This window comes from Capricornis sumatraensis, chromosome 7 (assembly GCF_032405125.1).
Source record: "Capricornis sumatraensis isolate serow.1 chromosome 7, serow.2, whole genome shotgun sequence".
NCBI classification, from domain to species: Eukaryota; Metazoa; Chordata; class Mammalia; order Artiodactyla; family Bovidae; genus Capricornis; species Capricornis sumatraensis.
The window spans coordinates 107,737,050-108,025,407 of NC_091075.1; the positions used below are offsets into that span (position 1 = coordinate 107,737,050).

Consider the following 288,358-nt stretch of genomic DNA (forward strand, 5'->3'; position numbering starts at 1 on the left):
CCTTTGGAAGTCCTGGCTGTTCTAGTGAAGCCTGAGCTAGGAAGGGCTGTTTTCCATCTGACCTCCTAGGACTCAGTCAGAGGGACAGGTGAGGTGGGTTCAAAACCCTCTGCTACTGCACTACCTGCAGTGTCTAACCTGAGGGCAGGCTTGGACAGGTGACTCTGCTGGTTGACCAAGCTGAAGGCTTCCATAACTTTCACTTTGAGTCCACCCATCCAGGTCTTATTTTGGAGCGTGGTTCTCATCCTACCAGCCCTACTGGACACAGCCCAGGTCATCCTTTAATACTCCTCTGCCTGATACTCTTGTTTCATATGCGTCAGAGCAATCTGTTCCATCCATGCGTATTAGTGAAGTTCCAGGTGAATCTGTTGATGTTTTGCATGTCCTAAAAGGAAGTGCAGCTTTAGTTTATTCCTGGACACATCCATGGGATGTTGAAGACATGGCAGTATTTATGGTGAGCTGGGTCACTGAGACCTTTCCCCAGAACCTGTACCCCTGACTTCTCATCGATGGCTCTTCTCCACAGGCCCTTGATCCCATGGCAATGCACTGTCTCTTCATTGGTATGGGTTCTATATCTTAAGGTGGTGATACCTACATGTGACTACCTTCCTTGATCTGTGGGTTCCATTTCCCATTGCTTTTGATTATTATGTCTGAAAATATGTTTAGGGGGAAGAGATCAACTTGAATGTGTCCTGTTAATCTGAGATCAGTTTAGTGTTGGTCCTGTTGAAGGACAGTCCACCTGGGTTGAATGAGCTTCTGATTTCCACCACAACTATTTTCAGAGCATTACTTTTCTAAGAAACTTGAAAGGGTCTCCCCCTTTGTGGTGGAGGTTTGTTTTCCTTCCTGTGATTCTCCAGTTTTATGCGCAAGGTCTCCTTTCCACTCAAATACTATCTCACTTCTGTGCTGTGTTTCAAACAAGAATCCCATAGGATACATATCAGAGCATCCGAGCCTCTGTAGACATGTCCCAATTCCAGAAGCACACTGATGCCCCTGTGTTTTCCTTTGAGTAGGAGAGATACAGATCAACCCTACTGCAGCAGGGCTGTTTCAGTTCTGTAACTTGTCTGGCATCCATCTTCTTGTGATGGTGTCTTTTTCCCTCTTCTGAGAAGAGATTCCTTATAGATTCTCCATCCTATGACAGCTTGGTTCCATCTTATCTGAGCTCCTAAGAACTGTCTACTTCGCTCTTGAATGTGGTCAGTTAATGGTCTTTCATGAGGGAAGCACTTCTCTCCTCAGATATTTGTCTTTTTGTCTATGATGGTCGATGCTAATGAAGCTCTGCCTTGTGTTTTGAAATGCCAGAACTGAATCGGAAGCAAAAGTGGGATGGATTTGAAATATTTGTCCGGCTGCTTTCACTGTAGGGTCAAACCCCAGGTCTCAGCGGTTTAGATGCTGTGCTGATGAACCAAGGTGAAGGCTGCCACAGTTATTTGGCTTTGATTTTTCTTTTCCTATAGGTGTCTATGAAAATTTTATGTGATCCTCATCCTGATGGTCCCCCATGATCATAGCCTAGGACATTCTGTAACTGGCTGCCTGACTTTCTTGTACCTTGTGTGTCAGTGATGAGTTTTTTCCCTTCCCTTTCAGGTGTTTGAGATGGGTTAGGCGAGGTGCTTCACATTCAGCTTTTTGAGCAAGGGATTTTTGTCTTCATAGAATCAACATCCCACAGATGTGTGTGGGGATAAAGTGGACAATGATCATTGAGAATCTGGGCTACTCTTGCCTTGCCCCCAAGGGGCTGGCGTATATGGACTCTCAAGCTGTCTGGTCTGTGTTGTACCACCATGGAATCATTCTTCCAATATTGTCTTGGTACTGAGTTCAGTATCCTAAAGGGGTAGAAACCCTTAGGGGATGGTCTCTCTGAGCTGTGGGTTCCTATTTTCTGTGGCTCATAGTCACTTGCCTGAGAATGTAGGTCTGCAGGTGCTTGAACCACATGTCAAGTACCCTGAAGGAAACTCTGAACCCCAAAACCTGCAAGTTTGTCCTTCACCCTATGCTGTGGGGGGAGGGGGGTCTTAGAAGGGAGAGTTTTTCATCTCAGTCACTCAATTATCCCTTTTCCTTATCACTACTTATTTTTTTTTTTTTTGGACAATTATTCTGATAGTAGAAACTTCAAAATTTCTTAAAGGTGTTCTTAACCAACCAGCTGATGGCATTCTTCCTCTGTTCAGAGCCATGGGTCAGACTCAAGGTTCATGTCACGTTAACTGAGTCAAGAAACTCGTGGAGCCCTGCCTACTGGACATCCCCTCCAAAGCCCAGATGTTCCAGAGGATGTGTGCACCCATATCTGAGTGGATCTCTCACCTCCACAATCATTCAGTGTGTAAAGTGATGGTCCCGGGGATGGGCACACGTACTTGTGATTCTGGTCGCTATAGGTGATGGATCTGCAGAAAGTGAGCCCTCTGTCTACCTGGGTGAATGCCCCTGCAGCATGGTCTTGTTCAGTGACTGTCCACAGGGATATTTGTTCATGTTGAGAGAACTATCAAACTGATCCAAGGACTTTTCAATAGAACCAGATGAACCATTTTACATGATAAGGGACTCCAGAAATCTCAGGGTAAAACTCACAAGAGCCAGGTAAATGACAGCTTGCAGGCATGTGGCTGATGGAGCATCCAGGGAGGTCCTGACAAAGTCAATGCCCAGTGTCCACAGAGCAGCTCTGTCCTGAGAGAGGCTTCCTCCTTATAACAGGGTCATTCCTTCACGTTGCCCCAACATGTGGGATAATTCCACTTCTGGAAGCCAAGAAGCTTCTAGTCTCCCAGGAGCAGAGTCTGAGTCCTTTGTAAACTGAATCCCATTCCTTACAGGCCCAGTCAGTCCTGTCCTCACCCCCCCACAACCTTCATTTCCCACAGGACTTGGAAGTGACCATACATGGAGAGAACCGAAACCCCACCCTTCTCTTAGGAGCAAGGTTCTTTCTCGGAACATCTGTCTTGTCAGAGTTAGCAGGCCTGGTATATGACTCCAGTCCTTACACTGGCCCCTCTTACCAGGGCTTCCAAGGTTTTAAGAGCACTGAGAAATGTGTGTTCCTATTTCTACCTCAAGGACTCCAGAAGGAAGAAGGATGTTCCTCCCTGACGCCTGGGAGCTGATAATGTCATCAGTGCCAGTGATGCAGTCCACAAACCCAGGGAGCACTGTCACTGATGCTGTCTCTTTCCCCCTGGCCTGTTGAGCGGAACACAGGCCCCCTGCATAACCAGCTCATCTCGTGAGCAGCAGGTGTTCCTTGAGGTGGAAGATTGAAATCTGCTCTCTCAGAATTGTCCCTGGAAGGTGCTGCATCTGGGAAATTCACCCAGGGGAGGCAGGGGCTCAATGCAGAGTGGAAGCCCTGGCCTTTCTCTTTTCAGCATCTTTGGTACCAACTGAAATGTGTTCTGGAAGGTCTCGGGACGGTGTTGATCACAGCCTGGACCAGTACCTTCTCCTCTGGCAGAAAGGGCTCACTGTTCTGAATTCAATGGGCAGGGTTCTTAAGTCAGTCCTATCTGCTTGTTTTTGGAATCCTGGGCCTGACGGGACACTGGGGTCCAGGGTGAGTCAGTGTCACCTTCTGGGATGTGCAGTGGCAGCTGGTTCTTCCTTATCAGATCTTAGCCCTTTCAGGTGTGTATCTGATGTTTTTGGTGAAGTGGCCCAGGAGGCCTTTAAGAATGGCTGTTCTAGGGAGAGGCAGTGAAGGTGAAAAGCTGGTTCTCAGAACTTGCTGGAGAAATTGACAACACGTTTAGCATCTTGGTCAACTCACTTGGCCATCAAGCAAGAGTTCACTTGGGAGAAATCAGACTTTCTCTGTTAATAGAAATAATTTGCATGTAATTCATATATTTCTGTGTGAACTATTGGAGAATCCAGGAAGAAAATTATCTAGGCCCAGAGAATATTTTGTGGGAAGGTTTTAAATGCATATCTTCTATCATAACCTTGGATATTCAAGGACTATTTTTTCTTGGGCACATTGTGATAATGTACATCTTTATGTTTATACATTTGAAGTTTAAATAAGCACTGCCTTATTTAATACTTCAATACTCTCAATACTGCAGATTGGGATACTAATGAAATGTGGGTATCCTTATAACCTTTTTGTTGGTGCTTCCAGGAAAAGAACCATTAATCTTACAATCTGAAATGTAAAGTAAACCCCAGTGAACTAGTATGCATTACCTTCAATACAGAGAATGTGAAGTAAGAATTTTGGACAGATGCTATATTAATTTTCAACTGTTGCTATAACAAATATTACCAAGTTTCCACTGAAAACCAACTTTATCTTTCAGTTTTGGAGAAGATAAGTTGGTAGTGGGCATCATTGAGTAAAATCAGGCATTTGCAGGTTATGTTCCTTATTTTCTAGAAAAAGCTGTTTCTTTGCATAAGCCTCCCTTCTAGAGGCCTTTGTATTTCTTGTTTTGGGGCTCTCTGTTAGATCTTCAGAGTCAGGATTTTACTTCTTTTTAAAAAGTTTTATCAGAATATAGTTGACTTACGATGAGTTTCTACTGACTGTACAACAAAGTGAATCAGCTATATATATACACATAACCCCCTCTTGTTTGAATTTCCTTCTCATTTAGGTTATTACAAAGCATTGAGTAGAGTTCCTTGTGCTATACGGTAGGTTCTCATTATTTAGCCATTTTATACATAGCAGTGTGTTTCTCAATCCCAATCTCCCAGTTCATCCCACCCCTCCTTTCCCCTTTGTTTTTCTTACAGCTGTCGTACAGAATGAAACAAGTCAGAGAGACAAAGATCGTATATTAATGGATATATGTGGAATCTAGAAAAATGGTACAGATGGACATATTTGCAAAGTAGAAATAGAGACACAGGCATAGAGATCAGAGTCAGGATTTTCTTTGCCTTCTTTTCCTCTTGCTATATAACAAAATAAGGTCACTGTTTCTGAGGATTAGAATATAAAAGCCTTTGGGAATCCTTGAAACTGTTTAATCTGGAACTTTATTTGAAAGTGATCCCAGGAAACCCAGGGCAGGGAGTAGTGTATCGAAAATGGGGTGGTGGGGACAGTCACTGATGGATATCATATTTACCTGTTGTGGTGACTGGCACCAAATGCCACAGATCCCTCTGAGGATCCATGCAGCATGAATCTGAGAATTGCCCCCCTCTCCACCCCCTGTGCCTCAATGCTACCTGCCAAGTTCTTTGTGGGTCTGACTCTTTGCGACCCCATGGACTGTCGTCCTCCAGGCTCCTCTGTTCATGGAATTCTCCAGGCAAGAATACTGGAGTGGGTAACCATTCCCTTCTCCAGGGGACCTTCCCAACCCATGGATTGAACCTGGGTCTCCTGCATTGCAGGCAGATTCTTCACCATCTTAGCCACCAGGGAAGCCCTGTGGTCACCTTAGCAGCCTGAGAGGTCAATTTCCTGTGAAGCTGAGATGTGACTTTGTATGAAAACAAGTGAACAGATGTAGAGGGTGTGGTGCCTAGTAACCTAGTTTTTCCAGATTGCCCAGCCTCTGGACTTCCTCTCAGGAGAGCAGACTCAGTACCCACTGAAACAAGGAGCGCTCTATCCATCTTTCTATGCTGAAGGCTTTCCCCTCTTCTGGGAGGAGATTCTTCACATACCCTCTGGATGCCGTTAGGTCTTAAGTCCACCTGTGGCCCCTGTAGGGCATGCCTGAATTCCACACCCGAGAGTGCCAAATTAAATAATTAACTTTATTGTGATCAAAGGATTCTTTAAAAATTTTATTGGAATATAGCTGACTTACAATGTTGCATTTAGTTTGTGTACAGAAAAGTTGGTTATATACATATGCATTCTCATTCAGATTATTTTCTCACATAGGCTATCACAGAATATTGAGTACAGTTCCCGGTGCTTTACAGTAGATCCTTGTTGGTTATTTATCTTCTATACAGTAGTCTATGTTAATCCCAAGCTCCTGATTTAGCCCTCCACCACACATTTCCCTTTAACCATAAGTTTATTTTCAATATCTAGAGATTATCATACTAAGTGAATCGAGTCAGAGAAAGATAAATATATGATAGCACTCACAAGTGAAATCTATTTACAAAACAGAAATAGACTTACAGGTTATTAAAGGATGGTGTCTTTTAAAAACTTATTCTCTATCGACCACAAAAACAGATAAAAATGCACTGTTTCAGAATGAAAACTTAGATCCTCCTAGATGTCAAATCTCCCTTTTTGTTGTTGTGGCTGTTCCCTTGCTAAGTCATATCCAACTCTGTGACCCCATGGACTGCAGCAAGCCAAGCTTCCCTGTCCTTCACTGTCTTCTGGAGTTTGCTCAAACTCATGTCCATCGAGTTGGTGACGCCATCCAACCATCTCATCTTCTGTTGCCCTCTTCTCCTCTTGCCTTCAATTTTCCCCAGCATCAGGGTCTTTTCCAGTGAGTCAGCTCTTTGCATCAGATGGTCAAAGTATTGGAGCTTCAGCTTCAGTCCTTTCAATGAATACTCAGGGTTGATTTCCTTAAGGATCTGAATTGGTCTCAAACATTACAGAGGAAAGCACTTGTCCGTCTGCCCTGATCCTCTCATGTTGACCTCTGAGCCTGGTTGTCCAGCTGTCTTGACATGGGTGTGTCCCCTTAAAGGAACCAGCCCTTGGCATCAGAAATGCCAGTGTTTAAATGTGGTTTGGTTCCACAATCAGTCCTGACTTCTCAGTAGACTCTGGATCTGAATCTGCCTTCTCATTTATAAAGATGACATTTTATGCTGATAGAATGATTTCTTTACTATATTATATATTTTGGATGGAATGTAACCTCCTTCTGCTCCTAATGAGGTCTGCTGTAGTAGTCAGATGAGCTGGCTGAGCCCACCAGGGGCCAGAGTGAAGTAACCACAACCCATGGCCATGGTTTGGACTGATTGTTTTGTCATCATTGTTTGACCGTCTGAACTCAGATGCACGAATGTCTTGTATTGAGCCCTCCCTTGTACTGTAGACCCCTGAGGAAGAAACTGAGATGAAAATGTTCTCTTTATCTTCTACGCTTTAGCCTTTGTCTTTTCCTGATGCTTGTTGAGAGTTCTTCATCTGATCTTCAGCCACATTCCATTACTGACCTCACATAGTTTTACACAGTGCTGTTTTTATGCTGAATATTTCTTTTTATATTCTATGTCTGAATTGGACTGCAAGGAGATCAAACCAGTCAGTTTCAAAGGAAATCAACTCTGATTATTCCTTAGAAGTGAAGTGATAGTTGCTCAACTGTGTCTGACTCTTTGTGACCCCATGGACTATGCAGTCTTTCCATGGAATTCTCCAGGCTAGAATACTGGAGTGGGTAGCCTTTCCCTTCTCCAGGGGATCTTCCTGACCCAGGAGGAATTGAACCGGGGTCTCCTGCATTGCAGGCAGATTCTTTACCAGTTGAGCTCCCAGGGAAGTCCTTCATTAGAAGGACTGATGCTAAAGCTGAAGCTCTAACACTTTGGCCACCTGATGTGAAGAGCCAACACACTAGAAAAGACTTTGATGCTGTGAAACACTGAAGACAAAAGGAGAAGGGGGTGGCTGAGGATGTTGGTTAGATAGCATTACTGATTTAATGGACATGAGTTTGAACAGACTCCGGGTGATAGTGGAGGACAAAGGAACCTGGCATGCTACGGTCCATGGGGTCACAAACAGTGGGGCACAACTTTAGAGAACTGAACAAAAACAAATTCCCTGGGCTAATATGCATCCCTCTGTCTTTGAGAATACTGACTTTCTAATCTTCTTGATCTGGTAATCTCTTTACAGAGTGTGGGTTTTCCTTAGAATAGAATGCCCTTGAGGTGGTTTCTTAGAACTTACATTCTGATGGTGGTGACTCCACTTTCTCTAGGGAAACCTCAAAGAGCAGAACCTGCATCCTCTCAGCTTTGAAAGATGTCCAGGTTCTGTATCAAAGGTCTTCAAATATGGACAACATCTCCATCAGTTAGAAAATGAATGTAGTTTACATCTAGCATGTTGGTGAATATATATGTTTGGAAGACAAGACTTAGATGCTAGAAGGTAGGAGCTGGGTACTCTTTTATTCTCTTCTGAAAGCCTTTGGGACTAAGAGTAACAAGAATGTCCCAGGTGAGTGGACACATGTTCAGTGTGGACAACACTGACCTTCTTCCTTGTGCCACTGAAGCTCATCTGGGAGACATGGATAGGATGCTGAGACCATCAGAGCCCCAAAGTCTCATGAAACTGAGGATACTTACATTGGTCCCCAAACCATCAGATACTTTCTGGTGGGAGACACTGGGCATTAGCCCCTTTGCTTTATTTTGATGATGACTTTCTAGGGAGAATGGCCCAGAGATCCAGAGGGAATGGCTGTTGTAAGAGAAAAAGGAACAATGAGAGGGCTGTTGTTTATAAAGAACACACTGTCTGTCGGGGGTAGGGTGATGGGTTTGGCTCTCCTGGAGTTTGTGCTTCAGGTCAGTGAGGTTCCCGCTTCATGCAGGCTTGTTTGGTCAGCCAGTGAAAGTCGCTCAGTCGTGTCTGACTCTTTGCGACCCCATGGACTATACAGTCCATGGAATTCTCCAGGCCAGGATACTGGAGTTGAGTAACCTTTCATTTCTCCAGGGGATCTTCCCAAACCAGGGATCGAACCCACGTCTCCCACATTGCAGGCGGATTCCAGCTGAGCCACAAGGGAAGCCCTTGGTCAGCAAAAAATCATGCACAGGCCACGGGTCTGGCAGGCTAGCTGGTCGGTCCCTACAACAGTGTTCGGATGGAACAGAACCAGGGCACCCCTTGTTCCAGCCTACTACGCCTCCCTTCAACCTCTTTTCCAGCCACAAACTTGAAAACCATCTTCTCTGCTCATCTCTGCCTTTGGGACCAGTTAACACCTTTTTTTTTTTTTTTGGCTTTGCTGGATCTTTGTTGCTGCTGGCGGGCTTTCTCTACTTGCGAGCAAGGACAGCTCTTCATTGCAGTGGCTTCTCTTGGTGCAGAGCACAAGCTCTGGGGTGTGTGGGCTCCGGTAGTTGCAGCTCTGGGGCTCTAGGCACAGGCTCATTAGCTGTGGCACATGGACTTAGCTGCTCCAAGGCATGTGGAATCTTCCCAGACCAGGGATCGAACCCACGTCTCCTGCATTAGCAGGCAGATTCTTTACCACTGAGCCACTGGGGAAGCCCCCAACACCGATTTTTGAGCTTAGCTCCTATTGCCAACTATGAGCTCCTAGATTCATGGGAATTGTTTCTTAGAGGTGGAGGCTGGAGTCCACTGCCTGATCCTACATCTGCAAGCCCCTGTTTGGGCTTCTACTTCAACTGTGACAATAAGACCTAGAGGAATTGGGGCCCCTTCTCCCAGGAGTTGGCCAAGAAGTGCAAGGGTGCCAAGTGTCTCTTGGAAAAGCAAGACTAGCTCTTAAAGGGGCAAAACCCAGATTTAGAAAAAACAGATTGTGACACGTAGAAATGACAAATGTCAGACACACAGGAGCCTGTGTTGACAGTCTCGCCAAAATACATGGTCCTCATCGCCCCCCGGTAGAAGCGATTAGTGTGGGAGCTGTACTCTGTTAAGTCCTGAGAGAACTGGACTGGTCCTTCCTGGGTTTCGCCAGCCCTTGAGCATCTGGAGATTTATATCTCTGTAGCTTCGGGTCTGTCTGGAGCAGTAAGATGATAGCTGTGTTCCCGCTTCATCCCACAGGACCCCAGGTGGGACCTAGGATGTGAACTCTCCATTTCCTGACACAAGTCATTGCCTGTGGTCCCCAGAGAGGTAGGTGAGTTATCTACAGTATGATTATGTCCCACTCGGCTCTTTTCAAAGCAGTAACTACTAAGGTGACTTAAATGGTTTTGCTCTATTTCCTGCTGTCATCTGAAATGAAGGAGGCTCTCTTTGGGATCTCAAGCACTTCTGCAAAGTATTCTTAGAGTTCTTTCTTGGTTGGGGATGGTTTATGGGCACAGCTGCCTCCCCTCAACATGCACACAAAGAGGATGAGCAGGGCGAATTGTTTGCCAAATGCAGTTTTGGTGAGGCGACTCAGTTCCCCTTTTTTTTTTAAAGCACAGCATTCCCAGATTGAAGTGGGAATGAGGGTATGTCCCTCTGACCTAATCTGATGACCGGTGTGAGGTGACCTTTCCCAGCTGGACATGGGCTTCGGCTGCCCTTGAACAATTAATCTGCCCTGTACTTCCTGGTCCAGGAGGGGATCTCAGGGAGGAACATACGTCCCTATAACTTGTCTTGCCCAGTGACATCAGTTCCTCATGGTTGAAGGAGAATAAAGCTGATTCCCCTGCTCTTGTTGGCTGAGGTTAGGTAGTTAATTCTTGCCACAGAGTATGAGCTACATATGACCTTCAGGACACAGCCTTACAATGGTAGTGGTCCCCCCTCCCTCTTTCAATGTCCTCCTTCATTGAGGCCACCTAGGAAGAGGAGAAGAAGACTTTGCTTCCTCGTGTGGATGCATTTTCTAAGGGGTGACTGGTGGGCTGGGACATTCCAGCAAAGGGCTATTTTGACTCTCGTGCTCCAGCTTTGTGTGAGGGGGAAAGATGGTTCTAGAAGTCAAAGAAGATGTTTAAGCTTTCCTAAGTTCAGGTGCTTGTTGGTGAAATTCATTTCCTTGAGGGCTGTGGTACTGAGAGCCTCAGTGTCTTGCTGATGGTTGGCTAGAAGTTCCCTAGTTGCTTGTCCCATAGAATAGCTCACACCATAGCTTCTTGGCCTTTTCTTCAACCTTCCACCCAGGTGGTTTTGGCATCTCCAGTTCATTTGGCTTCAGGCAACTACGATGGTCACAGAGATGTGCTGGCCAGACCCAGGATCAAGGAAAGATTTGTCCAGAATGCTGGGAGTGCTGCCATCAGATATACTTTATCTGTTGGCCCTTCAGGGCTCCCCTTAACTTCAGAAAAGGGCTTCCTGATGGCTCAGACGGTAAAGTGTCTGCCTGCAGTGTGGGAGACCCAGGTTCGATCCCGGGGTTGATGCCCTGGAGAAGGAAATTGCAACCCACTCCAGTACTCTTGCCTGGAAAACTCAATGTACAGAGGAGCCCGGTAGGCTACGGTCCATGGGATTGCAAAGAATCAGACACAACTGAGCGACTTCACTTCACTAACTTCAGATAATGTTGGCACAGTTTCCACCGTCCACCCACTCTTGCTCTGGAAAGCAGTATTATGTTTGATATTGCTAAGCTCTGAAAGATAGTGGGGGTGGTTCTTGTCATATTTCTATATAACATATTCTGGCTTCTGAAAAAAAAAAATGAATCTGGAGAATGACAGTAAGTCACCATAACACAATCAAAGAGAGATCGCAATAGCAACACCATGCCGGGTGTGGCCTCTATCACTAGAGTGGATGAACATGGCTGTGGATTTGGCAAATTCATATTTCTTCCAGAAAAATGGATTCCTTTCCCCACAAAATGGACACCATCACAGGCTGGCAAACTTTCTGTCAAGGTCCAGATAGTGAATGTTAAGGAGTTGTGGCGGACTCTACAGCTAGAAAACCCCAACTAGCCTGCAGTGCAAAAGGAGCCGCAGGTAACACATTTTAAAGGAATGACGGTGGCTGTGCCTCAAGACTTAGTAAGAACCCATGCCAAGCCAGGTGTGGGCTGTGGTTCATCAGCACTTGGGCAGCAGTGGGTGTTCCGTTTCCCCCTCAAGGGCATGTAAAGCTTCTGTCATAACGCAGACAGATCTGGAGTCTGGGACATCACATCGACTCACTGCGAGCTAGAAGTTGTCAGCGTGGCCTTGATGACACATATGCACTCAGAGGATAGAAGATCGTCTCTGCAGGGGTTCTCCCCACCAGTCACAGACTCCTAAAACACAGGGTCTAGTAGGGGCATGCCAGAATACTTCTGCTGTGCCAGCTCGTGTCCTCTGAGAGGCAGACAGCAAAATGGCTTTATGTGCACAGGACACTTACTGGGAGACGTGCCCGTGAAAGATGGAGGAGGAAGCAGCAGGAGGAGACAAGGAGCACTTTCCGTCCTCCATGCAGGTGTGATGCCTATGAAAGGAGAGAGGGGAGGAGGCTCAGACTGCAGGCCAGGCCCACGGGGGACCCCCAAGCAAGTGGTTCCACACTGAGGACTCTTTTCTTGGGCAGGAAAGGATGGTGCTAGTATGTCACTGAGCCCCATCACTGGCTGGGAGCAGCTGGAGTACTCAGTCGTGTCTGACTCTTTGTGACCCTAAGGACAGTAGCCCACCAGACTCCCCTGTCCATGGGATTCTCCAGGCAAGAATGCTGGAGTGGGTTGCCATTTCCTTCAGGGAGCAGCTGGAGGGAAGGAGGAAAACACACCCTCCTTCTGAACGTGATACAGCAAGGCACCGGCATACGAATCTTCAAGGTGCGAACTTTCACAGACAGACATGCATTCACGTGTCCAATCACGTGAGTTAGCTCACCTGTCTGGTGTAGGTTGTCACGCATGTTGCCTCCTTTACAAGTGGTTGTGCTTTTGTGCACTTCACTGGATAGCACTGTATAGAGTCCTGTAGTATAGTATCTTTAGAGATAGGTTCTGGTTCCTTGCTGGATTCAATTCTATGCCACCAAGGTCAGGTGTGAGTGAAATCACAACTTTCCCTCCCTCTCCTGTTGCTGATGACCCTTCAGCGCTACCGTCTGCTGCCTCTGGTCAGTAACCCTTGTCTGTTTACTTGATGCCAGCCCCTGCATGCAGCTGTTGTACTATATTACTGTACTTTCCAAGGCAGTGTACTGTAAGATTGTTTATTTTTGTTCACTTGTTTGTATTAATTTGTGTGAAGAATATTATAAACCTATATTAGTATTATAGAGCCAATTTACAATCATTGGTTGTAAAAATTCTTGGACGTTATCACTTCAGTTAGTGTTAGTCTAACTTTGTTGGACTTAAGCACAATTGGACTTGCAACTGTGCTCTCGGAAGGGAACTCATTTGTATGGAGGAAACTGAATGGACCTGGGGACCCAAACAGGGACGAACCGGGGCTCTCATTTCCTGCACTGTGTTCTTTTCCATGGCTACCACGCCATCTAAAATAGGAAATTGTTGCATCTTCTACATCCCTTCACAAAGAAGGAACTAAGGTGCTTGATCAAACTCTTTGAGCTCTGGAAAGAGACCTAATTTCCCTGGGAATCCTGTCCCAACACAGATATTGGGTGGCATGAGAGGTTGCCGGTGTTGAGTTGAGGCAAGAGAAGGAATGAGCTCTGCAGCAGATCCAGGCCAGGGTTTGAGCAGCTCTGCCTCTTGGGCTGTGTACCTTGGTTCACTTGGTCATTCCTTTTGTGACGAAATGGTCTGACATTAGAATATATATGGACCTCCTGAGGTGTGGCATGTGGCCCGGGCCTAAAAACAGAAGGATTGGAAAATCGAGGACAAAAAAGTCAGGGATTGGGACCCGTCTGTGGACATGCATGCTTGCTAAGCCACTTCAGTCGTGTCTGACTCTTTGTGACTCTATGAACTATAGCCCTTCAGGCTCCTCTGTCCATGGGATTCTCTAGGCAAGAATACTGGAGTGGGTTGCCATGCCCTCCTCCAGGAGACCTTTCCGACCCAGGGATGGAACCCGCATATCTTATGTCTCCTGCATCAGCGCCACCTGGGAATGTGTGGACATAAGGGAGTTTTTAACTCCATGTTAAATCTCCAGAAGGTGTCCAGCACTTAACAGGGAAGTAAAAAAATGATTTGGGTCCCCTGTGGCGTTGGCCACTCCGGTGCCAACAGGATGAGCACATGAACACAGTGGCCACAGTGATAGATGTGGGATCTAAGACTGGTTTCAACAACATGCGTTCCCACGTCCCAAGAGCATTCTAGCAATTGCCTCCACTGACTGTCCAATCTGCCAGCAATGGAGACTGAGGCTGATCCTTCAGTATGGTGGCATTTCTCAAGGCAACTAGGTGGTGGTAAGCTCATTACCTGTGTGTGCTCAGTTGCTTTCTGTTGTGTCAGACTCCTTGTGACCCCACGGACTGTCGCCCACCAGGCTCCTCTGTCCATGGGATTCTCCAGATGACAATATTGAAATGGGTTGCCATGCCCTCCTCCAGGGGATCTTCCCAACCCAGGGATGGGACCTGCATCTTTTAAGTCTCCTGCATTTGCAGCCAGATTCTTTACCACTAGAGCCACCTGGGAAGCCCCAGTAAGTGTGTGTATGTGCTTATGTATATGTGTATAGATTTGTCCCTTATATGCTATTTTAGTAAGTGTGTATTTTAAGTTGACAGTTATTTCCCCTTTTTACTTTAGAGATGTATGTCCACTGTTTCCTAGCTTTCAATATTACTGTTTTAAAAAAGCAGTTTGTAAGTAGTGATGGTTTACTGTTTGGTCTCTGATAAGATCATTTCTTATCTTTGTTTCATTCAGACATGTCGATGTGATAAATTTCTCTTAGCTGTTGGGGACTGGTTGAGCTTCACAAATCTATAGATTGGTGTTTTTCATTGGTTGCAAAAATTCTTGGTCATTATCACTTCAGTATAAAGCTTTTGCTATTGTTCAGTTGCTAAGTTGTGACCCCATAGATAGCAGCACACAGGTTTCCCTGTCCTTCACTATCTCCCAGAGTTTGTTCAAACTCATGTCCATTGAGTCAGTGATGTCATCCAACCATCTCATCCTCTGTCACCCCATTCTCTTGCCCTCAGTTTTCCTAGCATCAGGGTCTTTTCCAATCAGCTCTTCACATCAAGTGGTCAAAGTATTGGAGCTTCAGCATCAGACCTTCCAGTGAATATTTAGGGTTGATTTCCTTTAGGATCGACTGGTTTGATCTCCTTGCAGTCCAAGGGATTCTCAAAAGTTTTCTCCAGCACCACAATTCAAAAGAATCAGTTTTTTTGCACTCAGCCTTCTTTACAGGCCAACTCTCACATCTGTAAGTAATGCTGGAAAAACCATAGCTTTGATTATATGAACCTTTGTGGGCAAAGTGTTATCTCTGCTTTTTAACATACTGTCTAGGTTTGTCATAGCTTTTCTTCCAAGGAACAGACATGACTGAGCACCAAACGTCAGTATCAAGTAATATTTCCTTTTGTTTTCAAATGACAAATCTATGTTTTCCTGCCCCTTTTCTTGTTGTTTTGTAGGCTTGCTTTTCTATTTTCTAGAATCTACTCCCTAGCAGGATCTCACTTCCCTGACCAGAGAGGGATTGAACCCAGGACAAGGCAGTGAAAGCCCAGAATCCTAACCACTAGGCCACCAGGGAACTCCCCCACCTGTAGTTTGATTTCTGTCTTTCCATAACTCCAAAGAGACGTTTTAAAACTTTATTCCTTAATCATTCATCTCCCCTGATGGCTCTGTCTTATTTCCACTTCTGTGTCTTGACACTGAAGTCTCTTCAGCTTCATCTTTCAGCTCACTGTTTTCTCTCATCCTTATCTCATCTGGTATTTAACACAACCCTGATATCCAACTTCTAGAATTCTGTGAAATGGAAATTTTTTTAGACACTTCAGATCCCCTCTACCTTCAGCTGTGTTTTGTTCCAGCTGTTGCTGTGGGGTTGTTGCCTTTGAATTCACATAGATGCAAACTCACAGGTCATGGCCTTGGGGCTTGTCTGTTACGACAAAGTGTGAGACTCTGGACACGCCCTGATAGCAACAGAGCACAGGCCACGGCCCCAGGGGACACGACGTGACCATATAACCTGCCACGTCTGTCAGAGAGCCTTGATGAGCTCTACTAAATGTTCAGACATGGCGCAGGGACCACAGCTTGCCAGGGCGGCAGCATCAGATGTTTGTTCCCCCTTCCAGTGCAATTCCTTCTAATAACCCCACTGACAGGGCCACATAGCCACCTGGGACCTCTCAGGTTCAAGTTGTTGTGATCCACTGAGCAAGAACTAGAACTGCTCTGGCTTAAAAGCCTCATTCTACATAGGAGTCCAGGTCTTTTGTAATAAAACCACTGGTATAGTTTCCAGGTTCTCATGTGCTAATTACAAGAATTCCTGTGTGCAGGGAAGCCCAAAATATGGTATCCCCATCAAGAATTTATAGTTCCTTAAAGTCCAGATTTGGTTTACCACTCAGGGTCATTTTTACCACATGCAAGTTTGCCTAGTAATACCATTGATATACCATCATTGGGTTATTGGAGCTAGAAGTTTAACCAAATCTTCATGAAGAAAAGGCAGGAGTCTTATTCCAATCACATGATCAGAATTGCCCATGATGGGCACTGTGAAAACCACAAGTTTCACAGTGTAAGTTGTAAGTTCAGGAAGGCCTGGTACCGCTCCAAGAACAAACAAAATGATACATGGGAATCGGATGGAGCTGGTCCAGAGGGTGCCAGAAACTCTCAGCTCACATTTTGACCTGATTTAGGGGATTCTCCCAGACTTGCTAATGCAGGAAGAGAAGCTCAGGCTTGATAAAAGCAGCAATGGAATGTGGGCACAAGTGGAAAATAAACTGCTGGGTGCTGTGGCCTCGCTCTGAGGTGGCCTTTGAAAGCAGGCAGAGGTTAGGCTGTGCAGCTGGTCAATGACATGATGTAGAGAGAGAAGTGGCCTGAAGTAAGGCTATATAGGGACTCTTGAGCTGGGTTGATCGAGCACACTGTTGGAAGTGACTCAGATCTGTGCGAGCTCTATGAAGGCTATAAACCTTAGAAGAAGCACCTCATTCACTGATTCTAGTACGCTCATGAATGATGGCTGGACAGAAGCAGCAAATTGATGACCTTAGCAGCCCGTAGTCATGGAAAGAGCATTTTTTAGATGGGGCACGGAAGTACTAGGAGGGAAAATAGGCTGATGGAGGCAGTAGATGCTCCTAGTAAGAGGGGCTTAAACAAAAGGAGAATTCCTGGGACTTCCCTGGTAGTCCAGTGGTTAGACCCTGAGCTTCCAATGCAGGGGGCAGAGGTTCGATCCCTGGTCTGGGAACTAAGATTCCACATGCCATGCAGTGTGACTAAAAAGTAAATAGATGAATGGGTGAATTGTATATATGGATAACATCTCAAAGCTTCTTTTCTTTTAAGAGAATTCCTGGAATCACACATTCTAGCATCAAGTCCACCAAAAATCCAGACAGGCCCAATGTGATGGTTAACTTCTGTGTCACTTGATTGAGTTAAGCAATGTCCATGTATATGGTGAAAGTTAGTCACTCAGTCACGTCCAGCTCTTTGCAACCCCATGGACTGCGGCCCACCAGGTTCCTTTGTCCATGGAATTCTCCAGGCAAAAATATTGGAGTGGGTTGTGATTCCCTTCTCCAGGGAATCTTCTCGACTCAGGGATGAAATCCAGGTCTCCTGCACTGCAGGCAGATTCTTTGCTGTCTAAGCCCTTAGGGGAGCCCTATAGGGTGAAATGTTGTATATCTCTGAGGGTGGTTTCTGGATGAGATTAACATTTGAACCAGTCGAATGAGTTAAAAAAAAATAATCACCCTCAGCAAAGCAGGTGGATATCATCCAAGCCACTGAGGGCTTGAATTGAACAAAAAGATGAAGGAGGGATAAACCTGCTTCTTGCTTGAACTGATATCCATCTGCTCCTGCCCTTGGCCATCAGGATGCCTGGTTCTCAGGCCTCTGGACTCGAACTTACACCATCACACCTGGTTCTCAGACCTGCAGACTCAGACTGAATTACACCACTGACTTTCTTTGTTTTGCACTTTGCAGGTGGCAGATAGTGGGACTTCTTGGCCACCATAATCACGAGCCATTTCCTACAATAAATATTCTATCTATCCATATATATTCTATTGGTTCTTTCTCTGGGGAATCCTGACCAAACAACCAGTCATTCCTCTGTGGTCATCAGACCCGAGAGGGGCCCCAATCCCTCCTAATGTTGAGAGAGAATCTGGAGAATGAGAGTATGAAGAACGTGTATATCCCACCTCCATCACCAGGACTTTATGGAAGTTATAGTCTACCCTTTGTAGACTGAAAAAACCATACAACCTAAAAGTAGGGAATTACATTTTATATGGTGGACTTAAGCCCAGAAGGTAGCCCCTCAGATGGCTCTGTGGGACTATGCTAACAAAATAAGGGAGGAGCCAGGTTAATATATAGAAACTTTTGCTATAAAAGGCTGGTAGTTGGACATCAAAAGATTACTATTAAATGGATATCAAGTTAGTTTGGCACTTTTCTTTGTGTAGGAAAATGCAAGAGTCTGGGCTCATTGAAATCATTCCTTTGATATGCACCTTAACTCTCTGGGGCCAGTATCCTGTTTTCTTCTGAATCCTTAATTCCCTCAGACCTGGCTGCAGTGGCTGATGGCTTGATGACCTCAACATCCTTTCGTTACTGATATGGCAGGTGACATTCTTTGTCCATACTTGCTAGTTCTCTTTTGGAGAGTTTCAGGAGGAGGACAAACTTTAGAAGAGATTCCATCTGGGTTATCAAAGCAGAAACCGATTTAGGTAGAGAGACCATTTGCATTAAAAGAAGATACATTTCTCCCTTCACAACCCAGCAGAGAGGGAAGCAGCTTGAGACTATGGGTAGTTGGGAAAGTACTGGAAAATACAGTATGTGGTATGGTAAATGGGCAGTACTGGACACTGCTACAGTCATGATTGTTGGCTCCTTCAGCACGAATCTGTAGTTGATCTATGAGTTTGTGAATAATTTTTGGCCTGTATTGATTTTGTTGGGTTGGCTTAGTTTGGTTTTCTTCTGAGATTAATCACTGAGGTCTGTGGACATGGCTATCGTCAGCAGACTGATGAGCTAGGGCCATTTGGGGTCACGAAGGTCGAGGTTTTTTACTTTGAATCAAAATCCATTTGTAAAGTCTTCAGAGAAAACTCAGAATCTAAGTTATTCACTCTAGATGCTCATACTAAGAAAGAGCAATAGAAGCTAAACAATACTGAAGATCCTTATGATAGCTTATGGAGAAGGCAATAGCACCCCACTCCAGTACTCTTGCCTTGAAAATCCCATGGACGGAGGAGCCTGGTAGGCTGTAGTCCACGGGGTCGCTAAGAGTAGGACACCACTGGAGTGACTTCACTTTGACTTTTCACTTCCATGCATTGGAGGAGGAAATTGCAACCCACTCCAGTATTCTTGCCTAGAGAATCCCAGGGATGGGGAAGCCCGGTGGGCTGCTGTCTATGGGGTCACACAAAGTCGGACACGACTGAAGCGACTTAGCAGCAGCAGCATGATAGCTTATAGTGAACGGTGTCAGGTTCGTGATTGCTGAAGAAGAAAGATTTAGCTTTGGGACCAGGGACCGGGCTTGATCACTCAAGAGCTTTTGCTTAGCAGTTTTATTACTGTAAGAAAAAGGGACCAAGAAAGCTTCTTACATACACATCAGAAGGGGGATGGAGAGTGCCCCACTTATCAAGTCTTATCCAGGATTTTTACACTTTTACCAGACCCATTCCCACAATATACACCTTAAATTAACGAGATTAGAACTAACAATAGAAAGGTCTTACCAGACCCACTGCCACAACATATGTCTTAAATTAACAAAGTTAGTCAGAAAACCTTCTTGTTAAGGAGGAACATGCCCTCGAGAAAGATACATTGTTATATTGACTGAAACAAAGCAATGTAGAAAAAAAACACTTGTCCTTTTCTCCTCCTTGAGAATCCCGGACCCCTCTCTCCTTGGGAGCCCCAGATCCCTTTCTCCTCCTTGGGGACCCTGGACTTCTTATCAACCTGTCTAGGAATTGACTCTTATTTAGGAAGTGGTGGGAGAGCATATAAAAAATCAGAGACATTACTTTGTCAACAAAGGCCCATGTAGTCAAGGCTATGGTTTTTCCAGTAGTCATGTATGGATGTGAGAGTTGGACTATAAAGAAAGCTGGGCGCCAAAGAATTGATGCATTTGAACTGTGGTGCTGGAGAAGACTCTTGAGAGTCCCTTGGACTACAAGGAGATCCAACCAGTCCATCCTAGGGGAAATCAGTCCTGGGTGTTCATTGGAAGGACTGATGTTGAAGCTGAAACTCCAATATTTTGGCCACCTGATGTGAAGAGCTGACTCATTTGAAAAGACCCTGATGCTGGGAAAGATTGAGGGCAGGAGGAGAAGGGGATGACAGAGGATGAGATGGTTATACGGCATCACTGACTCAATGGACATGTGTTTGGGTAAACTCCGGGAATTGGTGATGGACAGGGAGACCTGGTGTGCTGAGGTTCATGGGGTCGCAAAGGGTCGGACATGACTGAGTGACTGAACTGGGACAGTATCAAGAGTAACTACATACAGGAAGTAATCCTGGAAGCAAAGAAGACAGAATTGGATAAATACTTGAAGAAATGATGGCCACACTTCTTCAAATTTCAGTTAAGACATTAACATACTGATCTAAGCAGCTCAGCAAATCCTAAATAGAATGCATACATGAAAACCTGGGTTTGACACATCTTAGACTATTGATCCCCAAAGATAAAAGGAATTTTGTAAGCAGACAGAAAAAAATGTATAATATAGGGAATGATTCAATGATTCAACTTATCACTGACTTGTCAGAAACTATAGAAACCAAAAGACAACAGAACACCATCCGAAAGTACTGACAGAAACACCTGTCAATGTAGAATTCCATACTGAGCAAAAGTGCCCCTCTAGGATGCAAGTGAAATAAAAGATATTTGAAAGGAAAATTAAGAGAATTTTTTGCCAGTGTTTTTCCACACTCCCATACCACAGGAAATGCTAAAGTGAATTCTTCAGGTTGAAGAGAAAAAAAAAACACAAAACACTAAGAACTTGACTCTTCAGGAAAGAATAAAGGCTGGAGTTGGAAACTTGTTGTTCAATCGCTCAGTCGTGTCCAACTCTTTGCCACCCCATGGACGGCAGCACACCAGGTTTCTCTGTCCTTCACCACCTCCCGGAGTTTGCTCAAACTCAGGTCCATTGAGTCCATGATGCCATCCAGCCATCTTATCCTCTGTCGCCCCTTTCTCCTGCCTTCAATCTTTCCCGGCATCAGGGTCTTTTCCAGTGAGTCTTCTCTTTGAATCAGGTGGCCAAAGTATTAGAGCTTTAGCATCAGTCCTTCCAAGGAATATTCGGGGTTGATTTCCTTTAGGATTGCCTGGTTTGATCTCCTTGTTGTCCAACTAACAATATCAAAGATAAGCAGTTAAAAAGACTTCTGGTTCTGCTTTGCTGGTTAAAATTAGCTTGAAGCACTTTCTTGAGTTTTTTTCCAGAATTTAATTGCTTTCCTCCACCCCCAGCCTCTACCAGCATTCAACCACCAGGCCAAATGGAACCCCAGGGATGATGACGACCTTTTCCAACCCTCCTGGCTTCAATCAACTAAATCTTGGATTCTGTCCTCCTTTGCCCAATTCTATGCTGAATTCTCCTCTGCTCAAGCCCCTTCAGGAACATGCTTGTGCCCTTAGCTGAAAACTCCCCGATTTTGCTGCTCAGTGAGACATTGCTCTGGGAAAGTTCCCCCATGTCCTCCTTACTTGCTGCAAGTTATAAATCCTTCCTTCTCGCAGTCTTTGGCTTGATCCTCAGCAAGAGGCGAATCCAGTTTTCAGGTAACATGTTGACATAAGTGAAAATGAGACTGAGCTAGAAGACCTGGGTTCTGGCCCAAGGCCAGCCATTTACAGATCATGACTGTCCCACTAAACTTGCTCTGGGTGAGTATCCTTGTCACTCCTGTGAGGCTAATCCACATTTCCATTAGGTCTCAGGATTGCTGTTAGAAGAGTGGCACCACTTATAATTGTTGACAGTTTACAAGGTACCTCCAAGAAGCTCTGAGAGCAATTTAGAATTAGTTAAATGCCTTTATTCTACAACTGTTCCCTGGTGGCTTAGTGGTGAAGAATCTGTCTGCCAGTGCAGGAGATTTGGGTTCGATTCTCGAGTTGGGAAGATCCTTTGGAGAAGAAAATGGCAACCCACTCCAGTATTCTTCCCTAGGAAATCTCATGGACAGTGGAGCCTGGCAGGCTGCAGTCCACAGGGTTGCTAAGAGTCAGGACACAACAGAGCACCCATGAAGACACTTTATTCTGTACTGCTGTATCCTGATTTCTTTTGGCCAGTTGAACACTGCCATCTGGTGTGTAACTGTGGGAAATAGCAGGGATTGGTTTCCCAAAAGGAAGGTCCTTTAGAATAACAAAAACGTTGTCATTCATTTTTGTCTCCTTAACCTCTTTTTCCAAAGGAAAAGACTCCAGTGATCAAAGAGGAGGTTAGAATAGCCTTCCATAGGCCACTCCAGTAATCTTGCCTGGAAAATTCCATGGACAGAGGAGCCTGGTGGGCTGCATTCCATGGGGTTGCAAAGACTGGGACCTGACTGAGCACGCACACACTCATACTCACACTTGTTCACACACTCGTTCACACACTCGTTCACTCACACACTCACTCACACACTCACTCACACACTCACTCACACACTCACACATACACCACTAAGAACTAAGACTAACTTGAAAGGGTAAAACTAAACTTTAGAGTACTCTTGCCTAGAAAATCTCATGGGCGGAGGAGCCTGGTAGGCTGCAGTCCATGGGGTCGCTAAGAGTCGGACACAACTGAGCGACTTCCCTTTCACTTTTCACTTTCATGCATTGGAGAAGGAAATGGCAACCCACTCCAGTGTTCTTGCCTGGAGAATCCCACGGACGGGGGAGCCTGGTGGGCTGCCATCTATGGGGTCGCACAGAGTCAGACACGACTGAAGTGACTTAGCAGTAGTCATTTGAATAGGCCTCTTGATGAAAGGGAGGGATGACATGGGGTGTGGGGAGGGGACCAATGGGTCCTGGGAAGGCAGGGTAGTAGTTAACAGAGCTCTGCCTCAGTGAGTGGGCTGGGGCATTCCTGAGCTTGGGTGTTGAGGTTGACTTCCCTCCTGTAAAAAAATTGGGATAATGATGATACTAGCCTCTAATCTTGGAGGAGGACATGGCAACCCCCTCCAGTATTCTTGCTTGGAGAATCCCATGGACTGAGAAGCCTGGTGGTCTACAGTCCATAGACTTGCAATGAGTTAGACATGACTGAGCAACTTAGCAGCAGAGATTAGGTAAATCCATACTAAATTTCCTGAGTTTGATTATTATACCATGGTTATGCAATAAAATGTTCCTGTTCTTAGGAAATATACATGGGCATACTTAGGGATGAAGGGTTTTGATGTCTTCAACCTACTCTGTAATAGTTCAGGAAAGTGTATGTGTGTATCCACATATATGTTCACATATTGTTCAGATTCACCAAGTCTTGTCTGACTCTTGGCGACCCCATGGACGGCAACACACCAGGCCTCCCCGCCCCTCACCATCTCCTGGAGTTTGCTCAAGTTCAAGTCCATTGAATCAGTGATGCCATCCAATCATCTCATCCTCTGTTGCCACCTTCTCCTCCTGCCCTCAGTCTTTCCCAGCATCAGGGTCTTTTCCAACAAGTCACCTCTTCGCATCAGGTGGCCAAAGTATTGGAGCTTCAGCATCAGTCCTTCCAATGAGTATTCAGGGTGTGTGTACATAAATACACATACAGAGAAAACAAATGGGGGAAATGTAAATAACAAGTTAATCTGAATGAAAACTCTACGGAATCCTTTATTACTACTTTTGAAACTTTCTGCAATTTTGAAATAGCATTAAAATAAGCTTTAAAATTGAAAAAAGAAGACCAAGGATGCACGGTCATGACATGAGGTCTGGTAGGTTACACTCAGGAGCCAAGACTTGGCCCAGTGGGAGCCAGTATAGGGTGATGAGAAGAGGCACCTGAGAGAGATGACTTTGCCGTAATGCCGAGTAGGAAGACTGGAGCCAGGGGACCAGTTTAAAAAGAAGAACAGCATCAACAGCAGACTTCAGAGGCATCCCAGAGCCAAAGGCATGAAATCTAACCAAATCAAGCATCAGTACTCCTCAGCTTGATTCCTAATGTTGTCCTCTGATTTATGAAGTGAGCATCACTGCGCCTTCACTAATCCACACTTATCTGTTTATCCACATCTAGAGAGTCATGAGGTGACTTATTTAGAGCCAGATGGTGCGCAAACTTTCCTCTAAGGCATAGATTTTTTTGAGTAGGAGATGGCACCCCACTCCAGTATTCTTGCCTGGGAAATCCCATGCACAGAGAAGCATGGTGTAGGCTACAGTCCATGGGATGGCAGAAGGAGTCAGAAACAACTGAGTGACTGAACAACAACGTGGCATAGATTTACAGTAATGACTTTAAATAAATACAAATCAGACAAATGCATTAAAGTCCCTTAACAGATCATTATTCTGAAACCTGTTAAATATTATTTAAACCGATCCAAAAGTACACCATGTGAAATGCCAGGCTGGATGAAGCACAAGTTGGAATCAAGATTGCCGGGAGAAATGTCAATCACCTCAGATATGCAGATAACACCACCCTATGGCCAAAAGCAAAGAAGAACTAAAGAGTCTCTTGATGAAAGTGAAAGAGGAGAGTGAAAAATTTGGCTTAAAACTCAACATTAAGAAAACTAGGATCATGGCATCTGGTCCCATCACTTCATGGCAAATAGGTGATGAGACAATGGAAACAGTGACAGACTTTATTTTGGGGGGCTCCAAAATCATTGCAGATGGTGACTGCAGCCATGAAATTAAAAGACACTTGCTGCTTGAGAGAAAAGTTATGACCAACCTAGACAGCATACTAAAAAGCAGAGACATTACTTTGCCAACAAAGGTCCATCTAGTCAAAGCTATAGTTTTTCCAGTGGTCATGTATGGATGTGAGAGTTGGACTACAAAGAAAGCTGAGCTTTTGAATTGTGGTGTTGGAGAAGACTCTTGAGAATCTCTTGGACTGCAAGGAGATCCAACCAGTCCATCCTAAAGGAAATCAGTCCTGGGTGTTCATTGGAAGGACTGATGCTGAAGCTGAAGCTCCAATACTTTGGCCACTCTGATGTGACGAACTGAATCATTGGAAAAGACCCTGATGCTGGTGTTTGATTCAGCAAACTTTTTGAGGACTTAAGCCAAGGGAGGCAGCCTCTGAGATAGCTCTGAGGGACTGCTCAAAGAGAGAAGGGCAGAACCAGGATATATAGAAAATTTTTGCTGTAATAAAAAGAAACAGATAGTCATAAAATCAAAAGATTACTGTCAAAGCCAGACATCTCAATGAAGTTAACCCTTTTTTTATGAATGGGTAGATGCAAGAGTCTGGGCTCGCTGAATTCATTCCCTTGATGTGCACCTTAGCTATCTAGGGCCAGTATCATGTGCTTTTCCATCTTGAGTCCTCTCAGGGTCCACCACCAGGGCTGGATGCAGTAGCTGGGGGCTTGGCGGCAGGCAGCCCACTTATCTCCCTCCTGAGATTCCCCCCGGCTCACCACTGGGGCCCGTGGAAGTGGCTGATAGGCTTAATGACTGCAGCATTTTTGTTTGCTGATACAGCAGGCAACATTTTGTTTTACCCACTGAGTCAATAGGTAATGTCACACTAGCTCTGCTCCTGGGATATGGTAAATGCCCAGGAAATGTTTGCTATTACATCATCAGATCAGCAGTAGAATTACTAGTAGTAGTATTTTTCACGATACTCCAGGGTTCCATGACTCAGACCAGCCACCATCCAGAAGACAGTGCTTGAGTCTTCCTCTCCCCATCCAGCTTCCCCAGCTCCTTTCCCAGTTTCTCTTGGGGACACATTTTAAATGAATGACACACAAATTCTCACTGCAGGGTCTGATTCTGGGGAGCATGGAATGTCTCAGCCACGCTTCTATAATAAAACACCACAGACTGGATGAGTTATAAACAACAAATATTTATTCTTCACAGTTCTGGAGCCTGAAGTCTGAGATGAGGGTGTCAACATGGTCACATGACATCCCTCTTCTTGGTTGCAGACTTCTTTTTGTGTCCTCAGAAGAAGGGGGCCAGGGGAGTTCTGTGTGGTCTCTTTCATTAGGAAACAATTCCAATAATGCAATAATGAGGGTTCTGCCATCATGACCTAAGAACCACCCAAAGGGCCTACTTAATACTATCAACTTCAGTTCAGTTGAGTTGCTCAGTCATGTCTGACTCTTTGCGACCCTGTGGACTGCAGCACGCCAGGCCTCCCTGTCCATCACCAGCTCCCAGAGTCTACTCAAACCCATGTCCATTGAGTCAGTGATGCCATCCAACCATCTCATCCTCTGTCATCCCCTTCTCCCAACTTCAATCTTTCCCAGCTTCAAAGTCTCTTTCAAATGAAGCAGTTCTTCGCATCAGGTGGCCAAAGAATTGGAGTTTCAGCTTCAGCATCAGTCCTTCCAATGTATATTCAGGACTTACTGCCTTTAGGATGGACTGGTTGGATCTCCTTGCTGTCCAAGGGACTCTCAAGAGTTTTCTCCAACACCACTGTTCAATATCACCTTGGGGATTAATATTTCAACATGAATTTGGGGGGGGGGGAGGGGATCACAGCATGAACCAAGACCTTCCTCCACTCTTTCTGTAGACGGTCCCTCAGCTGACCTGGTTTCCCATGGCCAAGCAGACACCCACTTCATGACAAGGGATAGGAGGTAGAAAGGCAATAGAGCCCTGACTTTCTGTGCAGTTCCAGCCCCCACAGTGGTCCAATCCACACCTCACATTCCCTGTGCTTCTGGATGACAGTTAATAGAAACAAATCTTAGTTTGCAAGGAATGATTCTTTACAAGAGGGTTCCTTGCTGACCACAAAATCAATGGGTGATTTCAGGGCCATAAACCCTTCTTTCAGATAGAGGATTCTTATAAGCAGAAGTTCCTTGTAGGTGTCATTCTTCAGGAATCAAGAGACCTAGGGTCTAAACCTGATTTATCGAGGACTCATGGTGTGACTTTTGGAAAAGGCGGTGGCACCCCACTCCAGTACTCTTGCCTGGAAAATCCCATGGATGGAGGAGCCTGGTAGGCTGCAGTCCATGGGGTCTCTAAGGGTCGGACACGACTGAGCGACTTCATGTTCATTTTTCACTTTCATGCATCGGAGAGGGAAATGGCAACCCACTCCAGTGTTCTTGCCTGGAGAATCCCAGGGACGGAGGAGCCTGGTGGGCTGCTGTCTATGGGGTCGCACAGAGTTGGACACAATTGAATTGACTTAGCAGCAGCAGCAGCATTGTGTGACTTTAAGGACCTTGGGTGTGTAACTGACTTGACCAGTTTCCATATCTGCAAAGTTAGGGTATTCGGGCTCATACACTCCTTTAAGAATCCGAAGAAAGTTATAAAACCTTTTCCCAAAAGAGAAGCCCATTTACACACCGACATAATTTCATGTTAAATTTCAAGAGTTTCTAGATCCCACTGAAGTCCACCATTGGATCCCTTACAAGGTGATTTCTAATGATTTTATTAGCTCTCATGTTCTATATCTCTAGGTTTTCTCAAGTTTATAACAGAACCACTAAAGGACAGATAACAAATATTTGAGTCAGTGTAAATTCTTATGCAAGAGTGATTGAAACGATTTTTAAATTTTTTTTGGCATGGAGCAAATATATTATTTACTGCCAAGAAGAAAGTGTGCATTTAAGAGTGAAATTGTCCCAGTCTGCAAGGAGGGACCATCTCGGAGCAGCATACAGACCTTGGACCTCTGGACCTCAACCTCAGTAGGGACTGTCTCTTCTCTTTTGGGGAGAATGGATTTTGGAAGCTCACCACCAAGAGTTCCAATTCCCACTCCATAACTTGTCAGATTTGTGTTTGACCACAGAGAAGACAAATTGCTCAGATGTAAATCCTTCCTGTTTAAAATGGAAAATAAATCCTCCTACCTTTCTTATACTGTGGTGTGTTTGTGTGTGTGTGTGTGCACAGGCCTAGTCACTCAGTCATGCCTGACTCTGCGACACCCGCCAGACTCCTCTGTCCCTGGGGATACTTCCGGCAAGAACACTGGAGTGGGTTGCCACGCCCTCCTCCAGGGGTAGTGAAAACTAAGTGAGACAATGTTCATACGTTCCTTGGCACGTGGTTCTCCTCCTCTTCTGTTTTCTCTCTAGTTTCTGTCTTCTTCCAGGTGGAAGAGATACACTGGGTAAGTGTATGAGGAGAGGGCATGGAGCTTCTGCCCTCTCTAGGTTGCCACTCTCAGTTCCTCCACAGGTTCACCAGCCCAGAAGCTCTCTGAGCCTCATCCTTTTGGGGTTTTATGGAGGCTTCATTACCTAGGCACAATCAATTAAACCATTGGCCAGTGGCAATTGATGACTGAACTCAATATTTGGCTTCTCCTCCTCCCCAGAGGTCAGGGGTGTGGGTGTGTGCGTGTGCGCATGCGTTGGGAGGACGCCTCCATTGCTTTCATCACTTAGGAAACCGACACTAGTTTTAGGAGCTCTGTGCCAGAAATGTTGATGAAGATCACATAGATTTTTCTTATTACAAATCACAGTATCACACAGCACAGGGATTTCATGGTAAAGCACGTTGCAGAGCACTCGCTGGAAGGCAAGAAATTGTGGCCAGTGTTCGAGATTGTATTCTCTGCCGAGAATTCTCTTATAGTTGAGTTTGTCCTACTTCTTCCTTGGCTTGGCTCACACCTGCTCAACCTTTGACTCAGCTCAGACATCATTTCTTTTAGAAGACCCTCCAAGACCTTTGAGCTGGGAGATGGGGCCGCTTCTGAGTTACAGACCATGTCTATATCAGGGCTTCCCTGGTGGCTCAGCTGGTAAAGAATCTGCCTGCAAGGAAGGAGACCTGGATTTGATCCCTGGGTTGGGAAGATCCCCTGGAGAAGGGAACGGCTACCCACTCCAGTATTCTGGCCTGGAGAATTCCATGGACTGTATAGTTCATGGGGTTGCAAAGAGTCGGACATGACTGAGGGACTATCACTTTCATATCATCAGGGCCTTCCCAGGTGGTGCTAGTGGTAAGAACCTGCCTGCCAATGCAGGAGGCAGAAGAGACTCTGGTTCCATCCCTGGGTCGGGAAGATCCACTGGAGGAGGAAATGGCAACCTGCTCCAGTATTCTTGCCTGGAGAATCCCATGGACAGAGGAGCCTGGTGGGCTACAGTCCATGGGGTCGCAAAGAGACACGACTGAAGCAACTTAGCACGCTTGCATATCATCAGACTCACCCTGTCATCTGAGCTCTCTGAGGACTGAGAAGGTATATTTTATTTTTTTCCTTTTTTGCCATGCCTCATGAGTGATTGAACCTGGGCCCCCTGCAGTAGAAACTTGAAGTCTTATCTATTGGACCACTGAGGAATTAATTCCCTGGTGCCTTTATCTTTGCATCTTCAGTTCCTAACAATTTTTGAATTGAGTTGAATAGAAACAATAGTTCTTTTCCCCTAAGGCTCTGACAGGGAGCATGAGATTTGAGCAATAACCGTGTTAATTTCCTTGGAACTTTTTGCTTGCTGTTTTTTCCATTGTTTTCCCAATACATGTAATTTAGAGCTATTATGTGTGTCTGCTTCTATCCGGTTAGGTTCGGCAGGTGACATATAGGGAGAGACAGGCCTTGTGAATACTAAGGAATGGAATTAACTTGATGGACATTCCCTTTCCTTCAACAAAAGCAGCCCTTTTCTCGTTGTTCACTGACCTTGGAATGATGGACTGTGAACAGAGAATCAACATCTCCTTTTATTACAGCACATTTACTAAGTCTGGCCAAAGAGTTGAAAGCTTTCTGCAAAAATGTGAGTCTAGCAGAATGTTCACAACTGGCTCCTGCCAGGCTCAGTGAAGGGAGGGACGACACAGCATTCTTAGATAAGAACAAGGTATAGAATTACTGAATTGAAACTAGAATGCCCAGGGAAAAGGCTTGTGAGCTTTGTTTTGTGAATTAAACCTCTGAAAGCTGCTTGGCTTTTATAATGAGGAAAGCAAGGAGTTTAGAAATGAGTTTGAATGTCTGTCCGTCTCTTTTTAGATGATCGAACCAGGACTCAGGCATGTTAAATAAACTTCTCAGGGTCACCTGCCTGCTGCTGCTGCTAAGTCACTTCAGTCGTGTCCGACTCTGTGCGACCTCATAGATGGCAGCCCACCAGGCTCCACCGTCCCTGGGATTCTCCAGGCAAGAACATTGGAGTGGGTTGCCATTTCCTGCTCCAATCATGAAAGTAAAAAGTGAAAGGGAAGTCACTCAGTCGTGTCCGACTCTTAGAAACCCCATGGACTGCAGCCTACCAGGCTCCTCCGTCCATGGGACCTCCCAGGCAAGAGTTCTGGAGTGGGGTGCCATTGCCTTCTCCCTACAAGGAGATCAAACCAGTCAACCCTAAAGGAAATCAACCTTGCATATTCACTGGAAGGACTGATACTGAACCTCCAATACTTTGGCCGCCTGATATGAAGAGCTGACTCTGGAAAAGATTCTGATTCTGGGAAGATTGAGGGCAGGAGGAAAAGGGGATGACAGAGGACAATATGGTCAGATGGCATCACAGACTCAATGGACATGAGTTTGAGCAAACTCTGAGAGATGGTGAAGGACAGGGTAGCCTGGTGTGCTGCAGTCTGTGGGGTCACAAAGAGTTGGACACGACTGAGTGACTGAACCACAACAAAAGGGCTGTTGGGAGGAGAAAAGCACATAAGATGTGTGTGTGTGCTCAACTGCTAAGCTGGGTCCGACTCTTTGTGACCCCATGGACTGTAGCCCGGCAGGCTCCTCTCTCCACGGGATTCTCCAGGCAAGAATATTGGAGTGGGTTGCCATTTCCTTCTTCACAGGATCTCCCAACCCAGGGATTGAACCTGTGTCTCCTGCCGGGCAGATGGATTCTTATGCACTGCGCCACCTGGCAAACCCTTATGCAAGTTATCTCAAAGTCTAACAGACTGCTGGCTCCCAAAGGCTAACTGAACACTTTTTTGAACACCTTGGAACTGGAAAGACAGGTCCTAAACTGTCCCTGCTCCCTTTTCAGATTTTACAAGTTTCCCTTAGATGGACATCCCATCGTCTTGACCCTTGCACACAGAAGCGATGTTTTGCTCTGTTCCCCAGAAGCTTATGAGGAACACCTCCAGCTCTTCATCTTGACCTTGACCCTGACCTAGAGGAGGAAGAGAGGCCGTCCTGTCACTTTTAGGATCAGAATTGAGCATACTTGGTCACCACCTTGATGCTTATTCATTTCTGATTCACTTTGCATACAGGATCCATGCCTTCTTCCTCTTGCCGAGTTCTTACAGGAGCAGACTGGCCCTGGACGAGAAGACCATATTCACTCAGGAGGGTCAGGACCTGGGGCTCAGGTCCCTATATCAGATCAAACGTCAGAAGGCCCATCGTGATCACACATAGCAACTGCGGACTCATGTAGTGGTGTCAGTGGTAAAGCTGACGTGTTTTGTGTTATCTGTTTGACTTCTAAGCGTTGGTTTCAAATTTGGCAGTGGATAAAAGGCTTTTGAGCTTCCCAGGTAGCACTCGTGGGAAAGAATCCACCTGCCAGTGCAGGAGACATAAGAAATATGGGTTTGACCCCTGGATGGGGAAGATCCCCTGGAGGAGAGCCTGCCAACACACTCCAGTATTCTTGCCTGGAGAATCCCATGGACAGACAGGAGCCTAACATGCTGCTGTCCAACTGCTCACAGAGTCAGACGCGACTTAGTGACTAAACAACAACGGATTCTGGTGGCTGGGAATAAGGTGAGTAAGGAGTGAGGTCAAGGCTTTGGGCTGAGCCAGGGAGTAAGGCCTCATATTTTAATACAATAGCAGCTGGTAGGACAGAGAGCTTGTTTCTCTATGGCTCACAAGTGAGCAGCTGTTTTTATTTGATCAACTCAGTGCCCGGGGTTTTGATTTGGAACTGGTTTTCGAGTCAACAGTGAGCTTCCCTGTGTGTTGTCAACTCCTCGCTGGAGGCATGATGTGTATCCTGTGTCGCTCCACCATGAGCAGTAGACTCTTGGGAGCTGCTGCCCTGCGTTCTCTGGAATTTGCCCCACGCGCCTGTTCCTGTCATTGATTTTGTGTTTCTTTACTGCAGTCCATATTGACCATGTTATAACTATATGTTGAACTGCACATAGAGGGACAGATAGAGGGATGAATGTGTAGATGAATGGGTGGATAGATAGCTCCTAGATGGATTGTTGTTGCTGTTTTTCAGTTGCTAAGTTGTGTGCAACTCTTCGCGACCCCATGGACGGCAGCACTCCAGGCCTCCCTGTCCTTTACCATCTCCTGGAGCTTGCTCAAACTCATGTCCATTGAGTCGGCGGTGCCATCCAACCATCTCATCCTCTGCCAACCCCTTCTCCTCCTGTCTTTAATCTTTCCCAGCATTAGGATCTTTCCCAATGAGTCAGCTCAGGTGGCCAAAGTATTGGAGCTTCAGCTTCAGCATCAGTCCTTCCAATTAATATTCAGGGTTTATTTCCTTTAGGATTGACTGGTTTGACCTCTTTGCTGTCCAAGGGACTCTGAAGAATCTTCTTCAGCACCACAGTTTAAAAACATCAATTCTTCGTGGTTCTGGAGGGGTGTGAATTCAGATGAAACAACCTGTCACTCGTTACTGGTGACTGCTTGCATAAGAACTGATTTTTTACCTAACATTTTTGTGGTACGGAGGAAAGAGGTTTATAAACTAACATGACAGACTTCACACAAACAGCCCTGAAGTCTTTCTGTTCTTTTCCCCCCAAATTCTCCCCCGATTAACACCATCTGATCTCTTCCTTCAAATCAAGCCTTCCCCCACTCCCTCCTTCAATCCTCTCATCCACCCCTGGTCTCACCACAGCCCTTTCTGTGTAAAGCAGATCGTTATTGCCTTAGCTCCAGTTTGCATCCTCCCAGCCATCATCCTGCCCAGCACACACAGGAATTTCCCTGGGATTCAGTCTTTAGAAGATAAGGCCTAGGATAAATAAAGAAGAAGGTCCCCAGTAGTAAAGAATCTGCCTGCCAATGCAGGAGATGATACCTGGGATGGGGAGATCTGGAGGAGGGCATGGCAGCCCATTCTGGTATTCTTGTCTGGAGAATCCCATGGACAGAGGAGCCTGTGGGCTACAGTCCATAGCATCGTAAAGAGTCAGACACGACTGAAGTGACTTAGCATGCATGCAAGTAAAGAAGCTCTCGGCCTCCCAGGACAGCAGATTCTTGTTGAGGTGAATTCTCAACCCCTTCATCCTTCATCTGATGCAGATTACAAAGCACAAAGCTAGAGTAGGAGATACAGGAAAGCCGGTTTCCAGTTTGGGAATGGTCTCTCCCCCAGGGGAGGATGAAGTTAAAATAATGGCATTCATGGGACTTCCCTGGTGGTCTGCGCTTCAAATGCAGGGGACCTGGGCTCAATCCCTGGTCAGGGAAGTAGATCTCACATGTTGCAACTAAGACCCAGCACAGCCAAACAAATGAAATATTTTACAATAAGATATTGGCGTTTGTGTGTCCAGGCCACTTTTTCAAACTCCCTCTTTGGTTCTCGTGTGTGCTCTGGAATCCGTGGCTCACAGGGCATCTGAGAAGTGATGGCTGGATCAACCTAAGATCACCTAACTCAACTCCATTGCCCAACACCTTTCTCCAGGAGCTTAACTATGTGGTTTCCTTTTTGAGTTAATTCTCCCCCAGTCTGCATTTTTAGTCTTCACGGAGAACAGGTGGGGAAGAGTATCTCATGGGCTACCAGTGAGGGATGGAGGTTTATCTGTGGAATGTGAAGCCGACATCTTGAGCTAGAGGACTCCAGAGCAGATTCTCATTCCTTCCTGGCAGCTGAGAGAGCGAGCTGATAGCATGAAATATACTTCAATATCACTGTCTTTATCGCATCAGACATTTTTCTCTCAAAAGATTTGACTTTACAATCTGGGAATGAACACATATGCTTTCAAACAATGTTGATCCACAGAAAACCTTTGTTGAAAGAATAAATCCAACTTTTGACAGCCAAGTTGAATACTGTTTTCTGAACATGTAATCACTTTTCCACCACTGGGCATTTTTCATGCTCTTCTTGCTATCTAGAACATTCTCCACAAACTCGATCTTTTGTTAAAATTAATCTCGGCCCTTCCTTGTCATTCTTGAGAAAACTTTCCACATCTGTCCAGTCATCCAGAGATAAGAGGAAGGTGGCTTCTCTCTCTTTTTCTGGCCATACCATGTGGCTGGTGGGATCTTAGTCCCCAAACCAGGAGTTGAACCTGGGCCCATGACAATGAAAATGCAAAATCCTAATCACTGGACTGCCAGGGAATTCCCAAGGGTGGTTTCTCTTTTTCTGTGTCCTTAGGTCAGTCCTCTTTCTTGAGCTTAACATACTTAAATGTTATTGGTGGTGTTCAGTTGCAAAGTCATGTCCGACTTTCTTCGACCCCATGGACTGCAGCACACCAAGCCTCCCTTGTCTCTCACTATCTCTTATAGTTTGCCCAAGTTCATGTCCATTGCATCAGTGATGCCATCCAGTCGTCTCATCCTCTCCTCCTGCCCCCAATCCCTCCCAGCATCAGGGTCTTTTCCAATGAGTCAACTCTTCACATCAGGTGGCCAAAGTATTGGAGTTTCAGCTTCAGCATCAGTCCTTCCAATGAACACCCAGGACTGATCTCCTTTAGGATGGACTGGTTGGATCCCCTTGGAGTCCAAGGGACTCTCACGAGTCTTCTCCAACACCACAGTTTGAAAGCATTAATTCTTCGGTGCTCAGCTTACTTCACAGTCCAACTCTCACATCTATACATGACTACTGGAAAAATCATAACCTTGACTAGACGGACCTTCATTGGCAAAGTAATATCTCTGCTTTTGAATATGCTATCTAGGCTGGTCATAACTTTCCTTCCAAGGAGTAAGCGTCTTTTAATTTCATGGCGGCAATCACCATCTGCAGTGATTTTGGAGCCCAGAAAAATAAAGTCTGACACTTTTTCCACTGTTTCTCTATTTTCCATGAAATGTTGGGACCAGATGTCATGATCCTAGTTTTCTGAATGTTGAGCTTTAAGCCAACTTTTTCACTTTCCTCTTTCACTTTCAAGAGGCTTTTTAGTTCCTTTTCACTTTCTGCCATAAGGGTGGTGTCATCTGCATATCTGAGATGATTGATATTTCTCCTGGAAATCTTGCTTCCAGCTTGTGTTTCTTCCAGTCCAGTGTTTCTCATGATGTACTCTGCATAGAAGTTAAATAAGTAGGGTGACGATATACAGCCTTGACATACTCCTTTTCCTATTTGGAACCAGTCTGTTGTTCCATGTCCAGTTCTAACTGTTGCTTCCTGACCTGCATACAGGTTTCTTAAGAGGCAGGCCAGGTGGTCTGGTATTCCCTTAACAGCCCTCAAAAATTGGTAGAAAATGAAATGATGGCAAAGGAGTCCTCTTCTGGGAAATGCTGAATGAATACTGTTTGTTGAATGACTAAGTGAATCACCAACTCTCTGCCATCACAATTCTGCAGCTGCCACTGCCCCTCCTGTAGAGGCTCTGCCCACTAACCCACATGCCAGTCCAGGTGCCTAAGAGACCAGGTCCTGCTCAGTATTTAGTCCTTATGTGTCCAGGGACTCAGTATAAGTCTAGGCCTGGACAGGGAAGAAAAGTGAAAGAGTAACAAACTTTAACTGACTGTGTTGTAAATGTCTAATGAAATGTTGGAGGGATTAATGAAAAGAGCAGTTTTATTCAGCATGCCTCTTCATGCTCTGAGAAGAATAATTACAAAATCCTCTAGTGCCTCCAAACTTCCCCTGTAAATTTAAACAAAAGCAAAACCACAATACCAGGAGAATTGACAAATGGGCCCCAAATCACACAGTTGGAACCACATTTGGAAAATATGAGCTAATACAATTATGAAGTGTAAAAAGAGGCTGAAAGAGGAATTGGAGAGTGTCAAGGATCTTGGGAACAAATGAATCCAGCCCCTCATGTTACAGATGAAATTCTGAAGCATTAGAATGAGGGAAGTGACTTGTAAAATTACACAGCTGTTGGTATGAGCACTGGGCAGGAACCCATCACAGTAGTGGATAGAGCAGGAAGATGTAATTGCCTCATTTAGTTCCCTGTAGGCACAGAAGTAGTCTCACTAATAAGCCCAAGTAATGACAGTGACTCATCCAGTTAACATGGCACAGAGGTTTGAAGTGAAAACCTCCAGGTGGACCCTTAGCTGTGTGGTCCTGTAGCCACAGTTAGCTCACCTAAACACGTTCATCAGAACTCTGCAGAGTGTGGTGTGACGGAGCCGATGTCTGAAGCAAGGTTTACCTTCATGGTGAGATTTTTCCTTCTTGTCAAGAGGGAAAGCCCGGCAGGTACAAGTTCCTTAGCCCCTTGTCTGGAACCAGAGGCGGTGGAGGAGGAAGCAGACCCGGGTCTCTCAGAGAGAGGTGATGGTACCAGGGAGGGAGACGGGGGTCTCGGCTAAGTCTCTGAGGCCACGACACTCACAAGCCACTAATCTTCTGAACACATGAGACTGCTATTTTACAGCTAACAAAGAGTGGCTCCTGGAGTTTTGCCAAGTGCCCATGAAACGATGGAGGGAGTGGCTGTCCTGTGGGGATAGCTACTGATCAGGTCAGGACTATGCCTGGGTTTCTGACTCCTGGTGCAGTGCTCTTTCTCCAAGAAGGAATGAAATATGGCAGTGAAAAAGGCAGTTTATGAACAACGCAGCAAATGCTGAGCCTAGGGAGAAGGATAAAGTGGGCTGGAGATGACCCTCCCTGTACATGTATTCACTGTGTGGCCACAGGATGTAAAGGAAGCAACCTTGGGAGTCTCGCCCTTGCTCTTCCTGTGTTGGGGATGGTGGTCTTGCTCCAGGGATCTGTGTGGAGCTTTTGCTTGCTTTTTTCTCAGGTTTCTGCTCAAATGTCACCTCCTCAGAGAGGCTTTCCCTGAACACCATATATAAAATAATTCACCCTCTTTTCCCTGTGTGTATGTGCTCAGTCACATCTGACTCATTGCAACCCCATGAACTGTAGCCTGCCAGGCCCCTCTGTCCATGGGATTTCCTGGGCAAGAGTATTAGAGTGGGTTGCCGTTTCCTTCTCCAGGGGATCTTCCTAACCCAGGGATCAAACCTGCATCTCCTGCCTGGCAGGTGTGTTCTTTGCCACTGAGCTACCTGGGAAGTCCTTCTCATCCCTGATCCCTCTGTGACACTCCCCTGGAGAGCTTCTAGGAAGAAAGGCAGAGCAGATAACCAAATCAATCCCTGTATTGCCCATATCCACCAACAGGATGTAAGCACCACGAGGATGTGGATTTCACCTGTCCCCTTCACCACTGGATCCTCAGCTTAGTAATACTTGGGGCTTAGAGGGCACTCAGTCAGCTGTTGTTGCCGTTTAGTTGCTAAGTTGTGTCCAGCTCTTTTGTGACCCCATGGAGTGTAGCCCACCAGGCTCCCCTGTTCATGGGATTCTCCAGGCAAGAATACTGGAGTGGGTTGCCATTTCCTTCTCCGGGAGATCTTCCCAACCCATGGATTGAACCCAGGTCTCTTGCATTGGCAGGCAGGTTCTTTACCACTGAGCCGCTGGGAATGAGTAGTCGTCAATAAATAAGTGAATGAATGAATGAAAATGGAAGCAGTTCATGGATTTAGAGCTCAACCATGGTCTCTTGGAGGTATTTCTCACAGCTTCCCATACTCTTATTCTTGTCTGTCTGTTCATAATACGATTTCTCTCCTGGTTTTGGTTGCTGTTTCTTAGCCTCCTTCATTGCATCTGTTTGCTTACCTGTCTCTAATATGGGCTTCCCCGGTGGCTCAGTCAGTGAAGAATCTGCCTGCAGTGCTGGAGACCTGGCTTTGATCCCTGGGTTGGGAAGATCCCCTGAAGAAGGAAATGGCAACCCACTCCAGTATTCTTGCCTGAAGAATCCCATGGACAGAGGAGCCTGGTGGGCTACAGTCCATGGGGTTGCAAAGAGTCAGATGCGACTGAGCAGACTTTCACTTTCACTTTCCCCTCTAATACATGTGTTAAGTGCTCTACATAATTACCCCTATTTAATATTAAACAAGTCCACAGAGTTGTGTAATGGATTAGGCTGACTTTACCTGCAAGGATCTTGGCCAAGTTGTTTGAACTGTCTAAGCCTCAAAGTCATGAAACTCCTCAGTGGCAGGCTAGGCTCAATCGTGACAGTGCAGAGCATTCTTGGGTTGTTATTGATACATATCACATTCTCAGCAGTGACCGGGTCTTTGGAGACTTGATAAATGTTGACTCATTCTGACTGTTGGGCAGGGCTGGGTGTGTGCATTCAGATGGATCCTTGCAAGAAATAGATGGCATCGTTATGAGTATGACCGAGGGGACTTGAATAAAGGAGCAGGGAGAAGGTCACTACCAGAACTCAGAGGGAGCTCCAGTTGTAGGCAGGGCCTCCAACAGACTTGAACTTTTAGACCTGAGCCCCTTCCTAAGGCCTTGGAGAGGGAGGTTAGCAATGTATTCCGTGTGGTCATATGGTTTTGTGAAAGTGAGATATATAAACCACAGTTGGCTAAGATCTCCGTACCTTTCCACTTGGACTGTGGCTTCATCACATTTTCCTTCCTGTTGGGTGGAGTATTTTAAATCTAGCTAAGGCGATGTTGTGGAGCTATGGTGGCTCAGATGGTAAAGGATCTCCCTGTAATGCAGGAGACCTGGGTTCAGTCCCTGGGTCAAGAAGATCCCCTGGAGAAGGAAATGGCATGCCAGTATTCTTGCCTGGAGAATCCCAGGGCCGGAGGAATCTGGCTGGCAGGCTACAGTCCACAGGATCTCAAGGAGATGTTGAGTCTAATGTATGTTTTAATCTGTGAAATGCATACATATGTGCCAGCTTCCACTTAAAAAAATAAAGTTTGGCATGTTAATAATGCAGTATTCAAACAGCTAAAGAAAGATCAAATTCCTTTCTTTTTAAAATGGAAAATATAAATAATTCCAGTTGTTATAAGCATTGCCATATAGAAATGGCCTCCAGGAGGACTCCTAGCAACTTCGGTGATAACTCACCCAGGTATTGTGATACAAAATTGCAAGACCTTGGGCTGAATTGCCACAAAAATGTGTCTTGTGGATGGATACTCACCGCCAGAAGCATGGGAGTAGTGGAGAGAGGGGGAAATTTGAAATGTACAAAGTCGGACCTAGTCTGGCAAAATTCTTCCAGCCCACAGATATGTAATGGTATAAGCGAGAGTTCAGTTTGCATTGACCTCCTGGTCTAAACAGAAATATTCTCCTATCAGGAAGAAATCCTAGTTTACTCTGTGTGTGTGTGTGTTCAGTTGTGTCCAACTCTTTGCAACCCCAAGGACTGTATAGCCTGCCAGGCTGCTCTATCCATGAAACTATCCAGGCAAGAATACTGGAGTGGGATGCCATTTGCTACTCCAGGCAATCTTCCTGATCCAGGGACTGAACCTGAGTCTCCTGCATTGGCAGGTTGATTCTTTACCACTGTGCCACTTGGAAAGCCTGGAAAGTTTACTCTAGTCCCATTAAAAAAAAGTTTGGCATGTTAATAATGCAGTATTCAAATAGCTAGAGAAAGATCAAATTATTTTCCTTTCTTAAATTGAGAAATTACCAAGTTAATGAAACTTCATGATTATAAAGAGCAGGCAGATAAAAACTTACAAAAAAGGTATTATGGAGGTATGTATGTGTCGACTGAAAAAAAAAATGCACAGTGTAGAAGTCGAGAATTATGATTTACTTGGTGGACAAAACTGAGGACATCAGACAGGAAGACGGCCTCTCAGATAGCTCTGAGGGACTGCTCTGAAGAGGTAAGGGAGGAGCCAGGATACACAGGAGTTTTTGCAACAAAGACCAGGTAGTTGGAACATCAAAAGACTCTGGCTAATTAAAGAACAACCAGACACCTCAAGTTAATGAATCTGTCATTTTCTGTGTATGAAAGGGCAGGAGTCTGGGCTCACTGAAATCATTCCTGAGATGTGCACCTTAACTGTCTAGGGCCAGCACCCTGCTTTTCTCCACCCTGAACCCCCTCAGGGTGCACAGTTGGGGGTGGCTACACTGACTGCTTCCTTGGTGGCTCAGCCAGTAAAGAATCTGCCTGCCGATGCAGGAGATGCAAGAAATGTAGATTCGATTCATGGGTCAGGAAGATCCCCTGGAGAAGGAAATGGCAACCCACTTCAGAATTCCTATAGAAGGAATTCTATGGGAAATTCCATAGATACAGGAGCTTGATGGCCAGGGGTGGCAGCCGAGAGGAGCTACCCTACGTCCAAGCAGTTGTGGCTGTGCGGGCGCAGGAGGGCCGAGATGAGCTACTCCACGTTTCAAGGTCAGGAAGGGTGGCGGTGAGGAGATACCCCTCGTCCAAGGTAAGGAGCAGCGGCTGTGCTTTGCTGGAGCAGCCATGAAGAGATACCCCATGTCCAAGGTAAGAGACCTAAGAAAGACAGTAGGTGTTGCAAGGCATCAGAGGGCAGACACACTGGAACCATAATCACAGAAAACTAGTCAATCTAATCATACTAGGACCACAGCCTTGTCTAACTCAATGAAACTAAGCCATGCCCTGTGGGGCTACCCAAGATGGGCGGGTCATGGTGGAGAGGTCTGACAGAATGTGGTCCACTGGAGAAGGGAATGGAAACCACTTCAGTATTCTTGCCTTGAGAACCCCATGAACAGTATGAAAAGGCAAAATGATAGGATACTGAACGAGGAACTCCCCAGGTCAGTAGGTGCCCAATATGCTACTGGAGATCAGTGGAGAAATAACTCTAGACAGAATGAAGGGATGGAACCAAAGCAAAAACAATAACCAGCTGTGGATGTGACTGGTGATAGAAGCAAGGTCCAATGCTGTAAAGAGCAATATTGCATAGGAACCTGGAATGTTAGGTCCATGAATCAAGGCAAATTGGAAGTGGTCAAACAGGAGATGGCAAGGGTGAACATCAACACTCTAGGAATCAGCGAACTAAAATGGACTGGAATGGGTGAATTTAACTCAGATGACCATTATATCTACTACTGTGGGCAGGAATCCCTTAGAAGAAATGGAGTAGCCATCATGGTCAACAAAAGAGTGTGAAATGCAGTACTTGGATGCAATCTCAAAAACGACAGAATGATCTCTGCCCATTTCCAAGGCAAACCATTCAATATCACAGTAATCCAAGTCTATGCCCCAACCAGTAACACTGAAGAAGCTGAAGTTGAACGGTTCTATGAAGACCTACAAGGCCTTTTAGAACTAAAACCCCAAAAAAGATGTCTTTTTGATTATAGGGGACTGGAATGCAAAAGTAGGAAGTCAAGAATTACCTGGAGTAACAGGCAAATTTGGCCTTGGAATACGGAATTAAGCAGGGCAAAGGCTAATAGAGTTTTGCCAAGAGAACGTACTGGTCATAGCAAACACCCTCTTCCAACAACACAAGAGAAGACTCTATACACGGACATCACCAGATGGGCAACACCAAAATCAGATTGATTATATTCTTTGCAGCCAAAGATGGAGAAGCTCTATAAAGTCAGCAAAAACAAGACTGGGGACTGACTATGGCTCAGATCATGAACTCCTCATTGCCAAATTCAGACTTAAATTGAAGAAAGTAGGGAAAACCACTAGACCACTCAGGTATGACCTAAATCAAATCCCTTATGATTATAAGTGGAAGCGAGAAATAGATTTAAGGGACTAGATCTGATAGAGTGCCTGATGAACTATGGATGGAGGTTCCTAACATTGTACAGGAGACAGGGATCAAGACCATCCCCATGGAAAAGAAATGCAAAAAAGCAAAATGGCTGTCTGGGGAGGCCTTACAAATAGCTGTGAAAAGAGAAGTGAAAAGCAAAGGAGAAAAGGAAAGATATAAGCATCTGAATGCAGAGTTCCAAAGAATAGCAAGAAGAGATAAGAAAGCCTTCCTCAGTGATCAATGCAAAGAAATAGAGGAAAACAACAGAATGGGAAAGACTAGAGATCTCTTCAAGAAAATCAGAGATACCAAGGGAACATTTCATGCAAAGATGGGCTCAATAAAGGACAGAAATGGTATGGACCTAAGAGAAGCAGAAGATATTAAGAGGTGGCAAGAATACACAGAAGAACTGTACAAAAAAGATCTTCACGACCCAGATAATCACAATGGTATGATCACTCACCTGGAGCCAGACATCCTAGAATGTGAAGTCAAGTGGGCCTTAGAAAGCATCACTATGAACAAAGCTAGTGGAGGTGATGGAATTCCAGTGGAGCTATTTCATATCCCAAAAGATGATGCTGTGAAAGTGCTGCACTCAATATGCCAGCAAATTTGGAAAATTCAGCAGTGGCCACAGGACTGGAAAAGGTCAGTTTTCATCCCAAACCCAAAGAAAGGCAACGCCAAAGAATGCTCAAACTACTGCACAATTGCACTCATCTCACAGGCTAGTAAAGTAATGCTCAAAATTCTCCAAGCCAGGCTTCAGCAATACATGAACTATGAACTTCCAGATGTTCAAGCTGATTTTAGAAAAGGCAGAGGAACAAGAGATCAAATTTCCAACATCCGCTGGATCATCGAAAGGGCAAGAGAGTTCCAGAAAAACATCGACTTCTGCTTTATTGACTATGCCAAAACCTTTGACTGTGTGGAAAGTTTCCACAAGAACCTGTGGAAAATTCTGAAAGAGATGGGAATACCAGACGACCTGACCTGCCTCTTGAGAAACCTGTATGCAGGTCAGGAAGCAACAATTAGAACCAGACATGGAACAACAGACTGGTTCCAAATAGGAAAAGGAGTACATCAAGGCTATATATTGTCACCCTGCTTATTTAACTTCTATGCAGAGTACATCATGAGACACGCTGGGCTGGAAGAAGCACAAGCTGGAATCAAGATTGCCGGGAGAAATATCAATCACCTCAGATACGCAGATGACACCACCCTTATGGCAGAAAGTGAAGAGGAACTAAAAAGCCTCTTGATGAAAGTGAAAGTGAAGAATGAAAAAGTTGGCTTAAAGCTCAACATTCAGAAAACGAAGATCATGGCATCTGGTCCCATCACTGCATGGCAAATAGATGGGGAAACAGTGGAAACAGTGTTAGACTTTATTTTGGGGGGCTCCAAGATCAATGCAGATGATGACTGCAGCCATGAAATTAAAAAACGCTTACTCCTTGGAAGGAAAGTTATGACCAACCTAGATAGCATACTCAAAAGCAGAGACATTACTTTGCCAACAAAGATCTGTCTAGTCAAAGCTATGGTTTTTCCAGTAGTCATGCATGGATGTGAGATTTGGACTGTGAAGAAAGCTGAGCACTGAAGAATTGATGCTTTTGAACTGTGGTGTTGGAGAAGACTCTTGAGAGTCCCTTGGACTGCAAGGAGATCCAACCAGTCCATTCTAAAAGAGATCAGTCCTGGGTATTCTTTGGAAGGAATGATGCTAAAGCTGAAACTCCAGTACTTTGGCCACCTCATATGAAGAGTTGACTCATTGGAAAAGACTCTGATGCTGGGAGGGATTGGGGGCAGGAGGAGAAGGGGATGACAGAGGATGAGATGGCTGGATGGCATCACTGACTCGATGGAAGTGAGTCTGAGTGAACTCCAGGAGTTGGTGAGGGACAGGGAGGCCTGGCATACTCTGATTCATGGGGTTGCAAAGAGTCGGACACAACTGAGTAACTGAACTGAACTGAGGACCTTGACGGGCTGCTGTCCATGGGATTGGAAAGAGTCAGAAATGACTCAGCACATGCGCACACGCACGTGCACACACATGCACACTGACTGCAGGCTTGTTGGTTGCAGTGTCCTTTGGGCTTCCCTCATAGCTATGGGCTTCCCTCATAGCTATGGGCTTCCCTCATGGCTCAGTTGGTAAAGAATCTGCCTGTAATGCAGAAGACCCTGGTTCGATTACTTGGTCGGGAAGATCCCCTGGAGAAGGGATAGGCTACCCACTCCACTATTTTTGGCTTTTCTTGTGGCTCAGCTGGTAAAGAATCCACCTGCATTGTGGGAGACCTGGGTTTGATCCCTGGGTTGGGAAGATCCCCTGGAGAAGGGAGAGGCTACGCACTCCAGCATTCAGGCCTCGAGAATTCCATGGACTGTATAGTCCTGTTAGGCAGGTAGAACAGGGAAGAGGAGTCCAAAATGGCGGTGGCTACAGACAAAGAAGGGGAAAGCCCGCGAAAATGAAACAAAAGAAGGTCCGAGGACCGGAGTGAGGACCTCAGGTAAAACAAACAACACTCCTGGCTGGCCCAATTTACATAGGACAGGCCCAGGGAGAGATAAACATATAAATAGAGGAGCCAGAGCCAGCTCTCTCTCTCTCTCCCACATGCTGGGGCGCTCTTCTCCTCATGTCTTTAGATTGACGTGCCCTCATGCCTCGAAGATGGATTTTCCTGCTATCTTCTAAATAAAATAGAGCTGTAACACTGAGCTGTAACACTGATTTGTCTAAGAGCTATGACACAGTCCATCTGAGACCTGAGAGCTATAACACGGTCTATCCAAGACCTGAGAGCTGTGACTCGCCGAGGGGGCTTTAATGTCCGTCACTCCAAATCTTTGTTGTGACGAGACAAAGAATCAAGGAACATATACTGGTCGCAAAGAGCTGGACTCGGCTGAGCGACTTTCACTTCGTTTACTGATAAGGCGGGCAATATTTTTCATCCACATTTAGAGTTTTTGAAAGTCCTATCATCCTTAAGTTTGAGACTGGAAAGTTGTTGCAATTTCTCTTATTCTAAAAAGATAATCGTTTTATACCTAATTTCATATTCTTTTCTCAAGGAGGGTTCAAAATGTGTGTCAACTTCCACCCTACAGAACTACTTCTGCCCCTGACTGTGGCTTTGGGTAAAGACCCATAGGCACACCTCTGGGTTTTTTTTTTTTTAATTATTTATTTATTTGTGGCTGTGCCGGGTCTCCGTCACCTGGCCTTTTCTCCAGCTGCAGCGAGTGGGGGCTGATCTCCAGGTTCGGAGTGTGAGCTGCTCCTTGCAGGGGCTTCTCTTGTTGCAGAGCACAGGCTCTAGAGCGCGTGGGCTTCAGTAGCTGCAGGTCACGGGCCCTCGAGCGAGCACAGGCTCAGTAGTGGTGGTGCAGGTGGTGTAGGAAGGGGGACCCCTTCCAGGGCCCGAAACTGGGCTCTTGTCTAACACTCGGAAATGAATTGTCCAAGGAGACACATCTGCTGACAAAGCAAGAGATTTTATTGGGAAAGGTCACCCGGGTGGAGAGCAGTAGGGTAAGGGAACCCAGGAGAACTGCTTTGCCGTGTGGCTCGCAGTCTCGGGTTTTATGGTGATGCAATTAGTTTCTGGGTGGTCTTTGGCCAATTATTCTAATTCAGAGTCTTTCCTGGTGGTACACACATCGCTCAGCCAAGATGGATGTTAGCGAGAGGGATTCTGGGAAGTGGACAGACACGCGGTGTCTCCTTTCAACCTTTCCCGAACTCTTCCGCTTGGTGGTGGCTTATTAGTCCCCTATTCCTTATTAGGATCTCCTGTCATAAAGCAGTTCATGCAAATAGTTACTATGGTGCCTGGCCAGGGTGGGCGGTTTCAATCAATGTGCTTCCCTAACACAGGGGCTTAGTTGTTTCGAGGTGTGCGGGATCTTTCCGGACCAAGGATTGAACCAGGGTCCCCTGCATTGCAAGGTGGATTCTTAACCACTGGACCACCGGGGAAGCCCACCATAGGCCCATCTAAAGGGGAACGTGGCAGTGAGGGAATGGAGGGATACATATGCGGAGCTCTATATTCTGCAACCCAAATACACGACAGAGGGGAAGGAAGCCTAGCTATTTCCACCCAGAGAGCTCAGGCCCTCTGGGCAGGAAGCAGAGAAGTGGAGGTGCAAATGGGACATTTCCAGTACAATGGGAAACCTGGCATAGTCTCTGAGCACTCCTTTGTGTAAGAACTGCCCCCTCCCCATGCACTCCTCCCCTTTGGAAAAGGAATGACTGACTTGTGTAGTGAGTGAGTTTCGGATAAGGACTAGCCCGGAGGGGGATCAGCAACCCTGGGTTCTCTTTCACCGGTGCCTGCCTCCCTACGGAGGAGCACCTCCTATGTGCTCAGCAGTTACCCAGCTGTGCCATTGCATGGCAGGCATCTGCCTAGCCCAGGGGGGCACAGCAGAAAGCTCATCTGAAAAACTGGTTTAGACACGATGATAATAGTCACAATAAATAGCACTGTCGTGATGATCTAGGGCTTCCCAGTGGTACTAGTGGTAAAGAACCTGCCTGCCAACACAGGAGACGTAAGAGATGCGAATTCGATCCCTGGGTCAGGAAGAAGCCCTGGAGAAGGCAATGGCAACGCACTCCAGTATTCTTGCCTGAAAAATCCCATGGACAGAGGAGCCTGGTAGGCTAGGGTCCATAGGGTCGTGAAGAGTTGGACACGACTGGAGTGACCTAGCATGCGCTTGATGGTCTAGTCTGCCCTCCACATTTTACAGGCAAAAAGTGTATTTTACTCTTCAAATAAATGTCCCATTAGAATATCTACTATGCTTAAGCTTTTTATGATTTTTAGCTTTCCTTCAAATCTCAGTTTTAATTGTATTTGAACATACAGATAACTTCAGTTTTAGGGAACACTGGTGTGAATTACCAGCAAATATAACTGCCAGCAATGGTCTTTCATTTTATTTCAGAAACCTCTGAGTCCTAAATCATCATTTCCAGGGAATTCTCTGATGGTCCAGTGGTTAGGATTCGGCGCTTTCACTTTTGAGGGCCCAGGTTCAATCCTGGGTCAGAGAACTAACATTCCATAAGCCCTGTTACGAGGCCAAAAGGTAGTCACGATTTCTTAGTGAAATGTCTTCTAATATGAATAAAGACTGGAAAGAATCATTGCATTTTCTTTTAAATATAATATGCATCCCTTCCAAAGACAGAGATTTGTATATTGAGACTGGAAGAAATGAAGGGACTTGCCAGGTTTATGATTTCTAAAACAAAGGGTAAAGGCTAAATTAGTTTTTTCAAAGGGCCAAAATGCATTTGTTCCTCAAAAAAGTTTGAAGACAAATTGAGAACAGCAACAACAACACAAGGAGGACAGGTTCTGGCTGGAGTGTGTGTTTCTGGTGAGGGGAGGCTGGTGACACTACTGCCTTTTGCTTGGCCCTGAAGCTCCCGCCAGACTCCTTAGAGACTTTTACAACCATGAGATGAACTTGGGGATCTCCAGGGGCAGCCCACCTGTACCGTGCTGGTCCTAGGAGTTCATTATAAAGTGAAAGCCGCTCAGTCGTGTTGGACTCTTTGCTGCCCCAGGGACTATGCAGTCCATGGAATTCTCCAGGCCAGAATACTGGAGTGGGTAGCCTTTCCCTTCTCCAGGGGATCTTCCCAACCCAGGTTTCCTGCACTGCAGGCAGATTCTTTACCAGCTGAGCCAAAAGGGAAGCCCAAGAATACTGGAGTGGGTAGCCCTATCCCCTTTCCAGCAGATCTTCCCGACCCAGGAATTGAGCTAGGGTCTCCTGCATTGCAGATGGATTCTTTACCAACTAAGCTATCAGAGAAGCCCTGTTCATTATAAAGTACTCCTCAAAACCTCTAGGTGAGACACATCCATGCTCCAGATTACCTTATAAAGAGCCTCCAGGACCAAAATCCTCAGGAATGACAGTGGAAGCAGGGCAGCACTTGGAGTGAGGTTCAATCAGTCTTGTCTGAGCTGCTGAGAGGCCAGGGAGAGTTGGTTATTCTGCAATCAGATTAACTAGTTGTCCTTTAGTGTTGGAGACAAAATTGAGGAATATGTGGTTGGATCTATTATGTCCGAAGTGATAAATTGGGCAAACGACTGCTTTTTGTATCAGTTCACAGAATAAATAAGGATATTTGACTTGAAATGCTTGTCAACAGCTTGACCCCACAGCCGTTGCTTGCTCTGTTCTCATAAAAGAAAAAACTTGAGGCTTTCAAAGCATGGTCCCTGGAAGAGCAGCATTGGCTCCAGTAGACAGACTGCGTGAGATTCACAGGAGATTTCAGTGAGAGTCTTTGTGACTTGTATGCACAGCAAACTAAACTACAGAGTTCAAATCACAAGCTGACTATGCACCAGGCTGGGAGAAGCTGTGCCCTCAGTCCCAGCTACCCTGGAAAGTGAAAGTGAAGTCGCTCAGTCGTGTCCGACTCTCTGCGATCCCATGGACTGTACAGGCTTCTTCATCCATGGGATTTTCCAGGCAAGGATACTGGAGTGAGTTGCCCTTTCCTTCTCCAGCTACCCTGTAAACAAGCCATAAAATGATGGCATGGTGACCAGGTGGTCTGTTATCAACACACGAGTCTTGAGGAAGCTCTTAACCAATTCACCCACAACAGCATCACGGATCAGTTCTTTGCACCTGCATTTCACTGTGACTCAGGGCTCAGCTTGTGCAGCTGAAGGACGCTCTCCTTTAATGTCCTACTGTCTTCCTTCCTGCTGGCCCCTCCTACTCCACCACTCTCAGTTCGTATTACCATTAATTATAACCCTGCATATGCTGCCTTCTCTGATAACACAGAGAGTGTCTCTGCCCCACTGAACCCTGGGCACTTTCCTCTCTCCCATTTTCTAAGAGCAGTAGCGATGCCATGGCAACGCCTAATCCCTAACATCGCGATGGGGGTGTGGTCGATGAGAGACTTGGAGCAGGTGTTCTTGAAAAAAGAAACAAAGAATAAGCCCGGTGAAGGGAGAAATGAAGGGGTAATGTTCTAGATCAGTACTTCTCCGACTGTTGTATGCAAAAATCACCCAGGGACTTGCAGGCTTAGATTCAGGTGGTCAGGGATGGTATCAGAGAATCTGGAGCCCTTACAAAATGTCAAGGGATGCAGATGGCTACTGGTCCAAGGACCAGAGTTTGAATTGTAAGTTTGACATGCAACATGAGGGCAAGGATCTTGCTATGAGAGTCTCTGTGATATCAAGATCACGTGTCTTCCCCAGAAAAGATGTTTGATACATTAGTACATACTTACTGAATTAAACACTTTTATCTGAGATACCATGCTGTGTGCTTGAATTATCATAATAATCCTGCATGATACAAAAATACGTCAGTTTTGGTTATAAAAGTGAAGCTGATGTGATATGCCTTTGCTGACAAAGGTTTGTCTAGTCAAAGCTATGGTTTTTCCAGTAGTCATGTATGGATGTGAGAGTTGGACTATAAAGAATGCTGAGTGCTGAAGAATTGACGCTTTTGAACTGTGGTGTTGGAGAAGACTCTTGAGAGTCCCTTGGACTGCAAGGAGATCCAACCAGTCCATCCTAAAGGAGATCAGTCCTGGGTGTTCATTGGAAGGACTGATGTTGAAGCTGAAACTCCAATACTTTGGCTACCTGATGCAAAGAACTGATTCACTGGAAAAGACCCTGATGTTGGGAAAGATTGAAGGCAGGAGGAGAAGGGGATGACAGATGATGAGATGGCTGGATGGCATCACCAACTCGATGGACTTGAGTTTGAGTAGGCTCCAGGAGTTGGTGATGGACAGGGAGGCCTGGCTTGCTGCAGTCCATGGGGTCTCAAAGAGTCTGACACGACTAAGCAACTGGACTGAACTGAATACTATATGCACTGAGGCACAGAGAGGTTGAGTTACTTGCTCAACGTCATACAGTTACTTTGGCAAGTTGTTGCTTACCAAATATCCCATGCCCTCCCCTGTATTTCCCAACCTCCCTTGCAGTCAGTTGGAAAAGGAAACAACAACTCACTCCAGTATTCTTGCCTGGAGAATCCCATGGACAGAAGAGCCTGGCAGGCTATAGTCCATAGGGTTGCAAAGAGTCAGACATAACTTAGGAGCTAAACAACAACAACTTGCAGTTGATTGAAGTTGTTGAACTAATTCTGGCCAAAGGACTGCTGGGGACATGGCATGTCCCCTCCTAGCTGAAGCAACTAAGAGCCAGCCCTCTCTCCTCCTCTGCCCCTCCCTTCTCTGTTTTGTACTCTGACATCTAAAACATGGCCCTCAAGGCAAGATGAGCAGGAGTGCTGCTCAACCTGCAGTAGACTTCAACAGAGATCTTTGCCGAATTGAAGCCACTACAAATTTAGCTTTGTTATCAGATTATTCCAAAAAGTATAGGCTTGGTGTTGCTGTCAGCCCACTCTATTGTATAATCGGCTTTGGGGGACTTCCCAGGTGGTGCTAGTGGTAAGGAACCTGCCTGCCAATGCAGGAGACAGAAGAGCCCTGGGTCAGGAAGATCCCCTGGAGGAGGGCATGGCAACCCACTGCAGCATTCTTGCCTGGAGGATCTCATGGACAGAGGAGCCTGGTGGGCTACAGTCCATGGAGTTGCAAAGAGTCGATGGGACTGAATTGACTTAGCATGCACACAGACATTAGGTCCCTGGAAGGTGAGCATAACCCAAATGCATTCTAGATGAGGCAAACCACAGTACTGCCTGTCAGGCTAGCCTGGATAATAGCAGACACTGGGACTGTGACAAATGAATGGCCAGTGACTTGAGAGATGTCTGCAGACATGAACCGTAGAAGCCCAGTGACTGTCCCCTATGACTGGGTGAAGTTTCATTCCCTGACAAGAACCATAAAAAGGCATGTTTTCAAGCATGGTTGCTAAGTCACTTCAGTCATGCCTGACTCTGTGCAACCCTATGGACTGTAGCCCTCCAGGCTTCTCAGTCCATGGAATTCTCCGGGAAAGAATTAGAATGAAGAAAACCTTGTTTTTAGAGATTTTATGGGCTCCATTCATGAACTGAAAGAAATCTTTTTAGAACAATTTTAATGCACACCTCAAGTAATTGACTTTACAACCTCTGTTAAATCATTCAATAAATGGGGAATGTGGTTTGTGTACACAATGGCACATGGATCTCTGTGTTCCTAATAAGATGCATCATTCTACTTGGATATAAACATCAAAAGAACATGACTACTGTTTACATTTTTCTAGGGATATGGAGTGGAACAGAAAGGATAAGCATAACTGACCTAATAAGGCATGGAAAACCTGAAAGAGTACACAGAAATCAAGTCAGTAGTGAGCCTTTCCACTCTTTCCCTCCCCAACCCAGTTTCCATCTCTGCTACGGATGCCTGTCCAAGATGTCTTTACTGGCAAGATGGCTTAGCGCTGCAAGGACCAACTGTTCTCTCGTCTCAGAAACAATTTGCATTAAATGGAGAAATAAAATGACCTATCCATTCTACGGTGTAAACTCTTACATCTGTAAACACAGCACTATATACATATAAACAGATCATCAGGAAGTGAGATTTATCCCAGGGATACCAGGAAGATTTAACACAAGAAAATTTCATTTAATACACTACATTAGGACTTTAGAATTTACATTAGAAAAAAGTTAACTCGAATATGTAATTTAGTTTCGGAAAATAATCTAAGTGACTTATGAATAGAAGAGAGGTGCCCCAAACTGATAAAATGTAACTTCCCAAAACCTAAAGCAAAAATTGTGCTTTAAATGGAATGCGGAAACTCTAAAGAACTTTTATCTCTTCCCATGTTTCTTTCTTTTAAGCTCTAGCCTATGGCTTACATAGAAAATATAAAGATCCCAATTTTCATTTTTCATTTCATTTTACACTAGTTGGAGAAGGCAATGGCAACCCACTCCAGTACTCTTGCCTGGAAAATCCCATGGACAGAGGAGCCTGGTAGGCTGCAGTCCATGGGGACGCTAAGGGTTGGACATGACTGAGCGACTTCACTTTCACTTTTCACTTTCATGCATTGGAGAAGGAAATGGCAACCCACTCCAGTATTCTTGCCTGGTGAATCCCAGGGACAGAGGAGCCTGGTGGGCTGCCGTCTATGAAATCACGCAGAGTTGGACATGACTGAAGCGACTTGGCAGCAGCAGCAGCAGTTACACTGGTTAGGATTTCTTTTAGACAGTAGGATAGAATGGTGAGAGGAACATTACTACTAGAGCCACCTCCATGGTTGATGTACAGAATCCGACTGATTTTTAAAACACTGAATTTGTATTTGGCAATTCTCCTGACCTCTTTAAAGTTTTTTTCCTTCATGGCTTTAATTGATTATGCAAACTATACAGTTCTTATTATTACTGTGAATGAGAACTGTTCTCCAAAAGGAATAAATGGCAAAACATTATTGTCTAGCACATTTTCTATTTTATTTTCAAACTAATTATCAGATTATTGGGATCTTACCAGACTGAGTGATAGCCACGTTATCACTGATTACAATTTTCCTCAAATGCATCTATGAGTTTCATGATTTTCTAATCAAAATCTCAACAGGGATTGGTGAGCTGATTTTAATATGCATATGGAACAGCCAAGAGCCAAGGGTAGTCTTAGAATATCTGCCAGGCCTAATTTTCTGTACATTTTTGTCAATGGTAAACCATCTCAGAATTACTGAAGAAGAATCACAATAAGCTGTGTAGTGCAGCAGCAGAGACCCAACCACAGAGATAGAACCACACACATACAGAACCTGCATATATGGAAGGTGTGTTACACACGGGTAGACAGTCTCCCTGATAATGCGGGTTAGACAACTGAGTGATTCACCTGGAACTGACTTTCCTGAGGCTATGAATCTCATATGAGTTCAGGTGTTGTATTTTTAAAAAATTGGAACCAGATCCTGTTGAAAACCAGAGAAGGGAATGGCAACCCACTCCAGTATTCTTGCCTGGAGAATCCCATGGACAGAGGAGCCTGGTGGGCTACAGTCCATGGGGTGGCAAAGTTGGACATGACCTAGCCAACAAAGCACCACCAGCACCATCTCACTAGGGATCAGGGAAAGGCAGACAAAGCAATATATTGCCCCTTCAAGTTTAGATATTACCAAACAGCATGCTGAGGTTTCTCTTTCTCCATACCTTCACCAGCTCCTAGCAGACTGTTGCCATTACACAATCATCGGATTGGCAGGTTGCTTCCCCACCGGTAGCTACTACAGCATGCCTCCAGCACTCAGCCTGCGGTCCAGCCTGTCAGACATCATCAGTGGCTGTGAGGCTGTTCTCTTGAAGCCCCTTTGGAAGGTTGTGCAGCCACTTCTGGGCAGTGGGTTGTGAGCGGAAGTGCTGCGTATTTTCGACCCGAGCAAGACCTTCCACTCCCGTCTGTCCCTGTCCCGGTAACAGAGGAGCCCAAGTGGTTCAGATGGTGCAGAGGCGAGCGGCCCCTCCAGCAGGCTGGGTCCCTGACAGACTGTGAATACAGTGTGGATGAGTGCTAAACATCTGGTTGACCATCTATGCTTGCAAAATAAAGAACCTCCAAAAATCACATGTGCAATCATTTAAGGGAGATCTAGAAGTTAAACTGTTTGCAGAGTAGTAATACAGAACCTGGAGCAGAAGCAACATTCCCTAAATGGGAGTAAAAGCCTCGCCTGGCCTAGATTTAGAGACACACACAGATAAATGAAATTCGACCCTTTCCGTCAAGAAATCCAGACAAGTGAGCTAATACTTACAATAGAGTCATTTCCCTTTGTCCTATCCTATTCAATACAATAAAACACTAGACACACATGGGTAACGAACACTTGAAATGTGGCGAGGGTGACTGGAGAACTGAATTTTTCAAACTGAAGCAGTACAATCTTTCCACTAAACACACAAGTATTTTGATAGGACTATATCGCATTACAACTAAAAATTTAGCATCAGAACTGAAACATGTTGTAAGCTTAAAATATACCAGACTTCTGAAACTTCATTTTAAGTATACGTATGTATTATGTATACACACACCCTTTGTGTTTACACACAGAAAATATCTCAATCGGTTTTATGTTGAAATATGGGTAAATCACATTTTGAATGTATTGAGGCAAAACATTTTATCATCTGCTTTCTACTGTCTTAAGTGTGGCTACTAGGTAGTCAAGAATATGTATACGTATTATATTTGGACAGCACTGGTCATATTAGACTACTTTAAGAGTATGTCTGCTATGTGCTGGAACCTCAGGAGGGCAATTTATGCAGACACCTGTGGCAATTTAGTGCTCTCTATATGTTAAGGCGGAGAGGTTCACAGACACAAGGAAGGGTACCATGGGCCTTCCTGCCACAAGGTCCCGTCCACTACTTCACTCACTGGCATGTGAGCCTGCTGAACAGGTTTTATTAACTTTTCTGAGCTTTTTTTTTCTTAAACTAAAATATGTAGATTAGTGAGGGCCATTTCCCAACTATTGGTCTTTGCCTGTCTTGGCCACCATCTAGTGACATCATAGCCTGAAGTCCAGGGCTATACAAATTCCCTTCGGGGTTCAGCTGCCTTATCTGATCTCTACTCCCCTAGATACCAGTCAAATGTGCTCAGTCATGTCTGACTCTTCGTGACCCTGTGGACTATAGCTCAGCAGGGTCCTCTGCACATGGACTTCTCCAGATAAGAATACTGGAGTGGGTAGCCATTTCCTACACCAGGAGATCTTCCTGACCAAGGGATGGAATCTGAGTTTCTTGCATCTCCTGCATTGGCAGGCAGATTCTTTACCACTGAGCCACCTAGGAAGCCCAAATAACTGAAGGTGGTAACTAATTAGACCTACACAGTTGTATCTATTACCTCAATGCAAGGTAATAAGCCAAACTGATGAGCTTCAGCAATTCCTACCTGTATTCTCCTCAGAGTTTGCCAATATTCAACTCAACTCTAAATCTCTTCGACTCCTTGGGTACTGGGAATGAAGCCCCCTTACCAAATACCCTCATACTTTCCAGGAATGTGAAGAAACTAGATATAAACAATCACATACATTTGGCTAGAGGGTGTCGCCCACACACCTGGCCCCCGAAGGCTCCCTGACTACTTGGGGACCCTCCCAACCGAGCCCCACTCCTAGCTGAGGCCTCACATGGAGGGCAGGTCCCAGACAGCTTCTCTGATGAGGACCACGCTACAAAAATTGTTACTGCTGCTCAACCCAGCATCTCTTGTGAGGGTAAGTCAAAGCAAACAAAAATGTCACCTGGCCTCATTTCAGGTCATGCTTGGTTAACCAGCAGCACATCCAATTTAAAAGACACTATCATGGAATCCAAAGCACCTGTGCTGTGTAGACTGATGCTTTTATGTGGTTCAGAAATGTATCACAGGTCAGCTATGTAACAGCCATCCCACAGAACATGTGAAATGAAAGGACGGAGAGAATTTTACAGTTGTTTTATTTAACAAAACTTACGCCAATGTCTCTATCTATATACATAACGTGTTTCAAAGTCAGAGCAGCAGACACACAGACTATTAATGCAGGACATATAATAATGCTTACAACATGTTATGTGATGTTTTGTTTTCTGCTCAATCGGACACTGACAGATTCAAAAAATATCCCAAAGGCTGAGCAGCATCACATCTTCATTTTCTGGAGTGGCTTACATCATTATGTCCTAAAAAAAAAAAAAGAGGGATGGAACTTTGGAGGGTTAATACATTGCATTCAGTTTAGTTCAACCAACAGCTCTTGGCCCGTAAGAGGGACTCACAAAGTGTTTTGGACTGGGGATAAAAATTTGAGTAAAACAGCCTCTGCTGCTACTGCTGCTAAGTCACTTCAGTCGTGTCTGACTCTGTGCGACCCCACAGACAGCAGCCCACCAGGCTCCCCCGTCCCTGGGATTCTCCAGGCAAGAACACTGGAGTGGGTTGCCATTTCCTTCTCCAATGCATGAAAGTGAAAAGTGAAAGGGAAGTCGCTCAGTCGTCTGACCCTTAGCATGGACTGCAGCCTACCAGGCTCCTCCATCCATGGGATTTTCCAGGCAAGAGTATTGGAGTGGGGTGCCACTGCCTTCTCCGAAAATAGTCTCTGGGTATATTAAAAATTTTTTTTCACTGTCATATCATAAATATAAGAAGGTCGTCTCATTCCTGATCCTCCAAAGTAAGAAAATCTACTTTAAAAAATAAGTTAATGATTTTTGTAGTAAGAACTATGAATAACATTTAGTGAGTAGAGATCCTTCAAAATTAAGGTAAGAAAGTCGACTAATACTCAACACAACTCTGCCTCTACCCTCTCCAGTTTCGTTCGTTTCATGACATTAAGCTACACGTTAACACAGTATTTTCTAAGGTTCTTTATATAAGGAAGACATGTTTTGCTTTCTCATTTTTTCATGACTTTCAGGAAGCCCTCTTAATTCCTTAAAAGGTACTGTCATTCTGAAAATCTCAAGAAGCCTAGCTACATATTCTACTCACAAAATTTTGCTCTGTACAGGTACATAAGCTGACTTTTAGGTAATACTTGAAAAACAGTTGACGCTGCCAAGTGTGAATTCTTCATGTTGACACTTAACACTCTGACCTGATTCAAGGTCATCTTTCCTGGAAGGTCAAGGTCTAGCCTTTCAGGAAAGATGCTACCAAGCAGTGAGGTATAGAAGGAGGAAAAAAAATAAAATCACAGCCTTTTCTTCTCCCCTCAACGCTTAAGAGCCTTCTTTCATGCTAGGGGGTTGGGGGATAACAAGTCTTCTGTGGATAAAACTTAAGAATGCTCTCCTTTATGTAGTGAAGTGGTACACATGACCCATTTCCCAAAAAGCACCAACTAGAAATGCACAAGGACTAAATACTGTACTGAAACAATATACCCATTTGTTCATGGAAATCGGACCCATCACTTACTGTGCTTTCATTTTCTAAAAACAAGATCAGACCATTATAAAAATGTGCTTCCAAAATAAATTATTTCTAGAATATAAAATGCTTTATATTTTTCCAGGCCACATAATTCCATTATAAAATAGGAAATCAGAAAATTAGCTACCACAGTCTTCACATGGTAAAAAGTATGTGTACACACGTATATACACATATAAAAAAACCGAAGTTTCAAATTTCAATAAAAAACTAATAAACCAAAGTAATGATTATGTATTAAACTACACACAAGCCACGTCAATTTATCTGTAATGAGAATTAACTACAAAGTATTACAATCAAATGTATCAGAGGATAACCTAAGACCTCCCCACATGGAAAAGGATCAGGAAGCCTTCAACTGCCAAGACAACAAGAAACCTGCTCATGCCCTTTTCAGATACAATCGCCCAGGTTCTGCAAGCAAGGAATACAAAAGGAAGGAAAACACGTGCCCTGGGGCTGCCTTGCATTTGTGCTCTGCGTTATGGCCGGCTTGGGGCTGGCTGGCGTGTGAGGACTACAATCCGGGTGGAGCCGTGTTTGCCAAGCCATGCACCAGCCCTGCCTTCTGCTGGTGGAGGGGAGCTGGAGTGTTCTCGGAGCTGCTTCCCAAGTGGGGTGAGCAACAGGGAAGGCCTGATTGCAGCTGAGATCAGTTAGAAATTACCATTGATGAAAACTGGGCACAGTGTTCCTGGAACTTGAATAAAGACAGTGGGGAGGCTTCCATTTTGTGGATTCCTGCCTGTTCACAGTGTTTTCATGAGGGAAAAATCTTAAGGAGTGGACAGGTGAGTGGGGAAGCGGTCTTATTCCATAAGAGGGCCTGTTCAGAAAACCCACCAAGGGAGGGCAGAATACGACCTGGCAGGATGGGGGGCGGAGGGGCAGCGTCTGACCCACAGATGGTGGAGGAACACAGAGTGTGCAACACCCAGCCCTGGTTTGTGGGGAACCAAACCGAAACTCACAGTTTCACTAAAGCCCCAACTTGCTTCCCAATCCTACCTCGACTTGTCTCCCCGAACTTCATCCAAGTTCAAAGGAGCCTGTTCACTCACAGTGGACGTGGATTACTCAGCCGACTTTCAGGAGAGTGGCAAGGGCAAACAGGAGACAACTTTAGATATTTTCTCTTTTTCTTCTTCCAAAAAGGCACATTCCCTCCCCCACTGTCATAAATCAAGGTACTTGGAAAGAAAGCAAAAGCTTGAAAATCTTTTATTCTTCCCCTAACATCTGCTGTTGTTGCAAACTCAGGCCAACCTTTGGAATCATTCTTTAAAGGGGTCAACAAAAGCACAATTTCTCTGTGCTACCATGAACACTCAGCAACACCGCAGAGTGGGTGAGGGATTTAAAAGAATGCCACTTTCTTATAACCAAATTTAAGAAAATGAAGTAGCAAATGTAATCTCCATTATGTACCAAATATTTAGGAGATGAGTTAACGCAAAAAGTTAAAAAAAAAACCAAAAAACAAAAAACAAGGGATGTGCACACCAAGACCTGGGTTTAATTCTTCGGTAGCATTTTGTTACATAAGGAGCATGTGTCAAACGTTCTAAACGTGCCCCTCTGAATGGATAAGAAAAGATTTGTTATCTACTCGGAAAAAGGCTGCTGACTGAAGAGAAATCTCAGATCCCACTGAAAATCTGTTCCGAGTTTCCCTTCTCCCCAAACAAATGCATGTAGGTGAATCTGTGCACACTCCTTCAGGGACACAGACCCTTCTGAGATCCAGGCACCCGGCTTGGGCTCAGACTCGTGGCTCTCTCCACATTCCCAGGAGGATCTCAAGACTGACCTGCCCTCCCATCCCTGCATACTCTATTTCCCCCACTGAGTCAGGGAGGGACTCAAAACCAAACCACCCACACCAGGACCAACTGAAAGGGAGCAAAAACACAGTGCTTCTGAGATTGGTTTTTCACTTATTTGCCCTTGGAAGAAAGAACATCCCAGTCTCTGGTTGCCTCTATCAAATGCCGCTGGCCGTGACTCATCCACTCTTCCTGGTCCTCGTAGAGCCGCCCACAAAACCAGCACTTAAATATACACTGTGATGAGTCATCAGGCGAGGAATCCACCACCTGGTAGTTGTTTTTATGAACCTTCTTCAGTTTCATTTTCAGCATCATTTGCCTTTTGATCTGACTGGCTTCCTCCGCGTTCTGGTAGGTCAGTCGGATGTGGTGCCGCCTCATGCCTAACTGACACCTAGTCCTCTCCGACAACACCACCTTGAGGACGTTGCCTTTGTACTTGTTTATTACCTTCATCACGTTGGACACCTCCGGTGAGTCAACGTCAGGATGGTTTAACACGATAACAGGCTGGTTCCGACGGGGGCATTTGATCAACTGGTCTGGTTTAGCTGCGATCAGTCGAAGCTGTCTTGCAACCTGAAAAATGGAAGGATCCCTGAAACAGCGGCTGGGGTCAGTCTGGATTTTGCTTTTCTTCTTGGATGAGCTGATTTGTCTGGGTTTATTTTTACTGATGGGAAGACTTCTGGGAAACAGTTTAGCTTGCTTGCTCATTTCACTGCTTCCTTGTGGGCTGTGCATGGATCCGGGTTTTCTGGGCACGGTGCTACAATGGGCACTCTCTTTTCGTGATTTAGGCCGAAAAGACAGATCATGATTTGGGGACATATCTATGGGCCCACTTTCACTCATCAGAAACTGTACGTCCGGGTCTGTCCGTTTCATTGGGCAGAGCGGAATGGGCTTTATTAACTCTGTCTCAGTGCACGGGATGTTGACAGGTGCTTCGCAGGTTGCCTCTATGATGTGGGAATCCTCAGAGGAATTAAGAACCCTCAACACGGCCCCCTTGGGTATCAACACTGGAGCAGCCACATGGGGCTTCTTGGTCAGTGTGCTTTCGGTTTTCCCACTGCTGCCTTCGACAAGCTGTGGATATGCCTGCTGGTGTGCGAGCTGTCCACTAACATCACCGGCATCCTGAGGTCTGGGGAGTGTGCCCGTGGAATAGCCAGCGCTGGTGAAGGACACGTTAATTTCCTGGATGCCGTCAGGCGTGGCTTTTGAAGTGACCTTAGACGCCTTCCCTACAGAATGTCGATGGGCGCTGTTTGCAGCCAGAGATGAAGGCTTGCCACAGGATTCGATTAACTGGGCTATCTTTCTGCGCAAGAGTTCAATTGACTTTATTTTGGACGTTGAACTATTCCACTTGACCCCCTCAGGGACGTTTTCAGATCCGGAGCTCAGAGAAAAGACAGAGGAGATCACCGGGCCATCGAAGGAGTCATTAGTCTGGTCGGGATTCTTTAATTCCAGAGGTTTATCCCCGGACTGTTGGGCTCTGACTCTGTCTTCTCCCATTACGCTGATGCGTAAATACTCACTTCTGTGTTGAGAGGAAACCTGGCCTGCGTTTGAAACTGCCTTGTATTCCTGTGTCTGGTTGTCTTGCAGCTTCCTGGGAGGGGCGACCATTTTTGCAGGAAGGCTGATCTCATTCCTAGAGCCCAAGTCATTCTGATATAGGGGCAGTGAGTCCTTTTCTCCAGAGAAGGAAATGGTTGCAGGCGGTGCAGAGACAGGAAATAACTGCTGTGGGTCACTGGGTAAGTTTCTTCTGTCTTCAGTAAAAGAAAGGGCAGCTTTATATGGAAAAGAGTTCGATGAAGTTCCAAGACTACGTAAGACACCGTTTTTCACTAGAGATAATGGAGAGTGGCCTCTGAAGGCAATGGAAGGCAGAGCAGCTCTATGGGGATATGTGTAACCTTTTTTCTGCAAACTCTCAACTCTCCCTGGGTTGAGCAGGGATTCTCCACTGCTGTGCCTGCCAGAATTTGGCATGAAAAAATCGTAAGACCTCACCCATTTCACATTTTTAAGCTGCTTCTGAACTGACGGCTGTAGACTACCGATGCCTGCAAGTTTTCCAACAGGCCCTTCAATTGCGAGGGACTGTGTGGGCTCTGTGGAAGCCATTTTTTCCTGCTCGCTTGCACCTCTCTCTTTAGACCCACGTTCGGAACTACCTCCATCACGTCCACTGGTGTCGAGGCTGTTGGTTTCTTCCAGGGGAAACAGTTTGAGTACAAGCTGCTGCGTTCCGTTGACAACCTTCACGTCCATCAGCTGGGCTAGACAGTTGGCCGGGACGACGAGTTCGGCTGGCGCCACTACCGTTAAGGGCATCCCCGGCTGCACGGGCTCTTTCGAGGGGGACAAGACCTCCACCTCCACACTTTTGTTCTCCAGCAGGCTGACCTCAAGGGGCTCTGACAGGGCCCCTTTGTGTGGGATGCACACCACGTCCTTCTGGTAGTCTTTGGTTTCGGGTAACAACGTGATGCTGTGCGTCTTGTCTTTACTTGCATGGAGGGAGAACCTTGAGAGGTGTTCTGACACCTTATTTTGAAAGGCAGTGCTGGGACTGGAAGCTTTTGAAAGCTCTGGGTTTTGCTTGGAGGCACTGATCCTTTTTGGCTCCAGCCTGGCGATGGCTTTGGGCGGCCGTTTTGCCCCCGCCTTCTCGTGGACTCTCCTCCTATGCTTGACGATGTAGTCATTTCTGATAGCACCATAGTCACAGTACTCACATCGATAAGGGAAAACGCCTGTGTGCTTCACCAGGTGTCTCTGAAACTCCCCTTTCGTGTAGGAAATGCAGCCGCAATGAGAACAGACAAACTTAATCTCTTCGTGCTGAAGTGTGTGCTTTTTGTACTGCAGAGGGTCCTTTGTGGAAAAGCGACATTTGTCACAATAGTATTTGCCTGGCTTGAAGTTCCTTACCTTAAACTTGTGATTGACAGAACTTGAGATGGCTTCAGGTTTATTTCCTACTTGAGTAGCACTTCGACTGTTGTTCACAAAGTGGAAATGGGGAGAGGCCACGCCAAGGTTGCATTTGAAGCAAACGTATTTGTCCTCCTTCTGGCTTTGTCCAGTACCCTTTTTCAGATCCTGAAGTGGGACCTCATGCACACTCTTGCACTTTACACACGTAGCAACGGTCATGGCAGCAGACTCTGCCTCGGAGCCTTGATACAGAAGAGTCTGAGTGTCCGGTCTGTCTGGTCGAGTCCCTCGATGAGCATTAGGCTGTTTGGGTGACATGGTCAAAGCATTGCATCCGTCACCCACTTCTGTGCTATAGAGTTGCTGTCCAATGTCCTTCATCTCTTCATTTGCATTTCTAAAAAGCCTGCTGAAATCCAGAAAGATTTCATACGATAAAATCCTTAGGAAGCATCGTTGGTACACTTTGTGGCAGGGTACCTAGGAGCATACTTAATTATCTTTCTTCATAAAGCAGGTTAAGATCCTCAAACGTGACTGCTTCCAATTCTCTTATATTCCAGGCAACACTAAGGGGAAAATAAAGAAATCATAAAGCATGATTAATGCATGAACTTAAGGTTTACCTTAGCTAACATGTTTTCAGACTTACCCTCTATTTCAATGACCTTGGGAATTTTATGCTAAATCTTTACCTATTATTTTGATGCACATGTTGATAGTAACACAGTACAAAGAAGTGAAGTCAAAGTTGCTCAGTCGTGTCCAACTCTTTGCAACCCTATACAGTACATGGGATTCTTCAGGCCAGAATACTGGAGTGGGTAGCCGTTCCCTTCTCCAGGGCATCTTCCCAACCCGGGGACGGAACCCAGGTCTCCCTCGTTGTAGGTGGATCCTTTACCAGCTGAGCCACCAGGGAAGCCCCGGGTATACGTAGTACACAGTACAACAGAACTGGCAAATAACAAGCCTCAACCGAAAGTCATCTACCCTCTAAAAGTCATCACTTTAGCACGGTAAAAATCATGACAGTCACTTGGGATGGCCTTTGCTGAGTGAGTTACTTAAGTGTCATTGAGAGCATTTAGCAATTTCACAAGTGTAATTTTGTATAAACCTCCCTAATACCTTCTGTCACTTAAGTTTCTAAACATGCATAAGTGGTAGAGCCAGGACACCGGCTCTGGGGTCCATTGGTTTCTGTGTACACTGAATCACGAGCATGAATCCCAGCTCTCTCGTGCACCCCATTTGCTTGCACAAGTGCTAAGAAGCCAACATCATCCTGACAACAGAAGGCAGACAAACACCCACTTCACATCTTACTGAACATCTATCAGGTACCAGGCACTGCTCCAGCTCCTACAGGGCAGTGATGAGAAATCAATTTGTCCCTCCCCTCATGAGAGTGCAGAGAGGGGAGACAACAAGCCTATCTTTATCTGGCAGGAGGTGGCCAGTGACTGGGGAAAACAAACCATACAACTAGGCAAAGGGGACAGAGCATAAGTATTGAATGAGGTTGAAGGCTGGGGTGTGGAGGTGTGGACAGTCAGGAGAGGCCTGAGGATAAGCCGACATTGGAGCAGAGACCTTGGGCAGCCTTGGCGGAGGGCGCTTCAGGCAGAGGGAGGGTGAAGGTCTATAGGAGGTGGGCCTGGAGCACCTGAGTGACAGTAAGGAGGCTGGGGGTCAGTGAACAAAACGGGGGTGCTGGGCAGGGGGGCGGCAGATCTGATCAGGGGAAGGGGAGACGGGTCCAGGGAAGACCGACAGTGCAGTATCGTGAGGATGTGGCTTCTCCTGCACGTGAGGGAGATGTGCGGAGAGGCTGGAGCCGAGATACGACATGGCCTGACCTTTATCCCAGCCGCTGCCTCCAGTTGCTGCAGGGACCCGGTCCGGGAGGGCGAAATGAAGGCAGCAGGGAGACAGGGAGAGGGAGGCAGCCGGGACTGCACTCTTGTCGTCTGGGGCCCGGACCACAACCCGGGCAATGCAGTGATTCTCACATAATAATAGTTATCTTTCAACACACATTCTTTTTTCAGCATACACAGAACTAGCAGCAAAGCAAAAACCATTTTAGTTCGGGATCTGTGGAAAGCCTTCCTCTCATTACCTTAAAAAAAAACAAAAACACTTTCAATCTTTCTCGCTTCACTTTTTTTTTTTTTTTTTCATCTGGCAATCAGAATTACAGACTTACTCAGCTTCCTCCACAGAGCTGCTTGAGGACTAAAGCGCTAAAGAATACAAGACAATGTGTATGTACTTTTCAAGTGCGTCCCCAAGTGTCAAGAGTCACACAAGGCCTCAGTGTCTGCTCAGATGGGCAGAAACATGAGTGGGAATTAGCCCTTTCCTTCTGGGACTCTGCTCACAAGCCAAGGGCCAGACAAAATAAGTCTGAAAGGCTGAAGTCATACACGTTGATCATCTAAGAACGCTACAATCACCCACATGTTCAGCTGGCATTTCCATCCTGCTAAAACAGAGGACGCAACGGCTGCAGGCAGAGCCTAAGAAAACCACTGGTCGGAGGAATGCAGAGGCTGAAAACGGGATCTTATCTAGTGGTTCCTGAACCTGGAGGAGCCACAGAATCACAGCGAACACAGATACTCCTGGGCTTCACCCCAAAGCTCACGCATCTAAACTTCAGTGGGAGAGAGATAAGGAAGAGATGCCCATAGTCACTCCTGTAATTCTGATGAAAAGGCACTATTAGAAATCACTGGCTGAGACTTCCAGCAACACTTCAATCTTTTAAACCATCTTCACCAGCTGGTCACGCAGTTGATGCTCTAATAACTGCCCAAACTCCTTCCCTCTTCGGGCAGTTTCATTGTCCAGAATTTACCCTTCAATAAAACTGAAACCAGCATCCCTGTAACTTTCTTAGATCCTGACCTTGGAGCTACAAACCACTGAATCCCTGACAGACCATTCATTTGTCTGCCCCTTCCCTCTCTCGTCCCGTCTCAATTCTGTTTACAAGATGTGCATACCAGCCTCATAATCTTGAGTGAACAAGAAATAGAGAGGGGAAGGAGAGCAGGAAGAGGAGAGATAAGAAAGGAAAAGAGAGGGAGGGAGGGAAAAGGAGGTATGGGGGGGAAAGTAACTTGCTTGCCTGGTACAACCTGCTTACCAACTCTTTAAAAAACAAACAAAAAAAGGCAGTTTTGCCATTTCCTCTCCAAATCCTTTTGAAAGGTGGAGGTGTCATTCCTCCTGGACTGGAGACTTGGACTGGGTGATAACGACCTTAGCAAAAAGTGGGGAATATCCCACTGGCAGAAAGTCTAGAGAACTAACCACACCTGCTCAGTGCCTTGGCAGTGTGGGGGCCTCCTGGAGGTGCTTCTGCAAGGCCATGCCAGCAGCTATTCTGAATAAGGAATCCACAGAAATGAGCGCCAATATGAAGCACGAGCTGTGATTAGAAAACACAGTTTAATGGGGGAGTCAAGGTGCTAGGCCATGACCCAGTGATGTCACCTGCTTCAAAGTACCTTCTTGGCTTCTAAGCCAGTCTCAAAACTATGCAGTTTCTACTTTGGTACCTCCCTCCATTCAGGTGACAAAAGATGTCCAGCTTCTTCAAAACAAAATTATCTTTGACCATCATTAACATGTGCAGCTAGTCACAGTGAAAAAGATCTCAGATGTAGCATCCCAAGACAGAGGTAAATGGATGCAGTGGAAGAACGAGATGGCTCTGGCGTTGGCATTTACACTGAAGCCGCGCCAAGCACACCTGAGTAACAGGTTCCCAGGACCTTGCTCCCTCCCTGCCCTTTTCTCTACCTGGCTCACACTCAGGTACAGCCACCTGTGAACCTGGGCCCTTTGGCAAATTACTGCCCAGTGAACTGATGACCAAGGATTACATGAAACACTGTAGCTGTAAGGGTCATGTGTGGGCCAGATGCTGAGAGGCCACTAACCAATTATGAGTAACTTCAGTCTCACCTACCTTCAGATCACCTACCTTCCAAACTCACGGTACCCTTTACAACATCTCTCTGCAATGGATCTCCTAGGACTAGAGACATACTTTTTTAAAGTTTATTTAGGAAGGCTCTCAAAAACACAGAAGATACTTAGTACTATTAACTTTGGACATGAAAAATAAAAGTTAATGTTCAGTTGCCCGTTTTAAAATGGCGAAAAGTGTGCTTTTTAATGCATGATTACCTCCAGCATCAGAGAAAAGATGACTCCCATGAACAAAGAGGCGGCACACGTGTGACAAACATGCTTCCACTAGACTTGAGTCTTGCCTTTTCCTGGGAAAAAGCCTAGCGGCAGCACTCATCACTGCCAGGTTTTCCTTCTGACTTTGAGCTCACTTGACCTGGTGACTTCAAAATTTATATGGGGGGACAGATGGAGAAAAACGTTAAGTTTGTTAGAAACCAGTTCAGTGACACTGAGGGCTATAAAAATCATGAAGGGTGTGTAAATTTTTATTAAAAAGGAAGCATCTGACTCCTAAATACTGTACATGTAAAGTGTCAATAGAAAAACAAAAAGCAGGAAAACAAGGTTTAAGGCAGCAGATTCTGGAATCAGATCATAGGGTTTCTAAGCCTATCCCATAGCTTTCCAGACCTGACCTGAAGGCAAACTGTCCAACTGTGCAACTGTAAAATGGACAGCAGCAGTACCTACTAAAATATTCATTGGAAGGACTGATGCTGAAGCTGAAACTCCAATACTTTGGCCACCAGATGTTAAGAGCCAACTCATTAGAAAAGGCCCTGATGCTGGAAAAGATTGAAGGTGGGAGGAGAAGGGGACGACAGAGGATGAGATGGTTGGATGGCATCACCTACTCAATGGACAGGAGTTTGAGCAAACTCTGGGAGACAGTGAAGGACAGGGAAGCCTGCCACGCAGCAGAGTCCACGGGGCCGCAGAGTCGGACATGACTGAGCGACTGAACTACTACTGTATCTCACAGGGCTGTCGCAAGGACTGGAGGAGACAGTGCGACTATAAGCACTTAGGTTCTACGTCATTCACACACAACTGCTAAAAATATTATTCTCCCTTTATGAAGAAAATAGATGAAGAAATGATGCCTATCACTTTATTAATAGTCCAAGAGCTAAAACACATGCTTCTTTGTTACCTGGCTTTTTCTGGAGTACACAGTGAATCTCATTTTATAACTTTAATTACAGTTGCCAGGTTGTACAGTCTAAAAGAGAATTCACCTCTGAGGTCAAGCCATCCACCTTGCCTTAGTGGCAAACAGGCCAACAGGTGCTTACAGCTGGCAAGGAAAAGATGCTTTATCTACAAGAGTGCTCACTACAACTTAGGTTTCCATATAATCCAGTGTACTGACTGACTTCTTCCTCTCCAAGCTCAGCTGAATTGTGCATTATCCCTGTAGCAAATGAATGTGTTCCCACACTAGATGTTAATGTGCAAAATGTAAAAAAAAAAACAACAAACAGTTGCTAGGCAGTTAAATCATAACCTATGCTACATGGATTATCACGTACATCTTGCATTCATGAGATACCCACCAAACTTAGTAAATTTCAGCTGGCTGACTGCATCCTTTCTTGGACAGAGAAGCAAATGAGAAAGCTCTTTGAAGACAGGGATCCTTTCATTTTGTCTATTAAGCCATAGAGAGCATAGGCTACTCTAACGTGTCTCAATAACCAAAAATTTAAAACATTCTACCCTTAAGTGACCATTAGCATGTGAATGAGTGATATCTGATCAGGGTAACAGTCCAACATTAGTTGTGTAAACTGCCAACACCTCCCCAGTAAGTCAGTATTCAAGGAGAAACAATCGCCTCACTCACCAGACAAAGAATCAGAACTGAACTGAATGGTAAATAGATCTACATAATGGAAAACATTAATGAAGTATTTTCTTTTTGCTCACCTACTTTCACTTGAAATGACTGAACTGATAGCCATCTTGATGGCAAAAAAGACTTCTAAATGTTGCTGACAAATGTACACCTCTGGGATCTTAGATTTCCTTCTCAATCCAAGTGTATCACTTGGGGCACACAGAATGAGGCAAGAAGGTTGGGCAAGAGAGCCTGTGTTCCAATTCTTCAGCTTTCCAGGTGAAAAGAGAGTGCACCACAGTGGAAAGAGCAATCTCTGTGGGTTACCAGGAGCAAGGTTCAAAACCTAGGTTTTGACCTGGAGCTGTGTCATTCTGGACTCATTAACCTCTCTCGGCCTGAGTTTCCTCACTTGTAAAATGGGAGTAATACCCTAACTGACTTGACTGATGTGAAGAAATGGTGTATACAGCTAGCAGGTAGCCTTATGTTTGGCAAACTACAGGTTTTGTCAAGAAATAAGCCAACGTATTTCTGGTTAAGGAAGATTCCTTTAAGTGTAGAAAGAAGATTCCAGCCATCACAGAGGAGCAGGTTATTAGTTTAACAAGTAAGCCTAATGAGATAAAGGTCTCTGGCTGGAGGCAAGGCTCTTCCCTCCCACTCACCAGTCCACAAAGGGAGTTCCCTAGGGGCGGACTGGACACTGCAGAGCATGTGAGCTGAGCATCAGAGAACAAAAGAAGTTGTTATTTGTGAACAGCACTGTAAGAGAGAACATTTCTAAACAAAGAATACGACTAGTGTCAAAACTTAGGGTTCTACACATGGAAAAAAAAAAAAAACAAACTTAAGAGGCAACTATGCTCTTGTTAGCATTTTAAGAAAGGTAGCTTCCCTTGTGGCTCAGCTGGTAAAGAATCTGTCTGCAATGCAGACCTGAGTTCGATCCCTGGGTTGGGAAGATCCCCTGGAGAAAGGAGAGGCTACCCACTCCAGTATTCTGGCCTAGAGAATTCCATGGACTATGTTGTCCATGGGGTCGCAAAGAGTCGGACATGACTGAGCTACTTTCATTTTCAAACACTAGTTAGTCCTACTTATTAAAAGTTCCTAGGGGCTTCAGGTCTCTAAAGGTGATAAAAAAGGACAAAAAAATCTTTGTACTTCCCTCCATTTTTCTGCCTTAAAGTCAAAGTTTTGTAGAAGAAATGGAGTAAGAGTTAAATAAAAAAGTATAATTAAACAAAGAAAAATTACCTCCCACTGATTCTTAACCTTGGCTGCATCAGGGCAGTCAACTTGTCAGAATATGCCTGGGATGCTAAACTTCTTTAATGAGGTCTCTATGATGTTTAGTCACTCTCCTACATAGCAAATTTACCTGAGCTTTAAAAACAGTGATGCCTGGGCCCCCCTCTGTGTGTGGTGGGGAAGGCTCAGGGTGTTTTAAAAGCTTGCCAGGTGGTTCTAACGTGCAGTCAAGGTTGAGAACCCTCACTGGACATTACAGGTGCAGCGAAACAAGTGTCATATCAACACTCCTGTGCAACCTTTCACATACCAATTCATCCCTGGGCGCCTGGAGGTGAGGCAAGGCCACTGCCTTAACTGTAATGACACCAGCAGACAGGTAGACTCTGGTAGACCCTTCCTTATTAGACTTTTGACTTTGGAAGCATCATCACTGATGCTCTCCGTGGAATGACAGTGACCCCTTTGCAGACTCCTGGAAACTGAAACGTGCCTGGCACGGCATGAGCACAATGCGCCTGAATCAGGGCTGCTTACCGGACCCCTGCCTAGCCTGCTGTCTTTAAGAAAGTGTGGATGAGGGATGTAGCGAAGTAAACAGGTGCTTTCAGGGAGGTGGTAAATGCCACACTAGTGATCTGATGCAGATGCTCTCAATGGCTGGCTGTGTTACCAAAGCTGGGCACTGCGGCCCAAGTCAGGTGGAAGCGGGGGGTGGGGTACGGAGGCAGATTCATACATTACCTCCATTACTCCTCAAAGTGCTCCCTCCAACTTACAGAAGCTTACCTGCTTCTTGTAAGTTCCGGAGAAACTGGCTTTTCCCAGGTCACGGAGTTGGTCAGTTGGCGTCTAACCTAAATTCCTTCTGTTACCCTGCTGAGGGAGGCTGGGAACAGCAGTCACAGTTGGGCACCATTTTTACTTCCTGCCCGGAGCCATCGAGCAGCTGAGTGAGTCAAAACCATGGCGAGTCCCATGGGCTCTTCCCTCTTTTCTCAGGCACCGAGTCCCCTCTGTTCTCAACCTCAGGCTCTGACACAGGCCTCTAACGCTCAGAACCCCGGGAGGCAGCGAGGCACCACACAAAGGTTCTGCAACAGAAGCCAGACACTGGGGTTTAAGGCCTGGGTCCGTGTAACCTTGGTTTCTCCATGTCCTTCTTGCTTGTAGAGAAAAAGGGGGCTGAGCCCCCAAAGTGCTTCTCCAGCAAGGGAACTCAAAATAAAAGGGAAAAAGACTTCCCAGGACTCAGGTGGAAGAATGACTCAGACTGCACTTCTCTGGGGGTGGGCTCGGGCACAAGGCTCCCAGTTCTTCCCAGGTCATTCTGATGTCTCCGCACTCCCCACCCCCCACTCTAGGATGAGAATGTCTGGATCAGATGGTCTCCAGCCACTTTCATCCCCAGGATGCATTCTAGAGACTGCAGTTGCCTGAGTCTGAATACGTGAACAAAGAAAATGCCATCTGTGCCCGGCTGCTTGGGAACAATCAAGACTGAGAAAGCTTCACTGGTGGGGACCCTGTTTACCACAGGCTTGGTCACACAAGGCAGTCAATGTGTATTGGCTGAATGAAGGAGTCGATGAATGAAAAAAATGTCAGCCTTCCTGATGACAATAACAATGTTCTTTGTTCTTCTTTCTCCTCATAAACTGGCCCAGATCCCCTTACTTTCAAGTGAATAGATCAGTAGACCTATGTGTATTTTTAAATCGCTATTACTGGACTTTTAAAAATCTACATTAGTTTGGCATAACACATGAAAGAGGAGGCCCAATAAATAATGACCTCCTTTGTCTGTTTCCAAGAAGCACCTTGCAATAAATGTTTAGCAGCACAACAAAACTAAATATGTACAAAAGTATTATTTTTCAAGGCTATATTAGATCCAAGATTAAAAACTAAAAAGCTTTTAAAAATGCATCCTAGGTTAGGGATAACACTGATACAATTTAAAAAGTCAAACATTTGTATTCTACCTAAACAGACTATTGGGATACTGGTTTTAACCACCATTTGCTGGGCCAGTATCTCCAGCTGAGAATGCGGCAGGGATTGGAATGAACTTTGCATACCTGACTCAGAGATAAACAGATTCCTATCCTCTCTCCTCTTCCATAGGAAAGGGCTGCCTATTCCTGGAGACCAAGGTTTTGTCTCACTCTTGGTGGCTTCAATTCTAAGCTTAAGGGGTAATGTTTCAGGGATCTAACACAACAGTTTAGCCGTGTAGACGTTTGTTTTTAACCAGAACACAGTGCTTAGTATTTCACTTTTCATTTTCTTACTTTAGATTAATACAACTGTTCATTATCCCAGTTTTTAAAAATCAAGGGTATTTTCATGGGATACACTGAATAACCAACGTATACATAGGAACTTAAGTGTTTTCTTTCATTCTCTTCTTTGACTTTTTTTCCCTTTCCGATTCGGTCATTTCGTTCTTTTGCACCCTCATGGTCTCTTTGGCTTTAAACTGCCTAAAGACCCCCCAAAAGCAATAAGATACAAAAGCAGCTGGGATTGGGGTGAGGTCCCCCAAAGAGTGACGTCATTTATAGAAGGAGACCAACCGTCATCTACCGTCCCCTTACGCCCCTCTCCAGCACAGAGGCCCTCCATGGACAAGCCCATCCCTGGGCACGTGCGCCCAAACTCCCAAGGAAAAACAATGCCAAGTCGGGTTTTCCAGTTTATTGTTGGCACGCGCACACCGACGGTCGCGTTATCCAGGGTGAGTCCACATCGCGCAGCGCTGCTGCGGGGAAGGGCAGGCGCGGGGGCCGCAGACGGGTAACTCCGCGCCCCCTGCGGGGAGTGGGGCGGGAGAGGCGCGCGCGGGGCATCCTTCTGGCCACGGAGACCGAACCACGTCAAGCGGACCTCCGAGGCCCGCAGGAGGCTTTAAAAATGGCCCTCCTGACGACACTTCCTGCTCCGAGCCGACCGGTAGGAGCTCTCCCAGGAGAGATGCATCATTTAAAACGCTGGGGGGCGGGCGGAGGAGGCCGGGCCCGGAGTCCCGCAAGCCCGGAGGCTGCTGCCGCCGCCGCCGCAGCAGTCGAGGGTCGCGACCCAGCGCTTTCGGGGGCGAGCGTGCGGGGTCGCAGCGGCACAAAGGCGGGCGAGCGCGGGGGCGCCGGGCGCACAGATCCACCGCCACCCCCGGGGGTTCGCGATCCCTGGCTCCGCGCCCCCTTCCCCCCAGTCCAAGCCCCGCGCCCCTCCTCCCACACCCGGTCCGGCCCTGCGGGGGACCCCCCCTCCTTTTCCCGTCCAGGCCGCCGCTCCCTCCTCCTCCTCCGCGCCCAGCCCGAGCCCGCGGCCGCCTCGCGTCTGCCTCGGGCCTCCGGCCACAGAACCCCGGCCGGGCGGCCCCGGGCACACGGGGGCCAAGCCCCCGCACCTCCTGGCCCCGGCAGCCCGCGCCCGGCACGGCCTCGTCCGGCCCCTGCAATCCGCGCGGCCCCCCAGTCCCTCTCCGCACCCTTGGGCCCGCCCCTCGCACTCGGGACCCGGCACCCTCGCCCTTCCACCGGCTCAATCACTCACCGGGCCGGCTGGTCTGGGTCCCGCGGAGAAGGGGAGGGTGTCTACACCGCCAGCGCCAGGCCGCCGCCTCCGCCGCCGCCGCGCCCGCTGTAGGTCCCTACTCGGGGGGCGGAGCCCGGCGACGCCGCGCGTGCGCAGTGCGGCGCGGAGGCCCGGCCGGATCGCGGCCGGCGCCCGAGGTCCCTAAGGCTGCGCCGTTCCCCGCTGGCTCTCAGATCCCCGCGGAGCACCCCCAGGGCTTCTGAGCTCAGCGTTTACCATGAGAGCATCTACATCCGCGGTGCGATATTACGCTGGGCCCCGGGAGCCGCCCGCCCCCGCCAAAGGACAACCGGTTGCGCTTCTGTATCGTTGGCCCAAGCCTAGCGGTCGTGGGCCCAGAGGAAGAAGGCCTTTGCTCCCTGCCCTCGTGGAGCTTCAAGTCCAGGAGAAGCAAAGGAGCTCCGGTCTTCAGCCTTCCAAATTCTCTCTCTCTGTGTCTCTCTTTCTTGAAAGCCGCCATGAAGGAACTATCCTTGGAAGACCCAGGTTCGAATCCCGACTCTCGAAACTTCTTTGCATCCTCGCTGCGGGACCTTGGCCGAAGAAGTCCCTGGACCTCTCGGAGACTCAGTATTTTCTTTTCCAAAGATGGGGAACGACAGACCTGAAACCCAGTTTCAGTTTCAGTTCAGTCGCTCAGTCGTGTCCAACTCTTTGCGACCCCACGGACTGCAGCAAGCCAGGCCTCCCTGTCCATCACCAACTCCTGGAGTTTACCCAGACTCATGTCCATCGAGTTGGTGATGCCGTCCAACCATCTCATCCTCTGTTGTCTCCTTGTCCTCCTGCCCTCAATCTTTCCCAGCATCAGTCTTTTCAAATGAGTCAGCTCTTCGCATCAGGTGGCCAAAGTATTGGAGTTTCAGCTTAAACATCAGTCCTTTCAATGAACACCCATGACTGAAGTCCTTTAGGATGGACTGGTTGGATCTCCTTGCAGTCCAAGGGACTCGAGTCTTTTCCAACAACACAGTTCAAAAGCATCAATTCTTTGGCGCTCAGCTTTCTTTAAAGTCCAACTCTCACATCCATACGTGACTACTGGATAAACCATAGCCTTGACGAGAGGGACCTTTGTTGGCAAAGTAATGCCTCTGCTTTTTAATGTGCTGTCTAGGTTAGTCACAACCTTCCTTCCAAGGAGTAAGTGTCTTTTAATTTCATGGCTGCAGTCACCATCTGCAGTGATTTTGGAGCCCCCCTCCACCCCCAAAATAAAGTCAGCCACTGATTCCAATGTTTCCCCATCTATTTGCCATGAAATGATCGGACCAGATGCCATGATCTTACTTTTCTGAATGTTAAGCTTTAAGCCAACTTTTTTTCTCTCTCCTCTTTCAAGAGGCTCTTTAGTTTTTCTTCACTTTCTACCATAATGGTGGTGTCATCTGCATATCTGAGGTTACTGATATTTCTCCTGGCAATCTTGATTCCAGCTTGTGCTTCTTTCAGCCCAGCGTTTCTCATGATGTACTCTGCATAGAAGTTAAATAAGCAGGGTGACAATATACAGCCTTGACATACTCCTTTTCCTGTTTGGAACCAGTGTTGTTCCATGTCCACTTTTAACTGTTGCTTCCTGACCTGCATATAGGTTTCTCAAGAGGCAGGTCAGGTGGCCTGTTAGTCCCATCTCTTTCAGAATTTTCCACAGTTTATTGTGATCGACACGGTCAAAGGCTTTGGCATAGTCAATAAAGCAGAAATAGATGTTTTTCTGGAACTCTCTTGCTTTTTCCATGATCCAGCGGATGTTGGTATTTTGATCTCTGGTTCCTGTGCCTTTTCTAAAAGCAGCTTGAACATCTGGAAGCTTATGGTTCATGTATTGCTGAAGAATGGCTTGGAGAATTTTGAGCATTACTTTACTAGCGTGAGAGATGAATGCAATTGTGTGGCAGTTTGAGCATTCTTTGGCATTACCTTTCTTTGGGATTGGAATGAAAACTGACCTTTTCCAGTCCTGTGGCCACTGCTGAATTTTCCAAATTTGCTGGCATATTGAGTGCAGCACTTTCACAGCATCATCTTTCAGGATTTGAAACAGCTCCACTGGGATTCCATCCCCTCCACTAGCTTTGTTCGTAGCGAAGCTTCCTGAGGCCTGAAGCCTAGAGCCTCATTTTCATTATGTAGGTTGTTTCGAGAGTCAGATGGGACGGTGATTGTGGAAGAACCTGGAGATGGAGTTTGCCATGCCAGCATTTTCTCCTGTTGCTTTGAACTCCGGGGCTCTTTGGGGGTTGGGCGAAGGTGGGGGGGAGAACTACTCCCTCCTGCACTTCCGACCTTCCAGAAGGAAGCTATGCTACGAATAGAACCACGCCTCCCCAAGGAAAGAAGAGGGACCGTTTTGCTAAAGTCTCCGTAATCACTGACTCCGATGTTGCTCTCTACAAAAGACAATTTCTCCTAATTAGGAACAGATTGGGAAAGGGGAGTAGCGTCACCCGGAAGCGAAGTTTCTTCAGGAAAAACAGCCAATAGTTTATTTCAAGTCTCTGGATGGAGCAAGACTGGTTTCCAGCAACTTCTTGTCGGACGCCAGGTTCATGGACGTCGGTTGGCAGGGCTGCGACGGTTCTGCCACACGGAGAAGTGCCGTTCAGGATGACAGGACCAGTAGCGGGCAAAAATGCCCACCACTGAAATAGCAAGAGTTGGCAGAATGGCAAACCAGAGGTGGATCACCAACAGCAGCTGCAACTCCTGTTCTGCACTGCCAGAGTCATTGCTGATAAGGATGCTTCCCAGCCCTCTATCTCTTAGGGCTGAGAAGCTAGTAAACCTCTTCTCGGAAAAACACATTTATGGCCAGTTCGTATCAGAGAGAATGGAGTAGATAGCTCAAAGTCACCCTGAAGAGTGGGCTGGGTTTCAGAAGAGCACTGAAGAATCTAAACTGGCAATAACCTGCAAATCTCTGATGGCAAAAGGAGCCAAATCAGGAAAAACTGTTAATTATAAGTGTTAGAGAATTTTTACCTTTAATTTAGCTCAAATCATTGCTTCTCTGTGTAACACACACTCATGCGTTACAGTTCTGCCCCCTTGAGTCACATGGAACTGCCAAAGAGTACCTCTCGGTTTCCTAGAACTTTCTCTGGAGTTAGAGCTGGTTATAGACACAGCCTTGAACCTGCTCCCTAACCTGGCTGAACCTCAGTTTCTCCTGTAAAACTCAGTGAATAGGTCCTGCTGCTGCTACTGCTGCTAAGTCACTTAAGTCGTGTCCGACTCTGTGTGACCCCATAGATGGCAGCCTACCAGGCTCCCCCACCCCTGGGATTCTCCAGGCAAGAACACTGGAGTGGGTTTCCATTTCCTTCTCCAATGCCTGAAAGTAAAAAGTGAAAGTGAAGTCGCTCAGTAGTGTCCGACTCTTAGCAACCCCATGGACTGCAGCCTACCAGGCCCCTCCATCCATGGGATTTTTCAGGCAAGAGTACTGAAGTGAGGGTGCCATTGCCTTCTCCGGAATAGGTCCTAGTCACAAGCAATTGTCAACTTTAAAAAGAGAAGGCAAGTCAAGGCTTAGCATAGTCCCTGATAGGTTTATATTTCTCAGGAGCCTAATTATTATACAGTGAGATAAAATGCTTTGTGGAGGGTCTGGAAATTGGGTATTTATCACCTGGAAAGGGGCCAAGCTGGGGTAGAAACCACTCTTGTGGAAACCCTTAAAGTTGAAGTGTTGTCCCCTAGAGGTCTTTTGACGCAGGCGAGTTCACCCAGAAATGTTGGAATAGTCAGCCAGTGCACATTTCCTATACTTCATGGCTGCCCTTCCTGTCTTCTTCCCCACCCTCCAGCTTAGTTGGCCAGTTTCTTTTCACCGTTCCATGGATCACCTCTGTTATAGGTGGAGTTATGCCCCATCAAAAGGTATTAAAGCCCAGTAAATGAGAATGGGAATTCACTCCTGTGAATGCGAACTTCTTTGGAAATAGGGTCTTTACAGAGGTAGTTAAGGTGAAATCCTTCATTAGGAGGGCTGCAATCCAATATGACTGGTGTCGTTAAAAGAAGAGAAGAGATTCAGAGATCATGTGAAGACACAGACATCTAGGGAGCAAAGGGCCAGGTCAAGACAAGCCTGGATTGGGGATATGCTGCCAGAAGCCAAGGAATGCCTAGGGCTATCAGAAGCTGAAAAAAAAAAAAAAAGGCGGGTGGTGGGGGGCTGGGTCTTTCCTATAGATTTCAGAGGGACCGAGGCTCTGCTGACTGCTCACTTCCAGAACCCTGACAGGATAAATTTATATTTGTTACAGTTAATACAAGCTCCCATATATGGTTGCCTAACATATGAGAGAGAGGAGGGAAGACATGTGAACAAGATAAGACATTGAGTGTAAGGGCTGGGGGCTTATATATCTATTCAACAAGCATTCCTTGAGTGCCTGTTTAGTGCAGGTGCAGGCTAGGTCTGAGGTCAGAGGTACAAGATAAGGCTCTGCTTTCAGGGAGCATTCATTTTGTTGGGAGATGTAGATCTTACGATGGAATATATGATTAATATTAGGCAATGCTAGAAGTGGGTGGGGGGGCATCCCAGGGGGCACTAGTGGTAAAGAACACGCCTGCCAGTGCGGGAGACAGAAGAGACTTGGGTTCAATCCCAGGGTGGGGAAGATCCCCTGGAGGAGGGCATGGCAACCCACTCCAGTATTCTTTCCTGGAGAATTCCATGGACAGAGGAGCCTGACGGGCTGCAGTCCATAAGGTCGCAAAGAGTCAGACAGGACTGAAGAGCCTGAGCACCCACGCAGAAGCTGGGGGAAGATAAAACTGGGTAATGTGGAAGGGAGTGCAGAGCGAGCGAAAGGACGATCTGAAAGGCTCTGGGACGGGACTCCGAAGCTGAGCTCTAAGTCGTGAGTAGCATCTAGCACAGGAAGAGGAAAGGGAGCTTGCTTTATTCATAGAGAAAAGCGTGGGTAGAGATCCTGAGATGGGCAGACGTGTTAGAGGAAGAACGAAGCGCAGTGTCAACGTAGGTCATCCTAGGCGCTTACAAACCGTGTTCTCTTAGGGAGCCGTTGACGGAAATTCTGCCAGTGAGGATCCTAGGTCTCAGAGGAAAGTACTGACACTGCTGTGCCTTGGAAAAGGGCCAGGTCTCTAACAGCCAGGTCAGGAACTTCCTGCGAGTGTTTGGGGAGGAGGGGTGAGGACAGAGACTCGTAAATCCCAGGCACTTAAAGGCCCGTGCATAAACGGGAGAACCCCCCGCGAAGCTACTTGTTTTTGAATATTTGGAAATATTTCAAAAATGTCTAGTACCTTGGAGCCATACGTAGTTTGGGTTTGCTCCTCTGTAAAGTGGGACAAAGGCCTCCTCGCCCAAGGTGCCCGAGCGTGCGTGCGCGGTCACTAAGTCGTATCTGAATCTTTGCGACACCACGGCACTCACATGGAAATCCAGTTTATCCTCCCAGTCCCGGGGCACAGGGAGTGGAGGCTGCAGAGTGGAATCCTGGACCCCATTACTCGTTTGTGCCTCGGCTGTGTGGCCTTGGGCAAGTTACTGCTGGTCTCTCAGGCTTTTCTCAACAAGGCAGTAACTTGGGCAACCTTCGGTGGAGGTTGCGGGACGGAGGTGGGCACCAAGGGTCACGCTCCGGTTCCAGCCATCACATGCGCCTCACGGGGACGGTGCCTCCCCCGCGCGGCTATGCGGCCCGCGGGAGCCACCGGACGGCGCGGTAGGTCCTTGCCGAGAGCCGGGAACAGCGCACGGGGCATGCGCGGCCTGTAGAGCCACGGGAGGCCGCCCGGACGTCGCCCAGCCCCGCCCCGCCCCGCCCGCGAGCGCCGAGCGCTGCAGTACCCCCCCGCGGCCTGTGGCGTCGCTGCGCGGCAATCCGGGCGGCTCGGCGCGTGTAGAGCTCTACCCCGCGCCGGTGCACCCACGGGCCCGCGCTCTCCCGGCCGTCGGGTCTGGAAGCCCGCGCGGTAGCCCCCAGCCCGCGCCCGGACCCTCCTTCTGACGCGCTCCTGAGAGAAATCTTTCTGTGCTGCTTTGCTTTCGTTTCTCTCGTATGGCGGCAACAGGAGGGTCGGGGGCTGGTGGACTCGCGGCGCTGGCCAGATCACCGAGGACGCGGAGTAACGCTAGGCGCCGCTGGGCCTTACCGAGGCCTTCGTTGCGCTCCTATGTTGGCCATATTTGCAACTTTTGCATTTGAACAAATGCAGATGTTGCCCCGCAAGATCCAGAAGGCGTGAGGTTAAAGGGATTCCGGATGAGCCCTCCACTCCCCCAGTACCCCCCCCCCCCCCCCCATTTTGTGAGACTCACAAGTGTGCGTGGCCGCTTCTGGGCTGTAAGTTCCACCAGGACACGCGTCCCTGGTGTTTTGCTGGTCTTTGTCATAAAGCACAAAACAGACCCGGCTTCCAAGACCGAGCTGGGCAGAGTCACCAGCGTCCTCGGCCTAGATCAGCCTTAGGCAAAGCAAGGCGCAGAGGCGGGCGGGTCCCCAAAAAGGGAGGGGATGGGTACCGAAAGCGAGAGGAGCATTTGAAACTTTTAGAGCCCTCATGCAGGGCTGCAGCTCCCGAGTGCGTGGTCCGCAGAACGGGATAAACGAGTTTTAGTGTGATCTGCTCAGACGCGGCGGATGGTCGCTCGTGGCTCGGGCTGCGTTCTAGCCACGCGCGGTAGACGCTTGGAGTTTCAAAATGGATAATAGCATGACGGTGAAGGATGAGCCGGTCCTTCCCCGCGACAGCCCTAGTCGTCTGCGGGCGCCTCTTGTCCCCCCTACAGCTTGCACTCACCATCTACAGGGTCAAAGAGTGCTGCTGGAACAAAGCAGATGAAGCTGAGTCACTCCCCAGCTGCAGAGTCCTCGAAGGAGCCTCCAAGTTCTATACAGGCTCCAACAGCATCTCTCACCAGGTTTCCTCCCTCTGCATTGCCTATGCGTCAGCTTCTTTCACAAGACCCTTACCTTGTTCGCTCTGTCCAGGACATCTCATCTCTCTAATCTGGACTCAAAAACTACCTTGTTTCTTACCATTTCATCTCACAAGACTGTCACCTTCCCTCTATCATTTCTGTGTTTAACGGTCTTCATAGATGAACTGAATTAGTTTTTTATTCTTTTACTTGAGTCCTTTCATTCTACTACACTACCAAATAAGTTGTTTCATTCACCCTTGTATTCCCAGTGCCCAAGGCAGAGTCTGGCACTTAACAGGCACCCATAATAGTTGGGTTGTTATTTATTAATTCGAGAGAAAAAAGCTGTGGTCCGGGTGACCAGAGCAGAGCAGAGGTGGAATTCCCAAATCCGAGTATTGACGTTTACCTACTGTTCCAGTCTTTCATCTCTGAATTCTCTCATCTGGGAAAATTACAGGATTAATAATAGTATCCGCTTCATATGAGAATGAGATCAGTTAGTTAACTTTTGTAAAAGACTTAAAGTGATGCTCATATTGAGAAGCATAGATGATTTGACAATTGCATCAATTAGAATAAGCTAGTTTACAATCTGGTAATAACTCCCAAATCTCAATGGCTTAAAAAGACGGAGGTTTACTTTTCACTTATATGTTGTTCTGTCTCTCAGTTGTGTCTCTTTGTGACCCCACGGACTGTAGCCTGCCAGGCTCATCTGTCTATAGGATGCTGGAGTGGGTTGCTATTTCCTTCTTCAGGGGATCTTCCCAGGTCAGGAATGGAACCCATGTCTCCTGCATTGGCAGGCGGATTCTTTACCACTGAGCCAGCAGACTTCAGTTAGCCGAGGACTGGGCTCTTGGACGTTTTTAGTCTGGAAACCAAGATGACTGACAAAGCAGCCGCCAGTTGATGTGTTATCAGTTGTCAAGGCAGGAGAGAGAACAAGCATCATTTTTATTCTGCTCACTTTTGTGTACTGAGAATACAAGTATGGGGATTATAGCCCCCAGATTTTATTTTTCTACTTTGTTCAGAAACCTCATAGCGAAAAATTTGGACCATTTATCTATTTAGCAAATAAGTTAAAGCTGGAAACATTCCTGCAATGACTGGGACTAGATATCCTCTTGGGGAAAAACTGTCTTTGTTAGGGAAAATAAAATTCCAAACCTTGACTTTGGGACCTCACTTTCCTTACATAAAGCGGATAGTTGATTTCTTTTGCACAATGATGTTCCTCCTAGGAATTCAAGATTCTGGAGACTTGAGAGAAGAGATCAGAGAAGTGAGAAAGGCTGAAGGCTGGAGAATTCACCCTAAGGTGCACTATGCCCTGTAATCAATTCCTAGGAGTTGGATGGTCACAGGCTTAAAGACTGACTCTAGAAAAGCTTTAGGAAGAACATCTGCTTCATTGACTACACTAAAGCCTTTGACTGTGTGGATCACAACAAAGTGTGGAAAATTCTTCAACAGATGGGAATATCATAACACCTTACCTGCCTCTTGAGGAACCTGTATGCAGGTCAAGAAGCAACTGTTAGAACTGGACTTTAAACAACAGAACTAAAATTGGGAAAGGAGTACATCAAAGCTGTATATTGTCACCCTACTTAATTAACTTCTATGAAGAGTACATCATGCAAAATGCCAGGCTGGGTAAAGCACAGTATGGAATCAAGATTGCCAGGAGAAATATCGATAACCTCAGATATGTAGATGACACCACCCTTATGGCAAAAAGTGAAGAGGAACTAAAGAGCCTCTTGATGGAAGGGAAAGAGGAGAGTGAAAAAAATTGGCTTAAAGCTCAACATTCAAAAAACAAAGATTATGGCATCTGATCGCATTGCTTCATGGCAAATAGATGGGGGGGAAATGAAAACAGTGGCAGATTTTATTTTCTTGGGTTCCAAAATCACTGCAGATGGTGACTGCAGCCATGAAATTAAAAGACGCTTGCTCCTTGGAAGAAAAGCTATGACCAACCTAGATAACATGTTAAAAAAGCAGACATCACTTTACTGACAAAGATCCCTATAGACAAAGCTATGGTCTTTCCAGTAATCATGTATGGGTGTGACAGTTGAATCATAAAGAAAGCTGAGTGCCAAAGAATTGATGCTTTTGAACTGTGGTGTTGGAGAAGACTCTTGAGAGTCCCTTGGACTGCAAGGAGATCCAATTAGTCAGTCTAAAGGAAATCAGTCCTGAACATTCGTTGGAAGGACTGATGCTGAAGCTTCATGAAGCTCCAATACTTTGGGCCACACGATGCAAAGAACTGACTCATTTGGAAAGACCCTGATGCTGGGAAAGATTGAAAGCAGGAGGAGAAGGGGACGACAGAGGATGAGATGGTCAGATGGCATCACTGTCTTGATGGACATGAGTTTGAGCAAGCTCTGGGAGTTGGTGATGGACAGGGAAGCCTGGTGTGCTGCAGTCCATGGGGTTGCAAAGAGTTGGACACGACCGAGTGACTGAACTGGAGGGCATGGTTCTGTCCATCTCTACTTGCTGCCGTCTTTGGTGTGGCAGTGTTATCCTCAGGCTACTGGAAGAGGTCTAAGCACCTATTCCAGGCAGCACAGAGATGGCAGGATAGAGAGCAGGACTCTGCCCTCGTATATAGCTCTTTGTAGTGAGAAAAAGCTTCCACGAAGACATCTTTTCATGTCTTGGAATTGAATGGCATCCCTGGTTGTAGTTTGCTCAGGACCAGAGGTTCCTTCAGATGCCAGTGACCTGTGCAGTCACACAGGAGCCTGTGTTCACAAGGGTGTCACACTTGGTTCAATGCTGTGCTGTCACCATTTTGAAATCTTTCTTAACTTTTGAATAATGAGATCCCATTTTTATTTTGTGTTGGACTCTGGGCTGGTCCTGGCCAAGACCTGCTGTTTGAACATGAGGAGGGAACCACTCTTTGAAAGATATAACTGTAACTGAAATCCAGCCTCTGTACCCTGGTACTGAATTGAATCCTGGAGACAGAGTTTTGGGTGAAGTAGAAAAGAATAGCTTTATTGCTTTGCCAGGAGCCACAGGGCTAAGTGCACTCAAAACCATATGTCCAGGAGCTACAGGGCTAAGTGCACTCAAAACCATATGTCCCGACATGGAGGGGTTAGTGAGGAGATTTATAGTAATAGTTCAAAGAGGAGGATGTGATCAGCTCATAGACATTCTTCTGATTGGTTGGTGGTGAGGTAATTGGGAGTCAGCATCATCAACCTTCTGATTCTTACCAGCCTGGGGTCTTTGTGCTCGTGGGCAACATTCAGTGAATTTCTCCCACCTGGTGGGGGTTCTCTGCAAAACGGCTCAGAGATATTATTGTGTGATTGCTTGAGGGGGACCAGGACCCTGCCCCAGTTCAGTCGCTCAGTCATGTCCAACTCTTTACAACCCCGTGGAGTGCAGCAGGCCAGGCTTCCTTGTCAATCACCAACTCCTGGAGTTGCTCAAACTCATGTCCATCAAGACGGTGATGCCATCCAACCATCTCATCCTCTGTTGTCCCCTTCTCCTCCTGCCATCAATCTTTCCCAGCATCAGGGTCTTTTCCAATGAGTCAGCTCTTTGGATCAGGTGGCCAAAGTATTGGAGCTTCAGCTTCAGCATCAGTCCTTCCAATGAATATTCAGGATTGATTTCTTTTAGGATGGACTGGTTGGATCTCCTTGCAGTCCAAGGGACTCTCAAGAGTCTTTTCCAACACCACAGTCCAAAAGCATCAATTCTTTGGTGCTCAGCTTTCTTTAGTCCAACTCTCACATCCATACATGACTACTGGAAAGACCATAGCTTTAACTAGAGGGACTAATGACTAATGTCTCTGCTTTTTAATATGCTGTCTAGGCTGGTCATAGCTTTTCTTCCGAGGAGCAAGTGTCTTTTAATTTCATGGCTGCAGTCACCATCTGCAGTGATTTTGGAGCCCAAGAAAATAAAATCTGCCACTGTTTCCACTGTTTCCCCATCTATTTGCCATGAAGTGATTGGGACCAGATGCTATGATCTTCGTTTTCTGAATGTTGAGCTTTAAGCCAGCTTTTTCACTCTCCTCTTTCAACTTCATCAAGAGGCTCTTCAGCTCCTTTCTGCTATCTACCATAAGGGTGGTGTCATCTGCATACCCTGCCCCAAGGCTGCACTATTGTTTCTTGTTTTTGGCTTTTCCGCCCCTGTCTCTTCTTCCCCTCCCTTCCCTGATTAGCAGTCATTTGTACCTGGCTCTTTGGAACTCAGGAAAGGCCATGGATGCTGAATGAAACCTCAGTTCAGTTTAGTCTCTAGGTCATGTTTGACTCTGCGACCACATGGACTGCGGCACGCCAGGCCTCCCTGTCCATCACCAATTCCCGGAGTTTACTCAAACTCATGTCCATTGAGTCAGTGATGCCATCCGACCATCTCATCCTCTGTCATCCCCTTCTCCTCCTGCCTTCAGTCTTCCCCAGCATCAGGGTCTTTTCCAAGGAGTCAGTTCGTTGCATCATGTGGCCAAAGTATTGGAGCTTCATGAAGCTTCAGCATCAGTTCTTCCAATGAATATTCAGGATTGATTTCCTTTAGGATGGACTGGTTGGATCTCCTTGCTGTCCAAGGGACTCTCAAGAGCCTTCTCCAACACCACAGTTCAAAAGCATCAATTCTTCGGCGCTCAGCTTTCTTTCTAGTCCAACTCTCACATCCATACATGGCTATTTCCTGCTAACAGGAAAACGAGGGACACAGAAAGTCTTTTGTGTCCAGGAGTCCCAAAGGGTCCTGCTCGGTTTCATGACCACATGTAAAAGGGTGAATTCCTAATCAGTATGACAACCATTTTTCAATAAGTGTGAAAACGGAACATGGTTGGTTTCCATACATGAGAGTTGGCTGAAAACTGAGTTTTCAGTGTGAGTCACGGCTGCACAGTGTTGGATAATGAAAGGGCTCACGAGGCCCCACAGGGTGTACTCACGTAGAGCTTTAATAAAGGTTCAGAATGTGGTGGGACAGAGAAGGCAAATGCAGAGAGGCTACGGTCTTCCAGAAGCGGCTGCAAGCACTCTTCTGTCACATAGGAAGGGCTTCATCTTCAGATTGTGAACCACCAGATATATGCAATATACTCTGGTCTCAAGGTATTTTCATCAAACATTTTTCCCATGAGTCTAGTTGGGCTTTCCTGATAGCTCAGTTGGTAAAGAATCCACGTGCAATGCAGGAGACCCTGGTTTGATTCCTGGGTCAGGAAGATTTGCTGGAGAAGGGATAGGCTACCTACTCCAGTATTCTTGGGCTTCCCTTGTGGCTCAGCTGGTAAAGAATCTGCCTGCAGTACGAGGGACCTGGGTTCGATCCTGGGTTGGGAAGATTCCTTGGAGAAGGGAAAGGCTACCCACTCCAGTATTCTGGCCTGGAGAATTCTATGGACTGTATAGTCCATGGGGTTGCAAAGAGTCGGACACGACTGAGCAATTTTCACTACAGGGGTCTTCCTAGAGGATGTGACTGTTTATAAAGACAGAGTCTTGCTAGTAGTTCACACTTGGTCATAATCATGAAGGAGCTGTAATCACAAGCTCTGAGTCAGGAATAATAATATCTACCTCACAGGTAACATTATAGGTATCTGTGGAAAGTTAATAAAATGACATCATGTTTTATTTACTGATTAAAAAGATGATAAAACCATTGGTACATAAAAGATGCTCACTGTGTTTATTGTTAAAGAAGAATGCTATTTATTTTTCTACATACAAACTTCAATTTTGGCTATTGTTTTAAATGTGATTGTTATAAGGAATATGGGTAATGTATATTTGAACTTCAGTTTCAAAATGAAGTTGAGTTTCTCCAAATTCATAATAACAACTCTGTAAAAATGCTAAGTGTGTTTGGCAGAAGAGATTGAATGGTAGGGTGGGGAGGGAGAGCAAGCATTTTAGGTTTTAGAGGTTTTTTTTTGTTTTTTTTTTTTAAGAGACAATAGGGGATTTACATCATGTGCAGATTTGAAAAGAGATTCAGAAAGTGAAAAATGGTGATTACTTGCAAATATCATGAGACATTGCAGAGAGGTGTTGCTGACAGTAAATTGAGGAAATAGATAACACCATATTTTTTGTTTTTTGACCACACCGCATGGCATGTAGGATCTTAGTTTCCCAAACAGGTATTGAACCCAGGTCCCCTATAGTGGAAGAGCAGAATCTTAACCACTAGACTACCAGGGAAGTCCTTTTTTCCCTTTTTGTTATCAATCAAGATAGTGTTCCCATTTCTCCTGGTTACCTTCTAGCCTTGTCCACGTATATATTTAGTTTTACACATTTGCTGTTATAGAATTTTCCAGTTTACTCTTTGTCTTGCACAATACCAGAGTTTTGTTTTGTTTCGTTTTTGATGCCAGAGTATTTTTTATGTTATAGTCTCTTTCTTACTCATCTGTCTCAAAACCATCTCTCCTTTCTCAAACATGTTCCTATCTCACCTCTAACAGATCTTAATAACTTCTAGTGCATTCTTATATAATCATACTATGAAAAGATAGTCAGATACATGCTGTGGGATATAGTTGTTTTATAGACATAGAATAATTCTATTCATTTCTCTGCAAGAGTTTTGATCACTTACAATCTATAATAAATATTCTAGTAGAAAAATTGATGCAGTGCTAAAGCAATCTTTTAAATAGTTGCATAATACTCCACAGCCTAGATACACTTCAGTTAATCTACCATTCTTTGATTAATGAATTTTATTTTATTTTTGTTTTGTTACTTGGCAGCAGTGTTTCAATAAATGCCCTTTATACTTTCTACTTGGGTAAATACACTTTTCATTCTCTAAAATCTAATTGTATAGGATAAATTACCAGAACTTGAACTGATGAATAAAAGGATACATATATTTTTAATTTAACAATTTACCAAATTAATTTTCAAAAATATTGGCAGTAATTCCAGTGGCTATTGTTATTAACAATTTATAGAATCTCCAGCTTGTCCCATTCACCCCCAGCTCATCCCTCCAACTAGCACTGTAACATTCTTCTACACTTTTTGCCACCTGTTGGCAAAATGTTAGGTCACTGTTAGCTTTAATTAGAATGTCCCTGCTAACTGTGAAGTTGAACTTCTTTTTAATGTACCTATGTGCGTCAGAATTTCTCCTTTTATAAAATATTTTAAATCCCTTGACTATTTTTAGGTGGGCTATTTGTCCTTGTATTGCTAATTTATGGGAACTATAATATTAACATATTTATATAGAATATATACACAGGAATTATTTATCTGATTGATGTGCTTCAAAAAAAAATTTTTGCAGTCTATTCCTTGTTGTCTGACTTTGCTTATTGTCTTTTTGTTATATTTAAAATATTTGCATAGTGAAATGTTTCTTCATTTCCTTTTTTTTTTGAGTTTTACACAGAGGCTCCCCAGCACAACCCTGTCATAAATGTCAAGGATGTGCAAATATTTTCACAGGTTTTCTTCTAAATAGTTATTGTTATATATTTTTATATTTAAGTATTTTAATCCTCATGAAAATTCTTTACTTTTTATGTAGGTAAAAGGAAGAATCTACCTTTCCTCCCTGTTTGACTGGCATTGTTCTAGCAATCTTTATTTAAACAAACCACCCTTTTCCCACCGACTTGTAATACCATCCTTATCACATCTCAATTTTCCTATGTGTGAGCTTCTAACTTGTTTTAGTTACAATGGCTTTATGTTTTTAGAAAACCTGGTAAAGCAAGATTGCCTCCTCACTCCCTCCCTACTACTTTTTTTTTCCTGCTAAAGTTTTCTTGGATATTCTCTGAGATTTATCATCTATATGAAATGTATCCTTCCTCCCCCTGCCTTTTTTTTTTTTTTTTTGCTGGTCCTAAGTGATATAGAATTGGACTGATTTGATCAATCATCCTCTTTTTGTTTATTTTTAATTGAAGGATAATTACAATATTGTGTTGGTTTTTCCATACATCAACATGAGTCAGCCATAGGTATAAATGTGTCCCCTACCGCTTGAGCCTCCCTCCCACTTCTTCTCACCCATCTAGGCCAGCATCCTCTTTAAGGACTGGTGCATCAGCATCCTGATGGCTTGCTCTTCCCAGCACTGCCAGGAAGTAACCATCAGGACATGCTTGATGCAGGGCTGAGACAAAGGAACTGCTGGGGCAGCAGGGAGGGCATGGTGTGAAATTAGCTGTCTTCTGACATCCGTTGGATCATCAAAAAGCAAGAGAGTTCCAGAAAAGCATCTGTTGCTGCTGCTAAGTCGCTTCGATAGTGTCCAACTCTGTGAGACTCCATAGACTGCAGCCCACCAGGCTCCCCCGTCCCTGGGATTCTCCAGGCGAGAACACTGGAGTGGGTTGCCATTTCCTTCTCCAATGCATGAAAGGAAAAGGGAGAGTGAAGTCGCTCAGTCGTGTCTGACTCTTCGCGACCCCATGGACTGTAGCCTACCAGGCTCCTCCATCCATGGGATTTTCCAGGCAAGAGTACTGGAGTGGGTCACCATTTCCTTCTCCAACAACAAACTCTGGAAAATTCTTAAGGAGAAGGGAATACCACCTGACCTGCCTCTTGAGAAACCTATATGCAGGTCAGGAAGCAACAGTTAGAACTGGACATGGAACAACAGACTGGTTCCAAATAGGGAAAGGAATATGTCAAGGCTGTATATTGTCACCCTGCTTATTTAACTTCTATGCAGAGTACATCATAAGAAACACTGGGCTGGAAGAAGCACAAGCTGAAATCAAGATTGCCGGGAGAAATATCTGTAACCTGAGAAATGCAGATGACACCACCTTTATGGCAGAAAGTGAAGAAGAACTAAAGAGCCTCTTGATGAAAGTGAAAGAAGAGAGTGAAAAAGTTGGCTTAAAACTCACATTCAGAAAATTAAGATCATGGCATCCAGTCCCATCACTTCATGGCAAATAGATGGGGAAACAGTGGAAACAGTGACAGTCTTTATTTTGGGGGGCTCCAAAATCACTGCAGATGGTAACTGCAGCCATGAATTAAAAGACGCTTGCTCCTTAGAAGAAAAGTTATGACCAACCTAGACAGCATATTAAAAAGCAGAGACATTACTTTGCCAACAGAAGTCCGTCTAGTCAAAGCTATGGTTTTTCACTTTCATCCAGAGGCTCTTTAGTAAGTTTTTTAAAATGTAGGTTATTATTGTTTGCTTTTCAATGTCACATATTTAACATGTACATGCAACATCCTTGATTCATACTTATATTTTTTATATGTACCCATGAACAATATATGGCATTATTTTATGAACTTTCAAAACTTACTGAAATATTATATGGTTGTCTTTGAGACCCACTGACATCAAAAGATAACACATAGCTCTTTCCTCTTCAGAGCTGCATAGTGTTCTGCCAAGGGGACATAATATTTTGCTAATATAGATAATACTAAAGAGAACATCTTCATGCATATCTTTTTGTGTACATCTCATCCCAAGTGTGCAAGCATTTTGCAAGGAGGTGCCTGAGATGTGGAGCTGCTGGTTTGCTGGTTGTCCTCTCACCCAGCCTCCCTCCTTGTGTGGCTGCTCTGTCCTGAGATGCTGATCCCCGTGGACTGCACTGCCTAGTGCCTTCTCACTGGGTATGGCCAACGGGGGGTGCCGGCAGGAGGCTACCGGGCGGCACAGAGGGGTCTGGGTATTTTCCTCTTGCTTCAGTGTTGCATGTCCTGGCAGTTGCCCCACTTTTCAGTGACTGCAGCTCCCCCTCCTCTGTCCCAGCAATGACAACTCCCCCCTCTGTTTCCTCATCCAAACGGCCCTATGCAAAGTAACAGATTCCCAGTATCGCTGGTTTCTGAGTATCTCAACATCCATTATCTTCTTCAAGCTGTCTATTCCTATTCTTTCCATGAAGAGCTCTTGGTTTGAACATTTGGCTCAAGTTCTATTTCCTATAATGACCAAGCCAATGACCTATTGGCTTCATAGGACATGCTTATCTTAAAAAAATTAATGTTTGCTTTGGATGCTTCCCTGGTTGGCTCAGACAGTAAAGAGTCTGCCTGCAATGCAGGAGGCCCCGGGTTCAATCCCTGGGTCAGGAAGATTTCCTGGAAAAGAAATGGCAACCCACTCCAGTATTCTTGCCTGGAAAAATCCCATGGACAGAGGAGCATGGTGGGCTACAGCCCATGGGGTCACTAAGAGTCAGACAGGTCTCAGCTTTAAAAAGTTTTGCTTTAACAATGTTTGCTTTAAAAAGTTCCCCAGTCTTAGAAAATGAAATAGTACTAAAAATTTATGATGGAAAACAACAATCACCTTCCTTTTTCTTTATCTTCGTCTAATTTGGCTCTCCAGAGGCAACTTTCCTCAACTGTTCTTATTTCTCTGTTGACTCAGTGTGGAGCATCTTTTCTTGCATTTATATATCTTTTATATATCTTTCTTATTTTGTAAATTGTTTATACAAGTCTTTTTAAAATTGATTTTTATAAGTTCTTTATATTTCTTGGATATTAAATATGTGTCAAATATATGTTCAGTATTTCCTCCCAACCTGAGATTTGCCTCTTCTTTTATTTTGTTCTGGTAAAATTAATAATTCAAGGAAAAAATACTTTTGCTTTCACTATGTGACAATTTCAAGCCTAAGTATCTGTTTTTAATTTTTAAAAACGTTTATTTATTGAAATGCAGTTCATTTACAGTGTTGTGTTAGTTTTAGTTGTAGAGCAAAGCGATTCAGTTATATATTTATACATATGTACCTATTCTTTTACATTCTCTTCCATTGTAGGTTATTACAAGTTATTGAGTAGAATTCTCTGTGCTGTATAATAGGTACAGTTTGATTATCTATTTTATATATAATAATGTGTATGTTTTAGTCTCAAGCTCCTAATTTATCCCTCCCCACCTCCCCTTTGACAATGGTAAGTTTGTCTTCTGTGTCTGTGAGTCTATTTCTGTTTCATGAATAAGTTCATTTGTATAATTTTTTCTTTTAGACTTCACATATAAGAGATATCATATGATGCTTGTCTTTCTCCGCCTGACTTACTTCACTTAGTGTGATTATCTCCAGGTCCATCCACGTTGTTACAAGTGGCATTCTTCCTTTCTTTCTTTCTTTTTATACCCTACCTCTTCTTTGTCTATTCATCTGTCAGTGAGCACTTAAGTTGCTTCCATGTCTTGGCTATTGTAAATCGTGCTGCAATGAACTTGGGTGCATATATCCTTTCAAATTATGTTTTCTCCAGATATATACTCAGGAGTTACAGGATCGTATGATAGTTCTATTTTTATTATTTTAAGGAAACTCCCACCTTTTATTTTCTTAACAGTCTCTTTTAAAGAGCAGAAAGTTTTGATTATCATAAAATCTAACTAATATTTTATTGGAATCCAGTTTATTAAGACTTTTCCTTTATGGCTGTTTGCTTTTCGTATCACAGCTAAGAATCATTGCCTACCCAAGGTAAAAAGGATATTATTGCTTTCTTTTAGCAGTTTTATAGTTTTACCTTTGCATTATATCTGTGATTCATTTCTATTGTTTTTGTTTTGTTTTATATGGTTTGAGATTTTTTCTTTTTTTCTTTTGTATGGATATGGGTATCTAGTATTTCCAGCAACATTTATGGAAAGAACTGGTCTTTTCTCAGTGAATGACTTTAGTGCTTTGCCAGAAATCAATTGACCACACAAGTGAGACTGTTTATGGGTTTTGGGTTTGATTTAACTGATTGATTGATTTATCTTCATGGTAATACTACACTGCTGTAGTTACTGTAGCTTTAATGTAATGTCTTGAAATCAAGTAGTGTAAGTCCTTCAGTTTGTTTCTTCTCTTTTGAGACTATTTTAGCTAGGTTTAATTCTTTGCAGTTTTATATGAATTTAAACTTTTTAATGATATCTGTTTATTTTGGCTGTGCTGGGTCTTTGTTGCCGCACGGGCTTTTTCTCTAGTTGTGGCGAGTGGGAGCTGCTCCTTAGTTACAGCGTGTGGGCTTTTCACTGGGGTGGCCCCTCTTACTGCAGATCACAGGTTCAGGAGGATGAGCACTTCAGTAGCTGCAGCTCATGGGCTTAGCAGCCGCAGCGCCTGGGCTCTAGAGCACCGGCTCAGTAGCTGTAGTGCACAGGCTTCATTGCTTCATGGCACGTCGGGTCGTCCCAGATGAGGGGTTGAACCTGTGTTTCCTGCACTGGCAGGTGGATACATTACCGCTGAGCCACCAGGGAAGCTCCTCGTATGAATTTTAGAATTACATTTTCAACTTCTACGGAGCTCTGCTAGGCTTTTTATATAGATATGGGGGAGAGTGATGTGCTAACAGTATAGTCTTCTAGTCCACGAATATGACACCTCTCTCCATTTATCTAGGTCTTCTGTAATTTCTCTCAGCAATTATTTTAGTTTTTAGTGGATATATACTGTATATTTTTATTTAACTTCATTGTTAAATATATTAATACTATTCAAAATGGACTTAAAATTTGTTTTCCAACCAGTAGTTTCTATGGTATAGAAATACAATTACTTTTTGTAGAGACCTTCTATCCTTTGGTATTGCTAAAGTTGTTATTCTAGTAGTTTGTTTTATAGATCTTAGGGTTTTTTGAAATATAGGAACATGTTATCTTTGAATAAAGACAATTTTACTGTCTCCTTTCTTATCTTTATGCCTTGTATTTATTATTTTTTCTTGTCTTATTACACATTTAGGTTCTAGCTAGAACCTCCAGTACAATGATGAAAAGAAGTTGTGAAAGTACATATCTTTACCTATTTCTGATTTTAGTGTGAACATATTTGAGATAACACACAGATCAGGTTATCAAAGCAGACATACCAAATCAGAAATGTTAAAAAGTATTAAGCTTTATCAATAAATTAAAGGCTGTGCAAAGTCACTTCAGTCATGTCCACCTCTTTGCAATTGCATAGACTGTCGCCTGCCAGGCTCCTCTATCCATGGGATTTCCCAGACAAGAATACTGGAGTGGGTTGCCATTTCTAGAAGTAGTCAAATTACAAGAATGAAGCAAGAACAGAATTCTCTAGGTCTTTTCTTGCCATACCAGATTTTCTCCTATGTTTTTTAAAGTAATAAGTGCCCTTCACGTTACTTACACATAAGTGAGCCATTTAAGTTGCAAAACATTTGCAAATACTTTTTCCCATTCTGTGGATTATCTTTTTATTTTGTTTTTGGTTTCTTTTGCTGTGCAAATTGTTTTTTGCCCCCTTTGTTTCTTCTTCTTCTTCTTTTTTTTTGGCCTTATAGTTTATGGGATCCTAATTAAGTAAAATCGCTCAGTAGTGTCTGACTCTTTGCGACTCCATGGACTGTAGCCTACCAGCCTCTTCCCTCCATGGGACTCTCCAGGCAAGAGTACTAGAGTGGGTTGCCATTTACCTTCTCCAGGGGATCTTCCCAACCCAGGGATCGAACCCGGGTCTCCCGCATTCCAGGCAGACGCTTTAACCTCTGAGCCACCAGGGAAGCCCTATGGGATCCTAGTTCCCTGATAAAGGGATTAAACCTGGGCCCTTGACAATGAAAGCATGGAGTCCTAACCACTGGACCACCAGGACATTCTCTGCTGTGCAAAAGCTTTTAAATTTAATTGTGGGAGACTCAGATTCAATTATGGAGTTGCAAAGAGTCAGGCATGACTGAGTGACTAATACTCTTCTTTATCTGAAGGATCTTGGCTCAAGTGGTAAAGAACCTGCCTACAGATACAGGAGATGCAGGTTCAGTCCCTGGGTCGGGAAGATCCCCTGGAGGAGGTAATGGCAATGACTCCAGTATTCTTGTCTGGAAAATTCCATGGACAGAGGAGCCTGGTGGACTGTGGTCCACTGGGTCACAAAAGAGTCGGACATGACTGAGCATGCATGCACACAGTAGTTTTATTATGAATTGTGGTGAATTGTTTCCAAATACTTTTTGTGCAGTTGTTGATATGATCAAGTAATTTTCTCACTTAATTTGTTAATGTGGCAAATTATATTGGTTTTCAAATATCGCAGCAGCATTGCATTCCTAGGGTAAATCCTACTGAGTCATGAGATACTTACCATTATATCTATCTATTTATTTAGCTATATGTCAATTTTGTCAATTGTTTTTTTGTCACACATTTTGTCAGTTGTTTTTTCGTTTATTTAAATTTGTGATAAATGCACATAACATAAAATTCACTATCATAACTACTTTTAAATATACAGTACAGTGATGTAACTATTAACACATTTTTTGTGCAACAGATATCTAGAACTTTTTCATCTTGCAAAACTGGAAGTCTGTACTCATTAAAAATCAGCTCCCCATTTCCTTCTTCCTCTCAGCTCCTGGTAACCGCATTCTACTTTTTGTTTCTATGTATTTGACTACTTTAGATATATTTCTTACCAGTGGGATCATGAATTATTTTATTTGTATTTTTTGACTGGCTTATTTCACTTAGCGTTAAGTTCTCAAGATTCATCCATGTCATACAGTGTGACAGAATTTCATGACTTTAATAAAGCTGAATAATATTCCATTGTATGGATATACCACATTTTCTTTATCTCTTCATTTACTGATGGGCATTTAGATTACTTCCACCTCTTGACTATTGTAAACAGTGCTGCAATGAATATGGATGTGCAAATATCTCTTCAAGGTCCTGTTTTCAGTTATTTTGTGTCTATACCAAGAAATGAGTTTGCTGGATCATATGTGTGCTCAGTTGCTCAGTTTGCTACGCTATGGATTGTCACCCTCTAGACCCCTCTGTCCATGGAATTTTTCAGGCAAGAATACTGGAATGGGTTGCCATTTCCTTCGCCAGGGGATGTTCCCAACCCAGGGATTGAACTTGTGTCTCCAAGGTCTCATGTATTGGCAGGCAGATTCTTTACCACTGAGCCACCTGGGAAGCTCCGGATCATATGGTAACTCTACTTTTAATTATTGGAGCAAACCCCATACTGTTTACCATACCAGCCAAACTTTTTTTCAGTTCAGTTCAGCCGCTCAGTTGTGTCTGACTCTTTGTGACCTCATGGACTACAGCACTCCAGGCTTCCCTATCAATCACTAACTCCCAGAGCTTGTTCAAACTGATGTCCATTGAGTCGGTGATGCCATGCAACCATCTCATCCCCTGTTGTCCCCTTCTCCTCCTGCCTTCACTCTTTGCCAGCATTAGAGTCTTTTCCAATGAGTCAGTTTTTCACATCATGCGGCCAAAGTATTGGAGCTTCAGTTTCAGCATCAGTCCTTCCAATGAATATTCAGGACTGATTTCCTTGAGGGTTGACTGGTTGGATCTCCTTGCAGTCCAAGGGACTCTCAAGAGTCTTTTCCAACACCACAATTCAAGAGCGTCAATATTTCAGTGCTCAGCTTTCTTTATGGTCCAAACCTTTTTACATTCCCACAAACAGTGCACAGTGTTCCAGTTCCTTTACATTCTCACCAGGATTTGTCATTTCTATGTTTTAGATAGTGAGTGTAGTAATGGGTGTGAGATTTTGACTTGGATCTCCGTGATGATTAGTGATATTGATGATTAGTGATGTTCCCATATGCTTGTTGACCTTTTATATATATTCTTTGTAGAAATGTCTATTCAAGTCCCATGCCCATTTTAAAATCAGGTTATTTGTTTGCTGTTGTTATTATTGTTGCATTGTAGGAGTTTTATATATAATCTGGATGTTTGCTTCTGACCAGGTACACATGGTTTGCAAATATTTTCTCCCATTCTGTAGGTTTCCCTTTCACTCTGTTTATTCCTTCCTTTGTTGCATAGGACTTTTTAGGTTTGATGTAATCACATTTGTTTTTGCTTTTGTTACTGTTTATGGTGTCATATCCAATAAACCATTGTCAAATCCAATGTCATGAAGCTTTTCTATTATGTTTTCTTCCAGGAATTTTATAGTTTTAGATCTTATGTTTAGTTCTATAATCTGTTTTGAGTTAATTTTTTTATTTGGTCTAAGATGAGGGTCCAACTTCATTCTTTTCTGTCTGAATACCCAGTTTTCCAAACACCAGTTGTGTTTCTATACAGTAACAATGAAAAATTGAAAAGGAAACTAGGAAAGCAATCTCATTTACAATAGTACCAAAAAGAGTAAAATACTTAAGATAAATCTTAGCCAAAGATGTAAAAGACCTGTATAATGAAAATGACAAAATATTGCTAACAAAAATCAAAGAAGATATAAATAGAAAGACATCTTGTATCTTATGAATTGGATGACACAATACTGTTAAAATGTCCATACTACTCATAATGATCTACAGGTTCAATGAATACAATCTGTGTCAAAATCCCAATGGCATTTTTTGCAGAAGTAGGAAAAAAAAGCTAAAATTCATAAGAAATCTCAAGGGATCCCAAATAGTTGAAAGAATCTTGAAAAAGAACAAAAGTTGGAGGCCCCACTCTTCCTGATTTCAAAACATACTACAAAGTAACAGTGATTAAAACAGTGTGGTACTGGCATAAAGACGGATATACAGACCAGTGTAGCAGAATTGAGAGCCCACCAATAAAGCTTTGCAGAGATAATCAAATGACCTTCAAAAAGAAAACCAAGACTATACACTGGAGAAGGGACAGTTCCATGAGAGGTCATTTTCATGAAATATCTTTTTCTAATATTTCACTTTAAGCTGGTGTGTTTACTTGGATCTAAAGTAAGTCTGTTATAGAAAGTGTAGAAATAGATCTTGTTTTTTAATCCATTCAGCCAATCTATGTATTAATTGCCTTTTTTGAATTAATTTTTTTTGCTTTAAAATAGTTTCTGGCTTATAGAAAATACACAAAGATAGTAAAGAGAATTCTCCTATATTCCACTCTTGGTTACTTCTGTTGCTAAGAACTTACATTAATACAATTTATATATTTCAAATATATTTGTACAAAGAATGAACCAATATTAGTATACATTATTAGTAAATAATGTTCATATCCATTTAAATTTCTTCAGGTTTTACCTTTTGTAAGTTTTCAGTCCCAGGATCCCATCCAGGATTCCTAATCCCTCATGTGTTCTTAAACTCTTACAGGCTGTGACAGTTTCTCAGACTTTCTTGTTGTTGTTTTGTTTTTAAAATTTTTATTGGAGTATAGTTGCTTTACAATGTTGTATTCGTTTTTACTGTATAGTTTTGTGTACTGGTCAGGTATTTTTCAGAATGTTACTTTGAATTTGTCTGATATTTTTCTCCTGATTAGACTGTGGTTGCTGGCTTTTGGAAAGAATACCATAAAGTGCCATTCTTAGTACGTGATATCAAGGGTGAGTGCTATCAATCAATAGGACTTGTCATGGATGATGATAAACTTGATCACCTGGCTAAGGTAGTATTTGTCAGATTTCTCCATTGTAAATTACTCATTCCGCCACCCACCCTTTCCATAAAGTACTCTTAGAATGGAAGTTAACCATGTACAGTCCAAGCTTAAGTAGTGGTGAGTTGTGACGAACCTTTTTTGAGGGTGGAGTATCTATATAAATTATTGGGAATTCTTCTGTATGTGAAATTTATTCTCTTTCATATATTTATATCAATGTGTACTTGTGAATATTTATCTTATACTTTTGATTGTATTTTCTTGTTAAAATTGTTATATTCAGTTGGCTTTTATGTCCCTTTAACATACCTCCGCTGTTGTTGTTGTTCAGTTGCTAAGTTGTATCTCACTCTTTGTGACCCCATGGACTGCAGAACGCCAGGCTTACCTGTCAATCACCAACTCCCAGAGCTTACTCAAACTCATATCCATCAAGTTGGTGATGCCACCCAACCATCTCATCCTCTGTCACCCCCCTCTCCTCTTGCCTTCAATCTTTCCCAGCATCAGGGTCTTTCCAGTGAATTAGTTCTTCACATCAGGTGGCCAAAGTATTGGAGCTTTAGCTTCAACGTCAGTCCTTCCAGTGAATATTCAGGACTGATTTCCTTTAGGATTGACTGGTTTGATCTCCTTGCAGCCTAAGGGACTCTCAAGAGTCTTCTCTAATACCACAATTCAAAAGCATCAATTTTCAAGTGCTCAGCTTTCTTTATGGTCCAGCTCTCACATCCATACATGACTACTGGAAAAAACCCATAGCTTTGACTAGACGGACCTTTGTCAGCAAAGTGATGTCTCTGCCTTTTAATATGCTGTCTAGGTTGGTCATAGCTTTTCTTCCAAGGAGCAAGCATCTTTTAATTTCATGGCTGCAGTCACCATATGCAGTGATTCTGAAGCCCGAGAAGATAAAGTCTGTCACTGTTTCCATTGTTTCCCCATCTTATTTGCTGTGAAGTGATGGGACTGGATGCCATGATCTTAGTTTTCTGAGTGTTGAGTTTTAAGCCAACTTTTTCACTCTCCTCTTTCACTTTCATCAAGAGGCTTTTTAGTTTCTCTTCACTTTCTGCTATAAGGGTGGTGTCATCTGCATATCTGAGGTTATTGATATTTCTCCTGGCAATCTTGATTCCAGCTTGTGCTTCATCCAGCCTGGCATTTTGCATGATGTACTCTGCATATAAGTTAAATAAGCAAGGTGACAGTATACAGCCTTGATGTATTCCTTTCCCAATTTGGAATCAGTTTGTTGTTCTATGTCTGGTTCTAACTCTTGCTTCTTGACCTGCATACAGATTTCTCAAGAGGCAGGTAAGGTGTTTTGGTATTCCCATCTCTTTCAGAATTTTCCACAGTTTGTTGCGATCCACACAGTCAAAGGCTTTGGCATAGCCAATAAAGCAGAAGGAGAGGTTTTACTGGAACTCTCTTGCTTTTTCGATGCGGATGTTGGCAATTTGATCTCTGGTTCCTCTGCCTTTACTAAAACCAGCTTGAATATCTGGAAGTTCACGGTTCACATACTGTTGAAGCCTGGCTTGGAGAATTTTGAGCATAACTTTGCTAGGATGTGAGATGCGTGCAATTGTGCGGTAGTTTGAGCATTCTTTGGCATTACCTTTCTTTGAGATTGGAATGAAAACTGACCTTTTCCAGTCCTGTGGCCACTGCTGAATTTTACAAATTTGCTGGCATATTGAGTGCAGCACTTTCATAGCATCACCTCTTAGGACTTGAAATAGCTCAGCTGGAATTCCATCACTTCTACTAGCTTTGTTCATAGTGATGCTTCCTAAGGCCCACTTGACTTCAGACTCCAGGATGTCTTAACTTTTAGGTTGTGCATTTTTTTCACTTGACAGAAACAAGCTTGCTTGTTGTTGAATTTCCTCTTAGCATGCTTACATTTCCATTTGCTGTTGTTGTTGTTAACTCAGTTACTATTTGTCTATTTAATTTCTCTCATCTGAAATTTTGTTGACATCCTCTTCTCTCATATTTTTTTTCTGTTCTTTTTATCCTATGTTTTTGTCTTTTCAATTCCCTCATTGTTATTATAGTAGGGTTTCCAGAGGAATCAAACATAAGTTCCTGTTTAGCCATGTTTTAATTGGAAGTCTTATTTCAGTGGTACATATGTTTTATATTTTTACTAAGTATTGTGAAATTGCTTTACAAAATGCTGCACTGATGTTCCTGTTGGGCTGATCTCAGCCTATCCATAGTGATGATACTTTCTAGAAATGGCAGAGGGCATTCCTCTGGGCTACTTGTGGTAAGCCTCACAGACATTTCCCCAACTGAAGCCAATGCTGAGACTGTACCAGGGCTTGTGATTCTTATGATTGCAAGACATACCTTAGCAACCACTGTAAGAGAACTTTGAAAAAGCAAGGTTTATTACTCATATGTCCTGGAGGTACAAGCCATACCCTGGACCAGTTAGCAAGGTCCTGGGGGTAGGGAGAGAGAGAATGAATGTGTCGGTCTGGGACTCTTTCTGCTTTTATTGGGATTGATGAGGTGGTGCATGGGGCTTTGAGGGTTCACTCCTTATTGGTGAAATTAAAACAGAAGAGCAGGAGTTAAAGCACAAGAAGGGAAAAGCAAGCAGTGGGTCAAAGAGTCAGTTATCTAGGTCCACCAGAACTTTCCAGAAAGGGGTACATGTTGGTGGGGCAGCCTGGCTCTTTATCTAGTGGTGTAGATGGCAATGTGCTTTTTTCTGACATGGATGTCTTTGAAATGGGTGCCTAAGCAATCAAAAACTTAATGTTAGGCATTAACATTACAGTAAAAAAGCTAACTGTTGGGTACCTGAACTACAGGGTTCCAACTAATAGTTGAAACTTCCCCAAATCCACTTAATAAGTCATCTGTCCTTTCCCAGGGAAACTGCCTCTATTTCTACTGTGTTCACTTACCCATTCAACAGGTTAGTTACTGTTTCACTACTACACGAATAACCTAGAATAGCATCCTAAAGAAAAGGGTCTCCTGAGACACCTGTATGTGGGTTAAGAAGCAACAGTCAGATCCAAACACAGAACAGCAGACTGGTTCAGAATTGGGAGAGGAGTATGTGAAGGCTATATACTGTCACCCTGCTTATTTAATTATATGCAGAGTGCATCGTGTGAAATGCCATACTGGATGAATCACAAGCTAGAATCAAGATTGCTGGGAGAATTAACAACCTCGGATATGCAGATGATACCACCCTAATGGCAGAAAGCAAAGAAGAACTAAAGAGCCTCTTGATGAGAGTGAAAGAGGAGAGTGAAGAAGTCGACTGGGAACTCAACATTCAAAAAACTCATATCATGGCATCTGGTCCCATCACTTCATGGCAAATAGAATGGGAAAAAGTGTAAACAGTGGCAGATTTTCTTTTCTTGGACTCAAAAATCACTGTGGACAAGGATTGCAGCTATGAAATTAAGGAACGCTTGATCCTTGAAAGGAAAGCTATGATGAAACTAGACAGCATATTAAAAAGCAGAGACATCAGTTTGCCAACAGAAGTCCATATAGTCAAAGCTGTGGTTTTTCCAGTAGTCACATACTGATGTGAGAGTTGGACCATAGATAAGGCTGAGTGCTGAAGAATGGATGCTTTTGAATTGTGGTGTTGGACTCTTGAGAGTCCCTTTGCAAGGAAATCAAACCAGTCAATCCTAAAGGAAGTTGACCCTGAATAGTCATTGGAAAGACTGATGCTGAAGCTGAACCTGCAATACTTTGGCCACCTGATGAGAAGAGCTGACTCATTGGAAAAGACCCTGATGCTAGGAAAGATTGAATACAGGAGGAAAAGTGGGTGGTGGAGGATGAGATAGTTGGATGGTATCATTGACTTGATGGACATGAATTTGAGCAAACTCCTGGAGATAGTGAAGGACAAGGAAGCTTTGCATGCTACAGTCCATGTGGTCTCAAAGAGTCCAACATGACTGAGTGACTGAACAACAACAAAGATAAGAATACTCAAAAATCAACTGATGAGGTTTTTGTAATTCTAAAACTTGCAGTTTAGGCCATCATTTTTTAACTCTCTGCTTGGACATCTCTCCTGGGCAGTTTTCCTTGATTACACCCAGGCCTACCAGTACAGTGGTTCAAGGAAGACAATGACCAAATCTACTCTGCACTGCATGATTTTAACTATGCTGTGTATCTTGCCTGCCAGGCTTTTAACCCTCCAGCACAGAGATTAGGTCTTTTTGGCCTTTATCTCTCAAATCTAACATGTCAAAAATTGTTCTAGAAAATTTCTCATAAATCGACTCTAACTATGATTTCAAAAGGGCTTTGAGAGATAATAGAGCATGAATCAAACAAAATTAAACTATATTTTGAACTTAATACCCAGTTACAGATATGACATTTAATTACATATTTGCTTTCATTTACGTTAGGAGGCCTTACAAATAGCTGTGAAAAGAAGAGAAGTGAAAAGCGAAGGAGGAAAGGAAAGATATAAGCATCTGAATGCAGAGTTCCAAAGAATAGCAAGAAGAGATAAGAAAGCCTTCCTCAGCGATCAGTGCAAAGAAATAGAGGAAAGCAACAGAATGGGAAAGACTAGAGATCTCTTCAAGAAAATTAGAGACGCCAAGGGAAAAATTCATGCAACGATGGGCTCGATAAAGGACAGAAATGGTATGGACCTAAGAGAAGCAGAATATATTAAGAAGAGGTGGCAAGAATACACAGAAGAACTATACAAAAAAGATCTTCAAGACCAAGATAATCATGATGGTGTGATCACTCACCTAGAGCCAGACATCCTGCAATGTGAAGTCAAGTGGGCCTTAGAAAGCATCACTACAAACAAAGCTAGTGGAGGTGATGGAATTCCAGTGGAGCTATTTCAAATCCTGAAAGATGATGCTGTGAAAGTGCTGCACTCAATATGCCAGCAAATTTGGAGAACTCAGCAGTGGCCACAGGACTGGAAAAGGTCAGTTTTCATTCCAATCCCAAAGAAAGGCAATGCCAAAGAATGCTGAAACTACCGCACAATTGCACTCATCTCACACGCTAGCAAAGTTATGCTCAAAATTCTCCAAGCCAGGCTTCAGCAATATGTGAACCGTGAACTCCCAGATGTTCAAGCTGGTTTTAGTAAAGGCAGAGGAACCAGAGATCAATTTGCCAACATCTGATGGATCAAGGAAAAAGCAAGAGAGTTCCAGAAAAACATCTCCTTCTGCATTATTGACTATGCCAAAGCCTTGACTGTGTGGATCACAATAAACTGTGGAAAATTCTGAAAGAGATGGGAATACCAGACCACCTGACCTGCCTCTTGAGAAACCTATATGCAGGTCAGGAAGCAACAGTTAGAACCAGACATGGAACAACAGACTGGTTCCAAATAGGAAAAGGTGTGCGTCAAGGCTGTATATTGTCACTCTGCTTATTTAGCTTCTTGGTAGAGTACATCATGAGAAATGCTGGGCTGGAAGAAGCACAAGCTGGAATCAAGATTACCGGGAGAAATATCAATCACCTCAGATATGCAGATGACACCACCCTTATGGCAGAAAGTGAAGAGGAACTAAAAAGCCTCTTGATGCAAGTGAAAGTGAAGAATGAAAAAGTTGGCTTAAAGCTCAACATTCAGAAAACTAGGATCATGGCATCTGGTCCCATCACTTCATGGGAAATAGCTGAGGAAACAGTGGAAACAGTGTGAGACTTTATTTTTTGGGGGCTCCAAAATCACTGTATATGGTGACTGCAGCCATGAAATTAAAAAACGCTTACTCCTTGGAAGAAAAGTTATGAGCAACCTAGATAGCATATTGAAAAGCAGAGACATTACTTTGCCAACAAAGGTCCGTCTAGTCAAGGCTATGGTTTTTCCTGTGGTCATGTATGGATGTGAGAGTTGGATTGTGAAGAAGGCTGAGTGCTGAAGAATTGATACTTTTGAACTATGGTGTTGGAGAAGGCTCTTGAGAGTCCCTTGGACTGCAAGGAGATCCAACCAGTCCATTCTGAAGGAGATCAGCCCTGGGATTTCTTTGGAAGGACTGATGCTAAAGCTGAAACTCCAGTACTTTGGCCACCTCATGTGAAGAGTTGACTCATTGGAAAAGACTCTGATGCTGGGAGGGATTAGGGGCAGGAGGAGAAGGGGTCGACAGAGGATGAGATAGCTGGATGGCATCACTGACTCGATGGACGTGAGTCTGAGTGAACTCTGGGAGTTGGTGATGGACAAGGAGGCCTGGCGTGCTGCGACTCATGGGGTCTCAAAGAGTCGGACACGACTGAACGAGTGAACTGAATGTTAGTACTGTTGTAATGTGAAAACAAAAACCACCAAAAATATGCTTAGCTAGAACAAATATTACTCAAGATAGAAAAGTCTATGCAGAAATACTGTGCCCATCATTTATTTTATAGACTATCATAAAAAATGTATGTACACACACACACACACACACACACACACCCAGCAATGAACTAAATTTGACAGTGGGTTAAAATTTCATTCCTCTATAGTAATTTGAGCAGAAGAGTTAATCTATAACATGGTTACAAGGTTATACACACATATCAAGAGGGGCAGTTTTCTTTGGGAAATGTTAAGAATTTCTGGTTCAATACTTTTTAAATCTAATTCAATGAGTTTCATCAAAATATCTAATATTGGCCTCACTCACAAGCACTTAGTGAAAAATGTCAAGAAAACACATCAAAGAAATGGAAACTAACTTAAGGTTGTCTTATTCATTGTATACTTATTTATTGTCTGTTTCTCCCACTTAATTCACTACTATTATTCCAACATCTGCAAGAATGCCTAGTAACAAATATACATGCAATACACAAACAAGTGCTTTTAACAAGATATTATTAAATATGAGGAAGATATAAATTGATCCAGAATGGAAATTATTTACTCAAAAAGAAATATCTTGAATGAATAGTTGCTATGATCAGATAAAGCTAAAATTCCACTACTGTGTTGAAGCTAATTTTCAAGTGATACTTGACAACTGAAAAAATGGTTGGAAAGGGATTAAAACTCTTTGAAATCTGGGCATGCCAAGCCCAAATCATTGAACTTTCAATTACAGATCCAACAAATATCTAGACACTGAATAGGAAAATTGTGTATGAAGACTTTGGTTCTAGCCACAAGTAGGTCATTCTAAGATTTTGGCCAAGGAGACATAGTTTCCTTAATTATAAAATGGATAAGAATACCTGCCCTTGCCTTCTTTACAAACTTCTGTAAAAATAAAGTACCTTTGACGTTTGTATATTCTTATTCTTTAGTCATCTACTACAAGCAAAATGTCCTTATTACAATCAACACTGAAAATCAGAATGTCGCTGTGGCAGGCATGGAGGCCAGCCCCTTGAATTGCTCTTGAAAGAAGTTGCTGAGTAAAAAGTTATTTGTTGGCCTCTCGTGATATCACCTTCTGGGTCTCCCTGAGCATGTGAAGGTCGTGTTTTCCTGGGTAGCCTCCGGCCATGACTTTGCATGGTATTTACTGAGACATGGCCATTTCTGCACAACACAGGCTCTGTCCTCTGTGGGCAGTCTTTGCTCTGATCTTGCCAACAGGCTGACCAAGCCCCTCCCAGAGCTGTATTTCAATCTGATGCCTTTTCTGCCCCTTCCTCTCTTCTTCCCTCATCCTCTCACAGGTGTCAGACCTCCATCGTAGCCTGGAGTCTTTCCCACCTCCTCCTGTCCCTCCTCCTTTCAATCTCTCTGTCATTATTTCCAATAAATGTTTGCACATCTAACTCCTCTCTTGGCATCTGAGTTCTGGAAGACTCAACTAGCATGGTCCCCTAATCCCACTCCTTTGAAGCAACCTCTGTCACTACTAAGAAAGTTATTTCTTTCCAGAAAATTTTCATAGGTATGAGTATTGCGAGCATTTTAAGATGGTTCTTTTTTATTTTAGCTTCATAACATACATTTATGAATAAGAAAAAATAAAGGATTTTTAAAAACATAAGCCTATACAATAGCAACCACCACCTGATGTTCTTGGACTTTAACAACAATGCTTGAGGAGACTCTGAAACATTTTTTGAGAACACAGCATGGAATGGCACGGCCCCAGTAAGAAGTGAATCAGTTATTGGAATCTTTCAATAGCTTTTCAAGGTGAGGGTAAGATTCTTTCTGCCCCCAAGCCCGTGTCCTCTCTGCAGAGTCTGTTTCCATGCTGCCCAGGAAATGTCACTTGTATTGTTTCCTTTGATATCTCTTCCCTTCTCATTCTTTCTGGCTTTACTTCTGCCTTAAAACTAAACTACAGTTACATAAATATTCCATGTATTTCACATGTAGGTTTTGAAAACTTGAAGTTCATGGTGTTCTATTAATTTCAATCAGCACTTTCTTCTTTTTTTTTTTTTTTATAAACTTCACACTGCTACAAGAGTTTATTTATATATTTTAACATGAGTAAATCTGCATTTTCAAATTGTTCCTGTCTCTCTTAAAATTTTCAACCTGATTATAAAATTGCCTAGGGCAGAGAATGTACCTGGGGAGATATGCTTGGATGAAACTAGGCACAATGATAATAAAAATCTGGGATCTCTTATATGGAGTTACATCAATGACGTCTTTGAGCCTATTTCTTCATCTGTGTTATGAAACAGGAATGAAATGTAATCCTTTTAGTATTGAGAGGGGAACTATATCATGATATATACAAAGTTCCTGTAAGACACTGGCACTAATTTGAAAACAGTTCTTTCCCTTTGAATGGAAGTCCACAATCCAAATTATAAAAATTCTACTTTCCCTCAGCCTTTCCCTTACTCCCTTACTATGAATTTGTTAATTCCATTGGGCTTAAAGCTACTCTAAACAGAGTAGGCTGGTAATGGTACTGTGGTCATTTCATACCCGTATGCGCCAGTCACTCAGCTGTGTCCGACTCTTTGCGATCCCACAGACTATAGCCTGCTCTGTTCATGGAATTCTCCAGGCGAGAATACTGGAGTGGGTTGCCAATTTCCTCCTCCAGGGGATCTTCCTGACCCAGGGATCGAACCCATGTCTCCTGCACTGCAGGAGGATTCTTTACCTGTTGAGCTATGCTGAAAGCCATTTCACACCATATTAATAACATTTCTGATTTCTGTCCTTCAAGTGGTATTCACAAGTGATCTCTTTTTCCATACCACATCCTGACCTATAATTAAATTTCTAGAATTACAAATAAAGGAGAGCTAACATTCACCTACATCTTTAACATAAGGAGTCATAAAGACATTCTGAATTCACAAGTCCAAACAGTTTTGAAATCAAGAGGACAGCACCAGGTACTAGAAGGATCATGGATTTGGGGACTCTCATCCAGACTTGTCAAGTGCCAGCCAGTTGCAAACCCTGAAGCGACAGCTTCTTCTAGTCTTGGCTGCTCATGTGTAACATGAGCATAATGACCATGTTTGTAGTTCTTTTCTTTGGAAGATATTTTTTTAAAACCAGTTTTTTATTTTAACATCCATCTTATACATGTTTCTTCTGTGATGTGAGGTTTCAAAACCATGATGATTTTCCAGTTTCCATGATAGAATGCTTTTTTTTTTCTTCTACAAAATCAAAGAAGTAATCCCTTGAAGCCACAGAAAATAATCTTTTTTGAAACAAAGGAAAAAATGGTAGAAGCACTGGATCCACTGATCTGAAGATGAAACAATGACCAGGCTACCTAGGTGAGAAGTGTCTGTTGACAGGGAGGGCCTGAGTTAGGTAACATTGCTCTCTGTGGGTCCCAGTTTTATCTTTCCCGTCAATAAGTATAATAGGAAAATACTTGTAGTGTTCAATGATGGCTTCCACCGAATCAAACTTCTGAAACACAGAAGAGAAAGTTAGTGAAAATTTAGGACCTTTGTGTGTGTAGGTTAAAGTACAGCCTAAGATGCTTCATTTTACTTAGGAAAGACGGTAACTCATTTGACTTTTTTTTTTAGATTGTAAAGGTATATCAGGAAGCGATTAAAAAAAATTCTTGGAGTATAGTTAATTTAGAATATAGTTGATTGGAGTATAGGAGAGAAAGATCTTAATGCTGGGAAAGATTGAAAGCAAAAGCAGATTGGGGCAACAGAGGATAAAATGGTTAGATAGCATCTCTGACTCAATGGACATGAATCTGAGCAAACTCCAGGAGATAGAGGAGGACAGTGGAGACTGGCGTGCTATAGTCCATGGGGTTGCAGAGTCGGACATGACTGAGCGACTGAATAATAACAATGATAGCAACAAATAGTTGATTTGCAATGCTGTGTAAGCCTCAGGTATATATCAAAGTGAATCGGTTATACATATACGTATAGCCATTCTTCTAGATTCTTTTCCCTGATAGGTCATTACAGAGGACTGAGTAGAGTTCCCTGTGCTCTACAGTGCATCCTTATTAGTTATGTATTTCATATATAGTAGTAAGGTCCGTCTTTTCAAGGCTATGGTTTTTCCTGTGGTTGTGTATGGATGTGAGAGTTGGACTGTGAAGAAGGCTGAGCGCCAAAGAATTGATGCTTTTGAACTGTGGTGTTGGAGAAGACTCTTGAGGGTCCCTTGGACTGCAAGGAGATCCAACCAGTCCATTCTGAAGGAGATCAACCCTGGGTGTTCACTGGAAGGACTGATGCTAAAGCTGAAACTCCAGTACTTTGGCCACCTCATATGAAGAGTTGACTCATTGGAAAAGACTCTGATGCTGGGAGGGATTGGGGGCAGGAGGAGAAGGGGTTGACAGAGGATGAGATGGCTGGATGGCATCACTGACTCGATGGACGTGAGTCTGAGTGAACTCTGGGAGTTGGTGTTGGACAGGGAGGCCTGGCATGCTGCGGTTCATGGGGTCGCAGAGTCGGACACGACTGAGCGACTGAACTGAACTGAACTGAAGTGTGTACGTGTCAACTCCAGTCTTCCAGTTTGTCCCTCCTCTCTCACATTTTCCCCCTGGAGAAAGCTGATCTTTTTTTTTTTTTAAAGGATGTAGCAAAGAAGCTCTTGAATGATAAATGGTAAGATTAAGACAAGGAAGGTGACCAGAAGTGAGCCCTCCACAGTTCTCAAAGCTTCCCACCCACGAACTGTTCACCAGAATCAGGTCACACTCTGTGGTTATGTGTTCCTATGATAAGCAGTGCAAATGGGTTAATTACACTGCAGTCAGCCACGGAGACTCCCTGGGCCTCCCTTACCTGTCCCCCAACTGTGACAAATTAAAATGTGGACGATCACATCTTGACTTCACTTTGTAAATTGATGGGAACATCTGTGGTAAAGCCTCTCTCCTGTACACCGCTCTTGTTCTGACGCATTCTAGACTAATCAGGAAGAATACTGATGACCACAGGGCTTGGCCTGGTAGTTCTTGGCCAATTTATTGTTCTTACCTGGATTTCTTATGCAATAGACAGGTAATAGCAGAATGTTACACTTTTATGTTTCCAGAGATGTACAGATAAAGTGATGGGGTGACTTAATGGAAGGGAAGGTGGTTTCAAATATAGCGGAATCAGGAAGTGCTTTGTGGAAGATACAGACTTGAGATGGGCTATTTAGTGTGGGTGAGTTGAGTGGACAAGGTGGATTTAAAGATACTAAGAGCAGAGGAAGATGCGTGTGCAAAGACAGGTGTTGAGCACATGTGAACACACACAGGAAGTCCTGCTTTTTGTAACTTTTTGTGAAGTGAGCAGGGCAGGAATGGACCTTCCCTGAAGAGCCAACTAGCTCAGAGTGGGGAGCGACTTCCTCAGAGGTCACACAGTGGGGGCAGGACCAGGAATGCAAACTGGTTTTTCTGGATGTGTATCAGTTTCTTCCCTGATGCAACTTTACCTATGGCCTGTGAACCAGTGTTCCAACAGAGCTGGGTCCAGATGGTGCAGCGTGAAGGAGGGACCTATGTTGGGGACAACTTTGATTCTCTTGGGCTTCCCTGGTGGCTCAGACGGTAAAGGATCTGCCTGCAATGTGGGAGACCCAGCTTCGATCCCTGTGTTGGGAAGATCCTCCGAAAAAAGGAATGGTGAAGTGACTAACACTTTTGATTCTCTGTAGTTTTGTACATCCTTCCTCTGTCCAGCACAGGAATGTTTGCAGGCCTGAGGGACATTCAAGAGGGAATGAGATTGTCAAGGTCTCTGTCCTCATGGAGACTCATGCATTGCATTCAGGTTGGGGCAGATGGAAAAGAATTCCCTCTCCAAATAGATCTTTTCATGTAGGGATAAAGTGCTATGGAAATAATCTCCAGACTTGAATTTTTGTCAACGTTACAAGGCCATTACTTGCATTCAAATTCTGCTGGGGATTGGTATAGACATCTAGTATTTTGGTTCCGTATTATAAGAATATCTTGGCGTGAATACATTCTTATATCTTATATGTATTCACAGAGATAACCTATTCCCCTATTTTGGCTCTTTTTTCTCTGGAATTAATCTTTAGAGGGAAAAATGCCTGCTTTGTAATCTCACTCCTATTTTCTCTAGGATAGTCCCCAAATAATGAATTCAATACTAATTATTTATAATCTACTCCATGGATGATATTTGATATGAAATTGCAGTTTTAACAGTAGTAGGAAGCAAGCTGGGCATAGTAAGTTATTCTGTCATCTCATTACTGACTTCTAGAGATAGGCCAACAACTGACATATTACTCTAAAGATAATTTTTAGAAAGATTATAATTAAGCTCTTAAACCTTTTATACTAAATTCCCTTTTTCAGGAGGACAGTAAATACCATCCTAATATTAAATATTAAAATTTGTTTAAACCTTTTGCAATTGCCCTAAATACCAACCATAGGCAATGTTTCTCTTCCAGAAAGGTTAACCATTCTGTTTGGATCCACATATGGGCATAATAGAAGAAAAGAGAAAAAGAGGAAGAGAGAGGTGCAGAGAGAGAATGAAGAGAAACAGACCTGAGAAGTGAAAAATCAACTCATTGATTAATTATCTCTGTTTCTTAGTCTTTAAACTTTATCAAGTAAACATCTATCATAATTTTCAGCAATTTAGCACAAGCATTTGCAGATCACTTCTTTTTACTAGACTCCACAGCAATGTTGACAGATGTGGGTTCTAAACCTTGGCAGCAAGTAGAGCTCTGCAGGTTATTAACAAGTAGGCATCTCACTGGTGGGTCCAGGGCCAGTGCTAAATATCAGGTGCTAAATATTTCAAATCATAGCCCTGCTTAGGTGCAGGCGTTGATGGGCACAGATTAACAGAGTTTTCCCCTGGATGGCAGAGACCTGTCTTCCTCTGCTCTCTGTCCCCAGAATGAAGCATCAGATCTAGCATAACGTAGACATAAAATGAAGGCGTGGCCCAATACTGAACAAATGAGAGATGTGGGCTGAAAAGTGGCCTCCATGAGATATCCTGTGTCCTAGTTTCTGAAATCTGTGAATATTTCTAAGCAAAAGAGTATTACTTTGCATGACAAAAGTTGGGACTATGTTAAGGATCTTGAGAGGAAGGTCTTTTAAAAAATAATTAATTATTTTTGGCTTTCCTAGGTCTGCATTGCTGCACACAGCCTTTCTTGAGTTGTGGTGAGTGGGGCTGCTCTCTAGTTGCATGTGCTGGCTTCTTTTTGCAGTGGCTTCTTTTGTTGTGAAGCATGAGATCTGGGATGTGGGCTTTAATAGTTGCAACTCTTGAGCTTAGTTTCCCCTCTGCATGTAGAATCTTCCCGGACCAGGGATTGAACCCATGTCCCCTGCATGGGCAGGAAGATGTTTAACCACTGGACCACCAGGGAAGTCCTGAGAGGAAGACCTCGCGAGAGGAGTTCAACCTAGGCTCTCCCTAAAGGCAATCACACGTATTCCCATGAGATAGAAACAGAGGAAGAGTCACTTGGAGAAGACGAGGAGGCAGCGTGATGTCAGAGGCAGCGATCAGAGTGATGTGGCCACCATCCAAGGAAGCGAAGGTTTGCTGACAACCGCCAAAAGCTGGAACAGGCAGAAAGGATCTTCCCCCAGAGCCTCCGGAAGAAGCGTAACCTGCCAATACCTTGGTTGCAAAATTCTAGACTTTGGAGCTTCAAAAGAATACATATTTGTTGTTTTATGCTACCAATTTTGTGGTCGTTTGTTACAGCAGCCACAGGAAGCTCCAGGTGCTCCCTAAATCTAAATTCAGACATGAATTGCTAGTCACATGGCTAACAGAATGACCCAACTTTATAATATGCTGCAACTTGGACCCTCCTAGGCTCATTCTTTGCAGGCCTATGTGGATTTGCTTACCTCTGTGCTTGTGACAGGTGTCGACAAGCCGTGCCTTCCCGGGGGACCAGACCAGGCTTCTGCAACTGTTATGGCCCTTTGTGAGCTTTTCATTCAAACTCAGGGTGCCCAGATCCAGTGAAAGGACTTTAGGGAATCATTGAAGGCAGAAGTGGTACTTAACTAACCACCTGCCTCCCTCTATGTGTCTAGAACCCTGTTTACATCATCTCATCTTACTCTCAAAATAGCTCCCGTGTTAGAGGTGACCCTGCACTGTATGCAGAGTTAAAGTCTACAGTTTGCAAAACAGCTGACAAGCCACAGGAAATCAAAACGATCCTTGAAAACCCTGTGCCTCATTACGGTTCTCCTGCAGAGTCAGCTAAAATGCTACTTTATTCAAGCACCGGATAAAACAGCTAGTAGCTGATTTTCATTGAGCAAAGCCTTGCTGCAGGAAATTCTTTCATCTTTTCTTAGCAATGGGAGATTCTTCCTCCTAAAGGCAAAGGGCTCAATAGAACGATGATAAATGTGGTGGAACTGAGAGCAGTCTAGGTCATCCTCCTCTACACCAGGGCATAGCTCCTTCAGAAGAGAGGCAGGAAGAACCGCCTGTAAATTGTGATTCTTCACCCAGCGTCTGGCTCACACTAAGCTCCAGGTAGGTGTTAACTAATTTTCAACTGAATTTCTAGGTCTTTTTCAAACGGGTTGGGGATCATTTGCATTTGTTATGATGCTGCCTGAGGCTATGTGAGACAGGCAATATTTTTGCCGACTATATTGAACCCCAGCTGTGTCTGTGGGCCCTGGTTCCCAGGTGGCTCAGTGGTAAAGAATCTGCCTGCCAAATGCAGGATGTGTGGATTTGATCCCTGGGTGGGGAAGATCCCCTGGGGAAGGAAATGGCAAAACACTCCAATATTCTTGCCTAGAAAATCCCATGGACAGAGGAGCCTGAAAGGCTACAGTCCATGGGGTTGAAAATAGTGGGACAGTGACTGTGCGATTTAGTATGGATGCACGCACACGTCTGTGGGCCAGTGACTTCATGCTTCTGCGCCTCAGTTTCCCTGTCGGTTACCTGGTGCTATTGATAGCACCTACCTTAAGGGTTGCTATGAGGATCCAATTGATCAAGTTAATTAATAATTGTTAACTGCACAGTATAGTGTCTGTGCATAATAAATTATGTAAGTGTGAAATAAACATGAAAAGGAGACTTGCGTGGGAGATGCACAAGAGGAGAAAATTCCATTAAAACGCAAAAAGAGTCCTCTTAAGCATTTGCATTTTTTAGGTTCTACAAATGAAAATTTTCATAAATTGAGAAAAAAAGTTTCAAAATATTAAAAGATTTTAGGCCTAAGAGTACTATAAATATTGTAAAAATCTAGGAAAATGATATATTATTCTGATTTTATAGTATAGTTGATTTACAGTGTTTCAGGTGTAAGAAAAGTGAGTCAGTTATACTGGCTTGGCCAAAAATTTCATTTGGGTTTTTCCATAGATGGGAATGGAAAAACCTGAACGAACTTTTTGGCCAACCCAATGCATTTGAATTCTTAAGGGGTCCTTGGTAGCGATAATTAGAGCCGTTCATCTGGAAGCTGATGGTCTAATGCAAGGGTGGTCAGGATGACAACTGTTTACCTGCTGAGGCCGGCAGTGAACTGGCTGGCAACCTGATTCAACACTATTAGGAAGTTATCATAGGGTCATTGTTTCCTCTTTCACAGGCAGACCAAAGTTAGCTTGGAAAAAGCTGTAACCTCTTTAGAGCTTGGTTTCCTTACTGGTAAAAGGGGTTCAATAACACATCCTTTCCAGAGTGTTTCCAAAGGTGAGAGCAAATGAAAACAGCAGCTCAGAGAGAGCCCAGCACATTTCAGGGAACGTGATTTCCATTTCTTGTGTTTTCTAAGGAAAAGGAATACCAAGCACTTAAAGTCAGAGTCAGATAAGTCTTTTTTTTTTCGTAAATGAGAAATTCTATGAGCTGTCTATGAGCTGCAGAAGACACAGAAGAATAAAGGGAAATTGAGCTGGGAAATTCCATTAATCATAGGTACCTGGACCCAGGGGCTTCCCAGGTGGTGCAGTGGTTTAGAATCTTGTGTCTGCCTGCCAGTACAGGAGACACAAGAGACGTGGGTTCAATCCCTGGCTCAAGAAGATCCTCTGGAGTAGGAAATGAAAACTCACTCCAGTATTCCTGCCTGGAAAATTCCATGGACAGAGGAGCCTAGTGGGCTATACAGTCCATAAGGTCACAAACAGTCAGACATGGCTGAGCAGGCACACACTCTCTGGACCTAAGGGGAACTATGTCCTAGTTATCACCATGACCCAGTCAGAATAATAAAAAAAGAATAATGACTAACATTTATTGATATGTCCCAGGTAGTGTTCTTAGTGTTCGACATTCATTTACTCACTAATCCTCATCACAAAAGGAAGTAGCTGCAACTCCTCTTTTTCGTTTTGCTGAAACCCTTTGTTTTTGTTGTTCAGTCTCTAAGGGTGGCTTCCAAGTCGTGTCCAACCCTGTGACCCCATGGCCTGCAGCATGCCAGTTTCCTCTGTCTTCCACTATCTCCAGGAGTTTGCTCAAATTCAAATTCATTGAGTCAATGATGCTATCTAACCATCTCATCCTCTACCACCCCCTTCTCCTTTAGCCTTCAGTCTTTCCCAGCATCAGGGTTTTTTTTTTTTTTTTTTTTTTTTACAGTGAATCAGCTAGTCAAAGTATTGGAGCTTTAGCCTCAGTCCTTCCAATGAATATTCAGGGTTGATTTCCTTTAGGATTGACTGGTTTGATCTCCTTGTAGTCTGAGAAACTCTCAAGAGTCTTCTCCAGCAGCACAGTTTAAAAGCATCAATTCTCCAGCACTCAGCCTTCTTTATGATCCAGCTCTCACATCTATACATGACTACTGGAAAAACCATAGCTTTGAGTGTACAGACTTTTGTCAGCAAAGTGATGTCCCTCTGTTAATTATGCTGTCTAGATTTGTCATAACTTTCCTTCCAAGGAACAAGCATCTTTTAATGTCATGGCTGCAGTGACCGTCTGCAGTGATTTTGGAGCCTGAGAAAATAAAATCCGTTACTGTGCCACTTTTCCCCCTTCTATTTGCCATGAAGTGATGGAGCCAAATACCACGATCTTAGTCTTTTCAATGTTGAGTTTCAAGCCAGCTTTTTCACTCTCCTCTTTTACCCTCATCAAGAGGCTCTTTAGTTCCTTTTCACTTTCTGCCATTAAAGTAGTTTCATCTGCATATCTGAGGTTGTTGATATTTCTCCTGGCAATCTTGATTCCAGCTTGTGATTCATCCAGCCTGGCATTTCACGTGATGTACTTGCATTGTGACAATATAAAGCCTTGTCATACTCCTTCCCCAATTTTGAACCAGTCAGTTGTTTCATATCTGGTTCTAAGTGTTGCTTCTTGACCTTCATACAGATTTCTCAAGAGAGAGGTAAGCTGGTCTGGTATGCCCATGAATTTTCCTCAGTTCATTGTGATCCACACAGTCAAAAGCTTTCACGTAGTCAATGAAGCAGAAGTAGATGTTTTTCTGGAACTCCTTTGCTTTTTCCATGATCTATTGAATGTTGGCAATTTAACCTTTTGATCCCTTTCTTACTTGGCAATATTTGGAAGATTTATTTATGTATTTATTTATTCACTCATGTTCTCCTTTATGCCAAAACTTTCCCAGGCTGGAGCAGAGTCTGGTGAACTGACCCCACGGTGGCCTGGCCAGTGCTGACCACCCTCTCCAGCCACGTGCGATTCTCAGAGAAGGACTCTGGGTCAGGCCCTGGGTTTAAGCTGGGATGTCCACACTCATGCCTTCCTGAAGCATTTTGGCAGCCGTGGTATCAGTCGTTCTGATACCTACTGGAGAACAATAGGTGTCTGTGTGACAGTTCTGGTTTCTTATTGTGGCAGTTTTCTTGGGCTTCCACAACAAAGTACCACCCACTAGGGTGGGAGGGAACTTAAATAATGGAAATTAATTTCCTCACAGACCTGGAGGTCAGAATTCCAAGATCAAGATGTTGACAGGGTTGGTTCCTTCTAAGGCCTCTTTCCTTGGCTTGAAAATGTCCCCTTTCTCTCTGTGACTGTGTATCTGTGTGTGTCTATGTCCTAATCTCCTCTTCTCATAAGGACACCACGCCTATGGGGTCAGAGGCCACTCTAGTGACCTTGCTTTATCTTAGTCACCTCTTTAAAGACCTCATCTCTAGGGGACTTCCTTGGTGGACCAGTGGTTAAGAAACCTCCTTGCAATGCAGGGGACATGGGTTTGATCCCTGGTCAGGATACTATGAAGTGACTTAGCACGCATGCATACAGGCTATTAAGATCCCACATGCCATGGGGCAACTAAGCCCGATGACCACAACTACTGAGTCTGCACGTGCTGGAGCTCATGTGCCCCAGCTAGAGAGTCCATGAGCCGCAACAAAAGATCCCACTGGCCTCAACTAAGACCTGATGCAGCCAAAATAAATAAAGAAAGCAAAAACAAACAAAAAGACCCTGTCTGCAAATTTGGTCACATTCTGAGGTGCTGGGGGCTAGAATTTTCACATAGGAATTTGGGAGGGGGCCACAATGTAGCCTATACCATACACTGACAGATAAACAGAGGAGGTACATGAGAATCACTGAATTACAGAAGTCCAGACTTGCAAAGAACATTTACATTTGAAGAACCTAAAGCCCAGAGGAACAGTGGAAACAGTGGCTGACTATTTTTGGGGGGCTCCAAAATCACTGCAGATGGTGATTGCAGCCATTAAATTAAAAGATGCTTACTCATTGGAAGGAAAGTTATGACCAACCTAGACAGCATTGGAAAAGGAAATGGCAACCCACTCCAGTGTTCTTGCCTGGAGAATCCCAGGAACAGGGGAGCCTTTTGGGCTGCTGACTATGGGGTTGCACAGAGTTGGACACGACTGAAGTGACTTAGCAGCAGCAGATAGCATATTAAAAAGCAGAGACATTACTTTGTCAACAAAGGTCCATCTAGTCAAAGCTATGGTTTTTCCAGTAGTCATGTATGGATGTAAGAGTTGGACTATAAAGAAAGCTGAGCACAGAAGAATTGATGCTTTTGAACTGTGGTGTTGGAGAAGACCCTTGAGAGTCCCTTGGACTGCAAGGAGATCCAACCAGTCCATCCTAAAGGAGATCAGTTCTGAGTGTTCATTGCAAGGACTAATGTTGAAGCTGAATTGAAGCTGATATTGAAGCTGGCCAATACTTTGGCCACCTTGATGCTAAGAGCTGACTCATTTGAAAAGACCCTGATGCTGGGAAAGATTGAGGGCAGGAGGAGAAGGGGATGCCAGAGGATGAGATGGTTGGATGGCATCACCGACTCGATGGACATGAGTGTGAGTGGACTCCAGGAGTTGGTGATGGGCAGAGAAGCCTGGTGTGCTGTGGTTCATGAGGTCACAAAGAGTCGGACACGACTGAGCAACTGAACTGAACTGAAAGCCTAGAGAAGTGAAGTGACTGGCCTGAGTTCACACACTTAGTAAATGGTGATAGAACTTGAACCCTATCTTGCCTTCTCTTTCCTCCCTCCCTCCTTCCTACCTTCCTTCTAGAAGAGTTGAAAGAACAGCCTCTCTCTGCCCTCTCACCACCTGTGCATCTCTAGCCCTCGACTTAATTTTTTAAGCTTCAGTTTCCCTACATCTAAGATAGGAACCACTGTTCTATCAAAGAGCTGCTGAGGGTTAAAATAAGATAATGCAGACAGACCAGGCCTAGCATAAACATAGCAGAAATCAATCTCCTTTCCCTTTTCTCTCTGATCTATTTATTCAGTTATTAATGAATGCTTTAATTGAGTCATTCTTGCACCTTGCTGCCTCTCAGCAGACATGTACCGAGGTTGGTCCCGCTCAGCGTAGCACTGGATGCAGTGACTGAGCCCACGGTCAATGTGGGGACACACACCTACTGATTCCTAATGCCAGTACTGCTGATGTCGCCAGAGATGGCTGCAGTGTGAGTTCAGCGCTGGGTGGGGAAGGAGTGTGGCATTAACATGGGTCTCAGGCAAGGCTTCCTGGCAGGCAGGATGGAGATGTGTGTTACAGAATGAGTTTTCTTTAATGGGCCCAGCAGGAGAGAGAGTGTATGGAAAGGTCAGGATTGGCTGTAGGTCCTGTGAGCTAAGACATGGGCGAGGATGGTTGTGGAAGGGGTTGGAAGGATTAGATTACATTCTGTACCTCCAGGGTGGCTCTTCTCTGATCTGCAGTCATGGGGATTTGGGAGTGACTCAGCCAGCATCTCCCAAAGTGAAGTTGCTCAGTTGTTTCCAAATCTTTGCGACCCTATGGACTGCAGCTCACCAGGCTCCTCCATCCATGGGATTTTCCAGGCAAGAATACTGGAGGGGGTTGCCATTTCCTTCTCCAGGGATCGAATCTGGGTCTCCCACATTGCAGGCAGACTCTTTACAGTCTGAGCCACTAGAGAATCCCTATGAACGCCTTCAAAGCTCCCCTTATTGCTGTCCTTTGCTTGCAAAAGGGAAGCCATTGGGTTATACTCACCTCATCTCCTCTGAGTCCTGTCCCCAGGGCAAACTGCTGATTCCTCTCCAAGAAGCGGATTTTCACATTGTAGACCTTGTTCCCATAAAACACCGCCAACACATAGGGCTCCGCCCTGGATTTTGCAGAGCAATCTCGGACCAAGAAGGTACCATCCTGAAGGAAAAGGAAGAACAATGATCCTTCCAGCCCCTTTCACAATGATCTTCATAACCAGAATCCACCCTCCCAACAGGCACAGCAGTGAAGTCTGTGTGCCTGAGATCCCCAAGAAGCCTTAGTTTCTGGCAACCCAGTTCTTTATTCAATTTAATTCAGTAGGTGTTTACTGAGGGATACAATCCTAAAGGAAATCAACCCTGGATATTCATTGGAAGGACTGATGCTGAAGCTGAAGCTGCAATATTTTGGCCACCTGGTGCAAACAGCTAACTCACTGGAAAAGATCCTGATGCTGGTAAAGATTGAGGGCAGGAGGAGAAGGGCACAACAGAGGATGAGAGGGTTGGATGGCATCATTGACTTGATGGACATGAGTTTGAGCAAACTCCAGGAGATAGTGAAGGACAGGAAAGCCTGGAGTGCTGCAGTCCATGGTGTTGCAAAGAGACACGACTAAGTGACTGAACAGCAACGTGTCTAGGGGTTGTTGTCATTTTGTGAGAAGTGGACCATTCAGATCACAACACCCTCCTCTTCCAAATCTTCCAATATCTCCCGCTGTCCTCAGTGCCATGGCTACAACTATAACATGATCTTCATGGACCAAGGTACCAAACTCTCCTGCAGTTTTATCTCGGTCACTCCTGCAGCCTCCAGCCCTGGGATGATGTTGCTGGTCAAGCTACCATTTCCCAGGGGCACCATCTTGCTTTCAGGTTCTTAGCATTTGCACAAGCCACCCCCTCTGACTTCCCTTTCCTCCCCTCTCTAGGGGTGCTTTCCTCCATCTGCCAGGGTTCACGCATTTCCTGTTCTGTTAATGTTCCGGGTATTATTCTAGAGACAGTAGGAACCACCACAGGCTTTGAGTAGGAGAGGATTTGAGCATTGACGCTGATCCTCCGCATGGGGTGATGGCTTCAGTCACTGATGTCAAAGTAAGTGGAAAGACTTTATGAAGGAAAAATAGAAAATAGAGCATGGGATGAGGTGACAGGAAGTGCAGGGCAAAGCAGAGGAGACAAAAAACGTTCCAAGTTGATGTCTCAGAGATGGACTGAAACTCAGAAGCTTCAGTGTCACAGAAGCCAAGGGGGGACAGCGGAGGTTTCCAAAAGAAAGTCCATAGTGTGAAATGGTCTGAAGGCTGTAACTAGACAAGCTATACATATAATATCAAATAATCAGGCACACCCTGGGGAGTAGCTCAGGATGAAGATCTGGTCATAAAAGGCTAAGAAATGGAGCAATCTTCCTGAACAGGTACACATATAAGGCTTAGTTCTGTGGCTACATCATGTCAGCTATATGAGGAAAAATACTGAAAAATCTTTAACTGTAATTGCATTGATTGTTGGATATGTAGTTATAAATATGTAGAGTAGATCTAGTTAATATATACAGTACAATGTATTCTTTATGTGATAGGTGTTATATATGTAATTTATATTTGTAATTATCTCCTCTGTTGACTATATTTCATTTCTATATGTTTATAGATATTATATACATGCATATATAATAATGATTATAATACTCTATAATAACACTATAAGTATATTAAATTTATAAATAATACTATAAAACTATAGTGATGTCATGATGATGCTGGCAGCTAAGGTTTACTGAAAACTGCTCTCAAGATGCCAAGCACTTTATACAGATTTTATTTGATCCTTATATAAGGTTTGAGGAGGTATTTTATCCCCATTTTACAGGTAAGGGAATTAGGTTCTAGTTATCTAAGTGGATCCCCTGACGCATTACAGCTAATCAACGGAACACCAAAAAGCCAAGGCCATATTCTTGCTATAAATATACCAATCTCCAAGTGCATAATGTGAGTTTAAGGAATTTTCTGGAACCTGTTCTGCCAAAAACATTCAGCCATAATTAAAGCCTTAAGACTCAAGCACAGAACATTGCCAAAGATTAGAAAGTGAGAGGAGGCCAAGACATGTGGCTGGTTTGGGGGTTTATCATTTAACACTCTGCAATGAGTTTGTCACAGTGAATTTGGGCAACCCTGCAATTTGAATTAAATTATCTTACATAAATGGGAAACATGTTTTGACAAAACTGAGACAAACCAAATAGGAAAATATGAAGTCATTCAACTGAGATTCTGTTTTCTCAAAGCTTTTTGGGAAACAGGCACACAGAAGGGGAGGAAAGGGAGCCTTGAAAATGCCCAAGTGTAGTGGGAAGGACATTATATGGCATGTACATTGCCCTTCTAGCACCATCCACACAAGGGGCTCCTGGAAGTAGGTCTTCTAAGAGCTATTTTTCCCTTGGGAAAGAGACTCAGGGAGTGTCATGGTTGATTAGCCAAGAAGAGACAGGGTTGGAGCGGGCACGACCATGCCACCATTAGATGCAGCAGAGGTCAGCCGTGTGTGGGATTCCTCAGGGAGAGGGAAGGGAGAGTCCTCGAGGCAAGCACCACCCAGCCACCTATGAGTCCTTTGTAGTCCCTTCTAGAAAATAAAGAACTACTGTGGCTCCTAGAGGCTGCTGTGATCTTTTGAAGACAGCACTGATCTTTAATACAGGTTCTGGCACTTTCTCCACCTTGTAATTGAAACCTTAGCCTTGGTTGCCTTATCTAGAGAATGAGATAGTTTTGCTAATTCCTAATACGTTCAATACGTTCAAGATACTTTGTTATCAGATGTATTAATTTCCTACTATTACTATAACAAATTTGAATGAACTCAATGGACTAACACACATATATTCTCTTACAGTTCTGGGGATTGAAGTCTGGTATGGTACTCACTGGATTTAAATCAAGGTGCCAGCAGGGCTGTGTTCCTTCTAGAGATTCTAGGGGAGAATGTGTTTTCTTGCCTTTGCCAGCTTCTAGAAGCTGCCACCAGTGCTTGCCTTATGGCTCTGTAAGGCTGACTCTGAGCCTCCTGTCTCCCTCTTATGAGGACCCTTGTGATTATAGTCAACCTTCCCTGATAATCCAGAATAATTTCCCTATCTCAAGATTCCAAACTTAATTCCATCTGCAATTTTTTTTTCCACATAAGGTGACAGAGACACAGATACTGGGGATTAGAAAGTGGCTATATTGCGGTGGGAGGAGCATTATTCTGTTTACCCTAGCAACTTACATATAATTAACTTAGTAATTTGATAGCAATATATTATAATATAATTATATATAATGTGTATTAATAATTTAATGATATCAATTTTGAGAGCTAAGCTTTATTAAAATTTATTGGGGACCTGTCATTTATTCACCCATCCCCTAATTAAATAACTCATCCATTTTTGTATTTCCTCACTCAACAATCATTAGCTGAGGATAAGTTTTGATATTCCATTGGTCCTGAGAGCCTTCCTGTCACTTCTAAACAATCTATTCTAGTTCTTGGCACATAGTAGAGTTAGTTGCTTAACAACTATTTTCTATTTGTGATGATTGTTGTAGTAGTGATTTGATCTGATCACAGTTATCCCAGGTCCTCTCTTGTTTTGATCCCATGTAGCTTTGGAACTTTTTTTTTTCCCACACATTTCCACTTCTTTTGAAGTTGAGTCTGGTCATGTGGTTCAGTCTGGCCAATGAAATGTGAGCAGAGATGCAGCATACTATATTTGAGAGAATGTGTTGAAAGCCAGTGTGTGATTGGTGTGAGCATACACTCAGATGGAGCCTCTAGCAGTCTGGGTCTACCCACCCAAACCTGTCTTGAGCATGAAGCTCAAGAAACAGATACAGTTCTGTTACGCTAAGCAACTGAAATCTTGGGGCTGTTTGTTACTACAGCATGACCTATCACATCCTGACTATTTCAGCATTTATCATCCCTGTTATTTCTTAAAGAAGTGAGATGTAAAAAGCCAACCATACCTTGGGCAGACCTATAGAAAGGACATGAATCTTGAACAAAGCAGAAGGAAAGCACCTTCCATTGCAGCCTCTGTTCCTACCCTAGCCTCCACATTTGGTCTCCAAAATAGATCCTTAAGGTTGATTTTACTATTTTCATTTAACAAATAAAGAAACCTGCATTTACAGATGTTAAGGCAATGGCACCCCACTCCAGTACTCTTGCCTGGAAAATCCCATGGACAGAGGAGCCTGGTAGGCTGCAGTCCATGGGGTTGCTAGGAGTCAGACACGACTGAGCGACTTCACTTTCACTTTTCACTTTTACGCATTGGAGAAGGAAATGGCAACCCACTCCAGTGTTCTTGCCTGGAGAATCCCAGGGACAGCGGAGCCTGGTGGACTACTGTCTATGGGGTCGCACAGAGTCGGACACGACTGAAGCGACTTAGCAGCAGCAGCAGCAGGAAATTGAGACAGTCACACAGCTGATAAGTGGCACAACCAAGTCTCAAATCTAAAATTATTTGAAAACCCGTTTTCAGTGACAACCTCCCCAGCAGCGAGAAATTACAGCCTGTGACCTATGGGCAGAAAACTCTAGGATGACTACAGAAACAATGCCAACATGCCCTGGAGAAGCCATTACCTTGTGCTCCCTCAGTAACGCCTCTTCCACTGCCTGGCGACTGTATTCTCCGATGTACCATTCGTTGCGCTGGACATCCTGCAGTACACGTGAAATGGTGAGTGTTTTAGGGTCAAAGGGAAGGATTGTTAATTAAAGCTTGCTTTTGTTCCACTAGTGCCAAATCATGGGGCTTCCCAGGTGGCACAGTGGTAAAGAAGCTGCCTGCCAATGCAGGAGATGTACGCAATGTGGTTTCTATCCCTGGGTTGGGAAGAGCCCCTAGAGTAGGAAATGGTAACCCACTTCAGTTTTGTCTGGAAAATTCCACGGACAGAGGAGCTTGGCGAGTAACAGTCTACACAGCTGCAAAGAGTCGGATATGATTGAGTGACTGAACACACACTCAATGACCGATCACAGTTGAATTTATAGAAAATATGCAGTAAAAACTGCCTATCCTTGATCTTGAGATGGACACAGACAAAGTAACAGCAGTTTAGGAATTGTAAAATTGACATGACAGATCTTTCATTGAAAGTAACCAGAAACGTTACTCCATCTACTGAGAAAGGTGTTTTGGCACCAAATTCAAAATGGATAACGAACCCTTTATCACCAATGCTTTCTGAACCTGTACTTGAGGTGGGATGTATGTTATTTTTGATGCCTACGAGGCCCTAGTCACCATAAAAACAGGAGGGGAGTGAAAGATAATTAAATAAAAGGGAAAGGGAAAGATAATTAAAAAATTTTTTTAAGTTAATTTTAAAATTTTTATTTAAAATTGTTTATTTCTTTATTTATTTTTGGCTGCACTGGGTCTTTGTTGCTGCGTGGACTTCCTCTAGCTACAGCGTGCAGAGGCTACTCTCTAGTTGCAGTTTGAAAGCTTCTCATTGCAGTGGCTTCTCTTGTTGCAGAGCATAGGCTCCAGGGCACGCTGGCTTCAGTAGCTGTGGCACATGGACTTACTGCACTGTGGCATGTGGAATCCTCCCGGACCAGGGATCAAACCCATGTCTCCTGCATTGGCAGGTGGACTCTCAACCCCTCGACTTCCGGGGACGTCCTGAGAGCATCTTTATGTCAGTTGCCTAAACTCACCTGTGGTAGGACTGGGATTTGAACCCTAAGTCTGTCTGGCTTTCTCTCTGTGCCATGGTATCATATTTACACACATTTATTTCTTTTAATTATAAAATCCACCACATCAGAGAGGAGGTAGGGCAGTCAGGGAGATGCGCCATGGATCTGCAATTCCTTCACTGAGTTCCAAGGATAATACTACTAAATTACCCTTTCCATGAGTCCAGCATCTCCAAGGCCCTCCCTCATTCTTATCCCAGTCCATGGCCACAAGAATCCTGCAGGGCAGACGCTGTTAGGACAGTGGAGGCTCAGGAAGTCAACTTCTGTTCCATGTGGCAAGAACTAGGGATGTGCCATCAAATCTTTGGTCTTCAAAATCCCTGGTCCTCCCAGCACAAGCCTGATCTTGCAATGATGGGTTCACCAAGCACATGTGAGCACCACTGGGAAAGGCATGGGCTAGCTTCCCCCCAACTCTCCCCCCTCACTTCTTGCCCCCACCAGATCTGAGGACGAGGGCCTGGCCAGCCAGCTGTGCTTGCTCTTGTCTGGACACACATGGTTTCAGGGCTTGACATGAGTAGCCCCGCTGCCTGGAATCTGTTTAGGCTCCTCACTCCCCCTCCTCTCTGGGTCTGCCATTGTCTTCCATCAAGCTTGCGGGCAGAGTCACCTCTTACTTGAGGCATCCGTTGGAATGAATCCCTTTACCTAGTCCCTACTGCCAGGGGCGGGTGTGTGCTGGGATGTCCAGAGGTAGGACCTGCTCCCCTCCAGCAAAGTCAGGTACCAGGTTCCAGAACAAAGGGCAGCCCAGAACCCCACTTCCCTGTGGAAGAGGGAGCTCTCTGTGCTGAGACATGTCTGTTGCTTCTGGGGAGCTTCTCTGCCAGTCTGGGAGCCTGGCAAGGCTCAGTCATGCTGTGCCGCTTCTACTCTGATTTTATTTGTTAGTTGAAGCTGGAGCTACTTCTTCCCTGGTAGCTCAGTTGGCAAAGAGTCTGCCTGCAATGCAGGAAACCCCAGTTCAATCCCTGGGTTGGGAAGATCCCCGGAGAAGGATAGGCTAACCCACTCCAGTGTTCTTGGGGTTCCCTGGTGGCTCAGTTGGTAAAGAATCCTCCTGCAATGTGGGAGACCTGGGTTTGAGGAGACTCCTGGGTTGGGAAGATCCCCTGGAGAAGGGAATGGCTATTAGCGATTTCATAACTCTGTAGTTCTCCAGGTGTGATCATGATTGTGAGCTGGTGTGTTTAGGTGCTGTTCGAACAGTGTGAGGCAATTCTGAATGACCTGGAGGGAGAGGTGGGCCCCTTTCACTTTTCTTTTCAGCCCTCTGAATAATCCAACAGGGATGCTTCATTTTGGTGCTTAATATTACTATGACATTTCTTTTATTTTTTTAAAAAATATCTAGACTTTTTAAATGGATGGATTGTATTTATTTATTTTTCATGTATCTATTTATTTATTTTTTGGCCATGCTGCGCAGCATGTGGGACCCTAGTTCACTGACCAGAGATCAAACCTGTGCCCTAGTTCACCGACCAAAGATCAAACTGGAAGTGCAGTCTTAAACCCTGGACCACCAGGGAAGTCTCTTGTTTTGGCATCCCTAATCTCTCCTTATGCTGAGGTCCATTAGTGAGTGTTGGCATCCGACTACAATGTAATAGCCTCGTTTTGTTTGAGCTAAAATGAATTTTTTTAAAGGATGTGATAAAAGATGTGTGCGCTCAGTTGTTTCTGACTCTTTGTGACCCCATGGACAGAGGAGCCTGGTGGGCTACAGTCCATGGGATCTCATGGGCAAGAATACTGGAGTGAGTTGTCGCTTCCTACTTCAGGGGATCTTCCCGACGCAGGGATGGAACCCACGTCTCCTGCATCTCCTGCACTGGGAAGTAGATTCTTTACCACTGTGCCACCTGGAAAGCCCCTGTACACAGCATATGATTTGCCGTGTAGCCACTTTCAAGTGTACAATGCAATAGCATTGAGCACATTCACATGGCTTGGCAGCCATCACACTATCCCACTCCAAAACGTTTCCATCATACCGAACTAAAGCACTCCACACATTCAACAATAACTCCGCTGGCAACCACCATTCTGCTTTCTGGCTCTATGAACTTACTTATTCTATAAGTAGACTCTATACTGGTCTTTTTGTGTCTGGCTTATTTCACTTAGTGTTATGTTTTTAAGGTTCATCTATTTTGTAACACGTCAGGATTTCATTCCGTTTTACAACTGAATAATGTTACTTTATTTCATTTATCCATTTATTTGTTAGTAAACTTTTGGGCTGTTTATGCTTCACAGCTATTGTAAATAATGCTGCTGTCAACATGAGTGTACAAAAATTTGTTCAAGTCCCTGCTTTCATTTCTTTGGGTGTATACCTAGAAGTAGAAAGCCATGGTTAGTTTTACGATTACTTTCTGTGTATGTATGTAATACTGGTTTAATAGAGCAGTGATGTAAAATGAAAAGAAAAGTTAAAAGATATTACTAAGTATAACATTATTATAGATAATATACGGATAGGCCACAGATCATAAACATGCATTCAAATAGTTGAAATCAGGGAAATCCTGGTTTAGTGCAAACCTCTCCCATGCCTGAAGAATCCAGGTTCTGGGGGGGTGTAATTTTTGGATGGATACCTAGGTAGGACTCTGGGATTCCAGTGCTTATGAAGGAGATGATGAAAAGGAAGCCAGGTATGTAAGATGGGGCAATAGAAGAGCCATGCACAAACATTTCTATGTGCATACCACGTGCAAACTATGTGCAAAGTCAAACTTAAGAATATGAGACTTCTTTTAGAATTAAGGTCAAAATTAACACCAAGTATAAGGACAACCAATGGCACTTGGAACATTGCAGGAATATGAGCAATTGTTCCAGTAGTCACGTGTGGATGTGAGAGTTGGACTGTGAAGAAGGCTGAGCACCGAAGAACTGATGCTTTTCAACTGTGGTGTTGGAGAAGACTCTTGAGAGTCCCTTGGACAGCAAGGAGATCAAACCAGTCCATCCTAAAGGAAATCAGTCCTGAATATTCATTGGAAGGACAGATGTGGAAGCTGAAACTCCAATACTTTGGCCATCTGATGCAAAGAACTGACTCTTTAGAAAAGACTCTGATGCTGGGAAAGATCTTCAATCTTCCTCAGGAAGATCGGTCCCCAGGAGAAGAGAACGACAGGAGATGAGATGAGTGGATGGCATCACCAATTCGATGGACATGAGTCTGAGCGATCTCCGGGAGCTGGTGATGGACAGGGAAGTCTGCTGCAGTCCATGAGGTCACAAAGAGTAGGACATGACTGAGCGGCTGAACTGAAGTGAACTGACCAGAGATATTCTATTTGCTCTGCTCCTGTTTAAAATCTTTTGCAAGCTCTGTAGCAGAACTCTTAGCCTATGAAGCTCTGGAATGGAGACCCAGAAGGAACATGTCCTTCTGTGCCTTATCATGAAAGAAACTTTAATTTAATGTTGCAACGTGATGGAGGGAAGAGGGTAGAAACTAAAAGAATGTTTTATCCCCCCATATAGGTGAGTATAAGTGTAGCATGGCTTGAGAAGAACTGGTTGTGGGAATGGAGAATATTTTAGAAAGAAAGCAGGAAATAGATGAAGGACAAGCAAGAATCCATCTACTGTTACATCTGTTTGCATCTCTGCCCCTTTTTACATCTCTCCTGGGGCAGAGACCATAACTTCTAGCACGTTGTCTGGTATAGAATAAATGTTAAGTAAATGCTTGCTGAACTGTTCAAATGAAATGAGCATACAACTTGTGAATCTTTTGTTGAAAAAACAGTTGCAATATGTAAATCTTCATCAATTGTAAAACACTACTGAACAACCAATACACATACAACACAGTTCTAAATATCTCTCTTTTTTTTGGATTAAATTTTTAAAAAGCACTTTTAGAATATGGAAATATGCAAGTTGAAGATTTTAGTGAAATGGCAAGATGCAGTGTTTTACAGCAAAATATTTTTTAAAATATTAACCCCCAATAATATATAGCCAGAAGAGGGAAATCTCAGGGTCAATCGTAATGATCTCCTTTTTAGGCATTGTTCAAGAAAGCTCTCTTTAGGTGCTGTGTGCATGCTCAGTTAGTTCAGTCATGTCCAACTCTTTGTGATCCCATGGACTGTAGCCCACCAGGCTCCTCTGTCCTTGGGATTCTCCAGGCAAGAGTACTGGAGAGGGTTGCCATTCCATTCTCCAGGGGATCTTCCCCTCTTTAGGTGCTAAGGTCATCTAGAAAAGTGCCGTAGGAAGTGTCTGTTTTACCTTGCCATCAGACCTTGCAGGGAAAGGTTTCTTCCTGCTCATGATTTTATGAAGTAGTGGATTTTCCTGAGGGCCAGAGCCGGCTGGAGACTGACATCTCTGAGGAGCATAGGATGGCATGCTTTCTTTATGATCTGGGAAAAGCAAATTCATGTTTAAATATGACTATGCTGGAACCCATCACTCCCTCCGGTGCCTATGGCAACTTAGCCTCTACCACCATCATCTCACTCTTGAAAGCAATCTCCTCTGGACTGTTCTCTTGCTTCAGATTTTGTCCCTGTTTCCCTAGGGCATCTGGAGTCACCTTCAAAAAATGTAATTCTGACTTTACTACACCCGTGGTACACATCCTTCCATGATGACCTGGAAGAAAACCCAAATATTTAAACTTCTGTCAATAAGATCCTATATAATCTTCCTCTTCTATTTCTTCATCCATCCTCTACTGTCCATGCTGTCCTGGGTGTAATGAACTTTGCTTAGTTTCTTAAACAAGCCAAGCTTGTTTCCAACTCAGAAAACACCATTTGTTTTAAAATGCAAAAGAATAACTTTTTGTTTTAATGGATCATCTTTTATAACCTGAAAGAATGACTAATAGACAAATTACAGTTATTCAGATTGAGCACTTGGCAGATGCTTTACTAAAAATGAACAAAGTGAGGCTGTCACTTCAAGGAAAACAACTGGCAGTATTTGTGGCCAAGTTTAAAATTAGACTTTTCAAGCGCAAACTGGAGTTTGGAAAAACTTGTATCTGCCACAGTGACATAATAGCATAGCCACAGTTGGACTTTTCTGATGAGATTGGAGGTATTACTTACAAACGTGATTTTAAAAAATATTATGTCATAAAATATTTTAATGTGGGAAAGATCTGCTCAGGTCTGTGAATCACTGTTTTCCAAGTGACTAATATATGATGCTACAAAATCATGTCTGGGTAAGAGTTTTTAAAAGGGAAGATAGACCAATGGATTTCATAGTAACAGAATACAAAAGATTCATGGAAAGGGTTTTGATTTCACATGGCACCTAAGCTTTAAGATATTACCACTTTGTCAAGTTTTGATGTGGTGTATTCTCTACTGCAATAAAAATAACATATTTTCACTGTGTCATTCCAGTAAACCTAATAGAAACGAATTTCAAGAAATTAAGGTCACAAGGCAATATCAATAACCTCAGATATGCAGATGACACCACACTTAAAGCAGAAAGCGAAGAAGAACTAAAGAACCTCTTGATGAAAGTGAAAGAGGAAGTGAAAAAGTTGGCTTAAAACTCAGCATTCAGAAAACTAAGATCATGGCATCTGGTTCCATCACTTCATGGAATATAGATGGGGAAACAGTGGAAACAGTGACAGACTTTATTTTGGGGGGCTCCAAAATCGTTGCAAATTGTGACTGCAGCCATGAAATTAAAAGATGCTTGCTCCTTGGAAGAAAAGTTATGACCAACCTAGACTGCATATTAAAAAGCAGGACATTACTTTGCCAACAAAGGACCGTCTAGTCAAAGCTATGGATTTTCCAGTAGTCATGTATGGATATGAGAGTTGGACTATAAAGAAAGCTGAGCGCAGAAGAATTGATGCTTTTGAACTGTGGTGTTGGAGAAGAGTCTTTAGAGTCTCTTGGACTGCAAAGAGATCCAACCAGTCCATCCTAAAGGAGATCAGTCCTGAGTGTTCATTGGAAGGACTGGTGTTGAAGCAGAAACTTCAATACTTTGGCCACTTGATGCAAAGAGCTGATTCATTGGAAAAGACCCTGATGCTGGGAAAGACTGAAGGCAGGAGTGGGGGATGACAGAGGATGAGATGGTTGGATGGCATCACTGACTCAATGGACATGAGTTTGAGTAAGCCCCAGGAGTTGGTGATGGACAGGGAGGCCTGGCGTGCTGCAGTCCATATGGTCGTAAAGAGTCGGACATGACTGAATGACTGAACTGAATTGGCTGAAGGTCACAAGGAAGAAGTCAGTTGTTAGAAGGAATGCTTAACAAAGATATTTATAAATATGTTAGTAATTTTAAGCAAGAATTAACTGTATAAAAATGACAAATCATTGAGAGCATGAAAACAGCATCATAATAAAATAAAATTCTGGACAATGATAACATATAAAATGGAAAAGGAGTTATTAATGTGAAGGCAGAATTATAAGTTATTGAGTCTTAATTCAGTCTAGAGAACAAAGAAGTTATAATTCTGGTCAGTAGCTTAATAAGAATTTTGAAAGAATGGAATACTTTTCACACTATGTTTTTTAAGGCAAGGTGCTAAATAAAACATTAGCAAACATTTATATGCCAGTTACCATAACATTTAAGTTATATGTGTATTTATTCTGTTTCTTTTTTGTCATCAAAATGCCGGATTTCTCTGTAAGTTTACTAAGAAGAGCAGAGTACTCCTGAAACATTGAAAGTTCTATTTTGAGGATTCCAAGGATTGTGACTTTTAATGTGGAGTCTGAGAATATAGGGAATACATGTGTCAAATGTTTGTTGTAGGAAAGTGTTTGGTCACTTAAATTTTAATGAAGCAGTACAAGAAGACTTATTATTTAAATAGCCATAACTATCTTTTCAACATGGATCGAAACAGTGAGAACGTTCTTAAGAGAAGAAAATAACTGTTATCAGCATTTCCTATCAGTTTGCGTAGCATACATGTGTTCAGTGATTATGAATTTTTCATGATATTGTGGCAACTGATTTATTGTATTTCAACTCTGAGTGCCTTGCTTGAATATTTAAGAATCCTACTTGAAAAAGAGCGTTTGGAAACAGCTCTGTGCACCTGTCGTCTATTCAGAGAATGAGTTAAACAAAAACAAAAAAAACAACTTTGCCATGTAATTTCACCAGAAGTCCTGGATGGATCTTTGCTTAATAAACGAGTGAAATTCCCAGTATGTAGTTCCACTACAAGAATTTAGTTGACTTTGTTCTAAAGTAATGGTGGTAATCTTTGGAAAGTTTTACTTAAAGCACTGCATTTGAGTTTTATAATCCCAGGAAATAGGACTCTCCTACCTGGAGAATGGAGAGTCACATTAATAAAGAGATTGAGGACTTCTCTGATGGTCCAATGGCTAAGAGTCTGCTCCCAATACACGAGACCAGGGTTCGATCCCTGGTCAGGAAACTATGTGCTGCAACTAAGAGTTAGTGTGTGTGTGTGTGTGCGCATGTGTGCGTGCGTGCGTGCACATGTGTGCGTGCATGTGTGCGTGTGTGCGTGTGTCTGTGTGTGTGTGCGCGCACGTGCGTGCTCAGTCATGTCCAACTCTCCTCTCAACAACCCATGAACTGTAGCCTGCCAGGCTCCTCTGTTTACGAGATTTCCCAGGCAAGAATACTGGAGTGGGTTACCATTTCCTTCTCTAAGGGATCTTCCTGACCCAGGGATCAAACCCAAGTCCCCTGTGTCCCCTGCAAGAGTTGACATGCCCCTACTAAAGATCCTGCCTGCCACAAGAAGACTGAAGATTCTGTGTGCCACAGCTAAGACCACAACAATTTGTGCAACCAAATAAATAAGTAAATATATATATATATATATTTAATAAAGAGGTTGACACAGAGTAAATGGAAGAACATTGGGGATAATATGTGTAAGTGGTCAAGAAAATTAGGATAGTCTAATGAAAATAGTATGGATAAAACATACTGTTATCATACTGATATCATCAATTACTAATATTTAAAAGCTGATATCAATAGAACCATACTGATATCAACACTTACTGATGGAACCATATTGATATGAATAATTACTAATATTTAAAAATGCTTATGTATGTAAATCTCTTATATAGCACAGAGCCTGACCCATCCTAGTCACTCAATGAATGCTACTACTAATGTTACAGTGTTAATAAAGAAACAGCTCTAGAGCTTTTCTTGAAACTTAAAACCATTTTATTTTAAGCAGCTCTTCACACCTATTTATCAGCAAATTTTAACTTTCAGTTCAGTTCAGTCACTCAGTCCTATCAGACTCTTTGCAACGCCATGAACCGCAGCACGCCAGGCCTCCCTGTCCATCACCAACTCCTGGAGTTCACCCAAACTCATGTCCATCGAGTCAGTGATGCCATCCAACCATTTCATCCTCTGTTGTCCCCTTCTCCTGCCTTCAATCTTTCCCAACATCAGGGTCTTTTCAAATGAGTCAGCTCTTTGCATCAGGTGGCCAAAGTATTGGAGTTTCAGCTTCAACATCAGTCCTTCCAATGAACACCCAGGACTAATTTCCTTTAGGATGGACTGGTTGGATCTCCTTGCAGTCCAAGGGACTCTCAAGAGTCTTCTCCAACACCACAGTTCAAAAGCATCAATTCTTCTGCACTCAGCTTTTTTTTATATTCCAACACTCACATCCATACATGACTACTGGAAAAACCATAGTCTTGACTAGACAGACCTTTGTTGACAAAGTAATATCTCTATTTTAACTTTACCCCATATAAAATTTAACAAAAAATTTCTAAGAAAAGAGTCACGTATGACAAAAAATTTATAAAATGCAAATAGAAAAAACTTTAGTGGACAAAAACTGAAATAAAGAAAAGAAATCATCCAACATCTCAAAAGTTAATATTTTTAATTATAACCCAAACTTTCTGGTTTTTCTTCCAATATATCAAGATAATTTTCTTTTTTGTCTAGAGATCCATCTACTTAGGCTCCCAGTAGTTTAGCTTGAATTTATTTATCAGAAAATTGAGAAAAACCTATTTATTAACATTAACTGAACAGTTAAGAATAACTGTAATTGGGCATATGGTAGAATTGATATATATACACTACCATGTATGAAATAGACAGCTAATGGGAAGCTGCTGTATAGCACAGGAGCTCAGCTCAGTGCTCTGTGGTGGTATAGAGGAGTGGGATTGGGGGGTGGAGGGGAAGCCCAGGAGGGAGGGGATGTATGTATACATATAGCTGATCCACATTGTTGTATAGCAGAAAGTAACACAATGTTGTAAAGCAATTATACTCCTGAAAAATAAATAAAAAGTACCATCCTTAAAAAGAAGTATAACTGAATATTTTCAAAGTCTTTTCTCACTTGTTAAATTGAGATGATGATACCTACATTGATGGAGAAGTAAGTTTCCCTCTTCTACCTGTGGAACATTGTCCCCCTCACATGAGACATCCAACTTAAAACTAGCAAACTTTAGAGAGCCCGCTAGACTCAGAGCTCTGCACATGCCTGGATTGTGTCCTGTTTTCTGTGCACCTAATTTCTGCCAGGCACTGGTGACCCAAGGGTGTATTTTTACCCAGGAGAATGAATCTCTGAATAAATTGATGGAAAAGTTCAAGCACTGGTCAGTTAAAGGATGAGGCTGTTTCTGTTCTGTATTCTTAGGCCCAGCCCAATTTGGGGCATAAACCACGTGCGTGGTGGATATTTGTTGCCCCAAAGAGGAATTAATGGTGTTTGAAGGCACTGGAGATAAAAACATTTTCCCTGTCCATCCCAGGATGTTTCTTTATGCAGACCTGTTTCTTCGATGAGTAGAGAACAGTCTACATGACCCCAGTATGAATGATACACTCCCAGTCAGAGGATGCTTGACTGGACTCATGTCTTTGAAGGCTTTCCACTTCACTAACACCACTGTTCCATTCTTCAACTGCTCTTTATTTCTTTATGTGTTCATTTGTCTTTTAAGTCAAGACTCTGGATTCCTCTTTAATCTATGATTCTGCTTCTCCATCTCTGCAATAATTCCAGTTTCAAAACCCCCATCTGAAAAGCCTTTCCTGGCTCATTCAGCCCCTGGACCTTCCACCTGGATCTTCCAGGTCTTTTTCTTTTCATACACCAAGATCTGGCCTCCAAGACTGCTGTTTCTGTCATTCAATTTCTAGCAATCGAGCCATGTGGCCACCCTCCTTTAGAAAAGGAGTCCTCTCTTGGGAAACTCTTATTAGGGATGCATACATCTGGGGATATGAGTTTTCTATATTGGTTTCCCCATGTAAGGTCCAGATGGTGCAGGGCAAAGAGAAATAAGGACATGATGGAGGTGACGGAGGAATCTCTTGGTCTCACTGGATCAGTTAGGGAGAGAATCACTGGAGAAGGAAAGGAAATGCAAAACAAGAAGGAAGGATATTAAAATGTGTCAGTTGCCTACAATGTGCTAAGCAGAGGGCTGTGTGTGTGTGTGTGTGCGTGCATGTGTGTGTGTGTGTGTGTGTGTGTGTGTGTGTATTAACCCTGTTAGTTAATAGTATTTGAATTTTCAAAGAGACAGAAGTGGGACCCTGTGAGTTAATATCATTATTTTAATTTTATGGATGGAGGAGTGTGAAGCTCAAAGAGGCAGAAGTGGGGTCAAGGTCGGCAGAAGCCTCAGTCTTTCCACTCTGTCCCATGGAGTCCAGCCACCATTCTGTGGCTCAGCAGGGAAAGATTGAAAGATTAGGCCTGAACACAGAATCTCTATGGCATAGGGAGTGAAGAAAGAAAGACAAAAGAACATGGTATATCTAGTTTGGGCCAAATAATACTAACAATATGAAAACCCATCACCAAGAGTGATATAACACTATCTTTATAGGCTACTTTTGACATCTCCATAGACACGGTATCCTTCTGATTTTTATCTTTTCAATGAATTAGTAAGAGGTTGGTTTTATTTTCTCTGTTTCACAGACTCTTTTTATGATAAATATATTTTACAACCAGTGGAATGGCAAAAACTAAAAGTTTGCCAGGAAACAACTGTTGGAGAGGATAGGAAACAATGGGCTCTCATAAGCTGTTGGTCAAAGTGATATGTCTAATTTGGAAACTACATCTAGGGTTGGGCTTCCCTGATTGTTCAGTGGTAAAGAATCCTCCTGCAATGCAGGAGATATCGTTTGATCCCTGGATCAGGAAGATCCCCTGGAGGAGAAAGTGGAAAGCCACTCCAGTGTTCTTACTTGAGAAATTCCTGGTGGGCTATAGCCCATAGGATTGCAAGAGTTGGAGATGACTTAGCAACTAAGCTACCAGAATCTAGTGTCACTGAAGAGAGGAATATTCTAAGACGTGGCCATTTCCCTCTTAAAAAGAGAACTTATCCTATTATGTATTTGGAAAAATATGTACATATTATATACAAGGGAAGACATCTACAATATTTCTCACAACTAATGTCCATAAGAGGAAAAAACTGGAATCACCTAAGTGATCATATTTAATTGTGGATAAAATTTATGTGATATTAACACAATACAATGGTGCTTATCAATGAAAACCAGAGAATTAACATCTACATGCATCAGCTGAGGGACTCTTAGTTTCACAAAGGCTAATTCATGGTGCAGGAATATCAATAGTGTCATGACTTACCTGCTTCTTTTATAATTCTCAGGTAAAGTGTTCTTACCTCGGTTTTGCACAGTCGGGTTGCGTGTCATGAATGAAGAGCTAAAGGAAATATTACAATTGAAAGAATGTTAGTATTTTCTACTTTAGCTGGGTCAGTACTCATGGTCTAAGTCATATGTACAGAGCACTTTATAGTTTACTGGATGAGTTAGAAGAATCATCTGTTTTGTAAGGTGTAGGAGGCTGGTTCCTTCCTTTCTCAAGACAGACTGACATTAGATGTGGAACAAATTGACTGACTCATATATGTTCTTTCCGTGTCACTTCAGTGAGCATGCATCATAAACCTTTACTTTTGGAAGCTGTGACTTCAGACTTGCCTTGTAGATATGGTCACTGTAGAAAACACTACAGCTCCTACTCTGTAGTGTTAATAACTGCTTACCAATTGAGGGTGCGTCATGCATAGCAAGGAAGAAGGGCAAAGAGATTATTTCATTTCCTCTTAAAATGTGAGCTAGGTAAGAAAACTGTGTGTAAAGGAAGGAACTCCATAAAGAAAAAAAGGATTATAAAAATATAATAAAGACAATAAAATAATATGCATTTCTAAATACAGTAACAACGTTACCAAGACTGTTTATCAAGAGCTTTAGTTTAGCACTTAATGTTTAGCTTTGGGTAACAGTGCGAATTTTCTGGTTCATTTTGTATTGTGGTCAGCACCATCATTCTAAACTCTAGGTGTTGCTGAAGTTAAATCTAATTACGTGGAGCGTGCTCTATGCCATGATTGTGCAATTGAACAAAACCTCTGGGTTAATTTAGCGAAATTCATCCCTTTACCAGCAGCAATGAAATCAACTGAATACATATCTGGTTTTCGTCATTTCCATGGAAGCCTGGAGTCCTACGACTTGCTTTGCAAACAGCAATGCCGTTGGATCATTGAACCGCCGCATTGTGCACTCATCACTGGTCAGGCTTCTTTTGCTATCTAAGCCTTCAATTCACGGTCCCTTTACTATGAGTCAGTGTAAAATTTTGTTAAATGTCTAGGGAAAAAATCATAGAGGGCTTCCCCAATTCTTATCCAGGCAGTGGATAAGAATCTACCTGTCAGTGCTGGGGACACAGATTCCATCTTTGGTCCAAGAAGATTCTCTTTGCCTCCCAGGGCAACTAAAGCCCTTGTACTGCAACTATTGAGCCTGTGCCCTGGAGCCTGGGAGTCGGAACTACTGAAGCCTAGAGCCCACGCCCCACAACAAGAGAAGCGCTGTTATGCGAAGCCCACGCAGCACAACGGAGAGTAGCCTCCGCTTCCAGCAACTAGAGAAAGCCCGCACACAGCAGCAGAGACCCAGTGCAGTCAGAAATATATAGAGCTATCGGCTTCCTTGGTGGCTCAGAGGTAAAGAATCTTCCTGCCAATGCAGGAGACACAGGTTTGATCCCTGGGTCGGCAAGATCCTCTGAAGAAGGAAATGGCAACCTACTCCAGTATTCTTGCCTGGGAAATCTGAGAAATAGGAGAGCCTGGTGGGCTACAGTCCATGGGGTTACAAAAATGCTGGGCTGGACTCAGCAACTATATATACTATATTAATTTAAAAATCTTGGATAGCAAAATTTCACTGCCCTAATTTTTCAAGATTTTTAGAAAATATTGAGAGAAGAGTAATATCCTCTGAAGATATTCTAGGTTTCAAGTACAAAGTTTATAAAAATAGAAGAAAAAGCACCTAAACTAAAACAGAAATGATAATTCTTTCATTTTAGAAACACTGATTGAGTGCTTACTAAGTACATTGTATGTTTTGGGAGATAGCGAATGAATAAGACATGACTTCTGCCCTGAAGCAGCTTAGTTTTTGAAGGGAAGACATAATTATACCACAATCACAATATGGGGTAAACACCACCATAGAGGTGAGCACAGAAAAAGAATGTCACTTAATCTAGACAAAATTGGTTTGGTTCTCAAGTTTTCCTGGGAGCTAGGGAAATGGACAGATTCAAGACCTGTTATGAGTTGAGATTTGAGAATTTAGGGGGCTGTTAATAAACAGGATGGGAAGAGTGAAGATGGGAAAGAGAGGATACCATTTATTGAGGTGAGAAAGTTTGTAAGAGGGTAGTGTGGGTCTGGAAATGAAAGTATAAATCAGGAGTTCAGTTTCCAACATTGAGTTTGAGATGCCTGTTACTGATTCAAGGAAAACTGCTCACTGGTTAACTGGACATGGGTCTGGCAGAAGACAGAGATTTAATAATGATCAATATAGAGCTGACATTTGACACCATGAGGATGGATACACTGCTTACACTCTTACCAAGAGAAAAAAGGTCCTCAGAAAGATCTGAGGAATACCAATATTTAGAGGTCAGTTTGCGAAAAAGGAGCCTTAGAAGATGCAGTCATTTGAGAGAGAAAGAAAAATCAGGACTGAGTAAGTGAGTGAAAGTCACTCAGTCATGTCCGACTCTTGCAACCCCATGGACTGTAGCCTGCCAGACTCCTCTGTCCATGGGATTCAACGAACACTGGACTGGGTTGCCATTTCCTTCTCCAGGGGATCTTCCCTACCCAGGAATCGAACCCAAGTCTCCTGCATTGCAGGCAGATTCTTTACCGAGTGATGAGGGAAGCCCCCCAGATCAGGAGATGTTGTTCAGTTAATTAAACAAACACACAAAAGCATCCAAGCTGCATTAAACAACAACTACTGCAGATGTGGGTCCAACTGGAATCTCATGATCTTTTCTCTATAATGTGATGATTTTTTGTTTCCTTTTAGACAAGTACATTAGAAAGGGTATCTATGTGTTGTATGGGCAAGGGTTTTGTGTCAGATTGGGCCTTAAACAGAAAACAGTCTAATAAGAGAATGAAGCTGTAGAACTAATGTCCACACACCAAAGAGTGAGAACAAAGTCACCAAAGGTGTGAAACAGCACAAGAAAGTGATGGCGGGGAAGGGAACGGAGGGTGGAGACAATGCCCCTGACATACATGGCCTGGCAATGGCATTGAGAGCTGGTGGTTAGTGGGCGCGTGGGCATGTTGAATAGGTCTGGCCCTGCTCTCAACTTCACATGGAAGATGAGAGATGATGCCCAAGGCCACATGGTTTGTTAGTTCTTCCCCATTCCCCAGAGGGAATACATGAGGCCCAGGGAGGCCGAGTCCCTTACTGCTGAAATCAAGTCCAGCTCCACTCTTCAGTAACCCATCACATGTACATGCAGAAGTGAAGTGGATTGAAGTTGAATTTCACAAATCAGTGTAGATGCGATGGGTTACTGAAGAGTGGAGCTGGACTTGATTTCAGCAGTAATGGACCCAGCCTCCCTGGGCCTCATGTATTCCCTCTGGGGAATGGGGAAGAACTACTTCCTGGATTCAGAGTGGCTTTGAGCTGGGGTCTACTGAACAAAGAGAAATTTCCCAAATAGGGAGATGGCAGAGAGAGGGAAATGTGAGGGGTGGTAGGGAAGTGTTGTAGGAAGAGGGATAGCCCTTGCAAACGTCCTTTGTTAGCAGTCGTGGAGAGTGGCCTGGACGGAGCTGGAGCCACTGGCCAGACTGCGGACAGGAGAGCCTGGGAGGACTAATTTTAGAGACTCGGGATGTTAAGGAAGCTACTACTAATGTGACCTCAGCCAATGAATCACCAGCCTTATTAGCCTCCTCGACTTTTCTGTTGGGATGACAGTTGTCACAATAACCTAAACAGGCAAGTATTTACTCAGATCATGGCATTTTCAAGCCCTGCTCATTTATAAAGTGCTGTTCCAAAGTGACTGTCAGCTTCTGTGCAGTCATCCACTGAGACTGGTTAGAAATGTCAACTTTTCTTCCCAGGTTGATTAGCTGCCATTCCAGTTAATCCTACCTAGTGAATACCCGTGTCTTCAAATATTGTCTCTAATGCACAATCAGTCACTTATAAAGTCAAGAACAATGCCTGTAGCTGAAAAAAGACTTCTACCCCATGGTCAATTTAAATCCTATTAACTTCAACAACAACTGTGATTCACTGGTTTCCTTAGGACCTTGTCACTGGGCTTCATTATTGAAGGCCAGAGTGTCTTTTTCAGGAGACCCCGTGAGTCATTATCCCAGGCAACACAGGGCTGATCCCCAAGCTGGGACCGAGCCAGGAATTCCTGGCTCCTTACCTGGCAACGGCAAGAGGAATCTCTTGAGGACTTTGGTTTTGTGCCAGATGAGGTGCTTCAGGCTTCATCTGGTGATAAGGAACTGTGTAACGGCATCACAGAATTTGGTCAGGTTGTAAAAGGAAAATGATTGGGGGCCATTAGAGCTCTTTTGAAATGGCTGTAATTTCATCCAAGTAATCTCTGTTGTTAAGAGTGAGCAGTTGGTGGTTAGTGGAAAATGTAACCCATATATTCTCAAAAACCCTGAGTCCTGGGAGTAGCTTGTCCTTGAGGCTATACAAATTGCTTTAATGTTGAATAATCAATATTTTCAAAAATATTAAATCTAGAACTCATTCTTAAACTTCCACCAAATATATAATATTGCATTAGAAGGCATTTGGTATTGGACACGCTTGAAGTGGAAGTGGGTTGAAGTTGAATTCTGCATTCAGATGAAATTTTACATAGAAACATAAGCAAACATGTTGAACTTAAGAACCATTTAGAGAAATGTAGGTTATGGGGATGCTGGATGCTTGCCCATGCACACCTGAATTCTCCTGTCTCCTGTGATAAGGCAGGAGAGCTCCCAGGATTCTGGTGTAGACCAGTGGTTCCTGCCTGGTTCCCACCAGACATGCATTTTGTCAGTTATTCATATTTGATCTTCAAGTTTTGAAAAGTTGTGCCAACCATAGGAACTGGACTTATTTAGTAATTATGTATGTCATTTGTATTACTGGGCTTTCCTGATAGCTCAGTTGATAAAGAATCTGCCTGCAATGCAGGAGACCCCGGTTTGATTCTTTGGTTAGGAAGATCCACTGGAGAAGGGATAGGTTACCCACTCCAGTATTCTTGGGCTTTCCTTGTGGCTCAGCTGGTAAATAATCCATCTGCAATGTGGGAGACCTGGATTTGAACCCTGGGTTGGGAAGATCCCCTGGAGGAGGGAAAGGCTACCCACTCCAGTATTCTGGCCTGGAGAATTCTGTGGACTGTATAGTTCATGAGGTCACAAAGAGTCAGACATGACTGAGCGATTTCACTTCATTGGTATTATCACTTTTTATTTCCTTTTAATCCTGGATAGATTTTAACCAGCCATCCAGAATTACCAAGGTCACATAATAAAACAATGATAGGAAAGCCCATAAAACACTCTTCTAGTTGCAGTTGTAAGTAATAAAGTTAAGGAAGCATAAACACTGACATGTCTTAATTTTGGTTGTTCCTCTGTGCTGTGTCCAAGGTTGATTACAATCTGGACACCTTTGATTGAAGGACCGTGATTACTTAAAATGTGATTGGAGTCAGTGACTGGTCCACTGGTCACACATCCCATAAAATCATTTCAGGTCATCAACAGCTACCCCTGTGAGTTGGCCAATGTCACATTGCTGCATTGATAATCACTGAAGTCTGAGGCAACAACTCCTGAATGTTTCAATTAGAATGCTGAGCTTTATTGAGGAAATAGGCACAGTTTCCTTTAGGTTTTACAATTATTTAGTATTCCCAACAGACCCCTACTCCTGCATCAGAAACTCTTCGTTAGGACCCACTCAAGTGTAACTTCCTCAGTGTAAAATGAGAAGACTTGGGACTCACAGAAGCAATGCAACTTGTCCAAAACAAAACAGCTGGTGCTGAGTCTCTGAAATCTTAACCCAATGTTGGTTTGTCAAACTAGGCTGGCTGTGTTAACTCTGGGCCACAGTTCAGGCCCTTCGGCTCTGGATATAACTCATCATTCTAAGTGAATGGTGAACAGTATCTCAAAGGTGGGCGTGAAGGTATCACCAGATTAGCATCCTCCCAGCTAGCAAGTGAGTACTGAATTCCATGCTTCCACAATAGTGACACCAGCAGTGTGTAAACGTGTACATGTGCATGTATGAGGGCTGATATGTGTGTGAGTGACTGACATCAAAGATGGAGAGACCCAGAGCTTCTGTGGAGCAGCAGGCTAGCAATATCCTTCCAAAATGTTAGAGGGTGACAGCGTCCCTCCTTGTCACTGGCCTGTAGCTGAAGAAAGAACTCTACCCCATACCCAATTTTAATCATGCTGTTTAGATCACAAGACTCTTGAATAGACTCTGAGTTCCTGAATCCATCTGGATCATGTCATCATGTACACACACACGTGCCCATATATCCTAAGGCCTGAAACAAGCAATCCTTTTTTAAAAAAAAGACTAATGCTATTAACCTGGAAATAGGACTTAGCCTAATGGTGTTAGAATAAGAAAACAAATATAAACAGTTCACCTTTCTCTGTTCCAAGGACCTGTATTGAATTAAAAAGAGAATATTATTGAGTGACTCTTAGTGATCTAGAATTTTATATTATACTCTGTGTGTATTGGTTAGTAGAATTTGGGGAACATTTCTGTTAGTATAGACTTTTATTTAATTTATTAATTTTTTCTTAGTAAATACTATTGGGTTATTTATTAATAGCTATCAGCATGAAGACAAATTTGAACAAGTCTACATTTTAAGCATATTTTTAAAACTATTGATATTTTAAAAGTAGGGAAAAAAACCAAGAATAGCACCTTCATTCCAGCAAGGAAGAAACATACATTTCTGAATTCTGAAGAATTAACATACCATCAGAAAAAAAACCCAGAACATTCCAAGGTCCTGTTCAAATAGTACTGCTTCCATATATTCCTCCCTGATTCCCCGCCCCCTCAATTTAAAGAAAACAAAAAAAGTGAGGGTAAATAACTGCTCTTTCCTGTGACCATCAGCCTATAAGCCTCACTCACATTACTTGAACTGCCTTGATGGGCCTTGTTACCTTCTCCACGGCATCACGTTTAGTCCCTATTTTCTATGCCCATTCAAGTACAGCAGGTGTCATTATTTTATTAAACCCTTATATAAAATAGGTATTTGAAAAATATTTCTTGAATTGATGTGTAACTGAATATTAAAAAAATGTTTCTGAAGATTATTTTCTAAAAACCAGAATGTAGAAAAACATACACAAAGGCAATGATAAAATCTTACTTCCCCCAATATTACAAAGAATAAAAAATAAGGTTGACACCAGCTTTTAAATGGTAAATGATTAAGGGTGATAAATAGATCCTATACGCGTGGGAAAAATTCAGAAAATTATATCTAGTCATCAACCTGAAGTTGGTGGAGGAAACCAACAGGTGGCTGTTCACTGGTGCCGTCATCCAGAATGGGACGACCTGATGGCAGCTGGGGGCCGGCCCACGCTTCCAATCATGAATTCCACTCCAGGGAGTAGGCTCTCAAATGCCATTATTCCTTACCCTCGTAGGCCCCCTCTCTGCTTTATTTGGAGCACTGATCATGGTCTAACTCTACATCCCTTACTTCTCAATTCTGTTGACTGTCTGTCTCCCCTGGAATGTCAGTTCCACGAGGGCAGAGACCTATTTGGTCATTGTCACACCCTCAGAAAGTGTTGGTTGCTCAGTCGTGTCCGACTCTTTGCGACCCCATGGACTGTAGCCTGCCAGGCTCCTCTGTCCATGGAATTTCTCAGGCAAGAATACTGGAGTGGGTTGCCATTCCCTTCTCCATAGTATAGACTTTTAAAAATCTGTGAATATGCCTCCAAAAGACTAGGCAAAAATAAAACTTTTATACTGTGTTTTATACTCCGAAGTAACAGGCAAATATACAGTCTGCTAATGGGACTATATATTGCTTTGACTATTTTTGAAACCAATTTAGCCATAGCTATTAGGAGCCTTAGAAATGCTCTCATTCTTATCCCAATAATTCCATTGATAAGTTTCTTTTTCTAAGGCAACAACCTGAAATCTGGATCAAGTTCCATGTATAAAGATGTCCAGTATATCATTACTTATAAAAACACTGGAAACAGTCTATATGACCCTCTAAGTGGGACATATTAAATAAATTTTGGTGCTATATTCACTATTGCAAAATTAGAAGTTCATTGCAATTATTTATATACAGTATGGCATAAAATTATATTTTATCAATGTCTCAAAGTTACATAAAAACTTCAGGATAAAAATGGGGCTTATGATATATTTAAAAGCAGTGTGTGTGTGTGTGTGTGAGTGTGTGGTTGCATTATAGAAAACAGGATTTTAAGAGAGATGATAACATTTTAATAGAGTTTGTGTTAAGTGATGAAGTAGAGTTGCTCAGTTGTGTCCGACTCTTTGCAACCCCATGGACTGTGGCCTACAGTGCTCCTCTGGCCATGGGATTTTCCAGGCAAGAGTACTGGAGTGGGTTGCCATTCGGTTATTTTTTTTATACCTGCTTTGGAATTTTTATTTTTAAAGATGAGCATGAAAATATTCACAATATTCTTTTTAATGCAACAATTTTTCTTTCCAAACATTTTCTTTCTCTTTCTTTCCTTAATAGTGAATTCCTGATCATTCTTCATTATGAAAGTCTATGTGCTTATTTGGATTTCATCCTGGAGTCCTATTATACTCTTGAAGAATTAAAGTGCCTTGCAAGAAGTACAGTATTTGCTGAAGTATTTACTTAACTGCAAATAATTCTCTAAAGAAGTCCATTTCATGCATTACAGCAGTTAAGGAGGTCTACAAATATCATTTGGACAAGAGCTTCTTAACCTGGGGGATGGAAGAGGTTCTTGAATGGCCTAGTGGGGTTTATGAACCTTCTGAAATTAAAACTCAATTTTTTTTTCTTCTGTAAATACATGCATTTTCCTCTGGGGTTGGAAAGGTTTATCATACTTTACATCAAATTTTCAAAGTGGTCTGAGGTCTGTGAAAAGTTAAAGCCGGTAGATTGCAGATGAGGTCCAAGGAGGTGGTGCCATTTGCCCAGAGTCCCAGAATTGTCTTGTCACTGAGCAGGCTCTGGAGCCCAGGTCTTCTGACTCACACTGGCTTCATAGACAAGAAACCTGTATCAACAAATATCTCAGAGAGGCATTGTATGTCTTGCCTAAGGCTGGCCAACAGACAAGCCCTTTTACCTTAAGGAACTTGGCATCCCCTAGGATTCTGAAAAGAGGACATACATTTCCTCATGGCCAGCAAATCAAGGCAAAACTATAGACTGAAGGCAGGAGGAGAAGCGGACAACAGAGAAGGAGAAGGGGACGACAGAGGATGAGATGGTTGGATGACATCACCGGCTCAATGGACATGAGTTTGAGCAAGCTCCGGGCGATGGTGAAGGACAGGGAAGCCTGGTGTGCTGCCGTCCATGGGGCCACAAAGAGCTGGACGACTGAGCGACTGAGCAGCAACAACAATAGGCTACATAAATAGGGTAATGAATGAACTGATTCTCACGAGTGGTCTGGAAGTCTCCACACCGAGTCCTCTCCAGGACTTTGAACCAGGCAGTTCAAAGTGCACAGTCTTCTGTGCTGTGGTTCTCAGGCTTGTCAAAGTAGAGGGAAAGCCTTGCTGTAAACACAGCTGAGAAGCCATCTGTCTGAGAGAACCCTTGTTTTATTTAACTGAGACCCAGCCAAATTTTTGCTTGAGGGCTCTCAATTTAAAATCAAATGCAATTAGAAAAGTAGAGAGATATTTTCTTTACTCTGACTTCACTTAATATAATAATCTCTAGGTCCAAACATAATATATTAATAATACCACTTATATGTGGAATATAAAAAAAAATGATACAAATGAGCTTATGTACAAAACAGAAACACACTCACAGACATAGAAAACAAACTTATGGTGACCAAAGGGCAAAATGGTGGTGGGGAAGTACCAGACTATATAAGACAGATAATCATTAAGGACCTATTGTATAGCACAGTGAACTCTACTCAATATTCTGTAATAACCTATATGGGAAAAGGATCTGAAAAAGAACAGATATGTGTGTATGGATAACTGAGTCACTTTGCTGTACAACTGAAACTAACCCAATATTGTAAGTCAGCTATGAAGTGAAAGTTGCTCAGTCATAGCTGACTCCTTGCCACCCCATGGACTATACAGTCCATGGAATTTTCCAGGCCAGAATACTGGAGTGGGTAGCCTTTCCCTTCTTCAGGAGATCTTCCCAACCCAGGGTTCGAACTCAGATCTCCCGCATTGCAGGTGTATTCTTTACCAGCTGAGCCAAAAGGGAAGCCCTATAGTCAACTATACTCCAATATTAAATAAAATTAAGAAAAAAAAAAAAAAAAGAATCCAGCTGTCTCTGTTCAGCCAGACATTAAAGAGGATTGCAAAAGGTAAAAAAAAAATAATAATAATAAAATAAATAGAAAAAGGTAGAGTGAAATCTAGATTTTTTTGTTAGAAAATTAACATATTCAAGTTAAATAGTAATGCCTTCTTTTTCATTTCTCACCTTCTTCTCATCCCATCCTTTTAGCTGTTTCTTTCTTCTTTTTTTTCACTCTTTCATTTCAGGCGAGTCGCATATTTCCTAGGGCAGAACTATGGACATGGAGAGTAGATTGAGACTTCAGGCTTCAGCACTGGCTCCATCTTTCTGCCAGCAGGCAATTCTTGCCACTTTTCTGAGGCTCCTTTTGCTCTTATGTGTATGTGTTAGTCATTCAGTCGCGTCTGACTCTTTGCAACCCCACAGATTCCTCTGTCCATTGCAACCTTTGCAACAGCCGGGCTCCTCTGTCCATGGAATCCTCCAGGCAAGAATCCTCCAGGAGTGGGTTTCTATTTCCTTCTCCAGGGGATCTTCCTGGCTCAGGGATCAAACACTGGTCTCCTGCACTGCAGCCAGATTCTTTATTGCCTGAGCCATCAGGGAAGCCCTCTTTTTTTTTTTCTCTTAGTTGTTTTTTTTGTGGGGGGGGGGCAGTGGCAGGTGGCACATCACTTCTGCTGGAATGAATTCTGGTCCTCAAGATGTAATTTAAGCAAGAATTTAACACACAAGCATGGCATGTGTTCTGTGAGAACGGTTTTTGGAATAGAGAAATGACCTTGACTCTCAAACAATGAGGAAGTGTTTTGGCAAGAGCAATGAGGAAGTGTCTTGGCAAGAGATAAAGAAGAAAAATGTGTTCTTCCACTAGGACTTGTTGTTCTTTAGATGTTATCAACTTCCAGCAGAATGCCAATGAAAGTTGCGAGAAAAACAAACTGTCCTGCAGAATCCCTGCTGTCCAAGGCAGACATTTCCATTTCCTTCTTGTTCATGATTGGTAGGCCTATTGTCCTTTCATACTGAGCAGTGAATAATAGTCATCTTGAGTGACAGCCTACTTGGGACACATTAGCTGATCTGCAGGAAGAAAAGGGTGGAGTCCCTTTAGATGTGTGAGTTCCTTCAGCTGCAGAGGACCACCCCTACTTTCTCCCTCCTGGTGGCACTTGGAAAGTCCAACAACTTGCCAAAGAGGATAAGCAAGGAGTGGAGTCTTGAATATACCTCTCATGCAGCAGTCATGTGTTCTCCTCCTTGACATTCTTGTCTTATGGATTGGAGGTCATAACTATCTTGCTTGAGGGCAAGCTAGAAATGTGACTCAATTCTAACATTCTCATAATACTAGAAAGAAAGGAAGGAAGGAAGGAAAGAAAGAAGGAAGAAAGGAGAAAGAAATAAAGAGAAAATGAACCTGAGCAGGACCTGTGGGGCTCCCAGGGACAGAAGCCTTTCTGTGACCCCTGTTCCTTGTTTTTATAGGGAACAGACTCCGGACTCCATGACCTTCCCTGAGTCCTAAATGGCAGACTCAAATAGTTGCTAATCAGGGAAGGGAGGGGATGCAGAGACAGAGGAGCAGCCAAGAAACAATAGTGCAGTCTTGGGGCAGAGTCCTGGTTCTGCCTCAAGAGATAAACATAACAATATCTTTGAGCTCTTCTATATCAATATCAGTTCAGTTGCTCAGTCCTGTCCCTCAGACTCTTTGCGACCCCATGGACTGCAGCACGCCAGGATTCCCTGTCCGTCACCAACTCCCAGAGTTTACCCAAACTCATGTCCGTTGAGTCAGTGATGCCATCCCACCATCTCATCCTCTGTCGTCCCCTTCTCCTCCCATCTTCAATCTTTCTCAGCATCTGGGTCTTTTCAAATGAGTCAGTTCTTCGCATCAGGTGGCCAAAGTATTGGAGTTTCAGCTTCAGCATCAGTCCTTCCAATGAATATTCAGTACTTTCATAGTAAAGAAATGATTTCCTTTATGATGGACTGGTTGGATCTCCTTATAGTCCAAGTGACTCTCAAGAGTTGTCTCCAGCACCACAGTTTGAAAGCATCAGTTCTTCGGTGCTCAGCTTTCTTTATAGTCCAACTCTCACATCCATACATGGCCACTAGAAAAACCATAGCTTTGACTAGAAGGACCTTTGTAGGCAATGTCTCTGCTTTTGAATACGCTGTCTAGGTTGGTCATAAATTTTCTTCCAAGAAGCAAGCGTCTTTTCATTTCATGGCTGCAGCCACCATCTGCAGTGATTTTGGCCCCCCCCCCCAAATAAAGTCTGCCACTGTTTCCACTGTTTCCCCATCTATTTCCCATGAAGTGATGGGACCAGATGCCATGATCTTCGTTTTCTGAATGTTGAGTTTTAAGCCATCTTTTTCACTCTCCTCTTTCACTTTCATCAAGAGGCTATTTAGTTCTTCTTTGCTTTCTCCTGTAAGTGTGGTGTCATCTGCATATCTGAGATTATTGGTATTTCTCCTGATAATCTTGATTCCAGCTTGTGCTTCCAGCTCAGCATTTCTGCATAGAAGTTAAATAAGCAGGGTGACAATATACAGCCTTGACATATTCCTTTCCCAATTTGGAACCAGTCTGTTGTTCCATGTCCAGTTCTAACTGTTGCTTCCTAACCTGCATACAGATTTCTCAGAAGGCAGGTCAGGTGGTCTGGTATTCCCTTCTCTTTAAGAATTTTCCAGTTTGTTGTGATCCACTGTGAAGAAGGCTGAGCGCCGAAGAATTGATGCTTTTGAACTGTGGTGTTGGAGAAGAATCTTGAGAGTCCCTTGGACTGCAAGGAGATCCAACCAGTCCATTCTGAAGGAGATCAACCCTGGGATTTCTTTGGAAGGAATGATGCTGAAGCTGAAACTCCAGTACTTTGGCCACCTCATGAGAAGAGCTGACTCATTGGAAAAGACTCTGATGCTGGGAGGGATTGGGGGCAGGAGGAGAAGGGGACGACCGAGGATGAGATGGCTGGATGGCATCACGGACTCGATGGATGTGAGTCTGAGTGAACTTCGGGAGATGGTGATGCACAGGGAGGCCTGGCGTGCTGCGATTCATGGGGTCGCAAAGAGTCGGACACGACTGAGCGACTGAACTGAACTGAACTGAACAGTCAAAGGCTTTGGCATAGTCTATAAAGCAGAAGTAGATGTTTTCCTGGAACTCTCTTGCTTTTTCCATGATCCAGTGGATGTTGGCAGTTTGATTTCTTGTCTTCTGCCTTTTATAAAGCCAGCTTGAACATCTGAAAGTTCACGGTTCACATACTGTTGAAGCCTGGCTTGGAGAATTTTGAGCATTACTTTGCTAGTGTGTGAGATGAGTGCAATTGTGTGGTAGTTTGAGCATTCTTTGGCATTGCCTTTCTTTGGGTTTGGGATGAAAACTGACCTTTTCCAGTCCTGTGGCCACTGCTGAGTTTTCCAAATTTGCTGGCATATTGAGTGCAGCACTTTCACAGCATCATCTTTCAGGATTTGAAATAGCTCAACTGGAATTCCATCGCCTCCACTAGCTTTGTTTGTAGTAATGCTTCCTAAGGCCCACTTGACTTCGCATTCCAGGATGTCTGGTTCTAGGTGAGTGATCACACCATTGTGATTATTTGGGTCATGAAGATCTTTTTTGTATAGTTCTGTGTATTCTTGCTACCTCTTCTTAATATCTTTTGCTTCTGTTAGGTCCATTTCTGTCCTTTATTGAGCCTATCTTTGCATGAAATGTTCTCTTGGTGTCTCTAATTTTCTTGAAGAGATCTTTAGTCTTTCCCATTCTATTACTTTCTTCTATTTCTTTGCAATGATCACTGAGGAAGGCTTTCTTATCTCTCCTTGCTATTCTCTGGAACTCAGCATTCACATGGGTATATCTTTCCTTTCTCCTTTGCTTTTCACTGCTCTTCTTTTCATGGCTGCTTGTAAGGCCTCCTCAGACAACCATTTTGCCTTTTTGCATTTCTTTTTCTTGCGGATGATCTTTTGAAGTACTACTAAAACCCCCAATAAGTGAAAATGTTAACTACCTGATACAGTTCTTCATTCCAGAGAGAGGTCACAGTTTGATGACCTCAGGAACCGTAGAAACTCATCAGGGGACCACTTGGAGCCAGATTAGATGAGCATAGGCCCTGCACACATGCTAATCTTATCAGCAACCTCACCCTTGAACTATCGCTATAAAAAACTCCTCACCATATCCTCTAGTGGTGACACACAGCTTTCAGGGACAGGAACCCGTTGTGACAGCCTTTGCCTGGCAAAGCAATAAAGCTATCCCTTTCTGCTTCACCCAAAACTCTGTCTCTGAGATTCCATTCAGCTTCAGTGCACGGAGGCCAAGTTTTTGACATCAAAAGAGTGAAAGAAGGGGATCAACCTCCAAGTTCTATATGTAAAGGCATAGGTTAAAAATTAAGATAAGAACCAAATCCCTTACGAGGCCAGTGGGGAGTGAAATGAGGGCCTACCACTGGCTTAAAGACCTTCTTCTTTGGGGCTTAAAGAAGTCAATATCTAAGGGACCCTAAGACAGCTCCCTCTGACCTGACCTTCATGCCACTTAGGGAGCCTCTACTGCTCACCTGGACATTTATGCGCTAACTTTGACTGACTTTGACTTTGCCAAGTTGAGGATACCTGACTCTATTTTTTTGGTTGGGAAAACAGAACAGAACAGGAGTGGGGTGAGGGCAGGAGAGTTTGCTCAAGTTCACAAAGTCGTTGGTGGCAGAGTGGGATTCTAAGTCAGGCCTGTGTGACTCTGTATCTCCTATGTACTCCTCTTTGCACTCCTGTCTTTCTTGTGAGCAACGAATAATCAGGAAAGTGTATCACAGTTTCCAACATATACTTCTGAAATGCTGAAGAATGGAAGTCATTGGTGGAGACCTCATGTCTTCCAATAAACACTGAATGTGGTGGCAAATAAGAATTTCATTTTAAAATCTCAGGCTTACCTTGTTTTGCGTTAGTTTTATCACCTTTAAAATAGGGTACGTTATAATTGTGTAAAACAGACAGCTAGTGGGAAGTTGTTATATAGCTCAGGAAGCTCCTCTGGTGCTCTGTGACCACCTAGAGGGTGGGATTGGATCTGGGAAGGGAGGAAAGCTCAAGAGGGAGGGGATATATGTATATTCACTGCTAGTTTACATTGCTTACATTGCAAAAACCAATACAACATTGTAAAGCAATTCATTTCAGTTCAGTCACTGAGTCGTGTCTGATTCTTTGTGACCCCATGGACTGCAGCCTCCAATTAAAAGTAATTAAAAAGAATAGGCTATTAATACATATTGAGCATAGCTGTTATGATAATTAAGCATCTTGCCCATCACACACAGTTAATGCAAAAAAAATTCCCTTTTTTGTTTCCTAGGACAGAATTGCTACTTACCTCACTGAAGTTCTTTAAGCTTATCTGTCTGTAAGGGAAAGAAATATGATGTTACATAAAATACAGTTCATAATGATCAAGATAAAATCATTCTGAGCCTTTAAAGCTCTTTGATTACATTTTCATTGCCAAATTAATAGCCCATAGTCCAGTGTGATATTTATCACTGTTCTATAAAATTAAAGCCAGGTTATTTTTCTCATAATTTTCTAAGCAGAAGAAGTTACGAGCCAATATAAAACGTGGTGACGGAAAGGACATGAATAAACTTGCCTCTCATTTTAGAAGAATTTAAATAACATCATCATTCCTAGTGACATTTGGTTTTCCATGTCAAATTTCATTAGCACAGAAGGACCTGCTATTATTACCTTGATTTTAAAACTCCCTCCCCCTTTTTTTTTAACTTTGAGGCTGTATAAAGAATTTTAGGTGTGAAGCTGTGGTCCAGGAAGGCCTGTGTGAGAGAAAGGATGCTGAAAATGAGAGGAGATCTGAGACAAGAAAGAACATGAAACTGAATGGTGGGAGAAGAATTTGAGAGGGACTTTGATAAAGTGGACTTTGGCCCATTGGATGGTCTCAGAAGAAACTCAAAGCCGTCCATTTATATTGACAGTTGAGTTCATTAGCTTCTCTAAACCTCATTGTTTCTCATCTGAAAGTGGCCACAAGGATATTTATCCCAGAGGCTTATTGTGAAAATTGTTGTTATTGTTTAGTCACTCAGCTGTGTCCAACTCTTTGCCACCCGATAGAGTGCAGCCTACCAGGCTCCTCTGTCTGTGGGATTTCCCAGGGAAGAGTACTGGAGTGGGTAGCCATTTCCTTCTCCAGGGGATCTTTCCGACCCCAGGGTGGAACCCAGGTCACCTGCATCTGCAGGCAGATTCTTTACCAAGGAGCCACCAGGGAAGCCTCATTGTGAGCATTGCTGGAGATAAAAAGGGAAATGTTGGGCATCCAGTGGGCACTCTTGTGAGAATGTGGGCAAAGCCAGAAGATGCGGCTATGAAGGGAGTTGGGGTGATGCGTACCTCTGTCCACCTCCGTCTGTGAGAAGACTGGGACAGAAGAGGCGTTGAGAGATTAAGGCTGCGACACCAATCCCAGTTTGAGGCTGTGGAGCTGGGGTGATAAAGGTCTGTGTGTGTCAGGTACGACGGTGCAGCATACAATGCTCAGAAGCTATACCCTGGTCTTAGATCGCCAAGCAAGAGGCGAGTACGCCGAGGTCCCATGCTTTTTTAACCTGTTTCATCAGCCCGTCTCAGATGATGCATCTGTACCCCGCCTCTCCCTCTTAACAGGGCAAGTGGAAGATAAAGAGGTGTGAATAGAAGTAATAAAGTAGAACAGACACCCAAAGTATTAATTTGTTTGGGGTTAAAATGAGGCCAATCTCAGTGTTTTTAATGTTTGAGAAACTCAGGCATCTTAGAAATACTGACAGATCGGCCATGTGGCTTCAATTTAAAATGGGTAATTGCTTTTAGACTTGTGATTTTAAGTTAATAAGAGTCAAGCTATGTTCAACTTCATTTCTAAACCATTCCAACTTTTTAAGACGACTCGAATTTTTCTATATTTATACATTCACTTTATTAGATTTATAAAATGAAATGTTAAAGTTTGGCTTGTTAGGGTTTAAACCTGCTCTGTCAGCATTTGAAGTACTTAAAAAATCAATTACATGAAGCAAATAAAAGCGTTTCAAAAATTTAAGGATATTTAACTGTGTTCCTCAAGGTCTTACGTTTTAAACTATGTAATGTGACAGGCAGAGGGATTGTCTTTCTGTTTAGATAAAAGCACTCCATTTGTAAATGGAGCAATATATTTATAGATGGAGAAGGAAATAGCATCCCACTCCAGTATTCTTGCCTGGAAAATCCCATGGACAGAGGAGGGTGGTGGGCTCCAGTCCATGGGGTCGCAAAGAGTTGGATACGACTGAAGCAACTTAGCACAGCACATATTTATAGATGGAAATTTAAGACTTTGGGAAAATTGGCCTTTGAAATTGGTAACTTTCAAAACCTGGATTTTTAAGTGAGAATCCACTTAGGAAGTAAGATGTCCTCTCTCGGAGCAACAAACGTCCTTGGGCATTGAAATGCCTGTGGTGACAAGACCCCCACGAGTTGGTTGACCCCCTCACATGTGAAATGAAGGTGGTGGGCTTTCTGGGGGTCCTTTCAATGAGATTTATGAAGGCAGAGAGACCCACACAAAGTGACAGAATGGAGGAGCAGGGAAGGCGGGGGGTACTCTGGCCTCCCCCATTAGCCCCAACCTGCCTGTCTGAGGGCATCTTTCCACTCACAAATTGTCCCATGGTTGGCTGCTGGAGATGGTCAATAAATAAAACGTGGTCCTTGACTACACAATATAAGTTTTGCACACTCTTTCCTGTGCATAACTGGTGCTCATTGTGTATTTGAGGATAACACTATTTTTAATGTAAAAATAGTCCTTCCTGAACCTCTCTTCGTTTCTGGCTTAGTTTCAAATGAATTGGATTTGAGTCCTTGCTCTTTTATCTCTGAGCTCCATCACACTCAATACGTAAAGTTTCCTCTCTGAAGCTTCACTTTCCCACCTGTGAAATGGGTAAATGGAGACAGAAATGAAAAGGGTTGGTTAAGGTTCTCATGAGATAATACATGTGAAAGCTATTCGGAGAAGAAGAACACCTTACTTCTGCAAGAAACTTTTAACAGTCACACCCTCCTAACTTAAACTTTTAATTCTGACATAATTGTAGTTCTCACACAGTGGTAGGGAATCATACAGAAATATCCCATGTGCCCTTAACCCAGTTTTCCTCAAAGGCAATATCCATAATGATAGATTATATCATTATAGGCAATACCTATCATTATATATCTATATTGTAAAACTATAACAATAATTAAAGTTCACACTTTAAAATACATAGTTTCCGTTCATGAATGTGAATTCACGTATCTTCTTTATAATACATACTTTCTCTCTCTTTATGGTTTCTCAATATGTATAAGGATTTTTTTTTTCCCATCTCCCAAATCATCAGAACACACATACTAAGATTGCCTGAGCTGATGTGGTGTCTGCAAGGTTGAAGAGGGAAAAACATAGTTAGGCAAATGAGTGCTTTGTTGATAAAAATATCACACACTTCCATTGTATATATGTACTACAACTTCTTTATCCATTCATCTGTCATTATATAGAGAGAAGAAAGTCAGAAGAGAAAAACAAATATCGCATATTAAAACATATATATGGAATCTAGAAAAACGGTACTGATGAACCTATTTGCAGGGCAGGAATAGAGACACAGACAGAGATCAAACTTGCGGATACAGCGATGGAAGGAGAGGGTGGGACGAGGGTAGCACTGAAACATAAACATTGCCACGTGTAAAATAGATAGCTCATGGGAAGTTGCTGTGTTCATCACAGGGAGCTCAACCCAGGGCTCTGTGACAGACCTAGAGGGGTGGGATGGGATAGAGGGTGGGAGGGAGGTTTAAGAAGGAAGGGACATAGATTCACGTTGTCCCTGGTGGCTCAGACAGTAAAGAATCTGCCTGCAATGCGGAAGACCCGGGTTTGATCCCTAGCTGGGAAGATCCTCTGGAGGAAGAAATAGCAACTGACTCTAGTATTCTTGCCTGAAGAATCTCATGGACAGAGGAGCCTGGTGGGCTACAGTCAATGGAGTTGCAAAGAGTTGGACACGACTGAGTGACAAACACACTCACACTCACATGGAAGAAACCAACACAACATTGCAAAGCAATTATCTTCCAATTAAAAGTAAATTTTTGAAAAGTAGCACACACATTATTTAAATTATATTTTGGCTGAACCCTGCACCTTGGGCCACTGAGTTGGCTGAAGCTTAAAGGAAATTTCAGAGCTCAATGACCAGTCTGCAGTTCTGTGTCCTTATCAGCAAGCTGCAGACTGAAGCATTGCTTTTTGCAGAATGGTGAGGACTCCAAAGTGGCCCATGTGCATCTAGAGCTGCAGCAAGCAATTATGCTCCTGACTTCTCACGCTGAATTACAATGGATACAGAGTGGGAAAGTTTTCTTCTTTTCCTCTTTCTAATTATATCAAGGAGAGAGTTTCCACTCAGCGGTTAGTATATCTTAGAAGTGTTTGTTGCTCAGTCATGTCCAACTGTTTGCAACCCCATGGACTGTAGCCTGCTAGGCTCCTGTGTCCATGGGATTCTCCAGGCAAGAATACTGGAGTGGGTTGCCATGCCCTCCTCCAGAGGATCTTACCGACCCAGGGATTGAACCCAGGTCTTCTGTGTTGCAGGCAGATTCTTTACCATCTGAGCCACCAGGAAAGCCCATATATCTTGAACATCACTCTAACATTATTTTTCTTCCCCTTTAACAGAAAAAACCTCCTCCAGACTGAAAGTTTTGCTCAGAAACTGTGTTGTGGTTACTTATGGTAGAGCTATGTTTCCCTTTTAAATACATCTATTTAAATTTAAAAAGAAAAAAAGAGAGAGCTGAGCAAAAGCTATGAAGCACATGGGTATTGCAGAAATCATAATGATGACCCACAAGTGGTTGAGAATGTCTAACCAGCATTCTCCAAACTTCAGTGTTCCCGCCTGGCTTCGGGCTGTCAATGACTGATCTAAATGGCATTTTCCTGAACTGAAGGGCTCTAGTTCAGCAATCGTTTTGTGAAGCCAAGTTTGTTGTTGTTGTTGTTCACTGTCCAACTCTTTGTGACTTCATGGACTGCAGTGCGCCTGGCAGAGAAGGGCAGAGCAAGCAGAGACCAAGGGGGGCTGAAACACAGACTCAGGACCCCCCCACCACCTGGGGTGAGCAAGGCCAACTGGAAGGGCTGCAGCTGTTGGCTGCCTTCACTGGGCAGTTGATCCCCAGATGTAAACACAGTCGCTCCAGAGGGTGACTCAGCCTACCGGACCCAGGGAGCAGCTGTCAGGAAGGCAAGAGAGCCTGCGCTGGCCAAAGACACTCAGATCTGCAGCCTTCCTTCTGTTTTCAGATAAAGTGAACCTCACAACAGCCTCATGTGGTCTTTCCCATGTGGTCAATGGCCGTCTGATGACATAGCTGGGCACAGCTATAAATAAATCCAAAGCTCTCTTCCTAAAGCAAGGCTCTCGGTCATTTCTTTTGCAAATATTTTCTCTCATTCTGTGGGTTGTCTTTTCATTTTGTTTATGGTTTCCTTTGCTGTGCAAAAGCTTTTAAGTTTAATTAGGTCCCATTTGTTTATTTTTGTTTTTATTTTCATTACTTTAGGAGCTGGATTAATCTCCAAAACATACGAACAACTCATGCAGCTCAATAACAACAACAACAACAACAAAAATCCTGAGTGGGCAGAAGATCTAAAGAGACATCTCTCCAAAGAAGACATATGGATGGGCAAAAAGCATGTGAAAAGATACTCAGTGTCACTAATTATTAGAGAAATGCAAATTAAAAGTACAGGGTGTCACCCCACACCAGTCAGAATGGCCGTAATCAAAAAATCTACAAACAATAAATGCTGAGGTGGGTGTGGAGAAAAGGGAACCCTTCTATATTGTTGGTGGGAATGTAAGTTGGTACAACCACTATGGAGAACAGCGTGGAGGTGCCTTAAAAATCTAAAAATAGATCCAGCAATCCAACTCCTGGACATAAACGCAGAGAAAACCATAATTGAAAAAGATACAAGTACCCTGATCTTTATTGTAGCACTACTTACAATAGCCAAGCAACCTAAATGTCCATCAACAGCAGAATGTATAAAGATGTACATATATACAGTGGGATATTACTCAGCCACAAAAAGGAATGAAATCGTGCCGTTTGCAGCAACGTGGATGGACCTAGAGACTGTCATTCTGAGTGAAGTAAGTCATTCAGAGAAGGACAAATATCCTATGATATCATTCCTATGTGGAATCTAAAAAGATGGTACAAATGAACTTATTTACAAAACAGAAATAGAGCCACAGATGTAGAAAACAATTTTGTGATTACCAGAGAGAAGAGAGGAGGAAGAATGCACTGGGAGACTGGGGTTGACATATACACACTGCTATCTAGAAAACAGTTTACTGAAGAGGCTCTACTGTATAGTACAGGGACCTCTACTCAGGACTCTGTAATGATCTATATGGGAAAAGAATCCAAAAAAAAGAGTGCACATATGTATATGAATAACTGATTCACTTTGCTGTACACCTGAAAACAACACATCGTAAATCAACTATACTCCAGTAAAAACAAAAAGAAAAAAAGTAAGACAAAGCTCCCTTAGTTCTGGTGGCATTCCCAACGTCCTGCAATGGACTTTGCATATTTTGGAAATGGCAACCCACTCCAGTAGTCTTGCCTGGAGAATCCCATGGAGGGAGGAGCCTGGTAGGCTACAGTCCATGGGGTCGCAAAGGGTCGGACACGACTGAGCGACTTCACTTTCACTTTCACTAAGAGTCATTTACCAACCCTATAACTTTGGCAAGTCACCTAACTTCTCTGAATCTTAGTCACTTTTTGTGCCCTGTGGGTAGGGAGCCCTTTTACCAGGCATCTATTACATGCATCTACTGAGGTGGGTTCTTTGGCCTTTTCAAGCCTTAGAAAATCAGACTTTACTGGGCTGCAGGCGTGTATGCTCAGTTGCTTCAACCATGTCTGATTCTCTGCGACCCCATGGACTGTAGCCCACCAGGCTCCTCTGTCTACAGGATTCTCCAGGCAAGAATACTGGAGTGGGTTGCCATGCCCTCCTCCCGGGGATCTTCCCGACCCAGGGATTGAACCTGAGTCTCTTGCGTCTCCTGCATTGGCAGACAGGTTCTTTACCACCAGTGCCACTTGGGAAGCTCCCAGATAGGGTTATGGCTGTCTAATTCTGTTAGGTACAGATAGGAGATGCTGTTTAAGTGATTGTTCTTTCTTCTTTCCTATGCTGTGACAGATGTTACCCTAGAACTTGAAAAAACTTAGCTCCTCACCACAATTCTACCTCTTGAGGATGGTTATTTTCTCCTTATAAATATGCAGGATTCAGAGAGATTTAAGATATCCTGAAATTTTGCAGCCAGAAGTGGCTCAACTGGGATCCCAACCCCATCCTGCTGGGTCCCCACAACCTGTTCTTTGCAATGCAAGGAAGAAGGACATAAAAAGAAAGTGTATTTTCCATGAAGGAGTCAAACTACAGGCTTCTGAGTTGCTTTCCCTCAAGGTGGGGGTGGCTCTCCCTACCAGGCTGGGGAGTCTACTTCAAGAGGTGGCCATCCTCCCCCTCCCCCCATCCCTTGGTCACCTCATCATCAGCAACAGCAAGCCTCTCACCTGGCCCCTTTCTGCGATTCGGGGAAGGTGTGCCTCTGGGGGAATGGTGGCCTGCTGCTCGGCGGCTCCGGGGGGAGGGGCTGGTACTTCTTTGGAAGCTTGACGGGTGGCCTGTGTGAAGAGTCAGAGTGACATGGAAGCAACCTAGATGTCCATCGGCAGACAAATGGATAAGAAAGCTGTGGTATGTGTATACAATGAAATATTACTCAGTCATTAAAAAGAATGCATTTGAATCAGTTCTAATGAGGTGGATGAAACTGGAGCTTATTATACAGAGTGAAGTAACTCAGAAAGTAAAAACACTGATTCAGTATAGTAATGCATATATATGAAATTCAGAAAGATGGTAACAATGACCCTATATGTGAGACAGCAAAAGAGACACAGATGTGAAGAACAGACTTTTGGACTCCATGGGAGAAGGCGAGGGTGGGATGATTTGAGAGAATAGCATTGAAACATGTATATTACCATATGTGAAATAGATCGCCAGTCCAGGTTCAGTGCATGAGACAGGGTGCTCAGGGCTGGTGCACTGGGATGACCCTGAGGGATGGGATGGGGAGGGAGGTGGGAGGGGATTCAGGATGGGGAACACATGTACACCCATGGCTGATTCATGTGAATGTATGGCAAAAACCACTACAATATTGTAAAGTAAATAGCCTTCAATTAAAATAAATAAATATTTTTTTTTTAAAAAGAAGAGTCAGAGTGAGGTGCTGAGAAGGTCTGACATACAGATGGCTCCTCAGACCCAGAATTCAGACAGCTCTGCCTTCTGTGTCCCCCGATTTGTTTGGAAACGGCAGTTTGGGGGATGGCTCACTACTTTACAGGAAGCTTTGAAAGTCAGAATACTCATTCTTCTAACGAGTCTCAGTCTCTCTCCCTGCAGCTTGCCCTCCGGTCTGGTTCTGTTTTTTTCCAGAGTGTGATATAATTTGCTACAGGGTGTCACAGGTCTATGCCAGCTTTTGACATTTTAGGTGGCCTGGGGGTGAAACTACGATTGTAGCCTTTCATTTGCCCCAGATTGAAAGACCTGAGCTTTTTAATTGCTCCAATGAAATGGGACAATGTTCCACAGCCAATCACACACCAGTTTATTCCCCTAGGCCCTCACTCGTTCACAGAGTGGGTCAGGCCCTGTTGGTGATGCTGGGGACACAGAGGGAGAAAAAGACACAGACCTTGGCTCAAAAAGCCGCCCTCTGGGAGGGCAAAGAGAGGAGCAGTGAGAAGGTGGCCCTCCATGGTAGGAAGTGCTGTAATGGAGGACCTCATGGGCCCAAGTAGGACAACACAGTGGCCAACTCAGGGCCTGAGAAATCAGATCGGTTGGTTTCAGCCCCCCCACCCCCCTTATATATATATGTAGGTATGTATGTGTGTGCGTACTTAGTCACTCAGTTATGTCTGAATCTTTGTGACTCCATGGACTGAAGTTCACCAGGCTCCTCTGTCCAAGGGATTCTCCAGGCAAGAATGCTGGAGTGGGTTGCCATGCCCTTCTCCAGGGGATCTTCCCAACCCAAGGGTCAAACTCAGGTCTTTTGCATTGCAGGAAAATTCTTTACCGTCTGAGCCACCAGGGAAGTACATAAAACACATGTACTTATGTATAAAGACATAAGTACTGATATAAATATATGCTTATATATTGTTGGTCCCTTGAAGGCATTTCCCAGTGCCAGGACTCTGGTAGACTTCTGTACTTAGAGGAGGGAGAGACTTCTGTACTAAGTGAAGGGAAAGAAACGGGAAGCAGGGAAGCAAGGCATTCATTAAAGGTGGATGCGTGAAGGGATAATATGACTGTGAATGAATGAATGATTAAATGGATGAATGAGGCTTGTTTACTCTGGTTCATTGACCAACTCATTAGTTTTTCAGTGTCAGATGTCTGTGTATCTCTTTTCAAATTCTGGAACTAATCATGTAAGTATATTGTGAAACAAAATTCTCTTTTTCAGTGTCTTACCGAGGAGGTGGTAAAGGTGTCTGCAAAAGGAAAGAGAACCAGAAATTACAGTTATTCTTTGAGCAGAGCTAATGGTTAACAATTTTTTTTTTTTTTTTTTTGGTTTACAAACAACAAAGCCCAACCAAACTTTTAGGGTATATTTTTCAAGTGCCATCTAAGCCTTCACATTGTCCATATTCCTATGCTTCTAAAATAAAGAGTGGGTAACAAATGCATTTTAATGCCTTTTCTTACCTTGTTTCCCTTTGTGGGTTTGTCTCCTAAAACATAAGAAGAAAAAGTAGTGAGTTTATGGCAAATGTCATCAAGGTATCTTTCAGTCAGTCAGTCAGTTCAGTCGCTCAGTCGTGTCCGGCTCTTTGCGACCCCATGAAGCGCAGCACACCAGGCCTCCCTGTCCATCACCAACTCCCAGAGTTTACTCAAACTCATGTCCATTGAGTCAGTGATGCCATCCAGCCATCTCATCCTCGGTCATTCCCTTCTCCTCCTGCCCCTATCCCTCCCAGCATCAGGGTCTTTTTCAGTGAGTTAACTGTTCACATCAGGTGGCCAAAGTATTGGAGTTTCAGCTTTAGCATCAGTCCTTCCAATGAACACTCAGGATTGATCTTCTTTAGGATGGACTGGTTGGACCTCCTTGCAGTCCAAGAGACTCTCAAGAGTCTTCTCCAACACCACAGTTCAAAAGCATCAATTCTTCAGTGCTCAGCTTTCTTCACAGTCCAACTCTCACATCCATACATGACCACTGGGAAAACCATAGCCTTGACTAAACGGACCTTTGTTGGCAAAGTAATTTTTCTGCTTTTTAATAAGCTATCTAGGTTGGTCATAACTTTCCTTCCAAGGAGTAAGCATCTTTTAATTTCATGGCTGCAATCACCACCTGCAGTGATTTTGGAGCCCCCCAAAATAAAGTCTCACACTGTTTCCACTGTTTCCCCATCTATTTGCCATGAAGTGATGGGACCAGATGCCATGATCCTAATTTTCTGAATGTCGAGCTTTAAGCCAACTTTTTCATTCTTCTCATTCACGTTCATCAAGAGGCTTTTTAGTTCCTCTTCACTTTCTGCCATAAGGGTGGTGTCATCTGCATATCTGAGGTTATTGATATTTCTCCTGGCAATCTTGATTCCAGCTTGTGCTTCCTCCAACCCAGCATTTCTCATGATGTACTCTGCATATAAGTTATCTTTACATATGTTTAAATGGAAATCATTCCCATTTGAATAATTCTGGTGCAATACCAGTGAACATTTGTTGCCGTCTTATGAATATCCAACACCATGCTAAATACTTTCGTTATGTGATCTCATTTAATCCTCGCCTTTGCTCTGGATGAAGAAACTGGAGCATGGGGAAGTTAAGTACCTCACCTCCAATCCCCCAGTTAGTAAACAGTAGAATGAAGATCTCATCGTATGTGGTGTGACCCCTGAGATCCTCTCTTAACCATTAGCTGTTGATTGATATCCTTTTATATATGTTCATCTTATTGAAGTTCTTGCCTCCCACTTTCATCAGGCATATCACATTTCAGATGAAAGGGTTTTCTAAGACCCAGAATCCAATTACTTTATTTGATGAAAGACAAAGCTAGGGAGGACAATTACCCAAGACCACCTGACCCTAGAAAAAGCCTGAATGGGGCCTGGAAAGGATTCTCCTGACTTCGGTGTAGTTTTATGGGCTCCTCCAATGGCTCAGCGGTAAAGAATACACCTGCCATACAGGAAGCCCAGATTCCATCCTTGGATTGGGAAGATCCCCTGGAGGAAGAAATGGCAATGTCCTGGAGGATCCCATGGACAGAGGAGCCTGACTGGCTACAGTCTATGGGGTCTCAAAGAGTCAAACGACTGAACCCTCATTCTTAAGTATTCTTTATTTTCACAGTGCAATTTAACTCAGTTATTGAGCTGCTACTCTGAGCTAAGCCCAGGGCCAAGCTCTGGAGTTAAAGACAAATGCAAGACAATCCTTCCCCTCAAGGTGTTTCCAGTTATTGTGTTTACAGGCCAAGTTCTAGCTTCTGGGGACATAATGGGGAAGATGAGAGACACTGTCCCTGCTGCCATAGCGCTTATACCTAAAGGGTAGTCGTGCACTACCTTTCCTGTAGAAAACACTTCAGGAAGAGAAGGGTGTGGCATAGAAGGGACACATGGGAGATAAGTTGGTCTGGGGTGTCAGAGAGAGCTCTTTGAGTAAGCAATGTTCACTAATCTGTAAAAATGGATGTGACCTGGTAAATGCTGTTTTATAGGGGGTGAGAGGAGTCAGTGAGATGACTGCATCTCATCACGGCTGTTGTTCAGTAGCTCAGTTGTGTCTGATTCTTTGTGACCCATGGACTGCAGTGGGCCAGGCTTCCCTGTCCTTCATCATCCCCCAGAGCTTGCTCAAACTCAAGTCCACTGAGTCGGTGACGCTATCCTACCACTTGGCCCTCTGTCGTTCCCTTCTCCTCCTGCTTTCAGTCCTTCCCAGCATCAGGGTCTTTTCCAATGACTTGGCTCTTTGCATCAGTTGGCCAAAGTATCGGAGCTTCAGCATCAGTCCTTTCAAAAATGAATATTCAGTGTCTATTTCCTTTAGGATTGACTGGTTGAATCTCTTTGCAGTCCAAGGGACTCTCAAGAGTCTTCTCCAACACCACAGTTCAAAACCATCAATTCTTTGGCGTTCAGCCTTCTTTATGGTCCAACTCTTACATCCATACAGGACTACTGGAAAAACCATAGATTTGAGTATATTGATCTTTGTTGGCAAAGTAATGTCTCTGCTTTTTAATGTGCTGTCTATGTTGGTCATAGCTTTTCTTTCAAGGAGCAAGCATCTTTTAATTTCATGGTTGCAGTCACCATCTTCAGTGATTTTGGAGCCCAAGGAAATAAAGTCTGTCAGTGTTTCCATTGATTCCCCATCTACTTGCCTTGAATCAAGTATCTTATCATAGGAGACTTAAAACTCAACTGAGCACTGCCCGAGTCTCCTTTCCTTATTTGTGAGATGACACGATTGGAATGAAAGCGAAGTTGCTCAGTTGTGTCCGACTCTTTGTGACCCCGCGGACTGTAGCCCACCAGGCTTCTCTATCCATGGAATTCTCCAGGCAAGAATACTGGAGTGGATTGCCATTCCCTTCTCCAGAGGAACTTCCCAACCCAGGAATCGAACCCTGGTCTCCTGCGTGGCAGGCAGATTCTTTACCGTTTGAGCTACAGGAAAGTCACAATTGGAATAAATCATTGTTTTAAAACTTTGCTGTGAAGAGTCCCCTGGGGTTCCCCTGGGGACACCTAAGGAAACTGTAAGGCTGAGAGGCTGGGTGTCTAGCTCATCATCCCTTGTCATTGTGGAGGCTCCATCTCTGTCTACTTCCCGTTGGATCTCCTTGAAGATTTCTTTTGGGAAAATGTCTAGCTGGTCAAAAAGAACACAGCAGAACACGCGCTAGTCTGGATGATTTTAAAGGCTCTTCTAGGCCTAAGTGAGGGAAGGAGGAGTAGAGTGAGATAAGTGCCTTCTTCTTCAGTTCAGCTCTTCTGAGAGGGCTCCGTACCTCTCCAGAGAAGCCAGATAATGGATTTTACTTCACAGGCATGAGATCTATCGGTCTGATCTCTGACATTACAATGGATTCCCCTTCCCAATAAAACTCAAAGACACCAAAATAAAATAAAATAAACAAAAACCCAAATAACAAAAAAACTACCTCATTGGACAAAATTACCATTCTCCTTATTTTGTTTTTGGAAAATGCATTTTAGATAATATAGACTTCTCTGCATGAATTCAAACACTAATGGGAGACAAAATTTGCAGATGTTCCGAAACTGTAAAAATACAAAAATATGACCCAGGTTGTATTTCAACAACAGCAACAATCTAGTTAATGGTAAGTCGTTGACTATCTTGATGTGATTACTAAAAAGTTTAGGCCACAGGGTGCTTCCTTAAGGCACTAAATCAGAAAGCAGGAAACTAATTTGCCCTCATTTTATTGTGTATTGGCTTCAGCAGCAGATCTCCCTGAGAAACTATCTTATATCAGCTTATGCTGATGACTTTCCCTGTGAAGGTAGATGTCGGGTGTCCAAGACACCTTTTTTCATACCTACTACTGTATCTATTGGGGATCAATTCAATTCACTGAAAACAAACTTCAATAAAAAGACCGAGTATCTGGAATTCAGTAGGAACATTCCATTTATTGCTTCAGAGATATGCATCTCATTTGATTCAGTGATTGTGAGTTTAGAAAAGGACATCTATCTTGCTTTTATTCATTTGCTTGTTCTTGAGCCCCTAGTGTATGTCAGGCATGGATTCATTTTTAATAGATTTATTGATGTAGGTATTGGGGAATATAATACCAGAAAAAAAAAAAAGTTTCTATTGTCATGTAAACTCACATTCCAGTAGCAGGAGATAGAAAACAAAGGTATATGATAGCAGGTGGTGATAAACGCTACAAAGAAAAGTGAAAGGTCTGGTGTGTGAGAGAGGTGATGGGGCTACTGTTTTTCATGCAGATGCCAGAAGACCTCTGTGGAGCGGGGATGACAACAGAAGCTTGAAGAAAGTGAAGGCACACACCATGCGAATACCTGGGCAAGCGTCCCTGACAGAGGGAGCAGCAAGTACTAAGGCCCCGGGGGTGGGATGAGAACCAAGGAGTTTACTCTCTGGGCTTCCCTGGTGGTGCAGACGGTAAAGAATCTGCCTGCAGCAGGGGAGACCTGGCTTCAGTCCCTGGGTCAGGAAGATTCCCTGGAGGAGGGCATGGCAACCCACTCCAGTATTCTTGCCTGGCGAATCCCCATGGACAGAGGAGCCTGGCAGGCTATAGTACATGGGGTCTCAAAGAGCTGGGCATGACTGAGTGACTAAGCACAACCGACAACACTCTGCAGGCAGCGGTGGTGGAGGTGAGAATGTGCACGGGGTCACATGGGGTCATTCAGGCTGTGATAACTCTGCCTTAACCACGGTGCCTCTTTTCTGTATGGGCTTCCCCTGGTGGCTCAATGGTAAAGACTCCGCCTGCAGTGCAGGAGATGCAGGAGACTCGAGTTCGGTTCCTGGGTCAGGAAGGTCCCCTGGAGGAGGAAATGGCAACCCACTCCAGTATTCTTGTCTGGAAAATTCCATGGACAGAGGAGCCTGGTGGGCTATAGTTCATAGGGTTCCAAAGAGTCGGACACAACTGAGCGCACACACTGCCTCCATGCATCTTTTCTGTACACTGTCTGTAAGTTGTGCACCCCCATTATAATGGAAGTTTTCCCGGGCATCAGTTAGTATCCTCCTCGTTTAAAATACGTGTGTGTGCAGACCTACTGCGTGCTATAGTAATTCCTCTCCTGGGTGTGTATTCTGGGCTTCCCAGGTGGCGCGGATGGCCAAGAACCCGACTGCCAATGCAGGAGACATAAGAGACCTGAGGTCGATCCCTGGGTTGGGAAGATCCCCAGAGAAGGAAATGGCAACCCACTCCAGTATTCTTGCCTGGAGAATCCCAGGGACGGGGGAGACTGGTGGCCTGCCGTCTATGGGGTGGCATAGAGTCGGACACGACTGAAGCGATTTAGCAGCAGCAGCAGCAGGGCTTGTTTACGAAGTAATAACAACTTAGGTATACACTGGGAGAGGATGAGATTTGGAGCTGGACTTCTTGAGTTTGCATTTTGATTGTGCTACTTACTATTGGTAGGGTCATAGCAGGTGCTCAAAAAATACTTATGACATAAACAAATGGATTGAGAAACAGTTGAAATTTTTATTCTGGAAAAGTGAGACTTGGTTACTCATACTTCATGGGAACTCATGTGTGGAATAAATGAGTTAATGCATTTCAAGTAATGACTGTTATTGCATACCCACTGTTAGGAAATTATTGCATAATGGAAAATTACTGAGAAAACGGCAATCTACCTTCCTGATGAGGTACACAAATAACTGAAATGCTACAAAAAGTTCCCTATCGCATCAGAAGACCCAAACAGGTGTTCTTTGGGGGGGTGTTTTCCCATCTTGAAATTTAATCAGGCAGTTTTCTCTAGGAGGAGGCTGGCGTGCTCGCCATCTGGTGGCTACATGTGTAATTAGCAACATCTGCTCGACTCATTTTGCTCCTGTTTGCTACAAGATAAAACTCACTTCCGCTGCAAAATGTGTTGCTTCTTGGGAGACCATGTGGTGAGTTGAACATAGCATGGAGGTAGAATCTATTGGACCCGGTTTGATTATCTCCATAATTTATTAGAGTGGAGTCATGAAGTTGTCAACCTCACAGGGGTCTGTGAAGTTAAAGCAAAGCCTCTGGGAGAAGACATTACTTTGCCTACAAAGGTCCATATGGTCAAAGCTATGGTTTTTCCAGTAGTTATGTATGGATGTGAGAGCTGGACAATAATGGGTGAGTGCTGAAGAACTGATGGCTTCAAACTTGGTGCTGGAGAAGACTCTTGAGAGTCCCTTGAACTGAAAGGAGATCAAACCAATATATTCACTGGAAGGACTGATGCTGAAACTGAAGCTCCAATACTTTGGCCACCTGATGTGAAGAGCCAACTCATTGGAAAAGACCCTGATGCTGGGAAAGATTGAAGGCAGGAGGAGGGAACAACAGAGGATGAGATGGTTGAATGGTATCACTGACTCGATAGATATGAGTTTGAGCAAGCTCTGGGGGATGGTGAAGGACAGGGAAGCCTGGCGTGCAGCAGTCCACGGGGTTGCAAAGAGTCAGACCTGACTGAGCAACTGAACAACAACCGGGAGAAGGAGAAAGTACTGTGAGACTTGTTTGTCCATTTTGGGGCAGGGGTGGTGTGCCTGGTGCCTGTTTATAAGAGCTGGTTGTTAAATTTTCAGGATTCTGCAATGCAGGTGTTAAACACGGCCATTATGAAAAAAAAATTATGTAAATGTACACTGAAGTTATGAAAAAGGTAGCATTTGCTCGAAACTCATGACTTCCTGATTATTCTACCCCATCTGTCTATGCTGTTGAAATTCTTCACCTCTATCGTGTCTATGGTGGAAATCACTAAAATATGGCATGTCTTCCCATCTTCCTGTTCAGTGGTCCTGCAATCTGCCATAGCAGAAGTATTTGCACCGTAGAAACTGACGGAAGCTACAAATCAGGGTTTGCTCTATTGTTTGGTATTTTCATCTGTGATTTAAATGGTTGGACAAGAAGATAGACATTCAAGAATTTGTTTCTTGATGGAAGGGATGATGACGCAGATGAGAACTTTGAAATCATACAAGTTGGGTTCTAATCTCACTCCTCCCCGCCATCACTGACTGAGTAATCTTGGGCAAATTATTTAAACGTTCCGGGCTTGTTTTCGTGTCTATAAAGCACAGATCATGAAGTGTAGTTCCTTGGATGGTTAGGAGTAAATAAAATACACTTGTTTTCAATTAGCTCCTAGTCAGTTTGCGTTAAATATATGCAATACTCTTTGTTTATGAAATATGGTCATGACAATCAACACTTTTGGAAACAAAGCATCAGTGTAATGTTATGTAATTAAAACATAGAAACTCTGGAAAAAATTGGATAAAACCTGGCCTCTTTGCAGTATTTATGATGTCTAAGAGTTTTATAATATTAATACATGAAAGTGAACCACTGGAATTTCATGTCCTGATGATTAATTATAGGAGCATCCAAAGAAGAAATGATGCAAGTGGCTAGTGTATATTTCATAAGGCCTATTCTGAGAAACCTTTTTGAGTTTCTTGAGAAAGTCTATGGAAACTTTCAGAAATTAATTTCAGCAGTAAATTGCTGACACCACTCTTGGGGTTGAGTGGGGAGGGATTAAGTTAGGCAAAGCCTGGGATGTGGGAGGGACCTGCTGACTTTAACAGCTCCTCAAGTAATGTTCGAAAGTGCAATTTCTTAGGAACTTCTATGTCAACAGCTGCACCCTGGGGCTTAGTAATGGGTGTTGGATAGAAGTCTCTTTCTAAACAAGCCTGGGAGATATCTCTTTGGCTGACCTCAGTGTCTCAGGGAGTTGGAAGCAAGGTGGGTAGGCAGGGTGAAGGGAAGGACCGAGGCTTCAGAGGCGATGGGGTGGGTGAGCAGTGGAGTGGGTGGGTTTGTATGTATGAACCATATCCATGGATTCACAAAATGCTAGAGGCCATTGTGTTCTACCATATTTCTACAGATGGGATAGTAAGGACGCATGTGTGTGCACACACATGTGTGTGTGTGTGTATGTGTGCGCGCACGTGCACGTGCGTGCTCAATCACCTGATCGTGTCCTACTCTTCACGACCCCATGGAGCCTGCCAGGCTCCTCTGTCCTTGGAATTTTCTAGGCAAGAATACTGGAGTGGGTTGCCATTTCCTACTCCAGGGGATCTTCCCAACCCAGGGATCAAACCTGCATCTCTTGCGTCTCCTGCATTGGCAGGTGTATTCTTTACCACTGTGCCACCTGGGAAGCCCCAGGAAAATCATTTGCCTAGATTGATAACTGAGCAGGACCTTATGGGACCTTCCGTCATATCCTCTGCTTTAGCTCCTCTCTGAAGGCCCTGGATAGCAGCAGTATTTGATGCATGTTTCCTGAGTTGTTTTATCGATGCTAAAACCCCCACCAAAGAGAAGATGTTAACTACTTGATGACCATGAGCACAGCCGCAGGCTTCATCAGGGCTGATGATGTGAACCCTTGCGACACCACCCTGTTCCCTCAGGTACACTGTCGCCCACCTCCCTCACCTGGCTTTTGAAAATGCTTTGCCAAAACCCTTCGGGGAGCTCAGGCTTTTTTAGATTGTGAGCCGCCCAGCTCCTTTCATGGCCCTGCAATAAACCTTTCTCTGCTCCAAACACCACCATTTCGGTTTGTGTGGCCTCACTGTGCGTTGGGCACATGAGCTTTCACTAACAAGTTCACATTGCAAACAGAGATGCCTCCAGAAGCAGGTGGGTTTCTTGGCTTGCCCCTTGCAGGCCCCCACATAATGGGAACTCGTGGCTAAGCGTCACAGGCTGATCTCTCGGTGGTCCTGTGACCCCTGACAATGCTTATCTGATACACTTTTATTAACATGGGCTAATTTTTAGAGTTACTGTAGGGTTTACTATGCATCCACTATGTGCTCCGCACGGCGCTATGTATTTGCTGCGGGGAAAACAACGTTCAGTCAAGTTTGATCTTTAAGGTTAAGGAATTTATTTTTATATTCATCAGTAACAGATTTACTGTGTTTGCTCAGCACCAAACTAGATCAAGCATGGTTTCAGCCTACACAGAGAGGCAGCGAGATATTCCAGGGCGGGGAGAAGGGCAAGAATAAGTGAGGGAGGAAAGAGTTGTGAAAGTCATTAGTTAGGTCCAGTATCCCTTGGTCGAGGGTCCATCATGTGTCAACAACTGTGCTATAGAATCGGCATCAGTTAGTACCTTACGAGAGACAGGTATCTAATAATGTAGGAGCATTTCCTCCCTTTCAGAGGTATGGGAACTTCGAGAGGTTAAGTTCTTTGTAAAAGAAAAGTCGTAAAACTGGGATTTGAACCCAGGGATCCTTGTCCCCAGATCCAGCCTTCATGCAACCACATTTTGGCTGCTGCTGCATTTCAGACATGATATTTAACCTTCCCTGAGGTCCCTGTCTCCCGCCTCAGCTCTTTGTGCCCTGCTATGTGAATCAGTCCTAGGACTCACAGTTCTCCTGTTGGGGCACAATTACGGATTGCAGAGGCCTGACCAGACTGTGGGCTCCTCATGGTCTAAGGTCTTCTGTGCCCCAGCGCAAAGTGATTTTGAATAAAGTGCACGTCTACCCTGGCAGTTAACACACGGTGTTGTAACTGCCTTGTGGCTTCCCTATTGCTCTCTGTTGAAATGTGTGTTTGTTACATGAGCGGTTATCTAACACTTTTCTTTTTCTCTGTGTGACAGTGAGACAAAATATTGTCCTGTAGTTCAACATCTATAACATTACAACATGTATAACATTAGCTTTGAACTGATCTTGTATCAATGTGTCTATCACTTTTTTTTTTTTTTTGAGCCTGAACAGGAACATGACTTCTATGACTTTTGAGCCACTGTTTGTGTCTGAAATAAACTTAAATCGAAAATGGTGGTAGGAGGATAATCTTACATTTATTTCTGACTGTTTCTAGGTCTGTGACCTAAAGCTTGTGATTTTTGTTAAGGATATAATCTGCTGCTGCTTGCTGCTAAGTCGCTTCAGTCGTGTCTGACTCTGTGTGACCCCAGAGATGGCAGCTTACCAGGCTCTTCTGTCCCTGGGATTCTCCAGGCAAGAATACTGGAGTGGGTTGCCATTTCCTTCTCCAATGCATGAGAGTGAAAAGTGAAAGTGAAGTTGCTAAATTGTATAATCTATAGGAAAGCAAATTCCGTCCTTTTTGTGATGTTTTGTGTCGCCGTGTTCTGCCACTAGAGGGCAGTATCATCCATCAATTCCTGTCTTTTGCGCTAAAACCTTGCATGCTGCTGCTACTGCCAAGCCGCTTCAGTCATGTCCGACTCTGTGCGACCCCACAGACGGCAGCCCACCACGCTCCTCCGTCCCTGGGATTCTCCAGGCAAGAATACTGGAGTGGGTTGCCATTTCCTTCTCCAATGCATGCATGCAGGCTAAGTCGCTTCAGTCGTGTCCGACTCTGTGCGACTCTTTGGACAGCAGCCCACCAGGCTCGTCCGTCTACAGGATTCTACAGGCAAGAATACTGGAGTGGGCTGCCATTTCCTTCTCCGAAAACCTTGCATAGATTGTCCTAAGTGCTGTGCTGAGTTACTTCAGCTGTGTCCAACCCTGCACATCCCTGTGGACTGTAGCCTTTCAGGCTCCTCTGTCCATGGGTTTCTCCAGGCAAGAATACTGGAGTCCAGTGAGTGAGAAATCATTTAGGGAGTTTGCAGAAAAAAAATTTAGATACTAGCATATATAGTTCAGTTCAGTTCAGTCGCTCAGTCGTGTCTGACTCTTTGCGACCCCATGAATCGCAGCACGCCAGGCCTCCTTGTCCATCACCAACTCCCGGAGTTCACTCAGACTCACGTCCATCGAGTCCGTGATGCCATCCAGCCATCTCATCCTCGGTCGTCCCCTTCTCCTCCTGCCCCATATCCCTCCCAGCATCAGAGTCTTTTCCAATGAGTCAATTCTTCGCATGAGGTGGCCAAAATACTGGAGCTTCAGCTTTAGCATCATTCTTTCCGAAGAAATCCCAGGGCTGATCTCCCTGGAAACACTACCATATTGACAAAAAACTGGGCTCTGGTCTAGGATTGGATTGCTTGCTCTGTGACCTATGTGAGCCCCTTCTCTTGCGAAGCCTCTTGGCATAAGATGAGGGGGTATATTCAGATTAACTCAAAACTCTTTTGTCATCTAAATTTGATAAAAAGCAAACTAGTAGAAAGGTCTTTTGATGGCATTGTATGGAATTCTATTGTACTTCTTTTTAACCAAGCTCATGTTTCTGAATATACAGGTTCAGCCACCTGTATGTAATTCCCTCTTTCTTTTCATGGATAGTTTATCGTATTTTGTTATAAATTCATTCTTATATATGAAGTGCTTTTCCCCTTTAAGGAAGTTGGTTTAGAGTTTGTGCTTGGTTCATATGGAAGGCAAAGAAAAACTCATTTTAGCCTCCTTTCTGCTCAGGGTTAAGAAGCTCAACCACTTAGAGCTGATCCATGTTGCTGTGCAGCAGAAACCAACACAACATTGTAAAGCAATTATCCTCCAATTTAAAGAAAGAAAAAAAAAAAAAGAGAGAGAGAGACACTAAGCCACACCACTTTTGAATGTTACAGCTATCCTCATCTAAAAAGAGAGAGTTTCTTCTGCATTGATGGCTAATGCTAATTAATGGTTCATCACAACCCCCTGAGAAGGGAATGGTTACCCACTCCAGTATTTGTGCCTGGAAAAGTCCAGGGGCAGAGCAGCTTGGTGGGGTTCAGTCCATGGGGTCACAAAGGGTCAAACACGATTAAGCAACTAACACTTTCACAACCAACTTACACTGTATGAATACTTTGCCTCCAAATAAACTTTTATCCATTTTTAGGAGTGAATAAAGAAGCCAAGCTTCAGGGAAGATAAGTTCTTGAAATCTGACAGTTTCCAGATAATGTCAGAATATGATTTCAAGAAAAATAATATGAAATGTACATTAACATAAATCTATAACTGCTCAACTTGATGAAAAATATTACCATAAAACTCTGCCATGGCTGAACCACCCAATATGTTTTTCTCGATGACATTTTGTGAGAATGAATAAATTATCTGAGAATGTGTTTGCATCAAACATACAGAATTTTGTAGTAAACACATAAATCATTCAAGCATTTTCCAGAAAGATGCCTGATCCAAAAAATGAGGATATTCATATTACTTTTCTCCCTTCCAGCTTCTTTCTCAGTACAGTCCCTTAGAGCTCTGGATAGTAATACAAAACCATCAATTATGGAAGTGTAGGAAGAGAAGACACAAAGAAAATTACTCTTACTGAAGAAGTTTTCCATGCAACTTACAAGCTGAACTTCTGTGAGCTTTGTTTTCACTGAGGTCCCCTCTGCAGTTTACACTGGGGTCTACTTTTAAAAGGGGCTTCCCAGGTGGTGCTAGTGGTAAAGAGCTCACCTGCCAATGCAGGAGACGTTAAGAGGCATGGATTCGATCCCCGGGTTGGGAAGATCCCCTGGAGGAGGGCATGGCAACCCACTCCAGTATTCTTGCCTGGAGAATCCCATGGACAGAGGAGCCTGGCGGGCTACAGCCCATGGGGTCATAAAGAGTTGGATATGACTGAAGTGACTTAGCATGCACGTACTAGTTTTACAAAAACAGCTATATTTTTCAGCCATGGTACCTGGATGCCAGCCATCATCCCCTATAAAACTGGCAGGACTAATTTAACTCTGAAAGATGTGTTCTTGTACTCCTTGAGGAATTGCTTTACTCTTTTCTCACTTGGGGCAATTAATGCTTTTTCACATGAAAAAGCAGGCTCTCCCTTTTTGCATAGACTACTGGGAAGACTGAGGCAAACTAGTAGTTTAATTTTAATAGAACGCAATGATTTGTGCCTTACGATCCCGGATTTCATATTTACCTTTGTATGTCTCTATATTTCCTATGATTTAAAACTTTTTCTGCTATACCACGCAAGCTTTTGTTAACTACTCCAACAGTTGAGAGCTAAGGTGAAGTATAAATAAACAGATGAATGAGTTGTGATTTGTGATTTATAATGAGAAATGTATATTTAGTCTTCATCTCTGTGTCTGGCACAGAACTCCTAAATCCGTTGGAATTTCCTAAGTGATGAGAGCTATCTAAGCGTCTTTTGTTATGTTAAGGAGATGACTTTTAGATCCTACCTAAGGATGGGGGCAGGTGGCCAGTGGAGCTGACCATGTGATTGGAGGGTTGAAACTTACAGTCCCCCAAATCTAAACCTACCCCTACTTCTAGGAAGGGGGAGTGGCTTGAGATTGAGTTCAGTCGCCAACAGCCAATGATGTAATCAGCCGTGCCTACGTAATGAAGCCTCCACAAACTCCCAAGAGTTTGGAGCTTCCAGATCGGTGAACACACAGAGATTCAAGAACCATGGAAGCTCCTCGCCTTTTCCCAATACCTCCCTTCTGTGTCTCTTCCATCTGACTGTTCCTGGGTTACATCCTTTTAATGATACATTGGCGATTTAGTAAGTAAGATGTTTCTTTGAGTTATGTGAGCCACTCTAACAAAGTAATTGAACCCACGGAAGGGGTGGATGGAGCCTTCAATCTATAGAGGCACAGGTGACAATCGGTTCATGACAGCATCTGCCGTGGTGGTGAGGTGCGGTCTGGTAGGACCGAACGCTTAACTTGTTCATCTGATGCTGCCTCTGGGTGGACAGTGCCAGAACTTGATGGAATTAGAGGACACCCAGCTGGTGTCCAGAGAATTGCTTGATGACGTGTGGGTGGGAGAACTGCCCCCTATGCATGTTGGAGTTGGTATTAGAACCATCTGGATTGTCACACAGACGTATTAATATATGTAGAATGGTGGTCAAAGAAGATTCTGCCATCAAAGAAATGGAGCTTCATGTCTACAGTGAACTATTAGAAAAGGAGAAGAATTGTGAAACCCATTTCTTACCTTTCTCCCCAGGACTCAGGGCTTCCCTTGTGGCTCAGCTGGTAAAGAGTCTGCCTGTGATACGGGAGACCTGGGTTCGATCCCTGGGAAGATCCCCTGGAGAAGGAAAAGGCTACCCACTCCAGTATTCTGGCTTGGAGAATGCCATGAACTGCATAGTCCATGGGATCACAAAGAGTCGGACACGACTGAACGACGTTCACTTTCACTTTCCAGGACTCATTTCTCCATAAATGTCTATGAAGGTTCTCTTATGACTTAGGACCTCTGTATATATCAAATGATTATGGTCTGCTTTGGGGTCCCTCTGTGCTCTGGGCCCTTTCTCTGTCAGGCAGGAAAAAACTGCTATACAATTCATGCGGTCTTCTAAGGGCTAGCGATACTAGTACATCAGTTACTGAAGGAAAGCTCTAAATCAAGGGCTGTGTACATCAAAGGCATTTCCATGTTCTTGGACTCAACAGGAATAGGAAAGCTTCCCTATTTGGGATGGTTTAAAGGGGTCAGTCATGGCAACCCACTCCAGTATTCTTGCCTGGTGAATTCCATGGACTGTAGCTTATAAGGCTGCAGGCTACAGTCCATGGGATCTCAAAGAGTCGGACACGACTGAGCGACTTCACTTCACTTCACTTCACTTCAGAGGGCAGACAGACAGGGATCAGTCAGGCTATGGAAGATGGAGAGGAGAAATGGGGCAGGGAACAGCCCTTGTCCCCTGTTTCTGCTTATCCAGTTCAACTGAAGCGTCATAAAAGCCCTGGCGACTTCACATTTCAAGAGGAGGAAAGTAAAGGCTCAGAAAGGTTAGGTGCCTCACTTAAGGTCACACAGCCAGGGCGTGGCAGAGCCAGGGCATCAGCCGCTCTCCTTGCTCCTTCCGCCTCGCTTCCCTTTGTGGGCATCTTCTCTTGTGCCTCCAGGTCCACTGTGTGTCTGGTCCACTCTGCTCCACCTACTCTCAATCCTCGGGGACCAGCCAGCACAGGCAAACTGGCCCTGTGGTTTCTGGTTGGGTTTGGCCACTGGGAAGTCCCAGCAGGAGACAAGAGGGAGTTTGGAGAGGGAGGCTGGGGCGTGTATTCCACTCATTCCCACCCTGGGAGGAAAGGAAGGAAAGTGAAGTCGCTCAGTTGTGTCTGACTCTTTGAGACCCCATGGACTGTAGCTTCCCAGGCTCCTCTGTCCATGGGATTTTCCAGGCAAGAGTACTGGAGTGGGGTGCCATTGCCTTCTCCAGGGGATCTTCTGACCTAGGGATCGAACCTGGATCTCCCGGCGCTTTACTGTCTGAGCCACCAGGGAAGTCCATGTGGGCTGGCGATGTCCCTCCTCTCAAGGTGCTGAGCGCCTTCTTGTTTTCTGCGGCCATCCCCTCATCTCTGGGTTTAGGAGTGGTAATGATGCCACTGCTATAGGCCCTAGGGCCCGCATCATCCCACATTCTTCCCCAACACCTCACGTACCTTAGTAAACAGTTCCTTTATAAATAAACCTCTTTAAATGATCCTAAGGCTGTATAATGTCACCCTGCTTATTTAACTTCTATGCAGAGTACATCATGAGAAACGCTGGGCTGGAAGAAACACAAGCTGGAATCAAGATTGACGGGAGAAATATCAGTAACCTCAGATATGCAGATGACACCACCCTTATGGCAGGAAGTGAAGAGGAACTAAAAAGCCTCTTGATGAAAGTGAAAGAGGAGAGCGAAAAAGTTGGCTTAAAGCTCAACATTCAGAAAACGAAGATCATGGCAGCCGGTCCCATCACTTCATGGGAAATAGATGGGGAAACTGTGGAAACAGTGTCAGACTTTATTTTTTGGGCTCCAAACTCACTGCAGATGGTGATTGCAGCCATGAAATTAAAAGACGCTTACTCCTTGGAAGAAAAGTTATGACTAACCTAGATAGTATATTCAAAAGCAGAGACATTACTTTGCTGACTAAGGTCCGTCTAGTCAAGGCTATGGTTTTTCCAGTGGTCATGTATGGATGTGAGAGTTGGACTGTGAAGAAGGCTGAGCACCGAAGAATTGATGCTTTTGAACTGTGGTGTTGGAGAAGACTCTTGAGAGTCCCTTGGACTGCAAGGAGATCCAACCAGTCCATTCTGAAGGAGATCAACCCTGGGATTTCTTTGGAAGGAACGATGCTAAAGCTGAAGCTCCAGTACTTTGGCCACCTCATGCAAAGAGTTGACTCATTGGAAAAGACTGATGCTGAGAGGGATTGGGGGCAGGAGGAGAAGGGGACGACCGAGGATGAGATGGCTGGATGGCATCACTGACTCGATGGACGTGAGTCTGAGTGAACTCCAGGAGATGGTGATGGACAGGGAGGCCTGGCGTGCTGCGATTCATGGGGTCGCAAAGAGTCGGACGCGACTGAGCAACTGAACTGAACTGAATTTGGACGTGCCATCTCCTCCCTCTTAGGACTCTTAACGAATACACTTTCCCATTGATGAAAATTTGACGTTAGTAATATGTTGTAGAATATAGCATAAGACACATAAAAGATGAATCTGATATGTTTCAGTTACTAGCAAACGTAAATCATGGGGCTGTCATCTTTTCCAAGTGGACATTGTAAAAAGAAGAAGGGGACACTGGGGAAAGTGATGACAGAAGCTATAATGCATAGGATTCAATTAAATTACTGTGGCTACCCTCCACCTGTGCTTCCAGCACTACTGAAATTGATTGTTTCCTTTCAGTTTCTTACCTGTATCTTCATCTCCAAATTGAGTTGCTTTGCCTAAAGCTTTAAAATCTGTTTTCATATTAATTAATCAACATTTTAAAATTAGATGTCTATCTTTCAATTTTACAAGGGTATGCTTAGAGAAATAACTTAGCTATGTATTTGAGGCAAGAAATATATGTTTCAAAACAGTTTCTTTCCAGATTGTACAACATGGAATATGACTTTTCACAGTCAACTTCCTCATTAATATGGTAAGGTGATAAAAAGGCATAAAATGTGAGTCTTTCCAAAATTAGAAAACCTTATTAGATGAAGGTTAATTTAATAGATAACCTTGTTGAGAAAAATCTAAAAATATACAGATATATTTCAAACTTCGTGATTTGACTTTACCTTTAACATGTTGTTTTCTGATATCCTTGGAAATGGGTTTTTCCACCTGTAGAAGACAATGAATTACAATTATCTCTTAAATTGTGACTATTCCTTTTCATGACCTGCCACTCAGTATGGACTCATAACTTAGGTGATGAGTCCAGGACTCATCATTCTTACAGATCACCCTGTGTGTTTGGCTGGCAACTATTCAACGTGTGTAAACACCACCATGCCAGTGATGAGTGTAGGGGCCTCAGGTGGTAATTTGGCATAAAAAATACTTGGTCTGAGAATCAATCCTGCCTCTTATTGCTGTGAAACTTTGGAAAGGCATTTACCATATTAGGAGCCTTTGATTTTTTTTTCATCTTTTTTAACAGGGAAAATTTTGTTCATGTCAGTTCATGTCATTGAGTTATTGTGAAGATCAATATACATGATCAAGTCCATGACAGGGATTGAGCAGGCAGATCAAAGCGTAGCCTCGTGTAAATGCCCTTGTTGGGATTTCACCTTCATCATGTGCTGGCTATGAGAAGGTGGCCAGTCATTTAACTTTCTAAACTTCAGTTTCCTCAGCTGTGAAATGGGGGTAATAGAACTGATACTTCACAAGGCTGGCAGAACTACCTGAGATAGGCTGTGTGCCTAGAACAGGAAATAACACCAACCAAGCTGAAGAACTGTGAGCTGTCTTTGTTAATTGTATTAAAGGCACTGATAGGACTTCCCTGGTGGTCCAGTGGTCAAGACTCTATCTTCCAATGGAGGGGTTGTGGGTTTGATCCCTGGTAGAGGAGCTCAGATCTCACATGCCTCATGGCCATAACACAGAAGCAATACTGTAACAAACTCAATAAAGACTCAAAAAAGAGGCCCACATAATAAAAAGGGAAATCACCACTTAAAAAAGATAAAGGCAGAGTTGAACCCTTAAGGGCTTGCTGAATAATCTCCAGATATGAGGGTGAAGGAGGTGATGTGTGTTAGTAGCTCAATCTTGTCTGACTCTTCGTGACCCCATGGACTGTAGCCTGCTAGGCTCCTCTGTCCATGGGATTCTCCAGGCAAGAATACTGGAGTGGATTGCCATTCTCTTCTCTAGAGGATCTTCCCGAACAAGGGATTGAGCCCAGGTCTCCTGCACTGCAGGCGCATTCTTTACCATTTGAGCTACAGGGAATCCTGAAGAAGGTGATGGAGACATGCTAATGATGCCCAATGCCTTGGAAAGCCTTTAAGCCTAGGTGAGTATTGGGATCTATGATGTTTATTTTTATGTGTCAAATTGACAGAGACACAGGGTATCCAGATATTTGGTGAAACCTTATTTCTGGGTGTGTCTGTGAAAATGATTCTGGATGCGATTATAATTTGGATCAGTGGGCTGAGTAAGGCTGATTGCCTTCCGCAAAGCCAGTGGGCATCTCTCAGTCCATGGAGGGCCTGAGCAAAATAAAAAGGGAGGGGAAAGGTGAATTTGCTCTCTCTGCCTGACTGTTGACTCGGGTCGTTGCTCTTCTGCCCTTGATGACTGAGATTTACGTCACTGGTTCTCTTGGTGTTCATGCCTTTGGACTTGAGCTGGAAGTTAGAGGCCACCAGCATTCCTGGTTTTCAGCTTTAGGTGGCAGATTGTGGAACTTGAGCCTCCATAATCACTAATTTATTTGTATGTATATGTCTATATGCCTATATGTCTCGAGCCTTCTAGCCTATCTATCTATCCATTTGTGTATCTATTGTATCAATCTACTGGGGGCTTTCCAGGTGTCTCAGTAGTAAAGAACCCACCTGCAATGCAGGAGACATAGGAGATGGGGGCTCGCTCCCTGGGTGGGAAGATACCCTGGGGAAGGAAATAGCAACCCGTTCTAGCATTCTTGCCTGGGAAATCCCATGGACAGAGAATCTTTGTGGGATACAGTCCAGAAAGTCACAAAGAGTCAGACATGATTGCGTATACACACATCTCTCTATTAATATCTATCTATTATCTATCTACCTATTGCTTATGCTTCTAGAGAACCCTGACTAATACAGAGTTTTTGTAGTATACTTTATTGGTGCCAAGTTGAGGTGGTCAAGGTGAAGGGGAGGGAGGGTCATTGAACCCCCTGTTACCTGTTAGGTCTTGATGTTCAAAGTCTACCTGTTTTCCTCTGTGGAACACTGGACCACATAATTCTGCCTACACATGATGTGGCTCTTCTGCTGGTGAATATAGTCAAGCATCAAGTATGGTTTCGGTTTTGTTATTGATGTGGCTTCTTTCATCACACACACCCTCAGCTTCCAGTTCCTCCAGGGAGACCCCAGGGAGGCTGGTGTGCTGGAGGGTTTCTGTCAAGTTCTTGTTGCATCCTCAGCTTTCAATCTTCCCTGTGCACCTGCCCAGGAGAGAGGGTCTCTCCCAATGCTCTGCCCACCTCCCACTGCTAGCCTGGAGCAGGGGAGAGTCTCCATGGTCTTGGTCTTGCTGGGCCAAGACCATGATTAGGGGGTTAGGGATCAGGCTTCCTTAGTGACTGCTCTTCTCCTCTTTGCTGGCCAAATTCTATTTTTAAAAATTAATTAATTTTTAAGTAAAGTATCAATCTTAAAGGATATCAACCCTGAATACTCATTGGAAGGACTGATGTTGAAGCTGAAGCTCCAATACTTTGGCCACCTGATGCGAAGTGCCGACTCACAGGAAAAAACCCTGATGCTGGGAAAGATTGAGGGTAGGAGGAGAAGGGGATGACAGAGGATGAGATGGTTGGATGGCATCACCAATTCAATGGACATGAATTGGGCAAACTCTGGGAGATGGTGAAGGACGGGGAAACCTGGCGTGCTGCAGTCCATGGGGTCGCAAGGAGTTGGACACAACTGAGCGACTGAACAATAGCAATAGGCAATTTACAATGTTGTGCCAATCTCTGCTGTATGGCAAAGACTCAGTTACACACCTATATGCATTCTGTTTTAATATTCTTTTCCATTACGGTTCATAACAGGAAAGAAAGTGAAGTCGCTCAGTCGTGTCTGACTCTTTGCGACCCCATGGACTGTAGCCTACCAGGCTCCTCCGTGCATGGGATTTTCCAGGCATGAATACTGGAGTGGGTTGCCATTTCCTTCCCCAGGAGATCTTCCTGACCCAGGGATTGAACCCGGGTCTCCCACATTGTAGGCACACGCTTTACCATCTGAACCACTAGTCCTTATAACAGGATGTTGACTTATTTCCCTGTGCTATACATAAGGACCTTGTTGCTGATCCATTCTAAATGTAATAGCTTGCATCTACCAACCCCAAACTCCCAGTCCATCCCTCTCTCTCCCCCCAGCCCCTTGGCAACCACAAGCCTGATCTCTATGTCTGTGAGTCTATTTCTGTTTTGTAGATAGGTTCATTGTATCCTATTTTAGATTCCACATACAAGTGATATCATATGGTATTTTTCTTTCTCTTTCTGACTTACTTCACTTAGGATAATAACCCCTAGTTGTAGCTGGCCATATTCCATTTTGCGTCTTTGGACATTTGGATACATTTGGCTCTTTGGCACAAGAGTTTTTTGGCTGCATCTTCTCCAGAGGGACCTACACTTTGATGGTATTGGCATAGGATCCCAGGCCTAGAAGTATTTTATGCCCCTCCCCAGGGCTATTCTCATTTCCTATCAAGTACAGATTTTCTAATGTCTACTATATACCTGTAACAATGCTAGATTATGAGGGAACGAAGAAGAATAATAGGTTAGATGCAAAAGGTGGAATCATATGGATGCAGGTCTGAGTTTACAGCATATTATAACACAGGTTTCATTATAACAGAAGTTTTTCAACCTCGGCGCCATTGAGAGTTGGAGCCGGGCAATTTGCTGTGGGAGGCTGCCCTGTGCATTTACAGCGTGCTTAGTGGCATTCCTGCCCTCTGCCCACTAGATGTCAGCAGCGTTCCCCAAGTCTTAACAACCAAAAATGTCGCCAGTCATTGTAAATATCCACTAGGGGGCAAAATGTTCCCAGGAGAGAGTCACTGATAACACTGCATTGTGTTACTGGTGTAGAAGACTGCTTTGCATTGCTTTCTGCAGAAGGCTTCTCAGAAGCCTCTGGTTGGCCTAAGTGATGCAGCTCCCTGCTCATTGTATCTTGTGTCACCTCAGTCTTAACACCTTGTACTATTATTTCAAAACTGCCTCCTCCATTAGACTGTGGACACTGGCTCCTTTTTTTTTTTTTTTCTTTAATCCCCATTGTTGAGCATAGTGCTTTGTACACGGCAAGTGCTCAGTAAATGAAAAGATGGACAATGGTTTAGTGCTTTAAGATCATTGTAACCAGTCTAATGGGGCTTCCCAGATGGTGTTAGTGGCAAAGAACCCGTGTGCCAATGCAGGAGACATAATTATAGACCTGGGTCTGATCCCTGAGTCAGGAAGAACCCCTGGAGAAGGGCATGGCAACCCACTCCAGTATTCTTGCCTGGAGAATTCCATGGACAGAGGAGCCTGGTGGGCTACAGTCCACAGGGTCACAAAGAATTAGACACAACTGAAGCGATGTAGCATGCACGCATGCAATCAGTCTAAGGAATCAACATAAGAACTGGTTCCTGTAAGGACTGTTGAAGATCCAGTTCACAGATAGTTTAATCACCACGTAAATGTGCAAAACTAATTGGAATTAACTCCTGAGAACAAGGTTATAATAATAAAAACAAGTCTGCTTACCATAAAAACTGGATTATTCAAACATTGGTTATAAAAGCAAAACTCCCTTTTTTATTCGAATTGAGGCCAGGTCCTTATCGAATTAATTTATAAGACAACTTGCCTCCTGGCCAAAATTGTACTCATCTCCCACCTCCTATTTCTCACAAGATTTCACTTGATTTAATATGTTTAAATTTTAGTTCCACTTGTAAAGTGACCTAGCTGAAAGAAGAAATTTGTAACAAAAAACTGCAAAGACAGTATGAAAGGATATAAAGTAATAACAATGGGGTCTTAAATTCTGGCAAAGTCGTTTAAGAAAAATCAAATGAGAATCATCATCTTTTAAGAAAGCATTCTTCTCATGAAAGTTTACTTCCATGCAAAGAGGAATTATCAGTGGTTTTTCGGGAAAGAAAAGCTTAACTTTTTAGGTCAGATTTTCTACTTTTTATTATCATACAAGAATTTGTGACTTTAGCCTCTGGCCCAGTGACTCTGAAATTTCTATTGTTCCCTCACTATGTTTCGTGCTTTAGAGATGAGGCTCCTGAAATGCCCTCTTCCCTGTGTAACAGCGCTGTGTTGGGCCCTGCCCCAGTTGTACATCTTGGAGATAATTGCAAGTATCCACATGTATGGATGTGAGAGCTAGACTATAAAGAAAGCTGAGTGCTGAAGAATTGATGCTTTTGAACTGTGGTGTTGGAGAAGACTCTTGAGAGCCCCTTGGACTGCAAGGAGATCCAACCAGTCCATCCTAAAGGAGATCAGTCCTGAATATTCATTGGAAGGACTGATGCTAAAGCTGAAGCTCCAGTACTTTGGCCACCTCACGCAAAGAGTTGACTCATTGGAAAAGACCCTGATGCTGGGAGGGATTGGGGGCAGGAGGAGAAGGGGACCACAGAGGATGAGATGGCTGGATGGTATCACTGACTCGATGGATGTGAGTTTGGGTAAATTCTGGGAGTTGGTGATGGACAGGAAGGACTGGTGGGCTGCAGTCATGGGGTCACAGAGTCGGACATGACTGAGCAGCTGAATTGGCTGAATATGACAGCTCTGCAGGACAGGCTAGAGAAAGTGTCCATGTGGACAGAGATCAAGCTGGGTCTTTTTGAATTAGGTTTTTTTCCCAGGATACGACATCACTGACTCAGTGGACGTGAGTTTGAGCAAGCTCCAAGAGGTGGTGAAGGACAGGGGTAGCGTGCTGCCGTCCAAGGGGTCACAAAGAGTCAGACAGGACTGAGCAACTGAACAGCTACGACACGATATAAGCCTGGTAGTGGAATTTCCGGGTCATATGGTAGGTAGTTCCATTTTAAGTTTTTCAAGAAAAATCCTCACTGTTCTGCATAGTGGCTGTATCAGTTTACATTCCCGCCAACAGTGCAAGAGGGTCCCAGCTTGGTGCCCTGTGGTAACATTTAGATTGGTGGGATTGGGGTGGGGAGGGGGAGGGGTCTATGTGTACACAGAGCTGATTCACTTAGTCGTACGGCAGAAACGAACACAATGCTGTAAAACAACTATAGCCAGTTAAAAAAACAAAGAAATCAAACGGGGGAAAGGAGACTGGGTTTCTTTTCCTGTTAATATTTCAAGCTGTGGAGGTGATTTAGTTGCTAAGTTGTGTCTGACTCTTTGCGACCCCATGGACTAGAGCCTGCCAGGCTCTTCTGTCCATGGGACTTCCCAGGCAAGAATATTGGAGTGGGTAACCATTTCCTGCTCTGGGGATCTTCCCGACCCAGGAATTGAATCTGGGTCTCCTCCATTGCAGGTGGATTCTTTTTACCAGCTGGGCCACCACAGAAGCCCTCATATTTCAAGCTAGTCATATATCCAATTTCAGTTCAAATAACTGAGTTTGTTTGTCCATTTCCATTCATGTGCTGTGTGCTGTGCTGAGTCATTTCAGCCATGTCCGGCTCTGTGTGACCCCATGGATGGTAGCCCACCAAGCTCCTCTGTCCATGGGATTCTCCAGGCAAGGCGACTGGAGTGGGTTGCCATGCCCTCCTCCAGGGGATTTTCCAGACCAAGGGATTGAAGCTGAGTCTCCTGTGTCTCCTCACTGATAGGCAGGTTCTTTACCACTAGCACCACCTAGAAGCTCTTCCATCCATGTGACCAGTATCTACTGAGAACCTTTGACATAAAGCCACTGTGCTCGATGCTGGGGCTAAAACAGTCCCTGTGCTCAGGGAGGTGTCATCTGGTGGCTGACTGCTCTGTGCCAGGCTCTGTACTCGGTATGGATTATCATGAAAGCTATGAGATTGTATAGCTTAGACTGTAAAGGCTCAGAGAAGGCAAATAACTGGCCCAAAGAGGCAGAGCTCAAAAGTTGGAGCCATTAAAATGAGAATTATAACATTCATCTTGCAAGGTTTTTAAGGATTAAATCTCATTCATTCATTCATTCCCATCTTTCCTGACTGCCTTGCTTTCATTCTATTTTCAAAGCTCATCACTTGATACATCATCTTTGTATCTATTCTTTATCCATTCACATATCATAGGTCTCCACCCACTGGATGTAAGTTTCATGAGAGCAGGGCCTTGGTGGTTTACTGCTGCATACCAGAGTGGATAATTGTGTCTGGTCCATGGCAGGCTCCCAACATATGTTTCGTAAATGAATTTGTTGAGTGAATGATTAAAATGTGTAGCTTAGTATCTGTGTAAAGAGGAAGTGTTCAATATTTCATCCCTTATCTTGCTCTCCCAACCTCTATTGGCTGTGTTCTGTGCGAACGACTTGGTAAAAATTGTAGTTTCCTTTTCTTGTCAATATTTAAAAGAAACCCTCTAGTTAAACGAGTAAACCATTTACATAGATAATGCACAAGGATGAATGTGTTATAAATATTTAAGTGTGTTCACAGTCACTAATAAATGTGAAACAAACTTTAAAGAAAGAACAGCAAAATCTCTTTCTCTTTTTTAAAAATTATAATTAAAAAGTAATGCACAGTTTTGGAGAGAATTCTATGAGGTGGAAATTCTAATACAGGGTTTCTGGCGGGGGTGGTAAATTGAAATGATTTTTCAGGGAGAAATTTCACAATATGTACCAAAAGCCTTTAAAACGTTTTTACTCAATGGTTAAATAAAATAATTAAAAACCTTATATGAGGAGTGAAGTATCTGTAAAGATTATGCTTATTGATGCTTGTTTTATGACGGGAGATAGTTGCATGCCTGAAACAAATGTGCAAAGGAAGGAAAACCAGTATATACCATACAACAAAGACTTCCTTGCATGAAATACATTAGCATAGAAAACATTGACATGAAATTTACCCAAATGCTATGACTGATAGCCTTGCAACCTCAGGGATGACTAATTTGTATTTTGTGCAATGTTATTAAAAACAAAATATTATATGTGTTTAGAGCACTTACATTTACAAGATATATTCAACAGCTTTTTGAAGTAAGCATGGCAGAGATTGTTACTCCTGTTTGGCCAATGGGTGTTCAAAGAAAGAGGTTCAGAGAGGTTGACCTACAGTTGTCCCTTCATATCTGCTGGGGATTACTTTCAGCACGCCCCTTGAATATCCAAATCTGTGGATGCTCAAGTCTTTCATATAAAATTGCAGAATATTTGTAAATAACCTATGCATATCCTCCTGTATACAGTGAAACCCTCAATGGCTTGGGTTTGAACTGTGTGGGTCCGCTTGTACTCAGATTTTTTCATCAAGTACATATTAAGGAACCACAAAATCCTTGGTTGGTTGAATTATCTCTAGATTACTTGTAATACCTAATACAATGTCAATGCTATGTAAATAGTTGCTGGCATGTGGTAAATTCAAGTTTTGCTTCTTGAAATTTAATGAAATTTTTTTTTTTAAATCCTCGATTGAATCTACAGGTGGGGAACTGACAGATACGGAGGGCTGACTGTACTTATTACCATACTGTTAGCAGTTGGAATCATTGGGCCTAAATTTGGACAAAATGATATGTTATTATCAAAGAGATTTGAGTTTAAATTCTGCTGTTAGAGAACAGGATAAGTATTAAGTGAGATGCAGGTGAAAGTCCTTAGCCTGATGTCTGGCTCACAGAAAATCTCTCACAAATGTTAGTTCTCTTCCCTTCTAGTTACCTATTCAAAGGGCCACGATCCTTCCAGCTGAATTACTCTGCACCTCACTGAGCCTGACCTGCTCATCACCAAGGCATTCCAACAAGATGCCTTGGAAATGAGAGACGGTAAAGCTCTTGGTTGCTAGGCAGTGCCCATGTTTGGTTCATGCAGTCAAGCTTTTACTTACTTCTTCCAGCTTCATCCAGGTTTGCCTGTCTGTGGGGAGAGAGGTCTTGGAATCTAAAGACAGTGGTGTGTCCATCATACCCTTGAAATAGCGTGTATCTGTGAAAAAAGAGAAAAATTTTAAAGTCATACTTTACATGACTCTGCACACTGTAATGGACAAAATATTTGCACATCTACAAACTTAATGAACCATCACAGTATAGGCTGCTGCTGCTGCTAAGTCATGGCAGTCGTGTCCGACTCTGTGTGACCCAATAGACGGCAGCCCACGAGGCTCCCGTCCCTGGGATTCTCCAGGCAAGAATACTGAATTGGGTTGCCATTTCCTTCTCCAGTGCATAAAAGTGAAAAGTGAAAGTGAAGTCGCTCAGTCATGTCCGGCTCTTTTCAACCCCATGGACTGCAGCCTACCAGGCTCCTCCATCCATGGGATTTCCCAGGCAAGAGTACTGGAGTGAGTTGCCATTGCCTTCTCCACACAATATAGGCATGGGCATGTAATTCTACTTTCACTTAACAGACGAAGAGACTGAGGCTCAAAGAGGAGAAATCACTTCTCTTGGTTCATATACATAAATGCTGAAGTCTGGACCCAAACCTTCTTCATTCTCTTAACCACCTGGGAAATTCTACTCATCCTTCAAGGCCTGGACAGTGTCATGCCCTTCAAAAATCTTCCTAGACCCCACCCACCTGCACACCACCCTGGATCTCTTTTCTTTGTTACACACTGCTCTGTGCTTAGTCACTCAGTCATGTCTGACTCTTTGCGACCCCATGAACTGGGCTCCTCTGGCCAATAGGGTTCTCCAGGCAAGAATAGTGAAGTGGGTTGCTATGCCCTCCTCCAGGGAATCTTCCCAACCCAGGGATTGAACTCAGGTCTCTCACATTGCAGGCAGATTCTTTACCATCTGAGCCACCAGGGGAGCCCATGAATACTGGATTGAGTAGCCTGTCCCTTCACCAGGGGATCTTCCCAACCCAGGAATAGTACCAGGGTCTCCTGCTTTGCAGGTGGATTCTTTACCAGCTTACAGGGAAGCCCACATTACATACTTAACACACATATTTTATACTTAACATGTATTTCTATATACTTGTGCTTCCTTGGTGGATTTGTGGTAAAGAATCCACCTGCCAATGCAGGAGACATGGGTTAGATCCCTGGTCCAGGAAGATCCCCTGGAGAAGGAAATGGCAACCCACTCCAGTATTCTTGCCTGGAGAATCCCATGGACTGAGGAGCCTGGCAGGCTATAGTGCACGGGATTGCAAAGAGTGAGACATGACTGAATGACTGAACAACAACAACCAATATATAATTAACATAGTTATATACATTATATACCAAACTTATTCTATCATACTTACCTTTATATCTCTTGATCAATGCCAACATGATAACTGGCATACAATAAATATTAATTAATGCATATTGAGTGGATGAACAAAGGGATATCATTATTATTTACAAGGTGATTGTCCTCAAAGGGACTTCTGTAGATTCATTTCAGTAGGTCAGGGTCTCAAATCGCAAATGCTTCCTCTTTTCCCTCACAACACTTTGCTTTATTTAAGGTTCAGAGACCTTGCTGAAACTGTGTAAGGTGCCCCAGTTACAAAGAAGAAAAGATGGTGTATAATAAGCTTTTCTTTCTCTTCAAAGCCTGGCTTTGCTGCCATGCTCTTGTGCTACTTAGATGCTGGCTATGAGCAAGACAGACCAGCCCTATTAAAAGCCTTCCCTTTTGTTCTGCTCTCTTCTCTGCAACGCTGTCTTAACAGGGATGTTGCCCACATCTCTGCTTGTCCATCTTCTGCCATGTTCATCCGTTGTTTCTCAGACTCAAGGTATCATCATGGGGATTCTCTAGGCAAGAATAGCGGAGTGGGTTGCCATGCCCTCCTCCAGGGGACCTTTCCCAACCCAGGGATCGAACCCAGGTCTCCCACATTGCAGGTGGATTCTTTATCATCTGAGCCACCAGGGAAGCCATCATGATAATAATAAATAGCCGCAGAGCTTTGACTCTGCACCGAGTCCTCCTCTGAGAACTCAACACGCATCTTCCCTGTAACTATCTGGGTTACGTGGGGTAAGCTCTATGTTCAGATATCTTGAACCCTGTCTTAGAAAATGGTTTTCAGGTGCTTGCTCCAGGTCTCACAGGTAATAAGCTGTGGAAGCAGGATTTTAACCTAGAGTTGCTAATTCAGAACCTGCATCTTTAGTCACTCTACAGTATTGCAGCACGGGCATGTGATTTTCAGATTTCAGGCCCTAAACATTACCTGCATATTCAGATTCCTTAATAGGCCTGGCTGGTAAGATTTTCACTGATTGCCAGTCTTCTCCCATGTGACGCTCAGGGTCTTCATAGTCACCATCTGTGTGGCCTTTTGCTCCAGCCAGGACTGCTATGGAATTCCTTTCCTAAGGAAGGGACATTTCAGTAAGTCAACGGAAGGCACAACAATGACAAAGATTACAGGCTACAGTGCTGGCCAGGGGAGTAATAGAGATTCCCTTGGCTGTGAGTTAAAGATTTAAGAGTCTGGAGTCTAGGGGAGTTAACCTCTCATGGCGGCAGAATTGTAACGATATCCTTAGAAAGCATCATGGTGGTGTGAGACACTCCCTTTGTCTCTCCCCTTCAATCTGCAACAATTAAGACATCCATAACTCAACAGAGAATTGATGCTTTTGAACTGTGGTGTTGGGAGAAGACTCTTGAGAGTCCCTTGGACTGCAAGGAGATCAAACCAGTCAATCCTAAAGGAAATCAATACTGAATATTCATTGAAGGACTGATGCTGAAGCTGAAACTCCAATACTTTGGCCACCTGATGTGAAGAACTGACTCCTTCAACATTCTGATGCTGGGAAAGACTGATGGCATTAGGAGAAGGGGATGACAGAGGATGAGATGGTTGGATGGCATCACCAACTCTATGCGCATGAGTTTGAGCAAGCTCCGGGAGTTAGTGATGGACAGGGAAGCCTGGCATGCTGCAGTCCAAGAGTCAGACATGACTGAGTGACTGAACTGAACTGCACTCAACAAAGGTTCCTCTGCCCAAGACACTGGGACTCCAGAGAGCCCCACGTGTCTGTTCATCTGAAGAAGGCTAGATTGGAATATATAGAGTGGGTAGAACTGGGGCAAGAGTAGCAGTAGTGCCCCTAACCCTGAGCCCCAGAAAGCCTGGCGGCAGCAGCAGGGGTGGCGCCATGACTCTAGGTCATGGCTACAGTGGTGCCCATGAGCACAGGGCACTGGGCAGCAACCCCGGGCGCACCAGTGACTCTGTCACCTCCTGCCCATGGCAGTCTCACCTTGCTCCCCATCCCTTGCTATGGGGGCAGTCCCAATGTGCCAAGCAACACTGGACACAAAGATGTCAATGGCAGCGGTGACATTGGCATTAGAAAGGCACCCGCAGTGACCCCAGAGACATAAGCAGAAATGACAAGGGCACCAGAGGCCACTCTGGTAGAAGCAGTGGAGGGTGGAAAGTGCCAATTCTCAAATGGAGCTGAGGTAAGAAAAAAAATAAACAAGCCAAAAACTTGTGCTTTAGCAGTGTGTACTGAAAATCGGAAGAAAGGTCTCTAATTACCAAAGTGTGGATCTTTCAGAGGCAAAGTAAACAAAGCTTTACGTAAACAAGAGGGGTGTTTACTACTTCACATGCATTAGCAGAGGAACTGCTCATCAAGCACCACGGAAACCGTGGTAACAGAGTCTCACATCCTGGACATAACAATTACCCAGGAACCAAACTTAAAGTCACGGCAGATGATGATCTAATTGATGGAGGAGTCAAAAGAAGAAACTCAGAGTTACAAGAAAACTCAGAGAGCAATTCAGTGAGCTCAGGAGTAAATCCAGTGAACAGAAGCAATACTCACCAAAGAGACTAAAACTCTAAAATAGAAGAACCAAACAGAGATTCTGGAGCTTGAGAACTCAATACACGAGATGATTAGAAAGCATTGGAAACAGGGCAGACCGTATGGAAAAGAGAATCAGTGAGCTCAAAGAAAGAAATCTAAGAATGGTTCTCAGGTAGAAGAGGAGAAGAAACTGAGATTTTAAAGCAATGAAAAAATTCAATGAGAACTATCTGATTCCATTAGAAAGAAGCAACATGAGAAGAGTGGATATGCCAGAAAGGGAAGAGAGGGAGAAGGGAGCGTTTGTTTAAAAACTTAATAGCTGAGAACTTTCCAAACCTGAGGAAGGAACTGGATATACAAGTTCATGAAACTCATAGAACACCTAATTATCACAATACAAAAAGATTTTCTGCAAGATACATTACATCAAAACTGTCAAAGGTCAGTGATGAAGGTTTTAAAAACAGTCAGGGAAAAAAGATAGTCACCTACACATGTACTCCCATTAGGCTATCAGCAGATATCTAAGAGAACCTCTACAGGCCAGGGGAGAGAGGAATGATATATTCAGAATTTGCTGTTTCATCACTAAGTCATGTCTGACTCCATGAGACCGCATGGACTATAGCCCACCAGGCTCCTCTGTCCATGGAATTCTCCAGGCAAGAACACTGGAGTGGGTGGGTAGCCATCCCTTTGCCAGGGAATGTTCCCAACCCGGGGATCGAATCCTCATCTCCTGCATCACAGGATTCTTTATCACTGAGCTACCATGGAAGAGTCAAAAATGCTGAAAGATAAAAGATGCCAGTCAAGAATCCTCTACCCAGCAAAGTTACCTTTCAGATATAAAGGAGAAATAAAGGCTCTCCCAGACACACACACCTGAGGGAGTTCATTACCACTAGAGCAGCCTTACAAGAAATGTTGGAAAGAGCTCTTCTGCCTGAAATAAAAATGGTAGAAGTACACTATACTTTGAGTAAGTGATAGACTACCAGAAGTGTCTTAATGAGACAACGTATGCAAAATGTTGAGAATATTGCCTGATGGTCAGCACTCAATAAATACTAGCTGTAAATATTATTATGACTGCTGCTGTGATAACAGCTACTATTAAAGAAAGTCTGAGATAAAGGAGGCCGACCCATCATACTTTGTTCACCGCCCTTTAAAGCCTTTCTAACACTTGTTAAGAAGTTTATATGTCCTAGGTGCTTTCTGTACTTTATTTCATTGTATAAGCAGAAAAATCTCTGAGGTGATTTTACTATAGTGTAGGAAACTAGAATTATATAGGTTTAAATTTAAATTCTAAATCTGCATTATTCTCATTCTTTAATATGTATATTCTCTCTATATACATATATTCTCTAATATATATAATATATATTATCCTTGTTATTATATATAATACCATTATATATTATTATATAATATGTATTAATAATTTGATATGTATTATTCTCATTGTTATATGTATTAATAATATATATTCTATATATATTAGAGAACAAGAATAATGCAGAACATATATTATAAATATATATTTATATAGGGCTTACTAGTCCTAAGCCTCCAAGTGCGTGCCTTTTTCTATCATCACTCTATCAAAGCAGTTTGGTAAAGGTAAAGACTAGTTATAGGATGAGTCTGGTTTCCAGGTAAGCAATAGCACAGTAGGGACTCACCAGGCCCCTATCGGGAAAACTTTTTGGGCTTCATTTTGGCTCATGGCAACTCTGATCATTCAACACAAAAGGTGGAATGCAATTTAGTAAGTCTGTGTTCTCCATGAGACAACATAAACCTTTTTAGTATTTGTCTACTGTTAATATTGGGGGTTCTTACTAAAAGCTCAGTATGTATAAGCCTTCCACTTTATAAAATATTTTGGGACTGATTGATTGTTTGTGCATGCATGCATGTGTGTGTGTGTGTCCTAGGGTGAGAATTCATAGTTTTAATTCTTAAAGAAGTCTTGCAAAAAGTAAAGAACCAAAGGTTTTACAGGTAAATTCTATCTCATATATCTATCATCTATCTCTATCATTTCTATCCATTCCATTTATCATCTATAGATATGTTATAGCTATTTAAATTATGTACACATAATTGTTAATAATTAAATTATTTATAATATTAGCTAGCTGATTTCACATTATAAATTTAAAATTTTCTTTCAGATATTAAAATTCTTTGTAAATATTATTAATAGAAGATGGCTAAAACTCAACATTCAAAAAACAAAGATCATGGCATCCAGTCCCTTCACTTCGTGGCAAATAGATGGGAAAAAATGGAAAGTGTCAGATTTCGTATTGTTGGGCTCCAAAATCAATGTGGATGGTGACTGCTGACAAGAAATTAAAAGATGCTTGCTCCTTGGAAGAAAAGCTATGATAAACCTAGACAGCATATTAAAAAGCAGAGACATCACTTTGTTGACAAAGGTCTGTCTAGTCAAAGCTATGGTTTTTCCAGCAGCATGTGTGGACTTGACAGATGGACCATGAAGAAGACTGAGCGCTGAAGAATGATGCTTTTGGACTGTGGTGCTGGAGAAGACTCCTGAGAGTCCCTGGGACTGCATGGAGATCCAACCAGTCCATCCTAAAGGAGATCAGTCGGGAATACTCATGGGAAGGCCTGATGCTGAAGCTGAAGCTCCAATACTTTGGCCACCTGATGTGAAGATCCAACTCATTGGAAAAGACTCTGATGCTGGAAAAGATTGAAGGCAGGAGGAGAAGGGGACAATAGAGGATGAGATAGCTGGATGGCATCACCGACTCAATGGACATGGGTCTGAGCAAGCTCCAGGAGGTGGTGAAGGACAGGGAGGCCTGGTGTGCTGCAGCCCATGGGGTCGCAAAGAGTCGGACACGACTGAGTGGCTGAACCACAGAACAATATGAATATATCATAATATATTCAATGATTTTTCTATTATTGAATATATAACATGATTCCTTTGTGTTACCATTTAAAATATATTATAAAACATAAATGAGTATTTAATTATTCATCCAAATTTTAGGTTAATTCTTTAATTTGTCCCATAGAATTATGGGATTGAAGAAAATAAATATTTTTATATTTGTTAATCTTATAAAATTGCTTTCCAAAGAATTTCTTGTTATTTAAAATTTCACTGTGAGTGTTGGGAAGTGCTTTTCTCACCACACACTTGCCAGCATCATGTGTTGGTATTTTCACTTTAATTAGTCATCATAATGACCATTATGGGTTTATTTTTATCTCCACTTTATAGCTGAGGAATTGAAATATGTTTTTTCTTTGTCTTTTTCTGTATTAATGCCTTAATATATTTATTTATCCAGCTTTACCAAGAAATAATTGACATACATCACTCTGTGGGTTTCAGGCATACAGCACAATTATTTGACTTACACGCATTGTAGGAATACCGTGTTCTACCCAAGACGTGAAATGCACTTTTCTCTGCCAGGAAATCATGCCATTTGGAAAAGTTTAATGTTTTACAATTCACCAAGTACATAGAAAAAAGCCACTTACTTTGTAAATCTCAAAGACTGACAAAATAGGTAAAGAAAGCCGCTGACTTACACTATCAAGAAGAGGCTCGTTAATAGTCTGGTACTGTCCTGCCAACAGAAACAGCAAAATGTTATTGCAAAACATTGGAAAGACTGGGCCCTTGTTTTTCTCCAGAAATCTTGTGCTCATTTCACTTAATTGTTCTTGACTGTAATTGCTCAAAATGAAGTGCACATTTTCATGCTTCTCGCTCTATCAGCTGCTCTTGCCTAACAGGGGCAATTGGAAAAGGAGGAAAGAAAATCAAATCCCAACTCAGAAGGCTGGCTTTTTCTACAGCAGGTCAGTGTTCCCACTGAAAGAGAAGCAAAGTTAGAAGGAACTCCACCTCAAAATTAGTTGCACCCAAGTGATGACTCAGCAGCATCTCAGCCAAGGACCTGGGGTGCTGTCCCCTCCCCCTCTGACACACATGTTGCATTTGCCTAATCTATCCACACACTGTTATCTATCCAGACATTGCTTTCTTGAACAGACTACATGATTTGAGCTTCAGTTCAGTTCAGTCACTCAGTCTTGTCCGACTCTTTGTGACCCCATCAACTTCAGCATGCCAGGCCTCCCTGTCCATCACCAACTCCTGGAGTTTACCCAAACTCATGTCCATTGAGTCGGTGATACCATCCAACCATCTCATCCTCTGTCGTCCCCTTCTAGTTTGAGCTTAGGGACCATATCTACTTATTCATCTCTCCCTGGCTTCAGGTGCAGGGCCCAAATGGACCACATGAGTTCTTGATAGGCATTTGCTGAATAAATATTGCTCAGCCGGGGGTGCTTCAACACTCAACTGCTTCCTTTGAACTTGATCAATGAAAGATTGCCCAAAGGTTATCTAGTGCAATCAGGGTAAATGTTTCACATTTCATCCTCAGATTATGCAAAGCCACCGAAGAATTGCTCACATAGCCTACAGGTCTTTTGGCTTCCTCATAGACTTAATTTTCCTAAATTACAGTATGGGTTCATGCTGTTCATCTGAATTTAGGAACACCGTAGGCAGAAAATGTTCTTATCATGTTCTGTTAATTAGCACATATGTGAGAAGCTTCTAGCAGGTCTCAGGATTGGAAGCTGCACAGAGCTTAGCTTTTCGTTTGCTTTGAGTGAAGGAAAAGCATCAGTCCTAGAAAAGAGCGTATTTCCCTTCCTTTGGCTGATGAGACTCTCAGGACAAATTTCTGGCCTGTGTCCCAATAGTGTAGAGGACTATGGCACGATATGTATTGCTACCTTTCGGTCCAGTTTCATCATGTTCTATAACTTTTGTCCATTCACCCTAAATTCTCTTCCCACGTGTGTGTGCTAACTTGCTTCGGTTGTGTACGACTGTTTGCGACGCTGTGGACTCTAGCCCGCCAGGCTCCTCCATCCATGGGATTCCCCAGATGAGAATATTGGAGTGGGTTGCCATGCCCTCCTCCAGGGGATCTTCCTGACCCAGAAATCGAACTGGCGGCCCTAACGTTTCCTGCATTGGCAGGCGGGTTCTTTACCACTAGTGCCACCTGGGAAGCCTCTCTTCCCATACTGAGATTCAAAATTAATAGTTGTGAATTTGTGTCAGTATGCCCAAGTCTTTTGTAAGGTATAATGTGTAAATTCATGGAACTTTGGCTCAGTGGAAACGCAGGTCTCTGGAATTTGCTTAGGACTCAAGCATGGGGCCAGTGTCAAGTAGTCAAAGCGAATCTCCTTGAGACAGTGAGCCAGGAGGAGCAGAATCCTGTCTGCACTGTCCACTGTCCATCCTGGTGGTAGGACCAGCAGTGGTCACCCCCCTGGGGCACTAATACCATCTTCCTGTCTCAGTACAGTTACGCCCACTACTGAGATCCCTGGCAGAGAAACCCACAGGTTTTTCAGCCCTTTTGCAATTTGTACTCTCTCATGAGGAGAAGGAAATGGCAACCCACTCCAGTATTCTTGCCTGGAGAATCCCATGGACAGAGGAGCCTGGAGGGCTGCAGTCAGTGGGGTCAGAGAGTCGGACACGACTGAGTGGCTAATACACACACTCTCTCTCTCTCTCTCTCTCATGAATTAAGTGAATAGTCACCTGTTACACCAGCCAGTCTGGCAGGAGCAAATGAGCATAGAATTATTGGGGAATTTCTCTGGTCTTCGTGATCCAGGACAGCAATGCCACTAAGTCCAGGTTCAGTATCATTTCATTTTAGGAGACTGGCCTCCTTGAGCATAGTCACTGTAACCACGTCTTCATGGAGAACGGAGAAGTTTCTTCTTTCAGCGGCCTGGCAGTCTGAGCCCCTCCTGGATTCCCCACGTACGATACACGCCCCTTCTGAGTCCTTGCTTGTGTTGATTCCACCTGGAGTCCCTGCCTCCTCCGTTTTGTTTTCCAATATGCTCAGTGTCCTTTGAGATTCTCCTGGGGCTTCCCTTTCTGACCCCTCCAGGTTACTTTAATCTCGCTAAATCGTTAGAGCTGTTGTTTTCTGTCTCACTCACCACGACACTTAAATAAAGAGGCAGCATCTGATTGCTTCTTTGTTGTATACACACGCCATCCTCCTGTAGGGAAGGGAGTGCATTGTCTTTTATCTCTGTGACCCTCAGCACCTCTCTGTGTTATGAACAAAGCAGAGTTTTGGAAATATAGTTTTAAAAGCACAGTTTCTAACCTGTAAATCAGCTCCCGTCACTCATGGCCCATGAAACAGAGTCCGATTTCCTGCTGTGGCTCCCAGAGGCCAGCACAGCCCAGCACAACCCAGCTCCTGCCCCGTCTCTGGTCTCATCTCTTTCCAGTTTCTTCCTCCTCTGAACCCCAGGCACATCAGCCTCTTCTCAAGTCCATGCTGTATGCTAAGCTCCTCTGCCTCCGAGACATTGCATGCGCTGTCCGCCAGTCCAGAATGTTCTCGTCTCAGCTCTGCCAAGGCCTGGATCCTTCTCTTCTGTCACTGTTGTTTTGTTATTGCTGTTTAGTCGTGCCCAATTCTTTTCGAGCCCGTGGACCGGGGGGGGCAGCACACCAGGCTTCCCTATCATTCACCGTCTCCTGGAGTTTGCTCAAATTCATGTCCATTGAGTCAGTGATGCTATCTAATCATCTCATCCTCTTTCACCCCCTTCTCCTCCTGCCCTCAATCTTTCCCAGCATCAGGGTCTTTACCGGTGCATCAGCTTTTCACACCAGGTGGCCATAGTATTGGAGCTTCAACTTCAGCATTAGTCCTTCCAGTGGATATTCAAGGTTGAGTTCCTTTAGGATTGATGGGTTTGATCTCCTTGCATTCCAAGGGACATTCAAGAGTCTTCTCCAGCACCACAGTTCGAAGCATCATCCATCATACTATATTTTAAATGTCATCTGCCCTGGGGGACCATCCCTGACTATCAACATCAGGTGAAAATTAGGAGCATCCTCCAGCTGTGGTCCTCACTACCTTAGCAGCCAGCATGGTGGTGAGAATGCTGTGTGCTCATCAAACCCCATTTGCTCGGGCACACAGTTCCTGGTGTTTCTTCCACTGGTGGCCTTGGCTAGGTGCTATGGCCACTGGGACACAGCAGGTGTGGGAGATTCCACTCCAGGCCATCCCACTTGACCTTCCATCTCTCACTCTTGCCCCAGTGGCTGACCAGAGAAGGAGGACCCCAAGGTCCTCGGGGATAGTGCAAGCCACTGGGAAAAAGCAGAGTGAATCCTGAATGAGTGGTTGGAAGAAGTATGAGTGTTACTCAGTCATGTCTGACTCTTTGTAACCCCATGGACTGTAGCCCACCAGGCCCCTCAGTCCATGGGACTTTCTAGGTAAGAATACTGGAGTGGGTTGCCATTCCCTTCAATTTCCATTGGATTGTGATGTGAGCAAGAAATAAACCTTTATTTCATTAAACTACTAAGTGAAAGTGAAGTCACTCAGTTGTGTCCGACTCTTTGCAACCCCATGGACTGTAGCCTACCAGGCTTCTCCATCCATGGGATTTTCTAGACAAGAATACTGGAGCGGGTTGCCATTTCCTTCTCCAGGAGATCTTCCCAACCCAGGGATTGAACCCGGGTCTCCTGCATTGTAGGCAGGCGCTTTACTGTCTGAGCCACCAGGGAAACAGAACTACTAAGCTCTGAAGTTTATGCATTATAGATGTTAGTCCTCCCTGATTAATATAACCTGCTCAACTTCTCCATAGCGTGTAGGAACAAAGCAAGCCAACGAATATATTACTCAGTTACAGACGGTGGTGCTTGCCTCCTCCGAGGCAGTGGCGAGACCCCAGGCTCTGATTGCTCCTTAACTCTGCGTACGGTAAGTGACAATAAATGGCCAGTCTGCTGCAGAAACACCCAGGACATGGAACCAGTGATGGAACTTCAAGGTGAACTTGATCCTCTCCCTTGCTGAGCGAACTTGACTTTGGCACTCTCTCTTGCTGGACCCAGATCCTCACCCTAGTGACCTCTTCCCAGTTCTTCCAGGTCTTTGAGTCTCCCTGGGACTGACAGGTAGGTTGGCTTCTCAGAGAGAGAGGTTTTCTAGAAAGATGAGGAAGCTGCTCAGTAGCTTTCCACATCATCATCCTGAAAGAGTGATGGTGATGCCGTGTCAGTGGAGGGCCCCCCATCACCCACTGGCACCCCACAGCCACAGAGAACTGACTGACTTCTGTGTGCCCCTCAAGGAGACATCTTTTATTTACTTATTTTTTTTTTTACAAAAGACAACATTTCCCTAAAAGTTATTTTTAAGAGGGAAGTGAAGATGAATATGTGCCATGTAAACTCAGGGGGATTTCCTTACTGGCAGGGGCAATTGGCCCAGACTTTGGTCTTGAACGTGGACACCTCATGACTACAGAAGTGTGGCAAGAATGTCCAATATACCCACCAAGTTTTGGCCCCCTGACCAGTCGCATCTTGATTGCTTTATAAAACAGAAGAAAGCAAAGTTGGGTCCATGAGCAGACCAACTGCTTTTTACACAAGCTCCCATGGTGGTATTTACTCTGGCCTCAGAAGTCTGGGAATTACTAACATAGATACTCCAACTCTCATGCCGTGGAAGGTGGGCCATCCCAGGTGGCTCAGAGGTAAAGAACCCGCCTGCCAATGCAGGAGATGCGGGTTTGATCCCTGGGTTGGAAAATCCCCTGGAGAAGGGAATGGCAACCCACTCTAGAGTATTCTTGCCTTCCATGCACAGAGAAATCTGGCAGGCTACACAGTATACAGGGTTGCAAAGAGTCAGACACGACTGAGCGACTAACACTTCAGAGAGACTCAGACTATTTTCACTAATAAACAGGTCTATGAACTTAAGCCCCTGGAGGTGCAAGCTTGCTGCCTGGTCTATGACCCCTTTCCAGAGATGGGGTGGCTGTCCGAGCCTCTGAGTGCTGCTACCGGGAGGTGGTCACTGGAGAAGGAAATCCTGGGCTGGTCCCGGGAAGAGAATATGCTTCTCTGGTGTGAGAAGAGGAGCTGAAGTAGGTAAACGCAGAGTCCTCGAACTTTCTGTTTCTCTACGAAGTGAAGTCAGTTCACAGGCCCTTCAGATGACTGTATTCCCAAAGCAGACGGGTTCCCCAAGCAAAATGAGCTTCTGCTTTCATTTCAGTCACAAGGTTTCAGAGAGAGAGACACAGGGGAGAGAGGTGTGGTGAGGACGAGGGCTGTTGTCCAGCCGCCCAGTCGTGTCCGACCCTTGGCCACGCCGTGGACTGCAGCCGGCCAGGCCTCCCAGTCCCTCGCCATCTCCCGAAGTTTGCCCAAGATCATGTCCGTTAAGTCAGTGATGCCGTCCAGCCATCTCATCCTCTGGCGCCCTCTTCCCCTCTGCCCTCAGTCTTTCCCAGCATCAGGGACTTTTCCAGTGAGTCAGCTGTTCGCATCGGATGGCCCAAGTACTGGAACTCACTCATAAATATCTGGTAAAAGCAAGAGGCTGGTGAATCCCAACTTCCCGTCACTAAGTGCCCAGAGCCAAGACTGTGTCCCCCACATTTTTCCCCTCGCTTCTCCGCATTAGAACCCCTCATGGGTAGCAGGGTCTGTGGCCACCTACAGACTTGCCACCTAAGGCAAGTCCTTATTACATGTCCTTATCATCACTTGGCCATGGGTCCAAGTCTTGGTTGATAGAAGAGATGGAAAATCAACTCACAGTCTCCAGGAGACTTTCTTGAGGAAAAATTTTGTGTGCCGTTCATTCCGTCTTTTCCTTCCCTTCCTCGCTCCTGCAGACACCACTATTTTAGATGATAAGAGTGAGCAAGGCAGGAGGGGCAGGGTTTCTGAGAACTTCAGGAAACAGAGCCGCCAAACAGCCTTCAACTGTTTACCTCTGGACTTGACTTACGTAGAAAATAAACATTTGTCATGTCTAAGCTCCACGATTTCATTTTAAAAGTGTCTTGCTGCCTTAAATTTTGTTCTCAGCTGTGGCATTCTCCATTAACAAACACAGTAGAAGCCTCTGATCAAAGGCACGGGCCCATGTTTCCCGGGAAGTGTAATGAGAAGTTCTAGGTTCGAATCTTGGCCATGTGACCTCAGGCAAGCCTGGTAGGAATAAGAGTGTGCGCCTATGTGCTTAGTTGTTCAGTCGTGTTGGACTCATTGTGACCCTATGGACCGTAGCCCGCCAGGCTCCTCTGTCCATAGCAAGAACACTGGAGTGGGTTGCCATGCCCTCCTCCAGGGAATCTCCTGACCCAGAAGTTGAACCCGAGTCTGTTACATCTCTTGCATTGGTAGGAGGGTTCTTTGTCACTAGCGCCACCTGGGAAGCCCAGGAACAAGAGTATCTACCCCAAATAACTGTTGAGAAGCTTAAACAAATAACTCTCCGGCTCAGTGCCCCCCTAAGGAATTGCTGCGTTCTGCATTTCATGTCTTTTCAAGGTCAACTTCAAGGCCAAATCTTTTTTCATTTAGTCCAGATCTTTTGATCTTCAGATCTATATTTGGAATTTGTTCATTAGTTAGTGCCCATTTTCAGACAAAATATGTGCCTTTCCAGCATTCAACTGTTTACAAGCACCTGTCAGTTATTCAGAAGGATTCTTCGAGCAGAGCTCCCTTCTAGCCAAGAGGCTCTGCGGGTCAATGACTGAGAAACCAAGGCTGACACTGTTTGGGGCCCAACTTAACACGTGTGCTCTGATGAAGCTGAGTTCTATGCTATTGGCTTCTATGTCTACTGGCGTCTCCACAAGTTCCCTAGTTTCGCTTGGGCCCTGTTTGGCTGATCATGCATCGAAGAGAATAAACTGTGTACCCTACAGCTAAATTAGACAAGTTTATAAAAGCTCTGGTACATACTAGGCACCCCACCTGATAGGTTAATTTCTTTCCATTTTCTCTCATTCTCAGAACTCACTGATATTTGAATTCCACACTCACATCCCAGGTTCTTTCTCCCACATGAGGATGCCTTTCTCTATTTTTATCTTTTAAAAACTTGAAGGTATTTGGGGATGGAAGGCATCAGCCTGGTCTTCTTCTTGGTCTGTGAAGATGGGGCTCGTTTACACTCTGCACCCTGGCTGGTCCCAAACTTTAGAACCTCTTCTGTTTGGCATCCATCCACGGCTATGGGTAAAGGCAGGAAGGGACTTCCTAGAGTTACTTTCAGTCTCTGAGTCAAGGTTCATGATGTTGAATAAATCTTGACTACATGGCTTATATAGTCAAGAGGAGAAGGAAGAAGGAAGAAAGGAGGGAAGCAGGCAGGGAAAGAAAGAATAGAAATAGAATATATAGACATAGGTAATTTATGTACGAGGATGAGATGGATAGATAACACCTCTGACTCAACGGAAATGAAATTGAGCAAACTTTGGGAGATAGTGAAGGACAGGGAAGACTGGTGTGCTGCCTCCCATGGGGTCTCAAAGAGCTGAACACATCTTAGGAACTGAACAGCAATTTTATGTATGTTATATATCTAATACATATTAAATCTCTGTCCATCTATCCATTTATTAATTATCTATCTATCTATCTACCTGCTCAGTCATGTAGCTCTTTTGGCTAGATTTCAGTTTTTAGTGAATGAATTTCAGTTTTATTCACTGAATCATAGTCTCCTGATCTGAAGGTTATGATCTGTGAATTTCAAGTCACAAATAGTCTAAACTTGTAGACATAGCTATATGGGAAACATTTACTGGGAGTTGGGGGAACAGGCTCAAGGTTCTCACCAGATAGCTCTTGGAAATTCACTTCTCTTTTCTAGCTCTTAGTCTCCTCATCTGTAAAGTGTGGTATGAGACTCTCAGACAAGCCAAGTCCTGGGAAACTTTCACTTTTATTTCCCTTTTTAAAAACTTGTGGTCAAGATATCTCATTGAATTGTGATGACATTTTGTATTTTTAAGAGTATTTTAGTGTACTGATGTTATGTGTGCTTTGATAAGTGCGTTAAGTAGAATTATTATCAATTACCACAAACAGACAAAAACTCGTGGTCAAAGCTGGTTAGAGTATCTGACATATTAAGAAACTGCCTCAGTTGGTTGAATGAATGGATAAATGGATGAATGAATGGTGATAGTTAAACAGGCAGCTGCCTTTTGGTGGAGGCAGACCTGATAAGTTTCCATCCACCTGTCTATATTTTTTTCTTCAGCCAGTGATTCTCAAAAGACTATCCTAGCACTACCTGAATTAGAATTATCCTTCTCGCCTCACTATAGCTCTGCCAAAGAACAAACCCTGGCATGGGCTTGTGATAAGCATTTTTCGCTGCTGAGATTCTGATACACACTGGATTTTAAAGGCAATTGTAAATCCGTGGGCTTATCAGCCTTGGATGATTGGAATCCTGGCTTGTGTTTATGAAAACTGGGTGGAGAGCTTTTTCCTGCAATTTGGTTGTTAACGTTTCAATTTATTTCTGTTCACCAGCTTCCCCAGCATTATAGGGGAGAAGGAGCTTCTGCCATATTAATACAGATATTGCACTACCTAGAAATGGCCAGAAGGCGGCAGTGGATGCTCACATATTCCTTACCTACCATTTTCTCCCCCTGCCAAGTCTTAAAATTTGTATGAGGGTTAAAAAAAAAAAAAAAAAAAAACAACCACAACCTTTAAGATTGATTTTCCTTAGGAAAAACAAAACAAAACAAGTATTCCTGTAAAAATGAAATTTGTTGTCTGTTTAATTGAGTCAACCAACAAACATCTTTATCAGAGTTTTTATTGTGTATGGTGACTTAAGGCGGAAGGACGCACTTTCTAAATGGGCTGTCCTCTCCAATATCAATCTTTATTCAGTGAAAGGAGATAATCTCCTGAGTTTATTTTGTGGAAAAACTTGACACTGTTTTCTATGTATCACAAAAGATGTTGGTATTGACAGGTTTTCCAAGTTTGGATATGTGTCTGTCTTCTCCCAGGCCTAGAGAATTTTTTTGTTTTTGATAGATTGTTTTGAGCATAAAAAATACGCTGCTGTAGGAAAACCATAAGATACAGATAAGCAAAAAAGAGAAGTAAAGTCACAATAATATCCCCATACCATGATATAGTGGTTTAGTCGCCAAGTTGTGTGACCCCATTGTGACCCCATGGACAGTAGCCTGCCAGGCTCCTCTGTTTATGAGATTTTCCAGGCAAGAATACTGGAGTGGGTTGCAATTTCCTTCTCCAGGGGATCTTCCTGACCCAGGGATCGAACCTGGGTCTCCTGCATGGCAGGCAGTTTCTTTCCCAACCGAGAGATGGCCACTATAAATGTTTAAGTAGAGCAAAATCACTAACACACATACAAGCACACATATACACACATGATATGAATTATGTGTATATGATCGCAATGGGTGCGTGTGTTTTCTTGCCTGCCCTTTCATATAATATCTTGCTATAATATACCCTTCAGTGACTAGGCTTCAAGATCATCATTTTTAATGTCTATATAGTATTCTTTCATATAGACATTCTTTAAATTTCAACTGTATTTTTACCATATTTTCAACGGGTCGCATGATTCAAAATTGCAAGCACCTTTAAAGTACCCGGGAATGTTATAAATATCACGGTGATAAACTGTCTTTTATATAAATCTTCACATGCGTCTTTAATTATATCAGCTTTATTCTAGTTCAGTAGACAGGCCATAGTGTGTAAGCTTGCAGAGGCTGGGGTGGTCTGGTTCACTAGATATTTTTGTTAGGGTGTAGATTCAAGTGCTCTGGGCAAGTCTGGGCAGCTTCATCTCTATCAGCTTTGGAGGCGGGGTTGATTTGTTTCCGTTTCCTTGCTTGTGTCTCTCGAATGCTGTTATTGAAACGGAATCTGTTTGTCAGTTTTCCTCTCCCTTAAGGCAGGTGGAGAACAAGTCCCAAGGGAACGAATACAGGTCACACTTAACATTCGCCGGCCACCGAGTCAGATTAGCAACCTCATTTGAGGCACCATCCCCTTTAGAATTTTCCACAGCCCCTCCGCCGCTGCTCCCCAAACTCTAAGTGGATGGTAGAAGGTGTTGAGAGGTGGCAAGCGTGTGGGGAGAATATGCTGGACAACAGAGACTTAGTACGATTTAGGAACAACAGCCTTGAGAGAACTGGAGAAGGAAATGGACACCTGCCCCAGTGTTCTTGCCTGCAGAATCCCACGGGCAGAGGAGCCTGGCGGCCTACGGCCCATGGGGTGGCAAAGAGTTGGACACGACTGAGCGGCTGAGTCAGGGCAACCTCTCTTAGGACCTGACTGAGAAGCTTTTGTAAGGATGAGACCTGGGTGTTCTTTTGTTTCCTATTTATATTCATACTTGCAAAGTTGATTTTGCTTTTTCCTCCTTCTCGCTGCTGTGCGGGGCACATCGGGTGCTGGTTATACTCTCCAATGCATGTTATATGAATATAACACATCATAAGTAATATAAAGAATAATTCATTATATATAATATAATACAATGAATCCTGTGAATTCATTTATGATGACGTCACTCCCAAAGCCTCTATTGCTTCTTTGCACACTCCCTCTGGTCAATTTCTCATTTCCTTTCTTTCTTTTTTTTTTGGCCATGCCTCGTGGAATCTTTGTTCCCTGACTAGAAATGAAACCCAGGCCCTTGGCAGTGGAGGCTTGCAGTCCTAACCACTGGAAAGCCAGGGAATTCCCGATTTCTCTCTCTTTTTTTAAAAGTCTCATTTCAGTCATCATTTCTAGCCACCAGTGCTCTAGGAAATTTTATGGGATCTTCCTTGATATAACAATGCTCTAAGATGAATAACTATATATAATACTTTATTCAAACTTTAACAGGGTCTTAGCTAAGCGTCTACTAATAGGAACCAGGCCCTTTTAAAAGAGATGTACGAGAAGCACAAAAAGTGGTTTCTGACTCATTCATTCGCCCAACACGTGTTTTAGAAGGAGCCCAGTATGTACCGTCTAGCTGAACAAACAATAACGACCGGCCACAAATACTGGCACTCTGGCAGAGTTCTACCCATTTTGCAGATGAAGAAACTGGGGCCCACAGGGATCTGTGCTACATCCAAGGCTACACAGCTAGTAAATGGAGAGCCCGGATCTCCACCTAGCTGGCAGCCTCCAAAGCTGTGGACGTCACAGACTTCCAGCCTGGGAGCAACCAGAGGGAAAGACTCTAAGTCACTAAAGTCGCCTTGAACAGGCCAACAGCTTTATCCAAGGAAAAATGGAGAAGGGTGGAAGGAGGAATAACAGACTCCTGCTGACATTCCCACTGGTTCGGTGCCTGGGGGGGGGGGGGGGGCCCTGACTTACCTGTGGCACTGTCGATTCCGGGCCATGACCTAGGACAGAAAAGAGAACCAAGTAAGTGTCTGCCGCATTCAGTTCATTGTCCTCCCCAGAAGAGCAGGTAGTCACCGAAGGCAGGTCACAGATCAAGTTATAGAGCACTTCCTTTGTGCTTGTGCTGTTCTAGACCCAAAGGAACAGCTCATTACAGAGAATTTAGAAAAATAGAGACGTGCATCTAGAGAAAAAATGGTCAACACCACAGGTAATATTTCGGCGAGGCTCAGGCATATGTGTGCATGTGCGTATGAGGATGTCTGCGTGCATTGTGATATATAGATGCCTAAAAATGATATGAAAGAATATGTAGGCTCCTGCAGATATAGAGAACAGACGTGTGAACCCGTGCTGGAGGGAGGGGAGGGAGGGATGAATTGGGAGATTAGGACTGACATGTATGCACTACCATGGGTAAAGTATACTGACCCTGCTATAAAGCACAGGAAGCTCAAACTCAGGGCTTCGTGATGACCTAGAGGAGACGGATGGGGGAGATGGGACGGGGGACCAAGAGAGAGGGGATATATGTATACATACAGCTGATTCCCTTCACTGTACAGAAGAAACTAACATGACATTGTAAAGCAATTGTACCCCGATGAAAACTGCATTGTAGATCTTTAACTGTTACTAAAAAACATGCTGTTTATCTGGTGTATGGTTTCTGGAGGGGGAAATTAGGTTCTTGCTCCCTTTTGCAGCTGTACATCATGTTGCATTGTGGACCCCTGATTGGATTTTGAATCCGATCGCTGAGTATTTCCTTGGAGAGACTCCATCAAGCGCAGTGAAAGTGTCTGCCAATGATAATGTGAGTCTTCTTAGCTCCTTGTTTCATATCACTCACATGCCTTCCGGACGGTTTGCATCAATCTTTCAATCTATATTCTTGTTTACAGAGTGAGGGGTGATCATCTCATCATATCTTACCACTGTTAAATCCACGACCATTTAAAACCATTTAAAACAACTTTTCCTTCTTGCTACTTGATTCTTTTTATCTGTTTCACTTCCTTGATGACTAGTGAGGATGAACTGTTATTTATTTTTTTCCAAATAGTTTCAGGCCTTTGCATATCTTCAGTAGTGAAGTTATCTGGGAAGACCAGTGAGGTCTTCTGGCCACCACATTCCCCCTTGGGCAGTGTGCTTTTGGAAGCTCCTCTTTCCTAGATTTCGGGCAATGATCTGAAAGGCCCTGGGGTAATGAAAGCTCTGAAGGATGAGCCTGCTGTGAGCTTAGTTGTTTGTGCCTTTAATAACCCTTGGTCTTTGCAGGGTACCTATCCTCCGAGGCTCTCGAAGTGCGTCACAGGAGCAATTAATTGAGCATCACAACACATGCCGGGTGTAAATATTTATGAGGTCTCGTTGGTGGTGGCTGGGACACCGGGCACAGAAGAGTTAAGCTGGGAGATCATAGTCACTAGGAGATCACAGCCCACGAGTCCCACTTCCAGCTCAGCCTGTTGCCCTCTTCTCATAAGGTTCATGCCCCAAACGATTCTGTGAGGTCGCTACCACTGTTCCAAGTTCATGGAGGAAATGTGGGGTTCACAGGGCTCCATGGCTCATCCCATCCTGCCAAGATTGAAGGAATTGCCACCAGCCTGTGGGACAACCCCCCCCCCCCCCCGCCCCAATATCCTTGCCACCTACCCTGGCCCTTGCCTGCAGGGGCCAGTCATGCTTTGGAAGGACTGTGCGCTGCCCTGAGGTACCCTGTGGTTCGCTCTTGGCTCTCTTTCAAGTTGCTCGAGATCCTGCAGAAATTAACAGTAAATCAGCCAGGAAGGAGCAGATCATTTATCTGGGGCCTGAGAGCTCTCTCTTGACACTTTCCACACATGGCCTCTTCCCTGACATCTTGGTCTTTGATTAATGCCATGAAAGGCTCCCCAGAGTCGCAACTCCTGACGTGTGACATGGAGATGATATATTCCTGCGACGGTACAGGCAGCTTGATGAGGGCGTGGCAGGCTATGGACGGAAGGCAGCGTGTGAGCACAGGCAGGATGTGGTCCTGACCCTGGGACTTTGAGGACGAGGCACCCTCTTCCTGGGACTGGAGGAGGAGCTTCAGGTTTTAAATTAAGATTTCGTTCTCTGTCTAATCTTGGCCTCACCCCCATTTTTACTTTATTTTTAAAAATTTATTTATTTGCTTATTTAGTTTTTGGCTGAGTTGGATCTTTGTCGCGAGTGTTTCTGTAGTTGTGGCGAGCGGCGCTTTCACTGTAGTTGCCGTGCCCAGCCTTTTCATTGCCGTAGCTTCTGTTGGTGCACAGCGCTGGCTCTAGGCGTGTGGACTTCAGTAGCGGCGGCTCCCGGCTCCAGAGCGCAGTCACAGCAGTTATGGTGTACCGGCTTGGGTGCTCCGTGGCAGGTGGGATCTTCTCAGATTAGGGATCAAACCCGTGTCTCTCGCATTGGCAGGCGGATTCTTTTCCACTGAGCCACCAGGGAAGCCCTAGCCCACCCAGTTTTTAGACTCAAAGACCATCAACGTCTGAAGGCACGTTGGAAATAATGTCCAATTTGTGGTTGCAGGTTTCAGATTCTTGGAGGCTGGACAGGTCTTGGGATGCTAAAAAGAGCATATCTGAAGGGAAAAACACCTGTTCAGGCATTGAGTAGGGCTCAGCTCTGGCCTGTGGGCTTTCCCTGCTTTGCAGATGCAACTAAAACTTAGAAGTCACGTGTCTAAAGTGACACGGAAATCCACAGGAATGGCCTTATTATTCATCAGCCGAGGCAACAACAGCCGGCCAGGCTCCCTGCCTCTGGAAGCTTCCTCACAATTGTAAAACCATCTGCAAGTGGTTTATCTGCTGACTCCTCTTGGTGGGGCCCCAAAGCCACAGTGCTCATTCATATGTCATATCCTCCGGGACTGTGCACCCCAGGGTCCTCTGTGCGTCAATGCAAGCCAGATGAATTAGCAGAGGAAGCGGCAGCCAGGCAGGAATGATGTTGTTATTCCAGCTGAGCCCAAAAGCCCAGGGTGGGGGTGGGTTGGGGAGGGGGAGGGAGGCTGCAAGGAGGGGTCTGGGGAGGCATCCTGGACTCCAGCGGTATGTCTGGCTGGAGTGCAGACCACGTCTCAACACTGGGAGCTGACAAGCGCTCTGAAAAGGCTCCTGTGTTAACACTCTTCACAGCCTGACAGCCCAGGGTGATGAATGAAGGATGCCACTCGCAGACTTCCTGGAGATTTGATGCATTCTCTCTGTGCTCAAGCAAGGCCCATGGTTAGCAAGCTGCCTCTTGCCAGGGAATGACAAGGATACTCCCTGGCTTGCTTTCATCAACAGCATCCATCACGTGGCCACGTGTGAACAGGCTGCAGCTGAATGGTGTGTCGTTTGGCAGCCACCCCTCTGCCCTCCCGACCCTTCTGCTCCTTTTGGTATCTGGGCCCCGAGGAAAGCAGCTGTCCCTCTCTATTTCTGCTTGGATAGGCAGGTGTCCACATGGTGGGCAGGGCAGTTCACGGGGTATGGAGTGAACAAAGCTGGCCTCCAGAGGTTGGTGGTTTTCAATATTTAAGGCTCATTACAAATGAAGATGTTTAATTTCTGAGTTAGTTTGAATTTTTAATACTTCTTAATAATTTAAAAGGTTTAATCATTTTTAATTTTTTGAGGGTACTAGATTAAACTCCCCTGCCTTGCTGCTTGGGAGAACTGGGTCTGATGGAGTGGGCAGGGTACACGCATGTTGTCTTATCCATGGGAACAAAGTTTGGATGGTGTGTTATTCCGGTCCCATAGAGACGGGACTTAATCCTGTCTCCAGGGTCAGGCTCCTGGCTTGGAGATTAATTCCTCATCACCCTCTCGAGTCTGGTGGGCCCCTCTGGGTCTCCCCAGGCACCTGCTGCTGGTCCAGAATGCGGCAGCAAAACCCCTGGGAAGTGGTTGGGGTGATTTCATCCCCTCTCCCAAACCTCCAGGATTAACTGGCTCAGCTCCATACCTCATTGAAAGCTCTGCTTCTGAAATAGAAGGATTACTTTAGAATAAAGTTCTCTGATTTTGGGGAAAATGATCTTTTTAATAGTCACTCCCTCTAGTAGCTCCGCTGGTAAAGAATCTGCCTGCAAGGCAGGAGATCCTGGTTCAATTCCTGGGTCAAGAAGAGCTGCTGGAGAAGGGTTAGGCTACCCACTCCAGTATTCTTGGGATTCCCTGGTGGTTTAGCTGGTAAAGACTCCACCTCCAAGGTGGGTAGACCTGGGTTTGATCCCTGGGTTGGGAAGATCCCCTCCAGTATTCTGGCCTGGAGAATTTCATGGACTGTATAGTCCATGGGGTTGCAAACAGTCAGACATGACTGAGCAACTTTCACTTTTAAAACTCATTTTAGGAGCTTCCTGGTAGCTCAGTGGTAAAAAAAAAATCCGTCTGCCAATGCAGGAGATGCAGGTTTGATCACTGGGTCGGGAAGATCCCCTGGAGAAGAAAATGGCAACCCCCTCCAGTATTCTTCCTTGGAGAATCCCATGGACAGAGGAGCCTTGTGGGCTACAGTCCATGGGGTCACAAAAGAACTGGACACAATTTAATGAGTAAAAACAACAGCAAAACTCATTTTAAATATAAAACAAAAAGGAGTGAAGGCGGAGGTCAAGTTTCTAAATTCATTCCCTTCTTCCTGCTCTATCTGCAGCATGTCGAGAGCTCATTTCACTCACACTTCATTGCAATTCTTGTTGGACAGTATCTTGGTATCAGCATCAGGGCTACGATGGGATATTAGTGCTGCATTTCCCACCTGATGCGCCCAGCCTCTTCTCTCCACCTCCCTGAGGGATGGGGAGGGTTTGCATCAGGGAGACACATGGGCAGAGGTGTGGAAACGCACAGGGAACTTGGAGGCGGGGAACCTGAGGGATAAGCTGGAAGGACTGTGTTGACCTGTAGATGGTGTGATGCGTCTCAACGCAGAGGATAAAGGATGCTCAGAGCCCCATCTCAGGAAAGTGATGCCAGAGCACACATGTCTGAGTGGAGAGGGAAGGACAGGTGTGTAACAGTTTCAGGAAGAGGTGTGACAGGCCTCAGCAGGGTGGGTTTTTATTTTTCTCCGACTTGGGCACCCAAGCCCTGCTCTGATCACCTGGCACCTGGAACCCACACTCGTATTACTAGAGTGGAGCCCAGCTCCCCTTCTCAAACTTCCTACCCCAGGCCCTTAGCTCCTAAAGGGGAGACCAGGTACCTAACACAGTGCCTGGAATGTGGCTTATGCACACAAGCATGTTGTTGAATGAGCACAGAGGAGGGAAGGGGCGAGTGGATGACGGCAAGGCAGGCGGCAGGGACACACAGGTGACAGAACAACCCCGGAGTGAGACAGCCTCGAGCCCCACCGCAGCCCATGTCTGGGTTCACACGCAGACTCGGCCTCCCCAAGAGAGGCCTGCAGGGCGCCTACCACGTAGGAACCTGGCCCATGGGTGGGCATGCAAGTCCCCCCTGGGGACTGGTTCCAGTTTTCATTACAAATTTGACGTTGGAGAATAAGGAATGACTCCTTATTCCTTTGAAGCAGATGAAATTCACACCAAGGTGGAATCAGATCAAGTCTCGTATTTAATAAGTGAATAATGGTTCCTTCCTTTTTGGGGGAAGGTGATGGAAATGTTCTTTTAAAAATGGAAGTATAATTGATTTACACTGATCCAGGTGTACAGCAACAGGCTTCATTTATATATATATATATTCTTTTCCAGACTCTTTTCCACTATAGGTTATTATAAGATATTGAGTATAGTTCCCGGTGCTATATAGTAGGTCGTATTGTTAATCTACGTATATCTGCTAATACCCAATTCCCAATTCACCCCCCCTCCCCTTCTTCTTAGTGGGGCTTCCCCGGTGCCTCAGATGGTAAAGAATCCACCTACAATGCAGGAGACCCATGTTTGACCCCTGAGTCAGGAAGATCCCTTGGAGAAGGGAATGACTACCCACTCCTGTATTCTTGCCTGGAAAATTCCATGGACAGAGGAGCCTGGCGGGCTATAGTCCATGGGGTCTCAAAAGAGTCAGACACGACGGAGCAACTAACACTATCACCTTGGTAAACATAATAAGTTTGTTTTCCACGTCTGTGAGTCTATTTCTGTTTCATAAATAAGTTCACTGTATCATTTTTTTCAGATCCCACATATTAGTCAATATCATATAATATTTGTCCTTCTCCATCTGACTTATTTCACTTAATACAATAATCTCCAGCTTCATCCATGTTGCTGCGAATGCATTGCTTCGTTCTTTTTTACGGCTAAGTGATATTCCATTCTGGGTATATATCACATCTTCTTTATCCATTCATCTGTGGATGGACACATAGGTCGCTTCCAAGTCTCGGCTGTTGTGAGTAGTAAGTAGTGCTGCAGTGAACTTTGGGGTGGATGTATCTTTTTGAAACAGAGTTTTTGTCTTTTCTGGTTGTATGCCCAGGAGTAGGATTTCTGGATCATATGGTAGCTCTATTTTAAGTTTTTAAGGAACCTCCACACTGTTCTCCATAGTGGCTGCACCAATTTACATTCCCACGAACAGCATAGGAGGATTATGGATTCATATTTTTGTGAAAGATATCCTTGACTAGGCCTAAGAATCTTCTCTTTTCTATTTTGTTTTTACGGAGAAATATTTGGGAGGATGAAACTCCCTGAAGTGATCCCGAGAAAGACACCACCAGGGTTTGATCACATTCTGAACCATGAAATGCTCATACCCCCCCACCACACTCTTGGCTGGGGCCAGCCTAGTCTGACTCTCACCTCCTCGGCATCCTACCTACCAGGGTCCCAGAGCCTTCCCTCCCCTGAGCGTCTATGTCAGCCCTTCTAGCTCTAATTGTACACTTCGTGTAGCTCAAAGCAGTGTATAGTTAAGAACTTCTTACATAAATCTCATATTAAATTACACTTTTCCTTCTTTCCTCAACTAGACTGTAAGTTTTTTGGGGACAGAAAGCATGTCCTGTGAGCTCCAATCTCTTCCATATATGCTATCTAAGCTCCTGACAAATATTGAAAGAGGAAAACAAATTCATGTGGCAGTTTGATGGTCATAGAGCAGACGAGTGAGCGGTGCAGAGCGCGGGGCTTTGCCAGGACGACTTTAGCTCCTGTGGGCAGAGCAACGCCTGAATCTACCGTCCCCTCCACCCTCCACATGCTCTCTGTCCCTCTCCCGTTTGTTCTGCCATCTCTCCCTGTTTCTCTCTCTCTTTTTCGGCTGTGCAGCCTAGCTTGTGGGATCTCAGTTCCTCAACCAGGGATAGAACTCAGGCCCTCAGCAGCAAAAGTGCCAAGTCTTAACCACTGAACTGCCAGGCAATTCCCTTCTCTCTCTTTTCATTTTTCCATCCTTCTTGCTCTGTGAAAAGTTTCTTTTATCACCTATTTCAGGATCCAGTCTCTGCCAGGTGCTGGGAGGAGTACAAGCTCATAGCATCCTGGGGTACCCTGACTTTATCTATTTCCTTCCCACTCTTCTTATTCCCTTCAGCCGTGTTTATTGAGCATCTTCCACAAAGGAGCTTACACAGGAGCTCCTTGCAGAACATCACAGAGAGCTGGCGGGACAGCACGCTCTCCCATGCATCCTCTGAAAGCACCTGGCACCCTCCGTAAAGCTCTCAGCTTGGGGGAATCTATAGGAAGGACACTTTCTGCACAGTGAGGGGACCAGAGGGAACAGAAGTGATTCTTAACATCTTTCTCAGTGCTGCAGATCCTCAGAGCGGTTGAAGAAACAGGAAGGGCAAAACCAGGGAAGCCAAGCGCAGACCTACTGTAGTGACCGCCCACCCCGAGCTGAGCTGTGAACTCAGGGGTGCCTGGCAAGGACCGGCAGGGGGCCTCCCAGTGCACTGAATAGAACAGGGAAGCCGTCTCCCTGAGGACCGGCCTCCTGGGACCTGAGAATTGACAGCCAGCTCCACCTGGTCCCCTGGAGTTAGCTATTGCTGCAGGTATTAATTGGAGAAGGCAATGGCAACCCACTCCAGTACTCTTGCCTGGAAAATCCCATGGATGGAGGAGCCCGGTAGGTTGCAGTCCATGGGGTCGCTGAGGGTAGGACACAACTGAGCGACTTCACTTTCACTTTTCACTTTCATGCACTGGAGAAGACAATGCCAACCCACTCCAGTGTTCTTGCCTGGAGAATCCCAGGGACGGGGGAGCCTGCTGGGCTGCCGTCTATGGGGTGGCACAGAGTCAGACACGACTGAAGCGACTTAGCAGCAGCAGCAGGTATTAATGGCAGGAGAGAAAAATCTCTAGACAATGAGGTGATGCGTTGGGCAGAGTATGAATGTGGGAAACGTGAGCGATGCTGTGAGGAATGGCCTCGTCAGGAATGAATGGGGACGGAAATAGAGCCCTGCACTTGGAGTGTGAACCTTGGCTTCGCTTCTCCCTAGAAAGTGGGCTTGAGAACGCCCTCTGGCTCCCGAGCCTGACCACCTCCCGAGCTCACGGGGCCTGAGTCTGCTTCAGTCCCTGCATGTGGCACAGTGGTCCATGTTCTGTTACAAGTGATCTCTCACAGGTGAGGACAGCGTTCTCTCCCATTTCCACCCCACCCTCCTGCACCCGTCTTACGTCTTCTTCTTTCCATCTCATTTACCTAGTTGAGAGCGCTGAGCCCAGAGGCCTCTTACTCCAGCTCCAAAGCTTGCACTCTTGGTAACAATGTTTGATGCCGAGGTTTTCAAACGTGCCCAGCAATCATCATCACTGGGAGGCCTTGTTTAATCCAGGTGCTCAGACTCTAAAACCCAAGTGTCTGATTCAGCGGTGGGGCTGAGGACCTACACTTCCAAGCAGTTCGCAGATATGCTGATACTGCTGGTCCAGGGACCAGCTCTAAGAATCGCCGCTAGGAATCTTCGTGATTGGGAATGTCCTTCTCAGGACATGTCCGCTCGAAGAATCGCTGCTGGAGGGTTCGTGATGTGGGTGTGGATGCCCTTTCTCAGGACATGCTCCTTCTTCATAGTGGAGTCTTGACAAGGGTAGGTTTGAGACTCACAGGAACAGAAAACTTAGAACCCAGAACAGGCCCTGGATTTGAAGTCAGACTCTGAATCCAGATCCAGCTCTTACTAGTTACCGGCTCTGTGGCTGTGACCAAGACGCGTAGCCTCTCTCGGGCTTTCTTTCCTCATCTGTTAAATGGGAATGATCACAGTGGGTTGGCAAAAAAGTTCATTGGGATTTTTCTGTGACATCTTCCCAAACTTTCTGGCCAACTCAATACCTGTTTCAGAGGATTAAATGCTGAAGTTTCTTTTATGGAGAGTCTGGCACTTGTTAGACATTCAGCTATTGATTCAAGTTTGGACTCCATTGGAAAACATTAGTGACAGTGCTTCTGTTTCTGCCCACATGGGGGTGTGGTGGGTGTTCAGGACTCCGCCAGGTAGATTCCATGGGCTATTCTAGAAAACATTTGTCTCAGTCTTGTGGACAGGTCATGGGTAATGGACAGATGTGATCTGGTGTTTTTCTTGGATAGTCTCCTGGGCGGTATTACCTTTGTGAAACCTCAGCACCAAGCTTTGCATTTTACCTTGCACGTTACCAGGAGGTCCGTGCATGTTTGAGTTTGGGGTGGGAGGGGGAGGACAGCTCTTCTGTACCTGTCGCTGGAGTTGACCCCTACACCTAACTGAGGGATGGCAGTCATGAGGTCAGCAATGCAGAGCCAGGGTTGCTTCAGAGATTGGTAATATTTATCCTCCTCAGGCCTATTGTTTGCTATACACCTCAGCCTCAGGGATGTTATTCTCCATCTCCAGCCTGTGTTCTTCTCTTAGTGAGAATGTGACTGCTAGGCTGCAGTGAGACACTTCCTATTGAGATTTTTTATTCTCATTTTTAAAAACTGGAGTATAATTGATTTACAATGTTACTGGCAAGGACTCATTGCTTAGTCAGTGAAGAGTCTCCCTGCATTGCAGGAGACCTGGGTTTGATCCCTGGGCCTGGAAGATCCTCTGGAGAAGGAAATGGCAACCCACTCCAGTATTCTTGCCTGGAGAACCCCATGGACAGAGGGGCCTGGCAGGCTATAGTCTATGGGGTTGCAGAGTTGGACACGACTTAGCGACTAAAGCACCAACCACCACCACTGAGTCAGTTATACACATATATACATCCAATCTCTTTTTAAGATTCTACTCCTATACACACCATTACAGAGTACTGAGTAGAGTTCCCTGTGCTAAACAGTACGTCCTTATTAGCTATCTCTGGTTCCTCTCCCTTTTCTAAAACCAGCTTGAACATCAGGAAGTTCATGATTCATGTATTGCTGAAGCCTGGCTTGGAGAATTTTGAGCATTACTTTACTAGCATGTGAGATGAGTGCAATCGTGCAGTAGTTTGAGCATTCTTTGGCATTGCCTTCCTGACTTGCCTCTTGAGAAATCTGTATGCCGGTCAGGAAGCAACAGTTAGAACTGGACATGGAACAACAGACTGGTTCCAAATAGGAAAAGGAGTACGTCAAGGCTGTATATTGTCACCCTGCTTATTTAACTTATATGCAGAGGACATCATGAGAAACGCTGGACTGGAAGAAACACAAGCTGGAATCAAGATTGCTGGGAGAAATATCAATAACCTCAGATATGCAGATGACACCACCCTTATGGCAGAAAGTGAAGAGGAGCTAAAAAGCCTCTTGGTGAAAGTGAAAGTGGAGAGTGAAAAAGTTGGCTTAAAGCTCAGCATTCAGAAAATGAAGATCATGGCATCCGGTCCCATCAGTTCATGGGAAATAGATGGGGAAACAGTGGATACAGTGTCAGACTTTATTTTTTTGGGCTCCAAAATCACTGCAGATGGTGATTGCAGCCATGAAATTAAAAGACGCTTACTCGTTGGAAGAAAAGTTATGACCAACCTAGACAGCATATTCAAAAGCAGAGACATTACTTTGCCAACAAAGGTCCGTTTAGTCAAGGCTATGGTTTTTCCAGTGGTCATGTATGGATGTGAGAGTTGGACTGTGAAGAAAGCTGAGCACCGAAGAATTGATGCTTTTGAACTGTGGTGTTGGAGAAGACTCTTGAGAGTCCCTTGGACTGCAAGGAGATCCAACCAGTCCTTTCTGAAGGAGATCAGCCCTGGGATTTCTTTGGAAGGAATGATGCTAAAGCTGAAACTCCAGTACTTTGGCCACCTAATGGGAAGAGTTGATTCATTGGAAAAGACTCTGATGCTGGGAGGGATTGGGGGCAGGAGGAGAAGGGGACCACAGAGGATGAGATGGCTGGATGGCATCACTGACTGGATGGACGTGAATCTGAGTGAACTCCAGGAGTTGGTGATGGACAGGGAGGCCTGGTGTGCTGCGATTCATGGGGTTGCAAAGAGTTAGACATGACTGAGCAACTGAGCTGAACTGAACTATTAGCTATCTGTTTATATATGTGCCGTGAGTGCCATGCTAAGTTGTTTCAGTCGTGTCTCACTCTTTGAGACCCTATGGACTGTAGTCCGCCAGGCTCCTCTGTCCATGGGATTCTCCAGGCAAGAATCCTGGAGTGGGTTGCCATGCCCTCCTTCAGGGGCTCTTCCCAATCCAGTGATCAAACCCAGGTCTCTCAGGTCTCCTGCATAAGTAGGCAGGTTCTTTACCACTAGCGCCACCTAGAAAACCCCTCTTTATGTATAGTAGTGTGTATATGTCAATCCCAATCTCCCAGCTTATCTCCCCCTCTTTCCCCCTTGGTAACCATTAGCGTGTTTTCTACATCTGTGGCTCGATATCTGTTTTACAAATAGGTTCATTTGTACCACTTTTTTAGATTCCACTTTCAAGCGATTTCATATGATATTTACCTTTCTCGGCATATAAGCTCTTAAAATAGCACCTAGCCCATGGCAAGCACTCAGCACCTGTTGGCCTTTGTTATTTATTGAGAACCTACTGTGTTCCAGGCATGCTGCAGAGGTCAGGCATTTATTCCCCAAACACAAGCACTACCTTATATCCGGGGGATTGATGGTGGGTAAGACAGTGTACTCTTGCTTTTCTTTTCTTTTTTTTCATGTTGCTTGTGGGATCTTATTTCCCCAGCCATGGACTGAACTGGGCCCTCAGCAGTGACAGTGTGGGAGTTCTAAGCACCTGACTGCCAGTTAATTCAGTCTGCTCTTGTTTCCAAGTACCATTTCTAAAAGAAGCAAGGCATTGGAATGGGGCTTGTCCGAGTGAGGTCACTCAGCTGGGGAGCAGAGCCTATCCTGTCCTTTGGTCCTGCCCATGTGGGGCGCTGCCCTTACTGCTTCATCACCAGACGCTGATAATTATCACTTGAGAGGAGAATGAAAGCATCCATTTACTAGTTCTGAAAGTATGGTGGTAGATCCAAATCTGTAGTTTTTAGACATTTTGATTTGCTTTATAGATCTCAGATACTAATTTATATTCATATAATACTTTCATTATAAAATATGTAGTGGTACAAAGATTTGTATGTATATAGGAGTTTTTTTTTCTTTTTAATTTGGGTTTATAAATGGTTTGGAACAGGTTGCAGAAACATCGTCTGTTGCTCTTTTTAATATATCTCGAGCATGCTATGACACATCCTGAAATAATTTGCTTCAGAAAAAAGCACTGCTCTCTCTCTTTTGCAGATGTAACTGTAAATATTACTTTGAGGTATGTAATTGCTGCAACCGTCTCCATTTGAAGGAAGACTTCTAACCCGTCCATCTCCCATCTCTTGCTATTATCAAGAAATCAGAAATATTGACTTAAAAGGCATTATTCAGATGTGTTGAATGTAAACACTGAAGAAGTCTGAGAACAGCCACAAATTTTCCTTTGCTTAATGCAGCCTTGAAAATATTTCAAGTATTCTGTTTTACAGGCATGCATTCACTCTGCTTAGGGAAAATATTACTTCAAGCACATCTTAGCATGCCAAGAACGCTTCTAGTGCCTGGCACTTAGTAGGAACTGAACGGATGGTTGAAGGTTGACTTGAGCTGAAGTTTGCTGGGGTGTAAGTCTTGCTATGCCACCTGGAAACTCTTGGGTTCCTTTAGGTATACAGACAGCTCTGGCAGGACTTGGTGAGGGGCTCTGGCTAGGGGCAGGCAGGCCTACAACCCTTCTGGTCAGCGGGGCATTGCTCAGAATCAGACCTGGCTCAACGCAGAGCTAGAGCTGGCTTCACAATTGGTCCCTTGTCACTCATTTCATCGAGTGGCCCTCCTTCTGAGCTCTCAGACTTGGCTGCGAGCCCCTTGGAGACAGGACTCTGCCTCTTGTTTCAGCATTTTCAAGAGCCTGTCCTAATGCCATAATTGCTCGTAAATGTTTCACTCAATTGAAATAAAAAGGAAAGAAACCAAGTGGGCACATGGCTCCCTCTAGTCTCCTCACTTCTGAGACCTGGCTGTGAACTCATGGCTGGATCCTCCCATGATTCATCACTTAAATCATTCAGCCACTGAAGGATGCAAGCTTTTCCCTCAAAGGCTGTCTCCTGGGCTGTTTAGAGACCTGGGTGGGCGGTGGAAATAGCCCTGGTCTGAAATGCTATGGATGACTGGGCAGTGCTTTTTAAAAATTTTTAATTTTTTTATTGGCTGTTTTACCTTACACATAATCTTTGAATTTTTTTTTAATGGAAGTATAGTTGAATTACAATGTTCGTAAATTACTGCTGTACAATAGAGTCAGTTATATATATATGTGTGTGTGTGTGTGTGTGTGTGTGTGTGTGTGTGTATAGGGGGGTTCCCACGTAGCTCTAGTGGTAAAGAAATCACCTGCCAATGAAGATGTAAGAGACCTGGGTTCGATCCCTGGGTTGGGAAGATCCCCTGGAGGAGGAGATGGCAACCCACTCCAGTATTCTTGCCAGGAGAATCCCATGGACAGAGAAGTCTGGTGGGCTACAGCCTATGGGGCCACAAAGAGTCAGACATGACCGAAGCGACTCATCACATACTCATGCATATATATATATATATATATATATATATATATATATATATAAAATTCTTTTTTATATTCCTTTCCCTTATGGTTCATCACAGGATAGTGACTCTACTTCCCTGCGCTGTACAGTGGGACCTTGTCTATCCGTCCTATATATAACAGCTTACCTCTGCTAACCCCAGCTCCCATTGCATCCCTCTCCCATAACCAACACTTGCATGCTGGCAGTCTGGAAGTTCAACCTACGTCAAGTCCCTTCTCGTTCTAGATCTCAGTCTCCCTGCAACGTCTAAGATCACTGAGAGCAATATGTGTCTATCCCATTAACGATATGTGTGTGTGTGTGTGTGTGTGTGTGTGTGTGTGTGTGTGTGTGTGTGTGTGTGTGTGTGCTGGTCAGCTTATTTGCCACAGCATCAAAAGTTTTACTCCTTTATTCATGAACAAAGAAATATTCTGACCTATTTTTCGGCAGAGCGAAGTTCTGGAATTTCAAATCACTGGATCCTTCTTTGGCTATTTTTCTATTGCCCCTGTGATGAAAGAAAATAGATTATCGTCAGGAAATAGCAAGAAGTGAGGGGAAAAATTAATTAAGTGCATTCATTCATAGAAATAACCACTCAGTGAGACGTAAGTAATTAACACCTCACACGTAATTTCAAATCTCTTTTTGCATTTTCAGTGGAGTTAAACAAAATCTGGACTTAAGATAATCCAATTACTTGAAAATATACCTTTTTTTTTTTTTAATGTAAGAGCTTTATTTTACAAGGAGCAATAGCCTGGGGTAGAATAAGTGCCCCTAAGTGGATGAAGACATGGGCTTTCTCACATCAGCGTGGTCAAGTGGTGTCCTCCCTAAGGTCCCTGAATTTCCATGACATTGCTCTGTACAGCAAAAAGAATCACACACGTGCCACCCGGTTAAGGGGAGGCTGTCAAACAAGGACAGTGCCTGCAGGCCAGGAAATGTCCTACATGCTTTCCTATGTTGGCTGAATTCAGCCAAAACTAGCAAACATCATCCGGGGTAGGGAGGAAGATGACTTAGGAATAGCAACTCAGATCCAAATAATATGTATTGAACTCCTGTATAATTTAGGGACTTTGTGATGCTATTTTCTATGAAGAGATTAACTAATTTTAAATTGAGTTAATTTGTTCAAATTCAGTAAGGCATTCTCTATCATAAAGAATCTCTAGTTCATTTCATTAGCCAAGTTTAATATACTTTCATTTTTCTTGCAGGCATTTTGTGAGCTCTATTAGACGTTAACGGATGATCCCTTCCTCCACGAATGCTCCTTGGCAGCTACCAGGGTAGCTCCTCTGACCTGCTTGCCCTCCTGGTTCTCTCTACTTGGGCCATACCTGCTTCTTCTAGGACCTTAGATTTTCCTCTCCTCCCTCCCCTGGGGCTCTTCCAGGGACTGGTCCCTCTTTCTCAAACGCTTGCTTGTCTTTCTTCTTCCCCTGCATCAAACTCAAGCTTCTGAGTTCAGTTCACCTGTCATTTCATCAGAGAAACCTCCTTTCTCCTCTGAGACAGACCCCCTTCTAGCACTCGTCTGAGTTTTAGTTGTCCTTCGACTTCACATGTAGGTTGTATTCATAACTGCGACGCTGAGGAACTGCCATCTCCATGAGGGCAGAGACTGCAGGAGACTGCATGTCCAGGGCTTGGGACGGTGCCTGATGGTGCAGGACATGCTGAAAGATGACCTGAGGCTCTCTCTCCAGCCAGGATTTTTCAGAAATTTTTTCTATATTGGAGTATGGTCGATTAACAGTGTTGTAATAATTTTAGGTGCACAGCAGAGTGACTCAGCCGTACATGTGTATGTATCCATTCTCTCCAAGACTCCCCTCCCATCCAGGCTGTCACATAACATTGAGCAGAGTTCCCTGTACTATGGATGGAACTAGAGATTGTTATACTGAGTAAAGTCAGACAGAGAGAAATATCCATCTAGGATTTTTTGTATAGCCTATTAACTGCAACACAATAAATTAAAAATGTAGTGAGTTGTTTGGATATATTTTGTCACCGTGTAAATTGATCATCTAGAAAGATGATGCATGATTCCATTATTTTTCAGTTTTTGTTATTCCACAATTACACAGTTGTTTCATTACTGTATTATCTTATATTCAATACATTTTATTATTTCATTGTTTTTTATTTATCTAGGTGAAAGCTCAATTCATAAATCTTTATCTGCATTCTGACTTCATTTCTAAGCTCTGGACATAAACATCTACCTTCTGGAATTTTTTAACTGGTCACCCCCAGCTGACTCAGGCCCTTTCCTAGTGAACGGCCCCATTGTTCACAGAACTTCCAAACAATTATTTGTGCACTCACCTTGAGTCTTCCCTCCCTTGTCTTCTCCATCCTCACCATCTCCACAATTTGTTACCAGATCCTAGAAACTGAGTCCCAAACATCTCTCTTCAATCTTTAAATGATACCTAGTCTTAGCTCTGCCTTCATTCTCTCCAGCCTGGACTCGGGTGTCAGCCCCCTAGCTTCCTGGGCTCCAATCCACCCACCAAACTCCAATGAGAACAACCACCTTTTTAGCTGGCAGAATATAACCAAGTCACCTCTACTTGAAATCCCCACCCCTCCTCCATTTCCACAGGACAGAGTCCACAGTCTTTACCAGGATCCCTGCTCCAGGGGCCTTGGATACAATTTGTATTATTTGTATTCTTATTTCCTGCCAGCCCTGCTCTCTGACCAGGCCCTTCACATTGTCCCTGCTTGCCACATGACAGGCCAGTGGATCAGAGACTAGGTGTTGAGGCAAGGAATGCTTCATCTGGAGAGCTTACTGCCAAGAAGATGGCAGACTAGTGTCTCAAAATAACCATCTTACTGCAGTCTGGATGCCAGTTTCTTTTGTAGAACAGAGATGGGGAGCAGTGAGGAAACGAAGTTAAAAGGCCATTAATCTTACAAATATCTCTTAGAAAGGCAGCCCTAGGACAGGGGTGTGTGATAATTCTTCCTTCCTGACATCCTCAGGTGGACAAGGTCCTGAACAAAGACACTTTAGTTAACAATCAGGCAGAGGGGCAGGATTTTCTGAGGCAGGATACCATGGATGATGACACTAACAAAAGCAATGAAAAGCAAGTCAAACAGTTCCAACAGCAAGAAACAGTTCCCGTATGGAGTCAGAACTGGCTCTTTCCTGCAATAATAGTTTCCATTCTTCAAGGCTTAGTTCAAACATTAGTTCCTTGTGAGGTCTTCTGTGCTGCTTCCTCTTAGGACGTTTTAGTATTTTTGGTATGTCTCTGTTCTACCATTCATTCATTTGTTCATGAATCCATTTATTCATTAACTCAACACAATCTTAGAGATATTATGGATATCAGATCTATTTTGTGCCCGACAATGGGATTAAGTTGTAAAGAAGACACATGAAGCCTTCCTGGAGAATCTTTTATGGCTGTCGGGAGACAGGCCATGGACAAGCAGATAAACAATCATATTTTTATCATATTGCTGTGTATGTGTGCCTGTTCAGGTGTTCATGTTCCCCTAGAGTAGATTTTTGTGAGAGGACGCATATCCTGGGAATATTTTCTCTCCCAGCACAAGGACTAGGTGACCTCAGGTGTGACCTCAGGAATATTTTAAGGTATAAAATGATGCATTAATAATAAATAGATAAATGAATGCCCTGCCCACCTGGGCTCTTACAGAATAGTGAACCACTCACTCTATTGCGTAGGGTCCTTTAGGTCTCTCTGATACCAGGCAACTTCTGATGTGTCCCTGCACTGAGAAGGAGACCCTTGGTTTCATTACATCTCTAAGGTATGGCAACATTTCTGTGCTCTGACAGCCAGGGTAACATTTGCTGAAAAGGCTTTAACCAGTTCAATTTTAGGAGAATATGAGGGGTTCTGGGAATTTTCTCAACCTCTTCCTGGGATCCCCAAGAGCCCAACAGCCTGGGAGCTTCCTCTGACCTTTCCAGAGAATCTGCTTTTGCTTTTTTATCTTTAGGAAGAGAGTTTAACTCAAGCTCTTTTTCTATTTCATCTTTACAGTGACCCTCTGCAGGGCAGTTAAGCTGAGTAACCTAAGTTGGGCAGGCATCCTTCTCAGCTTTTTGCTACAGATGAGGGAACAGGGACCTTGAGAGTGGAGGGGATCTGGTTCAAGGTCACAAAGCTGGTTGATGGCCCAGCCAGTGCTCCACACCAGGTCTCTAATCTGCCAGATATGTGCTACATGCACGCTCCCCCTGGGGGAGCCAGGGTGTGAGGCTGGCTGATACTCAGGGTCAGGCCCCTCTGAGACCCGCTAAGGAACAGGAGTGAGAATTAGTGGGCGTGCTACTGCTGCTAAGTCGCTTCAGTCGTGTCCGACTCTGTGCGACCCCATAGACGGCAGCTCACCAGGCTCCCCCGTCCCTGGGATTCTCCAGGCAAGAACACTGAAGTGGGTTGCCATTTCCTTCTCCAATGCATGAAAGTGAAAAGTGAAAGTGAAGTTGCTCAGTCATGTCTGACTCTTAGCGACCCCATGGACTGCAGCCTGACAGGCTCCTCTGCCCATAGGATTTTCCAGGCAAGAGTACTGGAGTGGGGTGCCATTGCCTTCTCCAATGGGCTTGGCAGGGTACAAAGAATGAGGAGGTGGTGCTGTTCTTCCCACAAAAGATTATTTAACAGATGAACAAAGCTGGCCAGTTAACAGCCATCAAAGGTCCATCTAGTCAAGGCTATGATATTTCCAGTAGTCAAATATGGATGTGAGAGTTGGACTATAAAGCAAGCTGAGCGCTGAAGTACTGATGCTTTTGAACCGTAGTGTTGGAGAAGACTCTCGAGAGTACTTTGGACTGCAAGGAGATCCAACCAATCCATCCGAAAGGAAATCAGTCCTAAATATTCATCAGAAGCACTGATGTTGAAGCTGAAACTCCAGTACTTTGGCCACTTGATGCAAAGAACTGACTCATTTGAAAAGACCCTGATGCTGGGAAAGATTGAAGGTGGAAGGAGAAGGGGATGACAGAGGATGAGGTGGTTTGATAGCATTACCGACTCAATGGACATGAGTTTGAGTGAACTCCGGGAGTTGGTGAAGGACAGGGAGGCCTGGTGTGCCGCAGTCCATGGGGACGCAAAGAGTTGGACACGACTGAGCGACTGAACTGAACTGAACTGAACCTGGACAGTGAGCAGTTAAGTTTATTTGTTTTTAAAACACATGAAAAGAACAGAGAACAGTAGAAGGTTTAACATTAGAAGAGGTTCTCTCCCTTTCTCCCCCTCCCTTTCCAGTTATTCGGAATGGAGTTTTGCTTGCTAATCATAAGGAACATCACAGTGTCCCACCCCACAGTCTGCCCACCCCACAGTCTTCCTCTCCACCAGCTCGTTCTGGCTCAAATCATTCCTTAGGGTTCCAGGTTTTAGGAACACATTAAAAACAAATGTACCATGATGAAAGAGTTATAAAGTCTCAGTATATCACAGAAAATATTATTTAAGAATGTTTATCATACCAGGTCAAAACTGTTTGCTTTGCATTAAACTGGTAACAGACCTTGGAAGGAGACAGTCAACGTTTCCACAAACTGGCCTTGGCATTTGTGAGCCTGCGTTGATGATTCTGTATATGGCAGTAGTATAGGTAGTTATGCACCATTTTCAAGACCTCAAACATCTAAGACCAGCTGTCCTTTCTGTGGGCCGTTCAGCCTGCCTCATCCACATAGTAAAAGAAATTCAATGAGCAAGTTTAAATGGCTGCTCTATTGCTTATCTCTGATCCTCATCAAGTGCCCCCAGGGAAGCAACACAGGTGAGTTTACTTAACAGTGAACTCAGCACATCCCGAAAAAAGGGGAAGTGCCATTGGCTGGTGGGGAAACTGAGGCACAGAATGCCCCTGGGTGAGCCAATTAATTGTTCTTGTAATCACCTTGTCCTCTGCTGAGAAAGAGCATATCACCTCGAAGGAGCCAGGTTCTCTACTTAACTATCCACTTATCACTTCTGGTTTTATAATTTTTGGCTATTTTTGCTTTCCTTTTCCTCCTTGGCACCTCCCTTCTGAGTGGTCAGTTGACAAAACTCGTCCAGTCCTCCTTCACATGTCTTCTTGTTCCATGCCTTTCTTACACTCTCTCTTCTCAGGACCAAGGAGTTTTCAGGTAGCTCTAACAGAAGTCAGTTCTGCATAGGTGAATCAGTATGTACTGGCTGTAGTATGTTGAAGGGTGACTACAGAAAGATGTATCTATCAAAACTGAATTATTTGAGAAGAGGGTCTTTGACAATGTAATTAAGGTGAGATCTTGAGATGAAATTGTTCTGGATTAGGGTGGCCTTGTATTCAAAGTTGCCTTCCCAGCTGGCTCAGTGGGTAAAGAATCTGCCTGCAATGCAGGAGCTGAAGGAGACTTTGGTTTGATCCCTGGGTCATGAGAATCCCCTGGAGGAGTGCATGGCAGCCCACTCCAGTATTCTTGCCTGGAGAATCCCATGGACAGAGGAGCCTGGCGGGCTACAGTGCATGGGGTCACAAAGAGTTGGACACGAGTGAAGCTACTAAGCATGCACACACATACCATATCTAAGGACAGGTTTTCTAAGAAAAGAAGACCATAGGAGAAGACACACAAGAGAAGGGCATGTGCCATCCCATGGGAAGATGGAGACAGAGATTGGGGTGATGGTGCCACAAGCCAAGAAGCTTCTGGAGCACCCAAAGCTGGAGGAAGACAGGAAGGATCCTACGCTAAAGGCTTCAGAGGAGACACAGCCCTCGGGATTGATTTCAGTCTTCTGGGCTCCAGAACAGTGAGAGAATACCTTTCTGTTGTTTTAAACCCCATGGTTGATTTAAGCCACTATAGCCCTGCTGCTGCTGCTGCTAAGTTGCTTCAGTCGTGTCCAACTCTGTGCAACCACATAGATGGCAGCCCACCAGGCTCTGCCTTCCCTGGGATTCTCCAGGCAAGAACACTGGAGTGGGTTGCCATTTCCTTCTCCAATGCATGAAAGTGAAAAGTGAAAGTGAAGTCGCTCAGTCGTGTCTGACTCTTCACAACTCCATGGACTGCAGCCTACCAGGCTCCTCCGTCCATGGGATTTCCCAGGCAAGAGTACTGGAGTGGGGTGCCATTGCCTTTTAGAGGACCCAATACACAGAACATCTAACCCAACCCATCCTAAAGTACAGAAAATAAATAAGACCCAAATCTCCAGCAGGACAAAACAAGAAGTGTAATGACAAAAATGCATATAGTCTAGGAGGAAAAAGAAATACATGGGAACATCTTTAAGTGAGGGGGTAGTCAAGGAAGGCTTCCACAGACTGATGGATGAGGTGCATGCAAAGTCGCTTCAGTTGTGTCCGCCTCCTTGTGGCCCCGTAAACTGTAGCCTGCCAGGCTCCTCTGTCCATGGGATTCTCCAGGAGAATTTACTGGAGTGGGTTGCCATTTCCATTTCCAGGGGATCTTCCTGATCTACAGATAGAACCCGAATCTCTTACATCTCCTGCATTGGTAGGCAGGTTCTTTACCACTAGTACCACCTGGCAAGCCCAATGAATAAGGATGTGCAGCATTTTCCAGACTGATGACGAGGTGAGCTGGAAGGTGGACAGTGAGGTGGGGCAACCTATTTTGGGGCAGATGCCTGCCTCAAGCTTTCCTGGCCATTTTCCTCTAATTTTTCACATTTACCAGTATTCCCAGGTACATCCAAGATATCAGGTACAGTTTGACCAGCACAGATGAAAAGCTACCATTTCTTCTGCTGTGAAATGACACTTCTCTTAATAAGCACTGAGAACAAGTTCAGCTTTTTCCAGAAGCTTCTCATTACACTCCCAATGAGCGTGCAGATCCCTGAGAAATCACACAAATTTTCCCTCTGCCTTAATTCTCTTTCAAGGGCAATGCAGCTGGATTGCTGACTCCAAGGTCATGAATAATAATAATGTATAATGCTATAATTATAACTTACTGGTCATTGTTTGCCAGTTCATACAAATTAGTCCAGCAAATGCTCACCACAACCCTAAGAGTCCAGTCCAAGCCTGTCCCCAACTCTGTGAAATTTCTTCATCTTGTGTTCAGCTCATGTTCTTCTCCTCAGGAATTGCCACATATTAGGCTTCTGAGGGGGCTTCCCAAGTGGTCAGTTCAGTCAGTTCAGTCACTCCATTGTGTCCGACCCGTTGCGACCCCATGAATCACAGCACACCAGGCCTCCTTGTCCATCACCAACTCCCAGAGTTCACTCAGACTCACGTCCATCGAGTCCATGATGCCATCCAGCCATCTCATTCCCTGTCGTCCCCTTCTCCTCCTGCCCCCAATCCCTCCCAGCATCAGGGTCTTTTCCAATGAGTCAACTCCTCTCATGAGGTGGCCAAAGTATTGGAATTTCAGCTTTAGCATCACTCCTTCCAATGAACACCCAGGACTGATCTCCTTTAGGATGGACTGGTTGGATCTCCTTGCAATCCAAGGGACTGTCAAGAGTCTTCTCCAACACCACAGTTCAAAAGCATCAATTCTTTGGTGCTCAGCTTTCTTCACAGTCGAACTCTCACATCCTTACATGACCACTGGAAAAACCATAGCCTTGACTAGATGGGCCTTCGTTGGCAAAGTAATGTCTCTGCTTTTGAATATGCTATCTAGATTGGTCATAACTTTTCTTCCAAGGAGCAAGCGTCTTTTAATTTCATGGCTGCAGTCACCATCTGCAGTGATTTGGGAGCCCCCCAAAATAAAGTCTGACACTGTATCCACTGTTTCCCCATCTATTTCCCATGAAGTGATGGGACCGGATGCCATGATCTTCATTTTCTGAATGTTGAGCTTTAAGCCAACTTTTTCACTCTCCTCTTTCACTTTCATCAAGAGGCGTTTTAGTTCCTCTTCACTTTCTGCCATAAGGGTGGTGTCATCTGCATATCTGAGGTTATTGATATTTCTCCTGGCAATCTTGATTCCAGCTTGTGTTTCTTCCAGTCCAGTGTTTCTCATGATGTACTCTGCATATAAGTTAAATAAGCAGGGTGACAATATACAGCATTGATGTACTCCTTTCCCAATTTGGAACCAGTCTGTTGTTCCATGTCCAGTTCTAACTGTTGCTTCCTGACTTACAAACAGGTTTCTCAAGAGGCAGGTCAGGTGGTCTGGTATTCCCATCTCTTTCAGAATTTTCCACAGTTTATTGTGATCCACACAATCAAAGGCTTTGGCATAGTCAATGAAGCAGAAATAGATATTTTTCTGGAACTCTCTTGCTTTTTTGATGATCCAGTGGATGTTGAGAACTTGATCTCTGGTTCCTCTGCCTTTTATAAAACCAGCTTGAGCATCTGGAAGTTCACGGTTCACGTATTGCTGAAGCCTGGCTTGGAGGATACTAGTGGTAAATAACCTGCCTGCCAATGCAGGAGACACCAGAGATGCAGGTTTGATCCTGAGGTCGGGAAGATCCCCTGGAGGAGGGCATGGCAACCCACTCCAGTATTCTAGCCTGGAGAATCCCATGGACAGAAGAGCCTGGTGGCTATAATCCATGGGGTTGCACAGAGTCAGACACGACTGAAGTGACTTAGCACGCACACATGCATGCACAGGCTCCTGAGGAAACACTGAGATGGAGAGGATGATGTAGGAAGTCCGTTAGGGTGAGATCTTGGCATCAGTCACTGTGGAGGGCAGGGAAGGAAGCAGAATTTGGAAGGGGGGAGAGTTGGGCTGTGCTCTGAGATTGGCACCAGGGCCCTTGAGAACTATCCTGAGTTGTGGCGGCAGGGCCATGCCTTTGTACTCCTGGATGAACCAGATAGTGGATGCAGGCTGCCCCAGGTGAGGCAACTCTATTCAACTGAGACAATTCCCAAAAGAAGTTGAGCGGGAGAGACTCCAAAAGTCTAGTACAGTGTCACATCGGATTCAGACTCTAGAGAGTGTTAGATCCCAAGCTCAGCATAGGTCTTACTGTAGTTTCATTAGAATGAGAGAATGGAAGGAGAGGGGAAGGAAGGATGGGGCCCAGGGCAGGATGATCCTGAGGGTAGGGCATCCCCTAGGAAGGAGTGGGGAAGCGAGTTAAACAGATACTGGTCTCCACAGGATGTGGTGTGGTGTGGACACAGAAGTTAAGAGCACTCATTTGTACTCTATCAGAATTTGAATCTGGTTCTGCCAACAGAGTAGGTCACCAGTTTATCTCATCATCCCCATTTTACACTCAAGGAAGGGGGAGTTATAATAACTCCCTCACATATTGATTACATGTTGGTGATCACTTTACTATCTAGGGTTCAATTCTTACTCCAATAAGCAAGGAATAGCAGAGGTGGACAACCAGGAGGACCCAGAAGGGCAGTTGATAATGAACATTTTCATCCAGGCCCAAATGCTATTATCTCAGAACTTCTGTGGGTCAGGAATCCAGGCGTGACTTTGTTGGGTCCTCTGTTTCATGCTCTCTGCTGAGGCTGCAGTCCAAGCGTCAGCCAGAAATGGGGTCTCCTCTGAAAGTTCAACTGGGAAAGGCTCTATGTGGTTCTAAGCACACGGGATTGTTGGCAGGTTCAACAGTTACTTATGCCCTGTTGGACTGAGAGCCCTGCTTCCTCGGTGTATGTGGGTAAGAAGATGCCTCCAGTTCTTGCCACCTGGGCCTCCCTCATATAGCCACGTGCTTTATCAAAATGTGTAAATCAAGCAGACAAGAGGGAAGTTGCGATCACACGTAATGTCATCACAGAAATGACACCTTGTCAATTTTGCCATCTCCTGTTGTTTACAGGTGATCACAGGCCTTGCTCACAATTAAGAGGGAGTGGATTATGCAGGGAGGGATGCAAGTACCAGGTGAAGAGGTAACTGGGGGCCACTTTAGTGTCTGTCTGCCCCATATACTAGTTGACTCATTGGAAAAGACTCTGATGCTGGGAGGGATTGGGGGCAGGAGGAGAAGGGGACGACAGAGAATGAGATGGCTGGATGGCATCACCGACTCGATGGACGTGAGTTTGGGTGAACTCCGGGAGTTGGTGATGGACAGGGAGGCCTGGCGTGCTGCAATTCATGGGGTCGCAAAGAGTCGGACACGGCTGAGCAACTGAACTGAACTGAACTAAGTGTGCAAGTGTGAGTAGACGGGACACTAGGTACTAGCATCCAGAAGGTATTTGACAAACTTACAAGCCAAGTCAGCTAGACTCTTCCTGCTGCCTGTTTTATAACCTTCTGTGACCCCTGAAAATGTCAGGCCAGTTCTCAAAAGTTCTTCAGCTAATTCCAGAAGATGCCAGCAAGTCAGAACAGACTGGTTCTCTGAATCTTTGCTCTTGCATGTGAGGGGCCATTGTAATTATCTTTGCAGCAGAATGCTATACTTCTAATTTTCTTAAAATAGTCACTGCGTGAGTTGTCACAAACAACTTTTCTGAACTAGAGTTTCCTATCTTGTTCATTCGATTTGGTCTTCAGGCCGCATGGGTGATATGCACAAACTTCCGTTGAGTTGTATATTCCTGTGCATAGCTTCTTCTAAGCCTAGGAAATGTTCAACACGGCCTTGCCCCACCCCCCACCAGTCCCAAGCATCTGAGCAAAGCCCAGGCTCTTACAAATTTGATATGCCATAGCTGGGATGATGGATACCTTTTATGCGCTTGCACTGCTGAACCCAGAAAAGCTGAAGGACATACAGACTTTTTTCTTTTATTTATTTATTTTTTTAAAATATAAATTTATTTATTTTAATTGGAGGTTAATTACTTTACAATATTGTATTGATTTTGCCATACATCAACATGAATCTGCCGTAGTTATACATGTGTTCCCCATCCTGAACCCCCTCCCTCCTCCCTCCCCATACCATCCCTCTGGGTCATCCCAGTGCATCAGCCCCAAGCATCCTGTATCCTGCACCAAACCTGGACTGGCGATTTGTTTCATATATGATATTATACATGTTTCAATGCCATTCTCCCATATCATCCTACCCTCTCCCTCCCCCACAGAGTCCAAAAGACTGTTCTGTACATCTGTGTCTCTTTTGCTGTCTCGCATACAGGGTTATCGTTACCATTCTTCTAAATTCCATATATATGTGTTAGTATACTGTATTGGTGTTTTTCTTTCTGGCTTACTTCATTCTGTATAATAGGCTTCAGTTTCATCCACTTCATTACAACTGATTCAAATGTATTCTTTTTAATGGCTGAGTAATATTCCATTGTATATATGTACCACAGCTTTCTTATCCATTCATCTGCTGATGGACATCTAGGTTGCTTCCATGTTCTGGCTATTATAAACAGTGCTGTGATGAGCATTGGGGTACACGTGTCTCTTTCAATTCTGGTTTCCTTGGTGTGTATGCCCAGCAGTGGGAATGCTGGGTCATAAGGCAGTTCTAATTCCAGTTTTTTAAGGAATCTCCACGCTGTTCTCCCTTAAAGTTTGAATTTGAATCTATTTACCTAGGGCCAATTTTCTCAAGCTCACGCAGCCTCCCCATTCAAAACTGGCAAAGATCTTGGAGAAGAAGATCACACACAGACACTAGCTTCTCGCAGGAGGCTACAGTTGCTGGGAAGCAGGTACTGATGATAAGGCACTGTTTCAAACACTGCTCAGAGACAGGGATGTGGTAAGGTCCTGTATCTCCTTCTGTCTGTGCACACCAGGAGATCACAGTACACAATTTGGAGGTATCTCTGCCCTGCCTGACAGTACGTGTGTAGCAGAAAGTAAGGGAAGAGCCCAGATACAAGACAGACTTATATTTCAAAGCAGCTTCAGCACTGAGGGCATTGCCTTCTGTCTGTCCTGTCCAGTGTCTTCCATTTATGAAGTTTTAGCTGCAACTCTGGATGATAATTCTGGGGACAGACAGCTGGAGTGGAAGGAGAGTTTGGTCCTGTGACTTTAGGGTTAGGGTTCTGGCCCTAACTATTTTACTGCTTCATTGAGTTATCTCAACCATGTTATTTAACCATAGCCCGGTTATGGTTGTGCCATGTGTACCATCAGAGTAGGATGGGTTGGTATGTTTCCTGAAGCATCATTACTGGATATATTCTGCACACTTTGCTGTTCCTACATTAAACCGAAGGGGATAAGAGTCTTGCAGCTGAAAGTCTATGGCAAAGTCCTAAAAACCATGAGCATACCTAACAGAACTTGAGAACTTGGTGGCAGAGTGAATTAACTTAAGGGTCCTGTGCTCATGGAATCTCCCTTGATCTTTCATCTGGACCTGAGAGCCTCTCAACTGTTCTCCTGGATATCTGTCCCTTTCTACTCAAAGATCCTCTGCCAATTTTGTCTCAGCTATCATTTCAACTCTCTGTTTTGTTTTACAAACCAACATTCCAGGCAAACCGAACCTCTGGCTAGGCTGCAAGACAGCACATTGAAATTTCCTCCATTCATGTGGTCTCCCCTGCCTGTGATTCATTTCTCCCTCTTTCTCTTCTCTCTCTAACATCTCCACAACATCAAATTCTTGATCTGCTGGGCCCAGCACAGATGCCATCTTTTCTGCTCATCTTTCCCCAAAGTATCTGGACAGCTGTGCTATGTCCTTCATGAGCTAGAATGGAGCTCGCTTTCCATCTTGGCCAATGGCAGCCATGTTCCCTAAGCCCTCACTCTTTCCTGAACCTGGTCCCTCTCCTCCTGTATCCTCTTTGATAGTTCACGGTCTTGGAAACTAAATCCTCTCAGACTCAAGTCCTTTACTGAAACTGAATTGAAATTGAGCAGTGGACCCTGGTACCATCCTCCAGTCATATATTTATTGAGTAGCTGCTATATGCTGGTTATTGTCTTATGCCTGGGAATACAGACAAGACACAAAAGGTCCTACCCTCATGAAGCTGGCAGCCCATGAGTGGGAACCAAGCTAGTGAACAAGAAGCTTACCTCCTCAATTTTTCTTTTCCCCGATGGCTTCATGTTTCATTTACTCCTGATTTGAATGGCTACCTGGTTTCAGGACAGTCCACCTGGCTCTGACCAGAGTTTCCCTTGGTACCTAGCTCTGACAGCTGCCTGTGGATTCACACCTGGCCAGGAGGTAGCCTTGGTCCTCCTTTAGGCCATGTGGGCTGCCCTTCCTCCTCTCGATTCTCCAGACTTGGAGAGGCTTTGGATTCTCTGATGAAATGGATCAGACCTCAGGTTTCAGACATGGCCACCCATGTGGTCGTGACTGGTGAGTGCACCTCTCATCAAAGCTCTGAACTCCTGTCGCTCCCTCTTGCAGACCAGCAGCAGAAGAAATGTCTGCTCTTGAGAAGATCCATAGAATCTCTGGAGGGAATTACTAATTCTTGTTCATTAAGGCAGGACAAGTCTTCCCTGTAGCTCAAATGGTAAAGAATCTGCCTGCAGTGTAGGAGACATGGGTTCAATCCCTGGGTTGGGATGATCCTCTGGAGAAAGGAATGGCAACCTACTCTAGTATTCTTGCCTGGAGAATCCCAAGGACAGAGGAGCCTGGCGGGCTACAGTCCATGGGGTCGCAAAGAGTTGGGCATGACTGAGTGACTAACACTACTACTACTAAGGGAAGAAATGGAGTTGGAATATTCTAGAACAGACCAGCTCTGCCTGTGGGTTGCAGGTGCAGAGTAGAGGGTGGTGTCTGAATGCTGCTGTTTGCTTTCCCTGAGTTACAGCTTCAGAGGGTCCCAGAGTGTGGGTCTCCATGGAAAGATACATGCGTATCATCTTGAAGCTGCTTGAATCTGTTAATTTTTAGTTAAAAACCCTTGATTTTGTATTGGGGTATAGCCAATTAGGGCCTAGCAGGTGGCACCAGTGGTAAAGAAACCACCCGCCAAATTCAGGAGAAATAAGAGATGCAGTTTTGATCCTTGGGTCGGGAAGGTCCCCTGGCAAACAAAACGTCAATCCACTCCAGTATTCTTGCCTGGAGAATCCCATGGACAGAGGAGCCTGGCAGGCTCCATAGGGTCATGAAGAGTCAGACATGACTGAAGTGACTTAGTGGGCACACATAGCCGATTAACAGTGCTGTGATAGTTTCAGGTGGGCAGCAAAGGGACTAAGCCATGCACACACGTATGTCCACTCTCCCCCAGGCTCACCTCCCATTTAGGCTGCCACATAACATTGAACAGAGTTCCATGTGCCATGCGGTGGGTTGGTTATCCATGTTAAATATAGCAGTGTGTACAAGTCTACCCCAAACTCCCTAACTGCCCCTCCACGCCCAGCAACCATATGTTGAACCTGTTAATTGTACAGATGAGACAGCTTGGGTCCAGACAAGTGGAAAGACTTGCCCACACTAACCAGATGCTGATACAGAAAGTTCTGGATCAGCTCCTGGCTCCCGTGTGGTGCCTGAGGTCCCTTTCATTTCCCCAGTGCTTGTCTTCCAATTAAGCCTCTTTGCATGCCTTCTAAATAAATTCTCTTTTTTCTTTTTAATCTCCTTGAGGACGGAAAGACAAAAGAAAGATAACCTAATTTAGAAAACAAGAAAGTATTTCTGAATCCTTTTATGTCCAGGTTTCAAGAAATCCTATAAAACCTTTTCTCCTGCTTTTTTTTTTTAGTTGTTTAAATTTTGATTTAGGGAGAGGAAACAAATGAGCTGAAGAATAGAAGTCTTACATATTTTCAAATGCTTTCTCCAACAACCCCCCGACCCCCATCTCATCTTGATTGTCAGGGATGTAACTTCTAATAGGCCATCAATGTATGTAATGAGCAAATACAAAAACAACACTGAATTACCCTTTTTATAGGTCCATAGATGTATTCAGAGTGGAATTTAATTTATAGATGGTCATGCCTGAAAGATTCTGGATGCATGATAGAAAACAACAAGAGAAAAGAAATATGCTTATCTTTTAAAAACCCTCAAAACAAAAACTTGGTTTGTGCCTGGTTATACACAATCCATTAAAGCCCAAGAGTAAAGGGTCATAAGGGACCTTCTTTGGTGGTCTGCAGGAGTGCCAGGAGGGACCTCATGCTTAAAATGTAGAAAATGAAGCTCCCCAAGACAATATCCTTCCCTCCATCTCCTGGGCCAACACTTCCTGACTCCAGAAGGTCCAAAAGAAAGGAAGGGGAGGGGCTTCCTTGGTGGTGCAGTGGATAGGAATCCGCCTGCCAATTCAGGGGACACAAGTTTGATCCCTGGTCCGGAAAGATTCCGCAGGCTATGGAGCAACTAAGCCTGCAAGCCACATGCAGTTATTGAGCCACGTGCCTAGAGCCTGTGCTTCACAACAAGAGGAGCCACCTCCACGAGAAGCTCAAGCATCGCAACTAGAGAAAGGCTGTGTACAACAGTGAAGACCCAGTGCAACCAAAAATAAAACAAACAAAAAAATAATAAAGTATAAGAAAAAGAAAGGAAGAGAAATCAAGGTGGGCGAGGGAGAATGGGGTGAGAAAGGAGAAAGTTCTATATCATGCTAGCTCCTGGGCTTGGTGCCCCCTCTCTGCCTTGGAATCTGCAGCCCTTCTCAGGAATCCCTCCACTTAACATCTCATTTTCTTCAATCCATCTGCCATGTTGCAGCCGGGGTCTTCATTCTAAAATCTGTCATTTCCACTGCCTGTGGTGATGGTCCATGTTCTGTTAAGGTCCGTGTTCTGAGCATGACACAGCCGCCCCGTCTGGTCCCTGACATCTCTCCACAATTCTTTCTCCACAGCACCCATTTGACCCTAAGGCGGCCATCATGAGCCACTGGCCTGTCCCTGAATGGGCCCGACCCCTGAAATCTCTGTCAGTATGTAGGGAAACAGCATAAATAACCTGCCCAACTTCCTACAAGAGGTCCACAGATAAACAATTAAGGCAAGTTCTCTTGTTTCAGACATGTCTTGTTTTATCCTCTCAGCAACTGATTCTTGACACAACTCAAGGAACATGCCCACATCCGTCAGAGAAGAGATGGCATTCCTGTCTTTTTAGCTCTTAGTACAGAGCCCCACCCAGAGGAAGGGTTCAACACAGCTTGGGGGGACGTGACGAAACTGAACTTTAATGCCAGATCTGTCCGATACGGTCCCAGTGAAGAAGCATGAGCTTGAAGTCAGGGATAATGGATAAACTGACCCAAAATACTACTTAAAGTGTCAACCACTCTTCTCAATTATTTCTGTTGCCTTATTATACTTTGAAGTGTGAAAATTGCTCAGTCGTGTCCGATTCCTTGTGACTCCATGGACTGTAGCCCACCAGGCTCCTCTGTCCATGGAGTTATCTAGGCAAGAATACTAGAGTGGGTGGCCATTTCCTTCTCCGTTATTATACTTTACAATGGGACAAAAGAAGCCCAGAGAGGCCAAACAGGTTGCTCTTGGCCACACAGCTCTAAGTATCCAGGCTGGGCTTGTCCTTGGGGTTGGGAGATATCAGTGAACAGAGTAAAGATACCTCACTCCCATGGAGCAACACAGAAAAGGAGCTCGGCCCTTAGGGAGAGAAAGCCGACAATCACCACACACAGAATGATGTGCAGACAGGTGCAACTTCCCATGAGGTGGTCAAGGTGGGCTTCCTTGAGGAGGAGTGAGCACGGACAAGGCGCTGCAGGTGTCAGTTGTGGGGAGTCTGCAGGAAGAGCATCTAGCCCCAGGGATGGCTGGGGGGAGAGCCTGAAGGCATAATCCTGGCTGGGGGGTGGGGTCAAGGTGAGGGGGTCAGCATGGTTGAATTGGACCGAGTGTGGGGATGGGTTGGGAAGACCATCTAAGTGCTTTTGGGGGCATGATGGCATATGGGGTGAGACATGATGGGATTGAGAGGGTGGGACCGAGGCTTCAAATAAACGTGAAGCCATGGCACGGTCTCCGACAGAAGAACATGGTGATATCAGTCATGTTCGTGTAGGGTCTCCCTGACTGCTCTGTGGAGAATAGTTTTATCCTTGGTAAACAAGGTAGAAACCAGGAGAACTTTGGGGAAGTTACTATGGTAACATAGGCAGAAATTGATGCTACCTGGGACCCCAGGATCCCAGGAATAATGGGAGTCAGGGATCAAGGAAGTGTTATTACTTGAATAACAAAGCTTAAAACTCCGTAACATTCTGCATCACCTCTCCCAACTCTGCCCATAGGATTAATCTCTCCTCAGTGATGATTCCTCCAAAAACCATTTAAAAAAGCAAGTTTTCCTGCATTTCATAATTTCCTCTGGAGAAGGCAATGACACCTGACTCCAGTACTCTTGCCTTGAAAATCCCATGGATGGAGGAGCCTGGTGGGCTGCAGTCCATGGGGTCGCAAAGGGTTGGACACGACTGAGCGACTTCACTTTTCACTTTCATGCATTGGAGGAGGAAATGGCAACCCACTCCAGTGTTCTTGCCTGGAGAATCCCAGGGATGGGGGAGCCTGGTGGGCTGCCGTCTATGGGGTCGCACAGGGTCGGACACGACTGAAGCGACTTAGCAGCAGCAGGAGCAGCATAATTTCCTCTGTTCTGTCTCACATTGTTCATCTATTTGACATTGTCTATGACAGCCTCCTGGAGATATTCTGTTCCACCTGGAGCACAGACCAAGCTGCATGTAGGGCTCCAGAGGAAGCAGAGGCCTTGGGGCTGACCACGTGCCCTGAAGACCCAGGCCACCCTCCCTGGCTAGAGACTGCCACTCTGGCTGGAGAGTGACGGGGCGAGACTAGGGTGATCACCTAGCCTCTACCTCATGGAGTATTTGCCATTTCTGGACCTTAATTTCTCCAGCTATAGAGTAAGAACTCAGATTATTTGAGCAGTGAGGTTCTTTCGGCTCAAACGTCAATGGATTCAGTGATTAAATTTTCTCTGCAATACACGTCTCGGTGAGATGTTGGCAGGGGCTTAGTGGTAGGGAATTTTTTAGGGAATTTTTGTGGGGCATTAGTAGAACTGATCTGTGAGAGTTGGACTGTGAAGAAAGCTGAGCTCCAAAGAATTGATGCTTTTGAACTCTGGTGTTGGAGAAGACTCTCAAGAGTCCCTTGGACTGCATGGAAATCCAACCAGCCCATCCTAAAGGAGATCAGTCCTGGGTGTTCATTGAAAGGACTGATGCTGAAGCTGAAACTCCAGTACTTTGGCCACCTCATGCAAAGAGTTGACTCACTGGAAAAGACCCTGATGCTAGGAGGGATTGGGGGCAGGAGGAGAAAGGAATGACAGAGGATGAGATGACTGGATGGCATCACTGACTCAATGGACATGAGTCTGAGTGAACTCCGGGAGTTGGTGATGGACAGGGAGGCCTGGTGTGCTGCGATACATGGGATCACAAAGAGTTGGACACGACTGAGCAACTGAACTGAACTGAGTAGAATTGACTCATTTGGAAAGACCCTGATGTTGGGAAAGACTGAAGGCATGAGGAGAAGGGGACAACAGAGGATGAGATGGTTGGATGGCATCACCAACTCAATGGACATGGGTTTGAGTAAACTCCGGGAGTTGTTGATGGACAGGGAAGCCGCTGCTGTCCCTGGGGTCCCTAAGAGTCGGACACGACTGAGTGAGTGAACTGAACTGAGTCATCCTGGGTGTATGGTGTGTAGCACGTTGGTGAGTGACTTGAATAATGGTAAACACGATCCTTATGGAGAAGTCAGGCTCCCTGGGTATGTGAAGCTTATTCACATAGGGTCCTGGATCTGTGTTGTCTTTCTTGTTCTGCAGACATTTCTGATACTGTGGTGTCTCCAGGTGTCCCCATCAGAAGACTCCTGCTTGGTACAGAGTTCTTACTTCCCAGAAGAGAACATGAACTTTGGAATCAGCTAAGGGGCATTGTCTGGGGCTCCCCTGGTGGCTCAGTGGTAAAGAATCTGCCTGCCAAAGCAGGAGATGCAAGAGACTCAGGTTCAGTCCCTCGGTAAGGAAGATCCCCTGGAGTAGGAAATGGCGACTCACTCGAGTATTCTTGCCTGGACAATTTCATGGGCAGAGAAGCCTGGCAGGCTACAGTCCATGAAGCTGCAAAGAGTTGGACAGCCCTGAGCGACTGAGCATGCATGCACGCAGGAGGCGTGGTCTGCTCTTTAGCCTGCCAATCCAGTTCTTCCCCAGTCAGAGAGTGGTTCCTGGACCAGCAACTACTCCCAAGAGTTGGCCAGAAATGCAGAATCCCAGGTACCACCCCGGCCCTACAGAACCGGAATCTGCCTTGTAACTAGAGGCCATGCGATCAAGTAGGAAAGGTGTAATGTGACTTTGGGTAAGTGACCTGTTCCCTCTGGACTTCATTTTCCCCATCTGCAAAACAGAGTGAAGAAAAACACTTCCTTCATAGAACTGTCAGGAGAATCAATTGAGTTAATACACGAAAAGCCTTGTTACTTCTGCTTTTTATGTGTATGCATTCTCCTAGTCAGAGAGGTCATGTGGTCAGTTATCTCTGGGCACAGAAATTGGAAATGATAATGACAGAGATGAGAAGAGTGAATGGGGGTCAGTGTAGCTCTCTGTGCACCTACTCAGTTATGGAGCCCCAGGACATCGGGAGGGGCAGACTGGGGTGCAAACTCCTAGTTACTGAGCAGGTGTGCGGTCTTGCCTCTGTGCTGGTTGCTTTATCAGTCCTCACAGTGATACTGTGATGAAAGCATGAACTTCCCCACTTTACAATGAAAGGAATGATCTCAAGGTCAAACAACTTTCCCAAGGTCAGCTAATAACTGTCAGTGTTCAGAGAAAGCCCTGAGTCTTTAAACAAAAGATCAGTAATGACTGAGGACTGCAACACTGGACTTGCATGGGAGCGGGGGGTGGGGGGGCGTCTTCCCTGGGTAAATACTGGAGTGGGTTGCCATGCTCTCCTCCAGGGGATCTTCCTGACCCAGGGATCAAACCTGCATGTCCTGCACTGGCAGGCAGGTTCTTTACCACTCTGCCATGCATTACTTCCTTCTTATTTTACCATAGTTTCCTGTTACCTGTGGTCTTGGTGCTATTTCTGTCTGTCATACCTGTATGATGTATGTATGTACATATGCTGATGTATGATGGAAACGTACCGCAGTGCATTTCATGACTTCACATTGGCACTGACTTTTTCCACACTAGGAGCACTTACCCACAGGCATTAGCACATGCTACAGATCAGAGTTTGATTTAATGATGGAAGGAATGTTAGTAAAGCAGATTTAATTTAAACGTGAGTCATGTCTCGAGTTGAGCCACTGTGAATAGCACAAAAACCGAGAAGGTATTTTCCAGAAGGTATTTTCGGATTCAGCAAAGAGGTTGTTCACATTGCTGACAAACCAGTGAAGTTCTGGCATTCTTCTCTGTGGTTTCAGTTCTGTTTTACTCATTCATGTAAAGGAAAATATTAATCAAAATTGATGTCAGAACTGTCATCCCTTGTCAATTGCAACCAGAGGTTGGCTAAGGCTATGAGTTTAGCAAAAATCAATAAAATAATTCTGTGAGAATCAACTGGCTATATGGGATGGATGATAAAGAACACTGTATATTTCATTATTCTTTGTAAATGGTATGTGATAGATGATCATATCACTAAAATTTGTATCAAACTTGTGTACTTATATAAGCATACATTTCCCCCTACCCAAGGAGTTGTTTGACAAACATTTATTAAAATTTACTGGAACTCCACTGGCTAACCCACCCTGAACATTTACAGTTTCCTAAAGGCAGAATGAGTTCTGTTTAGGTGCCAGAAATAGCTGGCACGTTTACGTCTGTGATTAGACCCTGGGTTTCAGCCTGAGGCATTGATTTTACTGTTCTGAGTCACACGCTTCTCACGTCGACATGGGAACAATAAGAATGCCTTGGCAGATGGGATGTGAAGCTGGGTGCCCAGTAAAAGTTAATTCTATTCTCCTTTCAAGTGTAGGAACACAAAGGGAACAGAATCCCATAGAATCATGCTGCCTTCCTCCCCTCTGCTCTTCCAGGGTGAATGTAAATCAGTGGGTTTTTGTATCCCCTTCCTAACACACTGATGACTTTAATGCTCGTCTTGCTGTACTTCTGGCTCAGTCCCCCAGCATCTATTATTTCATAGCTGGAGGAGCTATAAACTCAGGGTAGATCTAAGTTCAAATACCTTTTTCTTTTTTTCACCTAAAATTTTTTTTGTCAAATGACTTGGGAGCAAAACAGGAGAAAAGATTCAAAATTCCTTTGTGATCTGCAACCTGATTACAAAGAAATTACAAGGCATGGGCTTCCTATTGGTGGGATCACAACCTATTAAATTGGGGAGGCTCCTCATTGGAAATGAGAGAAGTAATTTCTATGCTAGGTACTTGGTAGGTACATACAGCTCTCCAGTAAATTAAATTCTAATTAGGTAACAGTTAATGTGTGCTCAGAGCATTACAAATAAAGACTCTAGCTAGTGATTCAGGAACCACACCAACCTTTTGAAGTGGAAGGTTTGATTTCCCAGTACCTTCTAATGTGTTTTCAGTTTTTCCCTGCACCATGTAGGCAGAAAAAAAGAGAGAGAAAAAATAGATTTCATACTTCTCTGGCAGGCTCATGTTGTGGTTCAAACCCTTCACCTCTCTTCCACTAAGTGTCTAACCAAGAGATAAAGAATGGCTTTTGTTTTTGTTTTTAATCCTAGGCTGTAAGGAGTGGTGTGAGCAGAGAGGGAGAATGAACTGGGTGTGCTCCTCAGGGTGGAATCACTAGCTTTTTAGTTGTGAAGGGAAAAATAAACGGTTTATTGAAAACAATCAAGACTCTCAAGATAGTTTCTAAAACATTTAAACCAAATTTATAATATGTCTCAGCAATTCCACGCTTAAATATCTATACAAGGTTTGCACAAAAATGTTCTCAGCAGTATTTTTCATAAGAGCCAAATATGGAAAAAAATAAGACAAACCTAAAAGCTCATGTACGAATATGAAAGTTGGACTATAAAGAAAGATGAGCGCCAAAGAATTGAAGCTTTTGAACTGTGGTGTTGGAGAACAGTCTTGAGAGTCCCTTGGACAGCAAGGAGATCCAATCAGTCCATCCTAAAGGAAATCAAATGACCCAATCAAAAAGTGGGCCAAAGAACTAAACAGACATTTCTCCAAAGATGACATACAGATGGCTAACAAACATATGAAAAGATGCTCAACATCACTCATTATCAGAGAAATGCAAATAAAAACCACAATGAAATACCATTTCATGCCAGCCAGAATGGCTGCTATCCAAAAGTCTACAAACAATAAATGCTGGAGAGGGTATGGAGAAAAGGGAACCCTCTTACACTGTTGCGGGGAATGTAAACTAGTACAGCCACTATGGAGAACAGTGTGAAGATTCCTTAAAAAACTGAAAATAGAACTGCCATACAACCCAGCAATCCCACTGCTGGGCATAGGCACTGAGGAAACCAGAATTGAAAGAGACACATGTACCCCAATGTTCATTGCAGCACTGTTTATAATAGTCAGGACATGGAAGCAACCTAGATGTCCATCAGCAGACGAATGGATAAGAAAGCTGTGGTACATATATACAATGGAATATTACTTGGTCATTAAAAACAATACATTTGAATCAGTTCTAATGAGGTGGATGAAACTGGAGCCTATTATACAGAGTGAAGTAAGCCAGAAAGAAAAACACCAATACAGTATACTAACACATATATATGGAATTTAGAAGGATGGTAACGATAACCCTGTACGTGAGACAGCAAAAGAGACACAAATGTATAGAACAGTCTTTTGGCCTCTGTGGGGGAGGGCGAGGGTGGGATGATATGGGAGAATGGCACTGAAACATGTGAATTATCATATGTGAAACAAATCACCAGTCCAGGTTCGATACAGGATACAGGGTGCTCAGAGCTGGTGCACTGGGATGACCCAGAGGGATGGGATGGGGAGGGAGGTGGAATGGGGGTTCAGGATGGAGAACATATGTACACCCATGTCAGATTCATGTCAATGTATGGCAAAACCAATACTATATTGTAAAGTAAAAAAATAAATAAAACTAAAAAAAAAAAGGAAATCAGTCCTGAATATTCTTTGGAAGGACTGATGTTGAAGCTGAAACTCCAATACTTTACCACTAGATGTGAAGAACTGACTCATTTGAAAAGACCTTGATACTGGGAAAGATTGAAGGTGGGAAGAGAAGAGGATGAGATGGTTGGATGGCATCACTGACTCAGTGGGCATGAGTTTAAGTAAATTCTGGGAGTTGGTGATGGACAGGGAAACCTGGCATGCTGCAGTCCATGGGGTCGCAAAGAGTTGGACACGACTGAACGACTGAACTGAACTGAACTGAACAAGCTCATAAGTCAGGGAATGGATAGACTAAATGGGGTATATTCATGCAATGGAATATTAATGAGCAATAGAAAGGAATGAACTATTTTACATGCTACTGCTTGGGCGAACTTCAAACACATGTCAAGTGAAAGAGGCCAGAAACAAGAGACTGCATATTGTACGATTCCATTTACACGAAATGGCCAGAAAAGATAAATCTGCAGAGTCAGGAGGTAGATGAGAAGTTGCCTGGGGCAGAGGGTGGGGGTTGGGAGACAGGGATTAATAGTAAGTGGGGATGATGGAAATGTGAAAGTGTTTTATGGTGATGGCCATACAGCTCGATAATTCTACTAAACAGCTGAAACTCCCTAAAGGCTTAGCCTCCGTGGCTGTACTGGCGAGTACCCAGGGACCAAGCGCTGTAATTCATTCTAATGACACCCAGCTATCTCTGAAAGCAATTGCCCAGCCTTTCATGTTAAATTAGAGTTAAGCATAGTAATCACCTGTTAGGAAAATGAATTCCCTCTGTTTTTAGAAGCTTTGTGTTTTCTAAACAGTCAGAGTCCTCAGGCTGCTGCCAGTAAGCCAGGGTTAGGTATCAAGTCTAGACAGATGGCCTCTTTAGGACCATGTCTAGGTAATAATGATGTGGGCAACACCTTGTTGGAATAAAATTCAATGTTATGGGTTGCTGTCCTTCTCAGAGCACCTTGGCTGGTCTCTGTGTGACCGTGACCTCACTAGTTATTAAAATTGGGTTCATTTCTGCCAGAAACACAGACATGTGTGTGAGAGAGAGAGAGAGAGAAAGAGAGAGAGACGTGAGGGTAGGGAGTATAATGGGAAAAGAAAAGAAATAAAAATGCAAGGAAAGAGGACAGTCAGCATTATAAATGGGTTCGAATAGATTTCCACAATATTAAAAAGGACTCTACAAAAAGTCAAAGCACAAAAAAATAAAAAGAGCCCTGAATATTCCCTGGAAGGACTGATGCTAAAGCTGAAGCTTCAATACGTTGTTCACCTGAATCAAAGAGACAACTCATGAGAAAAGACCCTGGTACTGCGAAAGACTGAAAGCAGGAGGAGAAGGGGGTGGCGGAGGATGAAATGGCTAGCATCACTGACTCGATGGACATGAACGTGAGCCACCTCCAGGAGATAGTGAAGAACAGCCTGACATGCTGCAGTCAGTGGTATCAGAAAGAGTCGGATACAACTTAGTGACTGGAAAACAGCAGCTTAGGGAATCCTTTGAGATGACTCTATGGATATGAGATGCAATATTCCATGGGTGAGGAATATGGTATCTTTACGGGAAAAAGTAGGGAGACAGACACTGAGGTGCTCTCCTTCTAAGAGGACTGGTGTTCTTGTCCCCGTTTTGCAGATGCAGAAACTGAGGCCAAGAGGCATGTAACACCCTGTCCCCTAGTGATGAGTGGCAGGGCCATCTAAACTGATTCCTCTTAGACTCAAAGCCCAAGACTCTTTCCACAGTGCTCTGACTTAGTATTCACTGAGAGTTTCCAAGTGGCGTAGAAAGAAGGCACCTAGATAACAGGCCCCGATTTTCTTTGCACAAAAGAATGTGGGCAATCTATAGCCTGGACACTTTTTCTTACCCCTTGGGCATCCAAGCTATGAGGGAAATTCTATATATCAAGATAAAGGGAGGCATGCATTCATCTCCTTGAATCTACCCTCCATCCCTTGGAGCTCACAGCTCCTCACTGTAAAAATGAGAAACTTAAAGCTCAGAACCACTTCCCTGGTGGCTCAGATGGTAAAGCATCTGCCTACAATGTGGGAGACCCAGGTTCTATCCCTGGGTTGGGAAGATTCTCTGGAGAAGGAAATGGCAACCCACTCCACTACTCTTGCCTGGAAAATCTCATGGACGGTGGATCATGGTAGGCTACAGTCCATGGGGTCGTAAAGAGTTGGACATGACTGAGCGACTTCATTTGGGGCTTCCTTGGTGGCTCAGAGGTTAAAGTGTCTGCCTGGAATGAGGGAGATCCGGGTTCTGGGAATACCAGACCACCTGACCTGCTTCTTGAGAAATCTGTATGCAGGTCAGGAAGCAACAGTTAGAACTGGACATGGAACAACAGACTGGTTCCAAATAGGAAAAGGAGTATGTCAAGGCTGTATATTGTCACCCTGCTTATTTAACTTATATGCAGAGTACATCATGAGAAACGCTGGACTGGAAGAAACACAAGCTGGAATCAAGATTGCCGGGAGAAATATCAATAACCTCAGATATGCAGATGACACCACCCTTATGGCAGAAAGTGAAGAGGAGCTAAAAAGCCTCTTGTTGAAAGTGAAAGAGGAGAGCGAAAAAGTTGGCTTAAAGCTCAACATTCAGAAAATGAAGATCATGGTATCCGGTCCCATCACTTCATGGGAAATAGATGGGGAAACAGTGGATACAGTGTCAGACTTTGTTTTTTTTTGGGCTCCAAAATCACTGCAGATGGTGACTGCAGCCATGAAATTAAAAGATGCTTACTCCTTGGAAGAAAAGTTATGACCAACCTAGATAGTATATTCAAAAGTAGAGATATTACTTTGCCGACTAAGGTCCGTCTAGTCAAGGCTATGGTTTTTCCTGTGGTCATGTATGGATGTGAGAGTTGGACTGTGAAGAAGGCTGAGCGCCGAAGAATTGATACTTTTGAACTGTGGTATTGGAGAAGACTCTTGAGAGTCCCTTGGACTGCAAGGAGATCCAACCAGTCCATTCTGAAGGAGATCAACCCTGGGATTTCTTTGGAAGGAATGATGCTAAAGCTGAAGCTCCAGTACTTTGGCCACCTCATGTAAAGAGTTGACTCATTGGAAAAGACTCTGATGCTGGGAGGGATTGGGGGCAGGAGGAGAAGGGGATGACAGAGGATGAGATGGCTGGATGGCATCACTGACTGGATGGACGTGAGTCTGAGTGAGCTCTGGGAGATGGTGATGAACAGGGAGGCCTGGCGTGCTGCGATCGATGGGTTCGCAAAGAGTCAGAAACGACTGATAGACTGAACTGAACTGAACTGAACTAAAGCTCAGAAGTGGAAACAGTACATTCAACCCACACAAGCCAGAGCAACCTCCATTCACGAGGATACCATTTTACTGGGCACCTGAGCCTTTTTTGGGGGGAGGGGCCAATGATTTTATCCTTTTCAGTGGGGTTTTGTACCCAGAGTATCCATGTTAACATTGATGCCAGAAACCCAGGTATTACAGAATCACCTCACTTAGACGCTAACTTAACTGTTTCAGGATCCTCGCTGATTACATCTGGAGCTGCTCAGTGGGGTTCTCTCTAACTTCAGGGTCTGCCTTCCTTCATTTTCCCTTAAAGGCACCATGCCCGCACCCATGGAATATTGCATCTCATACCCATAGAGTTTCTTCTGCCCAGATTGTAAGGCAGCTGGCTGATTCTTACTTTCAAATCTTTCAAAACCGAGATCCAGTCTAGCTTGCCGGCCTGCCCTGTTAAGCGGTCTCTCTCCTGGATCTCATGGTCTGTGTTTGTCTCCTCATCATGTTTTGCACATCAGATTATAAGCACTAACTTCCTTGTCTGTCTGTCCTTTGAGAGAGAGTATAAACGTCTTTCTGGAAAGGGCAGAAGAGTAGCAGTGTATCTGAGTTAGGGAGATTCTTCAGGGAAGGGACTGGATCTCATTTGGTTTCTAATTCCTATCTGGTTACTGGTAGATAACTGATATTCATTAAACATTTGTGAAATAAGAAATGGATGGATAATACAAACACTACCATATACAAAATAGATAACCAACAAGGACCTACAGTCTGGCATAGGCAGCTGTATAAGGGAAAAGAGGGCTTTCCTGGCAGCTCAGTGGTGAAGAATCCACCTGCCAATGCAAGAGACGTGGGTTCAGTCCCTGGGTTGGGAAGATCCCCTGGAGAAGGGAATGGTAACCGACTTCAATATTCTTGCCTGAGAAATTCTATGGACAGAGGAGCCTGGCAGGCTGCAGTCCATGGGGCCTCAAAAAAGTTGGACATGACTTAGCAACTAAACAACAATAATAGGAGGGAAATGAATCTGAAAAAGAATATGTATACATATTCACACATACACACACACACACACACACACATATGTATAACTGAATTACTTTGCTGTACACCTAAAACTAACACAGCATTGTAAATCAACTATTCTTCAATAAAACACACTAAATTTAAATAGAGAAATGGGTGAATAAATCTCTAACTCAGTATAAGGTTAAGTGTCATTGGGGCCTTTCCACATAGGGGTCCTTGGAGTCAGGGGCATAAAGCTTTGCTAGATAGACTTGCTTCTAGAAACATGGCTCGTGTCTGAAACAGACTACAACCACTGAAGACCTACAAATGGTAGCCCCTGGAACTTCTCCTCCTTGAGTTCTTTCCATCCTGAAATTCCCTATAGTGACATCAGATTCACTGTTATTCTGTCCTCTCAGGAAGACATTAGGAACAAAATGCCAAGAGAAGGATGATGCGGGTTTGAACAAAATGCCAAGAGAAGGATGATGCGGGTTTGAAAATGGACAACTTGTTTTGCACTGGGGAGGCCCGGAGCCCGTGGCTTCTCACTGAACTGCCTTTGTGTGCAGCAAACAACTTCCCAACTGCAGCCTCTTGTTCCATGATTAGACGCTGGGGCTCCACGGGTAAGAGATGAACAATTCTAAGGGTAATTGAACACTCCACAAATTTTCACTGTGGATCAGCACTGAGCTCTTTAGTGCAGGTATTTCTGTGACTGCGATGCTGAGAAATGTACAACTGTTGAATGGTTCTCATCTGGGCCAAACAGGACTTGGTATTTGCAGTCTAGGTCATCAAGGCAAGTGGTTTGGGAACAAAGGTTGCTTAGAGACCAGAAAAAATTTTTGTTTGGACATTTGAGTCCTTAAATTCTAGGCCTTGGAAGATTTTAAGGAGTAGAAAATACTTAAATGTCTTTGAGTACTAACCCTTTGTTTGTATAGATTGTTTGGCTGCCTGTTGTGAAGAGCCGATGCCTTAGAAAATACCCTGATGCTGGGAGATCAAACCAGTCAATTGTAGAGGAAATCAGTCATGAATATTCACTAGAAGGACTGATGCTGAAGCTGAAGCTCCAATACTTCGGCCACCTGATGCGAAGAACTGACTCACTGGGAAAGACCGTGATGCTGGGAAAGACTGAAGCAGGAGGACACTGACTGAGGATGAGATGGTTGGATGGCATCACTAAGTTGACGGATGTGAGTTTGAGCAAACTTGGGGAGACAATGAAGGAGGACAGGGAGGCCTGGTGTGCTGTAGTTCACGGGGTCTGAACGACTGAACTGAACTCTCTCTTCCCCACTCCAAGTGGAAAAGTATGGAGCCAGAGGAGTTTAGGTCTTATTTAAACAGTCCAGAGTGTTAGAACTGAGGAAGGGCAGTGATACTGGGACAGGTAAACACCAATGTGCTTTGCTAGACCTTAATCTCAAGATGTCTTTTAAAAAATATTTTATTGGAATAGAGTTTATTTACCATGTTGAGTTAGCTTCAGATGTACATCTGTAGCTGCTGACCTTCAACACCCCCTGAGGGATTTCAGGGTGGACTGAGGCACTCTGAGCTCCAGGGAATCTGGTGGGACAGGTCTTTATACAGTTGGATATTTTCAGGAACAGATTTTATGATCCCAATCCTTACATCTCCTCATATCTAGAAAAACACTAGCTCTCTTCATGATGACATCAGATCCTCAAGACTAGTAGAACACCTTTTGTAAAATGAATGTTTAATTGTATTGAACTTTTCCTTCACCAAAATCTTATATATTGACCTTCCCCCACTGCCCATTGGGAGCAGTCTCTCAGAGCTTTCTGAGGGGCTGCCTCCTGGGCTGCAGTCCTTTTTGCCCCAAATAAAACTTAACTCCCATTGTGCCTCTTTTTAGTCAACAATGATCTGTTTTATATATAGTCCTGTGTATGTTAATCCCAAGCTTCCAATTTATTCCTTTCATCCTCTGCTACCCTCTTCTTTTGTCTTCAGTCTTTCTCAGTATTAGGATCTTTTCCAGTGAGTCAGCTCTTTGCATCAGGAGGCCAAATTCCTGGAGTTTCAGCCTCAGCATTAGTCCTTCCAGTGACCATTCAGGACTGATTTCCTTTAGGGTTAATGGAATGAAAAGAGGGGGGCACTTATTGTGCTAAGGGTGTGTGTGTGTGTTGCTCGTGCAGTAGGCCTCCGTGAAATCATACCTGATGGCTGCACAATATTTCAGAATATGGCTTTTAGACTACATTATAACAATGTCCCAAATGCATGGTGTGTAATTTCAAAAATGACTTAGTCTTGACACTCATTACCTATGGGATATTGAGTAGGCTTTTTTTTTGCCTCTGTGTTCCTCAGTTTCCTCACCTGCACTGCAGGCACGGAGAGCTTTTTGCCCACTTTCTTTCATAGATCTAGCTCTAAAACCCAGCTTTCCTAGTTTCCGGTTTACTTATGCTGGGTAGACATCACCTAATGTCAGAGGCATGGCCACGTCAGCTGTGCCTTCCTCTTCCAAGGGTTTAAACTTTATTATTCCCCCTCTCCATGGTTGGCAGGAAGGTTGACAGTCACAGAGAATAGATCTGTTTTACTGGTGCAAACTGTGAGTTTTTCAGCCCCAGAACTGTGGACCCAGACTCAGCTCCAGATATTGGAGCACAAATACCTCCTTTATGTAGAAGACGAGGCTCATCACACACACTTCCCAAGCCTGGCCTTATAGTCGAAGGCCTGTGAGTGCTGGTGTTCTGACCGACCTTCTGAGCCTGGACGAAATAAGAATCCTTTCACAAGAGTCACATATGACTTAGCGACTAAACCACACCACAACATTTTTAAGATTAATTTTCTTTGGAATCTAGTTGATTTACAATGTTGTAAATGTAAATCGGGTGTGCAGCAAAGTGAATTAGTTATTCTCAGTTGTTCAGTCTTGTCTGACTGTTTGCGACTGCGTAGACTGTAGCCCACTACAGGCCTCAGTCCAGGGAATTTTCCAGGCAAGAAGACTGGAGTGGGTGGCCATTTCATATGCATAAATCCACTCTTCTTTAGATTCTTTTCCCATATAGGTCACTACAGAGTATTGAGTAGAATTCACTATGCCATATCATTGATCCTTATTACATATGTATATAATAGTATGTATGTATCAGTCCCAATCTCCCAATTTACCCCTCCTCTTCTCTCTTATGCCCTGGTAACCAACAATATGATCACTTGGGTCCACGGGTAGAAGTGAAGCAGATGATACTGGTGACCCCCTGGGTCCCCTTTACTGGACTGGCATACCCCTCCTCTGCTGCTGGGGGGTAACTGTTAAGATTTGCACCCTTTTCACCGACTGGAGCCCTCTGGCCTGGTGATGCCTGAGAAGAGGGATTGTTCGCTCTCACCCCCAAGGGCATCTTGAGCTGCTGACTCAGCTCCCTGCCTCTGTATTCAACAATCTCTGTGACACTCAGGCCCAGGAGCCTCCTACAGGGTCAGGAAACCCTTTTTTATAACTCTCCAGCCCCTCCTGGTGTCTTCCCCCCTGCAGGATGCTCCTGCCAGCACGAGTTCCGTAAGTCACTCGCACATGAATCCCTGTTGCAGCCTCTGCTTCAGTAGATGCTGATGTTGGGCATGAGGTTTAGCAGACAATGAAGTGGACTTCAGCACCATCTGGCACTTGGAGAGGAGCCTCTTAGGGACTTGCCACACTCTCTCTTTCTTGTCCCCCTCCAGTCTGTTTCCAGAAAGCAGCCTACAGATACTCTAAAATGTATCTGTTTTATGTTCATCCCACTGGCAACCCACTCCAGTATTCTTGCCTGGAGAATTCCATGGACAGAAGGGCCTGGCAAGCCTGGTCCATGGGGTTGCAAAGAATCAGACATGACTGAGCAACTAACACTTCACTTCCATGCCTGACACTTTCGGCATCTCCTTGTTCTCAGAGCAAACACCACATGGCTTGTCTTTTGCTGATCTTTGCAGGTTGACTCCAAGCCTCCTCTCTAACTCAGGTCTTCCTGACCTTTCATTTCCTCAAAAAGGCCATTATCCCTTCAAATGCAAAGTCTTTCTGCACGTGGTTCCCCCAGGTGGGATGTTTGTTTATTTTTCTTCACTCTATGCTTTGTTTTCCAATTGTCCTTTGGATTTCAATGCAAGGTAACATTCTAACTCAGATGACATCAATGCCCCCTCTTATACATCATACCTGGACTTCACGGAGTTTGCAAATATCTATTTCTGAGATGCTACCTAACCATCTCATCATCTGCCCGTTAGAGACGGTTAGATAGCATCACCGATTCCATGGAAATGAATTTGAGCAAGTTTTGGGCAATAACGGAGGACAGGGAAGCCTGGGGTGCTGCAGCGCATGGGATCGCAAATAGTTGGACACGACTAAGTGACTGAATAATAACAATGACTTCTGAGATATTACTCCTTTTTTCTCTCTGAATTAATATTCATTTTCTAAAAGGTAGGGATTGTTTCTACCTTACTCACCAGGATATGGCAGCCCCTAGAAAGGTGTCAGCCTCATTGCAGAATGGAGTAGAGGGGTTGGGAGGTAAGCGTTGGAGGCAGGGAGAGGTGAACTCAGCTCTTAGCTGTCTGGGACACACAGAATGGTGTTAGCCTCTGTCTTGACACCTTCAGTGAAGATAGCAAAGCCAGCCTCCCTCGTGGGCTTGTATAAAGGACCTTGCTCAGTAACTAGTGGTTATAACCACTAGTGGTTTAACTTAGAGCTAAACTGGTCTGGACTTAAGGAGGAGGGATGAGAGGGGGCTTGACTTCCCAAAACATATGGACAGTTGAGATTCAAGGCAATAGAGTGTTCGCTTGGGAGATCCCCTGACAGTTCACACATTCTGGGAACCAGAAGTAAACTCTGACCCAGCCAGGGTGAGGAGATGTTAACATCTCTCAAGGCTGGAGAGAGGATGGCCAGACCTTAACCCAAGATTTGGAGTTCCAGCTAACGTCACAGAACATGCAGGTCTACCTGTGAGGAGCTCCTTGCCCCTACCCCCCAGACCAATGTCTCATAAACCTAAGCAGGTCTCATGGCAACATCTTCCCAGCAGCAAGGCACGTGGTAGTAAGGCAACACGGTGGTAAGCAGGACAGTGGTCCCCACTGTGACTGCTGCTTGGGGGCCTTATTTAAGTAAAGAGTCATAGTCTCTCTAGAGACTTATGGAATTAGAGCCTCCACAAGCCCAAACATCTATTTTTTTCAAAGCTTCAGAAACATTTAATAAAAAATTTGAAAATTAAAAAAAGCCATGCCTGGTGTTTCTGCTGCTGCTAGCCAACCCCAGTCGATGCACGGTGTCTGAGAACCTCTGAGGCCCGCAGGAGTCAGAAGTAATGGAAGACGGATGGTACTTAAGGGATGCACCAGAGAACTGCCTTCCTAAGCTCCTGCTCTGAGAATCAGGTTATTTTCTCTGAAAATTCTCCAGCCCTTTGGCTGGTGATTCAGTATTGTATCATGAGCTCAGTTGGGCTTGTTTCCTGTCATTTCACTCCTGAGCCTGCTGACGTCTTGTTCACAAGTTTGCCTCTAAATAGCGGTTGATGGTTGACAACTTACTGGGACACATATTTGTCCCCCTCTGGGCTCTGTGACCGTTCTGTGAGATACTCTGAGAGAGGCTCTCATGACCTTTATTATGTGGAAGTGAAGTTAAGTGAAAGTTGTTCAGTCATGTCCGACTTTTTGTGACCTCAAGGACTATGGGAATTCTCCAGGCCAGGATACTGGAGTGGGTAGCCTTTCCCTTCTCCAGGGGATTATCCCCAACCCAGGGATCGAACCCAGGTCTCCCACATTGCAGGTGGATTCTTATGTGGAGGAGAAAACAAACAGCCCAGAGCTCCAGGGACCAGCCTGAGCTCTCACAGGTAGCATGTGGCTGAACCGGGATTCTAACCTGCATTTCCTCATCCAGGTACATACCCCTTTTGTTCTCATTCTTTGCAGAGCCCTGCACTACATGTTGGGAATTCAGAAATGATGGTGGTATGCTCTCTCCAAATGAAGTATGAACTCTGAGAAGGCAGGAGCCAATAAAATTAATTACACCAACACAGCTTGAGTGAGAAAGCTTATCTTTCTTTGCTCTAGTTCACCTCATTCTTATTCCTTACACAATCTCATAGGCTGGGCTGAGCATCCTTCCTTTCCTTCTCATTCATTCATTGACTCATTCATCCATTGATCCATCCTTCCATCCATTCATAAGTTCATAGGCTTCTTTAGTAATCACACCAGTAAATCCTTATTTATGGGAAGCTTACCGCAAGCCAGGCAGGCACTGTTGTTGTATGTATGCCATAGTGGGCAGTCCCATACAATATGTCAGTAGAATTGAGGGTGATATTTATGCCCATACACATTTATCTCCATGCACATTTGCTGAACAAACGGATGGGAAATGAACAAGGGCTGTGAGGAAGGTATTTGTAGAAAGTGTAGAGGAGAAAAACACAAAAAGATGCCCTCACCTCACTCCAGTTTCAGAGCAATCTTGCCAAATGCCAGAGCCGCTTTGGGAATCAACATTTCCTGATCCACTCTCACTTCCCATAACAGCTTAATGAAAACCTTCTCTTCTGGGCCTCCGTTTCCTTCCTGCTCCTCCTGGTGTCTCCTCAGCTTTGGGTCAACATGACGAGCTCAGCTCCTGAAGAACTCTAAAGGATCTAAGTACCCTCTGAGTGACCCCTGCCTGGAGCATATTGATTGAAAAGCATTTCCAAGCTGTCAAAGACGCGTATTGTCTCTCATGAAGGCTGAGCTCCAGCTGCCTTCTGAAGTCCTTTAATTGCGTTCTGCTCTAGCATGGGCAGCAGCGGGTAAAGCAGAAGGCTGCAGAGTGGAGACAGGTGAGAAAGAATACAGATACTGCCTCTGCCTCAGATGCTCAGATGAAGGCAAAGAAGACGAAACAGTTGGAGAGTGGAGATCACAGTTACAGGGAGCTAGAAAGTGTTCAGACCATTGTGGTGTTGGAAAATAAGATGCTGCTGCTGCTGCTTCTAAGGCACTTCAGTCGTGTCCGACTCTGTGTGACCCCATAGACGGCAGCCCACCAGGCTCTGCCGTCCCTGGGATTCTCCAGGCAAGAACACTGGAGTGGGTTGCCATTACCTTCTCCAATGCATGAAAGAGAAAAGTGAAAGTGAAGTCGCTTAGTCATGGGTGAGTCTTAGAGACACTATGGACTGCAGCCTACGAGGCTCCTCCATCCATGGGATTTTTCCAGGCAAGAGTACTGGAGTGGGGTGCCATTGCCTTCTCCAAAATAAGATGAGGACATTTGAAATATCTATATCTCTTGGCTATATAGATCTATATAATTCTATCTATCTAATCTATCATCTATCTATGTCTGTCTGAACTGGTCAGGAACTTGGGGTAAGGCAAATAATTTTCTAGCATTCCCAAACAGTTTCAACAATCTTTCACTACACACCTGATAATAACTCACTCCAGTTCTACCACCAAGGAACAGGGCAATAGAAGAAAGAAAGAGAAATGGAAAAGTGAACAGGGAAATTATCGTGTCTGGCTATACAACAATGTCTCTCTCTTTTTATTCTCAGAATCACTTGATGACATGGGGATTATTCCTAGATTTTAGTGAAGCTTGAACCACAAAAGGATTTTCCCGGTTTTCCTCCAGATGTCACACAGTTAATGACAATGGAATAAAAGCTCCAATATGTTTGGTTAGAGATCTTTTTATTTGAACCCCAGCTTTCTTTCTGAATAGAGGGCTTGATATGTATATTACCTGTTTCAAAGTTTGTGTTACAGTATTAAATGGTGGTTGACAGCATGAACAGCCCTTGTGTAGGGGGGCCCCCTGATATCTACAATTATATGGGTGACAAGCATCTAAATATTAAAAAATTCAAAATGTGACTCTTATCTTTCAGACATCCATCTCTGCAGCCCTCCTTGGTTCTGTAAATGGAAACTTCTGTTATCCAGTTGTGAAATAAAAGAGTTCAGAAATCATCTTCAACCATCTAATACCTCCAGATCAAGCCATCATAGTCTTGGAAAGTTTCTCTTCAAACCACCTCCTGATTCAGTCCACTTCTTTCTCTCTGACCTCCTCCACATCCACCATCATTTTTGCTGGCTTCCTGGTCCATGAAGTGTGCAGACCGCCTCCTTAGCACTTATCAGTGCTCCATGTAAAGGAGGACCAAAAAAGAAATTAGGGGACTTCTATTTTGTCCTTGCAATCTGCAGAGCATTTCAGACATATCCAAACATACAACTTTCATTGAACATATCTGACCTTTGTGTGACTCTTTGTGGAACATTTGTTTCTTCCACCATATTGTAATACTACAAGAGCACAGGTTGGCTCTCTTTGCTTACCATGAATCCTATTAGACCCAGTCCAGCCCAGGGTCTGACAATCATTCTCCTCTTTTTTTGATAAATATTGTTGGTGCATATTGACTACACTTTTCAAACACAACAGATTCACAGTTTGTCTTCCAGAATGCTCCTACTATTGAAAGAGTCATGGCAAATAAACCATAGGACATTCATCATTTTTATTCATTTTCTCACATAAAAATTCTCCATTTTTATTTCCACCACTTTCAATGTTCTTACTACTCCTGCATTGATCACATATCTTTAACTAAGCAATATTTTAAAAATACCTCAAACTTAGACCCAGGTAAGCAAATATGGAGAGGCTACTCGTAACAGAAACATTTAAGATCTGGAACTTCTTTTCATTTATAGAATGAAAGCTAAGTTAAATGTTCTTAACTTAAGCCATGCAGATTTTGAATGCAGAGTTCCAAAGAATAGCAAGGAGAGATAAGAAAACCTTCCTCGGTGATCAGTGCAAAGAAATAGAGGAAAACAATAGAATGGGAAAGACTAGAGATCTCTTCAAGAAAATTAGAGATACCAAGGGAACATTTCATGCAAAGATGGGCTCGACAAAGGACAGAAATGGTATGGACCTAAGAGAAGCAGAAGATATTAAGAAGAGGTGGCAAGAGTACACAGAAGAACTGTACAAAGAAGATCTTCATGACCCAGATAATCACGATGGTGTGATCACTCACCTAGAGCCAGACATCCTGGAATGTGACGTCAAGTGGGCCTTAGGAAGCATCACTACGAACAAAGTTGGTGGAGGTGATAGAATTCCAGTTGAGCTCTTTCAAATCCTAAAAAAGATGCTGTGAAAGTGCTGCACTCAATATGCCAGCAAATATGGAAAACTCAGCAGTGGCCACAGGACTGGAAAAGGTCAGTTTTCATTCCAATCCCAAAGAAAAGCAATGCCAAATAATGCTCAAACTACCACACAATTGCACTTGTTTCACATGCTAGTAAAGTAATGCTCAAAATTCTCCAAGCCAGGCTTCAGCAATACGTGAACTTTCAGATGTTCAAGCTGGTTTTAGAAAAGGCAGAGGAACCAGAGATCAAATTGCCAACATCTGCTGGATCATGGAAAAAGCAAGAGAGTCCCAGAAAGACATCTATTTCTGCTTTATTGACTATGCCGAAGCCTTTGACTGTGTGGATCACAATAAACTGTGGAAAATTCTTCAAGAGATGGGAATACAAGACTACCTGACCTGCCTCTTGAGAAATCTGTATGCAGATCAGGAAGCAGCAGTTAGAACTGGACATGGAACAACAGACTGGTTCCAAATAGGAAAAGGAGTACATCAAGGCTGTATAAAATCACCCTGTTTATATAACTTATATGCAGAGTACATCATGAGAAGTGCTGGACTGGAAGAAGCACAAGCTGGAATCAAGATTGCTGGGAGAAATATCAATAACCTCAGATATGCAGATGACACTACCCTTATGGCAGAAAGCAAAGAACTAAAGAGCCTCTTGATGAAAGCGAAAGAGGAGAGTGAAAAAGTTGGGTTAAAACTCAACATTCAGAAAACTAAGATCATGGCATCTGGTCACATCATTTCATGGCAAATAGATGGGGAAACAGTGGATACAGTGACAGACTTTATTTTGGGGGGCTTCAAAATCACTGCAGATGTTGACTGCAGCCATTAAATTAAAAGATACTTGCTCCTTGAAAGGAAAGTTATGACCAACCTAGATAACATATTAAAAAAGCAAAGACATTACTTTGCCAACAAAGGTCTGTCTAGTAAAGGCTATGGTTTTTCCAGTAGTCATGTATGGATGTGAGAGTTGAACTATAAAGAAAGCTGAGTGCTGAAGAATTGATGCTTTTGAACTGTGGTGTTGGAGAAGACTCTTGAGAGTCCCTTGGACTGCAAGGAGATTCAACCAGTCAATCCTAAAGGATTGGAATATTCATTGGAAGGACTGATGTTGAAGCTGAAACTCCAATACTTTGGCCACCTGATGCCAAGAGCTGTTGCATGTGAAAAGTCTCTGATGCTAGGAAAGGTTGAAGGCAGGAGGAGAAGGGGTTGACAGAGGATGAGATGGTTGGATGGCATCACCAACTCAATGGACATGAGTTCGAGTAAACTCAGGAGTTGGTGAAGGACAGGGAGCCTGGAGTGCTGGCTGTCCATGTGGTAGCAAAGAGTCGGACACGACTGAGTGACTGAACTGAACTGAACATTATTTCAGCTTGAGAGCACCATCACTTGTGCTGTTAATTGTGATTATCTTCCTCACCATTTTTAGTGGTTTGTGGCTTTCTCCGAAGATCTGATGAGAGTGCATGTTTACTTAGTACTTACTATATTCAGAGTGGCATGTTAACACTCCTTTGGATTAGCTGAAAAGTTTTCTTGGGCCTGAATGAACTTTTTGGCCAACTCAATACATTCTCTCATTTTATTATTATTCCCTATGTAGGAAGTTCAATTTTGACCGCAGTTTGCAAGTGAGGAAAAGGAGGTGAGCAATTTGAAGGAGATGGCACTCCTTAAGCCAGGTATATTTGATCCCAGAACTAATGCTCTTTCCTCTTGACCACGGTGCCTTCTTGGATCTCTACAAGTTCTCTGAAGATCCAGAGTTTGGTCATCTTTCTACCACAAGCCCTTATAATTGTTCCACACCATACTGAGCAGTAGAGATGGAGTTGGGCTGAAAGCTGTACATATAAGAGGTAGACATGATTGCAATAGGGCCAGCAATTGCAACATAAAAGGTGCTAGACTTTGTAATGTGCCTTCAGATGCAATAATTCCTTGACTCCGCATGGCAGCCCTGTGAGGTGGGTTGAAAGGGGACAGGGTAAATCATGTTGGGTCCCATCAGGAAAAGATGATGGTCATGCCTTGCGTTTGCATTCTCCCATGCATACTTAGGAAACCAGTGACGTGGCATTAGAATTTCCACTTTACAGACAAAGAAAATGAGATCCAGGGTGGTTCAGTTGCCTGCTAAGATCGCACAGGCTGAGCTGTGGCCAGACAGACAGGCCTGTCCTGAAGCCTGCCTGTAACCTTGCGTCACACTCCCTCTCCTGGGTCAGCACTGGACTCTGGCTGAGAGCTCAGAGAATGGGGACAGAAGCCAGTGGGGATTTAAGAGAAGGCTTCTGAGAAAAGAGGAGACAATGAGGAAAGATGAAGGAGGAAGGGTGAATATTTGGCTCCAAAAAAACATTCCACTGGACACTTTGGATATAAAAGGAGACACCTGGGCAGACACTTTGGGAGGTATCTTACAAGTTTTCTTTGGGTCAACAGGCAAAGCCAGAGACCCCACTGTTACCCCGCCAGCTTGCTGTGCCTACTTGGCCCTTTGTAACCTGGAAATGAAGCTGAAGTTAATTAGTTCTGTTTACTGCATTTGCCTGTCATTTCCCCTTGCAACTCAAGCTTCACGCTGTCTACCTTTTAGCATTTGATCTCACAGAAGAGAAAATAATGCTGTAGCCCCAATCCTGCCTGGTGGGCTTATGCTGCTCTCTGCCAGCCTGTGCGCTGGGAGCGCTAATTGCTTTGTGTGTGAGTTGCCTCACTGCTTCTCAGAGACACCTCCATGCTTCCAGCGTTCCCAGTCAAACTTTGGTTTTTTGAAATCTCTGTCACTGCTTAAGCCTCCTGAAGCTCTTTAGCTTCCTACCTGGGCAGAGCTCGGGAGAACAATCTGATTTTTCCCTTCGGGTCCATGCAGATTAGTGAGAGTCATCAGAGACGAGGAAGGTCCAGAGATTATAATCGCTAGAGGGGACTCTGGTAAGGTGAGGTCGGACTGGGTCTTCTTCAGGAAAGGATGAATTCCTTTTGTGGCTTCAGCTGGCTTGGTTGGGTTAGGGCTCTCAACTTAAAAGAAGGAGAAGCTGAAAGTCTTATAGGTTAAATATTTTCTTCCAACTACGTGGCTAGGACGTGGCAAGATTTGAATTCAAGGGAATACCCGTCGCCAAAACCCCTCCTTTGTTCTAGACAAGACTACAGCATCAGGCATTATGAGAAATGCTCCTAGAAAGATGTCAACGATACCAAGCCATCATCCCTGTCCACAAAATGGGAAAGAGAAATGTGCAAACCAGTAACTCCCACGCTGGAACAAAGCCATCCTGTGGTGTACGGCATATGATCCATGAGAACACAGAGGCAGAAGGCGGTAATTCTGCTCCAGGGCACCTGAGGAGGCTTCTCAAACAGTGACTTGGGTTGGACTGTGTTCACCAAAAAATGTGCAGAAGTTCTAACCCCTGGTACCTGTGAATATGACCTTATTTAGAAATGGGTCTTTGCAAGTGTGATAAAAACATAGGTTGAGTTCACACTGGAGTACGGTGGGCTCTTAATCCAATATGACTCAGGACCTTATAGGGAGAGAAAAAAAGAGTCAGACGCAGAGAGCGGAACATCATGTGAAGACACAGACGCACAGAGGGAAGATGGCCACGGAATGATGGAGGCAGAGATGGAGGAGGCAGCTGCAAGTGAAGAAGCGCCAGGAATTGCCAGCAACCAGAAGCTAGGAGAGAGTGCACCGTTTGCAGACAACCTTGGCTTCAGAATTCTGATTTCCAGAACTGTTAGAGAACACATTTCTATTGCTTTGAGCTATCTATAAAACTGTGGTCATTTGTTGTAGCATCTTTAGGAAATGGATACAAGCAGATATCACTTAGGTGTTGGGCTGAGGGACAGGGAGGCTAAGAAAGGCAGGAAGGGAGAGTAGAAACCTAAGGCATGGGGACGACTTCTGTGTTGTCTATTGAGACTTTGTCTGGAGCTGGGGAGGCAGGCAGGAAAGTGAAGGCCACAGGGTTGAAATGCTAGCTGGGGACTGAAATTCAAAGGGTGGGGTTTAGCAGGTAACCCACTTCCTAGGCAGGGCCAGGCAACTAGTTCTTGTCAATGGAGTGTGAGCAAAACAGGAAGGGTGTCATCACTGCCTGGCTCTCGGTGTCCTTGCCTCGGGTACTTGCTCCAAAGGGTGAAGCTGCCAGATGTGAGGCTGCATCCCTGAACCACTGGAAGGGGTCCACCCTGGGCACCACGGGAATCAACACACACTTTGCATGAACAAAATGATAAAATTTTCTGTGGTTAGCCACTGATCTTTCTGGGGTTCATTTGCTATTGTAACCAATTAATGAATGCAGATTTAAGATGTCTGGGTGCAAATCATCATCAGCACTCTATGTCCTCCTTCCCCCAAAGGCCCCAGAACACCCTGATCATTCCTGTTTTACTGCCCCCTCCCACTCACAGTCCATTAAACACATTGAAAATAAAAGTGAAAAGTGAAAGTCACTCAGTCTTGTCCAACTCTTTGAAACCCCATGGACTGTAGCCCGCCAGGCTCCTCTGTCCATGGGATTCTCCAGGCAAGAATGCTGGAGTGGGTTGCCAATCCCTTCTCCAGGGGATCTTCCTGACCCAGCAGTCGAACCAGGGTCTCCTCCAGTGGAGATTCTTTACTGTCTGAGCCAGTAGGGATGGTGCTTAAACACAATAAGTACTTGTCAAATTAACCAGAGAATTCAAGCTGAATTGAACTAAGGTTCATCTGGCTGAATACCTTCTTCTTTATCTAAATTCCCACTGCAAGCCTGAAGCAGGTCAAATCAGGGTCCTGGTCTCTTGAATTGGGCCCTTGGGTGTGCTTTGTTCTCTATAAAACAGCCCACTGTTCAGTCTATGTTTTACCCAATAGATGTGCCTGTGAGACCATGAATTGCACAAAGACATTCCCTTACCATGGGCTTCCCAGGTGGCTCAGTGCCGCCAATGTGGGAGACATGGGTTCAATCCTTGGGCCAAGAAGATCCCCTGGAGGAAGAAATGGCAACCCACGCCAGTATTCCTGCCTGTGAAATTCCATGGACAGAGGAGCCTGGAGGGCTATAGTCCATGGAGTCACAAAGAGTCAGACATGACTTAGCAACTAAACAACAACCACCACACCCACCACAGGAAACCTTTCACTGGGAAAAGTGCCTTGTCTGTAATTGACCATAAGATAAATCGTGTAAACACAGATGCTTCTGAGAGTGAAAGAGGGTGTTTTTCATAATTATTTTGGGAAAATGCACTAGACACGCAGTGCATCAGGCAAACTGGGATACACATTCACCCTGCCGAAAGACGGTTTTGGTGAAAAGCAGATAAAGTGATGAAATGGATTTGCCCAGGATTGAGTAGTCCAGGAAGTAGTGTGGGTAATCTGGCTTTATTAATTACAGACTCTGTGAATTGAAACAAGATTCCAGAGGCTCTTCTATAAATTGGGAAGATGATTAACATTGTAAAAATGTATATGAAAGTGCTGTATTAATTCTAAAAAGCTATAATGCTTTAAGTTACTATTATCATCCTTGCTGTTGACGTCTATGTAATGAGTGTTGTCCCTTGGTGAATTAAAGCTGAGGTTCTTCACCTGTGGTGCTTCTAGAATCATCTGGGAAGACTGATCAAATAAATGTTGTATGGTCAGCCCTCCGTATCTGCAGGCTTTGCATCTATGGATTCAACTAACCATTGATAGAAGATATTTGGAAAAAAATCACAGAAAGTCCCAAGAAGAAAAACTTCTATTTGCTGTGCAACAGCAACCATTTACGTAGCATTTCCATTGTATTTACAATTGTGTGTGTCCTCAGTTGTGTCTGACTCTCCCATGGGCAGTAGCCCTCCAGGCTCCTCAGTCCATGGGATTTTCCCAGAAAGAATACTGGAGTGGGTTGCCATGCCCTCCTCCAGGGGATCTTCCCAACCCAGAGACAGAACCCTCGTTTCTCGTGTCTCCTGTATTGGCAGTGGATTCCTTATCACGGTGCCACCTGGTAAGCTGTCTTACATAGTATTTACATTCTACTAGGTATTATACGAGACAATGTGTGTAGTTTGTATGCAAATACTATACTCTTATATAAGGGACCTGAGCATCCATGGATTTGGTATCTATGGGAGGCCTGGAAACAAGCCTTCATAGAAACCCAAGGATGACAGTGTACGTTTGCTTGGATTGGTCTTCCTCTGCACATCTGTATCCATATTTCCCCTTTTTACAGGGATACTGACTATACTGGATTATGATCCATTCTAATGACCTCATTTTACCTTGTGGGCATGCTCAGTCATGTCTGACTCTGCAACCCCATAGACTGTAGTCTGCCAAGTTCCTCTGTCCATACGATTTTTCAGGCAAGAATACTGGAGTGGGTTACCATTTCCTTCCGTAGGGGATCTTCCCAACACAGGGATCGAATTCATGTCTCCTGGTTCTCCGGCATTGCAGATGGATTCGTTACTGCTGAGCCATCAGGGAAGGCCCATTTTAGCCTTAATGACCTCTTTAAAGAGATTATCTCCAAATACTGTGACATTCTGAGGTACTGTGGGTTAGGGCCTCAACATATGAACTTGGTGGGTGTGGAGGACACACTTCATCCCATAATAGATGCCTTTCTCCTCAAGGAATGTTGGTATATATCAAGGCCCAAACCCACTGTATTGAAGGAATTTTAAGAATACTGTTCATCTGGAGTTAGAACCATTTCTGGCTAACGCAGAACATAGTCTAGAATCAAATTTTAAGCCTTTCTCGCCCTGCTGAGTGAGGCTGCGTGAGACTGATTGCGTGAAACTCCGATCCTTTTCCCCAGCCAACTCTTTCCTATCAGTGATGGGAAATGGTTTAGACAGAATGCCTTAACACTGACACAATGAATAATACTTAGTCAGCGGCTTTGGCGCTCTCGGCAAAACACTTTTTCTGCTCAGGCCATGCCTGGCTGGCCTTGGGGCTTGTGTGTGCCTGCTGAGCTGGGTGGGTGGGGACCCTTTACAGCTCCCAAACCTAGGAGCCCACTGATGACATGAGGTGCCCATATGAGATTTCAGCAGGGTCTCCTTTGAGACTCAACTTCCTCATTAATAAAATGCATCATCTCTGCATCATATAAGTCACAGGGTTGTCACGGAGGACAAACGGGGTCATGGATTCGTAGTTTCCAGATCTGCACATGCTCATGTGGTTACTCAAAATTAACTCAAGAAATCAGTTTCTCGGTTGCACTCGTCACATTTTAAGCTTTCAATATTCATGTGTAACATGTGGCTACCATATTGGAGAGTCCGCATTTAGAACATTTCCCATCATTACAGAAAGTTCTCCTGGAAAGTTCTAGGAGCTTTACATAGCTTTTCTCACGAAGGACATTATTACTACTGTGTGGTGAAGCATCCAAGATGCAGCAATATTAAGCTCTTCTGCGTAACATATCCAGTATTCTTCCCTGGAGATTTCCACGGGCAGAGGAGCCTGGTGGGCTATGGCCCATGGAGTCACAAAGAGTCAGACATGACTGAGCAGTTAACACGTTTACTTTTCAGTGTCACGTGCAAAGTAGAATGGTTGAGACTCAGCTCCAGAACTGCCCGTCGTTTAGAGTCTGTGTTCTGTTTCACTCCCTCCTATTTTCAGTTGAATATCCTGGGTCGGGAAGATCTCCTTAAGAAGGGTAGGGCAACCCACCCCAGTATTCTCGCCTGGAGAATGCCATGGACAGAGGAGCCTGGCAGGCTACAGTCCATGGGGTCCCAAAGAGTCAGACACAACTGAGTGACTAACATTTTCACTTCTTTAGTCTTTGCAGTCAACAACACTGGAGTCTAACTTGAGAGGCAATGAGTAAGCTTTTCGGTTTTTGGCATCTATCCAGGACGTTCCGGCATTGGTCAGGGACTGGACTGAAATTTTTGGAAGAGATCTGAAAGGTGTCTCTCTGATTCTGTCTCTGCACCTGTGTCACTCATTTTTCGCCTCTCTCTGCAACACACACACACACACCCACACCCCTTGAGTATCACAATTCTTCCTTGAGTGCTCAATGTCGTGCAATCTTAACCAAGCTGCATAAACATTCTTCACTTCTAACCCCTAAGTAAAACAGGGATGCTATGGCTGGGCCATTAGCTCTTGTCGGGAGACTGAAGATGCAGTCTACAGACTACACAGAGCTGTACAAGGATGACCTGCTACGAGACTATTCTTACTCTCCCATCATCACGCTTCTGCTTTCTCTGCAGCGCTGCGGGTGTCTGCTTCCCCGCCCAAGAGCTGTCCTTGTAGCAAGAACTAAAAACAGCAACGTGAAACCTACTTAGAGGCAGATGAAAGGCAGATGCCTGAAGCCAGCAGGCAGCGCCCGCCTGGGAGCCCGTGCTTGGAGCTTCAGAGGCAGACCTTTGCTACAGCTGGAAGTGAAGCCACAGCTAAGATGGGCTCAAGGCAGCTGCCTCTGGAAGCTCGCCCAGTCCCCAGCCTCTGAGCATGGCGGGGCTGTTTCTCATTTGAAAAAAAAAAAAAAAAAAATCAAGTGTTAGATCAGAATGTGTGATTTTTTGCCCTAATGTCTTAAAGCTATAGGGGAGTAAGATTGTGCTTTGAAGCCTGCTTTAGACCTCTATGTAGAAAGGAGTTGGCTTTCCAGGGACAGCTGGGTTGTGTGTGGCAGGTCACATGGAGTGGAGTGGGGTGTCACAGGCCCCCTGGAGTGGATGGCATGCTTGGGGGGGATGGGTAGCTGCAGGGGCATGACTGGAATAATGCTACTCAGATCAGAGGCCTCAAGGGAGGCAGAAACAGTCCGGTGCTTCCCATAGTCTGGGTCACTGATTCAATCTAGGTCTGCACCAAGGGCTCAGCATCACGTCAACAGAAAACAAGAGTTGACAGGGAGTGACGAGTCAATTGCAAATACCAGGCTCGCTCCACGGGCTTCCCCATTGTGCCTGAGAGAGAATCCAAATTTCACCAAGGCTCTCTGTAGTGGATGGTGTGATGCACCAGCCAGATTGTCCTGTGGGGCTGAAGGAGCCCCCCTCCCCCAGATGTTGGGCAGGATACTTGTGGACAACTGTCAGACCTCTTCATCTGAGTGAATGAACTCGTGAGAGAAGGAATGAATGACAAAAGTGCATCCTTCCAATACAGCACCCATTCATGTGGCTCTCTCAATTATGGAGAAGGAAATGGCAGCCCACTCCAGTCCTCTTGCCTGGAGAACCCCATGGACGGAGGAGCCTGGTAGGCTACAGTCCGTGGGGTCGCTAAGAGTCAGACACGACTGAGTGACTTCACTTTCAATTTCTCAAGAATACAACTGCAGTCATGAATACATGAAAAACGTCTTTTAGCGTCAGTTTTGGGGGAAAAAAAGCGAAGTATACGTAAGAGTAAAAATGAATAAATGAATCTGACATATATACAGCTCGTTGTATTTTCAGCTTGCAGTGCCGTATACATTCAGACTTCATGTTCAGTGCCCCTTGCCATGTACCTGGCACCCATCCCAGAGTTTCTCTGGGATATGAAGAGATGGCCAAGACATTGCACTTGCCTTCAGAGAGCTTCGGATTTAGATGCGGGGGAAAATGGACAAATGCAAAGTCAGGGTGAGCGGGTACTGATAGGGTGTTCGGTGAGGTCTGAAAGAATAAGGGACATATTTTTTTGCCAGACAGTCATGTGATTTACATCATAAAGGTGAACCTATTGGGAAAGGGGGGTCATTCCAGACAGGACAGAGGCAGGGGACTGAGAATGAAGAAAAAGACGAATGTTAGAATGAAAACCCAGGTCATCTGACTTTGCTGGCCTGCGTCCTGGTACTGACACCAATGGCACCTGAATGAATTCGGGTGAGCCAAGCAATCTTGGAGCTTCTGTATCCCCATCTACTTAACAGAAATGGAAAACAAATAAAGCAAAAACCATAATCTATCTCACTGGGTTGCACTGTCATTTAATAACTGAATGGCTCTGGGAAAGTCATCTAACTTTAAATCATCAGTTACCTTAAACCCTGAAGTGGGAATAATTATATATGCCTTGATATTCCTATAGAGCTCCTGGGAAGACTAGGTAAAACAGTAGACTTTGAAGGACATTCAAAATGTTAAGCACTGCAAAACTCTAAGTCACACTTAAACATTATTTTAGTATGTACCTGGCAAATCCACACGGATGGATGGTCAATAGATCTATCAAGTACAGAACAGGCTATATGCCCGCAGGAAGGGGGACAGAGAGACAGACATGGTATTTTAAAGTGGCTGGTCCAACTTTAGGAAGTAAGTTTTCAGGATCTGGGCTATTATCATGGTTTTCTTTGGTGCTGGATTTCTAACTTATGTCACCTGCATAAGAATGGCTTTTCCTGAAAGAGGTAAATGCAGGTTTCTCCTCCCCGGGATGACGGTAGAGGGAAGAGCTCCTATGACATCAGTCATGAGATTCCATCGTTAGTTTCCTTTTTTTCAGCTGGACTGGCAATAACTTCCATCCATCAATGTCTATGGAAAGTACCATACACCATTTATATGTGGAACCTAAAATGTGAGACAGATGAACTTCTCTACAAGGCAGAAATGTACTGACAGAGAACAGACTTGTGGTTGTCAAAGGGGCATGCAGTGGAGGAAGGACGGGCCGGGAGTCTGGGGTTAGAAGATGCAAACTATCACATTTAGAATGGGTAGGCAATGAGGTCCTGCTGTAAAGCCCAGGAAACTACATTCGATATCCTGTGATAAACCATGATGGAAAAGAAAATGAAAAAGAATGTATATATACACGTACAACTGAATCACTTCTCTGTGCAGCCAAAATTAATTGAAAATAAACTATGCTTCAATAAAATAAATGAAACAAATTGCTACTGAAAGACTGCTCTGTGCCAGGGTCTAGCTGCATACTGAGGATAGAGCAGTGACCCAGAGAGATGGTGTCCTTATCTTGATGGTGCTCACTGTCCAGAAGCAGCAAGATAGCCTTTGGTGGTTGCCTGATAATGACTGATTTCCTTTCTCTCTTATCGATCGCTACCATCTCAGAATTTCCTGCTGCCACCATGGTAGATGCTGATGCAACAAAAGATAGCACATTACTCCTACTGGCTGCCATGCGTAGGAGTATAATAGTGTAGGAGGGTCTGGCTGAGGGGAGGAGTGGCTGTACTGGTATCTGTCTGTGTGTTAAGTCACTTCAGTTGTGTCTGATTGTTTGCGACCCCATGGACAGTAGGCTGCCAGGCTCCTCTGTCCATGGAATTCTCTAGGCAGGAATACTAGAGTGTCATTCCCTTTTCCAGGGCATCTCCCCAACCCAGGAATTGAATCTTGGTCTCCTGCAATGCAGGCAGATTTTTTAACATCCGAGCCACCAGGGAATCCCCAAAGTTACATATACTGCCGAGGACTTGGTCTTTGCTTGCATGCTAAGCCAGTTCAGTAGTGTCCGACTCTTTGTGATCCCATGGACTGTAACTCACCCGGCTCCTCTGACTATTGGATTCTCCAGGCAGAAATACTGGAGTGGGTTACTGTGCCCTCCTCCAGGGGATCTTCCTGACGCAGGGATCAAATCTATGTCTCTTATGTCTCCTGCATTGGGAAGCAGATTCTTTACCACCAGCACCACCTGGGAAGCCCACTAGTATCCCTACATCCTCAAAATCCCTCCACTTTCTAACATGCCCCCAACAGTTTTCAAAATTAGGACTTCACATTCCACAGTAACAACACGAGTGTAAACTCTCAGCATCACTATTGAAAGTCCAAATGTCCCAGAGGGAAATTCCTCTGATATGCTGCTGCGAATCACCGACACCAAGTATCTTGTGGTTGGTGTCAACAAAATCACCAAAATCACCAAAATCTCAGTTCTTCGACTTCCCTGGTGGCACAGTGGTAAAGAATCCACCTACCAGTGCAGGATATGCGTGTTCAGTTCCTGGGTTGGAGAGATCCCCTGGAGAAGGAAGTGACAACCCACTCCAGTAGTCTTGCCTGGGAAAGCTCATGGACAGAGGAGCCTGTGGGCCAGAGTCCATGGGGTCACAAAGAGTCAGACACCATTTAGCAACTAAACAGCAAACAACAAGTTCTTGGACACTCATGTTTATCATCATAGGTCCTTACATCATCATACATGGAAATCCCTCCTGCTTTTTTTTTTTTTTTTTTGGTCAACATCGATGAAAATCTCAACCTCAATACAACTTTAGGGTTTGCATTTAATCCTAAAGTGTTCATCTCCTTTTACGTCTATTTGCACTATATTCCTATTTACAAAGTGAAGAGGGGACTTTCTTAGGTAGTGGTTCTTTGTTAATAACTTAAAACCTCTTCTGTTTCTGGGATGTTCTTTTTAAACATAAAAAAAAAAAAAAGGTTACATTAGCTGGCTTGAACCTGAGCTTGTCTGCTGAGAAAATAGTCAGTTTGAGTTACTGCCCAGGCATCTCACACTGTGACTTCCTGCTCCCAACTAGAGTCTGGACATTCAGATAAGGACCTGAGCTTGGGGTTCTTGCTACAGATTCTTGCTTTCCTTGCTCAAGGCACCTTCTAAAATAACCACTTCGAGTTGAGTCTGTGGAAAGTCAGTGATCTCTGCCCTGACCACCTTGTAAATAACAGGTGCTTGCTACCCTACTGCCTGTCTCCTGCTCCCTTGTGACCCGGGACAGAGGACTGCCCTTTCCCTCATTCATTGCACACCTATTCTGGGAACTCTAAGAAAGAAATCCAGGGACTCTACTTCCTTTGTGTGGATGCATTGAAACTGTGTCTCCAATCAAAACCACCCCGGGGTGGGAAATCAGATACCGAGGCAGCTCCCTGCAGACTCCTTGTGGGTGGCTTGTGTCTCTCTGTTGTGCAGCAAGTCATCATTTGCATAGTCTTTTTTAAAAAAAAAATCAATAATATATCATTTTAATAGTGATATGTAGGGAAGGACAAGTAGCGAGGGCTATCCCAGTAGCCACAGTCCATGGGTTCACAAAGAGTCAGACACGACTTAGTAACTGAACACATGATGATAATAAATAATAAAACAGTAGGATTTACTGAATTCTTTTTATGCATCAGGGACTGTGCTAAACACTTTCTCTTTTAATTGGAGGATAACTGCTTTACAGTGCTATGTTGCTAAGTCACTTCAGTTGTGTCTTACTCTGTGCGACCCCATAGACGGCAGCCAACCAGGCTCCCCCATCCCTGGGATTCTCCAGGCGAGAACACTGAAGTGGGTTGCCATTTCCTTCTCCAATGCATGAAAGTGAAAGGTGAAAGTGAAGTCGCTCAGTCGTGTCCAACTTAGTGACCCCAGGACTGCAGCCTACCAGGCTCTTCCATCCATGGGATTTTCCAGGCAAGAGTACTGGAGTGGGGTGCCATTGCCTTCTCCAATGCTGTGTTAGTCTCTGCCATACAGCAATTTGAATCAACTCAGTGTTTGCATACATACCCCCCTCTTGGATCTCCTTCCCACTAATATCCCCATCCCACCCCTGAGGTCATCACAGAGCACTGAGCTGAGCTCTCTGTGCTATACAGCAGCTTCCCATGGTGCTAAGTCACTTCAGTCATGCCCAGCTCTGTGCTACCCTGTGGACTGTAGCCCACCAGCCCCCTCCGTCCATGGGATTCTCCAGGCAAGAATACTGGAGGGGTAGCCATTCCCTTCTCCAGGGGCTCTTCCCGACCCAGGGATTGAACCCACCTCTGTTATGTCTAACCTGCATGGATAGGCAGGTTCTTGACCACCAGTGCCACCTGGAAAACTTCCCACTAGCTATCCGTTTTACACATGGTAATGTATATATTGGAGAAGAAAATGGCAACCCACTCTGGTATTCTTGCCCGGAAAATCCCAAGGGCAGAGGAGTCTGGTGAGCTAAGTCCCTGGTGTCACGGAGAGTGAGGCGTGGCTTAGTGACTGAAGAGCAGCTGCCATGTATATGTGTCAATATGTGTCCTCCCCCTCTGTGTCCACAAGTTCGTTCCCTATGTCTGCATCTCTATTAAACACACCAGCCTCATGTTTTCCTCACACAGGAAGACGGGACTGGAGAAGGCCGCTGTATTCTGTACAGATCGACAAGAACTTGGACAACACAGGAGCAAGAAGGCAAGAAGGAGACACAGAGCAGGACAGAGGGAGGCGTCAAGAGGAGGGCAGGAAGCTGAGCATCACGAGGGCTGGAGCCCTCCTGAAAAGAGCCCCGAGGGGACGAACGTCTACTGTGAGATTTAAGTTGCATGTGGTGGAGGCCATGAAGTTTCCGTTCTCTTTCGCTTTTCAATCTTCAGCCACAAGCCTTGCTTCACACGCCAGAGCTGTCTTGGTCATTGCTGTGGTGAGAAATGGGGATGAGCAGGATGATGACGGCTCACACTTATGATGTATCCTTGTTATAACTTAATGCTGTAGTTGCCAGGGGGCTGGCCATGTTCTGTCATAGCCCAGGTATTAACTCAGTTTAAACCTCACAACTCAGTGAGAGGTGCTCCCATTCGCCCCACTTAACAGATAAGGGCACTGAGGCACAGTGGGGCTTTGTCACTAGTAGTAGGAGGCAGAGCCCACTTTTGGGTCTACGCACTACAGCCCAGAATGTACCAGAGGCTTAGGATGGAGATCAGGGGGAGGCAGGTGAGGCCTTCAGCTTGGAAGCAAAATATAAAGGGGCACCAAAAAACTCAGTAATCAAGCCAAGCATAGTTTGAGCGCGACTTTTAAAAACTAATGCAAAATATCCACTATGAGGAAATATAAAATCTCAAAGACAGGATCAGTATTCCAGATTTTTCTTTTCCCACTTGTTCCAACGTGGCTCAGCACGATTCTAAGTGGAGTTAAATTTTCCTGCTGCTTCTTAATTCTTGTTCTCCATTCTGAACCAGAGAGAGCTCTGAGCAGTTACTTGTGCTGAGATTTGTGAAATTCTTAGGTAGAGCTTCCCGCTTCTGCATAGCATGGAGAGGGTGTTCGTGTTGATTCTTGCTAGCTGGCAATGGCTAGAAGATGCCAGTTGATGGCTGGGTGCCTGTCACGGGTCTCCCTGAATTTGTAGGTAATGTTTTCCCTGCTATGACTCCTGAGTTGGTTCTTTTTTTTCTTTTTAATTATTTGATCATAGTAAGCACATGAGATCTATAGTCAACACATTTTTAAATGGATGGTACAGTGTTAACTGTAAGGATCATGTTAGACAAAACATTTCTAGAACTTACTCATCCTGCTTAATTGAAGTTTTATGTTCATTGATTAATATCTCCCCATTTCTTCCTCTCCCCTGGCCCCAGAAACCACCATTCCGCTCTTTGATTCCATGAATTTAACTATTTTAGATACTTCAGAGAAGTAGAATGACACAGTATGTCTTTCTGTGGCTGTCTTAATTCATTTAGCTTACTGTCCTCTAGGTTCACTCGTTATTGCAGAATGCAAAATTTCCTTTCGTTTTTAGGCTGAATAATATTCTAGCACATGCATGTATCACGTTTTCTTTATCCATCCATTGATGGACGTTTAGGTGGTTTTCACATCTTGACTACCGTGAATCGTTCTGCAAGACCTCAAACCATAAAAGGGAGTAGTGCTCAGCTGCTCAGTCGTGTACGACTCTCTGCGATTCCATGGACTGTAGCCACCAGGCTCCTCTGTCCATGGGATTATCCAGGCGAGAATACTGGAGTGGGTTGCCATTTCGTACTCCAAGGGATGCCATTTTCTGACCCAAGTATTGACCCCATATCTCTTGTGTCTCCTGCATTGGTAGGAAGATTTTTTTTTTTTTTAACCACTAGTGCCACCTGGGAAGCCCCCCAAAAAGAGTAGTGTGAATAGTAAATCAGAAAACTTTCTCCAAAAGACTTTCCTTGATGCTGCTCATCTCTAGGCTCCTGCCCCAGCCTGAGGTGGATGCTCCTCTCTGAAATGTCAAGCATCTTGCGTTATCCTTTGTCACAGCACGTGTTGCCTCTAACAGCTAATGACACGGTGTGATGACTCACCAGAAGGGATGACTGACAATACATCCATGTGGCTGTGCTTAGTGTCTATTCGGCACCCAAGCTGTAACAGACAGTTCACTTGATGCCCGAGATGTGAGTAAATGTGCTTCAAGGAAAGTTTTAACTCTATTGTTCTGAGATTCTGTGTGGCTCTTGAAATACCAATTCCTCTCCTTTTGAGGGTAAGAACCTTATAAATCAGCATGGCTAAGTAGAAGTAACACAGCGTTAAAATCAGATAGATTTGAGTGTACATATTTTGTCTTGCTTAGGCTTCCCTGGTGGCTCAGGTGGTGGAAAATCTGCCTGCAATGTGGGAGACCTGGATTCGATCCCTGGGTTGGGAAGATCTCCTGGAGAAGGGCATGGCAATTCTCTCTAATATTCTTGCCTGGAGAATCCCCATGGACAGAGGAGCCTGATTGGCTACAGTTCATGGCATTGCAGAGTCTGACATGACTGAGCAACTAAGCACACCGCACAGCACTTTGTCTAGCTTACTTTTGAAGACAATAATACGTGTGTTGTTGCTGTTGGTGAGTGGCCAAGTCACGTTCAACTCTTTGTGACCCCATGGACTGCAGCATGCCAGGCTTCCCTGTCTTTCCCTATCTCCTGGAATTTGCTCAAACTCAGACCCATTGAGTGGGTAATACTATCCAACCATCTCATCCTCTGTTGTCCCCATCTCCTTGTGCCTTCAATCTTTCCCAGCATCAGGGTCTTTTCCAATGAGTCGGCTCTTTGTATCAGGTGGCTAAAGTATTGTCACTTTAGCTTTAGCATCAGTCCTTCCAATGAATATTCAGGGCTGATTTCTTTTAGGATCAAATGGTTTGACATCCTTGTAGTCCAAGGGACTCTCAGGGGTCTTCTCCAATATCACATTCAAAAGCACCAATTCTTCGGCACTGAGTCTTCTTTATGGTCCAACTCTCACACCCATATGTGACTACTAGAAAAACCATAGCTTTGACTGTATGGACCTTTGTCAGTAAGGTGACATCTCTGCTTTTAAATGCATTGTCTAGGTTTATCATAGCTTCCCATCCAGGGAGCCAGCATCTTTTAATTTCATGGCTGCAATCACTGTCTGCAGTGTTTTGGAGCCAAGAGAAATAAAATATATCATTATTTCCCCTTTCTTTTCCTTTCTATTTGCCATGAAGTGATGGCAAATATATAATAATACATCTAATCTTTAGGATCATGCTATGACATAATGCTTGTATCAGGTACACACTGGTAATTTAGAAATGGCACACATGTGTACGCACACACATGCACACATTCCAACACACATACTATGGTTGTATCTATAGATATTCATTTTGAAATTTTAAAATTCTGATTGCAGTTCTGCTAACTTTAATATTTCTTTTAAACAAAACTAAAGCAAAGGTGAATCACAGACTGAGCTTTGCAAGGTTAAGATTTATTTTTAGACCCAGAGAGCTTTGGAAGAAGAGACAGTCTATGTCGCTTATGTTTCAGTTCTGGAAATAGACCCAAGACTTGAAGTGCAAAATGACACGGCCCAGTGAGGTGTTTCTAGGACATATTATCAGCTCTGGAGCAGATAAGCCCAAGCAAATCTATTTTGTAAGAACAAAATTTTTCACTGCCAGTGAACCTGGCCCGTGGAAGACAGAGTGGAGCAGACAGAAGTGGGCAACTAAGCCATGTGTTTCTTGGCAGAAAAACGTGGCTCTCTCGACACACTACTTTGATAAAATCCCGTCTCTCTGAGCCATGCTGATGTGATGGAGGCAGACTGTCTCCTCTTACCTGTTCGTTTCTTTTTCTTGTATGTAAAACTCTGGGTGTTTTCATGGGCAAATGAAACTCACAGGAACTCAAATAGCCCAGCATTCAAACCATTATTCCTATCTGTTTATTGCCCACTAGGACCCACTTTACACAGGTGTAGTGATAGAAGCTTGGTTAATCCCAGCATTATTTTCAAAGCTATGAATCTGGCAATATGAAGACTTTGCTGAGCTAAGATTCTTATTGTTAAGACTACACTGAAGAAAATACTCTCGAGACAGCCTTTCTGGACTTTTCTCCCTATCTTCAGGCAGCGTTTTCTAGTCTTTTTCCTGCCATCACTGAACATTGTATACATTTGACCCCAGCATTTCCTGTGCAGTGTTGCCATTTCTCCACCTCCCAGGCTTTTTATATGTCAGGTCCTTTGCCCAGGGACAAGGCCTCACTTCTCACCTGGGTCCAAGTTCTGTATGATGCACAGGGGACATGACTTATCCCAGACTAACCTTGAGTTTACTTCCAAGAACTTGCTGTCTTTCAAGAAATCATTCCTTTTCTCAATGGTTTCCCTCTATAGCTCTGGTGAAAACTGGGGACTTAGCAACTGCAGTTATAATCTAAGGATTATTAGGGAACCTTCAAAATCTTCCATCCCTTTCTCTTATCTGATTATTTTATATGAGGCTTCCAAGATGCTGGATTATGAATTTGAATATTTTTAAGGATGGGGAATAGCTAGATATCTGTTCTTTTTGTATCTTGAGTGTTATTACCAGAAACGATTTATTTTGTTTATCATTAATTCCAATGAAAAAGGCAATTTAAGACAGAGCCGTTTGGAAGTTGTAAGCGCACTTAACTTATGGACATATGAAGAGATCTCTGGTGGAACTTGTAGGAAAAGGCTGTATTAAATCCTCCTACAGGATAGGACAGAGCCTCTCATCAGTGCAGGAGAGACCTGCTCTATGTCAAGCACCTACTGTGTCCTAGGCGAGACCTCTTTTGTTTATTCCAGTAATTCTGACAGCGATTGTAATCTCCATTGCATAAGGGAGAAAAGTAATTGTAAAAAGGGCTTCATTTATTCATTCAGCTGACTCATAAAAGATACTTTTCTAGGTGATGGTAACGAACACACTATTTACATGTAGGCAAGGCCTATGTGTCCATTAACAGAAGAATGAATGAAGAAGATATGGTTCGTGTAGACAATGGAACATTACTCAACTGTAAAATGAATGAAATAACACCATTTGCAGCAACATGGGTGGACCTAGAGATTACAGTATTAGGTGAAATAAATCAGAAAGAGAAAGAAATATATTATACTATCACTTTATATGTGAAATCTAAAAAAAAAAAAAAAAGATACAAATGAACCAACTGACAAAACAGAAACAGACTCATAGACTTTAAAAACAAATTTGTAGTTACCAAAAGGGAAACATGGGAGAGAGGTATAAATTAGGAGTTTGGGATTAACATACATACACTACTATATATAAGACAGATAATCAATAAGGACCTACTGTATAGCACAGGGAATTCAATATTCTGTAGTAACCTATATGGGGAAGGAATCTGAAAAAGAAAGGATGTATGTATATGAATCACTAGCTGTGCACCTGAAACTAATGCAACATTGTAAATCAACTATTCTCCAAGATAAAATAACAATTGCCTGATCAACACAGGCAAGTTGTCTGTCCTACAGTCCAAAGATGCTCCTGCTCTGATCTTCAAAAGGTCAGCATGGGTGAGAATCTAAAAAGAAATCTGGGCTCTGGATTCTAAATTAGTGTCCGTTTCATCACATCCAACTGTACTGAATCCGCTTGCTCTGCTGTGGCCTCTCTGTGCTTTGCTGTCCTTTAGTCACTAAGTCGTGTCTGACTCTTTAGACCCCGTGGACTGTAGCCTGCCAGGCTTCTCTATGGGTTTTCCCAGCAAGAATAGTAGAGTGGGTTGCCATTTCCTCCTCCAGGGTATCTTCCCAACCCCAGAAGCAATCCCACGTCTCCTTCATTGGCAGGTGGATTCTTTACCCCTGAGCCATCTGGGAAGCCCCTTTCTGGACATTAGATTCTGGCAATTCACCTTCTGCATAGATCAGAAAGCAGGAGAATCATCATTATGTTTTTCATGTCTCATTCTCATTCTGGTACTGTAGGACAGGACCCTCACCATGTTACTCATCTTCTCAGCAATATATCTCGTTGTACAAATTACCATGTAATGAGTAGTCACATCCTTTCAGTACCGTTGAGCTGATTAAGATGTTCCCCACATATTACCTAAAGTGACATCATGGGGCCAAAATCTTGTGAGACATCTCTATTTATAGATGAGGTAACAGGGAAATTTATCTTAGTCTCAAAATGTCACTAAGTGCTGGAGGTGTTACTGTCTTATGACTCCAAGTTCAAAGAACCAACAGTTAAGAGGATTTGACGATGGGCATTTCCCATGTGCTTTACATACTGTATATCATGTAACCCTTATCTAGCAAGTGGCAGAGCAAAAATTGGGACTGCAGTCTGGTTGATTTCAAAGCTTAATCTCTTTTTGCATAACCTCTTTTTACAGTAGCTGCAGTCATTTATCTTCACAATCAAATATGTTGCCATTTTAAGCGTCCAGCAAAGGAAAGGTGGTGGAGAAAATTGATGCTATTGTATTTCTTTTTAGATAAGGAAGTCCAAGACTCATTGAATAAAGATCTTGCTTGGGTTCAAACACCTTGTGAATGGCAGACAGGGGATGCAGGCTCAGGCTTTCTGGTTCTGAGCCGATGGTTGTCCTCTTGTTCTAGCCTTCTAAACCTTGGTGCCCAAACTTTGAGAAAACAAAGAAACTCAGTTTTACTTACTAATAATCCATTCAGTGGCTTCCCAGGAGGCTCTGTGGTAAAGAAGCTGCAAGCAGGAGATACAAGTTTGACCCTGGTTTGGGAAGATCCCTTGGAAAAGGAAATAGCAACCCATTCCAATATTCTTGTCTGAGAAATCTCATGGACAGAAGAGCCTGGTGGGCTACAGTCCATTGAGTTGCAATGAGTCAGACTTGACTGAGCGACTAAAACACCACCACCACCAATCCATTTCTTCCAGATAACCACAATGTGCAATCACTCACCTTGAGCCAGACATCCTGAAATGCAAAGTCAAGTGGGCCTTAGGAACCATCATTACAAACAAAACTAGTGAAGGTGATGCAATTCCAGTTGAGCTACTTGAAATCCTAAAAGATGATGCTGTCAAAGTGCTGCACTCAATATGCCAGCAAATATGGAAAACTTAGCAGTGGTCACAGGACTGGAAAAGGTTAGTTTTCCTTCCAATCCCAAAGGAAGGCAATGCCAAAAATGTTCAAACTACTGCACAATTGCACTCATCTCACACGCTAGCAAAGTAACGCTCAAAATTCTCCAAGCAAGGTTTCAACAGTACATGAAACATGAAATTCCAGATGGTCAAGCTGGATTTAGAAAAGGCAGAAGAACCAGAGATCATTTGTCAAAATCCACTGGATCATAGAAAAAGCAAGAGAATTCCAGAAAAAATCTACTTCTGCTTTATTGACTATGCCAAAGCTTTTAACTGTGTAGATCACAACAAACTGTGGAAAATCCTTCAAGAGATGGGAATACCTGACCACCTTACCTGCTTCCTGAGAAATATGTATGCAGGTGAAGAAGCAACAGTTAGAACTAGACATGGAACAACGGTCTGGTTCTAAATTGGGAAAGAAGTACATCACGGCTGTATATTGTCACCGTACTTATTTAACTTATATGCAGAATACATCATGCAAAATGCCAGGCTGGATGAAGCACAAGCTGGAATCAAGATTGCCAGGAGAAATATCAATAACCTCAGATACACAGATGACACCACCCTTGTGGCAGAAAGCGAAGAGGAAATAAAGAACCTCTTGATGAAAGTGAAAGAGGAGAGTGAAAAGCTGGCTTAAAACTCAACATTCAAAAAACTCAGATCATGGCATCTGGTCCCATCACTTCATGGCAAATAGATGGGGAAACAATGGAATCAATGACAGACTTCATTTTTGGGGGCTCCAAAATCACTGCAGATGGTGACTGCAGCCATGAAATTAAAAGATGCTTGCTCCTTAGAATTAAAACTATGACCAGCCTAGACAGCATATTAAAAAGCAGAGACATTACTTTGCCAACAAAAGTCTGTCAAGTCATGGCTATGGTTTTTCCAGTAGTCATGTACGGATGTGAGAGTTGGACTATAAAGAGAGCTGAGCACCAAAGAACTGATGCTTTTGAACTATGGTGTTGGAGAAGACTCTTGAGAGTCCTTTGGATGGCAAGGAGATCAAACCAGTCAATTCTAAAGGAAATAAATCCTGAATATTCATTGGAAGACTGATGTTGAAGCTGAAACTCCAATACTCTGGCCACCTGATGTGAAGAACTGACTCATTGGAAAAGCCGCTGATTCTGGGAAAGATTGAAGGCAGGAGGAGAAGGGGATGACAGAGGATGAGATGGTTGGCATCACTGACTCGAGGGATATGAGACTGAGCAGGTTCCTGGAGTTTGTGATGGACAGATAAGCCTAACCTGCTGCAGTCCATGGGGTTGCAAAGAGTCGGACAGGACTGAGCAACTGGACTGAATGCCCTTACTTTTAGCTCTCAAGGGAGATTTGGTCTTCCTGGGAGGACAGAACCAGCAGTCTTCATTGGCTTGGAAGGAAGCAGGTTTTCCAGACATCACTAAGCATTCTCATCCAAGGAATGCATTTCTCATCCGTGTGTACCTGGCAAACTCCCGAAAGTGAAAGTTAGTCACTCTGTCCTGTCCGACTCCTTGAAACCCCATGGACAGTAGCCCGCCAGGCTCTTCTGTCTGTGGAATTCTCCAGGCAAGAATCCTGGGGTGGGTAGCCATTTCCTCCTCCAGGGTATTTCCCTGACCCAGGGACTGAACTCAGGTCTCCTTCATTGCAGGCGGATTCTTTACTGCTGAGCTGCCAGGGACTTGTCTTCAATACAAGCTCTGAAGAAAACTTTCTGTGAGTCTCACGTAAGTCTCCGCCGCTCTGCACCTCTCACTTACCCCTCTGGGGTGGATGCAGGTGCCCTTACTTCTGAGTTCCTGCACTACCCTGCGCTTTCATCTGGCACATATCATACGTCACTGTTTGGAAACTCCTTGCTCACTGATCCATTGTCCTATTGGTGCCACTGGATTGTTAAATGTGGGACTGAGCCATCTCCCGCTCTTTGTCCCTAAGAGCCAGCACAGAGCCTTGCACATAGGAAATAAATGGATGAATGGATGCACAAAGGAATATAGATGCTGGATTGAATTAACATATGGATGAAGAAAGAAGAGAATAGAGGGCTGAATCAATTAAAATCTTAATTTAGACACTGCTGCTGCTGCTACTGCTGCTACTGCTGCTAAGTCGCTTCAGTCGTGTCTGACTCTGTGTGACCCCATAGACGGCAGCCCACCAGGCTCCCTCGTCCCTGGGATTCTCCAGGCAAGAACACTGGAGTGGGTTGCCATTTCCTCCTCCAATGCATGAAAGTGAAAAGTGAAAGTGAGGTCGCTCAGTCGTGCCCGACTCTAGCGACCTCAGGGACTGCAGCCTACCAGGCTTCTCCATCCATGGGATTTTCAACTGGCCCTATTTCAGTGACTGAATTATAAAGAGACAATTAGATATGTCTACATATGCATATAGGTTTCCAGGTGGCTCGGTGGTAAAGAATCCACCTGCTAAGCTGGAGACATGGGTTTAATCCCTGGATTGGGAAGATCCCCTGGAGGAGGAGATGGCAACCCACTCCTGCATTCTTGCCTGGGAAATCCCATGGACAAAGGAGCCTGTAAAAGTCGGATACAATTTAGCTACTAAACAACAACATGTGCATATATTGCTTGAATATGCTGTAGTTATACTTATATCAACATTATGTACCTACTACATAAAGTTAAAAACCACCCTGCTCCCACATGCAGAGACCTACCACTACTAACATTTTAGTATACATTCTTCCAGAATTTTCTGAACCTGAAATGTTATAGCAATCTTTAACAAGAGTGCCATTTTTGGCTGCTTTTACTTAAAAAAAAAATGCTTTTCTGATTTATCTTTGTGTGTCATATGAATGTGTTCCTATTTTACAATTAGAGGAAATAAATTTTTTAAAAATGTTATTTCTTATGTTGAAAAAGCTAGTACAATTTAGAGTTTCTCTTAAATTGAGACCATAACTGCTGAGAATAGCTAAAATCTATGAAGGTTTAAACCATGTTCAAGATAATGTTCTAAGCACTCATATATTAAGTCATTTAGCAATCAAGACGATGTAATAAAATAAAAATATAATAATTATTATATTGATGATAAAATAATTATATTAATTATTATTATTATTTACATTGCATAGATTAAGAAATTGAGGTGCACAGAGGTTTAGTAACCTGTCCAAGATCACACAACTGATAAGTTATCAAAGATAACCTGATTAAGAGGAAAGAGATACCTAGTACTGGTGTTTTTTACAGTTTATTTATTTAATCCATCTTTTTATTACATTGTTGTTGTTTAGTCACTAAATCATGTCCAACTCTTTGTGACCCCATGGACTGTAGCCTGCCAGGCTCCCCTATCCCTGGCATTTTCCAGGCAAGAATGTTGGAGTGGGTGGCCATTTCCTTCTCCAAGGGATCTTCCTGGCCCAGGGGTCAAACCCAGGTCTCCTTCATTGGCAGGTGGATTCTTTACTACTGAGCCACTGGGGATGCCTTTTATTACATTAGGTGGAGTATTACTATCTCCTACTGATCTAGGGCACTGTGGGACAGAGAAATGACATGAGCAGTCCAGCCATCTAGTCTTAAGAATTGTCATAGCTGGTATTAGAGCCCAAACTCCATAACCATTCCTTCACAGCATTAAGGTCATTCATGTATTTTGGATTTATTTATTGCTATGTTTATTTGTTTGCTCATTTATGCATACAAGGATTAACTGGTAGAACAAATATAGACCTATTAATACAGGCATGTAACAAGCAATAGTAGCTTTGTACAGATTTCTATCTGATTCTGTTTTTCCTTTTTAATATATAGGGCAGCCCTAGAATCCTCTGTCTCTGATGAGTACATGGAATGAGATATTGTATACAAATATGAATAACACAAGTCTAGCAAGCAGTAAGGACTTAATTCATGTTCATTGAATGAGCATTTGCAAAGCTGTGATGAATCATATTGAGTAAAGAACACATCAGTCCCAGGGATGTGTTACTTTATATAAAAATAAGAGCATCACTGATAAAACTGAAAACATGGAAATTCTTTTATTCTATTTTTAATTAAAAATTTGCCAAAATAAATTAAAAAGTTGAATTCCATAGGGTGAAATGAAGAACTTTACTTCTTGTGGCATAATGAACAAGATACTCTGACTAAAACTTCCATAGAAAATAGTTAAAAAAATTTTTTGCAATTGATTGCTGGCAACAGTAAGAACTGCTCTGAGAGAGCTCAGATTTAAATGAAGTGAGAACTCAGAGATGGAAACGGAACTCTAAAAACAGCCCTCTCCTTGATGGCATTGCTAAAAGGCGGGAGGGGATGGGCTTTGATTTTTACGGCCTCATAGAACACTGAGAATTTGAAATATTGAGAATTTAAGATATTCTGTGCTCAGGGACTAATAGGAGACCCTGCCCCCACATAAGTATTAGTGTTAGTCACTCAGTCATGTCTGACTCTTTGCAACCCCATGGACTGTAGCCCACCAGGCTCCTCTGTCCATGGGACACACAGTCAGTGTTTCCAAAATGAGACAAATAAATAAGTTTCACTGGGTTCATCATAGTGAAAGTGCAGAAAACCAAAGACAAAGAGAAGACCCTCGAAGCATCCAGATGGAAAAGAAATATTACCTCCAAAAAAATGACAATTATACTGATAATTAATTTTTCAGTCCCAACAGTGGTTGGAAGCAGAGTGTAGAAAAATAACTTTATAGTTCAGAGGGAAAATAATGGTCAATCTGGAATTTTTGTCCAATGAAGATATCATTTTAAGAATGAGGAAAAAGTAAAGACATTTTAATATTCTTATGAGGGGCCTTGACATGAAAGAGTATTCCAAATTGTGGTCTACTGAGAGGAAGTGATCTTCACAAGAATATTTGAGAAATAAAAAGAAAAAAAATGACCAAATATTACATTAAATATTTGGATAAATATTCTAAAGCATTGACTGTTTAAAACAATACTACAGTCTTAAGAACCAACTCATTGGAAAAATCCCTGATGCTGGGAAAGATTGAAGGCAGGAGGAGAAGGGGATGACAGAGGTTGACATAGTTGGACGGCATCACCGACTCGATGGATATGAGTTCGATAAGCTCTGGGAGTTGGTGAAGGACAGGGAAGCTGGCATGCTGCAGTCCATGGGGTCCCAAAGAGTCAGACAGGACTGAGCAAGTGAACTGAACTGAATGGTTTCAGGGGTTAACAAATAATATGGAATTGAAATACATGACTGCAGTAGCATATAAATTGTGAATGGATGATTAGAAATAAAGCATTGAAAAATGCATATATTATTCTAAAAGAGGGTTAAATAACCTTGAAAATGAGTGTTAGTTGCTCAGTCATGTCCAGCTGAGCCATTTCCTCCTCCAGGAGATCTTCCTGACTCAAGGACTGAACCTAGGTCTGAGCCATCTGGGGGTCTAAGGAGATCACAGAAAGAGAATTATAACTCATACCTAATAAACTAGTAGAGGTATAATGGAGTGAGAAAAAATATATATACACACATGCATGCACATGTGCATATAAAACCAGAAAAAAGAAAAAGTGAACACCAAAAAGAAAAAAAAACAACAACAAAGAAAAAAGGACAAGGAAATGGAAAGGCAGAAATTATACAAATTATAAATTGGGTAAATTATTTAAAGTCAATTTTATTTTATTAGATCAAGCAAATCACAAAACATTTACTTCAGCTTTATTAACTATGCCAAAGCCTTTGGCGGTGTGGATCACAACAAACTATGGAAAATTCTTCAAGAGATGGGGATACCAGACCACCTTACCTGCCTCCTGAGAAATCTGTATGCAGGTCAAGAAGCCACAGTGAGAACTGGACATGGAACAACAGACTGGTTCCAAATTGGGAAAGGAGTATCTCAAGGCTGTATAAAATCACCCTGCTTATTTAGCTTATATACAGAGTGCATCATGCAAAATGTTGGGCTGAATCAAGCACAAGCTGGCATCAAGATTGCCAGGAGAAATATCAATAACCTCAGATATGCAGATGATACCATCCTTATGGCAGAAAGTGAAGAGGAACTAAAGAGACTCAGGATGAAAGTGATAGGACAGTGAAAAAGTTGGCTTAAACGTCAACATTCAAAAAACGAAGATCGTGGCATCTGGTCCCATCACTTCAAGGCAAATAGATGGGGAAACAATGGAAACAGTGACAGACTTTATTTTTTTCACTACAGATGGTGACTGCAGCTGTGAAATTAAAAGATGCTTGCTCCAGGGAAGAAAAGCTATGACCAACCTATATGGCATATTAAAAAGCAGAAACATTACTTTGCCAACAAAAGTCCATCTTGTCAAGGCTATGGTTTTTCTAGTAATCATGTATGGATGTTAAAGTTGGACTGTGAAGAAAGCTGAGCACTGAAGAACTGATGCTTTTGAACTGTGGTGTTGGAGAAGACTCTTGAGAGTCCCTTGGACTGCAAGGAGATCCAACCAGTCCATCCTAAAGGAGATCAGTCCTGGGTGTTCATTGGAAGGGCTGATGTTGGAGCTTAAACTCCAATACTTTGGTCATTTGATGTGAACAGCTGACTCATTGGAAAAGACGCTGATGCTGGGAAAGGCAGGAGGAGATTGAATGAAGGAGGAGAAGGGAACGACAGAGGATGAGATGGTTGGATGGCATCACTGACTCGATGGAGATGAGTTTGGCTGAACTCTGGGAGTTGGCGATGGACAGGGAGGCCTGGCGTGCTGTGGTCCATGGGGTTGTGAAGAGTCGGACATGACTGAGTGACTGAACTGAACTGAAAGAATACATATTCAAGAGCCAATTCATTGATAAAGTGCAAACTAGGGTTTGCAAATTTCTAGATACCATGAGTTACTACAAAGTTATAGTAATTAGAACTTGCGTAATTGACATGGGGAAGCATGGCACAGTAGAGAATGGCCAGAAAATGATCCACCTGTGTAAGAAAATTTGGTTATGATGTTGCAAATCAGTGTAGAAGGGGTAGGTAGGCCTTTTTATTATATGTTGCTGAGTAAATTATCTGTATGAAAAACAACAATTCTCCCCTACTTCACTTTGTTGTTCAATCACCAAGTAGTGTCTGACTCTTTGCAACCTCACAGACTACAGCACTCAAGCTCCCCTGTCCTTCGCTGTCTCCTGGAGTTTGCTCAGATATATGTCCATTGGGTTGATAATGCTACCTAACCATCTCAGCTTCTACTGCCCCCTTCTCCTTTTGCCTTCGGTCTTTCTCAGGACCAGGGTCTTTCCTAATGAGTCAGCTGTTTGCATCAGGTGACCGAAGTGTTGGAGTTTTAGCTTTAGCTTCAGGCCTTTCAGTGTATATTCAGGGTTGATTTCCTTTAGGATTTCATGTTACAGTCAAAGTAATCAATTGCAGGCTGATTAAAAGCAAATTTTATGATTTTGGAATTCAATCTAGGGAACTACTTTACTGATCTCAGGATAAGGAAAGTTTTTTCAAACAATACTAAGATTGAATAAAAAAAGAGAAGTTGGTGATGCTTGACTGCCTCAAAATTATGCAAAAGAAAACATCAAAAGAGGATGAAACTTAAGTCACAAACTGGGAAAATGTACAGAATAAAGAAATAACTCACATGATTCAATATGAAAAAGACAAAAAGCCTTACAGAGGAGTGAGCAAATGATTTCAACTAGTACTGTGGGCAAAAAAGAAAAGCATAATGGCTAATAGGTATCTGAAATGATGCTTAACCATATCTGTGGTCAACAAAAGGCAAATTAAAACCATCTACCAGTTCGGTGAACAAGAGAACTGCCAGCATGGACGATTGATGAGATGGGATAGCCAATAGGCCACGTACACACACTTGTGGGAGTGCAAACTGGCCTGCTGACTTTGGAAACTGTGGCATGACCTGTTGGAATTTAGAGCTGTGCATACCTTGTGATCCAGAAATTTCCATCCTGAATATGTACCTTTCTATACAGATGTGTGTGTGCTTATTTGCTCAGTCATGTTCGAGTCTTTGCCACCCCATGAACCGTAGCCTGTAAGCTTCCTCTGTCCATGGAGGATTTCCCAGGCAAGAATATTGAAGTGGGTTGTCATTTCCTTTTCCGGGGGACCTTGCAGACCCAGGGAATTAACCTGTGTCTTCTGTGTCTCCTGCCTCGCAGGCAGATTCTTCACCTGCTGAGCCATTAGGGAAGCCGTTATATACAGATACTCTTGAGTATAAACTCCAAGACACAAGCAAGAGTGTTCTTAGCAGCACTGACAAAAGGGAAATCTGGAAAACAATCCAAATGTCTATTGATCGGACAGCAATAAATAGTATTTTATGCACGTAAAAAAAATCTTACATAGGCATGAAACTGAAGGAATTATGATTAGCCACAATAGCAAAGGATTACCTCTGAAATGTAAGCTGGGATAGTCATAAACCAGATTGTAGAATGATGATGGCTATTACGTACAGAACCCAGATTATGTTCCATTTATGTATAAATGTCTTATTATATCAGCCAGCTCATTTGCTGGTCATAAGACCACTACAAAGAAAGCATTGCTATTATTTTCATTTTGCAGCTGAGAAAACAGACACAGTAATGTTTATTAACACTCAAGATCTCCAGAGTCGGACACGACTGAGGGACAATCGCTTTAACTTTCAAGATCTCATAATGGAACCAAAGGAAACAGTTATTAAAAACCAGGCAGTCTGGGTGCACAATAGACCCTTTGGTATGATTTTTTGATCTGAAGTTCAAAAACAAGCAAAACCAAATTATTGTTAATGATATAGCCATATATTGTAAAATTAAAAATAAAAGTGAGTGAATGATGAACACAAAATTCAGGACAGTTGCTCCCCTGTGTGTGTGAAGGGCTGGAGGTAAGGAGTTGTGATCACAGAAAAGTGAATGAAAACTGCAAAAATAATAGTAATTAAAAATAACTGAGAACGAGTGAACATATCGACTGTTTTATTGTTCTTTATACCTCATGCATATTTTATGGCTGTTCTTTTGTTCCTATTCAATATTTAAAGCAATTGCAGATAATAAAGGAAGAGAATGAAACCTTGCGAAATGACAGGGAAAATCTTCAAGTTTGCTCCTCAAGAAGTTTCTTGTATCTTTGCTGGCAGAATCCTTAGAAGAGTCTACAGAAACTGACCTGGGTAGAATTTTCATTATTCAAAGTATTTTTGTTTAAACAAACAAAATGGCACCAAATGGTAGGATAAATGCTCTAATTGCAGCCTATTTACAAAGACCATGGCAGGGCAGCAAACATCCATCCCTCCAACATGAGATTTTAAGCATTGTAACCGAGATTCAGGCCTTTATCCTCCTTCTGGTTATGGATTGAAGGGCCTTCTTTTCCCATCGTTAAAGAGAGATGGGAACTAGAATTCCACCAGCCATCATAAATTGCCAAGAAATTCTCTCTTCAATTACTTAGATTCAGTTCTGAAGCAACAAAATTCAAGTTATCAGTCAATGTAACACTACCCTTTATATTAAATCCTGATTGAGCTTTTCCAGCTGCAGTGATTTCTTAAGTCTATCCCTACTCTTCCTCCATTTGCTACTTGGTAATTTCCCATCATTCCCCTAGCTCAGCTCAACTATCACCTCCTCTGAGGAAGTCTTTTCTAATACCACCATACCCTTTCCCAAGATATGCTCTCTCACAGAATAACCAGAACCTCTTCTGTGTGCCCTTGGCAATTTGCACACACATGGAACAAAGAACTCCTTAACTGGCCCTCTGCTTGCCCGCAAGGAGCTGTTTGTTTATGTCATTCTCCTCTGGAATGGATGTTTTTCCAAATCCTACAGATATCTAAGTTGAATCCTGAATATCCAACAGCAAAGAGTCTAGCTTGTGGTAATAACTGCAATGATGATAAAAATATCAGACAAAGGGCTTTCTTGGTGGTCCAGTGGTTAAGAATCTGTTTGCTAATGCAAGGTGTGTGGGTTCGAAGCCTGGTTCAGAAAGATCCCATGTGCCACAGGGCAATGAAGCCCATGAGCCGCAACCTCTGAGCCCCTGCTCTAGGGCTCAAGCGCCACAATGAACAGCACTC

At 44.0% G+C, this 288,358-nt stretch overlaps 2 protein-coding genes and 1 non-coding gene across 3 annotated transcripts; all 3 read right to left on the reverse strand.

Moving 5' to 3' along the window:
- Positions 1-58,283: 58,283 nt before the first annotated feature.
- Positions 58,284-61,975, reverse strand: ZNF518B (zinc finger protein 518B). The gene has a single exon (XM_068975647.1). It carries the CDS (start codon positions 61,973-61,975, stop codon positions 58,742-58,744), a length of 3,234 nt encoding a protein of 1,077 aa, XP_068831748.1. The 3' UTR covers positions 58,284-58,741.
- Positions 61,976-92,648: 30,673 nt separating this feature from the next.
- Positions 92,649-92,720, reverse strand: TRNAS-GGA (transfer RNA serine (anticodon GGA)). Its single transcript has one exon. It is a non-coding gene; the product is annotated as a tRNA-Ser (tRNA).
- Positions 92,721-106,297: 13,577 nt separating this feature from the next.
- On the reverse strand, positions 106,298-221,840 carry CLNK (cytokine dependent hematopoietic cell linker). Its single transcript, XM_068974985.1, has 18 exons — positions 221,776-221,840; positions 219,972-220,043; positions 205,481-205,509; positions 193,759-193,796; positions 188,559-188,700; positions 186,262-186,359; positions 177,267-177,312; positions 160,198-160,223; positions 159,961-159,980; positions 157,974-158,084; positions 150,631-150,658; positions 141,333-141,351; positions 139,074-139,155; positions 134,947-134,987; positions 127,529-127,662; positions 122,135-122,212; positions 117,474-117,629; positions 106,298-106,444 (listed from the first exon to the last, which is right to left on the reverse strand). The coding sequence occupies exons 1-18, from the start codon at positions 221,838-221,840 to the stop codon at positions 106,298-106,300; spliced, it is 1,332 nt and encodes a 443-aa protein (XP_068831086.1).
- Between the last annotated feature and the right edge of the window lie 66,518 nt (positions 221,841-288,358).

Coding starts and splice junctions, on each gene's coding strand:
- ZNF518B (XM_068975647.1), bottom strand. CDS start 61,975: ATGAAGGACATTGGACAGCAACTCTATAGCACAGAAGTGGGTGACGGA.
- CLNK (XM_068974985.1), bottom strand. CDS start 221,840: ATGGGGCCGTTCACTAGGAAAGGGCCTGAGTCAGCTGGGGGTGACCAG. Junction 205,510..219,971: donor TTCGCTCTGCCGAAAAATAG/GTCAGAATATTT, acceptor TTTCTGTCCTAG/GTCATGGCCCGGAATCGACA. Junction 150,659..157,973: donor GAATCGCAGAAAGGGGCCAG/GTGAGAGGCTTG, acceptor TTTCCCTTACAG/ACAGATAAGCTTAAAGAACT.